Below are 288,358 nucleotides of genomic sequence, written 5' to 3'. Positions count from 1 at the left end.
AAGAATTAAATTGTTTCTTTCCTTAAAGCTATTTTATTCCAACAAGTCCTTTCTAAATTACCATTTAAACAGAGAACTGTGTACTGTCACAGGAGCTTGAGGCAGGAGCTGAGACCCAAGCGAGCAGCAGTTCTGAACCCACAGGAATTTAGTCTAGAAACAAACCAGTGTGGGTGTGCCTGTCCTATTGGTGCCTGGCTGTGTAACTGGAAGTTGTTCAAATTAACTTCCACAGGGAACACAATGCTTATTAAGATATGTATGCTTTTCTTTCTTTTATTTTTTGATTGTGGCAAACACACACACAGTATAAACTTACTATCTTCAACTATCAGTAGTGTTAAGTATATTCACTTTGAGTGTGTTACAGGCCCCCCGAACTTTTTCATCTTGCAAGATGGTTAAACTTTATACCCATTAAACAAACCCCAATATCCCCCTTTCCTCAGCCCCTAACAGCACCTGTACTTTTTAAGAATTTGACTACTGCAGATTACTCATTTAAGTAGAATCATACAGTATGTTTTGATTGGCTTATTATATTTATGTAACATAAGTGAAGCTCACAATGTATTATTAAACTCAATGTATTTAATACCATTGAACTGTACACTTAAAAATGGTTAAGATGGAGGCAGATAAAGCCACCACCTGCGAAACTAGCATCCCATATGGGTTTTGGTTCAAGTCCCTGCTGCTCTACTTCCATTCCAGCTCCCTGCTAATACACCTGGGAAAACAGCAGATGGCTCCAGTATTTGGGCTGGTGCACCCACATGGGTGACCCAGATGAAGCTCTTGGCTCCTGGCTTCGCTTGGCTTAGCCTCAGCTTCTGTGGCCATTTGGGGAGTGAACCAGCAGATGGAACATCTCTCTGTAATTTCTTCCTTCCTTCCTTCCTTCCTTCCTTCCTTCCTTCCTTCCTTTCTTTCTCCCAAGATTTTAATTTATTTTCCTTTAAAATCAGAGTTGCACAGAGAGAGAAGGAGAGGCAGAGAGAGAGGTCTTCCATCTGATGGTTCACTCCCCAGTTGGCCACAACGGCCGGAAGTGTGCCGATCGAGGCCAGGAGCTTCTTCCGGGCCTCCCACATGGGTATAGGGGCCGAAGGACTTGGGGCATCTTCTACTGCTTTCCCAGGCCATAGCAGAGAGCTGGATCAGAAGAGGAGGAGCTGGGACTCGAACCACCGTCCATATGGGATGCTGGCGCTTCAGGCCAAGGCGTTAACCCACTGCACCACAGCGCTAGCTAGCCCCTGTAATTCTTTCACATAAATAATCTTTTAAAAAATAAATAAAATGGTTAATATAGCAAATTGCATATGTAATTGACTACAGCTAAGAAAAAATGAAAATAATTCTCTAACTGTGGAAATTAGACCAATTAGAACAAAATAATCTTTTGTGAGTAGTTTTATTTATCAAGGTTTATTTATCTGAAAGGCAGAGTGTCAGAAAGAGAAGAGGGAGGAGAGAAAAAGACAGAGGGGGAGAGAGAGAGAAAGGGAGAGAGGGAGGGAGGGAGAGAAAGAGGGAGAGAGGGAGGGAGGGCGAGAATTTTTCATTTGCTGGTGTACTCCCCAAATGGCTTCAATATCCAGGGCAGGGACAGGCCAAAACCAGGAACTCCAACTGGGTTCCTGTGTGGGTGGCAGAGACCCAAGTACTTGGGTTATGTTCTGTTGCCTTCTGAGGCACATTAACTTGCTGTGCCACAATGACGGTCCTTGGGGAAGGTGTGTTTTTATTACTGACATCATCTAGGATTGCTGGCACATGGTAATAATAAAAAGCACATCAAATTTAATCTGCCTTAGAATTGTTTATATTCTCTGCCAACAGTTCTCTCCGTGGTTTGCTCCTCCCACGACAGACTGCTTCGTGGTCTGCGCACACCAGCGCTGCAAAATGTGCCCAGGAGGACAGCATGACGGCTTTACCTTGGGCAGCCCAGGCAATACGGGCTGCCAGGCACCCTCCAAAGGCCCCATCTTCCAACACATGAATTTGGCAGGGACGACGATGACAACTTTCTAGCCATAGAAACAATCACAGGACATATGCCTCTGAGTTTTTATATCCTCAGTGCACCCTGCTGTGAAACTAGCCCCAGAAACCAGAGCCACCTTGCCAGAGGGAGCTCTCTTGGGTATAAACTTCTATTGCTTAATTAAACTCACCAGAAGTGAAGACAGCTGAGTGTAGACAACTGTCATTTGGGCAAACCAAATATTCTGTTTTTTGCTTGCTAAAAACACATTATTTTCTTGTAGCTCCTTTAACTATTTGAGGGGGAAAACCCTGACTGATTGTCTTGCTGATCCCAAGGGCGTGGAATAACTCTGGAGGGAGCTCACTGTCACGGTCCCTGGTAGTGTTTTTGTGTCCCTTTCTTTCAGAGTGGTGAGTGCAGACAGCAGCGTGAAGGAGGGACCCCAGAGTACCGCCTTTGAACAGAAACTGAGGCCAAGTGTTAGTGGGTCAGAGCCTCTTAACAACAGGTTTACCTAAAGCAGACACCTTTCGTTCCCACAAAGAGAACAGAGAGATCTATCTCAACCTAACTGTGCTAGGGTGGGAAGTCTTGGACTGGCACTGCTAATCTTGCCAAGGTTCCCTGTCATCTTGCTATGCCATGTTAGGCAAATTACTTGGCCTCTATGAAGCTCTATCAATTTATCTGTAAAATGAACCCAGGCTTGGGGGCTACTCTAAGAATTAAGCGAGCAGGCAAAGTATTTGGCACTTAGAATATCCACTCCTAGTCCAGTCCTCATCTTTTCATCAGAATCAGTATTTCTAAGCATTTCTTTCAGCTCCACTAAAAGCTAGGTCTATAGAATCTCTCAGCAACCATCTTCCCCCTTTACTGCTTGCCCCATTTGTAAATAACAACACTCCACACAAGTTCCCTTGGCTGTGGAAGGCTCTGAAATAGAGAGACCATGTCAAAGAACATGGAAATGCATTAAGCACATATCATACACACACTCTTTATAATGCAGAACTAAGTGGCACCTTGGGTTAGGGCCCAGGGCTGATGAATACTCACACCAAGAAAGGAGACATTTTAGCGAGAGAGGCCCAAGGCAGGTCGACTTCTGCTAGAACAGGTACAGGGAGATCCGACTTTGCATAAGTCTGTGCTCTTTCATCCCCTATAAGTAAGCCTCCAGTGGCCTTGTATAGGCAAGCCCACAGCTTGGCCTCCAGCGAATGGCTATGCTAGGAACGAGGAGTCTTGAACTGATTCTGCAATCCTCCCAAGCAAGAACTCCATCAAGACTATATTGGGAGGCCAGTGTTGTGTAGCAGGTAAAGCTGCCACCTGTAGTGTTGGCATCCCATATGGGCACTGGCTCAAGTCCCAGCTGCTCCACTTCTGACCCAGCTCTCTGCTATGGCCTGGGAAAGCAGTGGAAGATGGCCTGGGTCCTTGGGCCCCTGCATCCATGTGGGAGATGTGGAAGAAGCTCCTGGCTCCTGGCTTCAGATCAGCACAGATCTGACCATTATTATGGCCATTTGGGGAGTGGACCAGCAGGAGGAAGCTCACTCTCTCTCTGCCTCTCTGCAACTCTGCCTTTCAAATAAATAAATTTAAAAAAAAAAAAAAACTATATTGGGTCTGAATTTGAGTCTATAGTACATATAGTAAGGACTGGAACAAGTAGCTGATGTAACACATAACAGGCTTAAATAAAATGCAAATCTCTTTATGCTCAAGGATAATCAATCAGCTAACCACAGTTGTGATTACTGGTATTACAAATGTTGTCACATTTCTCCTTTGATGAACTTAGATAAGATAGTGAATGCCTCATGAGAAGGGGTTAATGTGAAGGTAGAAGACTCCCTGCAGGACACAGAAACGTGATTCTTAAGACCATGCCTTATTTTTTCCAGAGTTCTGCTGAAAATCAACCTTGTTTATCCCAGGTTACAAATGGATAAATACCAGACATGTAAGCTTGTTGAGCCAAGCCATACACACTGGTTTTCAAGATTATTGACACCAACTCAATCAATGCTAACTGTGGTTCATTCCCAGATGACTGAGACTGGCAATTTTAAGCAGAAAAGAAACTGATTGGAAGGCTAGAATGAAGCATCAACAGAAGGCTGGAAAACCAAGCTCAGACGAGAATTAAATCACGGGAGCAAATCCACAGCCCTGCCCAGGAAGTCTGATTGGGAAGCTGCCATTGGCAGCCATCATTGCTCAGTGATCATCACACCATCAGCCCTGACCTGTCGTAGACAGGACCTGTGACAGATAACTGCAACTTCATTTTAATCCTCTCCAGATCCAAAGTCAAGGCATCACGCTTGACCAGCTCTGGATGCAGAAAGGTGATTCCTCAGCTTGCTACTTAGTTCTGTGAACAGAGATGTGGACTATTCTCCAGCCCACTTGGTACATAAAGCAACATAGGGAGAGTGCGCTAACATCTGAGAAGCCAAAACAACTAACACCCCACATGTTTTCTGATGAAAGTAAACAGCCATTAAAAACCTTTGTCTCATTTTAAGACGTTCTACAGGCAGTTATAATCAGAACAGCCTGGTACTGGTACAAAAACAGATGGATAGGGGCCGGCACTGTGGCGTGGGGTGTAAAGCTGCTGCCAGCAATGCCAAAATCCCATTTGGACGCTGGTTCAAGTCCTGGCTGCTCCACTTCTGATCCAGCTCTCTGCTGTGGCCTGAAAAGGCAGTGGAGGACGGCCCAAACCCTTGGTCCCCTGATCCCACATTGAAGACACGGAGAGCATCCTGGCTCCTGGCTTCAGATTGGTGCAACTCCAGCCATTGCAGTTATTTGGAGTGTGGGCCAGTGGATGGAGGACTTCTCTTTCTCTCTCTTTCTGCCTCTGCCTCTAACTTTATATATATTTTAAAAAAGATGGATAGAGCGATGGAACAGAATGGAAATGCCAGAAATCAATCCAAGCATGTACAATCAACTTATATTTGATCAAGGAGCAAAAACCAATCCCTGGAAAAGGACAGTCTCTTCAACAAGTGGTGCTGGGAAAACTGGATTTCCACATGCAGAAGTATGAAGTAGGACCCCTACCTTACATATTACACAAAAATCCATTAAAAATGGATTAAAGACCTAAATCTATGACCTGATGCCATAAAATTATTAGAGAACATTGGGGAAACCCTGCAAGACATTACCATAGGCAAAGAGTTTTTGGAAAAGACCCCAGAGGCACAGGCAATCAAAGCCAAAATTCACAAAGAGGACTACATCAAGCTGAGAAGCTTCTGTACTACAAAAGAAACACTCAGGAAAGTGAAGAGGCAATCAACAGAATGGGAGAAATTATTTACAAACAATGCAACTGATAAAGGATTAATAATCAGAATATATAAACAGATCAAGAAACTCCACAACAAAACAAACAACCCAGTTAAGAAATGTGCAAAGGACTTAACATTTTTCAAAAGAGGAAATCCAAATGGCCAACAGACACATGAAAAAATGTTCAGGATCACCAGCCATCAGGGGAATGCAAATCAAAACGACAATGTTTCACCTCACCCTAGGTAGAATGGCTTTCGTACAAAAATCAACAAACAAATGCTGGCGAGGATTTGGGGAAAAAGGTACCCTAATCTGTTGGTGGGAACGTAAGCTGGTAAAATCACTATGGAAGACAGTTTGGAGATACTTCAGAAATCTGAATATAGACCTACCATATGACCCAGCCATCCTACTCCTGGGAATTTACCCAAGAGAAATGAAACCAGCAAATAAAAGAGTTATCTGCACTCCCATGTTTATTGCAGTTCAATTCACAACAGTCAAGACATGGAATCAACTGAAATGCCTGTCAACTAGAAACCGAATAAAGAAACTATGGGATATATATACCATGTAATACTACACAGTGATAAAAAAAAAAAAAATCCAGTCATTTGCAACAAAATGGATGAATCTGGAAAACATCATACTTAGTGAAATAAGCCAGTCCCAAAGGTACAAATACCATATGCTCTCCCTGATCTGTGAGAACAGAGCACCTAAAAGGAAATCTGTAGAAGTGAAATTGACACTTTGAGAAGCAATGACTTGAACAGTCCTTGACTGGACTGTTAAGGAACAGTTCTTTTTCTCTCTTCTTCACAATATTTGTTGAACTCCTTACTTAACATAGAGTTAATCATATGAGAATAAAGTAAATAGAAAATAGATTTTAGTAAAAACTAAGAATGGGAATAAGAGAGGGAGGATGAAGTTTGTAACTGTAAAGCTGTATTGTTCTGCAAACATTCCTATGGACTTACATTTAAGGGTACAGTTTAAAAATTTGCCATGAGACCCCAAATCCCATTACACTGGGTGGTAAAAATGACATCTTAAGTGTTAAGATGATCATATTAGGCCGGCGCCGTGGCTCAACAGGCTAATCCTCCGCCTTGCGGCGCCGGCACACCGGGTTCTAGTCCCGGTCGGGGCACCGATCCTGTCCCGGTTGCCCCTCTTCCAGGCCAGCTCTCTGCTGTGGCCAGGGAGTGCAGTGGAGGATGGCCCAAGTCCTTGGGCCCTGCACCCCATGGGAGACCAGGATAAGCACCTGGCTCCTGCCATCGGAACAGCGCGGTGCGCCGGCCGCAGCGCGCTACCGCGGCGGCCATTGGAGGGTGAACCAACGGCAAAAAGGAAGACCTTTCTCTCTGTCTCTCTCTCTCACTGTCCACTCTGCCTGTCCAAAAAAAAAAAAAAAAAAAAAAAATCATATTAAATGTTAAAGTGATCATATAGATAGGATTAAATGTTAAAGGGATCATATAAATAAGATCAAGTGTCGTAATAATAGTAGGTAGAATTAAAAAGGAGAGAATTTCCAATATGGGAAGCAGCTCACACAGCAGACTCATAGAATGACAATCACTTTAAACAGCACTCTGACCTCAGAATCAGCCCTTAAGTCATTCTGGTCTGGCTGAAAAGCCCATGAGAGCATTTCAGGCATGGAAAGCCAAGACACTGTGGTAAAAAACATGTGAGTGAGACACCAGTGGAAAGAAGTGGCCATCAAAGAAGGATGTACTTTTCTCTGAAGGGAGGAGAGAACTTCCACTTTCCTTATAGCCTTGTCTAAATATTGACGGAGATTGTGGATTCAAAAGGCTTCCATAGCCTACGAAGCTCATGTCAAGAGCCTCGGGTGATCAACGACGTCATACGAGTGTTGTTAAATCAACAACAGGTGTCACTGTATACTTACTTCCCACGCAGGACCTCTGTCCTCAATGAGTTGTATTAATTGTAAAACCTGTTCCTAAACAGGTGTTTTGTGTGTGTGTGTGTGTGCGCGCAAACTGTTGAAATCTTTATTTAGTATAGAATTGGTCTTCTGTGAATAAAGTTTAACTGAAAATGAATCTTAATGGAGAATGGGACAGGGCATGGGAGAGAGAGGAGGATATTGGGTGGGAGTGGGGGCGGGAGGGTGGATATGGTGGGAAGAATTACTATATTCCTAAAGTTATACTTAGGAAATTTGTATTAAATAAAAGGTTTCTTTGGGGAAAAAATAAAGTACATCATTGTAAAAATCAAAAGAAAAAATAAGAAAGGAAGAAAGAGGCAGGGTGGAAGAATAGGTGGGAGGGAAAGTGGGGTGGGAATAACTGCTATGCTCCTACATCTGCCTATATGAAACACATGTAATTTGTTCACCTTATATAAATAAATTTTAAAATCCATTTTAAAAAAGCCTTTGTCTCTTTAAACTAACCTGGGTGGATTTTGTTGGTTTTCTGGCCCTACTTGTATAGCACTGCCACCCTAACCTATGACATCTTTAGTGTATAAGTTTCTCTCAACTTCACAAGATTAGTGAGCACCTTTCAAAATGAAGGAAACATTACCAGGCATATCCATTGCTAAAGCCTTGACAACTCTCAATGTTTGTCTCCTCGAAGGAACTGGGCAGAATCGACTAATGTTTAGGAAAATCACTTACATTTAAAAATATTACAGTTCTGTTGTCTTAGCTCTGAGAAATTTCTATTTTACACATGTAATTCAGGACATTTTTGGGCAGGATGGAAGCTTAAAAGCCTTCCTCCATTGTTTCATTATCCCAAACTTATATTCATCACTCACCTTCCCACTGGCACATCATTGGACCTCTCAGGCTTAATTTCTTTGGGTATTAACCAAATCTTTCATTGCCTCTCTTAATCAGATCACATTCTTTTTTGCTATTTTTTAGCCATTAAAAACTTGCCTTTCATGTTTTAAATCAGGTATGAAATTAAGCAAATAATTGTGCCATCTGAGTGCTCATTATACCAAACACCATTCTAATAACTTTACCCCATTTAACACTCAAAATCTTAAGTGTCTAGGAAGGGTAATCACCCTAGTGATTAAAACATTGCTTGCGACACCTGCATCAGAGCACCTGGGTTCCAGTACTAGCTCTGCTCTCAATTCTAGTTTCCTGCTAATGCACACAGTGGGAGGCGGCAAGGGATGGCTTAAGTGATTGGGTTCCTACTGCCCAAGTGGGAGACCTGGAGTGCGTTCCTGCCTTCCAGCTTCAGCCTGGCCCAGTCTCAGCCCTAGCTCAGCTGCTGTGGCCATTTGTGGATAGAATCATCAGATGGGAGATTTCTCTATCTAAAATAAATAAAATTTAAAAACTTTTTAAAATCTTGTTTTGCAGATGGAGATACTGAGGCCAAAAAGATTGTAATCAATGTAAGAGCTTGAATTAAATTGTAAAAATACAAGACCTGCTGCCAATAAATAAAATATCTTTATTATGATTAATAGTTAAAATCTGCAAGTTTCCTAGTTTTAACAGGATAAAAAAGCTACAAAAGGCAAGCCTGCTTTCTTAACCATTTGAAAAATTAAAATACCTGCTAATTATTTAGCATCTTTAAAAATAACACAAAATATATTCAATATGTAATACAAACCTCAATAATCCAATTCTCTTAATAGGCAATTATTTACAAACTCTGAACTAAGAGAAAAAGATTTAGCTAAACAGAGAAGAAAATAATGTTCTCAAATTTTATGCTAAGTAATCAATGCTCTGGAGTAGAAAATATCCATTTAATACAATGTGCTACTTTTTATCCAGTTTTAGTGACATTTTGTTGATGTGAATTTAGCCCCAACTAAATTGTTGTCTCTAGAAGATACAATTTTTTAAAAAGCTACTATTAAGAATTTTTAAAGAGTTTAATAATTCAGATTGACATCCCAATCTATTTATTTTAAAGGTACAGAATTTAATGATACCTTCTTTTTCGAGTTAAACTCATCCTCATTAACAAATGTAAAGCAATTTCCTTTCTCAATTGCATGATTTTATTCATTAATCTATAGAACAATGTCATATTCTAATAAGCAAAGCAAGCAACGTTACTTTTTTTAAATAACATCTTTAATTAAAGTTTTTGCAAAGGTAAAATATTAAACTTAAAATAGGTCTTAGTACATCAAAATACTAAGTTCTCTAATTGTATTCCAAGATGGTCTTTAAAACATAATATCCCATATATCACAGAAGAGCAACCTTGATCTGCAATTGTACAGAATGAATTTTACAAACATAATAAATATATTTACGCCCTTAGACATAACAGTATGTACAACAGCAGTTGACAACAGTAGCCCAGAACAGCAAAAAAGATTAGCCCCTCCCCCAAAATTGCAGCCCTGATACATACTGGACTGATTTAAGGAAACTTGACGGAAAGAGTAATTATTAACTCAATGCAGTTCTTCCCTTAAAAGGAAGAAAAACAAAAACTCCTTTGTTCCTCAAAACAAAATAGTAAGTTTGGTGTGTTCTTCTTTAAACCTTAGAAAATGACAAAAATAGACTAAGGCAGGCTTAAAAAGTAAATAATAATTTCCATAGCATAATAGAGGATTAAAATGCAAAATTATTTAACACAAACCCATGAGAAAACATATAAAACAACTTTTTCAACCAATGAATTCAAAATCTGCTATAGCTGATTCAGACAGGTAAGCAGGAGATAGGCATGAAACAAACTGAAAATGTACAAACACAGATCAATAAAATATTACATTGCACAAAAGCTCAAAAAATTCAAGATGAAATAACCTGAAAATAAATGAATTTTTCTCAAGTGGAAGAAAATGTTATGTTATAAAGGGAAATCATGTCTGTTTCTTGTATCTTACCCTCTGATAATAATGATATTATTGCTATGAGATAATAAAAAGATTACCCTTAGAGGGAGACAACTTTTCATTCCTCCATCAAAGCCAGAAAACAAGGAAAACCAAATTGCCCATTTTCCCTATAGCAAAAGAAAGCTTTTATACAAAAGATACTATATTTTTATGTTCTAGTTTTCAAAACCCAGCATCTATTATGCTGTGAAAAACACATTTCAATCACTATATGCACTGCTCAAATCTTGATGTAATCAAAGAATAACATCAGAGTGGCTTTGATTTTAAAAAAGGCAACAGTGTAAAAATGTGACATTCTGATGGCATTTAATTAAAATAAAGAAATGTGAGCATTTAAAAAAATAAACGCTCAATATAGAGATCTCCCTCAAACAGACATTTACTCTAGGTACTAATTGCACGTTACAGAGTTGTTTCAGCCACAAGTGGCACTCCATGGAGATTAAATGTGCTCTCAGGCATGCAAGTGGTTTGATTATCCAAATAACTACTAAGCAAGAGTTCCTTGTATAACTGAAAGGCACACATTCCCACACTTTATATGGTAATTTAGTGTGAATTTTCCTTAGCACTATTGACTAATGTTAATTTTCTTTTTGTTTTTAAGTAAAAGGTGCCATCATCATCTGTGCAAATCAAAATAAATCCTCTTCTGAAACCACTGCTTTAATACCAAGACTCAACTATTTCCCCCTTTCCATGAATAAGCTACTTTCATTTTAAAATTCTGAAAGTGGGAATCCCTTGCCTTTTCAAAGGAATGACATTTTGATGTAACCTAATGAAATGATTTGTTAAATACAATGTTAAAAGCATGATTAAGAATTCAAGTACAATAAAAGATAAGCAAATGACATTCTTATAGTAAAAGCCACTATAATAAAACTAAAACATGCTATCTGATTAAAAAGTTAACACAATACATAATATATAAGAGCACGATTTGGTATGAAGTGTTGTTTGAACCAGCTTTCAGTATTTTCACAGGTAAAAGAAAAGCATTTGCCAAATATGCCATAATTAATATGCAGTACACAGGTGCAAATACAAATGGTTGTTTCCTGCTTCAAAAGAACTCTAATGAGTCACTCTGAAAGCAGTAGTTGTTCATGTTTGAAAATAAAGTTATAAAAGCAGGTCAGTATACAATGCCACTGTTAATATGAATGTTTGTCTACACTGAGGGCCGAAGACATGAGCTGAATATGATACAATAATCCAAGTTTCAGTAGCATAAGAACTACTAGACAGCCAACGCATTTCACTTAAGCAACACTGCAGCACTGCTAAATTTTCATAGGTAGTTCAGGTCATTAACTTCTTCAATGTGTAAATAGAAACCTACTAGCACTATACTGAAGGGTAAGTGAACAACAGGACTTCTGTGATTTTACTCTCTCCTTCCTCCTCTTCTCTGTCTTAATAAACCTGTGTCTGCTTTCAAAATAGAGGGTAAACAAACCTTCCCTCAAAGAACTAAATTACTATAACCAAAATAAAAACTATTACCAGTTATGGCATCTAAATAAAACCTAATTGTTAGCATGCTAGACACCACCGTTTATACTAAAGTTCAGAGAACTTAACGTGACCAAGTGGGTAAGTAGGGTGTGAAGTAAGTGTAAAAAAAAAAATTGGGCTTTTTGAAAAGGTTAAAGACTTATGATTAAAAAAAAAAAGGAAGAAAAAAAACCACTATATAATAGCTCACAGTTTTCTTCTTTGCAATGTACTTTAAAGTGTTTAAGTGTTACTTCTGGAAACACACAAAGGCAAATAAAAGGAAGACAAAACTGGAAGACTAAAAAAAAAATCAACAGGCAAGCAACTTAAACACATGTGAATTTTGTCAAAATAATCCATGAAGTCAAATCAGTTTTAAGAACACAAAAGTGAAGACAAGTGTTCTGCTGCTCTCCCAAGCAGCTAATTCACGCTCAACACAGCAGTGCCATATTGTTCTTTTGAGCCCCTTACAAAATACAGAACTATGCATTCTTAATACACTTATTACACTTCTATTATTTTTAATGTATGAGTCAAATTTCTATGCTTTCTTCCAGATCTGCAAACTGGAGCCCATGTCTGTATTATCAATGGCCTGGAAGGGTCACCAAATGAAGAGGTAAATATGTACTTTAGTGGCCCACCCCCTTTCCTATCCCCCAAATTTCCCTCTCAAATTACAAAGCTGTTTCTAAAAAATTTGTTCAATTAGAATAGTAAGTCCTTTATTTCTTACTAGTAAACATAAGAGACCTTTACAATTACTAAATTTCTTAATAAAAATCCAGGTCCTCATCACCTGCTCTATGCTTCAACGCACAGAATGTTATCTGAATGGGAAAAGACTAAACACATGTGTAAGCACATACTGCAGCCAACAGGAAAGTCGGCAAACACTCATGTGCAATACAACTCAACCAGATGGTCCTCTGTCAAAAAAAAATGTATTCCTGAGGAGACAATTTGGGGTTTCTTTTTAAGGTGGTAACTAAAAGAAATAAGCTTTTGGCAAGGAAATTAAAGTTGTCATTTTAATTCCATTCAACACAGTCAAGACCCATGTCATCAAACTGCATTTAATAAGTCTGAAAACCTAATTAAAATATTCATACCTGGGTCAAATTCTTTCTTTAAACTGTGATCACTGATAACCTCCTTTAAATATAAGTAGCTGTTTCATTAAGCCAGGAAGGAAGAGGTATATATTATTGAGGGAGAACAGCAAGTAAAAATATTTAAGACCTATTATGAGTTAAATTGTTTTCTTATACAAGTGAATTAAAATTCAACACCGTAATTCTTACCCTTTTGTAAAAACCTCACACGCAATTTTTACCAAATATAACCACATACAATAAGCAGTTTCAATTCAATCTATCAAAAGGGAAGTTTCTTCAGTTCATTCCAACAAGTTATCTTCTGATTGAATCCAAGTTGGAGGAAGGAATATAGAGAAAGCTTTACATGCTAATTACCAGTGGCAGGTACCTGTATTTAAAATCAACAGTTATGGTTTTCCTACACAAAACCCACCCCACCCCTCCACCCCCCAACAACCCCAGGTGCTACAGTTCCATGGCTTGCCAGTTAGAGTAGTGTCTATGTTGTCAAGGTCTATCTTTGTTCCAGTAGCTTTGCTTCTACTGCACTTTTCTGACATGCAGAAGTGAAATTTTGGTTGGTCTATGTCCCAAGTTTCAAACCGTCTGTTTTAAATTTTTTTTTAAGTTTCTTTTGTTTTATTTATAAAAGAAAAGAGGCGACTCTTCACCATTCTGCATCTCCAATGGCTTTGGAAAATATATAATCTCTTCCATTAAGATTCATAATGCCATCCTTAAGATGAAACTTCCATTTGTTTTTACTCCTATGTATCTAAATAAACAAAAACAAAATTTAAAGAGTAGAAGAAATACAATCAGAAAACAAAGGACAATAAAAATCCATTTACAAAATCCTGCAACACTGTCTTATACAAGACCATATTTGGAAATTGGTTTCTTAATAAAGTTTAACTTGACAAAATAAAATTCACTCAGTAGGTGCATTTTAAAACAAGTAATGAATTTATCTGTAATTTTTATTTTTATAGCTTCTCAAACTTATGTTCATTAAAGTAGCTAATATTTCTCTGTTAAATACATCCTACCAGGCTTGCATATACACTTTAAAAAAAAAAAAAAGATTTACTTGAAAGTCAGAGTTACACAGAGAGAGAAAGAGGCAGAGAGAGAGAGGGTCTTCCATCCACTGGTTTACTCCCTAATTGGCCACAATGGCTGGAGCTTCGCCAGGAGCTTCTTCTGGGTCTCCCACGTGGGTGCAGGGGCCTAAGTACAGTGACAGTGTCTTCCACAAAAACTTTCCCTAATCTCAGCAGCTGAAACTTTTTCTAACTAACAAAATCACAAAGGCAACTTATAGAATTAACTGTAAGTAATACTACATACAGAATTTCTAATACTACACAATTTAAAAGTAAAAACAACAACAAATTCGTGACCTGATTCCTTCTATCAAAATAAAATTCTTTCCAGTGTTCTCAAAATCTAACACAGAACTTTACGCATTGTAGTACTTAAATACATCTGAAGGAATACTAATCATCCAGTGACTTACAGCCTATTTCAATAAACTATATCCACAGTTAAGCCAAAATACTGAAATCATTTAGTTCAAATTGCACATCTTCTGCAATAAAGGCCCCACAGTTCTCCCTATTCTATGATATTAAGGTACCTTTCAAAATCAACTAGTTCAGGCATTCACTTTCCAAAAGGAAAGAAATTATAGCTTAGAAAGGTTCAGTGACTTGACTGAGGGTTTACTGCTATCAGGTGACAAAGATGATCTTCAAGTTCTGGTCCAATACTCTTCTTATTGTATCAGTCTGTTTCATATGATAATGCAGAAATGTTCACCACCTACAGGTATTTTCTGCGATCCAGTTCTTAAAATTCTACAGTCTACCCTTGCAGTGCAATCCAAACTTTCACTATGGCATATTCTTGGCAAATGGCTATTTATTGCTGGCTTGGATATAATTAGAGAAGAGGGGAGGGGGAAGCAAAGAAATTCCAAATTAAGTTGCTCTATTCTGGGAATGCTCTCTTTTTTGTCTTTCATATTTTACTACTCAATGAAATGTTTCTTCCAATTTCCATTAATTGATACTAGTTCTGCCTTTTGAGATTTTAAAACAATGCTTCATGTATTTAAAAATCACTCTCATGTTCCTCCTCTACATTCAAACTTTTCTTACTTATTAAAAAAAAAAACAAAACAGTACAACAAAGTTAAAACAGTGGGCTAAAACTCTTGCATCAGTGGTCAAATACCTCTGCTCTAAATATACCATGTAGATGTTAAAATCTACATTAAAAGATAGATGACTTCAATGCCTGAGACCAAACTTTATTGTGTACAGAAAGGAAATAATCTCTCTCAAACTTGCTCATGTACAGTCTTTCCCAAACACACTGACAGCATCATCATCCTTCTTTCTAGTCCCTCATCAACAAATCAAGAATCATAGTCATATCAAATCATATTCTTGATCCTTTTTTTCCAAAAGATTTAATTATTTATTTGAAAAGCAGAGTTACAGAGAGAGGAGGAGACAGAAAGAGAGATCTTCTACCCACTGGTTCACTCAAATGGCCCCAACGGCCAGGGCTGGGTCAGGCCAAAGCCAGGAGCTTCTTACGGGTCTCCTATGTGGGTGGCAAGGTCCCAGGGACTTGGTCCATCTTCCACTGCTTTTCCAGGCACATTAACAGGGAGCTGGATCAGAAGTAGAGCAGCTGGGACTTAACACAGCGCTGAGATGGGATGCTGGCACTGCAGGCAACAGCTTAACTTGCTGCACCACACTGCTGGCCTCTTGATTCTTCTTTTTAAAAAAATATTAAATATTGGGGCCAGCACTGTGGCGTAGTGGATTAAGCTGCCACCTGCAGTGCCAGCATCCCATATGGGCACCAGTTCGAGACCCAGCTGCTCCACTTCCTATCCAGCTCTCTGCTATGGCCTGGGAAAGCAGTAGAAGATGGCCCAAGTACCTGGGCCCTTGCACCGGCGTGGGAGACCCAGAGGAAGCTCCTAGCTCCTGGCTTTGGACTGGCACAGCTCAGGCCGTTGCGGCCAATTGGGGAGTGAACCAGAGGATAGAAGACCTCTCTATCTCTCTGTCTCTCCTCCTCTGTGTAACACTTTCAAATAAATAAATAAATAAATCTTTTAAAAATATTAAATGTCACATATTTATCATTACATTTACTTTCATTTTATTCGAAAGGCGCGCGTGTGTGTGTGGGGGGGTCGATTCCATATACTGGTTCACTTCTCAAATGCTCACAATAAGAGATGGACCAGGCCAAAGCCAGGAGCCTGAAACTCAATCCAGTCTCCCCTGTGTGGCTGGGATCTAGGTACCTGAGACATTACCTGCTGGCACTAAGGGTGGGCATTAGCAGGAAGCTAGAATTAGAAGTGGACCCAGAAATGGAACACAAACCCTGAAATCTGGGATGTAGGTGTTTTAACTGCTGTACCAAATATCTACTCTCTCTTTTTCTTTCCTATTATACATCCAAGAAAGTCAGGAAAATTTACTGACTCCTCCCTTCCATGTAAGTCCAAGATCCAAACACTTCTCACCAATTTGAACACTGTCACCATAGTATGAGTCACAATATCACTTACCTGGATTATTACAACATCTTGGTCTAAACAGACTCCTTGTTTTAACCCTTGCTTCCTCCCTACAACTATTCTCAACAAAGAAGGCAAAGTAATCTTTTTAAAATTTAAATTGGATGATACTTTTTGTTTTTTGAACCTTTTAACAGACTTCTGATTCAAGTGGATTAAGAGTCCATCCTCACAAAGACTCACACCACCTGACTTAACTAACTACTGTACTGACTTCCTACTCCAGTCCAGCCAAGTTTTGTCCTTGCAGTTTCTCACACACAGCTGGCAGCCTATACCAGCAGATAACAGAGGAGCTAATTGTCTTTAGCTTTTTGCTCAAATACCACCTTCTTGAAAGAACTACTATGATTATTCTGTTTAAAACTGAAACCTGTCCCCACCCCTTCCCTATGTAGTATTTTTCAAACTACCAGTTTCTAATATACCATATTAATGAATTAATCAATTATGTTTTAGCATCTGTCTCATTTCTTTTTTTTTTTTTAAAGATTTATTTTTATTTATTTGAAAGACAGTTACAGAGAGAGGCAGAGACAGAGAAAGAGGTCTTCCATCAGCTGGTTCACTCCCCAGATGGCCACAACAGCCGGAGCTGTGCCGATGCGAAAGCAAGAGCCAGGAGCTTCTTCTGGGTCTCCCACATGGGTGCAGGGGCTCAAGGACCTGGGCCATCCTCCACTGCTATCCCAGGCCATAGCAGAGAGCTAGATTGGAAGTAGAGCAGCCGGGACTAGAACCAGCACCCATATGGGATGCTGATGCTTTAGGCCAGGGCGTTAACCTGCTGTGCCACAGTGCCGGCCCCAGCATGCCTCACTTCATGAGAGTAAACTTCAATGACAGGGATTATGTTGTTTTGCTTTGTTCACTAGTGTATTTCAGGCTCATAGAATAATGTCCTGGGACATCATAGACACTCCTGAGTTCTTGTTGAATGAAAAAGACCGCTGTCTCTCCTTTTCTTTGATTCCCTATATAGAAATATCCCAAACCTATGCATGCAAATTCATTTGCAACCTGAAATTAATGACTGCAACCTGAAAGATACTGAAATTATATAGACAAAAATAAAAAAAGTGATGAGTAGTCAAGGAACAGAAATTCCATAGACAAGAAATTGATTACAGCAGGGCAACCAGCAAAAAAAGAAATGTAGAAAAGTTCCATGGGTTAAATAATAGTCCAAATACTCAGCCCTGAAATCACATTGAGTAGTAGATGATAAATACTTTAATTTTAAGAAATGCAGAAAATACAACTTGAAAAGCCATTCATTTACTTCATGAATTAATGTCCTATATGCCAGGAGAAAGGCCTCTTAAACTACTCAATCAAAATGTGTTATAGTGAAATAGAGGGCCAATGCTGTGGCATAGTGGGCTTGGCATCCACCTGTGGAACCAGCATCCCATATGGATGTTGGTTCATGTCCCATCTGCTCCTCTCTTCCAATCCAGGTCTCTATTATGGCCTGTGAAAACAGCAGAAGATGGTCCAAGTGCTTGAGGCTCTGCACCTGTGTGGAAGACCTGGCAGAAGCTCTTGGTTACTGGCTTCAGATTGGCCCAGCTCTGGCCATGGCAGCCATTTGGGGAGTCAACCAGCAGTTGGAAGACCTCTGTATCTCCTTATCTACACTAAGTAATGTGAGAATTTTGCTACAATATTAGCATTTGACTAAGATTCTGATTTGACTGGCAATACAAACTTTATTTCTTCTAAAACTGACACATTATTGAAACTCTAAAGTTTAGGTTTCAAAAACTAAACTCCTAAAATTCAAGTTGGCTCAAGCTATATCCAACCCCAGAGCACTACCATTCTTTACTGTTGGCTAAAACAGCAAGCTCCAAACCCCTCCAATCCTTAAAACCTTAGAACACAGTCATTTTGTTCCTTAAGATTTATTTGAAAGGTAGAGTTACAGAGACAGGAAGAGACAAACATAAACACATACACATAGAGAGAGAGAGAATCTTCCATCTACTGGATCATTCCCCAAATGGCCACAGTTAGTGGGGAGCCAGATTAGCAGGGGAGCTGCCGGAACTCAAACCAGTGCCCACATGAGATGCTGATGTCACATGTGGCAGCTTTACCCACTATGTTACAACACTGGCCCCAGTCATTTGATTCTTAAAAAGATAACTCTGCAAACTTTAAAACTATTCATCATTTAACATGCCATTTAAAGCTATTTTTAGTGTACTGGTTAAAACTTTAATGTCTCTGGTAATAAACCAATTTTAACATTTAAACAATTTAACATTTAAAAAATATGTACAGTTTGTGCCAAAGGAGAAATTAATCATTCTCTTAGAAGAATGAAGGCATATTCTTCAGTCAGGCTAGGTAGAGGTCCTGGCTTGACTGATAAATCTGACATCTTATTATAATGAAATTGTGTTCAGGGTAATTTGGTCGAAAATGATTCCCTTGAGATTTCTTGACAATAAAGATTTATTACTACCTGCTGTTTTAACCTCATACTTCTGCTCTAGGAAATTACATGTTTTAAATGAATATATCAAAACCAAAATTGTATTACAATTTAAATGTCAAGGCAACAAAAATTTCAACAACCACAACAAAAATAAAAGTACTTCGAAGTGTTCTGTTTAAGAAGTAAGAATATGGTAGGTTTTTGGCTCGGCAGTTAGGATTCCACCTTACTGGAGTGCCAGACTTTGACTCCTGGTTCAAATTTTGACTCCAGCTAATGTACATCCTGAAAGGTAGCAGGTGGTGGGTCAAGGAATTGGTCCCTACTGCCCACATGGGAGGCTTGGACTCAGTTCTTAGCTCTTGGCTTCAGTGTGGCCCAATCCTGGCTGTTGCAGGAATTTGGGGAGTAAACCAGCAGATGGAAGATCTCTTTATGCCTTTTTTTTTTTTTTTGAAAGTCAGAATTACACAGAGAGAGGAGAGGCAGGGAGGAGAGAGAGGTCTTCCATCTGCTGGTTCACTCCCCAGATGGCCTCAATGGCCAGAGCTGCACTGATCCAAAGCTAGGAGCCAGGAGCTTCTTCTGGGTCTCCCACATGGGTGCAAGGACCCAAGCACTTGGGCCATCTTCCACTGCTCTCCCAGGCCACAGCAGAGAGCTGGATTGGAAGAGGAGTAGCTGGCGCTGTAGGAAGGGGATTAATCTACTGGCCATGGCGGTGGCCCCGTCTCTGCCTTTCAAATACATAAATAAAAAAGCATTAAGAATATAATGAGTCAACAGGTAATTCTCACAGAATTTGGTTTAGAAATTCCTTATGTTACCCAAGTATAGCAAAGCTAAATAATTTCTAACTTTCAGAAAAAATTAATCATTAGGGCTAGAGCTGTGGTACAGTAGGTTAAGCTTCCCTCTGTGGCACTGGCATCCATATGGGCATGGGTTTGACGTTAGGTAGCTCCCTGCTAATTTACCTGGAAAAGCAAGGGAAGATGATTCAAGTACCTGGGCCCCCGCCACCCTCATGAGAGACCAGAAAAAGCTCCTGGCTTCAAACTGGCCCAGCTCTGACCATTGCAGCCATTTGGAGAGTGAATCATTGGACGGAAGATTTCTAACTCTGCCTTTCAAATAGCCTTAGTCCTCTTCTTAGTTTAAAAACAAAAAAGTACAGGCCTGCATTGTGGTGCAGCTTGCATCCCATTCAAGCATTGATTTAAGTTCTGGCTGCTCCATTTCTCATACTGCTCCCTTCTAATGCACTTGGGAAAGTAGTGGAAAATGTTCAAATGCTTGGGCCCCTGCCACTCATATGGGAGAACAGGATGGAGTTCCAGGCATCTAGCTTTTGCCTGGCCCAGCCCTGGATGGTGAGGTCATTTGGGGAGTGAATTAGCAGATGGAATTATCTCCAGCTCTCTCTGTAACCGTCTATCAAATAAATAAATAAATCTTTAACAATGAACTAACAAAAAAAAGGATGATCCCCCCAAAGTGGCTTGTTTATTTCACTTACAGGTCAAGAGTCTAAATAGGGGCCAGCATTCTGATACAGTGGGTTAATTCATAGTGTTCAGTGCTGGCCTCCTATAAAGGTGCTGGTTTGATCCTGGCTGTTCCACTTCTGATCCAATTCCCTGCTAATGCACCTGGAAAAGCAGCTGAAGATGGCCCAAGTGATTGGGCCCCTGCCACCCACATGGGAGATCTGGATAGAGTTCCAGGCTCCTGGCTCCTGCTTTCGTAGCTATTTGGTAAGTGAACCAAGGGACAGAAGATCTTTCTATTTTTCTATCAAATTCTTTCAAATAAATAAATCTTTTTTTTAAATAAAAAAAGTATAAATAGAAAAACTTATTCTTAAACATACAAAAATCAATCTCGTTCTAGTAAAACAATCTAAGAGACTATAACAATGCTTTTTTTTAAAAAATTTTATTTACTTATTTGAGAGGCAGAATTCAGATAGAAAGAGGGAGAGACAGAGAGAAAGGTCTTCCATCCACAGGTTCATTCCCCAAATGGCTGCAATGGCCAGAGCTGGGTCAATCTGGGGCTAAGAGCCAGGAGCTTCTTCATGGTGTTCCACGTGGGTGCAGGGTCCAAGGACTTGGGCCATCTTCTACTGCATTCCCAGCCCACAGCAGAGAGCTGGATTGAACAGGAGCAACCAAGACATGAACTGGTACCCATACGCGATGCCGGCACTGCAAGCGGAGGTTTAGCCTACTACGCCACAGCACTGGCCCCCTATAACAATGTTCTTACATTTTTTATAATGAATATAACAGGTATTAATCACTTACCTTGATGTTTCAATAAGGCAAAAAGGTTGGTTTAGGGAAAAAACTACAACAGAAATAACATCAGTCATCTGATAATAAAATCCTTACCTTATCATATTGGCATACAACAACATTTTCTGTGTCAAAGAGTTCCTGTCCTTCCTCATCACTCACATCATCTTCACTATTGAGTGGTTCCTACAAATAAAAGAAAGTCTGTATGTTTATATCCAGTGTATTATAAAAAAGCCCTTAAATAGTCAATGAAAGCAATATAGTCACCTTGATATTTTCTGAAAACCAAATAGCAAATGCATCTAAATTTATATGTATATTTTCTTCTGGGTATCTTAAAAAGTTATTGTGGAGAACTATTTTCTTACGCTAATCATAAAAAAAATGACAAAGTTGACCATCTTTTTTGAACTTGGAAGTTAGACAGGTTAACTATTGCTGCTTACTTTCTTGCTGACACTTCAGTAATACTGACGAACTTTTCAACAACAGCTGAAGATACTATGTTCATGGTATGCGTATGTGCACACACACACACAGTTTAATGAGATAACGGTACCATGTACCAGAAACAGTATGAAAGAGAAAACTGGTGAAACTGGAGGAGAAAAGATGGGCAATAACAATGTTCTAGTAGTCTGGCCTGTGTCTACAAATAAACGACTAGGACTCTGAATACAAATCAACAGTCATACCATTGTGATGCTTATGGGAGAGGGAAGCATGAAGAATAATTAAGATTCAAGTATTAAAGAAAAAAAAGATGGGACTGGAAATCTTGGAACCAAAGAGAAGGGCCAAAATAAATTCTGAGTATAAGATGACCAACTAAGGATTGGCGCTGTGTCGCAGCTGGTTAACACCCTGGCTTGAAGCGCCGGCATCCCATATAGGCACCAGTTCGAGACCCGGCCGCTCCACTTCTGATCCAGCTCTCTGCTGTGGCCTGGGAAAGTAGTAGAGGATGGCTGAAGTCTTTGGGCCCCAGCACCCATGTGGGAGACCCAGAAGAAGCTCCTGGCTCCTGGCTTTGGATCAACACAGCTCTGGCCACTGTGGCCAATTGGGGAGTGAACCATCAGATGGAAGACCTCTCTCTCTCTGCCTCTCCTTTCTCTGTGTTACTCTGTCAAATAAATAAATAAATCTTAAAAAAAAAAAAAAAAAAAGATGACCAACTACATCAAACTTGACCTCAGTTGTGATGATAAAAGATGATAAAAGATGTAGCTCACATTCCTGATAAAGAAAAGATAGGACAGAATTAAAGTAGAAAGGAAAATAAAATATTAAGTCTGGGCCAACACATATTTACACACATGCATGTACATGTAGCCTATAACCTAAAACAGACCATAACCAACATAAAATGTAAAAATAAATTATTAAGTTTAAATTGGTAACTTTAACAAATTTAAAGTACAAAATTCAGTCATATTAAAGACATTCATAATGCATATAACTATCACCACTAACTAGTTCCAGAATGTTTCATACTTACTCATTAAGTAGTCACCCCCAATCCCCCTTCCTATCCTCCGGCAACCACTAATCTGCACTGTCTACACAATTGCCTATTCTGGCTTTTTTGCATAAATGGATCATATAATATGCAGTATTTTATATCTAAATTCCTTCACTTGGCATGTTTTCAAGGTTCATACATTGTTGAAGCACATAGCACTATACATACTCATTCTTACTCATGGTTAAATATTATTTCACAGCATATATATATTATTTATCTAATACTCAATTGATGAACATTTGGATTATATTTTTTAGATTATCATGAATAGTGCGCTATGAACATTCATTTACTAGTTTTGTGTGTGGATACCTAATTTTCATTATCTTGCACACTGTTCAGTCATATGGCTAATTCTATGCTTAACTTTTTCAGGAACCACTGCAGAAACTACAAGATTTGACATTCTCATCATCAATGCACAAGTGTTCCAATGACTGCACATTCCTGCAAGCATTTATTTTCTTTTTTGGTTAAACCCATCTAGTGTGTGTGAAGTATCTCACTGTGGTTCTGGTTTGCATTTTTCTAATGCTGCTGAGCATTTTTTCATGTGCTTGTTGGCTATTTGTGTCATTTGGGGAAATGTCTATTAAAGTCCTATGGTCACCTTTTCATTAGATTTTTGTTTTTGAACTGTAAGAGTTTTTTACATATTCTGGATACTGGATCCTTATCAGATAAATGATCTGTGATTCTGTAGGCCGTCTTTTTACCTTCTTGATACTGTCCTTTCACACACACGTTTTAAATCTATAATGTCCACTTTTTTCACTGGCTGCTTGTACTTTTGGCATCATACTTAAGGAACTATTGTCAAATCCAAGGTTTGAAGATTTACTTTATGTTTTCATCTGAGAGTTTCAAAATTTTAGCTCACAGATTTGGGTCTCTGACTTGTTTTGACTTAATCTTTGCACATGAGGTGAATTAGGGGGTCCTACTTCACAATTTTTCATATGGATAATCAGCTAAGCACCCTTTGGTAGAAAGTCAATTCTTGCCCTATTAAACAGTGTTTGCTGGTGCAATGATAAGTAATACCAGTACTGCTCTACTAGTATCATGAAAACTGACCCCATAGTTAAATAAATATATGTATATATTTTATATATATATACGCACACACACATATATAAACACATTACTAGAGATAAAGTGAGACATTATTATCATAAGTGATTCAGTTCACTGAGAAAAAAACAATTTTAAGCCTATATGCACCCATTTTTAGGTTTCAAATATGCACAGAACATATACAAAATATCAAGCAAAACTCAATCAATTCCAAAGGATTCACATATTACATAGGTCCAATAAAAAAACAGGTCTACAAAAAAACAGAATGGAAATTAACAGGGAAACACAGTGGAAAGAATAAACAAAGCTAAACGTTTATTCTCTGAAATGAATTCTAATGAAATCAACATCTCTGGAAAGACTGAACAAAAAAAAAGAGAGTAAGAAGGCACAATAGGGCCAGTGCCGTGGCACAGCAGGTAAAGCCACCACCTGCAATGCCAGTATCCCATATGGGTGCCGGTTCCAGTCCTGGATGCTCCACTTCTGATCCAGCTCTCTGCTATAGCCTGGGAAAGCAGTGGAAGATGGCCCAAGTCCTTGGGCCCCTGCACCCGTGTGGCAGACCCAGAAGAAGTTCAGACTCCTGGCTCTGGATGGGCACAGTTCCGGCTGTTGTGGCCATCTGGGTAGTAAACCAGCAGATGGAAGACCTCTCTCTCTCTCTCTCTCTCTGCCTCTCTGGCTTTCAAATAAATAAATAAATCTTAAAATAAATTAAAAAAAAAAATCAAGTTTCATCCTGAAAAAAAAATTTAAAAAAAGAAAAAAAAAGAAGGCACCACAATACTAGAAGCGAGAGCAAACGGAATAAATTACAACAAATGATTCTGGCACCAAAACGATGACATGATTATTTTATGTTAGTTAGAAAATTAAGATAAATACATGACTATTTGAAAAAGTTTATGAAAAACTGAATTGACAGTTTATGGTGGTACAAAAAAATTTTGAAAACCATTCATATGTAGGGTCTTCAAAAAGATCATGGAATTATCAAGGAAAAAAAACCTGCATGGATTTCAAACTTTTTTATCTTTTAATTTTTCATTAACTTTTTTTTTGACAGGCAGAGTGGACAGTGAGAGACAGAAAGGTCTTCCTTTTGCCGTTGGTTCACCCTCCAATGGCCACCGCGCTGCGGCTAGCGCACCGCACTGATCCGATGGCAGGAGCCAGGGGCTTATCCTGGTCTCCCATGCCGGTGCAGGGCCCAAGCACTTGGGCCATCCTCCACTGCACTCCCTAGCCATAGCAGAGAGCTGGCCTGGAAGAGGGGCAACCGGGACAGAATCTGGCGCCCCGACCGGGACTAGAACCTGGGGTGCCGGCGCCGCAAGGCGGAGGATTAGCCTATTGAGCCACGGCGCAGGCCTCATTAACTTTTTGAGGTACTTATATATACAGAATTCTAGAAAACTGTAACTTACCAAACTGTCTCAAAAAGAGAAACAATACAAGAATACAGATTACTAACCCAGATGTTTTTTAATAGCATGTTTTAATATTCATAGAATTCAGTACAATCTTTAAGAAAAAAATCAAAATGGAGGAAAAATTCCAAAAAGTTTATTACAAGTCTTCAATAAACCTGAAAACTTGGTAAGAAGAATATTAGAAAAGAAACGTATCACTTATGAATATACATGCAAAAGTTCTAAACAAAGTAAATCTACCAATTTTCAAAAAGCAAACTACAAAAGGATCAAGTCATACCATCCCAGCAATACACGATTGGTCTACAAACAGAAAATCAATTAATGAAACTCACCATAACAACAGATTAAAAGTAAGAATCTGATTATCTAATAGTTGCAAAAAAGGCGTTTAATGAAATTCAACATTCATTTTTAGTTTAAAAAGCAAAAGCAAAAGCTTTTAGTTAATTATGAGTGAGAGAGTATTTCCTTACCCTGATAAAGGATAGTCATAGAAAAACCTACAGCAAACATGTTTAACAGTGAACCACTGGAAAGATTAATTTTAAGTTGAAGAACAAGATAAAAGTTCTGCTGATGTCCATTTTTAATCAATATTGTTTTGAAGAGCTTAGCCAAGAAGACAAGAAAAATTGCCATTTTCCATATATAATATTACTTTTTTTTTAACAGAGAAAACAAAAAAAAACCTCTACAGATACAATACTAAAAGTAATATGGCATTAGGAAGGTGGCTGGACCAAATATGAGTATTAAAAGTTTTATACATTTCCATATTGCTAACGAAAAATACAGTAAAACTCTATCACTTAGAATAGCATCAAAACTCTAGGGAATAAAAACAGAGACTAAGTTTACCTACATGAAAAAAATAGTAAATTAAAATAGGCCAAAATTCATCAATAATTAAGGAAACACCGCCAAAAAACGAGACACTGGTATATAGGTATATACTATAACTACACTGATACACTATATTCCAAAATAGGTATGTAGGCATAACAGAATAGCAGAAATTAAGAAGCCTGACAGTATCATGTATTAGTGAGTATATACTGAGACCAGCACAATTATACACTAAATGGTAGAAATTTAACAGTATAACAATCTAGCACTTTACTATAAAGTTAAAGATATATATGCTTTAGGATCCAACAATTCAATGCTTAGGTATCACACTTAGAGACACCACTATTTATGGATCCTCAGAGTATACACATTAGTGTATTTTGTAACTTCTTAACAGGAAACAAAGAGAAATGACTCCATTGCTAACTAGATTAGAAAAATGGGTAAATAAATGTAGTTAACAGTTAAATTAATTATAGATATATATAACATCTTGTATGAACCTCAAGAACATAATTTTAAAAACAACAATTTGTAGAATACATACAAAATTATTCCATTTGTTACAAATGGACAGCCAAAACTAGACAAAATGCTATTCAGGGATTTAAGTCCCTGGTAAAACAGAAAGGCAAGATTGTGATAAACATAAAATTCATAAGCATGAACGAATAGTCTGATGGCAGAATAAAGATGAGAGCAATGGGAGAGGTACAAAGACTTTAAGTAATAGGATTTATTTTTTAACTATATGGTTATGTGTAAGTTTTCAGAAGAAACTGGAACGGAATATGGACCACAAAAAAATTTTAAATGATTTTGTCACATTTAGTTTTTCTTGAGTTTCCTCTCTCCAAATGTTGTCATAACTCTTTAATTACTGAAGCAAAAGATTAATTACATATTCTACCAGTGTCATATGTTTAAGCCACATTGATAATGAGCCAAATGCTTAGAATTAATTTCACAAACTAAATTATTTTATTAATATGATTTAATGTGGTATATTTTTATGTTTTATTACTAACTACATGAAATAACTGTATTTTATGAATACAGCCCACACAATCTTATTTTTCTTAAATTTTATGTTGCACAGTCCCTAAGAGCCTCTGAAAAAATTAAGATACAATTCACTAGTTTGGCACAAGCAAAACAAGAAATAATCATGCAGATTCTCATTTCAAGATTTTTACTAGAAACTTACTTCTTCCACCTGTCCATCCTCAGCTCCATCTTTCTCTTTGTCTTCCTCTTCATCGTCATCATAATCTTCTTCTTCATCTTCATCTTCTTCAGATGAAGTATCCCCAGTTCCATCAACTTGTAACACCAATGGAGCTTGTTGCTGAGCAGGCTGGGCCTGCGGCTGCTGTTGGCCAGTGGCAGTTATCTGTGCTTGTGCTGGTGTAGGTGCTGCCACTGTTGTAGGTATAACTTGAGTCTTATTTCCTGTAAATAAGATCTGCTGAGGCTGGATGATGACACCTGTCTGTGGTGAAATCCCTCCAGGAAGAGGGGCCAATACCTGTGGCAAAAGAAAACCACATGTTAGGAACTACTTACAGGATCAAGTATCATATAAAGAAATAGGCTCACATGTTGAAGAATCACCAGAAACAGCCATACCTCATACTTAGTTAAAGCTGATGAAGTACAAAAGCAATGGTAAACTAGTACAGATTCACTAAATTTTTATTTTATCATTCAAGCTGCTGCAAGAAAAACATCTTCTAAAGCAAAACTGTTTGATTACTGAGTACTTATTGGCCAAGACTTATACAGTTATTAGTTTATTTGTTTGAGACGAATAGAGAGAGAGGTAGTAACTTACAAACCTTGCCATCACTACAAGGCAAAATCTGAACCTGAACTTTCTGGTTCGAAGCCCATCTCTGTACTATTATACTATACCAGCTCCACACGAAGAACAGAGGACTGAGAATCTGGAGACTCAATCTACTTTTGTCTAAGAGCAGCTTCAGATATAGCTATAGCAAAGGCAAAAGTCAATTAACCACTCCTGGCTTTTGTCACTTCACTGTGAGACTAAGTTCAATGATTCTTGACACTGGCTATAAATAAGAACCACCTGATGGCTTTAAAAATACTGGTTCTGAGGCCAGTGCTGTGGCACAGGTTAATCCTCCATCTGTGGCACCAATATCCCATATGAGCGCTGGTTCTAGTCCCAGCTGCTCCTCGTCCAATCCAGCTCTCCGCTATGGCCTGGGAAAACAGTAGAAAACGGCCCAAGTGCTTGGGCCCCTGCACCCATGTGGGAAACCCAGAAGAAGCTCCTGGCTTTGGATCGGCACAGCTCCAGCTGTTGTGGCCATCTGTGTAGTGAACCACTGGATGGAAGACCTCTCTCTCTCTTTCTGCCTCTCCGTAACTCTGCCTTTCAAATAAATTAATTTTAAAATAAGAATAATAATAATTGGTTGGACTAAATGACACCTTGGTTACTAGAAGTAAGGGAGGAATCCACACGAACCTTTCCAGAAAACACAGAAGCATCATGAAACTAGTGTCATGTCCCACCTTGCTCACTCACAAATTCCTAGCTGCTTGTCAAGACCCTGACACTAAATGCCTGTTAAAGACTGAATCCGCCTTGTGGCGCCGGCACACCGGGTTCTAGTCCCGGTCGGGGCACCGATCCTGTCCCGGTTGCCCCTCTTCCAGGCCAGCTCTCTGCTGTGGCCCGGGAGTGCAGTGGAGGATGGCCCAGGTGCTTGGGCCCTGCGCCCCATGGGAGACCAGGAGAAGCACCTGGCTCCTGCCATCGGAACAGCGCAGTGCGCTGGCTGCAGCGCGCCTACCGCGGCGGCCATTGGAGGGTGAACCAAAGGCAAAAAGGAAGACCTTTCTGTCTCTCTCTCACTGTCCACTCTGCCTGTCAAAAAAAAAAAAAAAAAAAAGACTGAATCACTGCTCCAGAGCCTGAATGCTGAGTGTTGCCACTGATGGAGAAGCACATTCAGGGGATGAAGGAGGATGTGCAAAGGTAACAATTACCCAGTTTTAAACAAGTTGAATATAACTTGAGCAATGAGCTGTACAGGAAGAACTTAGAACAAAAAGGTCCACAGCACTGGAAAAGCGTAAGAATTTGTACATGGAAAGCCACGGCAAGAGGCGGGGGAACCACCCAGGAAATCCACACAGAAGAAAAAAAACATGGTGATCATAAAGTAAAATTCTTTTACCTGTTGTATAACTGGAGCTTGTACTCCACCAGGCTGCATTTGTGGTATAACCTGTTGCTGTAGAACCACTGACTGCTGAGGCTGAAAGATGTACTGGGCACCATTGGCTGCTCTGACCACCTGAAGAAGCTGGCCTAAAGCAAAAAACATATATTCAAGTTGCCACCTTAGCAGTGACCATCTCAAAGTAAGTGAATTTGCACTGCATGTCAAACTCCTCAAGGTCTTAGAAATTAACAAGTAGGAAGTCTAATAGTTTTATTAAAGGCGATATCATTCATGTACATAAGTATACTTCTTACCCCCAGTTTTCCTCCAAGTTCAAATACATTAGTTAAAATGCTTCATTTTTCAAATAGATCGTCCTCATTCACAGCTGTCCTTAATTAAGATTTTATCAACAGATTACAAGACTTGATTTAAAGCTTAAATTATATTTGCTAAGATTTTAAAAAAAAATTTTTTTTGACAGGTAGAGTTAGACAGTGAGAGAGAGAAACAGAGAGAAAGGTCTTCCTTCCATTGGTTCACCCCTCAAATGGCAGCTACGGCCGGCGCTGCGCTGATCCGGAGCCAGGAGCCAGGAGCTTCTTCCTGGTCTCCCATGCGGTGCAGGGGCCCAAGCACTTTGGCCTTCCTCCAGTGCCTTCCTGGGCCACAGCAGAGAGCTGGACTGGAAGAGGAACGACTGGGACTAGAACCCGGCGCCCATATGGGATGCCGGCGCTGCATGCGGAGGATTAACCAAGTGAGCCACGGCGCCAGCCCCCTATATTTGTTAAGATGTTAAAAGTCTGGGAAAAGAATTAAGATCAGATACATCAGAGACTTTTTTTTTTGACAGGCAGAGTGGATAGTGAGAAAGAGAGACAGAGAGAAAGGTCTTCCTTTTTGCCGTTGGTTCACCCTCCAATGGCTGCTGCGGCCAGCACATCGTGCTGATCCGAAGCCAGGAGCCAGGTGCTTCTCCTGGTCTCTCATGAGGGTGCAGGGCCCAAGGACTTGGGCCATCCTCCACTGCCTTCCTGGGCCATAGCAGAGAGCTGGGCTGGAAGAGGGGCAACCGGGACAGAATCTGGCGCCCCAACCGGGACTAGAACCCAGTGTGCCGGCGCCGCAAGGCAGAGGATTAGCCTGTTAAGCCACGGTGCCGGCCAGAGACTATTTGTTTTTAAAGCTTTAGAAAAAAGGAAAGCAGGGCTGGCATCTGGCACAACAGTTAAGCTGCCACCTGTGTCACTAGCATCCTATAATAGTGCTCCAGTCTCAGCTGTTCTGCTTCTGATCCAGCTCCCTGCTAATGCACTTGGGAAAGCAATGAAAGAGGGTCCAAGTGCTTGAGCCCCTGCCACACATGTGGGAGGAGACCCAGATGGAGTTCCAGGCTCCTGATTGGCCTGGCCCAGTCCCAGCCAATTGGCCACTGGGGGAGTGAACTAGGGATGAAAGATATCTCTCTCTCTTTTTAACTCTGCCTTTCAAATAAACAAATCTTTCACAAAAAAAAGTGTAGCAGTTCATTTGGTGTCTGGAACCAAAGCTCCACGGTACTTCAAAACTGCTTAAAAGCAATAAAAGTTTGATGAATCAATTACCAACACCACATAACACTAACTGCATAATTAGCTTAGACACTCATTCCTATTGTTACTTTAGATGACCCAGAATCTTGAATTAAAAGTAAACAATTTATATCTTATTTATAATAAGACAAGGCCCTAATTTGTTCTTCGCAAATAACTAAAATAACAAAAAATTGTATAATCAGCATTATAGACAGAAGAATTAATATTCAAGTAAATAAGTGTTTAAACTAGTATGCCAAAAATAATGAACTAGATATTGGAATTTTATTAATGCAGAGATGTTATGTACAATAACATGCAATAAATTTGCTCTTAAGGTAATACAGGTCTTAATTTGATATCAAATTAAGTTCAAATGAGTCCAGTTCAACTCACTCAGAAGGCTAAATGTGTTTAGTGAAAAACTAAACAAGCATTTCTATATAATTGTACTTCATTCAATAATAGGGTTCTTAATTGCACATCAAAAATTCAAGTGGAAAGCCGGCGCCGCGGCTCACTAGGCTAATCCTCTGCCTTGCGGCGCCGGCACACCGGGTTCTAGTCCCGGTCGGGGTACCGGATTCTGTCCCGGTTGCTCCTCTTCCAGGCCAGCTCTCTGCTGTGGCCAGGGAGTGCAGTGGAGGATGGCCCAAGTGCTTGGGCCCTGCACCCGCATGGGAGACCAGGAGAAGCACCTGGCTCCTGCCATCGGATCAGCGTGGTGTGCCAGCCACAGCGCGCCAGCCGCGGCGGCCATTGGAGAGTGAACCAACGGCAAAAAGGAAGACCTTTCTCTCTGTCTCTCTCTCTCACCGTCCACTCTGCCTGTCAAAAAAATAAAAAAAAAAAAAAAAATTCAAGTGGAAATTTCATCTTTACTGTGTCTTCAACAATAATTGTGTGTTCTAAAGCCCTCAAAGTTATTCTAATAACCCAAACAAAAAGGTAAAAGAAATAGCAGTATTTTCTGTCTTTCAATCAAGGAAGACAAAACAAGAGTTTGATATAAAATTTTCTAAACTGCAACACTGACATCCATATGGGCACTAGCTCATGTCCTGGCTGCTCCACTTCTGATCCAGCTCCCTCCTGGTGGCCTGGGAAAAGCTGTGGAAGATGGCCCAAGTGGGAAACTGTGAAGAAACTCCTGGTTTCAGTCTGGTCCAGTGTTGGCCACTGTGGCCATATGGAGAGTGAGCCAGCAGATTAAAGATCTCTTAACTGCAACTTTCAAAATAAATAAATAAATATTTTAAAAAATTGTTTCACTATTCCTTACTACCTGAATTTGTTAATATCTGTTGAACAGGAGTCACACCTGCAGGGAGTGCCAAAGTTGCAGCTGTAGCAGCAGCACTCTGGAAAAAAGAAACAAAGAAAAACAATGAAACCATATATGTATAAAAAAGTATCTCAGCTTAGCTCTTAGCATATTTTAATTTTAATAGTATATGAAATTATTTAAGTATATACTAAAATGAAAAGTTCTAACACAAAATCTCATTTTATAAAATGATGAGACAATCAAGTCTAAGTGACATACTTAATTAGTTCAAGAAATTATATAGAACAACACTGTTTTTTTCACCCCATAGAGAATAGCTTCAAGGACACCTCAAGTATTTTATCTTGTCAACTTTTTAAGCCTTCATATACTCAATCTAACCTATACACATTTAGAAACACCCAGATTAACAACAATGCTGTATGATATATGAAAACCATTCCACATTGCTTCCTTTCCCATCCTTTGTTTCCTTATTCCCAATTCCTTGTTTTCAATGAATATACTTGTGGCAAAAGTACCTAGTATCTTCATCTATAATTGCTAAATTTAAAAATTTTAAATCTTAACTTTCTGTTGTTGTTGGTTTTTTTAATTTTTTTTTATTTGACAGGTAGAGGTATAGACAGTGAGAGAGAGAGAGACAGAGAGAAGGGTCTTCCTTCCATTGGTTCACTCCCCAAATGGCCGCCACGGCCGGCACTGAGCCCATCCGAAAGCCAGGAGCCAGGAGCTTCTTCCTGGTCTCCCATGCGGGTGCAGGGGCCCAAGCACTTGGGCCACAGCAGAGAGCTGGACTGGAAGAGGAGCAACTGGGACTAGGACCCGGCACCCATATGGGATGCTGGCGCCACAAGGCAGAGGATTAACCAAGTGAGCCACGGCGCCGGCCCCCTTTTTTTTTTTTTTTTTTTCGAAGTTGGAAAGAGAGAAAAAAATATGGACAGACAGACGGTTCTTCCATCAGCGGGTTCACTCCCCAAATGTCCACAAGACCCAAGGCTTAGACAGGTTGAAGCAAAGAGCCTGTAACTCATTCGGGATCTCCCACAGGGGAGACAGGGACTCAACCACTTGAATCATCATCTACTACTTCCCAAGGTATATATCAGCAGAAAGCTGGAAATGGAAGTACAGCCCTGGACTAGAACCCAGGTGCTCTGATGTGGGATGCAAGTGTTCCAAGCAACATTAAACTGCTATGCCAAATGCCTGCCCATAAATTCTTAACTTTTGATTTTCACTTTAAGTATAGTTGACAATTGTTCTAAGATGACATATTATCAAAAAGAGGAGGAAAATATTGGCACTATATTTTAGGTGAAACATCCATTAGTAACAGATTAACTTAAAAATATTTGAAAAACTTAAGTCAAATTTTAATAACATTTTAAGATAAAGTTAGTGTTTGGCATTTAAATTAGAAGAGATATATATGGGTGCCAGTGCTGTGGCATAGCAGTTGAAGCCACCACCTGCAGTGCCAGCATCCCATATGGGTGCTGGTTCAAGTCCCAGCTGCTCTACTTCCAATCCAACTCTCTGCTGTGGCCTGGGAAGGTAGTGGAAGATGGCCCAAGTCCTTGGGCCCCTACACCCGTGTGGGAGACCCGGAAGAAGCTCCTGGCTCTTGCCTTCAGATTGGCGCAGCTCTGGCTGTTACAGCCATCTGGGGAGTGAACCAGGAGACGGAAGAACTCTCTCTCTCTCTCTGCCTCTCTGTAACTCTGCCTTTCAAATAAATAACTCAATCTTTGAAAAAAAAAAAAAAGAAAAGAAAAAACATATATGAGGGGCTTGCATTGTGGCACAGCAAATTAAGCTGCTGCCTGCAACACCAGCATCCCATATGAACACCTGTTTGAGTCTAGCTACTCCATTTCTAATCCAGCTCCCTGCTAATGTGCGTGGGAAGGCAGCAAAAGATGGTCTAAGTGTTTGGGTTTATGCATCCACGTGAGAGACTGGATGGAGTTCCAAGCTGCTGGCCACTGCAGCCATTGGTATGAACTAGTAGATGAGCAAATGAAGAACTCTCTCTTTCTCCCTGTAACTCTGCCTTTCAAATAAATAATTTTTTAAGGAAAAAAAATGTACAGTAGGTTATATAGGTTATAGTCTGAATTTCTTTAAATCTAAATTCTTAATTTACTACTTCTGGAATCTTCTTTTCTCCCCTTGCCCTCTCTCTAAAGAATGATACCATTCTGCTGTTTAGATTCTGTGTTAAAAGTCTTTTCATATAGGTCACTATAACTATATTTAGGAATTTTCTTCCTCTTCCCTTTTCATTTTCTTTAAGAAATCAAGCCTTCAAACATTCAATTTGCTTATATATTTTTACAAATACCCCTAATTTGGATAAGCTTAGAGGAACAAATAAAACTGTGTTATGGAAGTGGTAATGGCCAGAAAATTCAATCAAACTTGGAAAATCATACTAAACTGGGTTAACTACCATCTAAGGCTCTAAGTACAGCTTACTGTTGCCACCTGACAGTCCTAAGTAGCTGCTACATCTTGAGCCTGAAATTCCCACTGTCTCCAGAATCCTGTTACAGTCTAGTAGATTCATTCATCTTTAAGTTACATACCCAACTATTCAATATAAAATAAATTTTGTCTATATAGCAAAATAAAAAGGTAATCCAAATTTAATGAACGTATTAACACTTATCATTGACAAGTATTATTTACAAACATAAAAGGCCTATCGTTCACGTTTTGCAAGATAATAGTTCTCCCTCTACTGGCAAATTGACATAGTAGTTTCTACTAGCATAAACATGATACAATAGCCAGCTGCACACTTTCTACATACTCAAATAGCTGAATAATTATTTGTGGAATGATATACCATAAGGAAACCATCTTTCACTTAATGACTACTAAAAACTTCTTCTTCTATTTCATTAAACAGCCCAAATATGAATACACTACATCATTTCAAAAAAAGAACCAGGAAAATTAGTTTGATGATATAAATTCCTTGAAATTTCTTTCTGCCTAATTATATTACCATATCACATTTTCATAAAATCACATATTTTTTCAAAATGTTGATTTCTATAGCACACAGCACCATTAGAAAAATCAAAACTATTTTTACTGAGTATCTTCTAATTGGGAAGAATAATCCAAACCAACAGAAAAATAAACACCTTCATTTTTAGGAGTAACTCGTGATTATAAAGTAAATTTAAAGTATGCCATCACAAAAATTAACAGAAAAATAAGAAAGAGAGAGGGAGAGAATGAGGGAGGGTAGGATGTATCATTATGTTTCTAAAACTGTATATATGAAATACATGAAATCTGTTTCCTTTATTTAAATAAATTTTAAAAAGGCCGAAAAAAGTATACACTGATTTTGTTTCACTAAAAATATGTGGAGACTGAAAACATCAAAATGTTAACACACATAAATGCTAATTCGTTTTATCGACAAGCTTCTAAACACACAGCAAGGGGGTCTACCCAGAACCACTGATTTTATAGCAGTCTAATACAGGTGATTTTGCCAACAATTGTTTTAAAATGATGCCAGCTATTGCCTGGGAAAGTCTTAACAATACCAACTGTGATAGGAACTTCACAGTGAGACTTTTAAAGGGTGGAAATTAAAAAGAAATTTGAGGGACAGTGAGTTAGGCCACAGTTTGGGATCCCTGTCTCTGACTTGAGAATACAAATTCAAGTCCCAGGACCCTTACTTCCAATTCAGTTTCCTATTACTGCATCCTGGGAGGTAGTGGGCGATGCTTCAAGTGTTTGGGCCCCTGCCACCCATGTGGAAGACCCTGATGGAGTTCTAGGTTCCTGGCCTCAGCTTAGCCCAGCCTTGGCTGTTGCAGGCATTTGAGAAGTGAACTAGTGGCTGGAAGATCTCTTTCTCTCTTGCTGTACTTTTCAAGTAGATGAAAAAATATTTTTAAAAAAGATTTATTTACTTACTTGGAACCTGTGGAACAAGACTTCTAAAAGGCTAACATGGGGGCCAGAGTTGTAGTTCAGTGGGTTAAAACAGTGCCTGCAACACTGGCAACCTATATGGGCCCCAGTTCAAGTCCCAGTTACTCCACTTCTGAACCAAGCTCCCTGCTAATATGCCTGGAAAAATGGCTGAGTGCTTAGGCCCTTGCCACCCACATGGGAGACGTGTATGGAGTTCCCGGCTCCTGACTTCAGCCTGACCCAGTCCTGATCATTGTGGCCATCTGGAGAGTAAATCAGAAGGTGAAGATATTCTCTGTGTGTGTGTGTGTGTCTCTGTTACTCTTTCAAATAAATAAATGAATAGTTAATGCTTTTTTAAAAGGGCAAATACGTCTGGAAGTCTTTGATACAAGGCCATTTTTGCTTGCTAAAATGAGTCTCCAGAACCAAAGATAGAACACAGATCTTTTTAAAATTGAAGGTGTTTATGCCTGAGATGAAACTGAATTCTATTTGGGCAAGAGATGTGCTTGTGTAAAGAAAAGAACACCACAGTGACTCATGGTGATAGACCTAACAAAACCACAGTAATCTTGGAAAATGTAACTCGTGCTCAGGAAAACAGCAATATGCTTTGTGCCAACTTCTGAGGCATCCTTGCTGCTAAGCCCACTGGACACAAAATTCGTGTTATGCTATACCCTTCAAGGATCTGCTACTGAAAATTAATAAAAGTGAATTTGTATTCTTGTTAAAAAAAATGCTGATTCAACTATTATGTAGAAAGTTACAGTTCTGGCAAGGTATGAATTTGTGAGGCTAGTAACATATAGGAGGTAATTTTATGTCTAGGAAGTGAGCCCGGATGCTATCTTGGCTTACAAATCACAAAAGAGTTTTATGGTTCATTACTTAATTACAAAGTATGAGTAAGTTTTTGGAGTACTATATTAAGAGTTTGCATATATATATATATATATATATTTTTTTTTTTGACAGGCAGAGTGGACAGAGAGAGAGACAGAGAGAAAGGTCTTCCTTTGCCGTTGGCTCACCCTCCAATGGCCGCCGCGGTTGGCGCGCTGCTGCCGGTGCACTGCGCTGATCCGATGGCAGGAGCCAGGGGCTTCTCCTGGTCTCCCATGGGGTGCAGGACCCAAGCACTTGGGCCATCCTCCACTGCACTCCCTGGCCACAGCAGAGAGCTGGCCTGGAAGAGGAGCAACCGGGACAGAATCCGGTGCCCCGACCGGGACTAGAACCAGGTGTGCCGGCGCCGCAAGGCGGAGGATTAGCCTAGTGAGCCGCGGTGCCGGCCAAGAGTTTGTATATTTTAAACAGAATAAAGAAACATGATTTGTGAGAATGTATCAAACAACTACTCAAATCAAATCTTTTGATATTTTACCATAAAAACAAAAACAAACAAAACCCTTAAAGGTAAGTAATTTCCAAAGATCTGAGAGAGGTCTTTCAATTTTACATTTATTCCCCACTACATTTTGAACAGATACTACACTTGATCTTAGCCAAAAGGCCGAGAAGCAATCCCCCACTACATTTTGAAAAATATTGGATATTCTGAGTATAATTTGAAAACATAAGCACTTCTGAAATTCAATGAGTATCCCTCCATAATGTTAAAATTCTAATGTAACTCAACTGGCTAATACACATTTTAGGGCAGCACTTTACACATTGTAATAAAACTTACTACCAGACACTATGATTAAATCAAGGCAGACATATTTAGCTGTTTGATTTTAAAACGTTATCTTGAACAATCCCAACAGTTGATTTTCATTTTTAAAAGTATGATCCCTTGAAATAAGCCAGACACAGAAAGACAAACATCACATTCTTCTTTACACGTGTGAGCTAAAATTAAACAAAATAAAAAATAACAAAAGAGAAATGCCTGTGTGTATCAGTACTCCTGCAAATATATTTCTGTCAAACTTTGCTTTATATGTTTGCCCAACCAATGGTTAAGAATGTATACTACTGGGGCTGGGATACTATAGCATAGTGAGTAAAGCTGCCACCTGCACATGGGTGCTGGTTCAAGTCCCAGCTGCTTCACTTCGGATCCAGCTTTCTGCTATGGCCTGGGAAAGCAGTATAAGATGGCCCAAGTACTTGGGTCCCTATACCCATATGGGAGACCCAGAAAAAGCTCCTGGCTCCTGCCTCCTGGCTTTGGATTGGCCCAGCTCCGGCCATTGCAGCCATCTGGGGACTGAACCAGCAGATGGATGACCTCTCTCTCTCTCCTCCTCTCCTCTTTCTGTGTAACTCTTTCAAATAAATAAATCTTTTAAAAAAATGTATACTATTAGAGTTTTAATGATCTGTAATTATTTTAAAATTTACTGTATATGGGTGAAATGGTCATTTGATTATTGTTTATAGCCCATGCATATATCACTGCTGACTTAAGGTCTTTTTTACTTGTTACTTTTTAATCTTGACTGTAATGTTAATTACAAATATTATCTCAAATAATGAAAAACAAGGAAGGAGAGAAGGGGGGGAGGAACTATCATTATAGTCGTAAAACTCTTATCTATAGGTATAGGTACCGGTGCCATAGCATAGTAGGTTAATCCTCTGCCTGTGGTGCCGGCATCCCATATGGGCACCAGTTCTAGTGTAGGATGCTACTCTTACAATCCAGCTCTCTGCTACGGGAAAACAGCAGAAGATGGCCCAAGTGCTTGGGCCCCTGCACCCATGTGAGAAACCCGGAGGAAGCACCTGGCTCCTGGCTTCAGATCGGCAGAGCTCCGGCCATTGCGGCCAACAAAATCTTTAAAAACAAACAAACAAACAAAAAAACCCCTCTAGCTATAACCTACATTCTATCTGCTCTGCTTGTATTAATATTACATTAACATGAGAAAAAAAGTATCAGGAAAAAAATAAAATAAATGTTAACAATTCACAGTCCTTCTGATTTCTTCAATTAATAGATCTTCTCAAAGAGAATTACACTTGACATAACAGGTTTGGTTTGTCCTGTTTTTCAAAATAGGGATGAAAGAGCTCCCATAAAACACCTTTTGGTACTTTTTAAACAGAAAATTACATAATTTTATGAAGCGTAATGCTGAAATACCAAGTTAAACTTTAGATCTGCTGCTAAATACAATATATAAGAAACTAAAGTACCTGTCTTGTTCAAGTCTTCAATAAACTTCAAGCTGTTAATATACAACATACCCAGACAAGATCCCTATCTGAGTTAGAAGATGCAAAGCCAATCAAAGTGCTACACTATGAGTCTTACCATGTTTGATGCATTCATGTGCTGTATCAGCTTAGAATCAGGAACAATAACTTGAGGTGCCGTGGCTACAAAATAATTAAATCAAATAAACACATGGAAACAAGGAACCCTAAGGCTATTTCATAATCACAAGAATGTTATTTAATGCTGAAAACTTTTTCTGCATTTAAATGCCCTCAACCCCTTGATACTTCAAAATGTTATACATGTCACAGCATTTTAAGCTCTAGTATAACTGTATCATAACAGAAAACATCAATATTTAAGTATTTAAGTGATAAATTTGAAGGTTGTAAAGGAATTCAGTAAGATGAGGAAATGAAATACTTATCACAACAGTTACTAATTCATTAGGAACAAAATTCAGTTACAACTACTTTTTTTAATCTACAATCCTTTTCTCCCAATTTGACAGTTGCTAGGATGTTACTAGTTGTTCAAAAAGTAGAAATTGAAAATAATGGTGATGTTACTTAAGTGTAAAAGGCATTAAATGTTTGATTCCGCAAATTTCAGAGAACAGACAGACAATCCCATTATCCACATAATCTCTGAGTGAAGAAAATCAAATTTTAATTTATGATGACCTAAAACCCTAATGCCAGGCTTGAAAGCATTAGGAGGAACAGTCATCAGAGAAGATTAAGAGTTAAAAATATTTGATAACAAAGGATAGATTTAAAGCACATATGAAGTCTTACTTTATATAAACAGCAAAACAACCCAAAAAGTCCTTTCCACTGTGTACCACTATCATTTTTTTACTTTCTTTTAAAAGAATTATGTATGTATGTATGTATATATTTGAAAGACAGAGAGAGAAAAAACAGAGAGAGACTGTGAATTCACTGTTCACTCCTCAAATGCCTACAATAGCCAGGGTTGAACAAGACTGAAATCAGGAACCTAGAACTCCATCAGATTTCTCAAGTGGGTGGCGGGGACTTAAGTACTTGGGCCATCATCTCCTGCCTTTTCAGGTGCATTAGCTGGAAGCTGGATCAGAAGCAGAGCAGTCAGTCAGAACCTCAACCAGTACTCTGATGTGGTATGCAGGCATTAAAAGCAGCAGTTTAACCTGGCTGCTCCACCATGCTTGCCCTTCACTATCAATTTCAAGTCATATGCATATATATGTGGGTTAACTACATGGTTACCTTAAAATAAGCTTTTCATTTACCTTCTGCTCCAATAACAATCAAGATTCACTGAATTAGAATGCTTAGTAAGTTTTTAATTGAACATAGTTGTTATGACAGAAAATATTTGCTACACATAATGTTAGCCTTTTTAAGGCCCAGATTTGCCTCAGCTATGAAGCAATGGAGCTAAGAATTATTTCATAGAATTCCTAAAAGGAATCAAAATGAAGCCTCATCTTTCTTAGGAGATAGCAGGTGATGACTCAAGTACTTAGGCACCCACCACCCATAAGAGAGAACTGGATTGAGTTCCAAGCTCCTGGTTTCAGGCTGTCCAAGCCCAGACTGTTGCAGGCATTTGGACAACAAACCAGCAGATAGAAGATCTCTCTCTCCCTTTCTCTCTCTCTCAGCCTTTCAGTTAAAAATAAATGAAAAACAAATAGTTTTGCATTGTGCATTGTTCATACCTTTAAACAGTAATAATATACATCAAGATATATAGATTAACTATTCACATAAAAGAAATTTAATTCTGTTAATTTAGACATAGAAATTACCATGGTACTGAATTTTCAGAATGCCAACGTATGGTTCAAAACTCAGGACTTAAGACATAAAAACAACACCAATATCCCTTTGAAGGAAAATGTTTCATTAAGAAATAACTATTTTACTATATAAAACAATGAAATCTTAGTTAAAAAAATTATAAATCTGACTTAAATTTTAGGAAAACCACCACTATATGTTCTTCCTAAAAAACATTAGTACAAGTATCTGAATACTATTTTTAGGGTTTCAATCAGGTAATTATTTGTCTATCACTATTCTACAAATAGGACTCCCATTTTATACAAATTTATATACATAAAAACATACACAGAAAAGGGAAAAACAAAATCAGTACTTTTTTTTTTAGGTTTATGAAATACCTTTTAAAAACAAGATCCAAGTGACCTAGAGTATTTCTCGTCTTTTAAAATGACTAACTTAATTTCCAAGTAGTTAGGAAAACAGATCTCGTCTCACCTTGCTGTGATGCAGGAATAAGGACCTGCTGGGTCTGGGCTTGCTGAGGTACCGTCTGCTGAGGCTGCGCTTGCTGATGGTGGTGGTGGTGGTGATGCTGTTGCTGCTGGGGTTGATGTTGCTGTTGAACTTGCAATAAAAGTTGTTGCTCTTCTGAATGAAATCCATCTACTGCTCTAGACTGCATTAGTTTATTCTCCCACAACTAATGCAAACAACATTAAAAGTTTAAAAATGAAAAAATAACTCAGTACATGGTCAAACATATTTTTACTAGCTATTTATGGAATTCTTCCATTTAAAAACTTACATAGCACAAAAATATAACCTCAAATCTCACCTAAGTGCAAAGGATAATGAAAAACAATTTTTTAAAGTATCAAACCTCCTCTTTGCCACTTTAGCAACCTAAAGAAATTTTTGGTTTTTTTATCTTCAACCATCTTTCCATAGCAACTCTTTAATCACTAGCTTTTATATAGCAAAGAGTTTCAGAAAAAGATTATCCTTTGTAGTATCAGAACCACTATGAAACTATCTTTACGGAATTCTTCTCTTCAAGAATTTTATTTATTTGAAAGGCACAGTGACAGAGACAGAGATCTTCCATCTACTGATTCACTACCCAATTGGCAGTAATGGCCAGGATGGGACCAGGCCTAAGCCAGAATCCTGGAACTCCATCCAGGTCTCCCACATAGGTGGCATGAGTCATCTTCACTGCTTTCCCAGGTGCGTTAGCAGGGAGCTGGATTGGAGGCAGAGCAGCTGGGATTCCAATCAGCGCTCTGATTTGGGATTCTGGTATTGCAGGCAGGAGCTTAAACCAATGCACCACAATCCTTCACAGTCCTCAGAAACTCTGTTGTTTGCCCTTTTTTTAAAAAAAAGATTTACTTATTTATTTGAAAGGCAGAGTTACAGAAAAAGAGGGAGACACAGAGAGAAGGCTTTTCCATCCACTGGTTCACTCCCTAAATGACTGCAACAGCCAGGGCAGGCTGAAGCCAGGAACCAGGAGCTTCATCCAAGTCTCCCATGTGGGAGGCAGGGGCCCAAGCAAGTGGGCCATTCTCTGCTGCTTTCCCAGGCATTTTAGCATGTAGCTGGATCTGAGGTGGAACATCCATGACATGAGCAAGAACTCATACAGGACCCCAGCATTGCAGGCAGCAACACACCACAACACTGGCCCAAGAACTCTTTTCTAAATACAAATTTTTATACCTCTTAACTAACATACATAGAACATAAATTCCTCTTTTGCTTAGAGTGAGGAGAAACACAGAAGCAATTCTTGACTTAAAAAAGCCCAACTTGTCTTCTGTCCAAATCTAAGTAAAGAAAAAACAAACAGCATACTTGAATGTCTTAGAGAGGTTTTTTGCCCAACCCTCAACACTAATGAAATTTCTTTTTCCTTTATGCCAAGGGACAGATCTTTTCTGTGGAGCCATTTCTACAGATTGAGCTTACCTAATCTGAAAATCAACACATGCCAAAATCTGGAACTTTGTGAGCACAAACATTATACTACAAATGGAAAATTCCATACTTTGTTTATTGCACGAAATTATTTAAAATATTGGATAAAAATACTTTCAGGCTACATGTATGAGGTATATGTAAAATATAAATGATTGTGGCCAAATCATTTATCTTTCTTGGGCATTTTTCTCAAGAAAAAGTGGATAAATGGAATTACATTACATCTAAATTCAATTTCAGTTAATAAATCTAAGTCTCTTCAAATCTCAGATTAAACGCTGTTAGCATCTTGCTGTGGTTACAAAGCATGACTTTTTGAGAGCCCAAACTATGCCTTGTTCACCTTAGCAAAGTAGGCATGTAGCACATGGTCAAAATAACCACTTATGAGTCAAAAACGTATGAACATACAGTAAGGCTTTTACTTTGCCATCACTCAAACCTACGTCTGTTCTCCTCTTCCAAAACAATACCTAGTTTCCTGTGAGCTAAAAAAAATAAAATTAAAAAACAGTATTATTAATTAATGCCTTGTTAAGAAACAGTTTTTAATGTTTGACTTTTATCACCTCCAGTTGGTCTATACACTGCAACGTGGCTTCCATGAGCATGACAAATATTAATGACTGCCTATGATATATGGCTTAGTGTCAGGTACTATAACTCACCTACCCTCCCACTCCAACAACCTAGGAGCCAGAATCCAATGTAAAATCCCATTTATCACTATCAATTCCCCTCAGAAAGCAGTTTGTCTATTCTTACTTTTATGGCCTGATCTTTTCTTCCCACCAGTACTACTGCATATGGTCTGCGCTCACTGAAATTCCAGTATCAAGACATGCATTCTACAAATAATTCCTAAGTATCTCCTATAAGCCACAATGTTACAGGCAGGGACCAGAAAGTGAACAAACTTGACAAAAATTCTTTTTCTCATATAGCCAATATTACAGTGAAAACTTGATTCCCCCAATATATCCTCTATAAATCAATGGTCCTCAAAATGCAGTTCACATCCTAGGCTCTAGCCCCTGCTGCCATTGCTGGAAGCCAAGTGACCACACGGCCCAACCACCAGTGTCAGCTCCACCTCCATCCTGATGGGATTCACTGCTCCTACTTCCCTGCTCACCCCCCGGCAAAGTTTTAACTAACAAAGATCTGTTCCTGAATACATGGCTCTCTTTCTCTCTGTCTCCTGATCTCTCTCCTTCTGTCTTTCCTCTCTGTCTCTCTCTTACATTCTCCTTTTCTCTCTCTTCTTTCTTGGCCCCTTCCCTCTCGTCTGTTGGGCTTCCCCCATAAACCCTTCCAATTATAAAAAAGCACAATGCAGTTTTAGGAACCAAAACATTAACATCACCTGGGAGCTTGATAAAATGCTAATTCTCAGGTCCTACTCCAGACCTAATGAATTAATAACTCAACGGCAGAGCCAGCAATCTAGTTTAACAAACTGTTCAGGTGATTCTGATGCATTCTAAAGTGAGTATTTAGCTACTTCATAATCTTTTTTAGGAACTCAATGCAGGTCTTCTATGTGGATGGCAGAAAGCCGACTTCATGTGCTATCACTATTACCTTCCAGGGTCTGCATTAGCAGGAAGCTGGAGTCAAAAGCAGAACTAGGAACTGTACCCAAGTACTCCAATATGGGAGGCGGGCATCTTAATGGCTAGGCGAAATCAATACCATTCAAACAAAAGAATTTATCATGAGAAGTCAAATTTTTTTCTAAATGAAATCAAACTGAAAAGAAAATGTCAGACTATTATACAGGCTAAAAAACTTTTGCATACACATGTGTGTTAAATACTATTACTTCTTAAGGATAGTCCTAGTCAAGTTTGAGAAACTTCTACATTGTTACCAAGTTGAAGTTACTGAAATTTACAAATATGACATCCTCTGCTTATAAACTGAACCCACAGAAAATGTAATCTGTAGATGCCTACCTTGAAATACTGTAGTCTCCACCTTATCTGTGGGGATATATTCCCAAGATTCTCAGTGGACGCCTGAACCTATATTAGTGCCAACTTCTATATGTACTAGGTTGTTTTCTATACATACACACTTATGATAAAAGTTTATTTATAATTTAGACACAATTAATAAAACAATTTTAATTTACTGTAATAAAATTTATATTAATCTGATTATCTCTCAAAATTATCTTACTGCACTGTACTCACACTTCTTGTGATGGTAAAAGGAGCCTATATGAGATGAAATTAGGTGAATAACATGGACATTATTAATACAGCAGCTACTATGTAAGGGTTACTCAAAAAAGCACTGTAATACCATTACAGTTGATCTAATAATTAAGACAGCTAATAGGGTTGGTGTTGTGGCTTAACGCATTAAGATACCAACTACGGGCCGGCGCCGTGGCTCAACAGGCTAATCCTCCGCCTTGCGGCGCCGGCACACCGGGTTCTAGTCCCGGTCGGGGCACCGATCCTGTCCCGGTTGCCCCTCTTCCAGGCCAGCTCTCTGCTGTGGCCAGGGAGTGCAGTGGAGGATAGCCCAAGTGTTTGGGCTCTGCACCCCATGGGAGACCAGGATAAGCACCTGGCTCCTGCCATCGGAACAGCGCGGTGCGCCGGCCGCAGCGCGCTACCGCGGCGGCCATTGGAGGGTGAACCAACGGCAAAAGGAAGACCTTTCTCTCTGTCTCTCTCTCTCACTGTCCACTCTGCCTGTCAAAAAAAAAAAAAAAAAAAAAAAGATACCAACTACGATGCTGGCGCTGGCTTTCCACATAGCCACTGGTTCAAGACCTGGCTGTTCCACTTCTGATCTAGTGCCCTGTTAATGTACCAAGGAAAGCAGTGAAAGATGGCCCACCCAAGTTCTTGGGTCCCTGCCATCCATGTGGGAGTTCCAGAAGAAGCTCTTGGCTTCTTTCTGGCTTCAGCCTGGCCCAGCCCCAGCCCGTAGCCATTTGGGGAGTGAACCAACAGATGGAAGATCTCTCTCTCTCTCTCTCACTCTGCCTTTCAAATAAACAAAATAAATCTTTAAAAAAAAAAAAAAGTTAAGTGATTAATGGGCGGGTGGTGTATACAGCTTCAATATGTGGGACAAAAGGATTAATTCACTTCCTGGGCAGCTTTCAAGAGATTTTATGATGATACTTAGATAGGTGAACAGCACTAATGAATTATTTCTGAACAATGATTGACCACTAGTTACTAAAACCAAAGAAAGTGAGTACACAGATTAAGGCAGACTACTGTACTTATTTACCAAAAGAATATTACTAATTCCTATTCTATTACTTCTATGAAGTCAGACACTGAAGCAGAAGCACAATAATCCATATTTTAACTAGTACCACAGATAATTCTTCTCAAGTAAATTACAGACCAACTCCTTAGAATGGTATATGTTACCATATGTTGTGCTTCTATAACTTGTACTCTATTTTCTATCAGTACTAAATTACTTACAGTTTCCTGAATACAGCATCCATAACATTAACAGATTATTCATTATTATTATTAGCTTTCTCTCATAATGCCCCCAAAAAAGGCAAATGTCAAAATTACATGGTATTTATAACCAGAGTACATTTAGAAAAATGGCTCTCAGGGCCAGCACTGTGGCACAGGAGATTAATCCTCTGCTTTCGGCACCAGCATCCCAATGAGCTGCTCCTCTTCTGATCCAGATCTCTGTTGATGGCCTGGGAAAGCAGTAGAAGATGGCCCAAGTCTTTGGGCCCCTGCACCCGCGTGTGGGACCCGGAAGAAGCACCTGGCTCCTGACTTTGGATCGGCCCAGCTCCAGCTGTCGCTGCCATTTGGGGAGTGAACCAGTGGATGGAAGACCTTTTTCTCTATCTCTGCCTCTCACTATCTGTAACTCTACCTGTCAAATAAATAAAGTAAAATCTTAAAAAAAAAAAAAAAAAAAAAAGAAAGAAAAATGGCTCTCTCTGGGGCCGGTGTTGTGGTATAGCACGTAAATCCCACCTGCAATGTTGGCATCCCATACTGGCATCAGTTCAAGTCCCAGCTACTCTACTTCAGATCCAGCTCCCTGCAGATATGCCTAGGAAAGCAGTGGAAGATGGCCCAAGTGCCTGGACCCCATCATTCATGTGGAAGACCAAGATGGAGGTCTAGTCTCTTGGTTTTGGCCTAGTCCAACCCCAGCCTTTTTTGGCCATTTGGGAAATGAACCAGCAGATAGGAAAATGAATCTCTGTCTCTAATTCTACCTTTCAAATAAATAAATCTTTGAAAAAGAAATTGTTAGTTTTATTAACAATAATGTCTAAACCTGTATATTCCAATGCACATGTGATGATTTAACTAATTAAAATAAAATCGGTACCTCAGTTCCACTAGACATGTTTCAAATTTTAATAACCTCATGTGTTTAGTGGCTACCATCCTGGTGAGCACAGATATAAAAAAAGACATTTCAAATTACAGAAAGTTCTACTGATCAGTGCTGGCTGTCTTTTAACTTTCAACTGCAGCCAAGAATAGAAGATAATGTCCTTTTTAAAAACAATCAAAGTATTAAAGTCTTTGTTCAGCTGGATTCTAGGGTCATATTTGTTATCAACCAGTTGAGCTAAATATGCCAATCCCAGTCAGGCACAGTGGAGGGAGCTGGGGACTCAATGTCACTAAAAACTAACCATTAAACTAAAAGTCACTGAATGATCTATAAAACGTCTATGTATACTAAAAACAAAAAAGTCAAGAACAACAAAAATGCCGATGAAGATAATATGATCTCAAGGATACTTCATTTTCTTTGTCTTGATTCTACTGGAACCAGTTTGGGAGGGGTGAGAATCAATCCTTCAGATTTTTGTTATGAAAAGCCTTGGACTGATTAGTAGTTTGACTCAGGGTAAAGTAATGTTTTTGGAATGATTTTCTACATTTAGAAACATTGATATATATAGTGTGGTCACAAAACAACAACCATTACATGCGTGTAACATAAATGGCAAAACATTCAATGCAACAAGTTTATTCTCTTATATCCATGAGATACTTCATGCTGTCTGAGCAGTTTATATCGTTCTTCCAACTCATGTCTTAAGTTGGCATTCCTATTTTTAGGATTTGTACATTTATATATTTACTTGGGACAGGAAGAGAGGGCAAGAGAGCTCTCTCTCAACTGTTGGTTTATTCCCCAGATGCCCAAAATGACCAGGCCTTGGCTGGATCACAGCTAGAAGCAGGAACTCAACCCAAATCTCCCACATAGGTGGCAACAACCCAGCTACTTGAGCCACCTGATACCTCCCAAACACACATTAACAGGAATGTTGGGATCAGGAACGGTGTTGGGACTTGAACTCAGTAACTAAAATATGGGATGTGGGCATCTCAAGCTGAAGCCTTAACCACTAGGCCAAAATGCTCACCTTATTTTACTTGTATTTTGAGGTATCTATTTATCACTATTAGTAACCCTTATAATTCTCTGCAAGTAAATAAATACTTCCTACTCTTTCTTATATCTATCTATTTTTCCCTCCTCATATGGGCAGATTCTTACTAAAAACTTTAGTGAAGTTGCCCAGAGATGCCTAAACAAAGTAAGACATTATTTATCACCACAATAAAGGTAAGATTTGGTTTATTTCAAATAATGAATTGGCAGGCCAGTACAGTGGGTTGAACCACAGCTTGAGACACCCACAGACCATATGAATGTGCTGGTTTGAATGAGACTGCTCCAATTCTGATTTAGCTTCCTGATAATGTGCCTGGAAAACCCAGATCGAGTTGCTGGCTCCTGGCTTCTGCCTGGCCTAGCACTTTCTGTTGTGGCCATTTGGTAAGTGAACCAGCAATTGAAGATCTCTCTTTCTGTATCACTCCAATTTTCAAATAAATCTTTAAAAAACAAAACAAAAACCATAAAATGAGTTGGGATAGCTGTTAGGCCTAGTGGTTAGGACATCATGTTCCACACTAAAGTACCTGGTTAAATACACTGGCCCCCAAATCCAGCTTCCTGACCCTGGGAGTCAGTGGTAAGGGCTCAAGGACTAGGACTCCTGCCATCCCTGCGGGAGACCTGGATTGAATACCTGGCTCCCTCTTTTGGCCTGGCCTACCCCCAGCTATTGCAAGCATTTAGGGAGTGAAGCAGTGAATGGGAGCTCTGTTTTTCAGTCTCAAATAAATAAATGAGTTGCTCAGTTGCAACTTCCATACCTCTGTTACATGGATAATTAAGAACACAACAGGAGCCAGCACCATGGCACAGAAGGTTGGTTAAGCTTCTGCCTGCAGTATTGGCATCCCATATGAGCGCTGGTTCCAGGCCCAGCTGCTCCACTTCCAACCCAGCTCCCTGCTAACCTACGAAAGCAGCAGATGGCCCAAGTGCTTAGGACACTACATCTGCATAGGAGATGTGGGAAAAAACTCCTGGCTCCTGGTCTCAGCCTGGCCTACCCCCAGCTGTTAAGGCCATTTGGGGAGTGAATCAGCAGATGGAAGATCACTCTCTCTCCTTCTCTATGTGTCTTTGCCTTTCAAATAAATCTTTTGGGGGGAAAAAAAAAACCTACACAATATATGTTCCTCAGCACTGATTAACTGTGACTATTTGTTTGAATACCTCTGTAAAAGAACTCAATATCCAATTTCTAAACCCGTAGTTCTAAAATTTTTTGACCTCAGGACCATTTATTAGTTTAAAAATTAGTGAAGGCCAATTTTTGAGTATGTGAGATTTTTTAATGTTTACTAATTCATGTTAACATAAATAACATTTTTTCTGAAAACAATTGTTATTTTCCAATTAATACTGTGAGAAATGACTTCAAGGAAAATAGCTGGATTATTGTATCTGCCTCTGTTTTAATTGTAGTCCATGAAGAAAATCTGGTTTTTCACCATTAAAAAGTTGGAAAGAGTATTTTAAGTGATGACCTTTTTTTTTTTAAGATTTCTTCTTATTTATTTGAAAGGCAGAGTTATATAGAGAAAGGGAGAGACACAGAGATCTTCCCTCCTCAGCTTTACTTCCCAAATGGCTTCAATGACCAGTACTGAGCCATGCCAAAGCCAGGAGCCAGGAACTTCATCCAGGTCTTCCACATGAGTAGCAGGGGCCCAACTACTTGGGTCATCTTCTGCTGTTTTCCAAAGTACATCAGCAGGGAGCCGAACAGGAAATGAAGCAGCTGGGACTGGAACTGGTGCTCATATGGGATGCCGGTGTCACAGGTTGGGGCTTAACTCACTGCACCACAATGCCAGCCCTACCACTAATGATTTCTCAAAATTCTGAAACCATATATCAATAAACTTTTCATACAGTTAGATAAAAATCCATTAATTTATCTTGCACTTTGAATGCATTTTCCCACACAATGCTCAGATCATTTGGAAAACAGCACAGTTCAGTGACTTATGTGGGTCTTTAGAATGTTAACGAATTTTTTATAGAATATCAAACCACTCTAACTTATTATGAATCCTGGGTATACACCTTTGTAATATTCAACTCATTGGAACAAGAAGCGTGCATAAAGCACTTCTATACATATCATCAGTTATCTCAAGGAAAAGTACTTATGCATTTGAGTTGTAAGCTGAGCTGATCATTTTCTTACAGAACACAACTTTTACTTGAAAATATGGCAAATCAATTTCTCAGACTTGGACATAAAACCAACTTTGTTAAACCTGTGAAAGAGCCTCTGGGGAGAAGCCAGGAGTCCACAGACTATACTTTGAGAAACAGTATTCTAATCAATAGGGCAAAAATATTCCCTGATTTCTTGGGTCATAATAAAATCAGGAAAACACAAGTGCTAATAAAAAATTAAGTATTTCTGCTTAAATCCAAGGGACAGAAAACCAGCTCCCAATATAAAATATATTATGAACCCATTTGACCACATAAAGGATCTGACTCTAAAAACCTAGAACCATTTTTTTCAACATTTACTCAGTATCTACAACTTAAATGTTAGACTACAGGAACATTAAGATCATTAAAAACAAGCAAGCAAGCAAGCAAGCAAACAAACTAAAAAACACCTGTTACAGGCAAGTCAAGTAATTCAGAACATAAAATACAGGATGTTAACTATTCAATACTAATAGCTGATATTACTGCCAGGTATTGTGCTAAGTATTTTACATGGGTATTATATTAATCCCCAAAACAACCCTATAAAATAAATGTTACCAATTCTTACATACAAGAAAACGAAATAAAAATAGCTTGTTAGGGTGAGTATTTCATGCTTTGGTTAAGATACCACTTGGGCCGGCGCCATGGCTTAACAGGCTAATCCTCCGCCTTGCGGCACCGGCACCCCGGGTTCTAGTCCCGGTTGGGGCGCCGGATTCTGTCCCGGTTGCCCCTCTTCCAGGCCAGCTCTCTGCTATGGGAAGGCAAGTGGAGGATGGCCCAAGTGCTTGGGTCCTGCACCCCATGGGAGACCAGGAGAAGTACCTGGCTCCTGCCTTCGGATCAGCGCAATGCGCACGCCGCAGTGGCCATTGGAGGGTGAATCAACGGCAAAGGAAGACCTTCCTCTCTGTCTCTCTCTCTTACTATCCACTCTGCCTGTCAAAAAAAAAAAAAAAAAAAAACCACTTGGAACACCTGCATCCCATATGGGAGTGCCTGGCTGAAGTACCTGTCCAGCTTCCTACTATTGTATACACTAGAAGACAAATGATAGCTCAAGTTCCAAAGTCCCTGCCACTCACATGGAAGACCAAAATTGAGTTCCAGGCTCCTGACTCAAGTCTGGTGTAGCTATGGCTGTTATGACCATTTGGGGAGTGAACCAGCAGATCAAAGAAATCTTTCCCTGTTCCTATCTCTCTGGCATTCAAATACAAAGAAAATAAGCATAAGCTAAAAAAAAAAAAAAGGAATAAAAGTACCTTGCCTAAGATCAGTGGAAGAATGGATGCAGACCCAGGGTTTTAAATCCGCACCCTTTACTTTTATCTTAATGCTTCCTCCAACAAAGTCAACAGTTGGGTGGCACAGTGTTGTGGTGGTGTCATTGTAGCACAGCAGGTAAAGCCACTGCCTAGGACACTGTTATCCCAAATGCACACTAGTTCAAGACCTGGGACACCATCATCCCACATGGACACTGGTTCTAGTCCTGGCTGCTCCACTTCTAATCCAGCTCCCTTCTAATAATGAGAAAGCAGCAAATGGTCCAAGTACTTGGGCCCCTGCACCCTTGTGGGAGACCTGGAAGAAGCTCCTGGCTCCTGGCCTCAGCCTGGCCCAGCCCTCGCCATTGAAGTCCTTTGGGGAGTGAACCAGCAATGGAAGGTCCCTCCTCTCTCCTTCCCCACAACACCATAACTCTGCCTTTCAAATAAATTAATCTTGGGGGGAAAAAAGTAAACCGTTTCTTTATCCTATGGAAAAATTAGATTCATTTTTGGCTAAACAGAATGTTTTGGAAGGGGAAAAGTGTAAATATTAAGAGAGGCAAACTTACAGTTTTCAGTTCCATCAGGACTTGTTCATCTACTCCATCATCCAGAAAGATGTCTCTCACATCATTAATAACATCTTCAATAACAGATCTATATAATTTAGGCTTTAAAGGAAAAACAAAAGAAGACTGAAAGACTGCTGTGTTTTAGACAAATTCAAAACAAATTATGAATAAGTAGTCATTTTGCCAAGAACTTATTTCAGAGTATGAGACTTGAAAGACATGGTCATCCTAATAAACATTTGCTCTAAACTCGATGACTGCATATTTCAATATATTAAGTTTAAGACTATATTTCAATTCATAAACAGAAGGTTCCTATATAGGTCTAAACAATTTCTAGTTATAATTTCCCATGTTGCAGTCAAAATTCCTAACTTTATGCTTAATAATAGCTTTATGATTGCTTTAAGAGAGGTTCCTATTATTCCATACTTGGGTTGTAGCCCTGTTACATCTCACAACCTTGCCACTAAGTTTTAGACTTTAGAGGACCTATGTATTGACTTGCCTAGTAATAAGCTGCAACTTAACATAAAGTTTAAAAATCACTTAAACTTCTGTTTTTGTGACCTAGTCTGTACCTCCAAGCCATACTATTGAACTACTCAGATACCTACAATCATAGGTCTCAAGATCTCAGAGGAACAAGGCACAGGGATCTCTTTCCTATTTTCTTTCTCCCTGCTACTGCTCAGGTCATGCTATGGAACAGAATCATGAACATCTTGGATGTTCTTCCTAGTAATTATTATTGTTACTGGTATTATTTGGGGTAGTGGCAGGCAGAGTGAAGGAGCTAGATTCTCAAAGGTTGCTAAAAGAATAAAACAAATAGAATGAGAAAGCACTTTCAAACATATCAAAGTTAATTTTTAAAAAACAAAAGGTGGGAGAACAATTACCTTAGTGCATATATTTTTTTATCTGTTAGACAAAAGGAAGTTTCCAAGTCAGATAATAAGAGCTACCCCACTATAAATCCTATCCATCATCACATATGTTAAGGTAAACAGCTTTTTAAAAATGCTTTATAATTACTCCTGTTTTACATCCTGCTTAAGGTAAAAGCTATTGGCTAATAAAAACAAGGGCTTGCTGGCAAAAGCAAATCTCAAAAAGAAATGTTTCATTAACTTCTCTACCAGTAACACTGTTATCATAGAGGAACCTCTAAGAAAATGTGTCCTTGGCCTAGCCAGAAATAATGAGTTTGTCAGTAAAACTTTCCTAAATGATTAGAAACTATCCATTCCTTTTCATGACAACCAGAAAAACAACCCTTGTTGCCTTTACTGTTCAACTCACTAACTTGCTTTTTGATTTTGCCAAATCCACTTATGTGAACTTGATATTATCTGTTAAAAGAGCATCTCTACAATGCTTCCTCCCTTCAACATTCGGAGTCTATATATAAGCAAATTATAGCCAACTATGGGTATCATCTTGCTTACAACAATTTAACTACTGAGTTACAGAAATATATCTATAAAATGTACTTTACCAATGACTCCACAAGGCATTATAAAGAGGCAACATAATTTTAAGTAGGTGGTTTAAATCTCAATCTGATGATACACATTATTTTTTCAGCAAACCAGATGTTTCTAAAGTCAGTTACCCTAAAACTCTTGGAGACCCAAATGTCTACAGGAAAAAATCTGTTTTCTTCTGGTACTCCTCCCTGTTGAACAAATCAATCATGCCTTGGAGATGTTCTTTTTGTGCCTTAAATGAACCAACACTTGGCCACCTAATGTATTCATAATCACTATAGTGGAGGCATGAAGGGAATATGTATTCCTTATGAGGTCTATGCATAAATAGGAAAATTGCTTACAATTTGAAAAGCCCTCAAAATACTGATGTCATTAAAGGTTCTTGGGAATTTGAAATAAGTGATTTTCAAATTTTTAACAAATTATCCTTTACTTGAGTGAAAGTTTTTTACTAAATGAAAAGTAATTTATATTTGTCCTGATTTTTAAAAAGACAATTCCAGGCTCAAAATGTGGCAAATTAGAAGGTCATTAGTGGCCCTGTCAAGTGATCAACTAGAAGGTTTATTTCAAAAATATTAGTACTGCTGCAATCCTGGCATATAAATTAGAATCATTTTTATATTGGATACCAAATTAATATCCAGGGCAATAAACCAACACCTACTTAGAACTTTAATATTTTAAAAGTCAGTTTGCAGTAGGTCTCCTCATTCTTGTAACTCACAATTGTCCTACACAGTAATGTATGTGGATAAACTGAGGCTTTAGGAACTTAGCTGTTTCTTTGAGAAGCGTCATATCCTCATTAGAGTAAAACATGAAACACTGCTAACATTTCCTGAATACCTTAAGAACAAAATGCTACCATAACCAAGATCTAGTCTAACAACAAAATCATTTAAAAATTCCCAAAAATAACGCACACACCTTTCAATACACAAAAATCGACTAGACCATCCGTGTTTTCAAATATCAAAAATGTTAACATAAAAAAAGGACTCCAATTAGAGCGCATTTCCCCCAAACAAAGGAAGCAAATCCTAGCTACCGCATCCAAACAAAAAACTGGGGCTCTGAAAAGCAGCCCTCGTCCGGTGGGAAATTACAGCCTCAGAAAAGGGCCTAGAAATAAATTGAGCTCCGCACGCGCCCGCCTCTCGCCTCGGGAGCACGCACCTCCCAGCCCCGCTCAGCAGCTCTCACTATTTAAAGCCGGATCTGGTGTTTAAATGGAGAGGCGGTGACGTAGGCCTGAAAAGCACCTTCCCATCCTGGCAGAGTCTATATTAGAGAGCGGCAATGGCTCTATATAAACAGGGCAGCCAAAGGGAGGAGGACCACAAGGCTCAGGGACTGAAAAGCAGGGTAAGCGGCCGCAGCCATGATGGATCGACCCGAGTCGCCAACGGTACGGTGTCGGGCGGCCGCGGGTTTGTCCGCGGCATTCGGGACCGGGCAAAAACGTGTTTTATTGTCACAGTAAAAAGAAGAGTTGGGTGGGCTAGTGATCACACTGCGTTGGTGACTGAAAAGGTTATTTATGTGACTGCTTTTTGCAAACCTACGTGATCGCAAGGAACCAAAAAGGGACTCACGGGAAGAAGTAGGCAAATTTTAAGGCGCAAGCGGGGGCACTTTGACCACTGGAGGCTTTTTGGGGTTTGTTCTGGTGCTTTTGCTAGTTGAAGATACGACGGGGGTTTTGCTTCCCCTTCGCCATTTTACCCATTCGGAAGGAACTGAGATAAGTGCTTTTCAACCTTCGTCTGTTTTTTTTTTTTTTTCCTTAAACATAAAATGGCCCCATTGAAGGTCCCCAAAGCACAACCGCCAGGAAAAAAACAAAACAAAACAAAAAAAACTAAGTAACCCTCCAAGTAACCCTAAGCCTTCCACTGCGTTCAAGTGGATCCCGGCGGGTCCCGGGAGCTGGCCCAATTCCCCAGCCGCGGATCCGATTCCGAGGCCGCTCGGGGAGCCTGGTCGAGCCGGCGCCGACGGGCCCCCTGCGCGGGAAGCGGCGGCTCCCCGCCCGCCCGCCCGCCCGCAGGCCGGGGCCCAACGGCCTCCGCGGCCCGGACCTCCCCAGGCCCCGCCGGCGCCCCCGCCCGCCCCGCCGCCGCCGCCAGCCCTCGGCGCCCCCCCGCCCCGCCGCCCCGGCCCGGGCCGCCCGAGGCGGGAAGCGGCGGCGGCGGCGGCGACCGCGCGGGCGGCTCCGGAGCCGAGGCCGGAGCCGCCGCCGTCCCCGCCCCCGCCCGCTCCGGCCGTTGCTGCCGCCTGAACGAAGCCCCCTCCGGCCACCGAACCACGTCCTTACCACGGTGTTTGTATTTGCCGAGTTCGCCATTTCCACACACAACACAAACAACACGGGGGTAACCCCGGGAAAACACGGTAAAAACAAAACCAAAAAGAAAAAAAAAAAAGAAAGAAAAACCACCCGGAGGGCGACCCAAGTCACCACAGATTGGGGCAAAAAATGGAAACAAAATCGATTCTGAGGGAGAGGGGGAAGCGGTGAGAGAAGGAAGGGGACACTCTCTCCTCCCAAGCTAAAAACCTCGAGAAATGCCTTAAAAAAAAAAAGACACGCCAAGACCCTTCGGGGGTCCGGGGGGCGTTGCCCACTCCCCACCCCGTGCCAAGGAGGGAAACCACCGGTCACCGCTCCCCGCGCCGCCGCTGCCGCCACCGGCTGCAGCTCCAGCCGTCCGGTCCGCTCGCTTCTCCCCTTTATATAGCGAGCCAACAAGCTGCGCGAGCCGCCGCCGCCGCCGCCGAGAGACAGGGCGGAGGGGGAGGGAGGGGCGGAAAGGGCGGGGGCAGAGGTGGGCGGGGCGGAGCGCGAGACACCGCGAGAAGCCGCGTGCGCAGGCGCGCCGGGGCGGAGGCCGCCTCGAGCCGCGTCGCTACGCGCGATGGAGGGCGCTGGGCGGGCGGAGCCCGGGGACTGGAGTAGTGGAGTCGGACCGCCGGCTCCCCAAGTCTCGCGTGATCACGTGGTTGGCAACCAGGCGGAAGTCTCCTGCGGCCCTGTGCGACCGAGAGGCTTGCAAGGCATTGCTGGGAAAGGTGCGCGAGTTCTAGTGACACCCGAGGGCACGGCTAGCTGGGAACGCCTCCTGTCAGACGTCTGCGCGCCGAACGGCGCTGCGGGAGCTAGGGTATGGGAAAGGGGCGGTGGCCGTTGGCGCGGCCGAGGAGGAGCGCGGGTCACGTGGCGCGGCTTCCGGGCCCCTGGCGCGCCTGGCTCAGGACGGGGTGTGAAGTGCGGAGTCATCTTGGTTCCTGAGCTGGCCCGGGGCTGCGCGCGTCTGGGTGGGCCTCTTCTCGCAGCGCTGAGTCTGTTTCGAAAGCGGGTGGGAGTCCATTTGGGTCCTCGGTCTGCACGGTCCAGAGTTAGCAACCCGCGAAGCCGGCGCAGCTGTCTGCCCCCACGCTGAGTCTAGGTATCAAGGATTTGGGGGCGAAGTGTCCCCAGCCGAAAGGCCCCCGCTAGCCCGCGTGGTTTTAATGACTTCGCAGCGTGATGGAAATGACAAAGCGCGAAACTCCAGCCGCCGGATTATGGAAGGAGCGATGACTTTCCCTGGCGTTTTAAAAATGTTGCCAACATGCCGTGACTGCACGTGGCTAGCCTGGAGTGACTAATCACACGTGAAGTTCGTGCCTTTGACCCACCAGTTAACACGGCCTCTCCCTGCGAGAGAGCTGGGAGCATATGTCCGTGTCGTGGAGGGCAGTGCGATAGGCGTCTGACCTGCTCCACCCAAGCAAAGCCAGCTTTGATGTCAACATCTCACGCGGAACAGAGTGCGCTTTCCAGAAGGCAGAACCCTCAGTACCTCATTGTCTCTAGCCCGGGAATTTTGAGAGATCTGGCCGAGTGAGGGAGTTTATCCTCAAAAGGCAAAGCAAAACAGAATGTCAGAAGAGTTGTGTGGGTGAAACCAGGTTTGAAGACTTATCAAAGGCATGCTACCAGAGGGGGAAAGATGCACCTTGCCAGGCTCAGGGAAAGGATTAGAAAAACAAGAAACCGTTAATAGAAAATGGGAGATGGTAAATAGGAATGTGATTGGGTGAGGGCATACAGTGTATTTAGCTCTATGGTTTAACTCCTAACTCCAATCTGCCCTTCACAGTTTGTTGATTAGTAGTTTGCTGCACAGCTCCTGGTCGGAAGTGCTTAAAGAAAAAATTCACAGGACATCTGTGTTCCTAGTATCTTATGTGAAACTGATTCCATCAACATTTTTGTATAGTTAAGATTCAGGTGGCAATTAGCCTGAAAATGTACCTTAATAACATCACTCCTAGTAGTTCTCCCTGCAAAGTGTTTTAAGAGGACTTTTTGTTTCCTCCTTGGAGGTACTCCCAATTTCATTGAGATCCCTCACCCTCCGCCTAGTTTTCTATCCTATCGCCTGATACTCTTGACTAAGTGGTCAAGTATTTTGTTATCAATTTAGGTTGAGACCACTGCAGATGGACATGGAGGTAGACCTATGAAATCTGTGCTCTGCAGAACGATTCTGCTCTAAGGCAATGAGATGTATGTGCCAATGGGTCTGATTTGTGAAATACTGGAATCCCCCCACTGGATTAAAAATTTCCTTCACACTCCCTGGAGGGTCTGAGTTGACCTCTCTTTACGCCTTCTAAATGGCAGCGATACCTAAGCACTTTACTAATACTTACCCAAGTCTCTTCCCTTCTCTGATTCATGTGCTTGACATCTGAGAAACCCTCACGGATTCCATTCTAACTAACTGGTTTTCCAACCAATCTTTCATTTAGCTTTTTTTTTTTTTTTTTTGACAGGCAGAGAGGACAGTGAGAGAGAGACAGAGAAAGGTCTTCTGTTTCCATTGGTTCACCGCGCAATGGCTGCTGCAGCTGGCGAGCTGCAGCCAGCACACCTCGCTGATCTGAAGCCAGGAGCCAGGTGCTTCTCCTGGTCTCCCCCATGCGGGTGCAGGGCCCAAGAACGTGGGCTATCTTCCACTGCACTCCCAGGCCACAGCAGAGAGCTGGACTGGAAGAGGAGCCACTGGGACAGAATCCGGCGCCCCGACCAGGACTAGAACCCAGTGTGTCAGCACCGCAAGTGGAGGATTAGCCTATTGAGCCGCGGTGCCCGCCTCATTTAGCTTTAATATATCTTCAGTCACTAAGTATGCTAGCTAGTTTAGCTCTGGAACGATACTTTCTGATCTTGCACTAAAAGTGCTGGCCTGAGTTTTTGGAAGCTCTAGCCATTTAAGCTACAAAATGGAAAATTTTTAAGCAGAAAACTCTTTAGTGTTGTATTTAAATTGTTTTAATCGAACTTTTTATTCTAAGCCTTGAATAACATAATTTTAATAACTGTGCAAGATATTTACAGATCCAGTTAGTATGTGGATTCACACTGTCATAGCAATGTATAGACAAAGGAGATACAGAATAGTGCTCTGTTCCTTGAATTTTTTGAACTTCAAAATGCTTAATATTGAGTGATAAAATGTTACTTCTTTTAAGAGATATAAATATTTGCCTAAATACTGGGCAACTGCAAAAATGGAGGAAAAACAATTCATTAAATTTTTATACACATGTGCCAGTATGGTGGTGCAGAAAGTTAAGCCTCTGCCTACAATTCAGGCATCCCATATAGGCCCTAAATCAAGTCCCGGCTGCTCCTTTTCTTATCCAGCTCCCTGCTAATGACCTGGAAAAAGCAGCAGAAGATGGCCCAAGCGCTTAGGCCCCTGCCCCAATGTGGGAGCCGCAGATGAAGCTCCTGGCTCCTGGCTTTGGCCTGACTCATCCCTGACTTTTGCTATCACTTGGGGAGTGAACCAGTGTATGGAGGGCCTCATTCTCTCTCTCTCTCCCTCTACTCCCACTGCCCCTTCTCTCTCTGTAACTCTGACTTTTAAGAAAACACTAAAGCTATATATAAAAATCTGAAAATAAAATTCACTGCTTTAGCATCTGTGATGGACTTAGGTGCTCATGTTCATCTATGATAAAATGTTTTTTAAAAAGAAGATGGGTATACTATTATTAAAAAAGGAAATATAAAAGTTGTGTATATATTTACCTTTAAAAAAAGAAAAATAAACCATAATTTTTCTAAAAAATTACCTACAAGGACAGGGTAAGAAGAGTATAGAGAGAACAAGAAAATAAATGAGTTAGTTAAATATGCTTTATTTTTTATATTTGTTTCTGGAAAGAAATATTTTTACTTAGGTGTAAAAAATAACCTTTTATATTGGCTTTTGAACTATTTTTTATTCAGTAGTTCAGAAGTCTAGGTCACATTATTCTGTACTTTTGGGGAGGGTAATGAAATGAAAATGAATAATTTAGATGTAATTTGTGAGAACCAAAGCCTCTGTCTTTTTTCATTTATATTACATATACTCAACAAAGTCTTTGTGGCATTAATGTTAAAGGGAAAAAATAATTCTTGAAAAGAGACTTCCCAAATTAAAATGAAGCAACTTAATCTAACCAGATATCCTAAAACACAAGGAAAGTGATTTCAAAAGATACTAATTTGAGGCACTTGGGTATGTAGTTAAGGTGCCACTTGTGAAGGCCTCATCCTGTATGGGAGTGGCTGGGGTCAAGGCCCAGTTCTGCTTCTGATCCAGCTTCCTGTTTATGCACACTTTGGGAGGCAGCAGACAGTGTCTCAGGTACCTGGGTCCCTGTCACCCATGAGACCAAGATCAAGTTCCTGGTTCCTGCCTTTGGCCTACACTAGCCATGGTTGTTTTGGGCATCTGGGGAATGAACCAACAGAAGCAGGATCTCTGTCCTCTACTTTTTAAAATAAATGAAAATATATATAAAGTGGGGTAGGCATTGTGGTGCAGCCAGTTAATCTGCCACCTGGGATGTACCCATCCCCTATTGGAGTGCCTGTTCACATCGAGATTACTGTACGCCTCCCATCCTGTTCCCTGCCAGTGTACCTGGAAAGGCAGCAAATAATGACTTAAGTGCTTGGGCCCACGTGTTGCCCATGTTGGAGGCCAAGATGGAGTTCCTGGCTCCTAGCTTCAGCCTAGCCTAGCCCCAGCTGTTGTGGGCATTTGGAGTGTGAACCAGCAGATGAAGATATCTCTGTCACTCTGCCTTTCAAATAAAATCTTTTTTTAAATAAAAATTACTTTTAAATTAAAAACAGTAATTTGACTATATATCTGTAATGGGATATGCTCTAAGGACAAAAAAATGTCAAAAATATTTAAAAGATTTTATTTGAAAGACACATTGGCAAGAAGCTGGAATCAGGAGCTGCAGCCAGGACTTAAAACTCAGACACTATACAATATGGGATATGGGTATCTCAACCAATGTCTTTACTGTCCTTATTCTAGAATTTCTTGTGTGAATTGTGGGGTAAAGAATATAAGTAATTATATTACATTCTAATTATATGATCACGGTCATTCTTCAGAACCAGGTTCTCAGTGTGTTGCATAATACCTATCCATACTGGTGAGGGTGATTTTCTGTCTTGGTTCACTAATTCTTGTTAACATAAAAAAAAAAAAAGAAATACAGATATAAGATATGGGAGGATAAATAAAAAATTCTATAGTCTTGTGTTTAAATTAGAAGTATCATGATGAATTTTGTCTTACCTTTTGACTCTGAAGGTGTCTAGAAATAATAACAAACCCAGTAGCAATGAGTATACTTATTACCTAAATGACAGTATTTCAAGATCAGTACTGTTTGGAGAAAGGTCTGAATCTCATTCTAGATCAAGAGCAGGAAATGTCTTTTTCTTAAAACAACAATAAAAATCCCCCAAACTTGTTTTTTTTTTTTTTTAAAGATTTATTTATTTATTTGAAAGAGTTACACAGAGAGAGGAGAGGCAGAGAGTGAGAGTGAGGTCTTCCATCCGCTGGTTCACTCTCCAACTTGCCAAAACGGCTGGAGCTGCGCTGAGCCAGGAGCTTCTTCCAGGTCTCCCATGCAGGTGCAGTGGCCCAAGGGCTTGGGCCATCTTCTACTGCATTCCCAGGCCATAGCAGAGAGCTGGACTGAAGTGGAGCAGCCGAATCTCGAACCGGTGCCCATGTGGGATGCCAGCACTTCAGGCCAGGGCGTTAACCCACTGTACCACAGCACCAGGCCCAGTCAAACTTAGGTTTTTTGTTGTTGTTGTTTTAATTTATTTGACAGGTAGAGTTATAGACTGAGAGAGAGAGACAGAGAGAAAGGTCTTCCTTCCGTTGGTTCACTCTCCAAATGGCCGCTACGGTCAGCGCTGTGCCGATCTGAAGCCAAGAGCCAGGTGCTTCTTCCTGGTCTCCCATGCGGGTGCAAGGGCCCAAGCACTTAGGCCATCCTCCACTGTCTTCCCAGGCCACAGCAGAGAGCTGGACTGGAAGAGGAGCAACCAGGACTAGAAACCGGTGCCCATATGGGATGCCAGCCACAGCGCCGGCCCCCAAACTTAGTTTTTTATCATTGAAGTGTACACACATATCTTAAGCCTAAAAGCAGTGACTAAGGGATTCAAGACTCCTTTTAGATATTACTGACTGTAGGACTGGGGTAAGACAAATAATACTTTAAACCAAGTGATACCATTCAAGCTAATACAAAAATGAATCTAGAGGAGGCTGACACTGTGATGTAGTGAGTAAAGCCACTGCCTGCAACACCAGCATCCCCTATGAGTGCTGGTTCAAGTCCTGGCTGCTCCATTTCCAATCCAGCTCCCTGCTAATGTACCTGAGAAAGCAGAAGATGGCCCATGTGCTTGGGCCCCTGCACCCACGTGGGAGACCAGAAACTCCTGGCTTCAGATCGGCCCAGCTCCAGCTGTTGTGGCCACTGGCGAGTGAACCAGTGGATGGAAGATCTGTCTATCTTTCCCTCTCTCCATAGCTCTGCCTTTCAAATAAATAAATCTCTTTTTTTTAAAAAAAAAAAGAGCATTTTTTCATATAAGTAACGGAAAGGTATATTCATTTCCTAGGGCTCTTGTAACAAACTAGGTAGCTTAAAGCAATAGGAATTTCTTGTCTCACAGTTCTGAAGGCTAGATGTCTGTGAAACCAAGGTGTTGCTTGTGATTTGTATGATGGTTAACTCTATGTGTTAACTTGGCTGGTTAAGGGATTCCCAGAGAGCTGGTAAAATATTATTTCAGAGTATGACTATGAGAGTATTTCTGGAAAGGATTAGCATTTGAATCAGTAGACACAGTAAAGGTGATCACTCTCACCAGTGTGAACAGGTATCACCCAACACATTACTGTGGACCTTCTGTCACAATAGGGTCTTCTGGAGGACAAGTGATCAGTGGAGTTTTAGGTTAGGCCCATCCAAACCCATCTATGTCTGCAAACCCATCCTATGTTTATTTCCTGAGTTCCTTAATGCATTATGGAAGTATACATATTTAACAGTTGGCAGAGGTGGTTTCTCACACCTGTGGATTGAGGGCTGTAATGGTAGAAAAGCCAAGTGGAGTCCATTACCACTGCCTCTATCTTGGAAAATAGAAAGTCAAAAGCAATTCTGTATCCCTGGATGTATTTTACAGATTAGTGTCATGGTCAAGAACTTAAAAAATGCAGTGTTGATGAGTCCTATTTGGCCTGTGCAGTGATAGATGGATTTTGAAGAATGACAGTAGATTATTTAAGTTTAACCTAAAGGTGACTCCAATTATTACTGCTATACCAGATTTCATTTCACTGAGGAAATTGACATATCCTCTGATAACTAGTATGCAGCTACTAATCTGGCAAACCTTTTCTCCATCCCTATCCATAAGACCCACTAGAAGCAGTTTGATTTCAACTGGCAAAGCAGCAATACACTTTACTCTCAATTCGTAGGAATGTCAACTCTCTGGCTTTATGTCATAATTTAGGTCACAGAGACCTGACCCCTTTTATAAGACATCATACTGGCATTTACATTGATACTATTATGGTTTTTTAAAAAAGATTTTATTTATTTATTTATTTGAGAGCTAGAGTTACAGGCAGTGAGAGAGACAGAAAGATCTTCCTTCTGCTGGTTCACTCCCCAAGTGGCTGCAACAGCCAGAGCTACACTGATCCAAAGCCAGGAGCCAGGATCTTCTTCCAGGTCTCCCACATGGGTGCAGGGGCCCAAGCACTTGGGCCATCTTCCACTGCTTTCCCAGGCCATAGCAGAGAACTGGATTGGAAGAGAAGCAGCTGGGACTAGAACTGGCGCCTGTACGGGATGCCGATGCCACAGGTGGGGGATTAACCTTTGCCACAGGGCCCGCCCCATCATTATGTTTTGAATCTAGCGAGTGACAAGTAGCACTAACTTGTAGAACATTTGCTTGTCAGAGGGTGAAAAATAAATATGCCTAAAATTCAGGGGATTTCTACATCAATGACATTTCTAGGGGTCCACCATGAGCTGAGGCAGGAGCATGGAACTCCATCCGGGTCTGGACTGTTCATAAGGGATGCCAGCATCATAAGTGGCACCCTAACTTGCTCCACAACATTAGCCCTGCCTATTTTGATTTTGAAGGCAACATACTCCTCATCTGAGTGTGTTATTCCAGTATATTTACCAAGTGACAGAAAAGCTGCTTACTTTGGATGGGTTCCAGAACCAGAGAAGGCTCTGCAGTAGACCCGGGCTGCTGTGCAAGCTGCTCTGCCACATGGACTGAATCATAAAGCCTAAATGACAGATAGGGTGACTTCTGGATCCTTTGGCAAGCTCCCATTGGCAAATCAAAATGCAGGCCTTTACAGTTTGGGAACAAGGCCTTTTCATCATTCACAGATAACTACTCTCCTTTTAACAGACAGCTGTTGACCTGCTACTGGGTCTCAGTAGAAACTGAGCTCTTGACCAGATAATACCAACTTGCTATGCCACCTGAATTGGGTATTATCTGAAAGCCCAAGCCATAAAGTTGGCCATACACACCAGCACTCCATCATTAACTGGAAGTATTACTCATGTACGAGCAGTCCCTGAAGGCACATGTAAGTTCCGTGAAGAAGCAGCCCAAATGCCCATGGTTCCTACTCCTGTTACATCATATTCCCTTTTCTTGCCTGCATCTATGACTTTATGGGGAGTTCTCTGCAATCATCTAATGAAGGAAGAGAAAACTAGGATCTGATTTAACATGCGGCTCAGGACAATTTGTGGGCACTACCTGAAACTGTGTGGCTGCAGCACTTCAGCTCCTCTCTAGGACATGCCTGGAAGACAGTAGTGAAGGAAGACCCAGTAGATAGAACTCTGGGCAATCTACCCAGTTGTTCACTTTGCTTGGGAGGAAAGATGGCCCAATAGACCAATTCATGGGTTATCAGCAATGGTTTGGCTGCATAGTCAAGGACTTGGAAGGAATGATTGAAAAATTGATGACCCCCCCCCCAAAAAAAAATAAATAAATTGGAGAGGAGTTATGTAGAAAGATCTTTCTGAATGGACAAAAAAACCTTGAAAATATGTGTATCCTGCGTGAGTGCCCATGAAAGGGTGACTCAACAGAAGAAGATTTTAATTAGAGAGGATAACCCAGTATGTGGTTTCCAGTCGGCCTCTGTGGACTTGTGAACAAAGTGACCATGTGACAGAGCCAGGAATTATGCACAATGAGCTCAGCAGTGTGGACTTCTACAAATCAAACGTGACCTGGCTATGGCCACCACTGAGTGCCTAATCTGCCAGCAACAGAGGCCAACACTGAGCGCTCAGTATGTCATCATTCCCTAGGGTGATCAGCTGCCTACCTGGTGGTGAGTTGATTACATTGGGCCACTGCTGTCAGGGAAGGGGCAGTGTTTTTTCCTTACGGCAATAGACACTCTTTATATGGGTTTGCCATCTCAGAATGTTATGCTTCTAACACAACTACCAACTTTGAACTTACAGAAAGTTTTTTCCACAATCGTGATTTTCTACACAGTACTGCATCTGATCCAGGAACTCATTTTACATCAAAATGATGTGGTAATGTCCCATGCTCATGGAATTCACTTGTCTTTCCGTGTCATCATTATCCTGAAGCAGATGACTTAATAAAATGGTGGAATGGCCCTTTGAAAACTCAGTCATAGTGCTAGCTAGGTTGCAGTAGCTAGCAGGCTGGAACAAGATTCTCCAGAAGCCTGTAAATTAATATCCAGTATTTGGGGCTCTTTTCCTTATAGCTGGGATTCACAGTTCCAGAAATCAAGGGTTGGAAATGGGAGTGACACATTTACTATTACCCATAGTGACCCATTAACAAAATTTTTGCTTCCTATTCCTATGACTTTATGCTTTGCTGGCCTAGAGGTCTCATTTAAGAAGGAGTAATGCTTTCACCAGAAGACAAAACAAAAATTTTATTTAAGTAGAAATTATGATTACCATCCAGCCACTTTGGGTTCCTTGTATCTCTAAATCAGTGGACCAAGGAGGGAGTTATGGTGTTGGCTGGTGTAACTGATTTGAACTATCATGGGGAAATTGGATTACCATTCCACAATGGAGATAGGGAAGAGTATGTCTGGAATACAGGAGTGGAACATCTCTTAGTATAACTATTGCCTGTGATTAAGGTGGATGGGAAACTATAATAACCCAATCTAGGCCAGAATACAAATGACCTAGACTCTTTTTTAAAAAAAAAAAAAGATTTATTTATTTTACTTGAAAGTCACAGTTATACACACACACAGAGAGAGAGAGAGAGAGAGAGAGAGAGAGCACCATCTTCCATCTGATGGTTCACTCCCCAAATGGCCGCAACAGCCGGAGCTGCGCCAATCCGAAGCCAGGAGCCACAAGCTTCTTCCAGGTCTCCAAGCTGGTGCAAGGGGCCCAAGCACTTGGCCATCTTCTGCTGCTTTCCCAGGTACAACAGAGAGCTGGATTGGAAGTGGAGCAGCCAGGACTTGAACCAGCACCCATTTGGGATGCCGGCACTGCAGATGGCAGCTTTAGCCGCTACACCACATCGCTGGCCCAGACCCAGACTCCTAAGAAATGAAGACGTGAGTCATCCCACCAGGTAAAGAACCACAGCCAACTAAAGATTTTGCTGCAGGCAAAGGGAATTCAGAATGGGGTAATAAGTACCTTTATTTTTTCTCTCTCATTCTCTTATTATGTAACAGAAGATGTATTGATTTTATATCAGCAATCAAGTATTGTTAGTTTTACATCATAGTATTGCAGTTATAGGACATTAGAAAAGTAAACATCATTCAAGGACCTTACCTCCTATTCATGGAAAAGGTTGGAGTTTTTGGTTGCAGAAGATAGTTGTATCATGTTAGGTAAAATCATAATTTTGTTATTTTCCTTATTTTAAGTATTAAGTATAGTTTAAAGAACCATATATTAATGTCAAATTGACAAGGAGTAGACTTGTAATTGATCATCATGGATTACTAGGTAGCTTGGGTGAGCCCTACATCCAGTTAAATGTCCGTTTAAGATACACACAAGAGAATAAACAGTAGAAGAAAAGGAAATATGACTATAGTGACAGAAATTGGGGTGATGCAGCCACAAGATGTGCCAGTAACCAACAGAAGTGGGAAAAATCAAAAAGTGGGTTTTCTTCTATAACTCTAGAACAAGGAATAAGACTCTGCAAACATCTATTTTGACCTCCAGTTTGAGGATACATAGTTCTGTTGTTTCATGTCATTTTGTGGTGACTTATTTTCTCCTCAGGAAACTAACACAGATGAGAGGAAGTTTCTCCATAAAGAAGTAGTACAACTAATCAGTGAATAAAAAAATGATAGTATATCAACATTTTACAAATGAATTAAGAGATGACATCTCTCAGCATCACAGAAAGAGAAAAAAGACATTTTTTGTATATTTACATAGCCTGATGAAAAATAGGCTACCACCTATGAGGTAGTCTTGGCCCACCCACTACTCCCCAAAAAATAAAGTCTGATTGTGATTAAGCTTCTACATTCAACCAAGATTTTACAAAAACTAAAGAGAATGAGGAAATACATTGTTACACATCAGGAATGCAATCATCAAAACCCAAACCCTGGAAAACTACAGAACAAATTATCAAATTTTCAACAAATAAGTGCAGAGTAAGAGAGAAGAACCAATAGATTAAAAACCATTTCAGGTGCCAGCATTGAGAGTTACATCACTACCCGCGACACTGGCATCCCACATAGGTGCCAGTTGGAGACCCTGCTGCTCCACTTCCTATCCAGCTCCCTGCTAATGTGCCTGGAAAAGCTGCAGAAGATGGCCCAAGTACTTGGGTCCCTGTACCCCATGGGAGATCTGGAAGAAGCTCCTGGTTCCTGGCTTTGGCCTGGCTCAGCTCTATCTGCTGCAGGCATCTGGGGAGTGAACCAGCAGATGGAAAATATATATCTTTCTCGCTCACTCTCTCTCTCCCTCACTGCCTTTCAAATAAATAAATAAATCTGGGGGGAGGGAGCATTTAAAAGACATCAATCAGGGCCATCACTGTGGTGCAGCGGGTTAACACCCTGGCCTGAAGTGCTGGCATCCCATATGGGCGCTGGTTTGAGACCTGGCTGCTCCACTTCTGATCCAGCTCTCTGCTATGGCCTGGGAAAGCAGTAGAAGACAGCCCAAGTCCTTGGGCCCCTGCACCTGTGTGGGAGACCTGGAAGAGGCTCCTGGCTCCCAGCTTTGGATCGCCGCAGCTCCAGCCATTGCAGCCAATTGGGGAGTGAACCATTGGATGGAAGACCTCTCTCTCTGCCTCTCCTCTGAGTAACTCTGACTTTCAAATAAATAAATAAATCTTAAAAAAAGACATCACTCAATCATAATGTGTGGAACTTACTGGGATCCTGATTTAAATAAACTGGAAGATAAAAATTACATGACAGTCAGAAATACAAACACTTGTTGGAGAGCTGATGAAATTAAGGGGTGGTTGATAAGTTTTTGGTAGCTAATGATAAAGTTCAGAGACCTTATCAAAAATGCATACTGAAAAGTTTAAGAATGAAATGATATGGGCTGGTGCCACGGCTAAATAGGCTAATCCTCCGCCTTGTGGCGCCGGCACACCAGGTTCTAGTCCCGGTCAGGGCACCGGATTCTGTCCCAGTTGCCCCTCTTCCAGTCCAGCTCTCTTCTGTGGCCTGGGAGTGCAGTGGAGGATGGCCCAAGTCCTTGGGCCCTGCACCCGCTGGCTGCAGCGGCCATTGGAGGGTGAACCAACGGTAAAAGAACACCTTTCTCTCTGTCTCTCTCTCTCTCACTGTCCACTCTGCCTGTAAAAAAAAAAAAAAAAAAAAAGATACGATATCTGGGACTTTAATACAGAAGCAGGGGCAAGGATAGGATATAAATGAAACAGGTTTGGTAAAGTGTTGATAATTACTGAAGGTGAGTGAAGGGTACACTGGGGTTCATTATACTATCCTATCTATATGTGTGAAATTTTCCACTTAAAGTTGTAAAAATAAACTCCATGAAGCATTATTTTCTTAATATTTATTTATTTAAAAGAGAGAGAGAAAGAGAGAGGTCTCCATGTACTGGTTCATTCCCCAAATGGCCACATAGCAGGGGAACTCCATCCAGGTCTCTCACATGGGTGGCAGGGACCCAAGCATTTGGGCCATCTGTTGGTGCTTTCCCAGGCACATTAGCAGGGAGCTGAATCAGAAGTGGAGCAGCTGGGACTTGAACCCACAATCATATGGGATGCCAACATTGCAGGTGGCGGCTTAACCCACTACACCACAAATCTGGCCCCAAACAAAGCATTATTTTATTTTATTTTTTAATGAGGATACCCAGGGCTTTATTTTGTAATGCAGAGGCCACACCGTGGCCCCAACCCCAATTCCCACCCTGTACTTCTTAAATGTTTATCACTCTAAGAGACCCAGCAATCCCCTTCATGATCTTTTGAAGATCATTGAACTGGAAAATTACACCCTTATTTCTCTTAAACAGATCAATAGCATTACTTACAGAATTCATTTTACATAGATAGCAAAAGTTATACTGAAATTTTCACTAAACTAACTTTATATTTTCCTTGCTTCAGTTTCATTGCTAAACATCGTCACAATGCCTTCTGGTTCTCGTTTTCTTGGTGCTCACGATGTCCTTATCTTTCTCTGGATCTTCTGCCTGTCTCTTGACCCCTCATGTTACTCTCTGACAAAGCATTATTTTATAATCAGTAATGTTCCTTTACCACTCAGTTTATCTTCCACTCAAAAGGCTTCACTGGTATTGCCAAGAAGGCCTGGAAATGTAATGTTAAAAACTATTTAATTATATTAATTTCCTGTTTATCTGATTCTTAAATATCACTGTGTATGCACTATCTTGAATTATAAGTTTAACAACTGTGATTTGTGACAGTTAAAAATAGTGAAAATTAGGATCATGCATTTGGTTTAATGGTTAAAGCAGTTCCTGGGATGCCCACGTCCCTTACTGGAGCTCTGCTCCTGACTCCAGCTCCCTACTAATGTGCACCTTAGAAGGCAGTAGGTGATGATTTGTGTAGTTGGATTCCTGCTACCCATGTGGGAGACCTAGATTGGGCAGCTGAAGTGAGATAAAGAAAACCTCATCAGGTTTGGAGAGGTTAAAGATTTAAGAGGCCCTGTCATTGGTTTGATCACACATCAAGAATGGCAACAGGAGTTGGGATGAACAGAAACATAGTGAACCAGAGGCAGGAGTGGTGGTACAGCAGGTTAGTACACCCACATTAAATGTTGGAGTACCAGTTTGAGTCCTGGCTACTCAACTTCTGATCTGCTACCCTACTACTGCATCTGTGAAGCAGCAGCTGATGGTTCAAGTTCTTTAGTCACTACCACACATCTGGGAGACTGGATGGAGTTATTGGCTCCCAGCTTCAGCAAGATTCAGCCCCAGCTATTGCAGTCATTTGGGGAGTGAAACAGCAGATTTAATATTTCTTTGTCTCTCCCTGTCTGTCACTGTGTGTGTGTGTGTGTGTGTTTGTTTGTTTGTTTGTTTTTTGACAGGCAGAGTTAGTGACAGAGACAGAGAGAAAGGTCTTCCTTCCATTGGCTCACCCCCAAAATGGCCGGCACGGCTGGCACTGAGCCGATCTGAAGCCAGGAGCCAGGAGCTTCTTCCTGGTCTCCCATGCAGGTGCAGGGCCCAAGTATTTGGGCCATCCTCCACTGCTCTCCCGGGCCACAGCAGAGAGCTGGATTGGAAGAGGAGCAACCAGGACAGAATCTGGCACCCCAACCGGGACTAGAACCTGGGGTTCTGGCACCACAGGCAGAAGATTAGCCTAATGAGCCGGCGCCAGCCTGTCACTGCCTTTCAAATAAATAAATAAATCTTTAAAAAGAGAAAGAGCTGGATGCTAAAATCTTCCATGAATGACATATATTTGGAGGTCAATGGGATAGCAGTATTTGGAGTTTGCAGTATTTGATAGGGTGGCTTAACAGGACCTAAATTTTTTTTAAAAAGATTTATTTATTTATTTGAAAGGCAGAGTTACAGAGAGGCAGAGGCAGAGAGAGACAAGTCTTCCATCTGCTGGTTTACTTCCCAAATGGCCACAGTGGCCGGAGCTGTGCTGATCTGAAGCCAGGAGCCAAGAGCTTCCTCCAGGTCTCCCACACAGGTGCAAGGGGCCCAAGCACTTGGGCCTGGCTTTCCCAGGCCAATAGAGAGCTGGATCGGAAGTGGAGCAGCCGAGTTAAAAACCAGCGCCCATGTGGGACGCAGCACTGCACGCAGTGGCCTTACCCGCTATGCCACAGTGCTGGCCCCAGGAACTAAACTTTTGAAGAGGATAACAACTTATGAAGCTGCAATGGGAAGTAAGGAGAATACCAATCTTGTCTCTCATTATACATGGTATAAGACGGGGGGAAAAACAGTTTTGACAGGGTAAGCTGGATTTCAACCAGGGCATTAAGAGAAGGGAAATTGCAGAGTCATGGATAAAGATGTTGAGTCTCAGAGGGTTCATGGAGTGAACAACTAGGGAGTGGGCCATATTGGTGAGTGAGTTGGGTAGCCGAGTGAAAAATGTCTGAACTCCTGCTGCATGAGACAAATGGAGAGCAAAGGGATGTTGGCATAGTGGTATTGAGGGTTAATTAGAGGAACGTCAGGAATTGATTTATGGGCAGACTCGATGTCCCAGCACGCTTCCCATTGGCTGTAGTCTGGCATATAAAGGGATATATGAAGACACCTTCTGAGAGGTCCATCTCTTAAGCAAGTTGCAGTGATAAGGCAGCCTTAGGAAGCTCCAAGAATTCTGTAAACTCATTAAGACTCTGAAAATGTGTTTATTAATGAAATGGGGATAATAATGATAACTAATAATTATGAAGATTAAATATGTGATAGATTGACATAATGGCCCTAATTATTTACCACTCCCTATATACATACATTGCCAAAGACTGAGTAGGTGAAATCTGTTTTTCCTGTTTCTTCACTCTGGGTCTGATTGTGTGACTTTATTTGGTCAATGGAATGTGTAAAAGTGATGGTTGCCATTTCAATTCTGGGTCTCAAGAGGCTGTATGTGTTTCCACTCTGCTTGTGTTACTGCTTTCCCATGAGAATGACATTTTTCAGGGAAGCTCACTGGTTCTAAGAGCTGAATAAGAGACACATAAAACCAATTATTCTAGCAAGGATGCTCCAAGAAAGCTCAACCTAGAGCAAAGATCCCAACCAACACTTAGTCACCCAGCCTAGATCAGCCAGTCCCTTGTAGACTCACAGATATGTGAGCTACATTAAAAAAATAATAATTTTTTAAGCTACTGAGATTAGAGATGCTTTGTTACATAGAAATAGCTAACTGATATGAGGCATCAAATGTGACACATGGCATATACTTAATTAATTAGTGTTAGTGTTCCAGTTACTATGGCTATGTAACAAATTATCCCAAAAATTATTTGCCTGAAACACCCAGTTATTATGTTCAAAGATAATGTAGACCAGTAATTTGGACAGGACATAGAGGGGATGGCCTGTCTCTGTTCTGTGACATCTGGTTCCCAGATATCAGAATGAGAATCATCTGAAGATATATGTACTTTGTTAACAGGTTCAATTCTGGATGTCAGCTAAGAATTCAGAGGGGTTGTCAACTGGCACAGTAACAGAATGTCTCTCCATGTGGTCTAGGTTCTCTCATACATGGAGGCTGGTTTCCAAAGGTGAATGTTCTGGGAGAGCCAGGCAGAAGCTGTATCCTTCAATGACCTAGCCTTGGAAATCCCAGAGCAACACATCACTCCCACTATCTCAGTGACTATGACTTTCTTGATTGGAATAGCAGTGCATCCGCTTAGATTCAAGAGGTGGGAAAGACACTCCAGCACATGATGGGAGGTTCTGAAAGAGTGTGTGGATTGAAAATACTGGTATTCATTTTAGAAATACAGTCTGCCATATTTTTTTATTATCTGTACTATTCTCATCTGATAGATGTACTGACTTTTTCCTAAATCTATCATTTACAGTCAGTTCTGCCTGCTTACTTATACCATGGTGTTCCCACTGCTTGGAATGTTTTGTTCCTGTTTTCTGCCCTGCTTTGCCTTTTGAGGTGTTACCCTTTTCTTCAAGAGCTAGGTCAAAACACATGTCTTCTCTATTTTCCCTGATTGTAATAGGTCATTTGATTTCCTTCCTGAATTTTAGCATTTTTCATATAGATTTTATATAATAAATTATCTTCATACCTGTAATTCTTTTCTTAAAAATGATTTATTTGAAAAGCAGATCTTCTGTCTACTGGTTCACTCCCTAAATGACTGCAACAGCCAGATCTGAGCTGGGCCAAAGCTAGGAGTGAGGAACTCCATGCATGTCTCCCTTATGGGACCAAAATACTTGAGTCATCCACTGCTGCTTTCCCAGGGAGCTGGATCAGAAGTGCAGCAGTCATGACTTAAGCCAGGCACTCTGATATGGGATGCCAGTGTCTCAAGCTGCAGCTTAACCTGCACCACAATGTCACTCTCCTCATTTCATAGAAAAAGATTGTCTATTTGTAATTCCTTTTGAGAGAAAAAAAATGACAATATTTTGAGGTTTCGATGTGTGCAGTAGTTAAGACTGTCTTGATAATCTTAAGAATTCTTGGGGCAAGCGTTTGGCACAGTGGTTAGGGTATTAGGAATAGCTTGGGACTCCTATATACCATATCCTATATCCCCATATCCCATACCCCATATTGGAGTGCCTGGGTTTGAGTCCTGAATCAGCTTTTGATTCCAGCTTCCTGCCAATACGTATCCTGGGACGAAGCATGAAATGGCACAAGTACTTGGGTCTCTGCCACCATGTGGAAGGCCTGCATTGGGTTCTAGGCTCCTGGTTTTGGCCTGATGCAGCCCTGGCTCTTGCAGGCATTTGAGAAATGAATCAGCAGATGTCTGTCTGTCTCTGTTTCTCAAAGTTTTTTTAAGGTATATTTTTATTTATTTGAAAGACAGTGTTATGGGTGGGGAGGAGGGAGGAGATGAGAAAGAGAGAGAGAGAGATCTTTCCATCCTCTGGTTCACTCCCCAAATGGCTGCAATGGACATAGTTGGGCTGATGTGAAGCCAGGAGCCAGGAACTTCGTTGGATCTCCCACATGAGTGCAAGGGCCCAAGCACTTGGACTATCCTTCTGCCTTCCCAAGTGCATCAGCCAGGAGCTGGATCGGAAGTGGAGCAGCCGGGACTCAAATTGGCACCCATATTAGATGCTGGCACCACAGGTGGTGGCTTTACCCACTATTCCACAGTGCCAGCCCCTCAAATAAATTTTTAAAATATAACATTAGGGGCTGGTGCTGTGGCATAGCAGGTAAAGCTGGTGCCTGCAGTGCCAGCATCCCGTATGGGTGCCAGTTTGAGTCCCTGCTGCTCTGCTTCCAATCTAGCTCCCTGCTAACGTGCCTGGGAAAGGAGCAGAAGATGGCCCAAGTCCTTGGGCCTCTGCAGCCACATGGGAGACCCATAAAAAGCCCCCAGCTTTGGATCTGCCCAGCTCTGGCCATTGCAACCATTTGGGGAGTGAACCAGAAGATGGAGAATCTCTCTCACTCTCTCTCCCTCTTTCTCTCACTCTGCCTCTGTCTCTCTGTAATTCTGCCTTTCAAATAAATAAGTAAATCTTTTTAAAAAAACATATAAAATAAAGATAAAATATAAAAATTTTTTAAAAGAACTCCTTAAATGTTTTTGTTGATGATCATAATAACAGAACAAGAATATTCTTTGGATTCACAGCAAATGTAGTTTTGTAAGCATGTGTGAAACAGTCCCACTGGAATATATTGATGTGGCACAGCCTCCCAAAGTCATTTCTATGTGTGTGTATTTACAATATACAGTTCACCTTTTCTCAAGTTTTGAGATTAACGATGAGATCATTTTTCTGTAGGTCCTTCAACCATACCCTCACCAGTGACTTTGGTTTTCCCCTTGGGTCCTTTACTGATTCCCAAGAGCACATCTCCTTTCTTCCCTTTTATTGATACTGGGATTAAAATGAATTATTCATGTTGGGGATCCTGGGGTCAGGGAGCCAGAGTTCCAGGTTCTTTCCTAAAGGCAGAAAAGAATTTAAGGATGGGACAGAGACAAAGGCCATTGGGAAGAAAGGACTTATTGGCAGAGCAAAAGTGCACACCCCATGAGCGAGCTCAGAACATGAGCTTTCTGCAGTGTCCAGGGGCCAAGGTACATCATTCTTTTATCAGTTTTTTTCAGCTTGGAGAGGTGCTCTTTACTGATGGGAGGTTCTTTTACCATGTTCAACTTGGGACTTTGTTCACACTAGCGCAACTGGGGTAACATCCTCTAACATACTTCCATGTTTCATTAACATCTCAAGACTCCTTTCAGGGTGTGCTTTTTTTATTATCATAATGAGGCAAAGATTGATCAGCAATCAAGATGGCAGCCCCAGCTGGTGAAAACTTATTTTTGCTCATCTGCCCAGTGTATGGATGTAGGTGGTGTCTGTGATAAGGGCTTGTTTCTTGTCAAGAGACAGTGTGACATTGTTAATGTATGGGCTGCTCATCTAGGCCAATTATTACCCATCCTGTGTTAGTAAGTCAGCTATCTATCTAGCCTGCCTCATTAGAAGCAGGCATTTGATGCAGCAGTTAAGCTGCTGGTTGGGATACCCACATCTGAAATTAGAGTAGTAGCTGGTTCCAGTCCCAGCTTTACTCTATCCCAATTCCAACTTCCTGCCCACCTGGGAAGGCAGCAGGTAATGGCTGAAGTACTTGTGTCCTTGCCAACCACATGAAGACTCAGATTGAGTTATAGGCTGCTGACTTCAGCGTTGCCCAGCCTTGGCTATTTGGGCATTTGGGGGAGTGAACCAGTAGATGAGAGATATCTCTCTTTCTGCCTTGCAAAGAAATATGATAAAATGAAATATTAAAACATTCAATTACTATATTTCCTTAGATATGGATTTTTGTTTTTCTAAATTCTAGGCTGGAGAGAGGCAAGTTGCTGAGATGAATGTGATCCAGCACATGGAGAACCTTTTGACTTTAAGACAACAAGAAGAACCAGTGGATTTGCCAAATGAGTATTGCTTGAGCACCAGTTAAGAGGGGGAAGAGTGATGAAGCGAGAAAGCATCAAAAGCTGCTGGAAGCAATCAGTTCTCTTGATGGGAAGAAGAGGCAGAAATTGGCTGAGAGATCTGAGGTTGGTCTGAAGGTATCAGAGTTCAATGTCATTTGTGAAGGATCAAGAGAAAAGTTGATCTTTTCAGATCTGCTTGAGCTCGTCAAAACTTCATCCTCATTGCCACTGTGAAAAAGCAACTGAATAGATTCAAAATAAAGACAACTCTGGAACTGCCCCTTAACAAAGAAGAGATTAAACAGATCCACAGAGAGCAGTCAATAAAACCTCACAAGCTCTCTCCAAATGGGATCCTATCATTCTGAAGAACTGACAGCTGGTTTTTCTCTGGAGAAGGGGCAGTCAGCCTTTGCTCCCATTGAACATGTGCTCAGTGGCTGGAAGGCAGGACCCCCCTGGAGCAGGAGGTGATAGACCCTTTACTGACACCAGTGGAAAAGGCCTCTCTCAGAGCTATGAGCCTAGGAGAGACTCAGATGTGCCAAAGCAGAGTTTCAGAGGGCCAGGGCTCTGCAGTCCCACCATGAGGCCAGGGCTCGAAGAGAGAAGAAAAGCAAAAGCAAAAAGTATCACAAAGTTGTGAGCAAAGAGAAGGCCAAAAAAGCCCTAAAAGAGTTTGAGCACTTGCAGAAGGTTAATCTGACTGGTGCATTGGGATAACTGGGGGAAAAAAAAAAACAAACTGAAAAAACCAGAATTATGGAGCGAATGAGCCTTAAGCACCAAAATAGCAGGAAATGGGCCAAGTCAAGGTCAGTTATGGCCAAATATGACCAAGCTATGCAGGAACAATTGGCCAAGAACAAGGAACTGATGCAGAAATTCCAGGTAGCCTCAATGAGTGACAAAGAGTAGGGAGATGCAAAAGAAGAGGAAGAACTCGTCCCTGATGCAGTGAAGGAAGCACAAATGAATGCGGACAGATCAAATCCCTGGATGTTCAGAGGTTGCACCTGAAACACAAGAGCGGCTGAACTCCAGAAGGACCCTCAACAACTGCCTGAGCCTTTGGCCCTGAGATTTCTGAGAAGGAAGATCGTGAAAGGCCAGCGGCAAAGGAAGAAACTTTGTTGAAAGAATCTGAGGGAAAGGGATCCCTTAGGAAAAGATCTGAGCTTCCCCAGGATGCTGAGCAGGGGGGACAGCCAAGAAACAAAGGATTCTAGCACCCAAGAGATACTGTTTGAGCTGAGGACACCGTCTCAGCAATTCAACACGGGGAACCATCCATCCAGGAAGCCAGACTTGAGTGCAGCGGGGACTGTTCTCCAGGTCCGGAGGAGTCTGTCCCTGCTCCAGAAGAAGGACAACCCCTGTTGCTGCAGACTCAAGAGAGTACAGACTCTGCAAGAGCTGGACCAACTAGGCAACGGAGGAGCTTCCCGGACCTGTGTTAGAAGTGCAGGGGTCAGAGAGGAACCCAAATAATCAGCCAGGTGCCCCCCAAGGGAAGAAAACAGGAGCAAATGATTGATCTACAGAACCTCCTGACCACAACATCACCTCCTGCGGAGTCCCTGGCAGTTCCTACCGCAGTGGGGGAGTTGGAAGATGAAGAGGGGAGAGAGCAAAAGCAGATAATAAAGGAAGCATTCACTGGGGATGACGTCATCAGAGACTTCTTGAGAGAGAAGAGGGAAACTGTGAAAACGAGTGAGACAAAGGACTTGGACCTGATGCTGCCTGGCTGGGGCGAATCGGGTGGTGTGGGGCTGGAGCCCAGTGCCAAGAAAAGATGCCAGTTTCTCATTAAAGCTCCTGAGTATCCTCCAAGAAAAGACAAGAGTTTGCCCAATGTGGTTATCAGTGAGAAGCACGACATTCACACAGCAGCTCCTCAGGTGCGGGTGCTTCCACGTCTTTCACCCACCACCAGCTATTTGAAAGGATCATCCAGACCCCTGTAGGGTACACATGGAACACCCAGAGGGCCTTACAAAAACTGACTACTCTCAGGGTCATCACCAAGCTAGGCCATATCATTGAGCCCATAAAAGCAGAGGGTGTGGGCCACTGCTCTTCCTTAAGTTTGGACCACTCTGTCATACAGAACAATCAAAAACAACCAACCACCCATCACAAAAAACAGCTGAGGAGGGGCCGGCACTGTGGCGCAGCAGGTTAATGCCCTGGCCTGAAGTGCCAGCATCCCATATGGGCACTGGTTCTAGTCCCAGCTGCTCCACTTCCATTCCAGCTCTCTGCTATGGCCTGAGAAAGCAGTAGAAGATGGCCCACATCCTTGGGCCCCTGTACCCACGTGGGAGACCCTTAGGAGGCTCCTGGCTCCTGGCTTTGGATCGGCACAGCTCCAGCCGTTGCGGCCAATTGGGGATTGAACCATCGAATGGAAGACCTCTCTCTCTCTCTCTCTGCCTCTCCTCTCTCTGTGTAACTCTGCCTTTCAGATAAATAATCTTTAAAAAAAAAAAATCTGAGGAAAATCTCTGCAGACCAAGTAAGTGGCCAGAATAGTGGCATCTTGGTGCCCGCGACCTGGAGCCCTGACTGCATCTCCTTTGGTCACTCAGGGCTGCAGGATCAGCTCTAAAACTGACTTAGCATACTGGCTACAGTTAAGTCAACATTTGAGAAATGGAAGCGTTAGGCTTCTGATATTTTCATGCCAGTCCTTACAGTATAGATCTCTCCAAGCTCATTCTTTGGATACAATAACAGAACTGAGACTGTCACACACTTAGTTTTCACACAGCTTCTGAGAAGTTGGAGGGGAAAGCCAGCTCCAGATCTACTACAGTATTTGCTGTGTTTTGGTGTGGGGCTTTGTGGGCCCAGGAAGTGGGCCCATTGGTAATTCAAGTGAAGGGTCGGATGTGCTGCGGTTGGTCTCGATGGTACATTTGCTGTCAAAATTGTTTTCTGAGCTGGGTGTTTCTGGAGGGCTAAGATCCTTTCTCATTTACCCCTGTGTCCTTTGAACCTTTTATATCATTGAGTGGGGGCATAAAATATTTTCTGGGATGACTGCTACATTGATTAGCAATTATTCCTGAAAGGGACAGAGTACACTGAAGATGTTAGTTACTAATGCCACCTGTATACTCTGGTTTCTCTTCAGATCGTACAAATCTTCCACCTTTTACTAATGCCACCTGCAATGGATTTGACCCACACACGACCGTCCTAAAGGTGGCAGAGTAGCATACATAAGAGCTTGGAGCTGAGTCAGACATGTTCTACCACAGTTAACTGGCACCAGGATGACTCTTTACTTGTGCTTTAGGGGTTTTTTGTTTACTTTTTTTTTGTTTTAGTTTTTAGGATTATACCTATAAAATGAGAACAGCAACGTGGACCTGATAGTGGAACGGTGACTTCAGAGACCTAAGCCAGCCAGGGTGCTGTCCTGTGCTGTCCAGAGGCAGGCCCTGAAGCTGGCTCCCAGGTAATATGACCTTTCAACAAACTAACAGTGACCAAAGAAGCATCTACTGTACCTTAAGAGGGAGTGAGCTTTCAGTAGTAGGGCCATTGTAGGAAGAGTGATTAACGATCCCATTGTTTTCCTCTCCCTGCATGCAGATAACATCCAGTGGGAATGAGTGTAGGTTGTAAAGTACCTCCTTAATGGTCAAACCTGTTAACTATTACCAGATGTGCTTTGATTTTCAGTGAGGTATTCTTCAGTTTCAATGTGATGGATAAATGCACATAAATCTGATTGTTTAAACAAGACACAATGCATGTATCCACCTTGTAAGATATAAAACCCATAACCAAACTCAGGCTTGCAGGGCAGCCAGTTCAAACAACTGACTTGTTTCTTCTGGGTTTAAATCCTCACTTTGAAAAAGCTGAATAATTTTTTATTTTTCAACCAGCCTCTAATTATTTTAGTGGATAGTAACAATCTGTACTTCATAGGGTTGTCATGAACATTAAATGAAGTAACACATATAAGGCAAATAGCAGATCACTAACAACTGCTGTGGTTACTGTTGGATTTGATAGAGGGAAGCACATTTGGCTAGCAAAGGAATTAATAGGTTAAGTGTTAAACCTGTGACATCTAATAAGAGGTTTTATAAAGGGAAACATGCTTTTTTTTAAAAAAAATTAATAGAAATACAATGTAAGAAGAGAAAGTTGGTAGAAGGAAGGTCAAGAAATTACTATGAGGATGATGAAGCTGTTTATTATGGTTCTCAGAGCCACACTCTGGAAGTACTGTCTCTACATCTCTTGCACATTAAAACACTTCTAATCAGGAACAAGAGCTTGAAAATTTTACTGCCAAGATCTAAAGGGTTTTGTATATACCTATTACTGCTGTATCAAGTTCTCTCTTCTCTAAAGTGGGATTCAAGAGGCAGCACAGTGCTGGGAATGTGAATTAACTTTATCATTTTTTTAAGAAAAATTTATTTATTTGAAAAAGAGAGAGAGAGAGAAGCCAGGAACCAGGAGCTTCTTCCAGGTCTCCCACATGGGTGCAGTTTTGAGGGTTTTCTATCCACTACTCCTCAGATGGCCACAATGCTCAGGGCTAGGCCAGGCAGGAGCCAGGAGCTTCATCAGGGTCTCCCACATGGATGGCAGGGGTCCAAGTGCTTGGGCCATCTTCTGCTGCCTTTCCTAGGCCATTAGCAGGGAGCTGGATTGGAAGTGGAGCAGGTGGGACTTGAACCAGTATCCATATGGGATGCTGGCGTTGTAGGCAGCGGCTCTACTCACTATGCTACAACACTGGTCCCAGCTTTTTCATTATTGAAGCACTTTGTGGTTGATAAAGTCTCAGAGCACAAAGAACTTCAATCTGTAGCACAGTCATGTTGAGAACATTGCCTTCCAAGTTCCATCCCCCCATGGGTATGTTGCATTCACAGAGAACATTCCCCAACAGAAGTGGTGTCTACTTCCCTGCACATAGGAATTTCTATGAAAATGGATCAAAGACCTTTAGTAGAAGCAGGGTTATTTCATTTCAAGGTGACTGTTTGCCTTTGTGGAGTGTCCTGCAGATTTGCTCTTGTTTTTCTTTGGTTATGCACCTTTTTCACTTCTGTGATGTTTTTCTTAACCAATCACATAGATTTTCTTTTAGTTTTTTCCAAACTATGCAGTAGTATGATGTTTTATAATTTATAAAATTTATAAATTTAAATTTATAATTTAAAAATCTCAAGAAAGAATAAATTGACATATAGCTTTTCATTTGGTAGTAAAAGAAACAGCAACTTTTTTTTTTTTCAATATTGGCTACTTCTGACAGGCTACTTACAGGGTAAACATTACTAGGTTCAGCATTTCTAAGTCATTGATTCTCCTGTGCCTCACCATTCATTCTAATCATTAAATACTTCTGTTCTCCCTTTTGCACTACCTCCCTCCTTTTTTTTTTCCATTACAATTATCATTCTCTCATTAGAACTTATGGTACTGTGGCCAGTATTGTTTTGCAGTGGGCTAAGCCATCACTTGGGACTTCCACATCACATATTAGAGTGCCATTTCAAGCCCCAGCTACTCTACTTCCCATCCAATATTCTTACTAACGTGCCTGGGAAGGCAGCAGCATATGGCCCCAGTATTTGGGTCTCTGCCACACATGTGGGACATTCAGATTGAGTTCCTGGCTCTTGGCTTCAGCCTGGTCCAGCAAAGGCTGTTGTGGCCATTTAGGGAGCAATCCGGCAGATGGAAGATCCCCCTTTCTTTCCATCCACTACCATCACTCTGCCTTGCAAATAATCTTTTAAAAAAAGTAATTTAGGGTTGGTGTGGTGGCTCAGCAGGTTAAAGTATGGCCTGCAGCACTGGCATCCTATATGGGCACCAGTTTGAGTCCTGGCTGCTCCACTTTCAATCCAGCTCCCTGTTAATATGCCTGGGAAAGCAGTAGAAGATGGCCCAAGTGCTTGGGGCCCTGCACCCACATGGGAGACCCACAAGAAGCTCCTGGCTCCTGGCTTTGGCCTGGCCCAGTTATGACTGTTGTGGCCATTTTGGGGTGAACCAGTGGATGTAAGATATCTCTGTCTCTCCTAACTCTTTCAAATAAAAAATATTTTTTAAAAGTTGTGATATATAAATAACAATATATATATTTGGTCTTGGTCCTACTTCCTGACCTATAACTCATAAATCTCTTGAGTGACTTGAGTGTCTTTTGTATGATAATGACTGGTGGCTGGGGAACCCTAGTTAGCTTCAGGATGGGGGCTGGTCACTGGAAATATGCAAGATTAGAAGGTTGGGACTTTCAGCCCTACACCCAAACCTCAGGGGAGGGGGGAGAGGCTGAAGATTGAGTTGGTCATGATTAATCAATCATACCTACATAGAGAAGCCTCCATAAAGACTCTACAGGATTGGGTCCAGCGTTGTGGTGTATATGGTTAAGCTGCCAACTGTGGTGCCAGCAATCCATATGAGTGCATGTTCCATTCCTGCTGCTCCACTTCCAATCCAGCTCCCTGCTGATGTGCCTGGGAAAGCAAAGGAAGATGCCCCAAGTATTTGGCCTCCTGCACCCATGTGGGAGACCTGGAAGAGGCTCCTCGCTCCTGGCTTCAGACAAGTCCAGCTCCAGCCATTGTGGCCATTTGGGGAGTGAACCAACAGACAGACGACCTATCTCTCTGCCTCTTCCTCTCCCTCTCCCTCTGTAATTCTGCCTTTCAAATAAATAAATAAATAAACAAGTAAATAAATCATTTTTTTAAAAAAAAAAACAAAAGAACTGAGTTTCTGCGAGCTTCTGTGTGGCTCAACACACTGGAGTTCATTCAGGGTGGTGCAGAGGGCATGGAAGTGCATCCATATTCCTCAGCCTCACCCTATTAATCTCTTGATCTATATCCTTTATAATATCTTTTATAAAAGGCAGGTAAACATGAAGTCTTTCCCTTAGTTACTTGACCTGCTCTAGCAAATTGAACTCTAGGAAGGGTAGTAGAAACCTGTTTGTAGCCAGTGGTCAGAAGCACAGCCAACAACCTGTGTTCACAACTGACATCTGAACTGGGGAGCTTTGTTGGGGGGCTGTGGACCTGGGTGGCAGGGTATTAAGTACTTGAACCATCACCTGCTGCCTCCCAGGGTGTGCATCAGCAGGAAGTTGGACTAGGAGCAGACAGGCAGACACTCTGATTTGGGATGTAGGCCTCCCAAGTGACATCTTAACTGCTGCACCAAACACCTGCCCATGAGTGGGTTATTATAATAGTCTAACCCTCAAACTTTCTCATGTGCATATTTGCCCTTCTACTCTTCCATCATGGGATGGCACACACAGCATGAAGGCATTTACCAGATGCCAAAACCAGACTTTTTAACTTTTTTTTTTTTTTTTGACAGGCAGTTAGACAGTGAGAGAGAGAGAGAGAGACAGAGAGAAAGGTCTTCCTCCCATTGGCTCACTCCCCAAATGGCCGCTATGGCCGGAGCACTGTGCCAATCCAAAGGCAGGAGCCAGATGCTTCCTCCTGATCTCCCATGCGAGTGCAGGGCCCAAGCATTTGGGCCATCCTCCACTGCCTTCCCGGGCCACAGCAGAGAGCTGGACTGGAAGAGGAGCAACTGGGACAGAATCCAGCGCCCCGACTGGGTCTAGAACCCGGGGTGCTGGCCGGCGCCGCAGGTGGAGGATTAGCCTAGTGAGCCACAGTGCCAGCCTGAACTTCTTAACCTCCAGAATTTGAAGGGGGTATTTTTTTTTTTTTTTGACAGGCAGAGTGGACAGTGAGAGAGACAGAGAGAAGGGTCTTCCTTCCGTTGGTTTACCCTCCAATGGCCGCTGCGGCTGGCACGCTGCGGCTGGCGCACTGCGCTGATCCAAAGCCAGGAGCCAGGTGCTTCTGGTCTCCCATGCGGGTGCAGGGCCCAAGCACTTGGGCCATCCTCCACTGCACTCCCGGGCCACAGCAGAGAGCTGGACTGGAAGAGGGGCAACCGGGACAGAATCCGGGGTGCCAGTGCCGCAGGCAGAGGATTAGCCTAGTGAGCCGCGGCGCCGGCCTGAAGGGGTAATTTTTTTAAAAAGATTTATTTATTTATTTACTTGAGAAGTAGAGTTATTGACAGAGGGAGAGACAAAGAGAAAGGTCTTCCATCTGCTGGTTCACTCCCCAAATGGCTGCAAAGGCCAGAGCTGAGCCTATCTGAAGCCAGAAGCCAGGAGCTTCTTCCAAATCTCCCTCGAAGGTGCAGGGGCCCAGGTACTTGGGCCATCCTCCATTACTTTCCTAGGTTATAGCAGAGAGCTAGATTGGAAGAGGAGCAGCCGGGACTAGAACCAGCGCCCATATAGGATGCTGGTGCTGCAGGCAGAAGCTTAGCCTATTAAGCCACAGCACCACCCTGGGGACAATTTTTTTTAATGTTTATTTTGTTTTTTATTTGAAAGGCAGAGTGATAGGAAAAGAGAGAATATTCCAAATGCTGGTTCACTCCCCAAAGGCTTGGAACAGCTGTGGCTTAGCCAGGCTGCAACCAGGAGCTAGAAACTCCATATGGGTGGCAGACCCAAGCACTCAAGCTATCATCTGCTCTGATATGGGATGTAGACATCCTAAGTGGCAACTTAACTCACTGCACCACACCCCTGCTTTGGAATAAATTTCTTTTTAAATTGAAGTACGCAGTCTGTGGTATTCTGCTATAGCAACAGAAAATCAACTAAGACAGGAACTAAGCCCTCAACTTGTGGGATCTGATGCTGTCTCCAGGTAGACAGTGTCACAACTGAACTGAAACAGAGGCCATCCAGGTGACTGCAGAATCCACAGAACTGCTTGATGTGTGTGGAAAATCTGCACACATCTGAGCCCTGTGTCTCTGACCCTCAAAAAAAAAAAAAAAAATTCAAACAGGGATGGGTATTGACCTTAGTGGTTAAGATGCCCATGCCCCACATCGAGGTACCTGGATTCCATTCTCGGCTCTAGCTCCTGACTCCAGTTTCCAGTGCAGATGCTAGGAGGTAGTGGTGATGCTCAAGCAGTTGGGTCCCTGCCAACCATTTGGGAGACCTGGATTGAACTCCTGATCCTTGCTTCAGCCTGGCAACAAGTCTTACTTGTTGCTGGCATTTGAGGAGTGAACCAGTGTCTGGGAGCTTTCTCTCTCCCTCTTTTCTGTGAATGTGTCAAAACAAAACAAGACAAAACAAAATGTGTAAACATTTATTTATTTACTTTGAAAGAGTTAGAGTGAGAGAAAGAGAATCTTCTGTCCACTGGTTCACTCCCTAGATGGCTACAATGGCCGGCACCGGGCCAGGCTGATCCCAGTATCCCACATAGGTGGCAGGAACCCAAACACTTGGGTCATCTGCTGCTGCTTTTCCTAGCCCATTAGTAGGGAGCTGGACCAGAAGTGGAGCAGCTGGGACACAAACTGGCACCTATATCGGATGCCAGTGTCACAAGTGTTGGCTTTACCAGCTACACCACAACACTGCCCCCTCCCTTTTAAATTCTGACATATCTATGCTGAGAAGTGCTGTGTGGGTGGAGTGGCATTTGATGCAGCAGTTAAAACATACATTGTTTGGAAAGCCCACATCCCATATGAGAGTGCCTAGATTCAAGTTCCACCTCTGCTTCTGATCCAGTTTTTTATTAATGCACACCACAGGTGGTGGCCAAGTGTTTGGGGCTCTGCCAGGCATGTGGAAGACCTGAATTGAGCTCTCATCTTTGGCTCAGTCCTAGCTATTGAAGGCGTTTGGTTAGTGAACCAGTGGATGAAGGATCTCTGTCTCTGTGCCATATAAATAAATGAAAACAGTTTTTAAAAACGAATGTTGAGAATAGAGTGGTGAAAAGGGAAAACACTTTGATATTTGGGTTTTTGCCTTTTTCTGGCATTCACTATCAGAAGATTGGCACTGAGTGAGTGACAGGAGGAAAAAGCATTTTTGTTTCTTCTCCCTTGTCTCCTCAAATAAGTGCATTAAGTGAGCAAAAGGGGATGAATTTTATACCGCCTGATGAATAAGGAATATTAAACATGCTTGTAGCATTCATGACAGTAATAACCTCTGAACTGCAAGAATGAAAGAAAGCAATAGTAGAGAAGACTTTCCTAGACTACAGAGAGGTGGGAGGGAGGAGTGACTTGAAAGGATTATAAGAAAGCTTTATAGGAACATAGAATTTTTTTTTTTTTTTTACAGGCAGAGTTAGAGAGAGAGAGAGAGAGAGAAAGGTCTTCCTTCCGTTGGTTCATCCCCCAAATGGCCACTATGGCTGGCGCACTGTGCCGATCCGAAGTCAGGAGCCAGGTGCTTCCTCCTGGTCTCCCATGAGGGTGCAGAGCTCCAGCATTTGGGCCATCCTCTATTGCTTTCCCAGGCCATAGCAGAGAGCTGGACTGGAAGAGGAGCAACTGGGACAGAACTGGCGCCCCAACCGGGACTAGAACCCGGGGTGCTGGTGCTGCAGGCGGAGGATTAGCCTAGTGAGCTGCGGCGCCGGCCAGGAATATAGAATTTGAGTCATTTTTAATAGCATGCAGATTTATGTTTGCCTATTCATATTATTTTGGTGCATTTTTGCCATACACAAAGAAAGCCAATGCATTTATTTATTTATTTTAAAGAACGAATGATTGATTTGAAAGAGAATCTTCCATCTGCTGATTCACTCCCCAAATGGCCGCCACAGCCGGTGCTGGCTCCAAAGCCGGGAGCCAGGAACTCCATCTGTGTCTCCCGCATGGCTGACAGGATTCACATACTTGAGCCATCATCTTCTGCTTTCCAGATGCATCAGCAGGAAGCTGGATCAGAAGCGAGGAGCCAGGACTTGCCTGGCACTGGGATACAGGATGTGAGCATTGCAAGTGGTGGCTTATCCTACTGTACTATACCTCTGCCCCTAACTATTGCTTTTGAATGAGGAAGACAAACCTTATAAAATACTTGGGGATGACATTGTGGCACAGTGGGTTAAGCCACTGCCTATGACATTAGTATCCCTTATGGGCTCTGGTTCCAGTGGATGGAAGATGTATCTCTCTCTGTAATTTATTTATTTCAAATAAGTAAATAAACAAATCTTAAATAAATATAAAATACCAAAAGGTGACACATGCTAAAAGCAGCAGATGGTAAATGAAATAGTTTGGACAAAAAGAAGTTGATGTGGGCAGAAATAATTGGGGACTATTTCTGATCTCTAAGACATGGCCCTTTCTCTGCCACTGCCACCAGATTAACTAGTACTTTACGCCAGGTTAGTGAAGAACAAACAAAAATGAAAAGGAGGAGAAGAGAGAAGATGCTGGGGGTTTGCAGTCCATAGGTAGAAGACAGATGCATCCTGTTCCTTTCTGTTGAACTAGATTGTGTGTGTGCATGTTTGGGGTGGGGGGTAAGTACAGGTATTTTGACCATAGCTTTCTTTTTTTTTTTTTTTAAGGATTTATTTTATTTATTTGAAAGGCAAAGTTACACAGAGGCAAAGAGTCTTCCATCCACTAGTTCACTCTCCAAATGGCCGCAGTGCCAGAGCTGTGCCAATCCGAAGTCAGGAGCCAGGAGTATCCTCCAGGTCTCCCATGTGGGTGCAGAGGCCCAAGGACTTGGGTCATCTTCTAGTGCTTTCGAAGGCCATAGCAGAGAGCTGGATGGGAAGTGGAGCAGCCAGGACTCAAACTGGCGTCCATACGGGATGCTGGCACTGCAGGAGGAGGCTTTACCCACTATGCCACAGTGCCAGCCCCTGGGCCACAGCTTTCTAAAAAATTTTATGTGTAACTTATGAGGCCTCTAAAAAAGTCTGAGCCTGCATTAGATCTTCTTTGGGGATCTAAGATAGACTTCTGTTTTGTTTGGAAAGAGATTCCAATGCATCCAAGACAGGATGAGCTGGAATGGAACTAAAAATTGCTTTGCATAATAGAGGTGAAATATACTGAAGATTCACATTAGTTCCATTCAAGTTATTTGGCCTGCTTTCCCACCAACGGGTCTGTGAGGCAGATCAAGGATGCTGCCGGTCTAAAACCATCTATTCATTCATGTTGGTAAAAGTCAGAATAACTGTGTGACTAATTTTAATGACTTCCTCACACTAACCAGGAACTAGAACTTACTGTTCAGGTGGCTGGGATCTTGATTGGTGATGACTGTGTCAGTGTCCTCAAGGAAGAAACAGGAAATGAATTGAGAGTCAGAGAGCAACTGCCATTAAGTGCTTACCCCTTTGTTTAGTTTATGAGCAATTTATGTGATTTTTACCAGTGCTGGCTTTGGAACTCCACTAACGTAGGATTTTGGAGGGCAGTCATTGTGGCACAGTTGACTAAACTGCTACTTGGGACACCTGCATCCCCTATCAGAGTGCCTAGGATGTAGTCCCACCTCTGCTTCTGCCTTCTCAACCAGCCTCCTGCTAATGCACCTGGGAGGCAGCATATGAGGGCTCAACTACTTGGGTCTCTGCCACCCTTGTGAGGGTCACAGAGAGGGTTCCTAGCTTCTGGTTTTAACCTGATCCAGCCCGGGCTGTTGCAGGCATTTCAGGAATGAACCAGAGGATGGAAGATCTGTCTCTCAAATAAATGAAAATGAATAAACACTAAAAAAGATGGATTTTAAGAGTAGTTTTCAGGGGCTGGCGCTGTAATATTGTGAGTAAAGCCACTGCCTACAGTGCCAGCATCCCATATGGGAGCCGGTTCGAGTCCTGGCTGCTCCACTTCTGATCCAGCTCTCTGCTATGGCCTGGGAAAGCAGTGGAAGATGGCCCAGGTCCTTGGCCAACAGCTATGGCAGCTGCGGCCAATTGGGGAGTGAGCCAGCAGATGGATGACTCTCTCTCTCTACCTCTCCTTCTCTCTGTGTGTAACTCTTTCAAGTAAATAAATAAAAATTTTTTAAAGTTTTCAGTTTTCCCTTGGTAATTAGAGAGACAACAGTTTGTAGACTTGATGATAAGAGAAAGATAGTTGTTAAAGGATTCACACTACGGGGGTGGGCAGTGAATTTGCGGATACCTGATACTTTTCAGTTCTCTCCTGTTTTTGTGCTATAGAATCTCATCATTGTTAACCTTCAGTAACCAAGTTCTACCCACCAGCCTTGAGTTAATAGTGCCATGCAGAATAGAGGGTGCTACCTCAGTTAAATGAGACAATTCACCTAAAAGACTTAGTACCAGTGATCGTACCAGCACGATATAAATGTTAGCTAATATTATGCTTTAGGAATACAAACAGCAGCCCAAGCATGAAGGAATAGAGAGGTGATAGTTGGAAGTTTTCAAGGAGGAGAAGGAAGAGTTTGGAACAGAGTGGGCAAATGATACTGAGGATGTTTCAATTCTCATCTTCACTTCCTCTCATCCTCATTTCCCTCTACCCAAATCTTAACATTGGGGAGCATGTCTCTATTTTTTTTTAAAAAAGATTTATTTATTTGAAAGGCAGGGAGAAAGAGGGAGAGAGAGAGGGAGAACAGGGAGAGAAAGATCTTCCAGCTGCTGCTTCACTCCCCAAATGGCTGCAACAGCTGGGGCTGGGCCAGGCTGAAGCCAGGAGCCATTAACTCCATCTAGGTTTCCCACCTGGTTGGCAGGGGCCCATCTTCCACTGTCTTCTCAGGTGCATTAGCAGGGATCTGGATCAGAAGTGCAGCAGCTGAGACTTGAACTGGCACTCCAGTATGGCATACTGGTCTCCCAGGCTGTAGCTTAACCAGCTACTCCAGAACACTGGCCTCGTGCCTGTCTTTAAATGTTACCTGAGTAATTATTCTATGATAGTAAAAAAAAAAAAAATCATGGAAGGCTAAAACTTTTTGACAATGTAGATCCTAGACACTTACTTAGATCTCCAGCTTGTTCAAAGGAACTCTGGAAAGAGAAGGATGGAAGAATAATGGCAGGAGTAGAATAGTCTCTTCTCAAAGTAAGAGAAGGCTATACTCTTATTTGGCTGTTAACACAAACTCTGTACTAACTAGGTTATAAAATTGTATATTATATTCAAGACAGAGACCGCTTAACAGCAGGATGCTACTGAACTGGTCTGAATTTTCTCACACAGATGCATGTATAAGAGGGCTTAAAAAGCTCATGGAAAAGTGAATTAAAAGATAAATTCATGGGGTGGGTGTTTGGCCTAGTGGTTAAGACCCTGCAGAATAACTGGGTTGAGTTCTGTCTCCAATGCAGATTCCAGCTACTTGATAGTGCATACTCTTGGAAGCAACAGGTAACAGCAAGTACTTGGGTTTTGGCTACCCACCTGGGAGACCCAGACTGGCCCAGGTTTGGCTGTTGCAGGCATTTGGTGAGTGAACCAGTGAATAGAAGTACTCCCTTTTTCTTTGTTTGTCTAAGGCTCTGAAATTAAAAAAAAAAAAAAAAAAACTAAAATATAAGCTCATTTTGGTGCAAAAAATTGTTGAAACTCATGCATTGTTGTTTCATAATATATTTTTTCAATGACTTTTTAAAAGACCCCCTCATATATTGCGATAAAACCAGCTACTCTGGACCTGGTGGGTATTTTGCCTAGTAGTGAAGATGCCATTTGGGATGCCTGAGTCCCATATCTGTGTATCTGGTTCAAGTCCAGGCCCTGCTCCTACTTTCAGCTTCCTGCTCACGTGCACGCTGGGAGGCAGCAGGTGATGGTTCACCTAATTGTGTCCCAGGTACCCACTTGGGAGAACTAGACTGAATTTCCAACTCTCAGCTTCAGCCTGGCCCAGCCCCAGCCATTGCAGGTGTGGGCAGTGAACCAGAGGATAGGAGCTCACTCTCGTCTCTGCTTCTCAAGCGAACAAACGAACAAACAAACAAAAAGTCCCTGGTAGATTTGAAATCAAGAAAACACAAATATCTGTTTTTTCCTTGTTTACTCCAAAAAAGCCTTTCAATTGTTCTTCTTGCCTTTAATCTTTCCCATAGTCCAAAAATACCCAGTCCATTGTTGATGGATTAGTCTTTATGGAATAATGCTTTACTGGCAAGATTCCAAAATAGTTTCATGGTATTACTAGATTGAGTCCAACCTCAGGTTGGATGCAAGCTCTAAAGCAATGTCACCCTAAAGACTATATTTTCATTTGTTTCATAGAATTAAGCACAAAGTAGGAATGAAATTTATTGAACTGATTCAACACATAATAAACTAGGATAATTAACTGGTCACTTGTTAACTTGTCAGTTTATGATCACTAACCATGTTAATTAGTTGATGAGCCTTATTAATGAACATTACTCTTCATTATGCCTGACCTCATTAAAACTTGCAAGAGACATTGTTTACATTTTTTATTAATAGTTCATTTTCATAGCTCCAAAAAAGGTTTTACAGATTACAATTGGCAGAACAATGAAAATAAAACCTCACCTCTACAGAGACAGCCAGTGTGTAGACTATTACATAGGCACATATTTTTCTAAAAAAAAAAAAAAAGTAAACTGGTTTTTATATACAATTAACCACAATAGTGCAAGAAGTTACAATGAATGAAGATGGAGGAAGAAGACTATGACTTGGATCAGCTGAATCTGTCATTAGATCTTGACACATTGAAATTCATTAAGGACATTACAAAAATGGAGTGCTCCTCTGTCACTCCCTGGTGAAAATACTGACTCTGATTCCTCTCTTGAATACGATAGTTTTTCCCAGGTTCCTTTGGCATGTGGACACAAAGGGGAAATGACTGCTGGCTTATGTCAGAGAATGCATGTACTTTCTGTCTCTTACCCCTATTTAAAAACCTTTAAACCCACCATGCTGCTGTTGGGATGTGACCGTACATCTGTGCTCCCAGAACTGTTCCTGTAGGATAAGCATAAGAGGTGAGCAATGGTGCCTAGAGCTTCCATCACAGTGAGGGTAGAAGATGTTGACAACCAGAACTGAGGGTATGAGCTGGGGTAGAACACAGGAGTGAATGGGAAGATGTTGCTGGAATTCCTTACTCTGACCAGTTGGGAGGGATCCATTATGCCTAACACCACAACCTGAAATGAAACTAAAATCCCATTCAAACATATCACAAAAGACATGGTGATTTGTAGCTTGTACTTGTTTTTATAAAAATTTAAACTACATTTTTATGTTACTAACATGGAGGGGGCGTACCCTGTCCCTTTCTCTCATCTGGCATTGCCATAATTTACAAATAGTACATAGTCCCAGAATGTTCACTGAGTGTTTCTTCTTTCTCAATTTCTACAGTCTTGTTTTAAATCAAAGGACATACCTAGAAATCTAACAGCTTATATCCTAACATCCTCACTACACTGGAGGATCAGACTTACTTGTGCTGTAAGTAGCACCAACATCTTCACATCAGTCTGGGAGGCCTAGTTGTTCCTCTTCACACTCACACTGCTGTTCTGTCACTGAACTTGCAAAGCAGTAATTGAACTGCTCTACCCTACCCTCTCGGAGCCTCCATTCTCATTGGTGTTTTGAAAACAACTGCAGTATACAGGATTGCAGGTTCCTCTGTTTCTGTCACCTGGGCAGATGGTAAAGGATAGAGCCGTGCAAAGGGAAAAATAAAGCAGTTGATTTTCCCAACCTTCAAAATGTAAATTTCTTGGTTCTTCAAAGTGGCACCAATGTTATTTTGTTAAATAACCCACAAAACTAGAGCTGGGAAGGATCTGAGCAGTTAATCCAGCCCTTGTTGTTGCTGTTGTTGTTGGGTCTTAGGAAACTGAAGCTCAACTGGGAAAAAGCAAGTCATTTGATATGGCTGTTGTTTGATTGTGTCCATGCCTGTTTCCTTTAAAAATCCACAGAAATGCCAATTTCCCATTATGACACAACATACCTGTGTTTGGCCTTTGCTCCTTCTTAGGGAAAGACGACGCTACAAACACAGCACCTTGACTGGATAAATACTTGTTGAACTGAATTAACTGTTTCTCCATGCTATGCAATCTTATTTTTTCCTAGAGCTTATTATTTCCAAATTTAAGAGATGGCATGTAGTGTGAGTATTTTGAGGCTTGGTGGCCAATGTCTTATTTGTCATCTCTCTGCACTTTACTTTTTCATACTGAAATTCTGTTTTTTATGCTGTTCTTTTATAGCTCTTTATGCGCCCAGTTATTTCTTGCCTCTCTCCAGTTACTACTGAGCACACTATGAATACTTTCTGTCTTTAAAGGCTTGGGTTGCAGGTTAACATACTTTTTTTTTTTTTTTCCAATTCTCAAGACAAAGGACTAGGCTTTCTCAGGCAGATTTGCGTTTGCTAAGGAATACTAGAAGAAATGGAAAAATTCCACTCTTGCTTTAGCTAACACATGGGAAAATATTACAATCATATGCCTGTTAACATTGATGGTTACCTTATCTATCTCCTTCACTTTTAATTCCTTAAATGGATAGATATGAGTCAGAATATCCCAAGCCAGACTCATTTATAGAAAGCATAATTAAGAATGATGATTTGTAGGGAACTGGCACTTAGACATTGGTAATGTTTAGAAAATAATCTTTAAAAACAGATGCCTTGAGTAATTTTATATAAAGAGTTGTCACAATTTACATGAGACTTGGTAGCAAAGTGTTAGAAGTGATTGGTTCACTAGATTTTTGTATGTGTGGATTTAATTTTTTTAGTTTCATTTGAATTTGTTAAATTGCATGCCTTAAATTGTGGGTATGCTGTATATTAACCCATAATCATGATTCTTAGAAGTTAAAGTTGCCACTCCTAGCTGGAAGAATCTAAAAGTAGACTGAACGGCAGTGCTTCCTACTCACACCGACTTAATATTCCCAAGGCTTTGAAGAAAAAAACTTCAGAGGGGTGAGCTTTTAGCCAGTGGTTAAGATGCTCACGTCCCACACTGGTGTTTAGGTTCAATACCTGGATCCACTCCTGTTTCTACCGTCTTGCTAACGTGCACCCTGGGAGGAAGTGGGTGATGGCTCAAATAGTTGGGTGACTACCATCCATTTGGGAGACTGGACTGAGCTTTGGTGTGGCTCAGCCCCATCCATAGCATCTATCTGTGGAGTCAACCACAAACAGGAGCTCTATCTATCTGTCTCTTTGCCTCTCAAATAAACAGTTTTTAAAAATTGTTTTTTCAGTTCTCTCTGCCTTCTCATCACTAAACTTATTATGAAATATAAATCAGCTCAGAAACCAAGACTTCATCTGGATGAGTTCTGGCCTCACTATCTCAGACCTCCAACTCTCTATGGTGACAAAATAAATACACAGCAACATTGGTCAGTGGCTAATGTCAGGGGATAAAAAGACCTAACACACCAAGCCTGGCTATGCACTTTATCAAATGTTTTCTTCTCCCTCTGGCTATTGAAATGGACAAGGCTCGGGATCACAGATGTTTTACTTACAGGAACAAAAGTGAATCAATAATCTTCACTGTGGATGGCATCTATGCCATTCTGTGCTTTGGGGCACAAATATGCGTTTCAATGTAAGGTGCACTGTAGCTCAAAATCAGCAGCACATTGAGTGCTTATGTGCTGAAAGTTGACTGGAGACAAGAATAAGAGGAAAGCAAAACTGTTTAGGTTCTGTAGGAACTAAAGGCATGCTTATGTGCCTTGATATGAGCATTTGATGATAAGCACAGTTTAAGTAGTCTTAGAGTCTCAGGGTCAGTATTCTTCCAGCAAACATTTCCTGGACATCTAATAATTTACCCTTACTTCAGGAATATCTGTGCTATCAGCAAGGATTTAAAGTGGTTGAATCCTATCATATTCTAAGCTTTGTGCTAAGTATTGGAGACACAAAGAATAAGATAACATGCTTTGCCTTCTTCATGCAACACATTACTCAGGAATATGGTTTCTAGGGAAATAAACTCCTGTTCCCAACTACTGGATTCCAATTGAAATTAGTCTCATTTCAAACAAGAAGCATTTTAAATGAAAAAGAAAAAGTTTTCAAAGATTATGAACCTTGTTAGTTACACAGGAAGGTAGAAAATGGGGAGGGAAACCAAATAGAAAAAAAAAAAGAGAGAAAGAACCTCTTCAATGTTTAATATGAGAATACAAACTTTCAATAAAGAATAACTATTTCTGCATATAAGAGCAGGCAAAGGGGATTTAATGGTCCCCCACAAAGTACTGTGCATTCTGTTGTTTCACTTACTGTGATGAGTACATTTCTTATCCTTTGTTATGGTAAAGTCAAAAAAGGAAGTCCTGGACTCAAATGAAAGCAAGACATCATTAGTGATGTCTAATTTATGTTCTGATAGGAATACTATGCATTGGTAAAATAAATTCACCTTTAATATATTCATATTATGGATAAAAGAAAAGGATTATTGGCAACTACAAAGAGAAGAAATAAAAGTCCAGGGTGACAAATGTAGAATGGATACATTAAATGATTTTATCAAATAATCTTATCATGAAGGTAATTTGTCCAGCTGTATTTTGTATGTAGGTTAATAGTAAAGTAATAGCTCTAAAATGTATAGTACAGATTGAGTAACTCTTATTTTAAATTCTGGAGACCAAAAGTGTTTCCGATCGCAAACAGTTTTGCCTTTTGCACTACTGGTATATACATAATGAAATATCTTAGGGATGAGACCCAAGTCTAAACACAAAATTCATTTATGTTTGATATACATCTTTTATATATGACCTGGAGGTAATTTTATATAATATTTTAAATCATTTTGTGCATGCAACAGAATTTTTCATTTGGGTTTTAATGGCAAATCCTCAAAAGTCTCAGATTTTGCAACATTTTGGATTTCAGATTTTCCAGTTAGGGATGTTCAACCTGGATTATATTCCCCAAGCCCCTAAATGCTACCCAGAGTCAATGTCCTAAAAACAACAGAGGTAACTTAGATGAACTCAAGGGTAGTAGGTTTTAAAAATAATTTGCTTGCTGAATGTAGACGGCATAGAAGTAATTTTCCCAACTTGGTTTAAAAAAAAAAAAAAGACTTAAGAGTCCAGGTGAAAGCACAAAGACAGTAAGAATTAACCAAGGAAAGAAGGGTCCAACAAGCAACACACAGTGCTGCCGCTCAGTGAGGCAGGGCCTTGAGGTAAGCCAGGGGAGTGAGGAAGGTGGTGGAATGATCTTCACTCACCTTTCCAAGGCTCCAGCCTGTTCCGGGAGAAACCTCAAGTGCCTTTAGGTCAGTAGGAGAAGGGGTATGCTTAGAATCCCCTGACAAAGACCTCTAGAGGGGACACCATTATATTTCAAAGAGCGTGAAAACATCAAGGGAAAGACAACTGGAGTTAGAGAGCCCTATTACATCAGTACTGAGACTAAACTTGTTTTCAGAAGGGATTTTGGTAGTCATTTATCCCAAATAGGAGTCCCTTTCATAGCACCTGCGACAGGCCGTTATTTTAAACATTTGGCATTTGCAACAACAGGAAATTCTACTACTTCAGTCCATTCCTCTTTAGAGTAACTTTTATTAGAAAGTTCTTTCTTATATTGCAGCAATCATTTGTCATCTGTAAAGTTCCTCTTTGTTCCTGCTGTTGCCCTTTGAAGTTACAGAGAATAAGTCTAATTCCTCTTCCTTTTTATAGCTCAACAGAAATTCTGAGGCAGCTATGAACACATTTCCTCCTCTATGCATTCCCTTCGCAGCTATACCTTCTGTTCTGCAAGGACCCTACTCCCCTGTGCCTTATATAATTAGACCTGTCACAACCCTGGTCACCCGCCTGCAGATACAATTTATTAATATCTCTCTTTAAAGATGTGGCACCAGTAATGGAACCCAATCCTGTATCCAGATGTGGGCTAATCAACAGCGCATGTAGGGCTCCCTGGACAAATATTAACACAGGTTGAATATATCAGCTTTGTCAATAGCCTCAATATATTCCTGATAGAAAAACTGAACACCCATTTCCCTAAGAAAACATTTCTAAATGAACTGCTGTGAAACCACTAATACTCTTACACACACACACACACACAGAGGCACACAAATATGCACACTCCACTCTGTACTTAGAGGGTTTTCCATTAATACCTACTCAATCTCATCCTTTAGTTTCAGTTCTATGTCCAGATATTTCAAAACATTGTGATTTCTAGCCTAGTGTCAGTACATAGTTAGAATTCAATGTATTTCACTGAATAAATCAATCTTGAATCTGTTGGCCAGAAACTGGAGATACTTCTGTATCTTCTACAATTGTGATAAAGGATGTTTTCTGTCCTCTTACTCCATTCATCATGAGAGAAAATATCAAAGTACAAATAGGAAGCTGAGCAGGAACAGATGCAGGAAAAGACTGATTCCTGGAATCAGGATTTAATGTTCCCAACATTAGGAAAATATGGCTTTTCCCAATCTCTACCCTACAGTCTTTTGCCTTTTTGATCTATTATAATACTGAGAATATCAAAATCTGAATCTGGGGGGAAAGCTCATTATTTTTAAGCAGCTTTTTAAAAAATTATATTTTCAGCTTAACTTTCCGGTTAATTTTGAATTAAAGAGACGTGAAACTGTCTTCTGGCTATGAGGTATAAAAAGACCTAAATGCCCCTGAGGTATAATAAATATATAGCCATGTGTTTCAAGAATCAGAAGTGGCCTGTATTTGGAATTCACAGAGATTGAAGCTGTCTCCTTAAGTGAATATAATCTTACATTTAATGTCCCTTTTCTCCAGAATGAAGAAAAATAAGCTCAATTTTACTTTCAATAGCCACCCTTTTTGTAAAATTTGGGTTAATCACAGACTAAAAAAGTATCCTATGGTGCCTTTTTCCCATTGTTTATTGTGACTTGGGATAGCAAATCCCATGACAGAAATGTTAGAAAGATGAAAAGAAGTGTTTCAATCTAAACAATAGAGGACCAGGAAGGAATAGTGTAAGACCCCTGTTGCACGGTGTTCACATGGGAAAAATGGCGATGCCTACCAAAGGTCCAGCAGACCCAGGAGGGAAATGTGTTTTGCACCTTTTCTGGAGGGAGTGACAGAGGTGGATTCGTAATGCACTTCTCAGGACTGCCTTCTCCAGGAGCTCACGAGTGACAGAGAACATGAGAAGGAGATCGTGCCCACACCGATGTGGCAGGTCCTGACTCTAACAGTCTCAACAAACCACATACCAGTGCTGCAAGACAAGCTGAGAGGAGATAAGGAGACTTAATTACACAATAAGCTCCCAAAGCCAGGTGGACCACGTGCTCCAGGTGTGACAGTGTCAGTGAGCCTCTTCTAAGCAACTACCCCAGGGTCTCCTGATAAAACGCACGTTAACTGCAGACAGCAAGGGCTCATACCCTGCACCTAGAATGGTGTGGCCACAGCAGGTACTGACTTAAATTTCAGCTATTCAGGAACACACCCTATCGTGACACTTGGGTCAGGGTTCCTTGCTGTAGGGCTTTCTCATTGAACCCCACACTCCTTGGGATTTTCCGATTCATCTCCTTCAAAGTCCGGCTTCAAACTCTTTTTCTGTTCAATTTCCACCTGCCAAGAAGAGAAGTTGGAGATGAATACTAGGAAGAAGAGAAATGCATGCAAACAAATAAACTGAATGGGAATATCACAGTAGGTTCTTTGAGATTCTTTCTAATTCTGCTAAAGTTTAGGGCGTTAGACACACTGGAGCTACTGGCCCTGAAGAGATTATGACTTTCTCTTTGCACACACTCTTCATTCCACTCAGAATTTTCTCTCCTCCTTGGCCCACCTGGAAAAAATCTTATGCTTTGCCTTGCATGGACGCTCAAAGGTCACCTCTTCTGTGAAGTTATTCTTGACTCACTGAGTAGACTTAGAGGCTTTCCACTGTGATTATCCCCATGGTACCCTGTACATCTGTCCAGCTCACTGCATCAAGACTCCAGAGGCCTCGGGCAGGATCTTGTCCACTATTCCATCCAATAATGTAGGAATATAGTAGGTAATTGACAAAGGCTTACCAAATGAATGAATTCTTTTGTATCAGACTAGTCTCACTCCTCAGATACTTTACCTCTTTACAAAGCCTCCAAATTGTTACATATTGTTTACAATTCTATGATACTTTCTGTAAAATACTATAGCCATAAAGAGATTTATTATATTAATCTTCCCTTTTTTTTATTTTTATTTTTTTTTATTTTTTTTTAAACTTTTATTTAATGAATATAAATTTCCAAAGTATAGCTTATGGGTTACAATGGCTTCCCCCCTCCCATAGCTTCCCTCCCGCCCGCAACCCTCCCCTTTCCCGCTCCCTTTCCCCTTCCATTCATGTAAAGATTCATTTTCAATTCTCTTTGTATACAGAAGATCAGTTTAGTATATATTAGGTAAAGATTTCAACATTTTGCCCATATAGCAACATCAAGTGAAAAAACTACCATTGGATTACTAATTATAGCATTAAATAGCAATGTACAGCACATTAAAGACAGAGATCCTACATAATTTTTTTTTCAAATTAATTAATTTTCTATGCCATTTCCATTTTAACACCAGGTTTTTTTTTTTCATTTCCAATTCTCTTTATATACAGAAGATCACTTCAGTATATAATTAGCAAAGACCTCATCAGTCTGTGCCCACACAGAAACGCAAAGTATAAAAATACTGTTTCAGTACCAGTCATAGCATCACTTGGCTTTAGATGACACATTAGGGACAGATCCCACATGGGGTGTAAGTACACAGTGACTCCTGTTGCTGACTTAACAATTTGACACTCCTGTTCATGGCGTCAGTAATCTCCCTAGGCTCTAGTCATGAGTTGCCAGGGCTATGGAAGCCTTTAGAGTTCGCTGACTTTGATCTTATTCCGATAGGGTCATAGTCAAAGTGGAGGTTCTCTCCTCCCTTCGGAGAAGGGTACCTCCTTCTTTGATGGCCCCGTTCTTTCCACTGGGATCTCACTCACAGAGATCATTCATTTAGGTCTTTTTTTTTTTTTCCATGATATCTTGGCTTTCCATGCCTGCTATACTCTCATGGGCTCTTCAGCCAGATCTGAATGCCTTGAGGGCTGATTCTGAGGCCAGAGTGTTGTTTAGGACATCTGCCATCCTATGAGTCTGCTGTGTATCCCACTTCCCATGTTGGATCTTTCTCTCCCTTTTTGATTCTATCAGTTAGTATTAGCAGATACTTGTCTTGTTTGTGTGATCTCTTTGACTCTTAGACCTATCAGAGCTATCAATTGTGAGCTGAAATTGATCACTTGGACTAGTGCGATGGCATTGGTACATGCCATCTTGATGGAATTGTGTTGGAATCCCCTGGCACATTTCTAACTCCACCATTTGCGTCCAGTCCGATTGAGCATGTTCCAAATTGTACATCTCCTCCCTCTCTTTTTCCACTCTTAGATTTAACAGGGATCACTTTTCAGTTAAAATTATTATCTTCCCTTGAAAATTAAAATCTTCCCTTGAAAATAACAATCTTCAACTGAAGCCATTGATAAGTGAGGCAGGGAATACTTTGAATTCTGGAATTTAATAATTGCTCTTTGCAGGCCGGCGCTGTGGCTCACTAGGCTAATCCTCCGCCTGCAGTGCCGGCAACCTGGGTTCTAGTGCCGGTTGGGGTGCCGGGTTCTGTCCTGGTTGCTCCACTTCCAGTCCAGCTCTCTGCAGTGGCCTGGGAGGGCAGTGGAGGATGGCCCAGGTACTTGGGTCCCTGCACCCACATGGGAGACTGGGAGGAGGCGCCTGGCTCCTGGCTGCGGATCGGCGCAGCGTGGGCTGTAGTGGCCACTGGGGGAGTGAACCAACGGAAGGAAGACCTTTCTCTCTGCCTCTCTCTCACTGTCTATAACTCTACCTGTCAAATAAAAAAAAATTGCTCTTTGCAGCACCGCTTTGTATATTGCTGATGTCTAACTTAGGAGGGTGTGTACAGGACAGAATATAATCACGTTTGGGGAAGTGCTATTTTATTTCTGGCCACAAGATGGAGTGTTTGTTCTTTTTGGTAGTTGAATGTTTCACCCACACAGCTAAGGAAATGTTTAGAGGAACAATTAATTTAAGGACATTGTTATGAGTATAAAATTATTAAACCACTTTGAAAATTTCTTATTCAATAGCTTTTTGTACTACTTAGCATTAAGTCTTCTTGAATTGAATTTTTAACTCTTCAAGAGAGTATCACTATGAATATCAGAAAACCAGCTTTGATTACTCCTTCCACAACCCTGATCCTCTCACTATTGGAGATCTTTTGGCTTTTAGTTTTGTCCTTTTGTAGCCTAGGGCCCAGGTCATATGTGTTCTCTGTTCATATCCACTTCATCAACTCCTAAAGCTGGAATATATGCTTTGAGTTGGCACCTGCCTGACATTTCCTCCACTTCCAAGTTCACGACACTGCAACATAAACTATATTACAAGTGAATAACCCTTTATTCCACTGCTCTTTTTGTTGTTCAAGGTAACAGAGACATTATATTCTCCTCTTTATTCAGCCTCTTCATCCTTTCTCAACCTTTCTCTTTCTCAGGAAGGAGATTATTCATTGAAATCAGAGCAGACTTATCCACAGTTGCGTGAATTTTCCTTGAAGGCAGTAAGGGAATGCCTTGCACCATGGCAAAGCATTGCTAGAAACAGTAAGAGGAGGAGGGTAATGGAGTGAACAAATGGACTTGGAAGCATCAGGCAGATGCCTCCTGAGGCTACCTTGTAGCTGTAGTGTGCGGAATAATTGACCCACTTCCTGACGTCAGTCTTGTCTTCTACAGAGATGGATCTTACAGCCGTTTTGGAGGCAGAAGTTGTGGGCATGCTGAATTCGACATTCACATGATTTGCAAATCTGGAAGGCACTTCCCGGTCAGAGCCAAGTTCAAGGTGGCAGAAGAAGCAGTGTGGGTGACCAGAAGCTATAAGAGAAAAGACAAAGCAACCAGAGATCAGGATTTTTGGGGAAAAAGTACAACTGGAGGCAGAGGAAGCCCCCTCTACAACAAAGGAAGCCCATAGGCTGAGCACCTGGCAGTCTTGCAGAGAGTCTGATGCTGAGTAAAAGATTGGCCTTAGCTGAAATCACATTCGGGCCCTTTGGTACAACACCATCTATTACAGTCATCCTGGTATCCTAGCAATGAAACCCACAGCCTGAGAACCAGGGGCCTTTCTGCCTGCCCAGGTCACAGTAAGATGCGGATGCAGCATAAATACTGGGAAATAGGGGCTGTAGATTGGCAGAACAGAACAAAAGGGAGCAGCACTTAGCACCTAATAAAACATCAGTGACAGCCACCTGGAGCACAATCATTGCTTTCCTTTGAAAGATGAATTGAATTCCCTTAATAGCATTTCATATTTTCAAAAACGCTTTTGGCATGTCTTTGAGGGTGAATGATATATGTAAGTCACAAAGAGCTTATGAATAGCTCACATGTATTAAGGAAGCATATGGTACCTGGAAAGAAAACCCAACCAACAGAACATGTAGGTTTGACTTCTGGCTCACCTGCTAAGTGGTAGAGATCCTAAACCCATGTCCTTTGTTCTTCCCTGGTCTCAATTCCCCTTCTGCAGAGTAGGGAGATTGGGGGAGAGGGAGGAAATGGGTGGGCTAGACAAGGCCTGACCCACTAGTTCTTTGCTGCTGTTGAATTCTGTAAACCTATGGGTAACTCTACCATACTTGGATGGCAAACTTAGGGTTTGATTTTAGTTTGAGGATTGTTAAGTTTTTTGGGGAAAAGAATCAGAGCTTAGTTCTGTGACTATAACTACTGCAGTAGGCCGGCGCCGTAACTCAACAGGCTAATCCTCCACTTAGCGGTGCTGGCACACCGGGTTCTAGTCCCGGTTGGGGCGCCGGATCCCGTCCCGGTTGCCCCTCTTCCAGGCCAATTCTCTGCTGTGGCCCGGGAGTGCAGTGGAGGATGGCCCAAGTCCTTGGGCCCTGCACCCCATGGGAGACCAGGAGAAGTACCTGGCTCCTGCCTTCGGATCAGCGCGGTGCACCGGTCGCAGCGCGCTGGCAGCAGCAGCCATTGGAGGGTGAACCAACGGTAAAGGAAGACCTTTCTCTCTGTCTCTCTCTCTCTCACTGTCCACTCTGCCTGTCAAAATAAATAAATAAATAAATAAATAAATAAATAAATAAATAAATAACTGCTGCAGCACCATTGTCACGCTTCAGAACAATCAGGAGGTCTGCCGAGCATCTTATGCTGAATTCTCTCTAGGATTATTCCTAACAATCCCTTGAGGTCATAGCATTATTATTATTATTATTATTCATTATTCTTATGGAAAATGAGGAAATCAAGACTTGGAGAGGTAAAGTGAGTTGCCCGAGGTCACAGCTTGTAAGTGGCAGAGAAGAGAACTGAACCCAGGGGTCTGAGTCCAGATTGCTCTTAACTACATTGGGTCATAACCTCGTGGTCCTGAAACCTCAAGACCAGATTTGCAAGGTGACAGGGGTGAGGAGGGAGTGAGCTGTGGGAACCCTTCTATACAAGCCATCTGTGGATCAGAAACATGAAATGGCTTTGATTTCATTTTATAACTGATACAGCCCCTTCCTTACCCCCAGCTTCCCTAAATAAACAATTCCAATGTTTACTGGTCTGGGCAGGACTTTTCAATCTCACAGACTGAGGACATACACACTCGCTCTCCAAGGAAAACACTGTAGAATCAAATATTTGCTTTGCTCCATCTCAAAAATATAACATATTTCAGTGGTTATTTCTATAGAGTCACAACTTTAGGAAAAATAATTGAAAATTTTGCATTGGCTCTTAGGAAAGGAATTTAAATACGATACATATGATAGTAAAAATTACGTTATTTGAAGATGAATCCATTCAGTATTTTTAAGATTGTGCAGCACAGATGTAATTAGATAGTTATCATTTATGGGGCATTTATTACAGTCTAGATAATGGACTAGGCACTTGGAAACATTATCCAATTTCATTCAGAATGAGCTAGATATTAATAACCCAATTTTATAGCTGATAAAAATGAGGTCCTTCGAGAGGGTTAAGTAAATTGCCTGAGGTCACACTGCCATTAAGAGGTGGAGCTGGGGATAAAATTCAAAAATGACTCCGAACTATGTCCTCAATTCATCTCAATACACTGCTATGCAATCAGATCACTGTAAAGCAAACAGAAAAGTTTCTTAATCCAATAGCAACTTGAGCAAACATCTTATCAAATTACCTTTATATTTACATTGTTGGGATACTAAGAAATCATTTCTTCCCATAAAACCAATTCCTTCTTCTCACTCCATCAAAGCATATCCACAGCAGACTCTGAAAGGAATGCATCTTAGATTCCTGACATGAACTATTACATGTGCAGGGCTGGGAGACGATTAGGGAAGTGCAGCTTTGAAAGGTGTTACAGCTCAATTCACGGTAAAGAACTAAATAAACCCACTGTGTCATCTTCCTGGACAAAGTTGAGAAAATTTAACATTAAAATTCAGATTTTTATTTTCCATAAAGGATTGTTTTCTCCTCACCTGGTCTAATGAGAACTGGAATTCCAACAAAGAAATCTACCCATGTAGGACAGAATGTTTAGTTTCTTGATACATGATGAGTGGAAGCAGCAGGACTTGTTCTGTTGCCTTCTAAGATTAAGAAAAACTCTTGAGATTAGGGTGGGAGGGGTTCCAAGCAGCTCAGTTAGGGAAGATCCAAATGAACAGGGCAGGGCAGGGCTGGGTCTGGCTGGCCAGACTCACACTGGAATTCAAAGATGGTTATTTGGTCCCTTGGTGACTGGGGTTAGGGCAAACTTGCAATGCCTCCCAACAGCTGGGCCTTCTGACCTCATCTGGGCCCCAGCTTTGTCACTGTAATGTGGAGGTAAGAGAATTATGAAAATTATCTCTAAAAGGCAATTTCCCAAGCACAACACCTAGACAGAAGAGCTCATTTTACTACTGACAGATCATTAGCTCTCTGCTTAGGTGAATGAGCACTGGATGGGAGGGCAGGATCTTGGCACAGTGAACACCAGCAATGGATACGAACTTGCAGTCTAACTGCCATTTGGATCCTACACATCTCAAGCCTCCAGAAAGGGGAGTTACCAGCTTCTTGCACATGGTATGGAAACATGCCATTGGCCAGAATAAGTACAGGAAGCTCCTTTTAGGGGTTTTATTACCAAAAATGTTATAGAACTATGACCTCAAAAGCAGTAATGGGGGTGGGATGTTCAAGGCAAAACATCCCAAATACCCTTAGGCTGTCCTGTACTCCAAAAATCTTACTAAGACAAGGTTCCAGTACTCTGGAAATACACATGTAACAAACACAAAAGCTGTACCTACTTGGCCTTGAGCTTCCTGAACCCACTCCCCTGGGAAGCACTACAGCAAGTGCTCACTAAAGCCTTATTTTTTCTGTTGGTCCTATCTCCAGTCCTCTTTTCTTCCAGCAGCAATCTTTGTCTTTTCTTCCCCTGCATGTCATCTTGGTGGTCATGTCAGTCAAAATGTACTGCCTCTGCTCAGCCTGAGCTGTGTGGCACAAGGGCAGTGGGGTGGGGATGACTTATCCTAATGGCTGCACCCCCAGGAGACATCAATCCATGTGTTACTAGAACTACCCTGAAGACTGTTTCTTCAACCTTCTCTGCAGTTCTCTGAGCTACCCAAATCTAACCAACAATTTCTTTTCTTTTTCTTTGATCCTTATAATCAAAGACCCCCTCATTTAGTAAATAAATAAGAGAAATCACTTTGAACGAATGAGCTATATTTGTATACAATGGGAAAACTGCAAATCTCTGGTCTGCCAGCAGAGATTATTCCAAGTTTGTGTTTGTCTGGTTTCATCCACTAAGAGGCAGCTGGGCCATTGAGAGGAGAGCCCTGGATGCGGCTGTATGGCTTCAGATGAGTCACGTCACCTCCTAGGGCTTCTCTTATCTTGAGGATGAAGGGACTTAAGTAAGTTATTCCCAAGGTCCCTTCCAACTCGAAAACCCAGGAGTCCCACAGTTCTCTCTCCCCAAGGGCTTTGGGACCAAAAGAGAATTCCGGGTTCTTCCCTTTCCTCTGTCAATTCAGAATGGCCCACGGCGGAGGTGGAAATCATAGCGCTATCACCAGGGGAACACAGGGCTGATTTCAAGGGAAATGAATAAGCAAGCACAGAGAGGAAGACTTTGTTTTAAAAAGTCCGTCAGTGTAGAGACAGAGGGTGGCAAATGCAGCCTCCCGCACAGAGGTCCAACTGTCTCTTCAGTCTGCACTGCTACACCCAGTGTCTGACACAGAGGGCCTGGTGTGCGCCCTCTCCCCAGACTGCCTGGCCAGCCCCTCCTGCGTCTTGCCATCGTATTACATTCAGGATATGATACCACGGCCACTCACACTCAGGGGAGGGACACCCTGAACACTCTGTCAGGATTTAAGGGCAAGAAGGGAAAAAAGCATGATCGCGTAAGACAACAAAATCAGCCAATCTGCTTTTTGTTAACAGATGGGCAAAATTCATTACAAACAAACAAACAAAGGCTCGTAGGCCTGTTGTGTGCCACTCAAGTCACCAGATTTACTCGAAGAAATTGGGCCATTACAGGTGGTTCGACTGCTCCCGAGTTTTGTTATCACTAAATATCACTGGACGCATCAGGGAAGTCACTGCCCTTCTGGGTTCACCGAAGCACAGGCACATCCCTCCTAACTGTGAGCAGGCCAGCGAAGCTGGCAACTTCAACCGAACATTCCTTCCTTTCCTTTTTTGTCTGACGGATTTTCGGCCCTTTTTTGTCTTCACATCCTGGCTGGATCTTCAGTCTGATCGGAGATCATCTCTCCTCCTTCCCATTCCCCAAGTGCAAGAGCCAAATTCCAAGCCTGAGATATTATGCCCGACAGGCCTCTCACACAGTGGCTCGAGTCAGAATCTAACCTCTCACATGCGTTGTACTTCTAACTGGACACAAACTGGGCCTTTGCCTGCATCCAGGGCACAGTTAGAAAGATGCCGCCTCAGAACCCAGAAGACAGCTCTTAATACCAAGATCCAGAAGTGACTGCTCTTAATACTACAGTTTTTGCTTTATTTACATTTTGTTTCTTTTGTTTTTGTTTTTTTACTTGAAGGTTAAAGAGAGCAAGAGAGAATATGTTCCATCTATTGGTTCACTTCCCAATGTCCAACCAACAGCCAGGGCTGGGTCAGGCCAAAGCCAGGAGCCAGGGATTCCCTCTTGATCTCACTCAGAGATGGCAAGGATCCATATACTTGAGCCATTGTTTGCTGCCTCCCAGGCTCTGCATCAGCAGGAAACCGGAATTAAGAGCAGAGCCAGGACTCCAATCCATGCACTGCAATATGGGATGCAGGCTTCCCAAGTGGAATCCTAACTGCTACACCAAATGCCCACCCCACGGCTAATATTTTAATGAGTCTCAAAAGAATAAAAATTCAAAAGAGTCCCTGGAAAGCTACTTAGCAGCCAAGTGGAAAGAATAACACACAGTTTTATGGAAGAAGTGATAATGATTATAAGGTAGGGAGTTGAAGGGAGTGAACTGAGCTCCTACACTTATTAACGTTGTGCTAATATTTCTACTTCCTTGCACCTTCCCCCACTACCATTTCCATCATGCAAAATAAACACACAGGAATATGATGTAGAATTTTGATTCCAACCCTTTGCAACCACAGAGGAGAAACCCGCTCTCACCTGAGTTTTTGTCAGGCAGTCGGTTGATCCTCCACACGATGGAGTTGAAGGCATGTTCATACTTGGCAGTTCCCAAGGTTACCCTCATGACAGGCTCAGAGCCAGAGATACTAGCAGAGCCAAAACTCGCTCCCCGGTTCACTTTGGCTTTCAAAGACTTTTCCCCCAGGACACTCTCCCTGCGCAAGTTTTTCACCCACTCACTGGGCACAGGGTAACGGATCATCACATTCTCACAGGGAACCTGAGTGAGAGGGTCCCGGTTGGAGGAGAAGCCGGTGGACATCCTCAGCCAGCTCTGTACCTCCACCTCCGCCCCATTGATGCTCGCTGCCGTCCTGAGCGTGAAAGGCAAGGTCTTCTCGGCAAACACCGTCCTGAAGCGCATGAGCTCAAACCGGCACGCGTCCAAAGGGTTGAACAGGATGGTCCGTGAGCTGTTGAAAACATCCTCATCTGCACACCCATGGAAACGGCACTCGTGGAGCTTGATCCACTTGGTGGTCGTGGTGGGCATGATGTCCTGCCGTGAAACTATTTCGTTCCCTTTGACGAGGACGTCGTTGAGGCCCAAGCGGCACTCTGCAAGCCCGGAGAGGAAACTCAGAATGTGGATCCGTGTCAAGATGTGGTGCTGGAGGATCTGGTTGTCCCCTTTGCTCACAACGCCAGAGAATTCATCTCTGACATCCACTGTTATCTCCTCTTCAAGGTAATTCAAACCAACTGTGCTCAGCTCCATGGACAACACGGGCAGCTCCATGAGACGGTCCTGCACTGCACGGATGAAGCTCAGGAAGTCATCGTAATTGGTGGTGCCCAGCTTAATCACTTGTTCCCTTTCTGCCATGTGGGCCACAGCGGGTTTGGGCTGGTATTTCTTCTTCTCCTTGTAGGTGACGCGGTCTATCCGCAGGCTGTGGATCCTGCCGTTCTCATCGTAACTCTGAAGCCGGGGTTCTGAAATCTCATGGTAGATCTCCAGCTTGAACTCACGGAATGGTTTCTCTAGGCCCTGCTCATAATAGAGCTGCAGGTACCCAGTGTCTGTCAGTTTGATGTATATGGGTCCCCAGTGCCTGGAAGACATGATGTTCTTCTTCTCAGGGATTCTGAGCATCATGGGCCACCCGTCCCTCGGCTGGGAGAGTGCTGACCCAGGCAGGTGAGAGTCTAGCTCCATCCAGGCTACTGGGTCATCATCAGGTAGTGTCGCGCTGCCCAAGTGATCGGGGTCATCAATCTGGAGTTGTTTGAGTTTTTCAACAGCAACAGAGTGTGACTGGCTTTTGCTTGAGTCATCAAAACTGATGGCATCTTGGTAGATGACGACGAGGGAATCTCGCTGGCTTTTGCCTGTGGTACTGGAAATGGAACTGTTTTGGGAGCGTCTCTCCTGCTCCTCAAAGAAAGCGCTGAAAGGGTTGATGGGGGAGGGCTGCACATTCTGGAGAGTCTCATTCAGGAAAGGGTTGGTTGCCCTCCACGGTGGAGCCTCGGTTTTGGATGGCGGACGGTTTAAGGAGGAAATGTCCAGCGTCTGAACTTTGGAGAAGTTCATCAAAGTGCTCTTGGGACGGTCCCTCTTTTTAAATGACCCAGTTGAGTTACACGGGACCTCTGGGATCACAGATGCAACAGGTGGTGTATTCGGCTTCAGAGGAGAGGCGACTGGTGGCAAAGAGCAAAGGACTTCATTGTCATCAAAAGTGACCCAGCTGGGGAAACGAGCAGAAGTCACTGGAGGGGCAGGGTGCCCATTCACGGCTGGACTAGCCGCCTGCCAGCCAGCGGTCTCCATCTCTACCTCTTCATCTTCCTGGAGCGAGGAAGAATTGTCTACGAAGAAAAGAAGAGCATATGAGGAATGCCATTCAGGGCCTCTACAGGTATGGGACACTGAAGTATGGGAACACTGTAAATTCCAAAGCAGCTCATCACCTTCTTCAACTGCTTCATGTGGGCACAGATGTCGTAATTCTGTAATGAGTACACCACAGGGGCCATCACACTCAGTAATATCACAATGGCTCGGTCAATACAGAAGCTCTCAGTGGCAGGAATAAGATCCTTTGCAATTTAAGTCAAAAGGCTTCCTCTTCATTTTATAGAAGCTTCTGGAATAGATGTTTTCTGTACTGGGTTTTAAGGTATATATTCTTAATTTTTTAAACGTCTAAAACTGTCCCCTATATAAAATAATATAAGCTGGGGCCGGCACTGTGACGTAGCAAGTAAGGCTACTGCCCGCAGTGCCAGCATCCTATATGAGTGCCAGTTTGAGTCAGGGCTGCTCCACTTCTGATCCAGCTCTCTGCTATGGCCTGGAAAGGCAGCAGAATATGGCCCAACTTCTTGGGCCCCTGTACCCATGTGGGAGACCCCGAAGTAGCCCCTGGCTCCTGCCTTTGGATCAGCCCAGCTCCACCCACTGTTGCCATTTGGGGAGTGAACCAGCAGATGGAAGACTTCTCTCTCTCTGCCTCTCTGTAATTCTGCCTTTTGAACAAATAAATAAATAAATAAAATAAGCTGTTATTTAAAAAACTAATTATCTTCTATAATAATGTGACTGCAAAAAATAAACTTGGGATTTTATCTTAAATATTATCAATAAATATTAAGGATGAAATATTAACACTCTTAACATGTAACAAATTCATACAAGGGAATAAGAGAAACATAAAAGCTCTAGTAGAAAAACGGATAGAAAACAACTTATGAAAAAGAAACTAAAAATGTCTAATAAGCATGTGAAAAATCTCCAATCTCATGCATAATACAGAAAATACAAATTAAACAAAAAATTCAAGGAAGATTTTCAAAGTTTTTTGTATTCAATACGAATAGGGGCACCTTGAGAACAATGCTAAATTGAGATTGTAAATTTCTACAAAAGCTCTGAAGAGTAGACTGGCAATTTAGATTAAGATTCTTATAAATGTTCATAACAACAGTTTAAGAACTGTACCCTAGGGAAATAAATTCAAATTGTGGAACAGTTTTGAAGAATAGAGATATTGCATTTCAGTATAATTTATTGTACAGTATAATTTATTGTTGGAGGGGGAAGCAAAATGTTTTAAGCACCCAACAGTTGGGTGAAAGTTAAGAAATGGAATTATACCTAGCCATTACAATGTTGATAAGCGGGTACATGTATGGCACACTGAGTTAAGCCCACAATGCCAGGATCCCATACGAATGCTGTTTCAAGTCCCAGCTATTCCACTTCTGATCCAGCTCCCTGCTTATGCGCCTGGGAATGCAGCAGATGATGACCCAAGTGCTTGGGCCTCTGCCACACACACATGAAAGACCCAGCTGGAATTCCTGGCTCCTGGTTTTGGCCTGGCCCAGGCCTGGCTGTTGCAGCCATTTGGGGAATGAACCAACAGATGGAAGATCTCTTTCACTTCTCTCTCTGTCACACTGCCTTTCAAATAAATAAAATAAGACTGGAAGAAAAAAAAGTTTCCAAGTGTGTAATAACATGAGAAAATGCACGATATAATTTTGTCCTTTGTTCCCTCTGAAATGGTTTTCCACCTTGGGACTTATTTATTTTATGATTAAAAGGTCATTACACATAAGACTCCACCTTAGTAGAGCCTTCAGAGAAGGAGATGAGGGACTCGAGTATTGAAAGGGAGACGAAGGACTCGAGTATTGAAGAGGAAATAAGCCAAACCTTTGCAGTAGTGTAAGGACTCTTGTGGGTCAGCTGGGGTTGCAGCAAAGGAGGGGAAATGAGGCCTTTGGCAAGAAGAATGGATCCTGGAGGAACAGCATAGACTACAAATGTCTGTCACAGAGCAGATACTCTGCAAGGGTTTGTTGACTGAATGAGTGAGAAAAGAAACTTCACTTTGGAGCAGCTCTCCTACTTTCTGGGTCTCTAGAGGATGTGCGTAGGCATTTCTGCCATGCACTGTTTCCACTGCCAGTCATTTGGAATCAAGGGGAAATAAATTCTCAGATGGTTGTGTTTTCTGACTGCCTCACTAAACCTTCATGCATATCACATCCAACCATACCTAATCAGCATTGCCACATCATTGCACATGCAATTACATGTGGGTGGGATGGCTGGTTTGTCACTCATCTTCCAAGTAATCCATCCAAACAGAGAGCAATTCCTTCAACTAAAAATGTCACTTTTGAAAGACAGGATAACCATATGAGTACACATACACGTGTATCCATACCCACCCAAGGAATATAATGAATAAAAAAATTTTCTACAGGTACAGCACCAAAAAGGGATTTCAAAGCATTTAAAACAAAAGATGTACATTTCTTTCAAAGTAATCATGAATCCATTTTTTATAGATATACAAGTAATTTATTTTCTGGAAAATGAACAGAAAGGCTAAGAAAACAATCTGGGACTGCAATATTTACACTTAACTTAGTATTATTCTGTCATGAAGGCTAAAGGGAACATTGTGCCCTGAGTGAAATACAATCAATTCCTTGGAACGTTAACTGAGCCTTCCTGGACAACTGGAGAAGGGGTATGTTTCAAAATGTATGCATTTCTAATGAGGTAGCTCTATGGAACTGTTGTAATAACAGTGTTCCCACCCAAACAATTCCTTCTTGGCCCTCTTGGAGCCCATCACTATTCCCCAAGGTTACTTTTTAATTTATTTATTTCCATTTCATTCAAAAGGCAGAGAGAGAGAGAGAGAGAGAGAGTCAGACAGAGCTCCTCCATCTGATGGTTCACTCCCTAAATATTCACAACAGCCCAGGTTAAACAAGCAGCCTGGATCTCCATCTGGGTCTCCCATATAGGGCCAGGGAACCAACTACTTGAGTGATCTCACCTGTTACCTCCCAAGATGTGGAAACAGAAGTGAAGTCAGGACTCACATCTAAGCACCCCAATGTAGGTTGCAGGCAACCCCAGTGGCATCTTACTGGTGAGGCCAAATATCTACCTCATTTCCTAGTTTAAAACAACTAAAGCACTGTTCCTTTCTAGGATGGTCTCTGCCAGAGCTGTTCACACTTGCTTCTATTGGAAACCTTTTTTTTTTTTTTTTTTAAATCATTATTATTTGACAAGCAGAGCTCTTATCTGCTGGTTCACTCTCCCAACACCTACAAAGGCCAGGAATGGGACAGTCCCAAGCTGAGTACCAGGAACTAGGAAATCAATCCATGTGGGTGGCAGGAACCCAATTACTTTAGCCATCACCTGAGGGTTCCCAGAGGAGGAGTCAGTAGGAAGCCGGTATCAGGAGAGAGAACCAAGAATTGAACCCATGTACTTCAGCACGGGAAGCAGTTGTCCTAACTGCTTCTTAACCATTAAGCCAAATGCTCACCCCTGCTGGAGATTTTGTCCCCCAGACAGAATCTCTAATCTTCTCCCGAGTCAAGAAAGCAGAGAAGGCTGTCTTTGCTGAAGATTATCTTCTGAAGATTAAATTCCTTTTCAAATCATGCTGTTTAACATCACACCAAAGTCCCAGACAGTTTGGAAGCATCACTGTTGTGACACAATTTATTTTAACATTTATTTTTATTTATTTGAACTGCAGAGAGAGAAAGACAGAGAAATCTTCCATGTGCTGGTTCACTCCCCAGATAGCCAAAACAGCTGGGGCCAGGAGGAAGCCAGGAGCAAGGAACTCTATCTGGGACTCCCATGTGGGTGCAGGTCCATTTGCAGGGAGCTGGATCAGAAGAGGAGCAGCAGGGACTCAAAATAGTAATCCCATATGGGATGCCAGCATTGCAGGCAGTGGCTTAACCCACTGTATCACAATGGCAGCCTCAAAGGGTAACACAATTTAAATGAAGCATCTTTAAATTTGGAGGAGAATTTTTTATTTAAATTATTTTCCAGAAATTCTATTTTCTCTTTGGCAGTCATTAAGAAACATCAAAAGACTGTTATAAATTTCTTTCTTTGGGCTGTTTTCATGTCCTGTAATTGCCAACTATTTTAAATAGCCATCCTTTCAGATGGCAGTGGAACATAGATCAAATTTCTGAAATTGAGAATTTGTTTTTCTGTAAAATCATTTATGAAGAAAAAAGCCTTGGGGCTGGAGTTGTGGCACAGCAGGTTAACCTACCACCTGCAATGCCAGCAACTCAGGTGAGCACAGTTCGAGTCCCAGCTGCTCTGCTTCCAATCCAGCTCCTGCTAATGTGCCTGGGAAAACAACGTAAGATGGCCCAAGGCCCTGGGCCTCTGCCACCTATGTGGGAGACCTGGAAGGAGTCTGAGGCTACTGGCTTTGGTTTGGTCCAACCCTGGCCTTTATGGCCATTTGTGGAGTGAATCAGAGGATAAAAGATTCTCTCTCTCTTTTTCAAATAAATAAATAAATCTTTAAAAACAAACAACAAGGGGCCCGCTGCCGTGGCTCACTTGGTTAATCCTCTGCCTGCGGCGCCGGCATCCCATATGGGCTCCGGGTTCCAGTCCTGGTTGCTCCTCTTCCAGTCCAGCTCTCTGCTGTGGCCCGGGAAGGCAGTGGAGGATGGCCCAAGTGCTTGGGCCCCTGCACCCGCATGGGAGACCAGGAGAAAGCATCTGGCTCCTGGCTTCGGATTGGTGCAGTGCCGGCTGTAGTGGCCACTTGGGGGGTGAACCAACAGAAGGAAGACCTTTCTCTGTCTGTCTCTCTCACTGTCTGTAACTCTACCTGTCAAATAAATAAAAAAAAATCTAAAACAACAAAAGTTTTTCCTTATTAACACTGACATCCCTAAATAGGGGTGGAAAATCTTCTTTTCACGTCAAGGGCTGGCCATTTGTATACTTAAAATATTCACACAAAATTATCAACTTAAAAACTAGCCTGCTACAGATTCAATGAATTTAGAGTACTGCTCACAGCTATCTTGGCAAGGACAGAGCAAAGGATTTTGCCAGCCTTATGTGGCCCCTGGGCCAGGAAGTTCCCCACCCCTGCCTTTTCACATTATTTGTCAGCTTTTAATTTTGCTCCATTTCTCCTACGACTGAATGGAATTTTCAAGTGTTATTACAAAGGTTTCATTGTGTATCTTTCTGAGCCCCTTTTCAGTGCAGGATGTTCTCTGGACTTTCATATATGAAAAGCAATTTATCTGTATATGTAATTTCTAGGGGAAATATTTGCATTGTATGTGACAAAAAGTTAGCATCTTTAATAAAAGTGGATCTACTCCCGCAAATAAATATTAAAATGCAAAGAAAAAAGTCACGAATAAAGAAATATAAATGTTGGGGCTGGCGCTATGACATAGTAGGTTAAGCCTCCCTCTGCAATGCTGGCATCCCACATGGGCGCCTGTTCCAGCTGCTCCTCCTTTTTTTACTTTTTGAAGATTTATTTGTTTGAAAGTCTGAGTTACACAGAGAGACAGAGAGAGAGGTCTCCATCTGCTGGTTCACTGTCCAGATGACCTCAATGGTTGGAATTATGCCCATCTGAAGCCAGGAGCCAGGAGCTTCTTCTTGGTCTCCTACATGGGGGCAGGAAGTGGAGCAGCCAGTTCTCGAACCAGCACCCATATGGGATGCTGGCACTGCAGGTAGTGGCTTTACTCATTAAATCACAGCGCTAGCCCTTGCTCCTCTTCTAATCCAGTTCTCTGCTTATGTCCTGGGAAAGCAGTGGAAGTCCTTGGGCCCCTGTACCCTTGTGGGAGACTCGGATGAAGCTCCTGGCTGGTCCAGCCCAGCTGTTGTGGCCATGTGGGGAGTGAACTAGGAGATGGAAGATCTCTTTCTTTCTCTCTCTATAACTCTGCCTTTCAAATAAACAAATACCTTAAAAATTTTTTTCTGGAGGGCAATTTGAAAATTTGTGCAAGTTCCCCCCAAAAGTACAGATATACTATAATATATGTAAGATATATATATAAGATATATATATGTGTAATATATATATGTGTGTAATATATATATATATATATATATATATATATAGTTCTACTTATAGGATTTTACTCTAAGGAAATAACAAGACAAGCTTTCAGTGATAATATATAGTGGATGCTTATCACAACAATGCATCACAGAAAACTTGTAACCAACCTGAATGTCCAACATCTGGGAGACTGGTTATATAAACTGTTAAAGAATCAAAATGGAATACCATGGTAGTGATTAAGATAATAGTCCTGATGCATGTTTATTTACATGGTAATTGATAAACTGCTGTGTGAACAATGACAAGACCCTATAGTAAGAAATTAGACTGCCTGGTTTTCAATTTGGTACCTGCAACTTAATTAGCTATGTGACCTTGGGCAAGTTTTAAATTTCCCTGTTTCAGTTTTCTCATTAATGAAATTCAGAAAATATCAAATCCCACCTGACAGGCAAATAACGAATCTTCAGTAGACAGCGGATGTGCTACTAGTACTATCAGAATGATACATTTCATTTTATAAAGCATATGTATGTTAGAAAGCCTAGGAATATAACATTTCATAAAGTTTTGATGTGAAAACAAATGTTTCACATGAGGTGTTATGGTTTGAATGATCTTTTCTGAAATTCATGTTGAAATTTAGTTACTACTGTGATGAGATTAAGAGGTGGGGACTTCAGGAAGAGATTAGGTGGATTAACACTGTTATCACAGGAGTGGTTTAGTTATCTTCAGAGTGGGTTTGTTACAAAAGTGAATCCAATGCTCCTTTGTTCTTTCTTCCCCACCCTTCCCTTCCTCCTCTTCTCTCTCACCATGTGATGCTCTTTGTTATGTCATGACAAAGCAAGAAGGTCTTCATCAGATATAGCCTGTATCCCAGAATTTCCAACCTCTGTAACCATTAAAATAAACTCCTATTGTTTATAATTTACCTAGTCTGTGGTATTCTGTTATAGCAGGAGAAAATGGACTAAAACATGGGATAAGAGAATTAGAATTGCTTTTAATTTATAAAATTTATTTAATTAGAATTGCTTTTAATTTATAAAAAACAGTGAATTGCTTATAAGATAAGATAAAGAAACAATCAGGGGCCAGTGCTGTGGTGTAGCGGGTAAAGCCGCCACTGCAGTGCCGGCATCCCAAAAGGGTGCCGGTTCTAATCCCGGCCGCTCCTCTTCCAATCCAGCTCTCCGCTATGGCCTGGGAAAGCAGTAGAAGATGACCCAAGTCCTTGGGCCCCTGCCCCCATGTGGAAGACCCGGAAGAAGCTCCTAGCTCCTGGCTTTGGATGGGCGCAGTTCCGGCCATTGCGGCCATCTGAGGAGTGAACCAGCAGATGGAAGACCTTTCTTTGCCTCTCCTTCTCTCTCTCTGTGCAACTCTGACTTTCAAATAAATAAATAAATCTTCAAAAAAAGAAATAATCAAAGTTCAAAACAGTTTTCATTTTTTTTGCTTTGAAAGGCAGAGTTACAGAGAGAGAAGGAGAGATACAGAGTGAGAGAAATCTTCCATTTGCTGGTTCACTCTCCAAATGGCCGTAACGCCAAGCGCTGGGCCAGACCAAAGCTGGGATCCAGAAGCTTCATCTAGCTCTCCCATATGGGTGCCAGGGCCCAATCACTTGGGCCATCTCCCACTGCTTCTCCAGGTGCATTAGCAGGGAGCTGGATTGGAAGTGGAACAGCTTTGATGTGTACTGGCACGCTTACAGTATGCCGGCAGGGCAAGTGGTGGCTTAACCCACTGCATCACAGCGATGGCTCCAAAATTAGTTCCCTATCACCACTAATTAATCCTGAGAAAACTGCAGACCTTTCCCAAGCTGTTATGACTGGTGTGGCTGGTATTGAATGTGAGGGTGGGGAGGTGGGAAACACTGGCAAATTTCTCCAGTCAGAAATCGGCAAATATACTCCCACAGAACAGTGGTCATTCTACTTACTACTTGTTTAATTTTTTATTTAGTGGAGGATTAAGTTTATGATCATAAAGTAAGATGAAAATATGTCATTGCAAAAATTTAAAAAAAATAAGAAAGGAAGGAGGAGGGAGGGTGGGAGAGGAGGGAGTAAGGAAGGGACGGTGGAAGGATCATTATGTTCTCAAAACTGTATCTAGGAAATACATGAAATCTGTTCCTTTCATATAAAAAATAAACAAAAGGAAAAAAGAAACAGGCAAAAAATGGGGTGGACATGGTAGTACAGCAAGCTAGGCTGTGGGCTGGGGCACCCACATCCCTCGATTAAGTCCCACCACCGTTTCAGATCCAAGTTCCCGCTAAAGTGTCTGGAAGGCAGCAGATGATGGCCTACGTATCTGGATTTCTGCCACCCCTGGAGGAGACCCAGAGGGAGCTCCTAGCTCCTGGCTTTGACCTGGCCCAGTCACATGTATTGTGGGCATTTGGGGAGTGAAACAGCAGATGAAAGATTGTGTGTGTGTGTGTCTGTGTGCGTGTGTCTGTCTCTCCCCATCTCGGTCACTCTATCTTTAAATAAATAAATAAATAAATATTTTTAAAAAAGAAATAGATAAAAACTAATTATCCAGAATATGTTAACTATATTTGTCTTTCCATTTTATTGACATTAAAATAAAACCAAATATCCAGAATTATTTTAATCACAACCTCTTCCACCTGCTACCTTCAAGTGCTTTTATTCTGAGTTGGGTTGCTGCCAAAAAAAGCCACTCATTTTGAAAAGTACGTTCTCATTTTTCACCACAAAAAAATTTCCTGTACCTAAGAGGTTCCTAGTATCTTTACTGATGGAAACCAAAGAGAAATGGTGGATTCTGCTATTAAACCACAACCTATTTTAGGCTCCTAAGAGATAAAATTGTATTAAAGTGGTCACAATGGTAATCAAAGCTACAAAAATGAAAGAAAAAGTTAGCACTTTAAGGGTAAGGTTAACAGTGTCTGCGTTTTAAATGTAGCAGATATTCTGCCACCTTTTTCCCATTCGTTAATCCGTTACTGTAATGCCAAATGCAGAAAACTCACTGAGAGGTGTTCACTGGAATTTATTAGAAGTGTCAAGAACAAATATTTTTAGATTACTGCCAAGTTTCTCATCACAAAGTAGCATTCACTGTTATATAAGAACAGATAGTTAAAATGATATAATCAGCCCCAGATACATAATAGGCACTTAAGTATTTAGGAGTAATCTGTAAAGTGAAAAAGAGAACAAAGAATTTTAGGGCTTGACAAGATTTTAGAAATAGTAAGATCTGACCCTTTCATTTTTGGAGAAGCTGAGATTCGGCGATTTTAATTAAACTTCCCAAAATGAAATTAGAAGTCAAATCCTGCTTTTCATTTTCATTAATCCTAATATTTTCTTAATGCTTTTTTCATTAAGCTAAAATCTGGTTAATTTTTCCCATTGCCTTCGAGATTAGCAGGAGCTATCCTGACACACAACTTAACAGCATTGCTCAATGGGAAAAGGAAGCTAATTAAAAAAGATTCAACACCCATTTATACAGAGATGTCTTTAGGCCAAAGGTCAAGTGATGTCACCATCTAATGTGTAGAAGGGAGAGAAGGGCATGAGTCATCTGAACCTTATCAAGGGAGCATCTCACTTGCATAAAAGATGTTGGGGCCTGTTTAGCCATCACAATATATTGTGATTAAAGAGTCAGAGGATGATTCTATTCATTTGTCCTCAGCATTGTCCAGGACATAGGACGCTTTGGTGCTGGCAAAGTCACCTGGTCAGAGATATCCCCAACGTCAAGAAGCCAGTCTGAAGTACTACTTACCACCACCTAACAGAAATCTGTCAAGAACCTTCAACACGACACCCTAGTTTTGATTTACTGAGGGAACCTATAAAGCAGTACAGAGCACCTTCCTCAAAGGATTGGTCCCTCTTGCCCTGCCAGTTGTCCCCTGCTTATCAAGACAGTTTGACCCAACACATTTCACCTCTTTCGTTGTTGCTGTTTTGCTGTTCAGAGATACAAGCACCAGACATTATGTTTGCTAAGTGGTCCAGAAGAAAAAAAAAATTTTTTAATGCTAGGTCTTTTAGAAGATTTATTTATTTACTTTAAAGGCAGAGTGACAGAGAGAAAGGAAGAGACAGACAAACATAGCAACACATCCTCCATCTGCTGGTTTACTCCCCAAATGGTTTCAACAGTCAGGTCTGGGCCAAGCCAAAGCCAGGATCCAGAAACTCTATCCTGGCTTTGGGTTGCAAGGGTCCAAGCACTTGGACCATCTTCTACTGTCTTCCTAGGCACATGAGCAGGGAGTCAGATCACAGCAGATGTGGGATGCCAGCATTGCAAGCAGTAGCTTAAGTCAATGACCATAATCTTGGTCCCCAGGGATACCTTGTTTCCTGTGTGTCGCTGAAGTTTATCCTCACCCAGCAATGAAGACTCAATTATTTTCTTTCTTCTCTAAACCTTTTCTTCTATTTTACTATTTTTTACTTCCCTAGGCCTTCCCAATACTCAACCTTTAGATTCCTACTTTTGGTCCTTTCCTCACACAATAAAATGCTTTGGTGCTGATTCCCTGGCTTAATGTGCCTTTCCAGTATCCATTTCTCATGTTGTCTTAGATGAGGCTCCATCCTCCAAATCACAGTTATTTGGGAAAGCCCTTCTGCCTTAGACCAGATTCAAACTCTGATCATTTTGAACCATAGTGATGGGAGTCTCTGTTTCATCAAAACTGACTGTAAATTTGGTCTGGGGGGAAGTGAGAGGCACTGGTGGTAATGGCAAAGAAATGGAGCTGGCTCTCACACTGGATCACATATGCTTGTGTACCAGTGTAAGGGGCATAAGGAGGAGTACAGCAGTCTGACTGAGTCTGTATCAGGTTGGACTATCTTCCCTCCATGACCTTTGCTAGGCAGTAGTATAGTTTCCAGAAGAAATCCAAATCTTTTTTTTTTTTTTTTTGACAGACAGGGTGGATAGTGAGAGAGAGAGACAGAGAGAAAGGTCTTCCTTTTTGCTGTTGGTTCACCCTCCAATGGCCGCTGCGGCCGGCGCATCGTGCTGATCCAAAGCCAGGAGCCAGGTGCTTCTCCTGGTCTCCCATGCGGGTGCAGGGCCCAAGCACTTGGGCCATCCTCCACTGCCTTCCCGGGCCACAGCAGAGAGCTGGCCTGGAAGAGGGGCAACCGGGATAGAATCCGGTGCCCCAACCGGGATTAGAATCCAGTGTGCCGGCGCTGCAAGGCGGAGGATTAGCCTGTTAAGCCACAGCGCCAGCAGAGAAATCCAAATCTGTTGGGAGTAGGAGTGCAATCAACTGGCCAGCATCATCCATAGGAAGGTTACGAGCAATTTCTGCAAGTTGAAGAACCTTTACAGATGACTCCTTTTCCCCTGTATTAGACAAAGCTCATTGCTCTTTATGTGGACTTTCCAGCAATGATGGTGACAGCAGAATAACTAACCAGCTCATGCATGCAGGAGATCACTTATTTTCAATTCAATCTAGAGGTGGGAATTTGATGTCATTTCAGTATTTGCCCAGCTTTCTTTTAAAGACCAAGATCAAAGGGGGAATTTTTACAAACAGATGAAATTTGTAAAACTTTAAGCATTTCAAGTTAAGATAATTGCTTAGTAAAAGAAGGAATACAACTAATTTCCAGCATGACTATAGATCTATTATAGCAGACAGAGCTCTAGTTGCATTCCTGAATCTCTAAAATATTTTAGGAGCCCTCATAAGGTAACCAGCAGACAAAAAAAAAATGAAAATCTATTTTGAAGACTATTCATCTACTCAAAATTTCCTGCTAAAGTACCTAGACCTTTCAGTATATAGACACAAGTGTCTTCTGGGTGAAGACAAGGCCCATAAGTGAAAGGCCAGCTTAGAAATGACTTACACGAACACTGGATTGAGTTCCTGGCTTCATGTTGGTCTCCATTGTCTATTTTGAGCCACTTGCAGGCAACCAAGGATAAACCTTATTCCTGGAGTCAGACTGACCTGATCTTGGCACAGGAAAATTGTGAGCTCTTCCAATATTACTTCACACTCTCTAAACTTCAGTATTTCTCAATTCTTAAGGGGGTTAATATCAGCAACTTCTTCATGGGTTGTTATGGGGGTTAGTGAGATCATTAACAGACACAGAATTTAACAGTGCCTGGCCCATAGCTCATATGTCAGTACAATAAGAAAAAAAAAAAAACAAACAGATATGTATTATCATTTAAGTTTCTTAAGGAAGCAAAAAAGAAGCATGTGGGGGAGTATAGAGGGAGAATGTCTTTGAAGTTATATGATTATCAGTGTGATGGAAGAGAAAGGGAAAGAGGGAGAGAGAATGGAAAAAGAGACAGGTATGTTTCAGGTTAGGATTCCATGAGTCTACATACTTCCCGCAGAGAGAAGTCCTGAAAGGCTTGTGAATTACAAGGGATTTGAGATTCTGTGCTTCAGGTAACAGACACACACATTCACAAAGGCACTGTGGACAGAATAAAGAAGTATGAGCACTGACTGCGTAACAGAGCGTGAAGTCATGAATACACTTTGGACAAGGCAGAACACTCAACTTGCTATTATCCCTCTAGTGCAAAGAACTACCTTTTAAGTTGGACAAGTAAAAGATGTTCTAGTAATCCAGACAAGTAGTCCCCAAAGTGGAGGAGCAGCCTGAGGTAAGCAGGGTGATCCACTGGGGCATGGGCTGAAAATGTCTTAGAACTTCTACTTTTGTTCACTTTTCAACCCACCTGTTTAATATTTTTACTTTTTCAGACTGGATGCCATGGTTTAAGTCCAAGTTGCTGCTCCAGATAGATAGCACACTGGGGTGCCTGGTTCAAGCTCTGGCTACTCCATTTCTAATTCAGCTTCCTGTTAAAGTGCCTGGGACAGAGAAGATGATGATTCAAATACCTGGGCTCCTGCTATGCACATGGGAGGCCCAGATGGAGCTGCTGACTCTTGGGTTTGACTTGGCCCAACCTTGGCTGTTGCAGGAATTTGGGGTGAAATAGCAGATGTAAGATCTCTATCTCTCTTTCTCCCTCTCCCTCTCTGTTTTACTTTGCCTTTCTTTCTTCCTTTTTTTTTTTTTTTTTTTTTTTTTGACAGGTAGAGTGGACAGTGAGAGAGAGAGACAGAGAGAAAGGTCTTCCTTTACTGTTGGTTCACCCCACAATGGCCACTGCAGCCGGCGAACCATGCTCATCCGAAGCCAGGAGTAAGATGCTTCTCCTGGTCTCCCATGCAGGTGCAGGGCCCAAGCACTTGGGCCATCCTCCACTGCAGTCCCTGGCCAGAGCAGAGAGCTGGCCTGGAAGAGGGGCAACCGAGACAGAATCCGGTGCCCTGACCGGGACTAGAACCCGGTGTGCCGGCGCCACAAGGCGGAGGATTAGCCTATTGAGCCACGGCGCTGACCACTTTGCCTTTCAAATAAACAATCTTTTAAAATAAATATTTGTTTTTTGTATATCTGTTATAAAACATTGACTAAAATACCTAAATATTTATAATTTATAAATAATTTAAAATTGTAAATTTTAATGTATGTAAATTTTGTGTATCTACAAATGAAAATATTAGAGGCTCAAGTCTAAACCTTTGGGAAACATGCTCAGATATTTAGAAAAAACTGGTAACTCACTAGACATGTTTCAAACACTTGGCCTAGGTTCTCCTGCAACACACAGATATCACTTCCTCTCTATCCTTTATAAGAGCAGGCTATTATAACCAGAAAAATGGCCTTCGCTGTCAGTTCAAAGGGAAAGGTATTTTTTCAAAAAGAAAGATCTACTATTCCTTAAGCTCTTCTGTTATTTGGCCAGTAATTCAGTCCAATGCTCCAGCTCCTCGATAAAAATGCTAATAGCCTATCTCCAACTTGGAATCCTGCTAAACATTGACTTTTTCACACTCTTGCTTTGCTTTCTATAAAGTTTTAAAATCAGTCTTCCAATGCTATAGAATCATAAAACTGACCTGAATAAATACTTGCTATATTTGCTGACAGGCCAAGGATTATATGACCTTACACCAGAACATCAGTCTTTCCATGTCCCTTTCCTGGCTGTCCCCTTAGTACCCAATGAAGACACAGCAAAGACAAGAACAGGGAATGCCTGGGAGATCTTTGTAAATCACGGTCATCACCAGCATTACAGTGTCTTTTGAAGCAAATGTTCTAAATTGTGTATTTTTTAAGCCACAGGCTGAGACAGAAACTTTTGCTCTTACTAAAGTCTTAGAGAAAAAGTCAACCCACGTGGTTCAGAGAACAAAGTCAATATAGTGAACAACAGAAAGGGATGGAATACTGTACTGCTTGCTTTCCATACCTCCTTCTACTTTGGGTTATAACTTCATAATTCTCCTTTGGGGAATTTTTCCCCTCTCATTCAAGCTTCACGAATGGTCAATGAAGGTGCTTCATCCACAGCACATATGGTTCAAAGTCAGATTCTCTTCGAAAATCTTGAATGATCTGGCTCAAGGGCAAGAAAATGTTGCAGGCACTCTAATAACCTGGCACATCTGTTCTCACCTTGAACTTTAAAACTGCCAAGGTTCCTGACACTCTCTGAGAAATAGCAATAATGGCCACAGATTCTTCCCTTCTCTATCCATGCTCTTCGTCAGTCCCATATGTGATTTGCATTAATTGAGACCAAATTCATATCTTGCATGCAGAAATTTGAAATGTGTTCACACATCAGGCTCACCCCTTTCTGCTGTACTTAAAACCCTGAGACTCATGAGTGGCGTTCTAGGGAATGAATGACCACGTGGACGAGAATCAAGACATAGTAGCTAATCAGGCAAGTGACTGCAGACCCAAGAGGGAGCACAAGGTGATCAGTTGAGCAAAGCACAAACTGGGGAACATGTAAGCCCTGCCCAGATTGCTAATCTGCAGAATCAAGAGCTAAAGAAATTTCACCTTTTTTTGGAGTCATTAAATTTTGGGGTAGGTTGAAACACAGAAGTTGATATATCATCTTCCCAAATGTCAAGTATTCAGTATTTTTTTTTTATTCTATAAGTATATCTTTAGAATAAATTCCGTTGGCCTAAAAGTTAGTCAAATTGGCCTCTGTTGCTTGCAACCCAAGCTCCTTAGCAGCCAGGCAAGAGCTATATGAAAAGATCTTCATAGGAAGCATGGGCAGATATAAGTTCCCAGAACCTCCCAAACTTGTCTGACTACTGAACAAAAAGATTTCAACTAAAAAAAATTTCTAAGCTGATTTATGTGAAATGTAGAAAGAGAGAACTCCCATCCACTGGTTCATGCGCCAGTGATGGGCCAGGCAAGAACCAGGAGCTGTGAACCCAACTCAGGTCTCCTACATGGCAGCAAGGATCCAAGTATTTGAGCCATCATCTGCTGCATCACTGGGTGTGCATTAGCAGGAAGCTGAAATCAGGTGGAGCCAGGACTTGAACTCAGGCACTGTGACATGGAAATACAGGTGCCTCAAGTGGCATTTTAATTGCTAGATCCAATACTTCCCAAATATTTCAATTTTGTTATGCCTCTCTATTCTCTTCCCACAAGAAGATAGAACTGCATTCTTTTTTTTTTTTTAAGAATTAATTAATTTCTTTGAAAGGTAGAGTTACAGACAGTGAGAGGGAAAGACAGAAAGGTCCTCTATCCGCTGGTTCACTCCAGCACAACGGCTAGAGCTGAGCTGATCCGTAGCCAGGAGCCAGAAGCTTCGACATGGGTGCAGGGGTCCAAGCACTTGGGCCATCTTCTATGGCTTTCCCAGGCCGTAGCAGAGAGCTGGGTCAGAAGTGGAGCAGCCAGAACTTGAACTGGCACCTGTTATGTCACTATATTCTTATTAAGTAATATAAGACACATAATTCAAATCCCATGAACTTGGTTGAAAAAAGTTTTAAGATTCTTTATCGGAAGAATGGCCACCTTTAGCCTGGGTAAACTTAGGCATAAACATGTAGGAAGCAGACAGGCCTGACTGCACTGTCAAGTGGTCAACAGCAGGGGTTGTGGCTCCATGCTGGTTCAAATCCTACCTACTTCACCTACTTGCCCTGTGACCTTGGGTAAGTCAGTTAAATGCACCAGGCCTCATTTTCCACAAATGTAAAAGGGAAGTAAAAACAGTAATTACCTCTGAAGTTGTTGGGTTAATGTACACCAAGTGTACATAGAAAACATATAAGTACTTGGCACTGTTGTTATTGTAATTATTCATTAGAGCCCATATGCCCTTGGGGAAGATCATGGAAACGGATGATTGGCACTGTGGGACCTTTTAGAAAGCCACAGAACAGAAGGTTTTATTTCTTGTCCTGGTTCTTGTAAAAACACACTCTGGAACTGGGCAAGCTTCTTTGTGCCATTTGCTCACTGTAATTTGGAATAATCACAATTTCTGTTCCAGTCCACAAATTCGTTTAAGAAGCAAATGTGCAATAACACATGTGAACACGCTTCCAAACCCTGAAAAGTGCCCAATCACTATATGGTTAGGCCTATAATTACTACTGAGGTGTTGAGGCAGTTTTTGGTTTCAAAAGAGCCCTAAAATACTCATGAATTTAAGTGGCTTGGTCCCTCATGGGCAGTTACTGCATTCTGGAGGTATAATATAAAAATTCAGAAAGTACTCTTGGAATAAAGATTTATTTAGAGAGCCATTCAACCAAAACTTGTTTACATCCACTATGGATCTATGATGAAAGGTTTGTTACATAGGAGATCAAAGAGGTCATGTCCTTTTCAAAAATCTCCAAATGTTTCTGAGAAGGAAATATGATCAAGTAATTAGAGGAACAGGGAGAGTAGAAGGGCAAGAACATTTCATATCTCTTGTTTTTATTTTATTTTTTTTATTTAGTAAATATAAATTTCCAAAGTACAGTTTATGGATTACAATGGCTTCCCTCCCCATAATTTCCCTCCCACTCGCACCCCTCCCATCTCCCGCTCCCTCTCCCATTCCATTCACATCAAGATTCATTTTCAATTATCTTTAGATACAGAAGATCGATTCAGTATATATTAAGTAAAGATTTCAACAGTTTGCACCCACACAGAAACACAAAGTGTAAAATACTGTTTCAGTACTAGTTATAGCATCACTGCACATTGGACAACACATTAAGGACAGATCCCACATGAGACGTAAGTACACAGTGACTCCTGTTATTGACTTAACAATTTGACACTCTTGTTTATGGCGTCAGTAATCTCCCCAGGCTCTAGTCATGAGTTGCCAAGGCTATGGATGCCTTTTGGGTTCGCCGACTTCGATCTTATTCTGACAGGGTCATAGTCAAAGTGGAAGTTCTCTCCTCCCTTCAGAGAAAGGTACCTCCTTCTTTGATGGCCCTGTTCTTTCCACTGGGATATCACTTGCAGAGATCTTTCACTTGTGTCTTCTTTTTTTTTTTTTTTTTTCTCCAGAGTGTCTTGGCTTTCCATGCCTAAAATACTCTCATAGGCTCTTCAGCCAGATCCAAATGCCATAAGGGCTGATTCTGAGGCCAGAGTGCTATTTAGGACATCTGCCATTCTATGAGTCTGCTGTGTATCCCACTTTCCATGATGGATCATTCTCTCCCTTTTTGATTCTATCAGTTAGTATCAGCAGACACTAGTCTTGTTTGTGTGATCCCTTTGACTCTTAGACCTATCAATATGATCAACTGTGAACTGAAGTTGATCACTTGGACTAGTGAGATGGCATTGGTACAAGCCACCTTGATGGGATTGTATTGGAATCCCCTGACACGTTTCTAACTCCACCATTTGGGGCAAGTCTGATTGAGCATGTCCCAAATTGTACATCTCCTCCCTCTCTTATTCCCACTCTTATATTTAACAGGGATCACTTTTCAGTTAAAATTTAAACACCTAAGATTAATTGTGTGTTAATTACAGAGTTCAACCAATAGTACTAGAACAAAACTTTCTGAACTGACAGACTCCACTTAATTGACTGGTTCCCCATCTGCTTTTTTTTTATGATTTCATTATTATATTTTTTGAAAGGCAGAGTTAGAGAGGGTGTGACCGAGAGATCTATCTTCTATCTGCTGGTTCACCCCCTAATTGGCCACATTGCCCAGAGGTGAGCCAGGCTGAAGTCAGGAGCTTCTTCTGGGTCTACCATGTTTATGGCGGGGGTACAATCATTTAGGTCATCATCCGCTGCTTTCCCAAGACCATTAGCAGGGAGCTGAGTCAGAAGTAGAGTAGCTGGGAGTCCAACTGGTATGCATATGGGATGCCAGCATCACAGATGGTGACTTAATCCACAGTGCCACAATATTATCCTCATCAGCTATGGTTTGAATGCATGTATTCTCCCAAAATTCCTCTATTAGAACCTAAGACCTAATGTGATAATATTCAGAAGTAGGGCCCTGGAAGTTATTAAGTCCTCTAGAATGGAATTAGAGGGGCTGGCGTGTAGTATAGAAGGTTAAGATGTGGTGATGCCAGTATTCCTTATTAGGCACTGGTTCGTATCTCTATTGCTCCACTTTCAATCCAGTCCCTTGATAATGACCTTAATAAAGCAACAGAAGATGGCCCAAGTGTTTGGGCCTCTGCCACGCATGCAGGAAACCTGGAAGAAGCTACTGGCATTGGCCTTGCCCAGTCCTGGCTGTTGCGGCCATATTGGGGAGTGAACCAGCAGATGGAAGATTTCTTTGTAACTCTGACTTTCAAACAAATCTTTAAAAGAAAAAAAAAATGGGATTAGAACCCTTATGAAAGGGCTCTAGGGAATTAGCTAGGCCCTTTTACGCCTCTGTTCTTTCAGCATTCAACGTGCCATAGTGGAAGCAGAGACAAGGCCCACACCGGATACCGAACCTCCTGTTGCCTTGGGTTTGTACACTGCAGCCACCAACACCGTGAGACACCAGTTTCTGCTGTCTATAGATGACTCGGTCAGTCTCAGGTATTTTGCTGTAGCAACATGAACAGACTAAGACACCATCTGTCCCTAGGGCCACAGAGATGGGGATGACTTGGAATTTAGGTACATTGAATATAACATATGCACACATGCATCTATTTTCAAGACACACTGGTTTTATAGATGTTCCAGTCACTAAGTTATAAAACAGGCATTTTTTCATACGAATATCAGAAAGACGAAGCTTCTAGACAAATATAAGGAAGAAGTTGTAAGAATATTTGGAAGATGCAAAATACACATAAATAGAAGCACTTAAATCCTATGGCCCCCTCAGATGATCAATGTCACCATAGTAACTGTTTTCCTTCAAGTTCTCTTACATTGCAAGGACACGTTCATAAACACACATGCATTTCTACAAATAGGGATTGTTCTGTATATGCAGTGTTAGAACCTACAACATTCAAAACATTCAGTGGGGAGGATGGTAAATGCAAGCAGTTATTGGCCGTGCCTGACTGAGCGGTTAGGATCATTACGTATGCTACGAGAGTCTGGAGGGCAGAGCACTGAAATCTGTTAACTCTAGCACATACACGTCTGGCTGCCTCAGTGGAGGCACACAGGATATGTGGAAAGTTATATTAAAGTGTGCAACTGCATAAAGAATACTCAACAGCGATGATTTGTTTCATGAAGGAAATTTGATGTCTGTTGACATTTTTTTTTTTTTTTTTTTGACAGGCAGAGTGGACAGAGAGAGAGAGACAGAGAGAAAGGTCTTCCTTTTCCCATGGTTCACCCCGCAATGGCCGCTGCGGCCGGCGAACTGCGCTCACCCGAAGCCAGGAGCCAGATGCTTCCTCCTGGTCTACGATGCGGGTGCAGGGCCCAAGGACATGGGCCATCCTCCACTGCCTTCCCGGGCCACAGCAGAGAGCTGGACTGGAAGAGGGGCAACCGGGACAGAATCCAGCGCCCCGACTGGGACTAGAACCCAGGGTGCCGGTGCTGCAGGCAGAGGATTAGCCTATTGAGCTGTGGTGCCGGCTTGTCTGTTGACATTTAAAGTCAGAGTCTTCAGTAGACAGAGATGAAGTAATATGGGCTCAGGGCTTCTAATCTCTTTCATTCTTTTTTTAAAATTCATTATTTTTTTTATTTGAAAGGCAGAGGCAGAGAGGGGGAGGTGTCTTCCATCCACTGGTTCACTCTTCAAATGGCACAATGGCTGGGGCTGAGCTGATCTGAGGCCAGGAACCAGCAGCTTCTTCTAGGTCTCCCATGTGGGGTCCCAAGCACTTGGGCCATCTTCTGCTGCTTTCCCAGGCCACAGAGAGCTGGACCAGAAGTGGAGCAGCCAGAACTAGAACTGGCGCCCATATGGGATGCCAGCGCTTCAGGTCAGGGCTTTAACTCATTATGCCACAGTGCTAGCCCCCAGGGCTTCTAATTCCAAATTAGCTTCTTGCCCAGCTGTGACACCTGAAATGTTGACAAACAAGCTGCCTTCCACTATTTAAAAAGGTAACCTTGATGACCTACATTGAGGACATTTCCTAGGGATGAGCTGGACTCTTCTTTGTAGCTAGACACAGCAGATGGCATGGATAGTGTGTGGTACTGGTGGCTGCCTGCTCTCTGCACATAAAAGAGAAGTCAAGCCGAGGACCTAGAGGTAGAACCATATGCCCATAGCTAAGCAAAAACTGCAATTACATTATGTGGCATGAGATTTGCTTCCTCAAAGTCTTTTCAAGAGCATACATTGCATAGCACAGGAACTTCTACACTTCCTTCAACAGTAGGCACTAGTCAGCATGAATTTTATAAAAGTTGTTAGCAAATAAAAAATAAATAGTCCCTAAAATATTTACAGAGCAAAAATGAAATTATCTTCTTGAGATTTCTTATTAAGGGGCAAGTGTTTGGTGTAGTAGTTAAGTTCCACCTGGGACACAGTCATCCCATATTAGAATGCATGGGCTCCAGTTCGAGCTGCTTCTGATTCACTTTCTTGCTAACATACCCCCTGGGAGGAAGCAGGTGATGGCTGAAGTACTTGTGTCCCTGCTACCCACATGGGACACCTGGATACAGGTCCAGGCTCCTGGCTTCGGCCTGGCCTGTCACCAGCTGTTACGGGCATTTGAAGAGAGTGAACCAGCAGATGGAAGATGTCTCTGCCACCCTCTCTCTCTCTTTCTTCCTTTCCCTCTCTCTCTTTCCCCCTTTCAAATAAATGAAAATAAACAAATAAAATTTTTAAAAACTTCTGATTAAGATCAGAGCATATAAGAAGAGACACACACATACTGTCTTTCCCATCGGGACAAAACTGAGCCAGAGAATGAGATCTCTATAGCATGAATGTATTCTGGGTACCTTCTAAAATAGAGTGCAGATTTTAGGGCAGGAAAAGAAGGTGGAAGGAGAGAAGAGCACTAATCCACCACTGCTACCTCCCAGAGAACAGCAATGGCATGGCTGAGCCTTGTCAACCATGTACTGTATGCCAGGCGCTCTGTCTACAGCTGAACCAAAATGATCTCATTTGATCCTGGAGATACTTAAATGAAGTGGATCCTACCATTATCCGTGTTTTAGTGGTGAGCTCACTAAGGCATACAAGTTAAGTGATTTGGCCAAGTGGAGGAGCCAGCATTTAAACCCAGAAGGTCAGAGTTCACAACCTTCAGTTTTGACTAGTCTGGCATGGCAGATCACCATAATTAGAACTGCATAATGTTGATTAAGTTTCTCAAATTCTGAGTCTCAGTTTCCTCACTTTTAAAGAGAACATTAATTTTTTCAGTGCCAGCACTGTGATGCAATGGATTAAGCTACTGCCTGGGATGCTGGCATCCCATATGAGTGCTGGTTTGAGTCCTTACCGCTCCAGTTCTGATCCAGCACCCTGCTAATATGTCTGGGAAAGCAGCAGAAGATAGCCCAAGTGCCACGCAGTGGGAGATGAGCAGAGTTCTAGGCTTCTGTCTTTGGCCTGGCCCAGCCCTAGCCATTGCAACCATTTATGGAGTGAACCAGCGAATGGGAGACTTCTTTCTTTCTGTCTCCCCCTCTCTCTGTATATAAATAAGTAAATATACAGTTAAATAAATCTTTATTTGTGTTCTTTAACCACAAAATGGTTGTGAAAACCAACAGAGACAAATGAGTGTATGTAAATACCATCACAAAATGTTACACTATACAATTTCAATTACTTTCATTATTACTCATGAAAGGATATAAAGAGGACACTTATGTATTCCAAGTTTTGGATTTTTTTGTTTAGTCTAAAAATTTCTAACTGTAATAATTAATATAGGGCAAGGAAAATAACTGATACTCATGTCCCATGCACATTAAGTATTAAAAAAGAGAAAAAACATTCTCTGTATCAGGAAACTATAATTAGGAAGTGGGGGAAAAAGGCATACTTTTGACACCCCCTTGGGGGCTCTGCAACTCCACTGACAGCCTAGTGCTGGCAGGTGAGTGACACTTCCCTTCCGGAAAGGGGAAATGAACTATCAAGGACTTGTGGCTTTCCAGATTATGACTTCCTGTTCCACAAAAACAAACTGCAGCAGCTGGAAATAATAACCTATGTCTATCCCTAGTCTACACTGCATGCACAGTCCAGTCTGAGGGAGCTCCCTCCAGCTCCAAGTCTCTAAAGCTTCACTGCTTCAGAACGACTAAGCAAGCAGATTGAGTTACCTCTGAGCAGAGCCACCCTGGGCTCAGACTATGTGCTGGGAGTCATGAAGCATTCTAGCAGGGCCTGAAGACCCCATCCCCACCCCTGTCACATTACACACAGGATGATCTATTTGGGTTTATTTTCCCAGTTTGGCCACTAAGTTCCTAGAGAAGAGAAGCCACAGGAAAGCCTGATGAACGTAACTGCTGGGAGTTTCACCCAAGAAACTTAAGTAAGGACAGAGAGGGGAAAAAAAGTACCTTCTAAAACTAGACCGAAAGATCAACAAAGAGGCTACTTTTCTACCATTAGATGATTTATGAATGTATTGTTCTCAGAAATTTAATTCAACTTCAAATTTAAATTCAAATTCAATTGAGACAACATGGATATTTAGAAAGATTTAATAAGAATGCCTCTGAAGTTTGTTAATCCGTGATCTAATCATATAAAATGTTTGAACTTTTTAAAAAAAATTTATTTGTTTGAAAGTCAGAGAGAGAGAAAGAGGGAGAGAGAGAATGAATCTTCAATCTGCTGGTTCAATCCCTAGATGGCCACAAAGGCCAGGGCTAGGACAGAGCAAAGCCAGGAGCCAGGAGCCAGGAGCTTCTTCTGGGTCTCCTATGTGGGTGGCAGAGGCTCAAGCACTTGGGCCATCTTCCACGGCTTTTCCAAGGCCATTAGCAGGGAGCTGAATCAGAAGTAAAACAACCAGAACTCAAACCAGTGTCCACATGGGATTACAGTATCACAAATGGCAGCTTAACCCATTGCTCTTTAAGACCAGCCCCTAAATATTTTTTTTTTAATTACAAAAGAAAAAAAGAATGGGGATGTAAAAATTTTTTAAAGTTTATCTTATGAGACTATCTCAACAAATTCAGGAAAAGTATCTGGTAAAATTTAAAACCCATTAATGCTAAAAAAAAAAAAGTGGAAAAAATAAAAAAGAACACTCAGCTAACTGCATGAAAATACTGAATGGGTAACAATCTCACCACTTCTATTCAATGCTGCACTGGAGTCCTTAGGCATTATAAGACAAGAAAAAGGAATAAAAAGATATTCACAGGCAACATAACTGTGTACTCAGCAAATCCAAATCTATCAGCAAAATAATTTAAAAATAATTATAAACAAGAGCAGCAAGGTTGCAAGATTGCAAGACACAGGCATTATTTAAAAATTTAAAAATTGAGGGGCTCAGGGCAGCGCTATGGCGCAGCAGGTTAATACCTTGGCCTGGGGCGCTGGTTCAGGACCTGGCTGCTCCACTCCTGATCCGGCTCTCTGTTGTGGCCTGGGAGGGCAGTGGAGGATGGCTCAGGTCCTTGGACCCCTGCACCCATGTGGGAGACTCAGAAGCTCCTGGCTCCTGGCTTCGGACTGGCGCAGCTCCAGCCGTTGCGGCCATTTGGGGAGTGGGACATTGGATGGAGGGCCTCTCTCTCTCTTTGCCTCTCCTCTGTGTGGCTCTGACTTTCGAATAAATAGGTAAAACTTTAAAAAAAAAATTTGAGGGGCTCTGGTCAGCACTATGGCATTGTGGGTAATGCTGCCACCTGCAGTGCTAGCATGCCATATGGGAGCCGGTTCAAAACTCGGATCCTCCACTTCCAATCCAGCTCTCTGCAATGGCCTGAGAAAACAGTAGAAGATGGTCCAGTGCTTGGGCCCCTGCACCTGTGTGGGAGACCCGGAAGAAGCTCCTGGCTCCTGGCTTCGGATTGGCCCAGCTCCAGCCATTGCAATCATTTGGGGAGTGAACCAGTAGATGGAAGATCTCTCTTTCTCTGCCTCAGCCTCTCTGTAACTCTGCCTTCCAAATAAATAAATAAATAATTTTTTTTTAAATTGAGGGGCAGTTGTTGTGGTGCAGTGGGTTAAGCTCCCATTTAGGATGCCTGTATCCTATGTCAAAGTGCTGGTTTGGCCGGCGCCGTGGCTTAACAGGCTAATCCTCTGCCTTGAGGCTCCAGCACACCGGGTTCTAGTCCCAGTCGGGGCGCCGGATTCTGTCCCGGTTGCCCCTCTTCCAGGCCAGCTCTCTGCTATGGCCCGGGAAGGCAGTGGAGGATGGCCCAAGTACTTGGGCCCTGCACCCGCATGGGAGACCAGGAGAAGCACCTGGCTCCTGGCTTCGGATCAGCATGATGCGCCGGCCGCAGTGGCCATTTGAGGGTGAACCAACGGCAAAGGAAGACCTTTCTCTCTGTCTCTCTCTCATTGTCCACTCTGCCTGTCAAAAAAAAAAAAAAAAAAAAAAAAAAAAGTGCTGGTTTGGATCCTAGTTGCTTCCTATCCAGCTTCCTGTTGATGCACCTTTGAATCCAGCGGAGGACAGCTCAAGTGCTTGGGCCTCTGCCACACAAGTGAGAAACACAGATGGAGTTCCTGGTTCCTGGCATCAGCCTGCCCCAGCCCAGCCGGGCATTTGAGGAAACTATATGTAAATGAAAGATCTCTCTTTTTCTTTCTTGCACACACACACTCTCTCTCTGCCTTTCAAGTAGATTAAACATTGCTTAAGAAGCTATTGTATGTTGAAATACTAGTAATAACCAAAAATGAATTTTAAAAATATATTATTTATAACAATATAAAAGTATGAAATACATTGAGGTAAATTTAATAAAAGATGTGTAAGACTTCCACATTGCAAACACAAAATATTGCTGAGAAACATTTTTTTTTTTTGACAGGCAGAGTGGACAGTGAGAGAGAGAGAAAGGTCTTCCTTTGCCGTTGGTTCACCCTCCAATGGCCGCCGTGGCCAGTACACCACGCTGATCCAAAGGCAGGAGCCAGGTTCTCCCATGGGGTGCAGGGCCCAAGCACTTGGGCTATCCTCCACTGCACTCTGGGCCATAACAGAGAGCTGGCCTGGAAGAGGGGCAACCAGGACAGAATCCAACGCCCCGACCGGGACTAGAACCCGGTGTGCCGGCGCCGCAAAGCGGAGGATTAGCCTGTTGAGCCACGGCGCCGGCCTGCTGAGAAACATTTAACAAGGCCTTAATAAATGAGGAGATCTCATGTTCATGGATTTGAAAACTCAAAATAAGGATGTAAAGTTCTCTGAACTTGAACTATAGAATCAATACAAGTCCAATCAAAACATCCAAGTTTTTTTTTTTTACCAGTTTGTCAATTTCTATCACAACCTATCAAATTACCAAGACAATATTGAAGAAAAATACTGGAGGATTAATGTTAAAAAATTTCAAGAATTACTACAAGGTTTCAGTAACTAAGACAGTCTAACAGGAAATTAGTTAACGATCAGAATGGAGAATCTAGAAGTAGATCCACACATATAGGCTTTTAAATTTTTTTTATTTTTATTTTTTAATTTTTTGACAGGCAGAGTGGACAGTGAGAGAGAGAGAGACAGAGAGAAAGGTCTTCCTTTGCCGTTGGTTCACCCTCCAATGGCCGCCGTGGGTGGCGTGCTGCGGCCAGCGCACCGCGCTGATCTGATGGCAGGAGCCAGGTGCTTCTCCTGGTCTCCCATGGGGTGCAGGGCCCAAGCACTTGGGCCATCCTCCTCTGCACTCCCTGGCCACAGCAGAGAGCTGGCCTGGAAGAGGGGCAACTGGGACAGAATCTGGCGCCCTGACTGGGACTAGAACCTGGTGTGCCGGCGCCGCAAGGCGGAGGATTAGCTTCTTGAGCTGCGGCGCCGGCCACATATAGGCTTTTGACAAAGGTGCCATGGAACTCAGCGGGAAAGAAAAATTGTTTTCAATGAAATGTACTGAAGCAACTGGATATTCTTATTTAAAAAGTAGCCTCAGCTTTTCCACATATACAAAAATTAATTTCAGAGGGATCTTAAGTCTATATAATGGTCAGAAGTATAAAGTTTCCAGAAGAAAACATGGAAAAAAATCCTCACAACCTCAGAGAAGTCAGTAAATTCCTTATTTTTAAAGATTTATCCATCTATCAATCTATTTATTTAAAAATCAGAGTAACAAAAAAAAAAAAAAAGAAAGAAAGAAAGAAAGAAAGAATTACAGAGGGAGAGATTGATATTCAACCAATGGTTCTCTTCCCAAATGGCCACAACAGTCAGGGTTGGGCCAGGTGGAAGCCAGACACTTTATCCATGTTCTCCCATGTGGGTGGGAGAGGGCCCAAACACTTGGGCCATCTTCCACTGACCAGGAGGGTGAACAGTAGGGATACAGTCTAGTGCTCATATGGGATGCCAGTGTTGCAGGTTGTGCCTTTACCAGCTATGCCACAATGTCAGTAAATTCTAAGGATACAATATACACAAACCATAAAAGAAAAAAGCAAAAATAAATTGTAGTTCACCAATTTATCAAGACACTATTTAAAAAGTCAAAAGATGAGCCACTAATAGGAGGCTTGTATTCAGAATACAAATAAAATGATTAAAGTTCTGTTGGGGATGGATGAAGCCAAATTGGCAAAGGAGCTGGCAGTACTGTTGGGTGATACAACAGCCGACAATGCCTGAAGGCACCGAGGCAGAGTGCAAAGTGCTCAAGATTAGGAACTAAACACACCTGGTTGAGAGGCCAGCTCAGTACTCGTATTTGTGAGATGTGAGTAATAACCCAGTAACTTGAAGGGCTGTTGTGAGAACTAGAAAAAAAAATATCTGTGAAGATTTCATAAGGTAGAAGAAACTCGATTTTTCGCAGCTTTTGGTTTTTGAATAAATAATTGGTGTTAATCATACTGCCAACACATCTCCTATGTAAATTTGTGTCAATCTCCAGAAAGTCTTGCCTCTGTATACAATAACATTAAGTTTATACGATAAAAAAAGCTTGAGATTAGATCATAAATCCATGATGATTGCTGGTTGTCACTCCTCCCCATCCTCACTTAAACATGAATTGAGCCCCAATACATACCAGGATCCTGTGGATGAGATAGACTTTACTATCTCAATCTGAGTGGTTAACGGGAAGGTTAGAGGCCAGGATACAAAAAACATTAAACTAGTGGCAGCAGTGACCACTCTAGAGAGTGCCTTCTTGTCAATAACCATTCAGAAGCATGTACTTGGGATGCCTTGTTTGGCCAAGGGGTTAAACTGCCAGTTAGGATGCCTGCATCAACACCGGAGTACCTGGGTTCAATTCCTGCGTAAAACAGTTCCTGAGGGCTGTGGGAGGCAGTGGTGATGGCACAATTGGGCTTTTACTAGCCATGTGGGAGATCTGGACTGAGTTTCAGCTCCCAGCTGGCCCAGTCTAGTCATGGCCACTGTAGGTATCTGGGGAGCGAACCAGCACTTGGGAACTCTGCCTCTGTCTCTCTCTGCCTCTTAAATAAGTTGAAGGAGAGACAAAACAGTAGTGTCATGCACTTTGATCAGCTGCCTCATCTGTGCCCAGCTCATAGCAGTGCTCATTTTAATCGGCATCAGATACCCCTGTCTGCTACACATTTTTCAAACAGATGATAGCAGTAAGCATTAAATTGAGAGAGATAGTCCAGTAAGGTAGGACCGAAGTGGTACACCTCTCTCAATATACCCAAGCTCTTGCTGTACTGACTAGACGGCTCATTTGCACCCAAGATTTTAATATAGATAATGAAACAGGCTCAGTATTCCTTCTGACATACAGAAGTTACTGCTGCTGGATGTTAAGGAATTTATAAAACAAGAGCTCAGAAGCTGTCTGTGAGACTGCCTGGCTTTTCTCTGACATTTCCAGTCAAATCAGAATTAGTAAAACAAAAAGTGACCATTTTGTCAGAGACCATGATGCCACCCTCTTCTAACCCCATGTGCACAGGTGACTGGTGAACTGACCCAGAAAGGCATTTACATCATTCAGTCATCACAGTGAACACTGCAAACTGCTCTGGAAGGAGAATGACACACGCAGAGAATGTGGGCTGTGGATGACACAGGGAACATCAGGGCCCTCACCTATAAAATACGGTAATGAGGCCCTGCAGGATGTTGAGAGAGTTACAGAAATGTGAACAAGTGCATGGCACAGTGCCCAGCACTGAACAGATGCCTAATAAATGTTTGCTTCTGTGATGATAGTAACTAATTAAAGCATTGCTTTCTAGAGTGCTTTATTTGTAGAGGAGGTGGGGAAAGAGAAGATACCTGTTATGAATATACACTTTTTGTTGGACAGAGAGATCAACATGCTAAATGGCTTTTAATTCACGTATATGGAGTAGAATTCAGTGAAGGGGGGCTGGCAACAGGTACAAGGGAGAATAAGCACTGGGTTAGTGGAGGATAAGAAGAGAGAAACAGGAGACGGAAGAATGAAATATCCGTCAGAAGAAACCTATATGAAAAAGAAGAAACATGTATGACTTGTTACAAGACTGCAGGTTATTTGAGGGCGAAGCCTTCAACATTTCATTTTATTTTATTCCTTGTCATCATTACATGCTCTATCACAACGCCTGGCACCCATTAAATATTTGCTAAGTGCACTACTGGATCAGGCACTACACTCATTTGCAGATGTGGCTGTGACTAAACACAGGAAAGGAAACCAACAGGGGTGACGAGGGGCAGTGTCAAGCCAAGGCTCTGACATACAGAAGTGCTCTTTGCCTCCTTGCTCGAGTCACTGCACTACCACACTGACACTGCAGCAGGTCTGTCTACAACACCAATAATGACATGAGGTCATTCTTCCAACAAAGCAGTAAATTCCAGATACAGGCTCCAAATCTTAACACAGAAACCTATCCCAGTGAATCAGATGTGTGAAATAATTTACAGTCCCAACCTGGACTACATGTTCTATATCCATTACCTTCATGAAATCCTCATGATAACTCCATGGAAGGTATTATTTATATTTGATAGGCGAAGAAAATGAAATTCATAGAACTTAAGTAATTTGCCAATGGTTAGTTCCTGGCTCCTGGCTATTGCGGCTGTTTGGAGAGTGAACAGTGGAATGGAAGAGCTCTCTTTTTCTCTGTTACTTTGGCTTTCAAATAAATAGATCTCAAATGTTTCCTGTTATACCAGAGATGGCTCAATCTTGACACTGCACTAGAAAAACCAATGGAATTTTCATCTCACTGGCTCTTAGGCAAAGGAAGGAGAAACACACCTAAGGCTAGGCATGCTCCACTAATGCAGACGAACATGTACAGTAGGGATGGCAGGTGTTGTGGCACAGTGGGTTAAGCCACTGCAACACTGGCACCCCATATGAGAATACTAGGCTACTCTGCTTCAAATCCAGCTCTCAGATGATGCTCCTAGGAAGGCAGTGAAAGATGGTCCAAGTACTTGAATCCCTACCACCTATGTGGGAGACCCCAGTGGAGTTCTGGGTTTCAGGCTTCAGACTAGCCCAGCCCTAGCTGTTGTGACCATTTGGAGAGTGAACCAGCAGATGGAAGATCTCTTTCTCTCTCTTTCTTTCTCTCTCTCTCTCTCTCTAACTCTGCCTTTCAAATAATCTTTAAATACATATTACAAGTGTTGTGGGCTTAACAGGTTAAGCTGCTGCCTGCAACGCCAGCATTCCACATGGGTGCTGACTGGAGCCCTGCCACTCCACTTCCAATCTAGCTCCCTGCTAATAGGCTATCTTCTGCATCCTTCGTAAGCTCAAGTGCTTGGGCCTTTGGAAGAAGCTCCTGGCTCTTGGCTTCAGCCTGACCCAGCCCAGGCTATTGCAGCAGTTTGGGGAGTGACCCAGTAGATGGGACATCTCTCTATCTCTTCCTCTCTGTAACTCTGCCTTTCAAATAAATAAAATAAATCTTTTTTAAAAAGTACAGTAGGACATTAACCCTCAACAAACTAGCAAGCTAAGACAGCTCTGCAGATGTGCCTGACCATGATAATTACTATCTTCTTTTTAGCTTGTGGTGATTATAGCAAGCACTGATTATCTAAATTGAAGAGCCAACAATAATTTGGGTGAAACATTATTTACATAAGGAGCCTTTGTAAAATCAAACTCATCCTAAACAGCAAGCATGGGAGGTGCACACTTGTAGCAACAGTGGTTGCTGTAACCAAAGGGGGTTCAGGGAATCATCTCAGAGACCACTCTCAGGGACCCTCCACATTTCACAAAACAGGGGCACTGGCCAACATTAATAAGAGAGGTTAAGAATAACAAATGGAAATTATACTTTCAAATGAGCTGAGGTTGCTGAGCTGTGTGTATACTGAACTGATGCAATTATAACACTGCATTTCTGGACTGTGTCTTTTCCAAGTGTTCTCAAAACAGACAACACTGTCTTCAGCATGACCTACATGGTGGCAAAGCTTCATTCCTTGAAGGTGGCTGGGTATAATTTTTCTAGACACTTAAAACTCACTTGGCTCATGGGCCAATTCCTATAAATTTGTCTTTTAAATTATTAAAGGACAATACAATGTAGCATGTAAGCGCATGGGATTGAGAGGCAAAGCAATCTGGAGACCAACCGACATTTGCTAGTATGTGACTATGAAAAAGACACAGCTTCGTTCAGCCTGGATGTCACTGAGCATGAGAAGGAACTAACAGCCTATTTGATGGGTGTGTCCGATAAAGTAGATAATGTATGGGTAGCTATTACACTCTTTATTACAGTAAGGTAGAAGAAAGGCTTTTGCCTATTGAATGTAAACCGGTTCTAAAAGGACTTCCCAAAGAGAAATATGCAAGTTTTAAAGACTGTCATGACTTTAACGGTCTCTAGATTTATGAAATCCAGCTCAGATCCAAAAATGATTTTTAAAGGGATTCTGAGCAGAAAAAAAACACAATCCTGGAGCCCCACGTGCTAAAGGGGGAGCATTCACTCACAGTGTACCTCTTGGCGGCTAACCAGGCCTAGCCTTTCACGCCACAGTCTGTCCTGAGCAACTTAATAGCTGTGAGGGGCGGGAAGTGAAGAAAGGGTGGCTTTAGGCGGAAGGAAAAATGAAAGAACTGAAGAAGGAAACAAAAATTCTCAAGGGACAACCAGATTCACCCAGTGGACCTGTCACAGCCCTAGACAAACACACTGAGAGGCCGTGGGAGGATGAGGGGAGAGGAAGGATGTTTTACTGCCCGCATCCTCAAAGTTCACAGGGCTGACTTCTGGGTAGTGCTAGCCAACAGAACAGCCTGGCTTCTGATAGGAATACTTTACATGGTTTAGAAACTGGGTTAACAACCTTTCCCTTGTCTGCTTCTGAGGGGATGGAACTAGGTGTCCAATCACCCAAAGCATCTGGTTATACTGACCCCTGCGCCTTGGTGTCCCATCAGTAACACGAGAGAAATCATGCATACCTCACACAGCTGTACAAAGTAAATGAAATCTTATGAAAAGCATTTGCTACACTACCTGACATGCAGCAAGTGCTTGACAGGTAAAAGGTGTTATTATCACTGGCTTTAAACAAAGGAAATGCCAAATATTGGATAAAAACTATTAAGAAAACAATCTATAGGTTGAGAGAAAGCTTTGGTCTGGATAATTCTAGAACGTGCTGAATTTTGGTTTGTTCAACTACTGTTATATTTTGGATATGCAATGTCTCCAAATATTTTCTTGACATCTTCTCATTCTACATATACCTTAAAATTTTACATACTTAAGATAAAGCAAACAATTATCCTTGAGAAATTCTATTTATAAAATACCCAGGTCTTGTGCTCTGCAGATGCGATCCTTTCCTTGGAGTCGCAAAGCGAGAGGACGAGGTTCCACTATGAAACATTCATCCCAGCTGATCCTTTGGACCTCGTGTGTAACTCGCAAATCTCATTCTGTGTGATCATGACTGTGTGATCTGTGGGGGGAGATATCCTACAGAGGGAAAAACAGGAACTGTTCACTCTGTCATCACTGCCTCTGTCAAATAGACAGATGAGTATTTCCCAAGGAGAGTCAGGGATAATGTGCCAAACACAGGAAGAGACTGGGCCAAAGGTGATGTTATCTTATTTGAGAATCCTCCACACAGATGAACACCCCTGCATTTCAAAACAATGGCTCTCCAAATGTTTTATGTCTATAGTGACTTTGAAAGAACATTAGGCCAAGAGACCATATATGAAGGACCATCAATTAGGGTTGGAATACCTGCCTTATATCATTTGGAGAATTTATTTCATACTCTTAGGCCTCAATTTCCACATTTTAAAGTGAGGGGGCTAGATTACATGATCCTGAACTTGTCCTTTTTTTTTTTTTAAAGACTGACTTTATTTATTATTTGGAAGAAAGAGTTACAGAGAGAGAGGTAGAGACAGAAAGAGGTCTTCCATCCGCTGGTTCACTCCCCAAATGGCTGCAACCGCCAGAGCTGAGATGATCTGAAGCTAGGAGTCAGGAGCTTCTTCAGAGTCTCCCAGGTGTGTGCAGGAGCCCAAAGACTTGGGCTATCCTCTGCTGCTTTCTCAGGTGCACCATCAGGAGCTGGATAGGAAGTAGAGTAGCTGGGACTTGAACCAGCGCCCATATGAGATACCAGTGCTGCAGGCTAGGGCTTTAACCCACTGTGCCAGAGTGCTGGCCCCCAACTTGTCCTGGCTTTAAAACATTACAAGGGCTGGTGTTGTGGCACAGCAGGTTAAGCAGCCTCTTGAGACACAGGCACCCTATATGTGCCACTTTTGATCCCGCTCTCTGCTAATATGCCTGGAAAGCAGCAGAATATGGCCCATGTGCTTGGGAACGTGCCACCCACATAGGAGACTCAGACAGAGTTCGAGGCTCTTGGCTTTAGCCTGGTCCAGCCCTGGCCATTTGGGGAGTGAACCAGCCAACAGAAGCTCTCAGATAATGTCTTTCAAATAATTAAAATAAATCTTAAAACTAACACCCATATCCATTCTACTTTTTATTGTGAAAGACAACAATGTCAGCTACTCTACTATGGCCAGAGTGAATTAAGAATATACAATGTGCCGGCGCCGTGGCTTAACAGGCTAATCCTCCGCCTTGCGGCGCCGGCACACCGGATTCTAGTCCTGGTTGGGGCGCCGGATTCTATCCCGGTTGCCCCTCTTCCAGGCCAGCTCTCTGCTATGGCCTGGGAAGGCAGTGGAGGATGGCCCAAGTGCTTGGGCCCTGCACCTGTGTGGGAGACCAGGAGAAGCACCTGGCTCCTGGCTTTGGATCAGCACGATGCGCCAGCCGCAGCGGCCATTGGAGGGTGAACCAACGGCAAAGGAAGACCTTTCTCTCTGTCTCTCTCTCTCACTATCCACTCTGCCTGTCAAAAAAAAAAAAAAAAAAAAAAAAAGGAAGAAAAAAAAGAGTATTACAGTGCTTCAGATAAGACAAAAAAAAATGAAAGAAACAATAAAATACAAATTCATGTTCAGGACAGAAATAGGCGTATAGTACCACACTGCACTCATTACCAGGACAGCTGCCTGCTTCTCGTGTGATGTGCCTGCTTGTTGAAAACCTTTTCAATTGGACCATCCCTGGTGATGACAGACAGGATCTATGCACATCATCATGCGTCATTTTGATTCCAACCTATGAACACTCAAGACTCACTGGAGCTGCAGACACCTGGGTCAGTGTGAGTGGCCCTTCTCCCCATTCTGTGGGGTCAACAAATTAGTGTTGGGCATCATCAGGAATAGGTGGTGAAGTTTAGAGAATGTGGGACTGAAAAGTTTAACTGACCACACATAGCTGAGTGTCTAGGTATTATTCATGAGCTAACTGGCTGATACTTATTATTGATATATGCCAGGCCCTAAAGCCATATGCTCTATGGACATTATCTCATATAATACTTCATTGTTGTTCCTGTTTTGCAGGCCAGGAAACCAGGATACAAATGCTCAGGGTCCTGGCCATGCTACTCAGCTGCATGACACTGACAGCTCTTTCACAGCAGAGATGAACAGGAAACCTTCTGTTTCCTCTCACCCGTGCCCTCCTTCCAGGTCCAGTGATTCACATCCCTTCCTCCCAAGCCTGCAAATCTGAGCAGACTGAATGGCTAACAGTCTGATGCTTGATCTGCTCTTTGACCTCTTAAGAAAGTATTTTCCTCTACATCCCAAATGGTTCCATGACTACCTCTCTGTCTTCCAAAGGAAGTCAACTGGTACCATTAATATCTCTGGAGTGATGTGATTAGCTTGTAATTAGCTAGTGTTAGCAGTTAACCCACGTGATAGGATAAGCTAGGGTTTGAGCTGAACAGCAAGGAGGGCAACCTGAACCTTGAATTTACATGGCCAATTTCTAGAAGATAAAGTTGAATTTAAAATTCTTTTTTGTATTGCACCTCACCATCATCAGGTAAAGAGGTGCTATGGTATACTGGGAAAGGCAATGGAATAGCAGAGAGGAGCTTAGGTCTCTGTCACTCCCATTTCTGTTCTCCTCTCCTCATCTTGCCCCTCAACCCAATGGGACTCTTGGTAGTGAAAAGTCCCAAATGTCAACGAGGTGTTTCTCATTAGAAAGGGGTAAAGGAGGAGCAGTAGATGGTGCGGTGGTCAAGATGCCACTGGGACAACTGCATCGCATTATAGAGACCTGCGTCTGAGTCCTGGCTCTGCTTCCTGTTTCAGTTTCCAGCAAATGTGAACCACAGAAGGCAGTGGATGGTGGCGCAAGTACTTGGATGCCTGCCACTCATGAAGGAAACTGAGTTCTAGGCTCCTGAGTTCAGCCTGGCCCAGCTTTGGCTAACGTGGGAATTTGGGATGTAAACCAGCACACAGAAGATCTCTTTCTCTCCCTCTCCCTGCCTTTCAAATAAAAAAAAAAGATTAAAAAAAAAAAAAAAGGTAAAGGAGAAAGGAAAAGGCTGAGTATCTTTGAGAAGTATTTGTAAAAATAGTAACAACTTTAAAATTCATAATATATGCCAGGCACTGTGCAAAGGAAAGATTTCTCAGATGATCATATTTGCTTCTCACAAGAAATGTTATGGCAGACATTACTATTAAAGATATGTAAAGATGAAGAACACAAAGCCCAATGAGGATAAACAACATGCGCGTATAGCTAGGAAGTCGCAGCTCTGAGACTGAAGAGAGAGGCTGCCATGGAAAAGAAAGGGATGTGCTTTGTGAAGAACTTTATTAAAACCTTATTTTTTCCTGACAACTCCAGAAAGAGGCAGACTCCTAGGAGACCAAGACAGGGCTTGTTGCGGACCTCTAGAAGTTGCCAGAGGTCCTCAGACAGGCAAGCACCATGTTTCCCCCCACAACATTACCCTAGTTTTGTGGATTTAAGGATTGGCCATATTGCCCAGTGAGTGAAGAGCCTTATGTTTGGCTATTTGTCAACCCAACACAATTATTTCCTGGTCTCTGGCCAAGGCAGCCTACCGTACAGTCTCAGCCTAAGTAAGGAGAATGGATGGTGTATGTGTGTGTGTACATGCACGTAGCATTTGTATGGGCATAAAGCCCATAGACACACCTTGCATTCTTGGCTAAAATTCCTTCCTCCTCACAAAGAAGAGAGATTAAGTGATTGCTTTAGTCTTTCTTCTCTTCCTGAAATGGTTTAGGGAAAGATACAGTCTGACTCGGAATTAAACTCCCAACTGGACCACACCTAAAAACAGGATACTGATACCCATTGCGCCTGCAGTGTTCCTAAGAAAGGGGACCAGTGACAACGATGCATCTAAAATTATCTTTGTCCATTAAAGCTGTGCTGTTGGTAAGAGGCCTAGCAGAAACTCTCCACCTCACCCACTTGTGTTCTCTTATCTATTATATTGGTCTTGAGATAAACAGAGGCTGCTTTGGATTTTTGAAACTAGAGATTTCACATTTTCTTACAGGTATTTAACTTACTTAGTAATGTTCCCCTAAGCCACTTCCTCTGCAAATTGCAAAGGCAGTGAGGCCAGATACTCTAATTCAATTACCTTCCCTGGGCCCCTTGCACCTGCTGACAAACAGCCATCATATCTTTCCAGCCTAAGGCATTCTCCCTTCACCCTTCTAGCATCTAGACTCAGGCTTACCATTTAAAATCAAATTGCTCCTCACTGCTTAAATGAAAGGGCATAATGGTTAGCTTGGGCTCATGATGCATTTGCCTGTAACATCCAAAGCTTTAATGGCTTACAGGAACCTGCCAATCCTTTTGAAAATTAGTACTTTTCTGATATTTTTAAGTGAAATAATTTTTTCTTTTTAAAAATATTTTATTTATTTATTTTGAGAGTTAGAGCTACAGATAGAGGGAGAGACAGAGAGATCTTCCACCCACTGGTTCACTTCTCAAATGCCTGCAATAGCTGGAGCTGGGCCGATCTGAAGCTAGAAGCCAGAAGCTTCTTCTGGGTCTCCCATTCAAGTGCAGGGGCCCGAGCACGTGGGCCATCTTCTATTGCTTTCCAGATTATAAACAGAAAGCTGGTTCTGAAGAGAGGCAGCCAGGACATGAATCAGAGCCTGTATGGGATGCCAGTGCCATAGGTGGCCTACAACGCTATAGCACCAGTCCCAAATGAAACGGTTTCTGGTGTCTACTCCATTCAACTTCTTGTGAGTGTGAAATTTGTTTTGTTTTTCAGAAACATGCACTTTTTTCTTCAATTTATTTTAAAGACAAAGAGGCAGAAAAAGAAAGATCTCCCATCTGCTGGTTCATTCCCCTAAATACCTGCAATGGCCAAGGCAAGGCCAGGCTGAAGTCAGGAGGGGAGAACTCAATGCAGGTCTCCATGTGGGTGACAGGGACCCAATTACTTGAGCCATCACCTTCTTTCTCCAGGAAGTACACATTAGCAGGAAGCTAACTGAGAGGAAGGAACTGAGAGCAGAGCCAGCCCCTCTGGTATGGGATCAGGTACTTCAACTTGCGTCTTAACCACTACACCAAATGTCCTCCCATGAAATAATTTTCTGATAGCAAACTCTCTGTGCCATCACTCAATGCAGTAAGTAAGAACCCTGTTTTGCTTACAAAGTTTGGCAATCAAAGGGAAGGACAGCTTCAGGTTAATTAATTAAAAAGGCACAGCCCCATGTTCCTATTGCTCTCCTCATTCTTTCTCTCCTGGATGACCACTTCCATTATATGTGCTCTCTTCTAAAATCCTCTTCCAAGGCCTGGCCACATTTCATAGGACATAAGACTTATCTTTTATCATGCAATAACATACTTATCAATCCAATCAAGGAGAAGGAAAACTATCTAATGCTCAGATCAACAATAAGATTCCAGGGTTTTGTTTCATTTTCTTGCAGCATATTTTGGGTCTGAGATGTCAATGGTTAAAGGAAGAAAAGGGGGGCTGGTGTTGTGGAGCAGTAGGTTAAGCCACTGCCTACCATGCCAGCATCCCTTAAGAGCACTGGTTCCAGCCATGGGTGCTGCACTTCCCATCCAGCTCCCTGCTAATGTGCCTGGAAAAGCAGTGGATGATGGCCTGAATGCTTGGAACCTTGCTACCCTCATAGGAAGACCCAGATGGAGTTTCAGGCTCCTGGCTTCAGCCTGGCCCAGTCCTGGCCTTTGTGGCCATTTGGGGAATGAACCAGTGGATGGAAAATCTCTCTGTTTCTCCTTTTCTCTGTGTAACTCTGTCTTTCAATAAATAAGTAAATAAATCTTTAAAAAAAAAAAAAAAGAAAAACAGAGGAAGTCCATCTTTTTCTTTTCTTTTCTTTTTTTTTTTTTTTTTTTTGACAGGCAGAGTGGATAGTGAGAGGGAGACAGAGAGAAAGGTCTTCCTTTTTGCCGTTGGTTCACTCTCCAATGGCTGCTACAGCTGGTGCATCTCGCTGATCCGAAGCCAGGAGCCAGGTGCTTCTCCTGGTCTCCCATGGGGTGCAGGGCCCAAGCACTTGGGCCATCCTCCACTGCCTTCCCAGGCCATAGCAGAGAGCTGGCCTGGAAGAGGGTCAACCGGGATAGAATCCGGCACCCCAACCAGGACTAGAACCCGGTGTGCCGGCGCCGCAAGGTGGAGGATTAGCCAGTTAAGCCACGGCGCCGGCCCATTTTTTTATTTTCAAGATTTTGTTTTATTTATCTGAAAGTCAGAGTTACAGAGAGAGAAGAGACAGATATCTTTCATCCACTGGTTCACTCCCCAGATGGCCACAATGGCCAACGCTCAACCAGGTCAAAGCCAGAAGCTTCATCTGCATCTCCCATGTGGGTGAGAGGGGCCCAAGCACTTGGGCCATTTTCTGCTGCTTTTCCCAGGCCATTAGCAGGGAGCTGAATTGCAAGTGGATCATCCAGGACTCGAACCAGCGCCCATATGAGATGCTGGCCTTGCAGGCAGCAGCTTTATACACTATACCACAATGCTGGCCCCAAAAGTCCATAGTAAGATCTTTACAAATTCCGAGTATGATTACAGAAAGAACATACTTACCAGGAAACATGAGTTTATTATGCTTCCTGACCTAGCCTGGGAGTCATGGAAGGCTTCCCTGAGGAGGTAATGTTGACAATGAGACATGAAGTGTGAACAGGAGTCAGGGGAGAGGAAGCAGCAGAACTTTCCAGTGCCTTAAAAATTTTAAGATATCAATGAAGCCAAGTCTGTTCTACTGGAGTGCTGTGTTTTTACATATGGGGACAGAAGTGGAAGAAATCTCGGAAATCTCACTTAAGCCTTTCATTTTACCTAGAATGGAAGTAAAATCTCCATGTGAGCTGTCCAAGGCCACCCCGGCTAGGATTAGATTCCCAGGCTCCTGGCTCTCAGCCAGTGACTTCTGACTATATGGTCACAAGAATGGCAGATTCAGTGGCTACAAGGGACTCTGGGCAGTGAGGATGGGACACTGAAATTCCCAAAAAATGAAGAGCTTATCCCATATTTACAGGGTATGCAGGGCTGGGGCTGTGGTATAGCAGATAAAGCCACCGCCTGCAGTGCCAGCATCCCATATGGGCGCAGGTTCGATCCAGTTCTATTTCTGGTCCAGCTCTCTGCTATGGCCTGGGAAAGCAGCAGAAGATGGCCCTGGTCCTTAGGCCCCTGCATCTGCGTGGGAGACTTGGAAGAGGCTCCTGGCTCCAGAAAAGCCCAGCTCCGGCTGTTGCAGCCATTTGGGGAGTGAACCAGCAAATGGAAGAGCTCTCTCTCTGCCTCTGCCTCTCTGTAACTCTGCCTTTCAAATAAATAAATAAATAAATAAATCTTTTAAAGAGTATGAGAGGGTTGGAGATTGAAGGGTTTTACAGTGGAACATTTCACAAATGAACTCAGCTCTGTTGGTGAAGAAAGGGTCAACATGTTCAGGTAGTTTGGATTCGAATGCATGGAAAACCAGGAAAAGAGAGTGAGGCAGGCTAGTGATAATGGGTGTGAGGCAGTGTGATCAATCAATCCAGAGAGATCCTCAGTGTCTATTGATTTTACCCATTAGCCCAGCATGAACTGCAATTAGCCCAAGCTTTGATTATCAGCACACCTGAGCTCTCCTTGCCCCTCACAGAGATAACAAGAAACAGCAGCCCTACATAATAGGCTGGACATTTTTTTAAGTGCCTATGAAATCTCCAGGGCACTTACGATTGCTTAACCAATGTTCCTGTTCCTCCATTTTCTTTCTTCCCTTTATAACACTGCATCACCAAGTAAAAAGTAACCCCTTCATTATCTTTTCTTCTCAGTAAGCAAGACTGGCATGGAGTTGGTTAGAAGGACTGGTAAATTCAGAGGAAAAATCCACACCCTGGCCCAGTCTGGCCTCTTCCAATATGTAGAAGTAAACATGGGCATTAATACAAGAGCTTTTGCTATCACTATAGTCATTAAGCAGTACCAGTAAGAGAAAGTTTTTAAATGTTGCCTGGGGAGGGCATCTCTCAAAAGAGAGGCCTCATTAAGAAGGGAGAACCAGATTCTACTGCCTTCAGGTTAAATCTCAATTTCTTCCCCACCTTATACCTCTTCAAGGGACGAAAGGTTAGAAAGGTCTCTCCCAACAAACAAGATCTTTCTCCTCTCTCTCTTTGCCTTTCCATGATTCTTAGCCCCTGCTCTGTGCTGGGCCTCTTTGTCTCTGCAAAGAAGATGCTTCACTGAAACATTATTGAAAAAAAAAAAAAAAAAAAAAAAAACACACGCAGTTGTTCCCCAGATAATGAGGTCGCCTGCAAGCCGGCATTTCCAATGTAGGCAGGCGACAAAGCTGGCAGAATTCTCAACCTGTTGCTATAGTAGCAGAAAGAATGTGATTCCAGCAGCTCTGCTCAGATCCAAATCCAAATCCCTCCTGCTCCCACAGAGAACATTAACCCTTCACTGCCCTCTATCAGGAGCAGAAACACCTGGAAGAACCCCAGAGTTTTCCTGGGAGCTGGATGACATTTGCTTATTCATTCTTTCATTCATTCAACATTTGTTTATTTAGATTCTAATATACTGGCTCCTGAGCTTTCAGTGGTAAAGAAAGCAGACATGGCCCCTGGCAGTGAGCAAGAGGAGGGGTAGAATATTAAATTATTGGTCAAGTAACAATATATTAGCCTCAGAGTGTATGAGAGACATATATTAGGTTTTCAGTAAAAACATCACTGGAAAGGAAACAGCCTATGTACAACAAGCAGCTTATCCACTAATTGAGGCAGACCCTCTGTATTCTGGGTCGCTGGAATTATTGTTTGCATGTGCTAACCTGACAAAACTATCACTGGAAATGCCTGCTCCTATCATATCACACCTCCTACAAAGGATTAGTTTAAATCCATTTCTTACATAAAACAGAAATAGTACAATCTATCAGAGAACCACTGCAAGTGGTGGCTAACCATGAGGTAATGAACCTGCATTTACAGTTACCAAGTGACAGTAATGGCAAGTGAGGGCTCAGAAAACACATGAGGGGCAGGCATGCAGCATCACAATTATGACCCTGCTTGAGTCTTGAGCATTCTGTATCAGTGTGCCTGGCTTCAAGTCTCAGTTTGTCTCTGATTTCAGTTTCCTGTGAATGAAGACTCTGGGAGACAATAGGTGATGGTTCAAGTACTCGGGTCCCTCCTTCACATACAACACCCAGACTGCCTTCCCTGTTCTTGGCTCTGGCCTGGCACTGGCCTGATCCAGCCCTGACTTTTGCAGGCGTTTAGAGTGGACAGACAGATCTCTTTCACTCTGCTTTCAAATAAATAAATCTAAAAAAAATTTTTTTAAATATGTAAAAGAGCTGCTGTGACACTGATATCAGATATGAGCACCAGTTCAAGTCCTAGCTACTCCACTTCTGATCCAGCTCCCTGCTAATGTGCCTGGGAAAGCAGCAGAAGACGGGCCAAGTGCTTGTGCCTCTGCATCCACTTGGGAGTCCCAGAAGAAGCTCCTGGCTTCGTCCTGGTTCAGTCCTGGCCTTTGCAGCCATCTGGGGAATGAATCAGCAGATGGAAGATCTCTATTTATCTTTCCATCTCTCTGTCTCTAACTCTGACTTCCAAATAAATAAATCAAATCTTAAAACAAGAAAAGAAAAATCTATGAACCTGTAGTCCAGCTACTTTGCCTGAGACTCTGGTGTGGAAATCTCATATTGGTGGACACCCATTTTGTAGATTTTCTTGTTTCCCAGGCAGCATGAATGCTAGGATGGTAGCATTTCTCACGAGGATAAACTCAGTAGGCAATCATATCCTGATAAACATTTTGTGAAATATGACAGCATCAGTAAGATTGCCAAGAAAAAGCTGGAAATAAAGATGACAGTTTCTAATCTCACCAGCCAAAGGATGTGTCACAGGGAAGTTACATAATCCTTTATACCTCAGTGTCCTCAGAGGTAAATTTGATAGCCCATGTGGATCCAAAGGCGCAGACTGAGCAACAGCAATCCTATCAATGAGTGATCTGGAATAAAGCTCTCCATTCTTATTCTCAGTCATTAATACCGTAAAACATGGATTCTATCCCGGAGAACATTTGAGAACTTTTACAATCATGTTAGAATACTGGTTCCTTTTCTCAATAGGAGAGGCTCAGGCCTTTAACAAAATCAGTTAGGAAAAGATGGGCCATCAGACAGGATAGGCACCCAGAACTCTTTCAACCACTGTGATGCTGAGCTAGGGTTTGGGAAAAGGTCCTCAGGTTTAGATAAGATGTAAATGCCTTCTTTTTCAACCTGAGATGAAAGGAATCATAACACAAGGATGTTGTTGTGTGATCTAAATAACACCACCACTCAAATCATACTCTCCTGGAACTGGACAGTGGGAACAACCAAATCCTTTGCATTTTGGGGGATGGGGTACAAACAGAACTAAAGGTATTCTATGGGGATTCTACTGCTCTCCCTGCAACCACCTCCAGGTTGAGACACCTCTAGGATTCCTTCTTCAAAATTAAAACAGATAAATCAGGGCGCAATGAGTCCTAGGCTTACTTCCACATGACAAGGAACTGACTGGCTCCACGTGACAGGCATTTCTCTTCTTCTTGGCTAGTCCGAGATCCAGCTGACTTCACAGGGGCCTTCGAAAGCAGGAAAAAGAGCAATTCTCTCACAGGGCCCTCGTCCATCATGAAAGATTACCTTCACGGCCCTATTTCCTGACCCCTTTCTGAATCCATGCCTTTTGCAGCAGGACTGCAGTTGTTCAGGCTAAAAAAGGTGGAAGATATTCCCCTGCCCTTTACGTGGTGCTTGGCGACGTGACTTGCTTTGACCAACAGGATGTTAACAGGTTAATGAAATCATCAAGAGCTCGAAATGAGTTTGTACACTGGGGTTTGTGCCTTTGTGTCTGCTGTCATCAGGATAAGAACATGCTCAAGCCAGCAGGATGTGCCAGGGGGAGCAGGAGAGACATGCCAGGTAGAGTTACTTCCATCTGAACCCAGCATACAATCAGCTGGTCCTCCCTCAACATGAAGACACAGGGGCTATGAAATGCACTGCTATAGACCACTAAGATTTTGTGGTGGTTTGTAGAGCAGCATTATTGCAACAACTGATACACACACTACAGGAAAATCTCACATATAGTTTAAGGGTTAAAATTTGTTTTTTTTTTTTTAATAGATACTAATAGATTTCCAAATTCCCCCCCCCCCCCCATTAGAATACAAGGTCCTTCTGGTAAATGTTTTCTTAAGTTGTTATCTAATGGTTGAAACGGTTTGCTAAGTATTCATGTAATATTGCTATTGTCAGCAAGCGATCTAGGACTTGCTCCCTCATTTCTCTATTCTAAGCACAACTTGTTCTTTCATTTCTCTATTCTCTTCAAGGTAGGAAACGAATTCTATTATAAAGGAATCTGTAGGATGCATAATTTAATCTTTAGACCTTATAAAAGAGATGGCTAACATTTTTCTGTAATAGCATAGCCAAAATAAGAACTTAAATAATAATCTCATAGCTAGATTCACTTCGCCATCAGCGAAGTATACAGTAAGTAGAAAAAACCTCCCTTTCAGACCAAAGGGAAAGAAAGTTTTAAAGTGAGAATATGATTTTCCTCATGGGCATTGTCTACCTTAGAAAAACTACTACAGAACATGCCTGTGACTATAGACTTGTAGTTCAGGCCACCGAAGATTAGAGATGGGACTTGGGCACTCCCTTGACTTGCATCCTCTGGTCTGCTTTAACACAAACCAGGAGGAAAAGAAAGCTAGGCATCAGAAGCAATGGGTGGCAGGCCTATTAATGGCTGATCTGTACAGTGATCTGCCCTCAAGGAGACCCAACAGGCCAGTCCACTGCAGTGGCTTTCAATGTGGTAAGCCTGGGCTTTAGCAGAAGTCAGCTTGTGAAGAGCCCTGGCAGCTCTGCCAAGAGTTGGATCACTGGAAATGGACCTGCCCTGGAGTCGAAGGATGCCCAGGTCAGAGCCACAGATCTTATTGGCTCTAAGCTGAAAAGCCCTTCACTCAGCCCAACTTCCAAAGTGACCACTGCAGCTGAGGGGATGGTCAAGTAGGGTCAGCAACATTGCAGGCAGAACTGTACATTTCTTGTTAGAGATGCCACCTGCCTTTACCTGGCCAGCTCTCCTCCCAGGCCAGCCAAGTAATGAAAGTCAACAGAGTGCCTTCGCCTAGGAGGTTCACACCTCCCTTAGGATATACCCCATGTGAAGAGATAGATAGGTCTGGGCCTCTGAATTTACAAGGCCTAAAGCCCACCAGATTATCATCAAGCCCCTTCTATCAGGTTCTATTTGCCTCTCAATCAGAAAAATTACTTGTAGCTTAGACAGCACCTTTCTTAGCTCCTCTAATAATGACTCTGTCCTTTGTTCTAGGCCCTGTCTAGTGCACTTGGGCCTCATTCCTTTGTAATCATAACCTCTACTCTACCACCAATGGCTCTACTCCCAACCTGTGTGTACTGATGGTCCTCTTCCCCACTTAATGCTGTATAATTGTTCAAACCTGGTAAATGCCACTCTTAGGATCACTGGTTACTATCCTCACTCTGTCTTTTATGACCTTGTCTAAATATGATCAGAGTCGGCAAACTTGGAAGGCTTCCATAGCCTTGGCAACTCATGACGACAGCCTAGGGTGGTTACTGGCGCCATAAACTAGAGTGTCAATTTGTTGGGTCAACAACAGGAGCCACTGTGCACTTGCTCCTCATGTGGGATCTCTGTCCTTAATGTGCTGTACATTGTGATTTAATGCTATAACTAGTACTCAAACAGTATATTTCACTTTGTGTTTCTATGTGGGTGCAAACTGTTGAAATCTTTATACTAAATTGATCTTCTGTATATAAAGAGAATTGAAAATGAATCTTGATGCAAATGGAAGGGGGAGGGAGTGGGAGAGGGGAGGGTTTCGGGTGGGAGGGAAGTTATGGGAGGGGGAAACCATTGTAATCCATAAGCTGTACACTGGAAATTTATATTCATTAAATAAAAGTTAAAAAAAATAGAATACAAGGTCCTGCAAGCGACACATGATTCTAGTCATTAGTGTGCACCTGCATCAGGGTCATGTGTACAAGGTCCTGCAAGCGACACATGATTCTAGTCATTAGTGTGCACCTGCATCAGGGTCATGTGCTTTCAACCAAAGGTGATAATAAAGTTTACTTGTGCAGCTGGAAGTATACCAAGTCAGTAATGAACTCTGAACCTCCTGAATGTTACTTGCTTAAGTACAAATGAATGGGATCATTCCTTTTTCAGTAAAGGGACTGATAAAATTATTAATAAGTTGCTGGTTTTTAATCTTGAACAATCACAAGAGTTGCTGAAATCATGGATTCCTAGTCTCCATCTATAGACATCTGAATATTCTGATATAAGACCTAGGAATCCATATTGTGAAAAATGTTTCAGATCACAAGAATTGAGATCTGCACCTCGCAGATCTCTTCTGCTGAGTTGAACTAAGTGTTTATGAGGACAGGCCCAAATGTGAGTACAGGGAAATGAGGCCCAGGGAACCACAGTGTCAGCACTGTTACTGTTAGTACACAAACCACTCCAAGACTCGTGAGCTTAGCTTGGGTTTTGATGGGCTTGTCTGATCTCTGCCTGGTCCATTCAAGTGTCTGAGGTCAGCTGGTTGGTCTAGGATTGTCCTACTCACATGTCTGGTGTATAGGATCACTGTCAGCAATAGTGACAGAGTTTCTGGGCCACAAAAAGCAAGCCCAGGAATGTCAGTGTGACAAACTGGGCCAGATTCCAAGAAAGCAACCAGATGTGTGAGGCCTCTTAAGACCTAGGCTGGAAACTACACATCGTGACTTCTGCTCAATCTATTTGCCAAAATAAATAATAAGGCCAAACTCAGATTCGGGGTTGGGGACAGTTTCCATATTTTGCTAAGAGGATTAGTATAGTCATATCACTAGGGAATAGACCCAAAGAGGGGAATAATTAGGACCATTTTTGCAATCAATTTATTATATTGCATAATGGGAGAAAAACACCATCTGCAGCCAACTGTGATTTCTAAATGAGAGCCAAAGTTTTTACTCTCATCTGACACAGTCCTCAGGTCAAGGGCTCACCTGATTTCCTTCATTTCTACTTCTGAACACATCCATTACTTAACCCAAACTAAAGCTAAGCCATCTATTTATTCTCAGCATGATTTTCCTTTTTTTCTCTTTTCCTTTTTTTTTATTTAGTAAATATAAATTTCCAAAGTACAGTTTATGGATTACAATGGCTCCTTCCCCCCATAATTTCCCTCCCACTCACATCCCTCCCATCTCCCACTCCCTCTCCCATTCCATTCACATCAAGATTCATTTTCAATTATCTTTATATACAGAAGATCGATTTAGTATATATTAAGGAAAGAGTTCATCAGTTTGCACCCACACAGAAACACCAAGTGTAAAAATACTGTTTCAGTACTAGTTATAGCATTACTTCACATTGGACAACACATTAAGGACAGATCCCACATGAGACGTAAGTACACAGTGACTCCTGTTGTTGACTTAACGATTTGACACTCTTGTTTATGGCGTCAGTAATCTCCCCAGGCTCTAGTCATGAGTTGCCAAGGCTATGGAAGCCTTTTGGGTTCGCCGACTTCGATCTTATTCAGACAGGGTCATAGTCAAAGTGGAAGTTCTCTCCTCCCTTCAGAGAAAGGTACCTCCTTCTTTGATGGCCCCATTCTTTCCACTGGGATCTCACTCACAGAGATCTTTCATTTAGTTCTTTTTTTTTTTTTTTTTCCCAGAGTGTCTTGGCTTTCCATGCCTAAAATACTTTCATGAACTCTTCAGTCAGATCCAAATGCCTTAAGGGCTGAATCTGAGACCAGAGTGCTATTTAGGACATCTGCCATTCTATGAGTCTGCTGTGTATCCTGCTTCCCATGATGGATTCTCAGCATGATTTTCTATTATTTTCTATTTGGGGTTTAAGAAGATGTGGCTGACACGTCATCCTTATGAGGATTTGTTTAGAGCAAATCTCTCTGGGATGTTGCTTCTTGACTTGGGATGTGTCTACAGATGAAATGTGAAAATGGTCATCAGGGCTACAGCCTCCAAAGAAACCCAGAGCATTAACATGAGGAGCACGAAAGTATTAAGAAGAAATATTGCAGGAAAAAGAGAACAGAGAAGACCAGCCAATAGCCCCACAGAGTAGTAAGCTCATACTCACTGAAGACTCTGGTGGGTGCAAATTGCACAGCTAAGCACCTTTCACTCCACCTCCCTACCCTCCTGACCTCACCACTTGTCAAGCTGTGACCACTTGGGAAACACACTCACACTACAAAGCCTTAATCCAAAAGAGCTCTCCCAGATAAAGGCTGCAAGATATATACAGCCTGGCTGGGATGCAGCAGCAGTAGGTGCAATGTCCCTGTAAGTGAAAACTTGCCATGACTCTTTGATTAGCTCCACTCCAATCATTTTAACATTTATTTGTGACAGCAGGGGATGGGAGAGAAAAGAAGTCCAGAAACCAGGATGGCAAAAGAACACCAAAGTTAGACAGTGTCTGCAGGCCCTTTGGAGGGAATTTGGCAGGCGGGAATGTGCATGATGTTTAAAGGTGAGGCTGTTGGAAGAGTGCAGTTTGATTCCTATGCATATGTTCAGCTTTTATTATGCTTGTAGGATCACAGCTTTAAAGGACTAAGCATCAAGAGTGAATGAAACACCCGTGAAATAAAAAGAAATGCTAAATTCACCATAAAGTTGTCTCTCAAAAAACCTAAACTCAAACAGATGGTGCATGCAATTTGGTTTATGAAGAAACCCTAGGAAATACTGAAAAACATACTGAAAAAGGCAATCAATGGGAGGAAATGTTGCCCACCCTCTTATCAACTAGGTTTTCTCTGAGCACGGGATCTGGGAGGGAAGCAGGCTTGGTAGGTCTGATGAGGTTCTTATCTTTTTTTTTTTAAATTTTTTTTTATTATTATTTTTGAGTGGACAGTGAGAGAGAGAGAGAGACAGAGAGAACGGTCTTCCTTTTGCCATTGGTTCACCCTCCAAAGGCCGCCGTGGCCGGCGTGCTGCAGCCGGCGCATCGCGCTGATCCGAAGCCAGGAGCCAGGTGCTTCTCCTGGTCTCCCATGAGGGTGCAGGGCCCAAGCACTTGGGCCATCCTCCACTGCCTTCCCAGGCCATAGCAGAGAGCTGGCCTGGAAGAGGGGCAACCGGGATGGAATCCGGGGCCCCGACCGGGACTAGAACCCGGTGTGCCGGTGCCGCAAGGCAGAGGATTAGCCATCCTCCACTGCACTCCCGGACCATAGCAAAGAGCTGGCCTGGAAGAGGGGCAACCGGGACAGAATCCGGCGCCCCGACCGGGACTAGAACCCGGTGTGCCGGCGCCACAAGGCAGAGGATTAGCCTATTGAACCATGGCGCCAGCCTGATGTTCTTATCTTATAGTGTGTAGTACCCAGTGGGTAAATGCTTATCAGAGTCAGAATGGCAATTAGGAATGTAAACAGGGGTTAAGATGCTGTTTGGGATGCCAGTGTACCCTGTGAGAGTGCCTGGTTTGAGTCCTAGCTATTCTGCTTTTCATCCAGCTTTCCACTAATGTGCACCCTGGGAGGCAGCAAATAATGGCTCAAGAGCTTGGGTCTCTGCCATTTGTATAGGTAACCCAGATGGAGTCTTGGGCCCCTGGTTTGGGCCTGGCCTAGCCCCAACTGTTGTGGGAAACTGGAGAGTAAATCAGCAACAGATCTCAATATCTTTCTCTTGCTCTCTCTCTCTCTGTGTGTGTCATTCTGCCTTTTCAATAAATAAATATTTTAAAAAATGGCTATCAGTCACCCCATGGGTGACTTGTAGTGACATCCATTTGTTTTCTGATCCTAACTGAAAAGTCACAAATTTACACATGTAATTTCCAGGCAGAATCAACATAGTAGTCCCTACCTCTGCTTCTTGCTCACTCTGTTATTAAAATAAGTGCCAGTCTTGGATGATCCTCTAATGTACTGGCTGACTGGGCTGCAGTCAATCCATGCTTCTGATTAATTAGAGAAGGGGGAAACCAAAGCTATAAGAAAGCAAACTACTGGTATTATCACCACAAGAGCACTGACAATGACAATGACAATGACATATAACACTTTCCTGAAACTTAGGGGGGGGGTTGGAGGGTACATGTACTCTAAGAAGAGGGGATTTCCTGCGCCTACTCCAGTACTCAGACATAGTCCACTTCACGCCCTTCTTATGTGGCAGAAAGCTTATGTGTGCCATCTCCAAACACTGTTTTTTTTAGGACTGTTGTTCACCATTGCTTTAAAAAAAAAACCCTAGGTATGTTAAATATAGGATGTTCCTTACAGTGAATCATTAAGTTGCCTGCACAGAGGGGCCAAGAACAACCCTGAGCTGCATTTGTAGAAACATCTGAGCACAGTTGTCATGTGTCATGGAAGCACCTCCAGTTTGGGCCATTTCTATCCCAGTTTCCTATGCCATTTCACCTATAAAACATTATAGGAGTGGCATTTTGCATAGCAGTTAAGTTGCCACTTGAGATACCCACATCCTTTATTGCAGTACCTGGGTTCGAATCCCAGCTCGGCTCTCAATCCTAGCTTCCTGCTAACGAGCAAAACTGGGAGGCACTTGATGACAGCTCAAGTACCTGGGTCCCTGCAACCCGTCTAAGAGACCTGAAAATTTCTGGTTTTCTGCTTCAGCCTGGCCCAGCCAGGACTGCCGCAAGGGCATCTGGAGAGTGAACTAGCAGATTGAAGATCTTCATCTCTCTGCCTTTCAAATAATAATTTAAAAATAAAACCTCTTAACTCAGCATCTTCACACTAATGTAATTCCTCACGGCCTGTGAAAGAATGGGGCTGTCTCAAGTAACACATGATAGTAGTGTATTATCAAATTAACTTTACGCTTAGCCTCATCTTCCCTATGACGTTTTCCTTGAAATCTTCCCAGGTATTAAAGCTTGGGTGAGGCCAGGAACCAGAGGCAACGGTTTTATCCTTTCACATGCCAGCGCAACCAAGGATTTGTGTTTAGAATAAATATTTGAAGCAGAGGACCCAGTTAACAATGCAGCACTTGATTGCTCTGAATGACTCTCTCACCCACAGCAATCAGGGACAAGGGACGAGTCCTTGGCACCAGCCCATGCAAAAAACCTGCTCCCCAGCCGCCTCTGTTTGCCTTCTGACCCTCCCCTCACAAAATTCTCAACCTACTACAAAGAACTCCGTTTTCTCCCTTACATACCACACGAATCCCACACTGAATATCAGACTTTTTCTTCCCAGAACAACACAAATTTAATTCAACAACTTCACATTTGCATATATTTATATTAGATCAACCTATCTTTTAAGGGATTTCCCCAAACTCTACTCTGGCACCTTAACAGTCAACTCTGCAACCTTTAAATAAGGTTTTCTTGATCTATTTTAAAACTGTGACCACAATTAGGCTACATTTCAATTAGCAGAGATGCCTGTGTATTAAAACACACACAATCCTTAGTACTTTTTCTTCCTCAAAAACCTATTCAGTAAGCAATGTAATTTTTTCCCTACAGGGCCAAAAGGATAAGTTGTACTAACCAGCAGTAATTAGTGTGTTAAGTTTTGTTCCAAGGCCAGGCTATCAGGTTACAAGTTCTAATAAACTCTGCTGGGAAAAGACGTTTTCTTTGTCTTGGGACCACCGAGAACTGTACAGCCAACCAAACAAAACACCTTTAATTCTCTCCCCCTCTAAACACAATCGAGAAGAAAAGCCAACACTAACGCAAATAAAGTCAAGGAAGTGTTCCTGCTACTTGCAGCCTTACCCTCGGGACCCTCACCAGGGCTCTGGCTCCTCCTGAGATGGAGTGGGGGTGGCGAGGGGTCCAGGACGTGGGTGCGGGTGGAGGTATGCTCCTTGCATGCTTGAACAGGACTCTCCACCGTCTGCCTGCCTGTCTGCCACTCAGTCCTCTCGTCTGGGTGGGAAGGGCCAAGACGGAAAAAAAAAAATGTGCAGGTTACTCACTGGCCTTCCTAGGGCAGACACACCCAGGAGGAGGGAGAGGCAAGGCACAGACAGTCTTCCCAGGCTGGGCCCAAGATCGCGAGCTTCTGATTCCCTTGTTATTACTTCCTGAACTTTCAGCTCGGTCTGCATGGGCACTTAAGGGAGGCAAATAACACATGGGTAATTGGATTCCAAGAGCTTACAGCAAAGGTTACTGAAAAGGCAATGCTTTAGCACACATCCCTTTACATTCAATTCTGAGATGTGTTTCTGACAAAGGAAAGGAGAGGGAAGAGTCATCCAGGACCGACGGCCTGGAAGAGCAGGTAGCAAGCAAGCTGGGATGTGGTTTAAACAGTGAATTTCTGGAGGCCAACGTTTAGGTTCAATTTTAGAAAACACAATTCTCAACAGTCTCCCGGGGACTGTGACCTCTGCCTTGTACAAGAGGTGCATTCTTGGAACAAGGATCTGTAAATCAAGATAGCAGAAATGTAGTCATTGTCAATGCAAGAATTTGTTACCTGATAGTCTGGCCTCTGATTACTCCTGCAATGAAGCCTGCTCACCAATGGAGGGTGCTTGAGGAATCTGTCTGTTTGGGTACACATGGGTGTTCGTAAACAAACACTCTACAGAATGCAGGAGAAGAGGAAGCCAAGGTTGAGGAGAGGGCAACACAGCACAGACTACAGAACTGGTCCTTAACCTCAGTTAATCCTGAAAACGCCTGGATGGGAGCAGGATCATTCTCTCTCTCACACATGAGCACACTTAAGACTCAGAGGCAGGGTAACCTGGCTCCCAGCCAGAAGACCCAAGATTGGAACCCGAGTTTGCCTGAATCCAAGCCCCTGAACTGTCCCAATGGCAGCCAGCCATGTCTCCCACTTTTCCTGAACACATACTCCCTTTCCTTCTACTTGCTTTAACCTAACACCAGATCTTCTTATCTTAAATTTTGATGGCTTTTCCAAAATTGATATATCACATAATAGAATTCTGTGGGATATTAATAAGCACAATAAAAGCAGAGGGATAAAGTGTATGGGTTACTGTAGCTTCTCATAGCCTTTAATATGCTAATATCTACTGTGGCTTTCCAAGCTTAGAGTGCCATGTTTCCTTACCCAAAGATTCCTGCCCCGGCTTGGAGGGTGGGGATCTTTTAAAGTCAGGAAGACATGGTTATTCTAGTTTTATCTCTTTCCTGAATTTATAAAAATTATAAGCAATATATGAGGTCATAAAATAAAAAGTAAAAATCTCTCTACTACCTCTAACAATCAGTCCCATCCCCCTGAGACAAGCATTGCTGAGCGATTTCTTCTTATGTATCTGGTTCAGGAATTTTTATGCATATAAAGCATGTAGGAACACACTTTAAAAAACACAGCTGGAATTAAAGCATACCCAGGACGTGTTATTTGACATATTTTCTTAACTTAATGATATATCTGAGATTTTCAATTTCAGCATGTAGACTTGCTATTGCAAGTTAGACTCAAGAAAAGTAAAAGGTGGGTCTAAGATATGGTATTACCACTTTATAAAAGAGTCCCCCATGTGGATCTGTGTCAGAAGGCCTGGGTTCCCATTGCAGTTCTAGCTGTGTAACAGTTGTACTTAACACTCATGTACAAAGTGAGGAGTACCCTAGCCACAACCTCAGAGGTTGCTGTGAAGATCAGTGATAATGATTGGCAATATTCTTGGACAACACCAATGACCTTGGCCAATACTTTCAAAACACTTAGTTTGTGCCAGGGACTATATTAATACCGGTACACTAACAAAGTAAACATGGCATCAGAAACCCTGATTTTTGCCACAATGTGGTCCTAAAAACAGCACCATTCAGGGGATCCCATTTCCCTTAGGAACAGTGTTATAACTGGAGATTCTGTTCCAAGACCTCACCATGGCTTTTAACAAATTTCAAACATAAACAATAAGATCTTGTAAAAACAGAAACACAAAAACAAATTCTTTTTTAAAAAAAATATTTATTTATTTATTTATTTCAGGCAGAGTCACAGAGAAAGACGGAGAGACAAACAGTAATCTTCCATCTGCTGGTTCACTCCCCAAATGGCCACAATTACCAGACCTGGGCAAGGCCAAAGCCAGGAATGAGGAGCTTCTTCTGGGTCTCCCACATTGGTGAGAGAGGTCCAAACACTTGGGCCATCTTCCACTGCTTTCGCCGGCACATTAGCAGGGAGCTGGATAGGAAGTGGAGCAGCCAGGACTCGAACTGGCACCTATATGGGATTCCAGCTCTGCAGGCCATGGCTTAACCCACTGTGCAACAGTGCTGGCCCCACAACAACAAATTATATAATTTAAAATGGTAAAATGACCAAGGTGGCATGTATCAATGCCATCTCACTAGTCCAAGTGATCAACTTCAGTTCACATTCGATGGCTCTGATAGGTCTAAGAGTCAAAGGGATCACACAAACAAGACAAGTGTCTGCTAATACTAACTGATAGAATCAAAAAGGGAGAGAAGGATCCAGCATGGGAAGCAGGATACACAGCAGACTCATAGAATGGCAGACGTCCTAAACAACACTCTGGCCTCAGAATCAGCCCTTAAGGCATTTGGAACTGGCTAAAGAGCCCATGAGAGTATTGTAGGCATGGAAAGTCAAGATACCATGGAAAAGAAATAAAAAGAAGAAGACCTAAATGAAAGATCTCTGTGAGTGAGATCCCAGTGGAAAGAACGGGGCCATCAAAGAAGGAGGTACCTTTCTCTGAAGGGAGGAGAGAACTTCCACTTTGACTATGACCCTATCGGAATAAGATCAAAGTCAGCGAACTCTAAAGGCTTCCATAGCCCTGGCAACTCATGACTAGAGCCTAGGGAGATTACTGATGCCATGAACAGGAGTGCCAAATTGTTAAGTCAGCAACAGGAGTCACTGTGTACTTACATCCCATGTGGGATCTGTCCTTAATGTATTGTCTAATGTGCAGTGATGCTATAACTAGTACTGAAACAGTATTTTTACACATTGTGTTTCTGTGTGGGTACAAACTGATGAGATCTTTACTAATTATATACTGGATCAATCTTCTGTATATAAAGATAATTGGAAATGAAAAAGAAAAAAAAAACCTGGTGTTAAATTGGAAATGGCATAGAAAACCAAATAATTTAAAAAAAAAATATTATGTAGGATCTCTGTCTTTAATGTGCTGTACACTGTTATTTAATGCTATAACTAGTACTCCAACAGTATTTTTTTCACTTTGTGTTGCTATATGGGGGCAAAGTGTTGAAATCTTTACCTAATATATACTAAACTGATCTTCTGTATATAAAGAGAATTGAAAATGAAAAAAAAAATGGTAAAATGATATTCCATAATTCAGAGACTGGCTCATACAACCCTCCTTTTTACCCATGAATACAATCCAGAATATCCTGGGGTTCTTCTCTAAGGGTTTGTACATTGTAACACTATCTGACAATAAGCAAACAATTTTAAAACATGCAAACATTTTACTCATACTACAGAAAGGACTACAACATATTCTACAGTGTACATACAGAACATTGTATCATAAATCTGACATAATATTAGTGTACAAGTTAGAACAAGCATTACACATGTAATTAGAAATAGCTTTCCTTGTCTGCCTTAGAATTTAAAAGACCATTTGAGGAATGACCTGGTTGACTCATATCTCAGAAGAACTACCCTGGGGATAATGTGAATCAATGTCTTCTCGTTTTCCCAATATATTCTGTAAAGACCAGAGGCCTTCAGAATCAGCCCATTGGGTTTTATCTCCCCTAAAAGAGCTGCAGAAACATCGCCAAAGTTGAAGACAACAGTCAGGACCACAGCTTGGTTTGGAGAGTGGGGCATTGACCCAATCCTCTCGCCAAATCTCATTCTGTCTGTCTATCTGCTTCCCATCCACCTTTGCAAGTCAAGAAAGACCTGTAGATGAAGTAGGTCACTGAATAGCAGACTGAGGGAAGGGAGGAAGAAGAATCACTCACATTCCTTTATCATGATTATAGTTGAGGGGATACTACACATTTTACTGTAGGGGCTTTAAAAAAAAAAAAAAAAAAAAAACTAACCCCTTCCCTCCTCCAGCTGATTCCCCCAATAATGAACTATATCTTGCAGATATATGAAAGAATATGAGAGGAACTTCCTCATTATTTGGGTATAAAACCCCTATCCTTCTTTCCAATTTAGTGTAATGTTCATTACCCATAACAAATGCCTCTTATTTTTCATTATATTCAACAATGACTATCTACCAAGAAAGAAGTCTATACGTGGAACGGGCAGAACAGTCCTACTCCGAACTGCATATACATTTTAAAAATATAAACGTTTTTCTCTTTGTCTCTCCCCTCTCTAACTCTGCCTTTTAAATAAAATACAATGTTTAAAAAGAAAAGTTTTCCGTGGTAGCTCTAGAGGAGGTAGTAGGAAAGAAATAACAAGTTCACAATGGCTTTAAAAGCAGGGTTTGAACCCAAGTAGTACTTCTTTTCCACACCCTAAGACTGTGATTGAAGATTAATGGGAAGAAGTATGCAAAACATCCTGCAGAGCACTGCACGAGTGTCAGGTTGTGACCATCACTGCTCTTGGCTTTCTAAGTGTGGCAGCAGTGAAGCTTGGTAATGGCTGTAAAAGGTAAACCAAGCTGCTTCTGTTACAACTGGATCCCTCTGCAGCACATGGTCTACTCAGCTGCTGTTCCCACAGTAGGTGCCACTGAATACCAACTATTAGGTGAGCACAGTTCAGGCTGAAAACCGGACCTGCTGATTTTCATGTGGACACACCTTTTCCTTCATTCCTCTCGCTTCAGCAGATCTTTGGAACAACTTCTTTTTAGCATGCTTACAAAGCTGTTTTTAAAGTTTGTGCTATGGAAAATTTCAAATATATATAAAAGCAGATAAACAGGTGTAGCAGAACTCACTAACACCAGCTTACACTATGATTAATTCCTTCAAATCTGTGTGACCTACATCCCTACCACTCTGGATTATTTTGAAGTAAATTCCCAGTATTACATTTTTTCATCTAGATATTTCTGCATATATCTCTAAAAGATAAGGACTGTTTTAAAGCACAATTATTACATATAAAAATTATCCATATGGGTCAGCGCTATGGTGTAGTAGGCTAAGCCTCCACTTGCAGTGCCAGCATCCCATATGGGTACCAGTTTATGTCCTGGCTGCTCCTATTCCAACCCAGCTCTCTGCTTATAGCCTGGGAAACCTGTGGAAGATGGCCAAAGTGCTTGGGCCTCTGCACTCTACTGGGAGACCTGGAAGAAGCTCCTGGCTTCTGGCTTCAGATTGGCCCAGATCCAGCCACTGCAGCCATTTGTGGAGTGAACCAGCAGATGAAGGACCTTTTCCATGTCTCTCCCTCTGTCTGTAACTCTACCTCTCAAATAAATAAATAAAATCTTTTTAAAAATATTTAAAAATTGATCTATAATTACTTAATATTTTCCAATATCCAGAAAGCATTAAATTCCTCCAAATGTCTCAAAGATTTTTTTAACCTTTATTCAAGTAAAACTTGTAATTGGGTAATAGGTATTGTCATTTGTAATCTAAATGTTCTTCTTCCATCTCTATTTTTGCCTTGCAATTTATCTGCAGAAGAGCCTATTCTTTGTCATTTTGATTGTCCAAATCTACATTTAATGAGTTCCAGTTGGGGCACCTGTTCTGTCCCAGTTGCTCCTCTTCCAGTGCAGCTCTCTGGTGTGGCCCGGGAGGGTAGTGGAAGATGGCCCAAGTACTTGGGCCCTGCACCTGCATGGGAGACCAGGAGGAAGCACCTGGCTCCTGGCTTTGGATTGGCGCAGCGCGTCCATTTGGAGAGTGAGCCAACAGAAGGAAGACCTTTCTCTCTGTCTCTCTCTCTCTCACTAACTCTGTCAAAAAAAATGTATTTATTTATTCTCATTTTATGTGAAAGACAAAGATAGGGAGTGGGAGAGAGAGAGAAAAAAAAAGAAAGAGGACGACAGATCTTCCACCTGATGGTTAACTACCCAAATTCTCACAATAGCTGGGCTGGGCCAGGATGAAGCTAGGAGCCTTGAATTCAATCCAGGTCTCACACATGGGTTCTTGAGTCATCGTGTGCTGCCTCCCAAGCACACATCAGCAGGAAGCTGGAACTAGAAGCACAGCCAGAACTTGAACCAGGTACTCTGAAATGGGATGCAGGCATCCCCAGTGGCATCTTAATTGCTGTGCCAGAAGCCTGTCCTAATGACAATAAGATTTAACAAGTTCCTCCACCCCCTGTATTTCCTATCAATCCATGGTAAGACCACCTATGCAAAGAGCATATTTCAGTAATGGAAAAAAATAGCAGATATTCAACAAATTTTAGTTACTTCAAGTTTCATCGTACTTTTCCCCTATGCCTAACAAGGTGCCTGGAAAACAGCATATGCTGGGTAAATAAAGGAATGACTGGCTTTACTAATGTCCCAAATTGACATCGGCTTTGCCAGTTCAATATGGTTAGCATAAAGAAGTAAGCAAAACAAAGTCTCGGCTCATGAACTTACACATAATTGGATGTAGAAATGGAAAAGACCATGATTTGTTCCCAAGTTCAATTTCAGCTGACTGGGTTGAAAGTAAGTGCTGTTAGTATACCACAAGACTGGGGCATGAGAGAGAAGCAGGATCAATTCAACTGTGTCACTGAAGATTTGAGAAAACATCAACTGTCTCCAAAGGAAAGATGTATCAGGGTTGCTATTATTACCTTTTACTTGACCTAAGGTCCAACCAAGGTAGTGGACTGAACTGTGTACTACCAAACAGTTTGAAGTTCTAACCCCTAGAATCTAAAAATGTGATCTTATTTGCAAATACGGTCTTTACAGATGTAATAATGTTAAGATTAGGCCTTCGTGGCTTAGAGTGGGGCTTAAAGTCAACCATTAAGAGACATGATGACAATAAGGAAGATGGCAGCAGAGTTTGGAGTTTTGTTGCCATGAGCCAAGGAATGCTAAGGATTGCCAGAAATACCAGAAACCCTAACGTCACACTAATTCTAAATTTCTAGCCTCAGGACTATGACAAAACAAACTTCTGTTGTCCAAAGTCACCCAGTTTGTGGTAATTTGTGACAGCAGCCCTGGGAAACTAAAACCTCCAAGAAATTCAGACCAGAAGCATGGATCTCTCCACCTAACTGTGGCTTAAACTATTCAGTGAGAGAGAGGGAAGGAGTGGGGGAAATCCTAGAGAAGAGAACCTGAATCAGCTTTCATTTGTCTTACATCCATTGGGCTCTCAGCCAACTCTTTAAAGCTGCACAAGTACCAACAAGTAAGCCTGTCTTACCTGAAAAGCAGGTGGGCAGAAGTCACAGAACTTGTCAGCACTGAGACCTTGGGGATGGGAGTACTCTTTGTAGAGTGCGGCAGCCTGCCTCTTCCACATGCGGGGAAGGGGGAATATTAATACTGCCCTCGCATAATGAGAGAAGCACCCCATGCTGGGCACCCACCACTCTATCCTCACTGCATCTCAGGAGGGCTCTAGGGGCTGATGAAAGAAACCAACTACACATCATAAAACAAGAGGCCAATAAGCATACGCCTGGTTACTTGACCATGCCAAGCCTCAGCATACCTTACCCCCAGGACTGTGGTAAGAATTCAACATGAATATAAAGATAATTGGAAATGAAAAAAAAAAAAAAAAACCTGGTGTTAAATTGGAAATGGCATAGAAAATTAATTTTTTTAAAAAAAATATTATGTAGGATCTCTGTCTTTAATGTGCTGTACACTCTTATTTAATGCTATAACTAGTACTCCAACAGTATTTTTTTTCACTTTGTGTTGCTATATGGGGGCAAACTGTTGAAATCATTACCTAATATATACTAAACTGATCTTCTGTATATAAAGAGAATTGAAAATGAATCATGATGTGATTGGAAGGGGAGAGGGAGCGGGAAAGGGGAGGGTTGCGGGTGGGAGTGAAGTTTTGGGAGGGGGGAAGCCATTGTAACCCATAAGCTGTACTTTGGAAATTTATATTCATTAAATAAAAGTTTAATTAAAAAAAAAGAATTCAACATGGGAATGCAGCAGAGGTCTGGCATGACAGAGGTACAGATTTGGCACCCTTACAATGCCACTGTCTGAGTATTTGTAACAGTAAGAGTAGTGGTGGCCACTGACATTCACTGGCCTCTCTATAGGTGCTAAGCACTAAGTTGGACACAGAAGAAACTTAAGAACCGGTCCTTGATAAATGAATTGTGTTAGGGCTATGAAATTGGAGGTTATCTCTCCTCCTCCCCTACCCCTCCCACTAAAATGTCTATTAAAGACATTAAAGTTATAATAATTTCAATAATAAAATAGTTTACAATTAAAACTCTGATCTAATTTTTAGAAAAGTTGACACATGCATTGGTTAAAAATACATTTTTACAACACTGCTCACTTGTGCAGCATTGCAAAGCACAAAGTATGGAAGTGGGGACAGTGCCCCTCTTCCACTTTATCCTCACCCACAATGAACTCCAACACAGGGTCAACATTTAAGTGATGGCTAATTATTTCAGGTGGGCTGATTTTATTTTCCCAGTTTAGCTGCTCCAGGGCAAGAATTACCTACTTTCACATCATCTGTTAGCACCTACTCAAAAGCCCACCATGTCCCAGGATGAGCTGGCTTTGCAAACAGGACTGTGCAATAAACTCTTCTCCATCTTTCTGGGCAATGAGCCACAACAAGCACCTGGTGATGATGTTAAGGCAAGGAGGAAAGCAGAATAGCCTATGACTAAGAGTTCTGCTCACCTTCGGGGTCTACTTAATCATTTCCTATTGGTTCACCCTGAAATGGCACCACCAAGATTGCAGGGCAGACATGCAAGTGGAACTAAGATCCAGCTATGATTCCAAAGCAGCTGGGAAAAAAGGGTGTGCATTTGCATGTTTGTATGTGCACATCACCTCAAGGCTAAAGCAACTAAAGCCTTTCTTAGGATGAGATTTTTAAAGAAAACCATCCTTTCCCAATGACTTGTAGAATTTACTGTTCCTTCCTGAGAGCCACAGATGCTTTGGGTACTTGCTGGAAGCAACTGGTTGACTTCAGCTTATATGTTCTTGGAAATGTGCCAGACACTGCACCAAGTTCTTTACATTTGCTCTTTTATTTATTCCACTCAGAGGTTCTACCAGATTGAACCGTCCTGTCTTCTCAGCTGGGAAACTGCCAGGAAAGATCAGAGTCAGGACTGGACCTCCTGGGCAACTCCAGCACAGACTTTCTGCCCTCAGTTCAACACAATTGGGACGGAGAGGAGAAAGACACAAAGCCAAATCAAACAACTTGTTAGTCCCTGGCCTTTTTCTCCCATACACTCAGCCATTGCCCACAATAGAAGCAACGAACTTTGACTGGAGAACCCTGGGAGGCAGCAGGTGATGGCTCAAGTAATTGGGTCCCTGCCACCCATGTGGGAGACCCTGACTGAGTTCCAAGTTCCTGGCTTCAACCCAGTTGTTGTGGGCACCTGGACAGTGAACTGGCAGATGGGAGCTGTATCTGTTGATCTCTCTGCTTCTCAAATTAAATAAAGAATGGCTATCTGGTTAAAAAAAAAAAAAAAAAAAAAAGCTGCATTCTCTCTCCTCTCCACACAGAGCTGCTAATTGAGGTTAACACCATAGAAACCCAACAAAAGACTCAGAGGCCCACACATCCTAGCCTCATTGCAGCCACTGTGAGGAGGGCAAGAAGGAACCCCCACCCTCCCCCATTCCTCCAGCTTAATGAAGACCTGGCCTGTCATCTTTCCAGGGAACAAAGTCCATGACTCTCTGAAAGAGAATGACTTTTATCCTCAAACAAAATAGCAGATTCTCTGTTAAATGCCAGAAGTCTGCAATAAAATGGGACATTAAACCATATTTATGGGGTTATAACCCCCTTAGAGTAGGCAACTGGATTTCTCTTGGCTCCTCAACCTGCCAAAATCCAAATTCTGGGGGGAAGTTCCTGGGCACCACCATGGGGGAGGGGTGAGAAGTCTCTGGAGGTCACAGGCATTGTGGAGCCCAGACTGTCACCTTGTTTACAGAATTCAAGGGTATATGCATCCCGCAATGTCACTTAGCAAATAAGGATATCCAGCTTGCTTTGCAGGTTTGGGATAATTCTGGAAAAAAAAAATCCCAATAACACTCTGAAATGTCTAACATTTTATCACCTAAATGACATTTTAGAAATATAAGTACTTGGCTGGTGCCATGGCTCACTTGGCTAATCCTCTGCCTGCGCGCCGGCACCCCGGGTTCTAGTCCCAGTTGGGGCACCAGATTCTGTCCCAGTTGCTCCTCTTCCAGTCCAGCTCTCTGCTATGGCCCAGGAAGGCAGTGCAGCATGGCCCAAGTGCTTGGGCCCTGCACCCACATGGGAGACCAGGAGGAAGCACCTGGCTCCTGGCTTCGGATGGGGGGTGTGTGTGTGTGAACCAACGGAAAGAAGACCTTTCTCTCTGTCTCTCTTTCTCACTGTCTAACTCTGCCTGTCCAAAAAAAAAAAAAAAAAAGGAAATGTAAGTACTTGGAAATGTAAGTACTTGACATACTTCATAAGCAAGCACTATCTTTTAATACAGCAAATAAAAACCCAACAATTTTCTTAGTAGACTTTATTTACACTCTTTTTTAAAGTTTATTTATTTTTATTTATTTGAAACACATGCATGGAGAAAAAGGGAGAGGGAGGGAAGAAGGAGGGGAGGGAGGGAGGGAGGGAGGGAGGGAGAGAGGGAGAGGGAGAGGGAGAGGGAGAGAGAGAGAGAGAGAGAGAGAGAGAGAGAGAGAGAGAAACAAGAGATCTTCCATCTGCTGGTTCACAAATACCCACAACTGTTAGGGCCAGGCCAGGTCAAAGCCTGGAGCCTGAAACTCCATCCAGGTCTCCCAGAGAGGTGGCAGGGACCCAAATTCCTGAATCACCATCTGCTCCTCCCAGGTTGTCCATTAACAGGAAGCTAGATCGGAAGTGGAGGCAGGACTTGAACTCTGATATGGGATTTAGATGTCCAAAGAGGCAGCTTAACCTGCTGTGTGCAATACTCACTGCCCCAATTTAGACTCTTTAGAACCTATCTTGGGAATAGAAATCCTGGACAAGTCATCATTACTCAGATACTAAAAAATATTTTACCACTGAGTTCTCAAAATGGGCCCGAGTACATGAAACCTACTTCAGTGCCTTAAACCTTTTGTCAACTTGAAAGGAAGATTATTTTCTGGGACTGAGATTATTTAACTCTGTTCAAATACAGAAGAAGCATATGGAAAAATATTATATTTGTTCTTTATGGATCCAAGACACAGTGATAATAACTAAATCAAACAGCTAATAAGCAGGGATGCCAGGATTCAAATAGGCAGCTACTTGTCAATGGGCTTGTGGGTAAATGTTAAAGTGCCACACCCAGCTCATTTTTTAAAAGATTTATTTATTTTATTTGAAAGTTTGAGTTACAGAGAGAGGGAGAGGGAGGGGGAGAGAGAAAGAGAGAGACAGGCAGAGAGAGAGAGGTCTTCCATCTGCTGGCTTACTCCCCAGATGTCCGCAACGGCCGGAGCTAAGCTGATCCAAAGTTAGGATCCAGGAGCTTCTTCCGGGTCTCCCACCTGGATGCAGCAGCCCAAGGGCTTGGGTCATCTTCTACTGCTTTCCCAGGCCACAGAAGAGAGCTGGACTGGAAGTGGAGCAGCCAGGACTTGAACCGGTGCCCATATGGGATGCCGGCACTGCAGGCAGCGGCTTTACATGCTACACCACAGCGCCAGCCCTAACACCCAGTTCATTTTAACACTGCATGAATATGGACTAGGTTGCCTCTCTAGATAGCAAGTGACTATTGTAGCAAGAACTGGCACTTCTCTTGGGACATCTGTAAGCACTTCCATCATGTCCCCAGGGACGCTAAGTTCATATTCCATTGTATTGAGCAACTTGGTATCAACAGGATTTTCTAGCTCTGAATAGATTTTATGACTACATTTTTTTTTTTTTTTTTTTTTTTGGTCAGGAACTTAGTATTACATTCTAAAAGCAAAAATGGGGAAAAAAGCATTTACGCTGGTGGTTAACATGTTATCCTATATCCTATACTACAGCACATGGATTTGATACACAGTTCCAGCTTCCTGTTAATGCAGACTCTGGGGGACAGCAGATATGGCTCAAGTAATTGGATTACTGCCACCCATGTGGGAGACCTGGATTGAGTTCCTGGCTCCTTGCTTAGTCCTGCCTGGACCCAGCCCTTGTAGTTATTTGAGAAATGAACCAGCAGCCGGGCAGTCTGTCTCCCAGCAACAACAACAGGAAAAAAAAGTAAAAGTCTCACTTTGTCATCACAGGTGATATTCTGATTTCTGTCTAGAGCAAAGATTTAGATATGTACACCTGTTCTGAAACAGCATGCCAAGGCCCAGCATTGTGGTGTAGTGTATAAAGCTGCTGCCATATGAGTGCCAATTTGGGTCACGGCTGCTCCACTTCCAATCCTGCTCCCTGCTGATGCATCTGGGAAGGCCACAGAAGATGGCCCAAGTCCTTGGGTCCCTGTCAGACATGTGGGAGACCTGGATGAAGCTCCTGGCTTCAGGCTTTGGCCTGGCCCAGACCTGGCCCAGACCTGGCCATGGCAGCCACTTGGGGAGTAAATTAGTGGATGGAAGACCTCTCTCTCTCTCTCACTCTCTCACTCTCTGTAACTATTTCAAATAAATAAAAAACAATTAAAAAAAAACCAGCGTTCCTTTTTTTTTTTTTTTTTTTAAGAAGCAGGTGGTTGAATGTTTTCCCCAAAGCTTCTGTTTAAAGCCAAGAAGCTCATCAGTGACGCAGATGCTTCAGAGCACCTGCAGCTCATGCTGCACTTAGCAAACCCCAATTAGAATGGACGTCAAGGTTCAAGCCAGGCAATAAGGCCGGAGCTGATTCTGACACCAAATGACCAGGTAAGATTCCATTAACACCTTCTCAAGGTCATGGTGACAGCTCTGAAGGACTTGTAATTGGCCAAATCTAATACCATTTCTTCTCTGCTGGAAGTACTGAGTCAAAGAAGAGTCTAGAAAAGAGAGGCAGAACACACCAGATTTATGAAAAATTGCTGTCTTCACTTTTGTCCCCATTTTCATTTACTTAAATATTAGGACACAATTCAACTCCTACCACACACAATGGAGTTTTCAAAATACAAGATGTGGATAATATACTACGTTTTATCACCCAGCCTTAAATCATTAAGAGATGGGCATTTTGAACAAGCTTCTAGAACCTCATGAACAATGACAGCATCATCATTTATTATTCTGGGAACCAACAACTGGAACTCCAGGCCTGCACCACTCTATACACCTTCCTTTCTCTCTCTTCCTTCCAGTTCCTCCTGTCTCCAAAATGTCCTTTCCAGTATCTGGAAGGAAAGATAAACTTGTCCTTTTGTAAGAGGCTAAAATACTTTGGCTGCTGTTATTTCTACAAGTAAAGCTGGGCAAGGAACCACTGGCAACCCTAAAGTAAAAACAGGGCCGAAGAAAGATGGGGAACAGCAAGACAGATGGGGAAGAAATACTGGTGCAAAGACTTCCTGCCTATTTATAATTTTATTTTACTTTTTTTAATTCGAAAGGCAGAGTTACAGAGAGGGATGAGGCAGGGACAGAGAGAGAAAGAGGGGGAGAGAGAGAGCTTCCATCTGCTGGTTCACTCCCCAAATGGCCACAATAGCCAGAGCTGGGTCAGGCTGAAACCAGGAGACAGTAACTCCATCCGGGTCTCCCACCTGGGTGCAGAGGCCCAAGCACTTCGGCTATTTTCTGCTGCTTTCCCAAGCACATTAGCAGGAAGCTGGATCAGAGGTGGAGCAGCCTGGACTCAAAGTGGTGCTCATGTGGGATAATGGCATCACAGGCAGCTGCTTAACCAACTGTTCCAAGAGTTGGCACTAAAAATGAGAAATGAGTATACACTCTCCGTATAAAGATTGACCAGGGACACTGACACTTCCCAAGAACCAACTCTGCATGGCAATGGGAAGGAAAAAAAGGAAAAGATAGAACTTAAAAAGTGGAGGGGAAGTGGTCTCAGTACAAATCTTAATCATCACCCTCTAACAGATAAGCATATCCCTCCCCATCCCAAACACTTCCCACAGTCTCCCTCTAACAGGATGCGCAGAGATGGTTTGGAGAGATTACGTAGCAGAAGAGGAACCTGTATTTGGTTTCGTGAATATAGTTGATCTGTCAGTCATCCTACCACATGGAAAATCCTGCTCCTACCAGGGAGACACAGGAGAGGTGCAAAGGGAGAGAGAAAGATCTAAGCTGCTGGAAAACCAAGATTTCAGACCATGGCTGTGTGTTCCACAAGTTTCATAAATAATATTCTTGCATGTGTGATGAAGTCAGTCCCGCCATGACCTACACCAGGACTTGAAACTTGAGGATTTGCAGCAAAAACATGGACACCACACATGACGTAGGCAGCTGAGAGGCTCAGCACCAGCTTTTGAGAGTGGGGTGAGACCAGACTGCAGCAGCCCGAGCCACTGGCGATAAAGCTGCCAGGAAAGCCCGGAGAGTGTCTGGCTTGGAGCCCTGTTGGGGACAGTATACCTGCCAACCCTGAGGGAAAAAAGGGACACGTTTCTCACTCCCCGACCACCCAACAACAACATCTTGTAACTAGCAGAGAGAGTAGGCCCATTTTGGACATATATAACAGCCCCGCCAACTTGTGTCCATGGTCCCAGCTGAGAGGAGATGCCTGAGTCTGGCTGGGAGAACTGACAGGGAGCTGGGCACCCATGACTGTGGGAGCCTTGTGTGCTGGGACTGTGAAAACACTGGCTGTGTAGGAGGGCACAAGGTGTGGCTGGGTCACTGGGCAGCTGCTGTGGGTAGCTCCCCGCACTCGGGGCTCATTGAATGCCTGGGAAGAGTCAGTGCTGCGGGATCCATGCTCACGCTGAGGACTGCACGGATCCTTTGTGTGGTTCTGGATGAACACTGTACCCAGTGGAGCTAGCGCCCAGGCATTGGTTTTGGAGGAGAGGAGGTAAGGAAGATATTACACCAACAGAGCTGATCAAAGCCTCCCCTCTGTCTTTTATGACCTTGTCTAAATATGATCAGAGTCAGAGTCGGCAAACTTGGAAGGCTTCCATAGCCTTGGCAACTCATGACGACAGCCTAGGATGGTTACTGGCACCATAAACTAGAATGTCAATTTGTTGGGTCAACAACAGGAGCCACTGTGCACTTGCTCCTCATGTGGGATCTCTGTCCTTAATGTGCTGTACATTGTGATTTAATGCTATAACTAGTACTCAAACAGTATGTTTCACTTTGTGTTTCTATGTGGGTGCAAACTGTTGAAATCTTTATACTAAATTGATCTTCTGTATATAAAGAGAATTGAAAATGAATCTTGATGTGAATGGAAGGGGAGAGGGAGTGGGAGAGGGGAGGGTTTCGGGTGGGAGGGAAGTTATGGGAGGGGAAGCCATTGTAATCCATAAGCTGTACACTGGAATTTATATTCATTAAATAAAAGTTAAAAAAAAAAGAGAGAGAGAAATTTACCATGCCCAACTTGGGTGTCACCTTTGTCACTGAACAGAGAGCTCCACGGCCACACCTAACACACGCCTCTGAAAGAGCAGACATTCTGCAAAGCCACAAAGGCATTGTCCAAAGATAAAAGCCATCAGAGGGGGAAAAAATATGCCTAAAAATAAATGAAGAAATTGAAATTCAAAAAACAAAAATATGAAAGACAACATGATGCCCCCAAAGGAAAACAACAACATTTCAATCCTAGAATATGAGGATGAAGAGACTGAAAAAATTCCAGAAACAGAATTCAAACAATTGATTGTAGGATTATTTAGAAGTAATTAGAAGCAAATCCATGAATTAAAGAAATCCACATGACATGAATGAAATTTTTTCCATGAGATTATTTTTTAAAGAGAAATCAAAATGAAATATTAGAAATGGATAATTTAATAGATCAAATAAAAAAATGTGTTGGAAAGCCTTAACAACAGACTCAGGAAGAGGGAAGAATATCTGAGTTAGAGGACGAATCTCTGGAAATTTTTCAGTCAGACCAAGAAAAAAAAAGAAATTAGAAAAAAATTGATGGGATACTAACAAATGACCCAACATATGGGTCTTACAAGTTCCTGAAGGTGCAGAAAAAGAGAATGTATTAGAGGGCTCTTTATTTATTTATTTATTTATTTATTTATTGACAGGCAGAGTGGACAGTGAGAGAGAGAGACAGAGAGAAAGATCTTCCTTTTCTGTTGGCTCACCCCCCAATGGCCGCTGCGGCTGGCGCACCGCACTGATCCAAAGCCAGGAGCCAGGTGCTTCTCCTGGTCTCCCATGCAGGTGCAGGGCACAAGGACTTGGGCCATCTTCCACTGCACTCTTGGACCACAATAGAGAGCTAGACAGGAAGAGGAGAGACCGGGACAGAATCCGACGCCCCAACCGGGACTAGAACCCGTGTGCTGGCACCACAGGCGGAGGATTAGCCTATTGAGCCACGGCGCTGGCCTAGAGGGCTTTTTAGTGAAATAATTACAGAAAACTTCCCCAATTTGGAGAAAGAAAGGGACACTCAGGTAGAAGAAACACATAGAATTCCTAATAGACATGAACAGAAAACATCTTTACCATGACATACTATAGTCAAACTTACCACAGTAAAACATAAAGAAAAGATTCTAAATGTGCATGAGAGATGCACCAATTACTTTGAGACAATCTCCAATCAGACTCACAGCTGACTTCTCATCAGAAACTCTACAGGCTAGAAGAGAATGATGAGATATATTCTAAGTCTTGAGAGAAAAAAACTGTCAACCCAGAATACTGTACCCTGCAAAGCTCTCATTTATGAATGAAGAGGAAATAAAGACCCTCCATAACAAACAGAAATTGAAAGAATTTGTCACTACTTGTCCAGCATTACAAAAGATGCTTAAGGATGTGTTACACACAAAAACATGGTTATCAGTCTGACAGAATGTGAAGGCAGAAAATCTCCCAGTAGAAGTAAAAAGGAAATGCAAAGTAAACAATAGGAATATTTATGGAAAAATGGAAGGGCCAAGTTGTTATTTATCAATAGTCATCTTGAATGTAAATGGCCTCAACTCTCCAGTTAAAAGATACAGACTGGCTGAATGGACTAAAAAACATGACCCATCTATTTGCTGCCTACAAGAAATACATCTTACTCACAAAGATGCATGCAGACTGAAAGTGAAAGGATGGAAAAAGATATTTCATGCCAACAGAAACCAAAAAAGAGCTGGTATAGCCATCCTAATGTCAGACAAAATGGACTTTAACACAAAAACTGTTAAAAGGAGACAAAGAAGGGCACTATGTAATGATTAAGGGACCACTTCAACAGGAAGATGTAACTATTATAAACAATTATGCACCTAATTACAGGGCACTTGCCTATTTACAAGAAATGTTAAGGGATCTAAAGGGATATATAGTCACAAATACAATAGTAAGCAATGGAAAGATCAACCAGACAGAAAATCAGCAAGGATACAGTAGAGTTAATTGAAACTATAGATCAAATAGACCTAACAGGTATCTACAGTACTTTTCATCCCACAGTTGCAGAATATGCATTTTTCTTACCAGTGCATGGAACCTTCTCTAAGATTGACCACATGCTAGGCCATAAAGCAAATATCAAATTCAAAAAATCAAAATCATATCATGCATCTTCTCAGACCACAATGCAGTGAAGTTGGAAATCAGCAACTCAGGAATTTCTAGAACATATGCAAACACAAGGAGACTGAACAACATGCTCCTGAATGAACAATGGGTCATAGAAGAAATCAAAAGAGAAATCAAAACATTTCTGGAAACAAATGAAGATGACAATAAAACATCAAAACTTAAGGGATACAGTAAAAGCAGTGTTAAGAGGAAAGTTTATAGCAATTCGTGTCTACATCAAGAAATTGTAAAGGCACCAAATAAATGAGCAATGAATGTATCTCAAGGATCTAGAAAAACAAAATCAAACCAAACCCGGAACTGGTAGGAGAAAAGAAATAATTAAAATTGAGACGAAATAAAAAAAAATTGAAACCAATAAAACAATACAAAAGGTCAGCAAAATGATGACTGATTTTTTTGAAAAAATAAACAAAATTGATAAAGCATTGTCCCAACTAACCAAAAGAAAAAAAAAAAAAGAGGGAGACGACCCAAATCAATAAAATTATAGCTGAAAAGAAAATGTAATGAAAATAAAAAAATTATCAGGAATTACTACAATGAGCTGTATGCCAACAAATCAGGAAACCTAGAAGAAATGGATAGATTTCTAGACACATACAACCTACCTAAATTGAGCCATGAAGACATCGAAAACCTAAATAGACCAATAACCAAGATGGAGATAGAATCAGTAATAAAGTCCTTCCCAACAAAGAAAAACCCAGGACTGGATGGCTTCACTGCTGAATTCTACCAGACACTTAAAGAAGACCTAACTCTAATTCTTCTCAAGTTATTCATAATAATTCAAAAGGAGGGAATCCTCCTAAAATCCTTCTAGGAAGCCAGTATCATCTTAATTCCTATATCTGAAAAAGGTACAACAGAAAAAGAGAACCTTAGACCAATTTCCCTGATGAATATAGATGCAAAAATCCTCAACAAAAATATTAGCCAATCAAATCTAACAACACATCAGAAAGATCATTCACCTAGACCAAGTGGGATTTATCCCTGGTATGGAAGGATGGTTCAACATTTGCAAATCAATCAATGTGATACAGCACATTAACAAACCAAAGAACAAAAACCATATATCTACAGATGCATATAAAGCATTTGATAAAATACAACATCCTCTCATGATAAAACCTTAAGCAAACTGGGTTAATAAGGAACATTCCTCAACACAATCAAGGCAATTTATGACAAACCCATGGCCAGCATCCTATTGAATGTGGAAAAGCTGGAAGCATTCCCACTAACATCAGGAACTAAACAAGTATGCCCACTCTCACCACTGCTATTCAACATAGTACTAGAAGTTTTAGCCAGAGCTGTTAGGCAAGAAAAAGAAACCAAACGGATACAAATTGGAAAGGAGGAAGTCAAATTATCCCTATTTGCAGATGACATGATTCTATATATGGGGGATCCAAAAGACTCCACTAAGAGACTACTGGAACTCATAAAAGAGTTTGGTAAAGTGGCAGGATACAAAATTAACACACAAAAATCAAAAGTCTTTGTATACACAGACAATGCAAAGGCTGAAAAAAACTTGTAAGACCACACCAATTCATAGTAGCTACAAAAAAAAACAAAACAAAACAAAACAAAAAAAAAACCTTGAAAAAATATTAAAGAAAGAAACAGAAGACACACAAATACTGAAAAATCTTCCATGTTTATGGATTCGAAGAACCAATATTATCACAATGTCCATACCACAAGTAATTTACAGAATGGAAAGATATAGAAAAATGATGCTGGAATTCATATGGAAACACAGGAGACCCAGACTAGCTAAAGCAATTTAAACAATAAAAACAAAGCTGGAAACATCACAACATCAGATTTCAAGACATACTGCAGGATAGCTATTACCAAAACAGATGTACAAAAACAGATGGACAGGCCAATGGAACAGAATAGAAACTCCAAAAATCAATCCATGCACCTACAACCAACTTATCTTTGACCAAGCAGATAAAATCAATCCCTGGAGCAAGGACAGTCTCTTCAACAAATGGTGCTGGGAAAACTGGATCTCCACATGCAGAAGTATGAAGCAAGACCCTTCTCTTACACCTTACACAGAAATCCACTTGAAGTGGATCAAAGACCTAAATCTATGATGTGTTACCATCAAATTATTAGAGAACATTGGGAAAACCCTGGAAGACATTGGCATAGGCAAAGAATTCTTGGAAAAAACCCCAGAGGCATAGGCAATCAAAGCCTGTGGGATTACATCAAGCTGAGAAGTTTCTGTACTGCAAAAGATACACTCGGGAAAGTGAAAAGGCAACTGACAGATGGGAGAAATTATTTGCAAACTATATAACTAATAAAGGATTAATAACCAGAATCTATAAAGAGCTCAAGAAACTCAACAACAACAAAACAAACAATCTAGCTAAGAAATGGGCAAAGGACTTTTAGCATTTTTCAAAAAAGGAAATCCAAATGGCCAACAGACACATGAAAAAATGCGCAGGATCACTAGCCATCAGGGAAATGCAAATCAAAACCACAAAGAGGTTCTACCCGACCCCCCATTAAAGTGGCTTTAATGCAGAAATCAACAAACAACAAATGCTGGTGAGGATATGGGGGGAAAGGTACTCCAATCCACTGTTGATGTGAATGTAAACTGGTACAGCCACTATGGAAGACAGTATGGAGATACCTCAGAACTCTGAAAATTGATCTACCATATAACCCAGCCACCCCACTCCTGAGAATTTACCATTGGAAATGAAATCAGCATATAAAAGAGTTACCTATACCCCATGTTTATTGCAGTTCAATTCACAATAGTTAAGATATGGAATCAACCCAGATGCCCGTCAACTGAAGACTAGATAAAGGAATTATGAGATATGTACACCATGGAACATTAGACAAATGGGGGCCGGTGCTGTGGCTCACTAGGTTAATTCTCCGCCTGAGGCACCGGCATCCCATATGTGTGCCGGTTCTAGTCCTGGTTGCTCCTCTTCCAGTCCAGCTCTGCTGTGGCCCGGGAAGGCAGTGGAGGATGGCCCAAGTGTTTGGGCCTCTGCACCCACATGGGAGACCAGGAAGAAGCACCTGGCTTCTGGCTTCAGATTGGTGCAGCGCCGGCAGTAGCAGCCATTTGGGGAGTGAACCAATGGAGGGAAGACCTTTCTCTCTAACTCTCTCTCACTGTCCATAACTCTACCTGTCAAATAAAAAAAAAAAAAGACAAATGAAATCCTGTCATTTGCAACAAAATGGATGCAACTGGAAAACATTATACTTAGTGAAATAAGCCATTTCCTAAAATATCATATATTCTCCATGATCTGTGGAAACAGAGTACCTAAAAGGTAATCTATAGAAGTGAAAATGACACTTTGAGATGCAATAGCTTTAAACAGCCCTTATCAGACCTTTTGAGAAGCAGTTTTTTAAATTTTTTCATACTATTTGTTGAACTCTGTACTTAGTACAGGGTTAATCTATTGTGTATAAAGTTCATTGAAAATAGACCTTAGTAAAAAATAAGAATGAGAATAGGAAGAGGAGGAGGAAGAAGGGTTGGGAGTGCAGGTGGGAGTGAAGGTAGTATGGAAAGAATCACTATGTCCCTAAATTTGTATTTATGAAATGCATGAAGTTTGTATACCTTAAATAAAAAGTTTCTGAGGGAAAAAAAGGAACCTAATCGAGGAAAAGTCTTTTAAAACTATCAACACAAGAGGAAGCAAGGCCAAAAAAGCTATTCTGTTATCAGAAAGAATTCATATAGCATATTTTAAGAAGGGAGAAATTAGAGGACGGAAGAGAGATACAGATACATGATATGCAAGGAGAGATGTTAGAAGGAGCATGATTCTCTGCTATACATTTTTATTTTCATTTTCTAAAAATGTTCACTTTTATTGATTTTCATCTACTTGAAATGTGGACAGAGAGGGCAATTGGTCATTCATGCATCCACTGGTTCACTCCTCAAATGTCTGCAACAGCCAATGTGGGCCAGGCAGCAGCCAAGAGCCAGGAACTCCATCTGGGTCGCCCAATAGGTGGCAGTGATCCGCACACAGGCTGTTATATGCTTGTCTCCTAGGATGCATTAGCAGAAAGCAGAGTAGCCAAGACCCAGTATGGAATGTGGGTGCCCCAAGCAGTGGCTTAACTTGTTATATCACAATGCATGCCTCTTTTATTTTATTTGAAAGGTAGAAAGACAGACACAGACACAGAGAGATCTTACATCTGTTGGTTCATTCCCCAAATTAGTAAAAGAGCCAGGGCTAGGCCAGACTGAAGCCAAGATCTTCGAACTCCATTTGACTTTCCCGTGTAGGTGGCAGGGACCCAAGTACTTGAGCCATCATCAGATGCATCTAGGGTATGCATTAGCAGGAAGCTAGATTACAAGCAGAGTAAGCAGGACTTCAGACTCAAGCCTGGCTCTCTGAGATGTGGGCAACCCACATGGCAACCTGTCTGCCATGCCAAATGCACAACATAGGAACAGGATTCTTGAAGAGTTAACATTAATTTTTCTTTTTTCTTTTTTTTTGGGGGGGGGGACGGGTATCAGTGGAGCCCAGCAGCATGGAGGTGATGAAGTGTCTGGTAGGGGTCACTTAGGACTGAGAACTGACCAAAGAGGCATGGCAGTGGGTAAGAAATCAGAATTCTAAGGCTGTTGGTACAAGTGTTGAAGGAAAAACTCTTGGGCTCCAGCCTGAGTCACAAGACAAGAGAAGCCAGGAGATTTAACAAGAGCAATATTCTGGGTGAAAATGACATCCAAAGTTTGGCAATGTTTAACAGCTGACAGGGTAATTTCCACTAATACCTGATGTCTATATAATATTCATGGTTTGTAAGTTAACTTGACATTACACACCTCATTTCTCAATAAACCCCATGATTCAGTTAGATAAGGTGAGTATCATTATCTCCACATTCCAGATGAAAAAAACTAAGGTTCAGAGGAGTTAAGAGACCCAAGTTCTTCTTGCTAAGCGGGAGAATGAGGCCTCCAAATGAACATTGTTGACTCCTGGCCCAAGGTTCATTCCATTATACCACAACTCCAGAATACTGGAAATATTATTAAGGGGAAGATGGGTTTGGGCAAGACTTAACTCAAAGGCCAATGTCAGTAATGTGAAGCCCATGACCTGAGTTGAAGGTGGTAGAAGTGGACAAACTGGAGGTGTATAAAATAAGAAATGATGACAGCTCAACACTGGAATGTAAGTAACCATGAAGAAAGGAGATTATGCCTGTCCTGACAAGGATGAGAAAATTAGGTTCACAGGGAGAAAGACAAATAATTACAAGAAGTGCAATATATAGGTAGGGAATACAGGGCTATTTCTTCATTGTCTACAAGGGTTTGAGAGATTTAAGACAGCCAAATGAAAATGAAAAATGAAAGTCAAAGGAGAGTGGATATTTGGCCTAGCAGTTAAGGTGCCACTTGCAACACCTACCTGCATTCCATTCCAGAGTACTTAGATTTGGGTCTAAGTACTTAGATTTGAATCTCAATTATGCTTCCAATTATAGCTTTATGTTTATGTCCACCCTGGCAGACAGCAGGTGATGGCTCAAGTATGTGGTTCCCTGCCACCCATGTGGGAGACCCAGATTGAAATCCTGGTCCTTGGCTTCAGTCTAACCCAGTCCCAGCCACTGAAAGCACTGGGGGAGTGAACCAGCAGATGGGAGTTAATCTGTTTCTCAAATTAATAATTAATTTAATTAAACATTGCCCTCTTCCAGTCCAGCTCTCTGCTGTGGCCTGGGAAGGCAGTGGAGGATGGCCCAAGTGCTTGGACCCTGTACCTGCAAGGGAGACCAGGAGGAAGCACCCGGCTCCTGGCTTCAGATTGGCGCAGCGTGCCGGCCGTAGTGGCCATTTAGGGGGTGAACCAACGGAAGGAAGACCTTTCTCCCTGTCTCTCTGTCTCTCTGTCTCTCTTACTGTCTAACTCCTCCTGTCAAAAAAAAAAAAATGTTTAAAAAGCAAGCCAAAGGAGCTGGGCAGAGAGGCTCTAACCTCAGATCAATGACCACAGCAGCAGTCTGAGGGAGAACAGAGGTGGAGAAGGGCTAGAACATTCCCAAGGTTCCAGTCCTAGTTCTAACATTCTAACTGCAATATTACTTGAAGGATGTGAAAACTGATGAGAGCTTCAGGGGAGACAATGTATGGAAAAGTACCTGATGCTGCCTGCCGACAGTGCCTTGTGCTCAAGTGCCTTGGATTGGAACTGAAGTTGTGTCATAGAAACCCTGGGAAATCTCCTCCTCACTTTGACCTTTGTCTTTCAGCCAAATATTTACTATATGCTATCATAGGCAATGTATTTGAGGTGATCTAACAATGAATCAGACATTGATACTGTTGTTACCTCTGGACATACCTGATACAGATTACAGTGTAATCTGGTGTGAATACTCACTTGCTCAGCAAATAGGTACTGAGCATCCACTCCGTGTCAGGCATCCATGAGAGGTACACTCCCAGGGTGTACACTAGCAGGAACTGGAATTGCAGCCAGGCACAAACCCAGGCACTCTGATGTGAAATGTGGGCCTCCCAAGTGGCATCTTAACTGCTGCCAAGTGACCCTTGTTGGGTTCCTGGAAAGCCTCCGGAGTGGGGCTGATTGGCCAGGGAACTCCCATTACGTGATTAGAAGGTTCAAACTCTCAGACACACCCCTGAAGTTTAAGGAGGAGAAAAGGGCTAAAAGTTGGGCTGATCACTAATGGCCTATGATTTAATTAACCATGCCTATATAATGAAGCCTTCATAAAAATCCAACAGGATAGGGTTTGGATGAACTTCCAGATAGTTTAACATGTGGAGTTTCCTGGAAGGTGGTGTGCATGAAAGCTGTGTCCTTTCCATATATTTTTGTCCTATGTACCTCTTCTGTCTGGCTGTTATCCTTTGTTTAAAAAAAAAAAAAACCAACAACTATTAACCTGCTATGAACTATGCTATGCTATGGACTATGAACTACTCTAGCAAATTAATCACAATCAAGAAGGGGTTCATGGGAACCCTCAACTTACACTTGGTATATGTCACAGCCTACTCTTACTTAGCAACTGGCACCTGAAGAGTGTGTGTGTGTGTGCGGGGGGGGGGGGGGGGGAGGGCAGCATGTGGCACTGAGACCTCAGCCTGGGGTATCTGATATAATCTCCAGGTAGACATAATCAGAATTGAGCTAAATTATAGAACACTCAGTTATTATCCACTGGAGAACTGGTTGTTATTGGGGTCCCCACACATTTTGGTGAAAAGAGATGAAGCATTCTATATGGAAACTACCAATAAGAAAAATACTTTGTAGGGGGACTGATGGGGGGACATGATAAGGAATCAAGGAATACTTCCTGGAGGTGTTGGCATTTGAGTCCAGGCAAAACAACACCATAAACCAAGGGTAGAAGGGAAAAAAAGCATAGGGTGCATGGGGAACAAAGAAGCCTCTTTGGGTGGGAAGTACATTTGATAGTGGGAACTAGTTGAAAGTCAGGCAGGAAAGGTGAAGCAAGCAAGGGCAAAAAGAAAAGAAACCTTAATTTTTTAAATATATACCATTTCCCAGGCACCGTGTTAGACACTCTGCACTATTTTACTTAATAAAGTTACCTGCCCCCCCAAACACCCAAAGTTTATAGACAGCAAACTAAAGTTAGAAAAGATTAAACCCAATAGTAGGTCATGGATGTTAGGATAAGGAGGCCAGAGTTTAGGCAGAAGTCATCAAAGGTGTTAAACACAGGAAGGCCATGGGCAGAACTGTGTTGCCCTGGGATTAACCTGGTACACAGTATGGACAGTGGCTCCAGGAGCAGGGGAGCAACAAAAGACAATGTAGATATCAAACTTGCCACTCAGAATGAAACTTCTTGCTTCTTTCATATTCCCAGGCCCCAGGGTATGTGATTAATAGGCTATGCAATCTGAAGTTCAAACACAGCACCTGCTCAAGCTAGTCCAACTTCTCTAGTGCCTAGGGCTAACTGTAAGAGACTCAGGGCTGTTCTTTCTAACCTGCCCAAAGAAATCTGGGCATTTTTAGCCTTTTCAGATTGTAGAGAAAAGTATGAAGAAGGAATACCTTACCCAGCACTCCAACATTAAAAAGCTGTATTTGGGGGCCAGCACTACGGTGCAGGTTAAGCCACCTCTTGGGAGGCTGGCATCATATGGGTGGCAGTTCAAGTTCCAGCTGCTCCACTTCTGACCCAGCTTCCTGCAAATGTGCTTAGGAAGGCAGAGGAAATTGGCCCAATTGCTTGGGTTCATGCCACCCAGGAGGGATACCCAGATGGAGTTCCCAACTCCTGGCTTCAGCCTGGCCTGGCCTTAGCCATTGCAGACATTTGGGAAGTAAACTAGCAGATTAAAGATCTTTTTATCTCTCTGTCTTTCCTTTTCTCTGTAACTACAATTTAAATAAATAAACAAATCTTTAAAAAGATGTACTTGGGGGCCAGCACTGTGGCATAGCTGCAGTGTCAGCATCCCATATATGCGCCAGTTCGAGTCTTGGATGCTCTACTTTCAATCCAGCTCTCTGCTTATGGCCTTGGAAAGCAGTAGGAGATGGCCCAAGTCTTGGGTCCCTGCACCTGCGTGGGAGACCTGGAAGAAGCTCCTGGATCCTGGCTTTGGACTGGACCAGCTCTGGATGTTACAGCCATTTGGGGAGTGAACCAGCAGATGGAAGAACTCTCTCTCTGTCTCTGGCTCTCTGTGACTCTGCCTTTAAAATATAAATAAATAAAGATTTTTTTTAAAAAAAGTTGTACTTGTTTTTGTTTTAATAAAATAAAAAACAATGCATTATAACAATATGTTGGGATACTATTCATTGATTGAAAGGAATGGATTATTAATTTATATAACATACAATTATGTTGAGTGAAAGAAGCCAGACAGATTAATGGACCCACTCTGCGAGTTTACTTATACAAAACTGAATACAAGCTAATTTATACTGACAGAAAACAGATTAGTGGGCGCTTGGTTTGGGCGATTACAAGAGAAGAGCAGGCACTACTGGCGGAGTGGATACCAGTACATTCATTATCTTGATTATGGAGATGACTTCATAGGTGCATGCATTTTGTCAAAACTCATCAAACTGTACAGCTTAAAGCTGCGGAAAGCATAATGGCACTACAGATCCTAAACAAGGCTCCTCTTGGGTTTGTTAAACCAGTCATCCTCCTGGAAAGACTTTATACAAATTATTTAAACCCTGTTTAATATGTACCAATATGTAATACATATATTTTAAGCTACATTCGTCATTAATAGATTATATACTACATGTTAATATATTGATTGCGATACTAATGTTCCTGATACCAATACTAATAGTGGTAGCAGGGAACTAATCATCAAAATTAAAAAGCCTCAGTTTCCTTCTCTGTACATCTCTCACAGATTGTAATAAGCAATGAATAAAATCAGGTATTTGAAAGCTTTATTTTTTTACATACAAGATGATAATCATAACTGCTATCACAAGTGTCTACATCTCATTTCCACAAGCCAAGCTCATGATCCACTTTAAGTAAGGACCAAGTGACTTTTCTTTAAGTCAGAAAGATCTTACTGTTAGCTCCATTAACTCCCTCCTATTTGATATGACCTGAAGACTCTTTCCATTGGGACAAATCTTTTTGACAAAAGATAGGAGATGGATGGGTGATACATTCCATGTAAATTCACAGTGGAGGGCTGCATTTTTAAAAATAAAAATACTACCAACAATTCCTTCATGCTTTAGTTACATTTTTCATTTTATAAGCTTTTTTTCCCGAAAGTCAGATCTTGGTCCTATTTTTGCAAGGCCACAAGTGAAGCAAAACAAGACCAATAAATGTATTGATAATCTAATCCAGCACTATGGGAAAAGGACCCTCAGTATCTTTGAAGGCTACCAATGGAGAAGCAGCAGTGAGAGCAGCTGGGCCTGCATGAGGGACACATGGATTCATCCAGAGAACTCCAATTAATGCCTGGGATTTTTTACAGACTCTTATGGTCAGTGCTACTGCGTGGACTACAACAAAAAGTTCTAACAATGCCATATTCCAAGTGGGTGAAGTCAGTCAAATACCTTTCAGTGAAGGTCACTTCATTTTGGAACCAGTCACTTTAAATCTTGCAGTAACAGATCATCCCAGGATCTTGGTGACGTAAGACTTATTTCTCCCATGACACCCATCAAGGGTCAGCTGCAGCTGATGTTGCTCCCCATCTTCCCTCCAGGGTCCTGGCAGAAGTAGCAGACCCTCGCTAGAAATTCACATTGATCCATGGCATCGTTAGAACACCATACTGACCCATGGCATTGGCAGGCACTGGCCTGAGAGTTTGGTTGCAGGCTCATAGAACACAGAAGGATTTAAAAGTTTAAGCCAAGTGTAAAATCTGTTGAAAAAGTACATCCTAACCTCTTTGACCAAGAATGCTCGCAACACCTGGAAGGCCAAGACACAATGGCACAGTGCATAGTGAGGGCTCCACTGGCCTGAAGCAAACTTTTTTTTTTTTTTTAGAAAGCTTTTATTTAATAAATATAAATGTCATAGGTACAGCTTTTGGAATACAGAGGTTCTTCCCCCCATACTCGCCCTCCCACCCCAACTCCTGTCCCACGTCCTAGTCCCTCTCCCATCCCACTCTTCATTAAGATTCATTTTTAATTATCTTTATATACAGAATATCAACTCTATACTAGGCAAAGATTTTAACAGTTTGTACCCACACAGATGCACTAAATATAAAGTACTATTTGAAGACAAGTTCTACCGTTAATTCTCATAGTACAACTCACTAAAGACAGAGGTCCTACATGTGGAGCAAGCGCACAGTAACTCCTGTCAAATCCACCCTTCCCCCCAGGGTATGCCATCCTGCACTGTGAAGGCCCTGTATGCTCACAGCTGTCCTCTCTTCTAACAACCACATGTTCAGGTTCTACTTCCAGTCCCTGTAAGCCTAAGGGTGCACACACCAAGAGATGCACCCACAAGTGGGTGCACAGACCCTGGAAAGGGCCTGGAAGCTGGCCTGGGGTTGTCCAGGCAGAAGATTCTGGAGTCCTGGGTATATGAACCCTGGTCTGGAAGGCGGTAGGGTGTGGGGACACAAGAAGCCAGAGAAACAACAGATCAGAGTCCAAGCCAGGGTCTGAGGGCAGCATATGGGGCAGTAATGTGTATCTTTGACAGGAAAATAAAAAGGAGTGGTAAAGGAAACATATGGAAATCTATGCTAGAAGGGTCATTTCCCACCTGCATTTCATGGTTCCCAAAACAAGTCACACAGCAAAGCCTGATATCAATGGAGCAGCAGTGTCATCCTTTTGTAAGGGGACCCACATCTTAGGGAGGGACCAGGAATGTCCTCACCAGGGACAAAATCTTTCCTTAGACAGCAGGACTAAGGGTGAAGGAGGGAGACCCAAGTCCAAGTATTGAAAACAGAAGTTAACAGCTCACAACTGGTTGATTTCGAAATGGGGTGAAGTGATCTAGTGCCTTGCACCTAGCACACACTCAGTGAAGGGTGGGAGAACTGCACAGAAATATGTCAAGTGGAAAATGTCCCCACAACCCCAGAATGCTATGTGGGAAAAGGACAATAACTAACTTGGCAAGAGGGGAAAGCAGTGAGTCTCCTGGGAAACATTCTGGCTCAAACTAATAATGTGCTGCTTGAGGCAACCAATTTGTGCAAACAAACCAATTCTGAGGAGGAGGAGGGAGAGGCCACTCATGGAAGTAAACCTGGCAGTTGCTCCCTCCCTCAGCTGAGTCCTCCTCCCTCCCACCTCTTCTCAGAAAAGCTTTCCTTCCTGATTCCAATTGTGTAGAAAGACACCATAGACACAAGTGGCTTTGCAAAGCGGCCGCAGCGGCCATTGGAGGGTGAACCAACGGTACAGGAAGACCTTTCTCTCTGTCTCTCTCACTGTCCACTCTGCCTGTCCAAAACAAAACAAAACAAATAAAAAAAAAAAAAAGGCCAGCGCCACGGCTCAATAGGCTAATCCTCTGCCTGCGGTGCTGGCACCCTGGGGTTCTAGTCCCGGTCGGGGTGCCGGATTCTGTCCCAGTTGCTCCTCTTCTAGGCCAGCTCTCTGCTGTGGCCCGGGAGTGCAGTGGAGGATGGCCCAAGTCCTTGGGCCCTGCACCCCACGGGAGACCAGGAGAAGCACCTGGCTCCTGGCTTCGGATCAGCGAGATGCGCTGGCCACAGCGGCCATTGGAGGGTGAGCCAACGGCAAAGGAAGACCTTTCTCTCTGTCTCTCTCTCACTGTCCACTCTGCCTGGCCAAAAAAAAAAAAAAAAAAAAAGCATGTTGTGGAGAATCCAGCTTCAGTCAAAGACTAGGAGAAACCGCCTTTACAAAAAACCAAACTTTTCCTCATTAGATTTAGCTGTTTTTCTATGATTAAAAAGATTTTTTTTTCACACTCACTAAGTCTTGGGTTTTTAAAATATGAGGAATTCTGGCCGGCGCCGTGGCTTAACAGGCTAATCCTCCACCTTGCGGCACCAGCACACCGGGTTCTAGTCCCGGTCGGGGCGCTGGATTCTGTCCCAGTTGCTCCTCTTCTAGGCCAGCTCTCTGCTTTGGCCCGGGAAGGCAGTGGAGGATGGCCCAAGTGCTTGGGCCCTACACCTGCATGGGAGACCAGGAGAGGCACCTGGCTCCTGGCTTCGGATCAGCGAGATGCGCCGGCCGCAGCGGCCACTGGAGGGTGAACCAACGGCAAAAGGAAGACCTTTCTTTCTGTCTTTCTCTCTCTCACTATCCACTCTGCCTGTCAAAAAAAAAAACTAAAATATGAGGAATTCTGAAAAGTCCCCTATATTACTATTATCAGAAAAGTTACTCCCTACCATGTTTCAGGAGCTTTATGTTCCTGGCTCATTTAGCCCTCAGAACAAACCTGAATACTCGTTGTTGTTGTTGTTATTATTATTATTTCCATTTGACAGCTGAGGAAGCTGACGGCCACTCAAATTAGATGACTTGCCTTCTAACTACAGAGCAGGGAAAGTCATATAGCTGGAGTTGAACCCTCATCTGCTAACCAGCTTTCCATTAGGGTATGTCTATCTCCTACAAGGAATAAGCAACCAGCATCATGCCAACGGAAAAGTTAAAACACAAGCATATAGCTCTTTTACACAGAAAATACCAGAATATTTGAAAAGACTGGCCCTCCCCGAGGCAAATGCGCCAGTTCCCACACATCAAGCAAATAGGTCAACCCTGAAACAAACACTTATCTCATAAATGTTTTATAATAGTTCCACTAACACTTTCATTTCATTTCTAAATGGAAATATTTTTTTCCTGATTTTTTAACTTATTAGTATTATAAATAATTCAGGTCCTATAAAAATCAGTGCAGTAAGAAATAAGTCCTATATTCTCATCATAACCATTATTAGCAGTTGTTAGGGATATATCCTATCAAATTTGTTTCCACATATTTATAAGTATAGTATCATCACATACACATACACACATACATGCAATGTAGTAAAACTAAACACAGGACATTATATAACAAAATTGCTAACACATTTTATTCTGTAATCTGGCTTTTCAATTACCAATATAACTGTATACTTTCCATGACTACACAGCATCTCATTGTTTGAATACAATTTATTTGATATTTTGTTGGGTATTTAAGCTTTGTTTTCTTTAGCTAATATAAATAGTCTCACATTACACACAAAGGTGCATGTATAATTATTGCCTTGGGATAAGATAAACTAATAAAGAGTGCTACTTTTTTTTAAAGATTTATTCATTTATTTGAAAGTCAGGGTTAGAGAGAGAGAGAGAGAGAGAGAGAGAGAGGTCTTCCATACGTTAGTTCACTCCCCATTAGCTGCAACGGCTGGAGCTGTGCCAATCCAAAGCCAGGAGCCAGGAAAGTCTTCCGGGTCTCCCATGCAGGTGCAGGGGCCTAAGGACTTGGGCCATCTTCTACTGCTTTCCCAGGCCACAGCAGAGAGCTGGACTGGAAGAGGAGCAGCCGGACTCAAACCAGCGCCCATATGGGATGCTGGCACTGCAGGGGGTGGCTTTACCTGCTACGCCACAGCACTGGCCCCAAGGGTATACATTTAAACTGATACTGAGAAACAAAATGCCCTCTGGAAAGGTCTTTCCAAACACTGCATGTCAAATTCCATCTCTCCACTCCTAATGCTGGATATTTTCAATCACTTAAACTTTACCAAGCCAATAGACATTTAATGTTACCACCTGATTTTTGGGATACGTAATATTTTCATATCACTTCTTTGAAACTTTTTTCTTTTGTGAACTGATATAGTTCTCTTATGTAAGCCACAAAGAGTCCTACAGGATAAACTAGCCCATAGGTGTGCCACCAAGTCATTCAGCAGAAAGCAGGTATAAAGGCTGGTATAAAGATTTATTAAGCACAAACAATTCTTTTCTCCTTATTACACTGTGGGAAGTAGGCTATAAACAGAGTGTCAGATACAAATTTCAGTTTCTATAGCAAGTGGCACTGCTTATAATGGCTCTAGCATTACTACATTGGATGAAATATACAAGGTCAATCTGGCTACCCTGGGCAGAGAAGGGAAGGAACTTTCAAGTCATACTTACATAGTGTAATGGGTTGAATTCTGTCCTTCTACCCTGTCTGCCCCATCACCACCAAATTCATGTGTTAAAGTCCTAACCCCCAGTAATTCAGAATGTGAAGATAAGGTCTTTAAAAAGGAAATTAAGGCCGGTGCCATGGCTTAACAGGCTAATCCTCCGCCTTGTGGCGCCAGCACACCGGGTTCTAGTCCTGGTCGGGGCGCCGGATTCTATCCCGGTTGCTCCTCTTCCAGGCCAGCTCTCTGCTATGGCCCGGGAAGGCAGTGGAGGATGGCCCAAGTACTTGGGCCCTGCACCCGCATGGGAGACCAGGAGAAGCACCTGGCTCCTGGCTTTGGATCAGCGAGATGCGCCGGCCGCAGCGGCCATTGGAGAGTGAACCAATGGCAAAAAGGAAGACCTTTCTCTCTGTCTCTCTCTCTCACTATCCACTCTGCCTGTAAAAAAAAAAAAAAAAAAAAAAAAAGGAAATTAAGTTAAATGAAGGCACCACAGTGGGCTCTAACACAGTTTGTCCTTATAAGAAGGTGACTTTGGGACACAGACACACACAGAAGATCTCATGGAGACACAGGTGGGGAGATTGGACATCTGCAAGCCAAGGAGAGAGGCTTCAGAAGATACCCATTTTTATAGCACCTCGATCTGAGACATACAGGTGTAGAATTGTGAGAAAGCACACTCCTGGTGTTTCCCACTTTCACAATAGCAAAGACCAACAAGCGCGCTTGGTGCTGCTACTGGAAAAAGCAGACATCTTGTTGATGTTTATAAGCCCTGTTTATAACACTATGTACATTCCCAGACCCACTACGAGGTGGTGACAGAAATCTGTCCCTGAGTCTCTGAGCAGATGTGCTCAATGGAAGTGATCTACGGAAGACAGCTGCTCAGCCTCCAGGACTTTCTATGCTCCATTTTCTCACTTGACCCCAGGGTAACTCATGCCCTCCTTCAAAGCAAGTTTGAAAAATTAACTCATTTTTTTTTTCCAGGGAGGAAACCTATATTAACATAACAGTAACAAGGAGCTGTTCTAAAACCTGAGTAACTTGAGAATGGAAGAAAGAGATGCCCCTGAGATGGAGTCAGGAGGGTGAGAATGGATCTCTAACGTAAACAACTTCAGCACATCTTCAGGAAGAAGATGGACTATAGTCACTTCAAAGAAGACCCCACAGAGAATTCCAAAGATCCAGATCCTGCCCCAGAGGACTTTGGGACCAGAGAAAGAGATTTATGACCTAAAACACATTAACTTGAGAGTCCAGGTACTTTCTATGACCACATCTCATTACTGTGTCAAGCTTGCTATTAAAAAAATAGAATTACCTTTGATCCAAGGTCTTCCATCTGTAATGACTCTACTGCCTGTAACTTTTTGCATGAGTGAACTGAAGCCTTTAAGAAATCAGCCCATTGTTTAATTCAGGAAAAAAAAAACACACACACACAAAAGAAATGAAATGAAAAGTAACCAGCTGTGCCTGACCAATCTCCGAGGCTTTTAAATGACTCTCAGAATGAGTGGGGGACAATGACCTACAAGACCAAACTCTGTTCCTAATATGCTCTAGTCCTTGGCTTTCTCACTGGTAACATGAAAATTCTACAACACACTCATAATCTCTTAAATTTGTTTCAACCTTTGTTTTTTAAGATTTATTTTATTTGAAAGGCAGAGTTACAGAGAAAGGAAGAGACAGAAGGAGAAATCTTCCACCCACTGAGTCACTCCCAAATGGCTCCAATGGCCGGGGCTAAGCCAAGACCCAGAAGCTTCATCTGGGTCTCCCAAGTGAGTGCAGGGACACAAGTACTCAGGCCATCTTCTGCTGCTTTCCTAGGTGCAAGAGCAGGAAGCTGAATCAGAAGTGGAGCAGCCAAGACGCGGACCTGATCCATATAGGGTGCCAGCGTTGCAGGTGGTGGCCTAACCTGCTATGCCATAATACTGGCCCCACTTCTTTTACCTTTAAAGGTCTGTGATGTTTACAGAAACTGAATCCTCAATGTAACTCTAAAAACCAAATAAGAAGCCATTATTTCCAGAAGCTCTGGGGCCCCTGGAGCAACATTAAATAATAAAAGAAAAATTACACTTTGTGCCATCACCACAACTACAGTGTGTTACTGGAACATCTGGTTTCTGTTGGTGACCAAGGGGGAAGAACTGCTAATCCTATGTGGTTTGTTGTCTATATCCATAATTGAGAGAAATATTTATTTCACTACCTCCCTAGAGGTTAGAGTCAACCAAGATGTCAATCATCCAAGTTCATGGGCCCTCTGGACTCTAAATGGTTTCTAATATCTAAGTTTTGATCACCTCTTTAGAACTGAAACAAAAAAACAAAAAGCCCATAGCACCTTAAGTGCCTTCCTGTAGGATTGGGAGCAGAGGCCCAGGCTTTCCAGAGAGCACAGGCTTTCTAGAGGGCCAAGCCACAGGAAGGGCAGAGCTATGCAATACTGACAAGTGTAGGTATCAATCTTAATTTTGTCACTCAATTAACACGTGACTCCGGACACTGGTGTCTGTGATGGTTCACTTCATGGTGTCAACTTCACTGGATGATGGAACACCTAGAAACCTAGAAAAGCATTATTTTGGGAAGATCTTTGAGGGTGTTTCCAGAAGACAATGTGAGTGGACCGGGAGGGAAGAGGTCCTGGCCTCAATGTGAGCAGCACCAGCACTGGCTGGGGGTCTGAAGAGGCTGAAAACTGAAAGTAGATCTCTCTCTGTCTCTCTCTCTCTCTCTCTCTCTCTCTCATCTTTATCTCTATCTCTCTCATCTCTATCTCTATCTCTATCTCTATCTCTATCTCTCTCCCCACCCTCCACCTCCTCTCTCCTCGAGATGGGTATACTCAACTCCTACCTTAGTTGCTAACCTGTGGACTCCAAGACTTAACAGCAGCAGTCCCAGTAGCTGGTCCTCAGGTTTCCCATCTCAAATTGGGAGTTACAATCTCTGTTTCCCTGGTTTTGAGACCCTCGGAGTTGGCCTGAGCCACGCTGCCAGCATCCCACAGACTTCTTCACTTCCATAATCACATGAGCTAATTCTCCCAGAAAATCCCCCTTTATATAACTATACACATATTCTATCACTGCTATATCTCTAGAGAACACTGATGGACACAAAGCCCTTGTCTGAGGAAGGAAGATCCTAAACACTAAGAAGAATGTCACAAAAAATAATCCTTGCAGGGCATTACAGTTGTCACCTCCCCTTTAGGATCACTACATTAGCAATTTTGAAAGAGTCTTGCAAAGTCTCTGGTTGGGGACCCTAGATTTTTAATTAAGCTATTTCAAAACACCTACTATAGACCACTTGTTTGGAATACAGCATCTCATACCATGCCACTTCTTACCAGAACTGGCTCACTACAGATGGTTCAGTAGCCACAAGAATCTACCTCATTATCATGCAAAAGCTTTTTTGCAACATACTCTGCACTCTGAGGTGAATAAACATGGATAGGAAATATGGTTGTTTTCGTCAAAGAATGTATCACTATAGGACTGTGCGATTCTGAGAAACCCAAACTTAGAGAGCATCTCCCTACTGCACTCATATATATCCATATACATTAGTTTTTCAAAAAATGCCTCTAGATTATAATGAAATGCAAGTAAATGAATGGACACTACTGGACTATAGCCTAAAGTATGATAACATAGAGGAAAAAAATCCTTTCCATACTAGGCACATCTGCTTGTTCTCTTGTAGTTCTTTCCAGTCATGAAATTATACTTCCATTAACAAACATACTCAGGCCTAGGTAGCTGGGAAGATGAGCCGTCCCTCTTAATCAGCATAGTTCATTTTACCCATGAGGATCCATGTGTAATTTCAATGTGCCAGGCAGTGACCTGGGGACCTAAGATATATATAGTTCCTTCCCTCAGTCTAATGGTGAACTCCTACACAAATAAATGCCATTCAGTGGAGTAAATGCATAAGTGAGGTTTGTATATTGCTCTTGGAAAATGTTGAGAAAGCAGCACCAAGCATGCAGAAGACTCCTTTATGTCTCCTTCCCAAAACTCACTGGCTTACAAACACTAGTTTTTCACACAAGGCAGGGGGAGCCTAGCAGAGACTTGAGTTGAATTCCAGCTCCACCCTTTTTAAGTCATTTGATTCTGAACAAATGATTTAACCTCTTTAGCTGTTATTTCTACATCTATAAAATGGGACAGTACCAGGTACATTTTTAAGATTGTAAAGATTAAGTGAGATAATGCATATATAAAATATAGAGCAAATTCCAGGCATATAGAAATATTCTATGAATAGAAATAATTTTTAAAATATATATAAAATCCTTTTCAATGGCAAAATGTCTATTTGTAGATAACCAGTTCCTCATGAGAAGATATCACCTGACTTTCTCTTCTTTGTATCCTCAGTGACCAATAAATGAGAGGAATTCAATAGGGGCCAGCGCTATGGTGCAGCGAAAGCCCTGGCCTAAAGTGCCAGCATCCCATACGGGCACCGGTTCTAGTCCCTGCTGCTCCTCTTCCAATCCAGCTCTCTGCTGTGGCCTGGGAAAGCAGAAGATGGCTCAAGTCCTTGGGCCCCTGCACCTGTGTGGGGCTCGGAGAAGGCTCCTGGCTCCTGGCTTTGGATCGGTGCAGCTCCAGCTGCTGCGGTCATCTGGGGAGTGAACCAGCAGATGGAAGATCTCTCTCTCTGCCTCTACCTCTCTCTGTAACTCTTTCAAATAAATAAAAATAAATCTTTTTTTTTTTTAAAAAGGAACTCAATAAACATCTGTGTTTCTGAGAAATTTTTGAATCTATCCAGTGAGACTTTCTTTTTTTCTTATTAAAGATTAACTTATTTACTTATTTGAAAGGTAGAGTTACAGAGAGGGAGAGGCAGAGGTAGAGGCAAATAAACTTTAGTCTTCCATCTGCTGGTTCATTCCCCAAATGGCTGCAGCCACCAGGGCTGAGCCAGACTGAAGCCAGGAAACAAGAGCTTCATCTGGGTCTCCCATATGGGTGCAGGGGCCCAAAAACTTGGGCCATCTTCTGCTGCTTTCCCAGGGGCATTAGCAGGGAGCTGGATCCAAAGTGGAGCAGTCGGGACTCATACTGGTGCCTAAATGGGATGTCGGCACTGCAGGCGGTGGCTTAACCTGCTACACCACAGCACCAGCCCCCAGAGAAACTTCCAAAAAAAGCAGTCTTTAAAGTTTTTTGTTTGCTTGTGTAGTGCAGATTAAAATCTGAAATGTACAGCCTATGGAGATAAAAATATAAGAACAGAAATGAGGCCAAATTTGTAACCGTTAATGAAAGGAAAAAGGAAGTGGCCGGCGCCGTGGCTCAACAGGCTAATCCTCCGCCTTGCGGCGCCGGCACACCGGGTTCTAGTCCCGGTCGGGGCACCGATCCTGTCCCGGTTGCCCCTCTTCCAGGCCAGCTCTCTGCTGTGGCCAGGGAGTGCAGTGGAGGATGGCCCAAGTGCTTGGGCCCTGCACCCCATGGGAGACCAGGAGAAGCACCTGGCTCCTGCCATCGGAACAGCGCGGTGCGCCGGCCGCAGCGCGCTACCGCGGCGGCCATTAGAGGGTGAACCAACGGCAAAAGGAAGACCTTTCTCTCTGTCTCTCTCTCCCTCACTGTCCACTCTGCCTGTCAAAAAAAAAAAAAAAAAAGAAAGAAAGGAAAAAGGAAGCAATTTGTTAAAAAAAAAAAAAATGTTCTGGGGACAGCATCGGGATCCCACCACCCATGTGGGAGACCTGAATGGAGTTCCTAGCTCCCAACTTTGTTCTACCCCAGTCCTCGCTGCTGTGGGCATTTGGAGAATGAACAAGCAAACTGGAATTCTCTGTCTCTCAAATAAAAAAATTAGTAAGTTAATTTGTTTTTGTTCTCCAAGCAAAATACATTCATGGCAAAAAAAAAAAATATCATAGAATACAGATGTACTTTAAGAACAACAAAAGTCCCCTCTAATTCCATCAGGCATATGCTGATTACTAGTTACCTGTGACTCTGATCAAGCTGCAGCAGGATCAGAACAAAGCAGGCAACAGAGAAACACCCTAAATCCTGTAGACAGACGCAAGCCCCAGTGATGTTCTTATCCTACCTCTAACAAGAAACAAGAGAGCTTTTCTGAACATATAAAAAGTTGTCACAAAACTGGAGGCCTCTGGTGCTTGACTCTCCACCCCAGAGAAACACTTGTTTCGGGGGGGGGGGGGGGGGGGGCGGGGAGCATGAGTACAAAATCTATGGAGAAATCCTACTGCTCTGACAGAATTCCACTGTGACTAGTTAAATGCAAATATATCAAGAACATCTGGTCTAAATTTGTTTTAAAGCTAACAAGGGTCTAAATACAAAGAAAGTCTGGAGAAATGTAATCCTGGGTCTGCTGAATCTAGAATTAAAAAATATTTTTTAAAGGTCAAGAAGTTTAACAGATCATGAGACAAAGGGGGGCTAACCTCACAAAGCTAACTCATCCAGGCAAGCTCACCAAAACATTTCTTTCTGGTTTCTCTGGTTTTCCAACACTTTAGCAGTGGCAGTATTTCTGAGTCACATTTGCCAACTTACATGTGCTTGGGGTTTCCTTGTACACTGCAATCTGACTAGGAAGGCAGTATAGGTTAATGCAAAGTTACGTCTATAGGAATGTGTAAAATTTATGTATGCATTCTTTTATGTAATATATATCCCATACACATATAAACATAGATTATATACATACATGTATAATTCCAGGACTTTTTGAAGTCATTAATATAATAAGCTAATACATGTTACAACTCTCCAACAGACAGGGACCAAACACATTGATCCCTAGCCTCCTGTTTTTTCTTGGGTTGCAGCATGGGACACAGGCTGGGAAACACAGGATTCCTAAACCCAAATGGGATACAAGTGTCTCGGGGGCAGATGAGCCTTGTCACCTGCCATCTCTCACCATCCAGTTATTAAACACCTGCCACACGCATCCTCCAGCTTCACATTCCTCAGCTGGCATACATGAGTGTCTGAGTATTCTTTTCTTTATGACTTACGTATCTATTTATTTATTGGAAAAGTAGAGGTTACAGAAAGAGATCTTCCATTTGCTGGTTCACTCCTCAAATGGCTGCAATGGTCAGAGCTGGCCCGGTCTGAAGCCAGAGCTTCTTGTGGGTCTCCTATGAAGGTATAGGGAGCCAAGGACTTGGGTCATCTGCTGCTGCTTTCCCAAGTGCATTACCAGGGAGCTAGGTCAGAAGTGCAGCAGCCAGGAATTGAACTGGTGGCCATACGGGATGCCAGCGTCACAGGCAGCAGCTTTATCCGCTTCACCACAGCTCCTTCCTTGGGCCTGAGTATTCTAATCCCATATTCAAATCCGTACTTCTCCTGTGTGCCCATCACTGAGCAGCAGCTTGTGCTCCTAGACACATTTATGTGTTTTCTCTGCAAAGATGGAGGCTTGTTTTTAATTCCCTTGACCCTCTGACTGCTAAAGACAACACAGCAAAGGGGTCCCTGTGACTATGGGGGTGAGAGGGATGCAAGCGCTGTTTGGGATCAGCCCGCTCCCAGTTCTTCTGTTGCTCTGGAGAGCTGAACACCGCAGCAAACATCACTGCAGCGCTCCAGCTCTGCCCCACCCAGAGATTTGAGCAAGGTGAGGAGATGGGCTTGCCTGCCTCTTCCTAATTATCCCCTTGGCGAGAAAATGAGAAGGAAGTGCAGGCTGATCACAGAGTCTTTCCCTCCACGATTATGCCAGGACTTGCACTACCCATGGGGCCGTCAAACCCAGCTGAAGAAACTCCGCACACAGCAAGCACCAGGAGGGGTATGTGGCTCAGCCAAGGGAAACAGTCTGAAGCTGGAGCACCATAATACCTCTCTGTACCAAGAGGTGAAGCACAGAGCACCCGTCCCAGCCACCACCCCCACACACTGTCCTGACAGGGCACTGCTGATGGGGGCTGCAACTCTTCCTGTGCTGTTACTCCTCACTGCCCTTCATAAAGCTAAGGGGCATGGTACTACAGGTGGGGATTAGGGTGTGGGAGACATGAAATCAATGATATGAGTCTCTCCAAGACAGTTCCTCACAAGGACCCCCAAATCCTCAGCATAGAAACAAATCACCCCAAACCCAACATAGTGCCTCTCCGTATTTACCAACTGCTTGTGCTGAGAAGTGCAAAGCACTCCTCCCATCTCATCCCAGTGGCACACAGTTTACAACCCGCTTTGGAGTAACAAAGGAGTAGGCCATAATTATCCTTATTTCCCATGTCAAAGGGCAACAAGGCACAGGTAGTTAAAATTAGAAATTAAAAAAAAAAATCCCTACACACTCTGCACAACACAAAACACCTTTTCACATTCACCCCACACCCTGCCTGGACAGACTGCCACATTCAAAGGTGAGGAAGGCAAGCTCTAGACATGCCTTCTCTGAGACAGGGACAGGTGAGAATCTGCTCCAGAGCCAGGGTGGTTCAAGTCAGCCTGATGGAGTCATCCAGCCTAAGCAGGGCTCTCTCAGAGACCAGCACTGCCACAAGCCTGGTGGCAGACAGGGACAGGTGGCTACCTGGCTGGGGCTTCCCATGGCTCAACTGAAAGCACATTTACATTCTCCTCTGCTGTGATAGATGGATAAATGCCACAGTTTCTAATATGCTCATTCTCCTAAACCTCCCTTTTCCTTCTCCTCCTCCTCTCCTAGGACCCAGGGTGAGTTAAAGGTTTTTCAAAATCAGAACTCCACCCTGCTTGCTGCTGGTCCAGTTGCTATGTAGTGGAGAGGAGGCTCCCTCCTGCAAGTTCTGGGAGGTTCTTGGGCTCGACTGGGGCAGGATCTCCAGGACTCCTAGTCACCAGCTTCAAGACCTTGCTGGCTGAGCAGAGTCACCACCAACACCATGTTTGGCTGTCTTGTGGTAGTGAGGCTGGTACAAACAGTTGCACAGCAAGTAGCAGAGGATAAATTTGTTTTTGACCTGCCTAATTATGAAAATATGCACCATGTTGTAGTTTTTATGCTTGGAACAATCCCATTTCCTGAGGGAATGGGAGGATCTGTCTACTTTTCCTATCCTGATTCAAGTGGAATACCAGTATGGTAATTCCTAGGATTTCTCACAAATGGGAAACCAAGCGCCATCTTCAAAATTTCAGGTCTTAAATCTGGAGAAGGAAGCCAACACCCCATGGGAGCCATGAATATTGTCCAGACTCCATCTGTTGCTCAGATTGGAATTTCAGTGGAATTGCTGGACAGTCTGGCTCGGCAGCCTCCAGCAAGCAATGCTGCTGTATCCTTGGCTGACCCATCCACACAGTTCAAACAAAAAATGTTGGACAACTTCTACAATTTTGCTTCATCATTTGCTGTCTCGCAGGTCCGGATGACACCAAGTCCATCTGAAATGTTCATTCCAGCAAATGCGGATCTGAAATGGTATGAGAACTTTCAAAGGCAACTAACACAGAAACTTCTCTTTTGGAAAACATAATCTGAATGAAATACTATATGATGGATCCTGAAATTTGTCATGTTTTGAAGATGACTCCATTTGAAAGCATGAAGACATAGAATCATGAAGACTAGGTGTAAAAACTGTTTAGTGACTGTGAAGCTTAATTAAAATCTTTGTAAGAAATTAAAAACATTTAAGCATAAGAATACCTTCATCCAAAAAAAAGAACTCCACTCTGACTGCACAGGTCAAAGTGTTCAGAAAGAACTTTTTCGGGGTTCCCACAGCTCAGACTGCCTCCTGACACTGTCCCCATGGCCAGAGAACTGCTCCCCAAGGATTCACCTCACTGCCTCCCACTTCCCAGGGTGCTAGAGGTTCACTGCTCATCACTGAGTTCAGGCCTGAGGGAGTGGATGGGGATTAAGGACGTGAAGGGACACTGCTCCACTACTAGCAGACATCATCTCCTAGCTCCTGTGCCAACCTGGGCCCTGGTGTAATTTCTAAAGAAAAAGGTGGGGTGGGTGTTCACCCTGGTGGTTGGAATGTCTACAACCCATCTCAGCTATGCTACCAATTTGTACTTGTTGCTAATGCAAACCCTGGGAGACAGCAGGTGTTAGCTCAAATGGTTGGGTTCTGCCACTCACATGTGAAACCTGGATTGTTTCTGGCTCTCAGTTTCAGCCTGGCCCAGCCTTAGCTGTTACAAGCATTTGAGGGAACAAACTAGCAAATGGGACCTCCCTTTCTGTATCACTCTTTTTTTCAGGGGCTGCCCCTGGTGGTGCAGCAGGTTAAGCAGCTGCTTGCCAAGCCAGCATCCCTTAGAGGAGTTCTGGTTTGAGCCTCAGCTGTTCGGCTTCCAATCAATTTCCCTGTTAATGTACCTGGGAAAGCAGCAGCAGATGGCCCAAGTCCTTGGGCTCCTGCTACCCAGATGGAAGCCCCAAATGGAGTTCCCGGCTCTTGGCTCTGGCCTGGTCCAGCCCTAGCTGTTGTGCCATCTGGGGAGTGAATCAGCAGTTCTATGCCTTTGAAACAAATAAATCTTAAACAATTAAACAAATAAACAAACAGAATTCTTTAAGAACGAACGGGGAGATTTCTTTTCATGGTAGAGTGCCCAGAAACTTGTTTCCATAAAAGAGCACTGGGACAGACAGAAGCTACCTGCAAGCATGCACAGCTGTTAAAGACACATGAACTGGGACTGGTGCTGCAACAAAGTAGGTTAATCCTCTGCCTGCAGGCACTGGCACCCCACATGGGTGCCAGTTCTAGTCCCGGCTGCTCCTCTTCCAATCCAGCTCTCTGCTATGGCCTGCGAAAGCTTTAGAAGATGGCCCAAGCACTTAAGCTCCTGCACCTGCATGGGAGACACAGAAGAAGCCACTGGCTCCTGGCTTCAGATCCGCCCACCTCCAGCCGTTGTGGCCATTTGGGGAGTGAACCAGTGGGTGGAAGACCTTTCTCTGTCTCTCCCTCTCACTGTCTGTAACTTTACCTCTTAAAAATCAATAAATAAAATCTTAAAAAAAAAAAGGACACATGAACTTTATCCTCAGGCTCTGCCTGCTACACATCTTATTTTAAATGCCCTCATCCTACTGATAACTAAAAATAAACTGCAGAGCAACATCTGGTTTTACGTTTGTATTTATCCTCTATCTGTAACTGTACAGAAGGTCCAAAAGTCACAGCAAATTGATAATCATAGGGACTCAGGTACTGCTAGGTTTGGGAAATTGCTAGAAAAATCTTTGGAATGTTGATTAAAATCCAGGTCATCCATTTTTCAGTGTTTCCTTTTAAACAAGTCTTTCCAGCTTCTTCAGATGAAGCGTCAACTAGACAATGGGTAGAACGACACCTGCCCCATGAGAGTGTTGTAAAAGGTCAAAGACAGTACATGATATATACTGGCACACACACAGCACACATTCAGTACGTGCTGGCCGTGATTATCACTACTGTAAAACAGGGTGGTTACTAAAGGCAATCCCTCACCTCCCTGCAGCCATGGAAACTGCTGAAGGAAAGAAGAACATCACATGCCATTATCTAGTACTGGGTTTGCCTTTGAGTCCCTACAGAAACCCTGGCCTGGTTGGGGCCACTTAAGTTCCTGGTGGAGACCAAGGTGTGTTGGCTCTCCTCTGCTCTATCCTACCCTATGCCCCAAATTCATTCTCTACTGGCTCTGTGCCCTGGTGGCTGAACTCTATATAGAGAGTGCCTCTTTAGGGCCTTGTGCCCTGTGGCTTCTGGCTTGCATCTGCCAAGTGGGAAACACCAGCACAAGACCTGGGTATTTACGCCCTGCTATCTCCATACTTCATTTAATCTCTACTGTGCCCTGTCCTTTTATATCTGTAGCATCTTCTGGGCAACCACTATCCTGTGACTCCAACTCTTGCTGCCTCTACAAAGCAGCCCCTTAATTAAATTCTCTGCAGGTCAACACTTTTCAAGGCCCCATCTGCCTCCTGCTGGGACCCTGACCAGAATGACCTGGGAGGAGGTTTACTTGATGCAAACTGCCACTCTGTTAGCATGACTTTAGGAAAGGGAGATGCTAAAAATAATTTGACTTTTCAGACAGGTAAAGAATGCCTAGTGCAAGCTAGGACTTATTTTTGTCATTTGAATCTCCAAGAACTAAAACAACTTTCAACTATAAGAAAATAGAGAGGCCATCAGAAAAATAGCCTGGGACTAGAGATCTCACCTTTCCCTTCAATGATGGGCCCAATCGGTACCATCCTGACACAGGAATCCTATTGCAGGAAGGGAATAAGTTTCATCCTTGATGATCACTTACTCTACTAGGAGCTGACAATTGGGTCAGGTAGGTATTATTGTTATTCCCAGAAGATGAAACTGAGTCCTAAGGATAGTAAGGATCTTGCCAAAGATTGCATAGCTGGTAAATGGCAGTACCAGGATCTGAATCTAAGCAGGCTAATTCTGCAGACCAGAATATATATATTGTACGCCTCTGCCCCAGAATGGCTTAGAAAGGAGACAGGGCAAAGAGAGGCAAAGTGGGGAGACAAGCTCAGTCTCCTTCTTGATGGCTTTAGCTGCTGCATGCGACTTTCCATCCACAAGATGCTCCCCATGGTAGAAATGCAGTTGTGGGGATGTACACAAGGGTACTTCAAAATGTTTGTGGGAAAATGGAATGAGGGGCTAGCGCTGTGGCGTAGTGGGAAGAGCTGCCGCCTGCAGTGCCGGCATCCCATATGGGCACCGGTTTGAGACTGGGCTGCTCCTCTTCCAATCCAGCTCTCTGCTATAGCCTGGAAAAGCAGTGGAAGATGGCCCAAGTGCTTGGGTCCCTGCACCCGCGTGGGAGACTCGGAAGAAGCTCCTGGCTTCTGGCTTCAGATGGGCATAGCTCCAGCTGTTGCAGCCAATTGGAGAGTGAACCAGAGGATGGAAGACCTCTCTCTCTCTCTGCCTCTCCTTCCCTCTCTATGTAACTCTTTCAAGTAAATAAATAAATCTTGAAAAAAGAAAAATGGAATGAAAGATAACTTTATGTTGGCACGATTTTTTCCCGTGAAAACAGAATGCCATAAAGATCTGTGGCTTGTGAAGAGAGAGATGGCTCTGAATGAGGATTCTCTGCAATATTATCAACTATCAACCAATCCTGCCCAAACCCTTTAGAATATAGGAGGGATCCACCCCTCTTTACACTTGGAGGACCCCACAGCACACAGCATGAGGGCAAATGTTATCCCGACTAGAAAAACAATCTGGGGACAAAACTCCCCGACAACAGTTTGGAAAAGGTAAAACAAATGCAGTGGACACACTGGATACTTTCCTCCACAGAGATCCCAGCAGCACCTCCATCACACTCAGTGGAAACCATCACTTAGGTCAAATAACCACAACACAAAAACATGGATCTTATCCACGACTATCCCAAACCACACCCAAAACACAGCACCTGTTGACGGACTCGTATTTCACCTGCAAAGAAAGCCAGCATTCCTATGATTATCATAAAGTTTAATCAATGAGATCGTGGGACATTATAGACCAGCAAAAAGATCACTGAAGGCACAGCAGAACCGCCATTTAAGTACAAAATGATGTGTGCGTCTGGACACATTCTCATTCCATTCCATATAACATTTATTTTTTCTCTGTTTAAATATTCCTCCCCCTTGCTGAAGAGAGAAGACGCGTGGGTGGTAGGATGAGAGAATCAGCCTTGTGCGTATTACACAGAACTCAGCAACCCAAGGAGAAAATAAGTTGACAGGGAACAGTACATGCCCCAAACCTTCAGAAAATAACACTTTAAAATGCACTGTTAAATGGCCTCTTAGTATGACTCATGTGCCAGCTAAGCAGCCAATGTGTTTGCATGTTTTTCCCACTGCAATTTCAAGCCATGCTGGACTCTAGCTTTTTGACTAGATGACTGTACCTGAACTCATTCTGCAAGCAATGCAGGCTGCAAGGAATCAAGACATTACAGAGCACCTGGGAACACCAGAAGGGATGTGCAGAGCCCTCTGGCATGGAGCTCCATCTTACCAGTCGAGTCAGCTCCAGAAGCCTTGCCGCTCGTCTGCTCCTCAGCACTGATGAGCTGTAGGTCTGTATATGAAGGACCAAAGCTAGGACTGCTAGTGTCTTCTGAATGAGTGGTCCAGCTGCTCTCGGAGGTCAGAGGACATCTGCCCAGGGAGCCGAATGAAGGGCACGTCCAGCAAGGCATAGTCAGGGCTGGGGAAAAACCAAAATCGAAGAGCATACAATATAAATAGTTGTATTTCATTTATCTTCAGTTCCTTGATGTTATCCAGATTCTAAGAAATCTCTCTTTTTTTAAGATTCACTTATTTTATTTGAAAGGCAATGCTGGAGAGAGAGAGAGAGAGAGAGAGAGAGAGAGAGAGAGAGAGAGAGAATCTTCCATCCACTGGTTCACTCCCCCAAATGGCTGCAACAGTTGGAGCCAGGTCAGGTTGAAGCCAGGAGCCAGGAGCTTCACCTGGGTTTCCCACATGAGTGCAGGGGCACAGGAACTTTCCCAGGCTCACCAGCAGGGAGCTGGATCAGAAGTGGAGCAGCTGGGACTCATTCTAGTGCCCATAAGGGATACTGGCATTGCAAGCGGCGTCTTAACCCACTACACCACAACACCGGCCCCTCTATGAAATCTGAACAGCCAGACAAGGAATATTCAGGAAGTTACAGGAAATACATATTAAGAAAAAGCTCTGCTTGGATTTCAAAAATTTTTTGCACCAAAACAAATTAATCTTTTAAATCCATTTTATCATGAACTTTTTGAAGTTCTGTCACAGAAATACAGAAAGAATCACTCATGACAAAGACAGGGCAACTGGCTGAGATCCTACGAAGAGTAAATATCAAAACTATTATTACAGCTAAGATCTCAGGACCCTCCAATCAAAGAAAAGGACTAAGAATTACTTTGGAGATCTAATATTATTTCTAAATTTAGATCTCAGCTTCATTCAAACCCAAACTATACCCTTACCCTTGAATATTCTCCAGTTTTAGTGGCACACTAATAATTCAAGAAAAACTGCTAATTCACATTGCAAAACTGGAGCCAGTCTGGGTTAAGAGATGAGTGGATCTGGGACTACATAAGTACATGCATATGACATGCCTCTGTTTGCTCTGCTTTTGACTGTAGTTAGAGATTCCAGACTGTTAAATATATAAATGGAGACTCATTAGGGCTGATGACATATATGCGATACTGTGATATGATATTTATATATATTTTGGGTTTTTGTCTATAATTCTTGGCTTCCAGCTCCAGCAATCTTGCTATTTCCTAAGTGACTAAAGCAATAAGAGTATCTTTTATTAAAGTATTTAGCCTTTAGTCCTTGGTTCCCAAAGTAGCTCTGAACAGCTTTAGAGCTGCAAAGGTGAAAGATAGTCTCTTATTTACAACATACCCTTTCAAACACATCTGAGCTAGTGTTAATGAGGCAATTTTTGGTAAGTCCTCAGGCCTAGAAACCTACAAGATGAGGGGTTCGTTGCCAAGGGAACTAGCCATGCGCTTGGCTCTGCAACTGTCCGTTCGACTCCCCAGCCCCAGCCTCCAAGTTGAGGAGAAGAGTTGCAGGTTAACTAGATCACCAGTGGCCAATGATATAATCAATCTTACCTATGTAATGACACTCCCCTAAAAGTCCTAAAAGTTCAAAAAGACTGGGAGGAGAGCGCTTTAGGATAGATGGCTTAAGCAACAGGGCTCCTGCCACCCATGGAAATCTGGACTGAGTTCCCAGCTCCTGGCTTAGGCCCAGCCCTAGCCACTGTGGGCATTTGAGGAGTGAACCAAATGATAGAAGCACATTCTCATGCTCACAATCTACTCCTCTCCTCTCTCTTTCCCTCTTAAACCAACAAAAAGTCTTAAATTATGAGAATTTTAAAAAACACAAATAAAAGATTCCTTGAGAATACCAATAGAATTGTAAAAAAAAAAAAAAACTATTGAGAGAGGTGGGTATTTAATACAGCAACTAGGACGCTGTTTTGGGATGTCTGCATCTCATATTAGAATGCCTGGGTTTGGGGCTGGTGCACAGGCAAATAAACATATTTGGGAGGTGCCAGCTTACTTACAAAATGGTAAGAGTGCAGGATCAAAAAGTCTAGTGGGGCTGGAGCTGTGGTGTAGCAGCTAAAACCGCTGCCTGCAGTGCTGGCATCCCATATGGGCGCCAGTTTGAGTCCCGGCTGCTCCTCTTCCAATCCAGCTCTCTGCTATGGCCTGGGATAGCAGTAGAAGATGCCCAAGTCCTTGGGCCCCTGCACCCATGTGGGAGACCTGGAAGAAGCTCCTGGATCCTTACTTCGGATCAGTGCAGCTCTGGCCAATTGGGGAGTGAACCAGCAGATGGAAGACCTCTCTCTGTGTCTCTCTCTCTCTCTCCTTTCTCTGTGTAACTCTTTCAAATAAATAAATAAAATCTTATAAAAAATGTTAAGAAGGCAATGAAAGGAAATAATGAATGTCCTTACACCAATACATTTGAAAACATAGATAAAATTGTAGAAATCTTAGAAAAATGTAACTTTTAAATCTCTGACTTGTTCAATAATTATGAAATAAAGTGAATCAGTACTTACAATATTCCTATAAGGGAAACATAAAACCAGTTGGTTTTAAAACTTTCTATTCTTTGTAACTTTTTTTTTAATAGCTTCCTTATTTGAAAGGCAGAGCAACAGGGAGAGGGAGAGGGGGAAGTAAAGGAAGAAGGAAAGGGAGGAATCTTCCATCCCCAAATGGCTACAACAGACAGGTCTGAGCCAGGCTGAAACCAGGAACCAGAACTCCATCCTGGCCTCCCATACAAGAGTCAGAGGCCCAAGTATTTGGACCATCTTCTGCTGCCTTCCCAGGCATATTAGCAGGAAGCTAGATCAAAAGTGGAGCAGCTGAGATTGGAACTGGTGTTCTGATAAGATATGCTGTTGTCAAGCAGTAGCTTAACCTGCAGCACCACAATACTGGGCCCTGAATTTATTTATTTGAAAGGCACAGATATCTCTCATGCTCTGGTTCACTCCCAGGTGCCTTCAACTACTGGGGCGAGGTCAGGTCAAAGCCAGGACCTGGAAACTCAATCTTTGTCTCCCCACAAGGCTGGCAGGGAACCAACTACTTGAGATTGCCTGTTATCTCCCACGGTCTACACTGGCACGAAGCTGAAATCAGGAGCTGGAGCCAGGGCTCAAACTCAGGCCTTTCAATATGATATACGGGACATGGGTACCCCAACTGGCATCTTAACCACTGTATTAAGCGCCTGCCCAGGCCAGGTGGTTTTACTGGGACGTTTTATACTTTAGTGGAAAAAATATATATTTCAATCTTCTACTAACTATTCCAGAGTACAGAAAAAGAAGGTCCATTCACCAAGTCACTTTATGAGGTTAGCATTTCCTGATACCTCAACCTGACAAAATATATTCAATTTATACTGTCTATAAGAATTATAGACTAATCTCAACCATGGAGAGACACAGGAGAATCCTGAGCAAATTATTATCAGAGAATCTAACGATTCATGAGCAGGAGAAATGAATTATGACTAGTTGAATTTACCTGGAGCAGGAGTTTGGCACAGTTAAGATGACACATTCCATACTGGAGTGCCTTGGTTTGAATACCAGCTCCACTCCCAATGCTAGCTTCCTGCAAATGTACACCCTGGGAAGTTGCAAGTAATGCCTCAATTGATTGGGCTCCTGCCACCCACATGAGAGATCCAGCCCAAAAAAAGATCATTGTGGGTATTTGGGGAGTGAACCAGTGGATGGGGAACTTCTGTTTCTCTTTCTTGCCTTTTTCAAAAAAAAATCTTTAAAAAGGGTCAGCTGTGGTGCAATGATTAAGCTGCTGCTTGGGAGCAGAAACAGGAGACCACCGAAACCTAATAGAGACAACCCCAAACCCTACAGCAGACAATGTGTGATGTCGAAAATGTTTCCTTTGAAGATTCAAACCAAGATAGGATGTTCATGATCCCCATTTCTATGCAACATCACATTTATGGCCAAAGTCTATACAATGAGAAAGTGAAAAATAAGAAGCAGGCATTTAGCCTAGTGGTTAAGATGCTCGTGTCTCTCACATCCGAGTGCCTAGGTTCAATTCCTGGCTCTAGTTCCTGATTTCAGCTCCTGCTAATGCAGACACTGGGAGGCAGTGGTGATGGCTCAAGATTGATTCTTGCCACCCACATAAAGACCTGGATTGAGCTCTCAACTCCCAGCTTCAGCCCTGGCTCAGTCCTGGTCATTGCTTGCATTTGGGGAGTGTTCCAGCAGAGGGGATATTTATCCGTCTCTTTCTCTGTGTGTCTCTGCCTATTTGCAGATGACATTTCGTGTATTACAAATAACCAAAATATACTACTGACACTTTATCAAATAACTTCAGCAAAATGATTGTGACTTAAAAATCAACATATAAAAGAGAATTGTATTTTTGAAAACCAGCAAATAATACTTCGAATAGGAACAAACAAGTTGACGTTATCTGATTGAGTTGAAGATGAAAATATTACAGAGCTCAGCAATTTCTCTCCTGCTTGTTTCTTTTTAAATAGCTGTGTGTGTGTGTGTGTGTGTTGGGGGGCAGGGGCAATCCCTTCTGCTGCTTTCACTTTCCAAATGCCTGAAATGGCTGCAGCTGTGCCCCTGGCCAAAGTAAGAGCTGGGAACTGAATCCAGGTCTCCCTTATGAGTGGCATGAACCCAATTACTTGTGTCATTGCTGCTGCTTCCCAAGGAAGATGGAGTCAGGGGCCAGAGCTGGGAATCCAGGTGTCTTCACTACTAGCCTAAACGCCCACCCGACCCCTCATATTTTTATACAAGAGAACCATTTGCACATGTTCACCAGGACCTAAATTAATAATGCTTTTATTTTATTTATTTTTTTGACAGGCAGAGTGGATAGTGAGAGAGACAGAGAGAAAGGTCTTCCTTTTTGCCGTTGGTTCACCCTCCAATGGCCGCTGTGGCCAGCGCATCTCGCTGATCCGAAGCCAGGAGCCAGGTGCTTCTCCTGGTCTCCCATGTGGGTGCAGGGCCCAAGGACTTGAGCCATCCTCCACTGCACTCCTGGGCCACAGCAGAGAGCTGGCCTGGAAGAGGGGCAACCGGGACAGAATCCGGTGCCCCGACCGGGACTAGAACCTGGTGTGCCGGAGCCACAAGGCGGAGGATTAGCCTGTTAAGCCACGGCGCCGGCCAATAATGCTTTTAGAAAAATGAAAATAATGATCATAGAAGCATGTTCTTAACTGCTGATGAGGAAAAACGACCCAATGTCCCTCAGTAACCAAATGAATAAAAACTAATACTCTGGTTTCCCTTCAGATCGTATAAATCCTTCACCTTTCACCAAATGAATAAAAACTAAATGAAAATAAGTAAAAAAAAATGAACTAAACAATAAAACCTAAATGAACCCTAGCTACAGGTACTAACATGGACAAATCTCACAAATAAGGTTGTGTTAAAGGAGCAAGTCACAAAATAAATGAGGTAGTATTTCATTCATATGAGGTTCAAAACCTGGCTAAATTAAATTACACCATTCTTGATGCATGTGTGGGGTAGGAAAGCTGTCAGGAAAAGTAATGCAGTTATTATCACAAAACTCAGGAAGGTGGTGATAGAGGACTGAGGGAAGGGAGGGAATGAAGGAGGAAGACGGGATCAGTAGGGAAACATGGAGAGCTGTTAGCTGACAACAATATGCATTCATAAAACTAGCTGACCACTGTTCTTTATAATTTAATATGCGTTTTAAGATGTTCCTTTGCATTTATTTCGTAGCTAATAAAACTTATTAAAACCACACATCAGAAAAGACTCCGATGGCTCAGAAAGGAAGCTATTATAATTATTTGTATTTTCACACTGGCTCTTTACATTCACAACGTGTCACTTGAAGGAGAAACCAAGGAAAATGCAGTGGAGAGAGGCAAAGTCCCAGAAGTCCCAGCAGCTCACAAACTATTCTCATTCGGTCTAATATACTTTATTTATTTATCAGCTTAGAGATCTCACATGAGTTATCTGATTTAGGTTCTTGGTTGAATGTCCTCAGGCCACAAGCTTAGCTGAATAGAAAGGACAGTGCTGAGCCTGGAGCAGGTTCTTCTCCTTTGATGCCAGGCCAGATAAAAGCAAGATGACGCCAGCACTGTGCCGCAGAGCCACAAACATCCAGCAGGGAACAGAGTGAAAGGAGATCGAACTCTGCCTCCCCTCCTTTCCTGAGGAAACGAGCAAGGCTCCTGCACCCACACCGCCTGCTTCACGGCATGAGCCAGCTGTACAGCCTGGGCAAGTTATTTAACCAGCTGCTCCTCCACTTTCTCAACTACAAAATGGGGCTACAAAGAACACAACCCTCAGAAGGGGACCAGGTTAGCACTGACAAAGCAGTACTAACGTGCTTAACACAAAGGAAGTATTCAGTATGGGTTAACTGGACGTGATTTTTATTTAAAGACACATTCTTATGTCCAAATGCACTTGCAGTCTCCATCACATCTCTATGTGTCCAAAGCCAAGTTCCTGTCATTCCCTCCAAACCAGCGCCTCTGTCCTTTCAGCTTTGCAAGGCTCATCCCCTCCCTTCCCTTCAGTCTTCCCTCACGTTTACCTCCCAGAAAGTCACTCCCTCGCCTTATGTAAAGTTTTGCACCCTCCTCAACACATTCCCCTCTTTTGCCTCATTTTCCTCTCCTTCCTACTTGCCACGTGACATCACAAACTTACTCTGGATCCGCTTCACTGTGGTTCTGGCATGGCAGCCCCAGCAGAGTGTGTGTCCCACATGAAGAGTATCTGGCTGTATCTATGGTGCCCCGAACAGTGACTAGTATATGGTGGGACTCACAGCAACACTGACTAAATGAATAATAAATCTATAAGTTGTCAGCTAATATAAGGATACTATGAAAAGTTTATGGAAAATGAAATTGAAAGATAAATTCATTTTGGTAGGTACAAAAGAAATTCTGAAAGCCAAGCATAGTTTTTCCATAATGTATTTTCCATATACTCTTTGAAGATCAGTGATACTATTAAAATAGTTAATACAGATTTTTTTTTCTTTTTCTCCTCTGGGATCTTGGGTAGATTAAGATGTTAAATATGAAAAGTCTTTAAAAAGTTTACAGAAAAACATTTAATATGAATAAAACTATGCATGGATTTCAAAACTCTTTTTTCCACCAAAATAAAATTCTTCTCAAGAAAAGATTTATTTATTTGAAAGGCAGAGTGACACAGACAGAGGGAACAATAGACAAAGGATGGAGGGTGGGAGGGAGGAAGATCTTCTGTCCACTGGTTCACTCTCTTAATAGCCACAACAGCCAGGGATGGGCCATGCGAAAGCCAGAAACCAGGAATTCCTCCTGGTGTCTCACATGGGTGGCAGGGGTCCAAGCACCTGGGCCATCCCCTGCTGCCTTCCCAGGTATATCAGTAGGGAGATGGATCAAAGCAGAGCAGTCAGTACAGGATGCCAGCAAGTGGCAGCTTAACCTTCTAAGCTCCAACACTGGCCCCTCAACTTACCTCTTAATTCTATTTTCCCAAAAACTTTTTAAAAGTATCCTTCTGTAAATATTTTGATGCCATATCCTTTATTTATAATTTAATGTCAACCACTGAGACTATATGATTGTTTCAAGGCTGTAAATGTGCCGTCTATGAATACAAAATAGATCTAATTCCATTCTTTGTTTGTGGCTCCCCTGCTGTTTCACAGTTGGCAACGCAAAGCAGCTGTCCCCAGCACTGGTTCAGAAAAGCTCTTGTTGGCTCCCAGAAGGTTCCGTTAGTGACAGATTGCCCAACTGTTAGGTAACCTCAACTTGGGGAAAGCAGGGATGGTGTCCAGGTTTCTCATTATTGTATTCCCAGCACCGAAATGTTTTCTGCATGAATGCTCTAGTTAATTGATGCGTGCTTGGGCAGTTTACTTTGTGTTTCACAATGCCTCACTGAGGAGCTAGCACATTCTCTGGAAGGAAAGTTCTGATAAAACATTTTAAGGACGCTTTGAGATAAACTGGGAGAATTCATCTTTGAGAACTACCTTTAAGCACAAAAAATATATAGTGGACAATCTTAAGTGTGCTTTTTACAAGTTTCCAGAAAGAAACTGTTTGTATATACATATATATGTGTGTAAGGGTATATGTTATGTGTGAATGTTATACTTGTGCATGTATAGGTTTACATGTTATGTACATGTGTATGTACCTATGCATATGGCATGTATACGCATATGGATGTAAGTATATACCAGTGTGTATCGTACTGAGTATGTAATAATGAGAAATTCTAAGCTTCTGACAATTGTTGGCTGACAAGAAGAAGGTAGGAGCCTGCGCTGTGGTGTATTGGATAAAACTGCCATCTCTGACACCAGCATCCCATGTTCTGGCTCCTCCACTTTTGATCCAGTTCCCCGCTAATGGCCTGGGGAAAGCAGGAAAGATGGCCCAAATGTATGGGCCCCCGCACCCATGCGGGAGACCTGGAAGAAGTTCCTGGCTCCTGGCTTCTGCCAAGCCCAGCCCTAGCCATTGCATCCATCTGGGGAGTGAACTAGTGGATGAAAGACCTCTGTCTGTCTCTCTCACCTCTCTCTTTAGCTATGACTTTCAAAATAAATAAGTCCTTTTTTCTTTGAAAAAAGAAAAAGGTAAGAAGCTGGCCTAATTTTCTTGTCTATTTTGCTTTCTTTTGCTTATTTTTAATAATATGCCAGCATATTATTAATCTTCTGTTTAATTTACTTTTATTTGAAAGGAAGAGATGAGAAAAAGACTAAGAGAGAATCTTCTGTCTGCTGTTTCACTCCTCAAATGCCTGTAGAGAACAAATGAGAGAAGCAAAGTCCTTTCTCGCTAGTAATCTAATACATCATCACATAATTTCAGGTAGAGACATGGACTGTGAAGAAAGTGAAACCTAAGAGAAGCCTGAGGGAAGGCACGGAATGTTCTGGGCCTTTTTGAAGAGGCATCCTGGAGCAGAGTTCTTAGCACAGAGGAGGAAGAGCCTCAGGGGAGAGGGGACAGCAATGTCAGCAACAAATCTGTCTGAAGTAGCAGAAGAGGTGAGGCTTAGAGCAGAGCAGAGGCACACAGCCCTGAGGAAGGAGGACTATGTTGACATTCATTCCTGGGAGCAGGTGTTTGGTGACCACATCCCATATCAGAGAGCCTGGGTTCAAGTCCTGCCATTGCTTCTGATTACAGCTTCACAGTACTGTGTACCCTGGGAGGCAGCAGGTGATGGCCCAAGTATCGAGTCTCTGCTACTCATAAGGGAGACCCAGATAGAGTTTCCAGGCTCATGGTTTTGGCCTGGCCCAGCCCCAGCTGTAGTGGGCATTTAGGAAGTGAATGAGAAGATGGAAGATCTCCTTCTCTCTTTCAAATAAATTTAAAACTGAATAAAAAATTTTTAAAGAATGAACTTCATTCCTGGGTACATCAACATCTGAGATGGACTCAAGAAAGGTCATTGGGTACAATTAGTTGCAGAGAAGAACAATTCAAGGTATTAAAAGAAAATAAGAGCTTCTCTGTTGAGAAGGGAAATGCATATGCATGCAGCAGGCTTTGTCTACACATGGACCAAACTATTGGGATCTTATTCTACCCCCACCCACCCCCAGGAGCCAGAATGAGCAACAGAATAGAAATGAACCCTGGGCTGGTCTCCTGGATGAACTCTCTCAGCTGTCACCCCTGCCTCCCTTTCACATGGTGAACGTCATCTCTGATCCTCACCAAACAAGTCACTCTTTCTCTGGTCCAGATAATTAGCTTCCCCAGACACAATGGGAAGGCCTTACCCCAAGCTTTTAGGGAAGACATTTGAAGCACAAGAGAATACTAGTGTTTTGCTTGGGCTTTGGGACACATGTTCCGGAAATTAAAGATTTTTTTTATGTTTGTAATTATGCATATCCTGCAGTATCTGCATAATGGGTCCAATTCAGCTCTGGCCTTGCCAAACAATCCCTGTGTCCACTAAGGAAGGTCAGTGCATATAACATGAGGAGTGAATATGAAGCCTCATGCTGATAATGGTCTTTTATTTTTTTAAATTTGGGGAATGAACTTTGCTCTTTCAGCCTGTTTGTTTGTAGGCATTTGCAAATCTATTCTTAGTGCAAACACACACACACCACACACACACACACACTTGTAAAATGCACATACTGGATAATCAATCTTTGCTCCCAAACAACCCTTATAAAGATTTTTGAGGGAGAGGTAAACTGACTGCTACATTCTTCCTGATGCACGGTGGGATTTTAAAGTCACAGCAGGCCTTACACTAGTGTACTTCAAGAAATTCATGGAAAATGGAATTCAGATAAATTTATTTTGGTGCAAAAATTTTTTTGTAATTCATGCATAGTATTTTCATAATACGTATTTTTCATGAGCTTTCTGAAGACTTCTCATGTGAGTTAGTCAAACTTTTGCAGCTAGGCAAAGTTAGGAGAAGTACTGCTAAAGCATGCAATGTGAATAAAACACCAGCTGGGTTTAGGTTCTTTTTCAAAATTTTGTTTTCAAAATTCTTATTAATTTTATTTGAAAGAGTGTAAGACAAAAAGAGAGACAAGAGACAGAAAGAGATCTCCATCTACTGGTTCACTTCTCAAATGACTGCAAAAGCCAGGGCAAGGCCAAGCTGAACCTGGAGAAAGGATCTCACATCTGAGTCTCTCACGTGGGTGGCAGGAACCCAAGTACTTATCACCTATCCCCCCCAGGATCTTCATTAACAGGAAGCTGAAATTTGAAGCAGAGCTGGGAATCCCAAACCAAGGCATTCTGATAAATGAGATGCAGGCATCCCCACATAGCATCTTAATCACTGCACAAAATGCCTACCTTTAAAAAATATTTCTTTAGTGAATAATACGAAGTACCAATTTTGATTTGAATAGACTCACTAGAAGATTGCCTTTTTCACATATTAGCTCTGCTCATGGCTTAGCAAGATATCTAAGCACCTAGTTCAAGGTTCAGCAAACAAATATCCAGTTAAATTACCTGATATTTTCCACTGTATAACTTTAGATGTTTACATCTTCAAATTAGAGATATGAACAGTGTTCTCATGGCTAATTTCATTATTAGCTTTAAGTATTTGACATTTAAGGTCCCAACAAAAGTATTTCTTTTTAAAAAATTCTTGAAATTATTTTTGTTTTACTTGAAAGGTAGAGAGACAGAGACAGAGAAGTAGACAGAGAGAACTTTCATCTGCTGGTTTACTCTCTCAATGACCACAACAGCCAGAGGTAGGCCAGGTCAAAGCCAGGAGCCAAGAACTTTATCCAGGTCTCCTACATCAGTAGCAGGGACCCAAATATTTGAGACATAACCTGCTGCGCCCAGGATCACATTAACAGGAAGCTAGATCAGAAGCAAAGTAGCGTGGACTTGAACCAGGCACTTCAATATAATGCCCTGTGTGGGTGCAGACTGTTGAAATCTTTACTTAGTATATACTAACTTGATCTTCTGTATATAAAGAATTGAAAATTACTCTTGATAAAGAATGGGTTGGGAGAAGGAGTGGGAGATGGGATGGTTGCGGATGGGAGGGAGGTTACAGGGGGAAAGCCACTATAATCCAAAAGTTGTACTTTGGAAATTTATATTTATTAAATAAAAGTTAAAAAAATAATAAAGCCATCATGCCAAACACTTACCACTCAACACTAATCTTTCTGAAGGGAAGAGATACCAAGATGGCCTGACTCAAAGTGGCTTTATTAAATCAAAGAGATAAAAGTCTACATTTAGCATCTACCAAATTTCAAATGGAGGAAATACGTTCCACAAAAGGTTCAAAGGGAATTATCTTTATTCCCAGTATCCCCAGATCCAAATATTTGACACCAGCTCTCTGTTCCATGTATGTGGCTCTAAAAAGTCTTCTGTCCCTCTTATTTTATCACATTTTTCTTTTTTTTTTTTTTTTAATATTAGTAAGTGCTTTCCTTCCTTCCTTCCTTCCTTCACTTCCAATCCCATCCTAGTTGGAGTCCAAAGGAAAAGTATCATCTTGATGGATGTAAGCATTTCTGGAGTGGCTTTCCTGACCAGCTATTGCTCCTGGTTATCCAGTCACCCTTGGGATGCTTAGCATATAGTAAAACAAGTAACCAGGTCACCAGTGTGGGGACTAACAACTCCTTGGTTTCGCTAGGCTTCGCACTGCAGCTTCTGGCCATTTAAATGCCATAAAAATAAGAGATTTGCCACTAATTACAGTCTCTTTGTCCCCAACTCCACTGTGCCTAAGGCCTCCTTGCATTTTAATTAGGGCAAATAGTGCATCCCCATTCCAGGCTGAAATCCAAGGCTCCCGTGGCTTTATTCTTAGGTGGCACAGCTTAAAAGATAGGCTGTTTTCTTTTTTGCGCTTTATTCTCCAGAAAAACTTCAAAGAGTGGAGGAAAGAGAACTGGAGAATGGGAAATGAGCAACCTAGATATCATGTCTCCCTCAGAGTGCCGCTTGTGTGTGTATTCCTAACTTCTCTTTGCAAGCTAGGACTTTCAGGTTTGGAATGGCTGGCTAAGTGAGGCTTCACTCTGCGTTCCGGAAATCAAAACCAGGAGCAGCAATCATGAGGTTCATGTCTGCTCTGCCTCACTCCCTCCCTGATTTTCCTTAGCACAAGATCATGACCTTCTCACCAAAGGGTATCCAGAGAGGTTGCACAGGACATTGTCCCTTTTCCTGACTCAGAAAGACATTTGTTCAGGGTATTTAATAGAAGCAAATAGGACATAAGGAATAAAATGGGAAGAAACTGAAAACTGCAACTATGGATCACACGAAAGAGTCCGTTGGCTCTAGTGATAATGTTATGATAGGAAAGGTGGGTTAAGCCAAAAATTAAGTTTCCAGGGCTCCATTCTTTAGGATGAACTTAGCAACCTGCAAGCATGGAGACGTACTTAGGTATACCACACTTCTTGGGAGATTCCAAATGTTTGCACATTTAAATACAACACATCAAACATCTCTCTTGCCCCAGTTCCACTTCATTCATGTGTTATCCATATTAAAAGTGTTTGCTTGATATACATGGGTAGAGAAATAGCAAAGATAGCAAAAATCTGGTGGGCCAGCGCTGTGATGTAGCGCGTGAAGCCGCAGCCTATGGTGCCAGCATCCTATGTGGGCACCGGTTTGGGTCCCAGATGCTCCACTTCCAATTCAGCTCTCTGCTTTGGCCTGAGAAAGCAGTGGAAGATGGCCAAAGTCCTTGGGCCCCTGCACCTGTGTGTGAGACCCAGAAGAGGCTCCTGGCTCCTGACTTTGGATCAGCACAGGTCCAGCCATTGCGGCCAACTGATGAGTGACCCAGTGGATGGAAGACCTCTCTCTCTCTGCCTCTCCTTCTCTCTGTGTGTAACTCTTTCAAATAGACAGATTAAAAAAAAAAAAATAGATCTAGGATCTGATTGATGGAAATTAATAAACTAAGAAAAGTACTATTTAGAATGGATGTTTTAGTTTGCACAGGTTTTAGCTCCCCAAACTCACATAAACTTTTAAACCCCAAGGTTCTTATGTTAACAGTTGGTGGATTAAGGGTAGGGAGTGGATCTAAAGATGGCATATAGAAGTGGGTCTAGCAGGAGATCTTTAGGTCATTGAGAGCTTGCCCTGGAAAGACAGTGCTCCAGAGAATGTTGGATACATAAACCAAGCATGGTGCCTTTGTCTCTCTCTGTTTCCTGTCTCACCATGAGATCATCCATCCACCACTCTCCTGCCTTATCAGATGCCTAAATCAACGAGTCACTGATCTTAGGTTATTAACCTCCAAAACTGAATGCCAAGATAAACCGTCTTCCCTAGGTTTCTCCTCTCACGAACTTTAGCTAAAGCAACAGAAAGCTGACCCCAAAAAAAAAAAAAAAAAAAACGAGTAGATAAATGAGAAATTGATGGACAAGTCATTTGTATGTTATTATATTCGATTAAAAACCAGATAGTTGCTCTTTTTATATAAATTGGCCACCTACACAAGAGGGTTTTCCATGTGAGTACCACTGATCTACGACAAAACAGTAAGAGCTCTGGCAAGTCTCAGAGGTAAATGATCACTAAGAACAAAATACCTTAAATTCTGACTTTAATTCTTCACAGGAAGTAAGAATAGATGCACCTGGCTCTAAAACAAACCTCACAGGCAAGCAATTCTCCTGACATCCGCTTCTTCATTTGCTTCCTTAAAATCAGCTCCGAATTCTCAGCTACCATAAGATGGAATACATGAAAAAAAGACACGCTGTAGCTGGAAGGCGATCAGCTGGAGGCAGAGAGGGAAATCACAGGAGCAAGCTGGCTCTGGTTTCCTACTCAAGGGCCCAGATGCAGCTCAATGGATTTGTGGTAAATTCTGAGCACTAAGTTATGTCTTTGAATATCTACATCAAGCAGAACCACAAAAAGAAGAGCTTAGTAAATATTGGGTGACTCAATGAATAAATTATAAAGTACTTATAAGGTCAGGAGATGAAGCACAGGGCTAGCATATATCTGCTTAACAAATAGTCTCCAGTGTATCACTGCTGGCCCCCTAACCCAAACTGACTCATTCTCAGCCACAGGCAAATGGTTCCATTTTAAGATTTTAGAGATTAGTGTATTGGTTTCTTGTGGATGCTGTAACAAATCACCACAAACTTGGTTGTAGAAAACAATGGTGATTTATTCTCTCCCTGTTCTGGGGGCCAGATGTAAGCAATCAGAATCACTGCTAAAATCAAGATGTCAGAAGGACCACCCTCTCGCCAGAGGCACTAGGGGACAATCTGGTCCTTGTCTCTTCCAGCCTCTGGTGGCTGCCTGTGTTTTTCAGTTGTGGCTTCATCACTAGAGCATTCAAAGTTGGCATCTTCAAATCTCTTTCTGTTCCATCTGGACACTGCCATGTCCTCTGTGTGGGCAAAATCTCCCTCCGTTCCCCTTTGACAAAGACACTTGTGACTACACTCAAGGCCTGCATAGATAATCAAGAATTATCCCTCATCTCACAATCCCGAACTTCATCACACATACAAAGATTATTTTTCCAAATAAGGTAATACAGGCTTCAGGGACTAGGAACCGATGCCTCTGGGAGCCATTATTCAGTTTACTACACCATAAAAACTGAGTATTACTGAACAATTAGAGCAGGCAGCAATATTACAAGAAATCCTACATACTCTATCATAGTGAGGCATTTTGCTGCAAAGATTTGTGTTTGTTTTTTTTTTTTTTAAAGATTTATTTATTTACTTGAAAGTCAGAGTTACACAGAGAGAGGAGAGGCAGAGAGAGAAAGAGAGGTCTTCCATCCGATGGTTCACTCCCCAATTAGCCACAACGGCCAGAACTGCGCCGATCGGAAGCCAGGAGCCAGGAGCTTCTTCCAGGTCTCCCATGCGGGTGCAGGGGCCCAAGGACTTGGACCATCTTCTACTGCTATCCCAGGCCATAGCAGAGAGCTGGATAGGAAGTGGAGCAGTCAGGACTCAAACCGGTGCCCATATGGGATGCCGGTGCTTCAGGCCAGGATGTTAACCCACTGCGCCACAGTGCTGGCCCCAAAGATTTGTGTTATATCTGTGTAATGCCTGCAGTTGCATGTGTGATACTAGGTCAGCATTGTAAGGCCGCCACAAAACACACCAAATACCAGAGTAAGGGATATAGTTTATTGGGGGAGACCCAACAGACCAGAGGGAAAGAGCGAAGAAGGAAAAGAGGGAGAAGAGAACGTAAGAGAGAGATCAAGAGGCAGACAGAGAGACAGGAGATCAGGAGACAAAGAGAAAGAGAGAGAGAGACTTGTGGCTTCCAGCAGTGGCGGTGGGGGCTACAGCCTAGGATGGTGTTAGGATATAGATCGTGCCATAGATAACACTGCGCCATTTTACTAACAAGCATATGTATCCAAACATTTTGAATTTAAATTAAAATCTCAGCTGTCCAACAGCCTCCAGGAATGGAACAACTATTGTGAGGAGTCAAATGGGCTAACAGGCAGTTAGGGTGGTTGTTAGTAAAATGGCATGGTCTTATCTGTGGCGCCATCTTAGGCTCTGGCCAGGCTGCCATTTTGTACCATGTTTCATTCTAAACCCAGCCAGGTTTACTAGCCCAATCACAAGCATCAGCCCCATCCCCACCCTAAGGGATTTGCTGCTCCCACTTTCCTACCTCTGCAAAGCTGTTTTCCCAGTACAGGCGGCTGTTTCTCCTGCACAGGAAGGCACCCTGTTGGGTCCCCAACCAGGCAACAAACCTTTTCCCTTACTCCAACGTTTGGTGTGTTTTGCAAATGCCAATGCAATGACAAAGGCAAAGAACACCTTAGGTTATGACAATAATTTTGACCCCACAAACCAGTGAAAAAGTCTCAGAAAACCCCATTGGTCAATAAATCACTTCAAAAACTGTTGTATTCAAGAATAAAGTTTTAGCAACATGTCAAGGTCATGATTAATAACAAGCTAAGGTGCTCCATAAGATGGGAGCAACATGATGATGGGCAATCCCAAACTGTTTTTGTAAAATAAGTGGTGAAGAGTTGAAGCAAATCAAACCATCTACTTTATAATCAGCTTTGAGCAATAAGGAAGTCTTTGGGGCTAAAGGTAAGGTATGAATGAAATCAGTGACCTAGAGGTCAGGGCAACTGAGTAGACAAAGACCATCCCACTAACCCCTCCCCTAATAGAGAGCAGAAGACACTTGGAGTGGCAGCAGCACTAGGAAGAATAAAGCAAACAGAACCAGCACAGTCCTTGGCTAGTTCAAGGTCCTGGGGCTTCCTGTCCAGCATAGAAACTCTCTCCTGTCATCTCCTAGCATGCAACCTTGGGCAAATTCCTAAATCACCTTTTGTTTCAGTCTCTCTCACAATGTGTAATATGGATATATTATTGATAGCTTCTTCTATGACTGTATTAAGGAGTATATGAAATGTTATAGCCAAAGCACTGACAATGGTGCCTAAGAAAGCGAGTATTCAGGGCCCAGCACTGTCGCATGGCAGTTAAAGCCACCACTTACAGTGCCAGCAACCCATATGGGCGCCAGTTCAAGGCCCAGCTGCTCTACTTCCAATCTAGCTCTCTGCTATGGCCTGGGAAAGCGATAGAGGATAGCCCAAATCCTTGGGCCCCTGCATCCGCATGGGAGACCCAGAGAAAGCTCCCAGCTTGTAGCTTTGGATCAGCGCAGCTCCGGCTGTTGCGGCCAGTTGGGAAGTGAACCAGCAGATAGAGGATCAATCTCTCCCTCTCCCTCTCCTTCTCTCTGTAACTCTGACTTTAAAATAAATAAATCTTTAAAAAAAAGAAAAGAAAATGAGTATTCAGTAAATGTATCTTATTTTAAAAAAGTACCTTAAACTGGCTAATTTATAAACACAAGTTTACTACTCACAGTTCTGGAAGATGGGATCAAGACCAAGGCACCACCAGACCTGCTGTCTGCTGATGGCCTGTTCTTTATGGACAGCTCCTTCTAGCTGTGTCCTCACATGGTACAGAATAGGCAAGCAAGCTCCCACCAGTCTCTCTTACAAAGGCACTAATTCCATTCACCAGGGCTCTAGTCACCTCCTATCTCCTAATATCAACACATTGAGGATTCAATTTCAACATGAATTTTGGAGGAGCACAAACATTCACACCACAGCACCAGTGTTCAGTAATATTTTCCCATCATGTATAAATGGTTAGCCAAGTGCCCTGTCAGCCAGTGGGTGCTCAGCAAGAGTTACTGCTTCCCTTTCCAGCCAGACTGGGAAGCCTGTATGCACCTGTCAGTTTATCCATGGTGCTTTGAATGTCATGGCTGTCTCACCAGTAATCCACAGACAGGGACTGGTGTTGTGGCACAGCAGGTAAAATGCTGCTGCCTGCATTGCCAGCTTCCCACATGGGTACTGGTTCAAGTCCCAGCTACTCCACTTCCCATTCAGTTCCCTGCTAACAGCCTAGGAAAAGCAGCAGCAAATGGCCCAAGTGCTTGGGTCCCTGCCACCCTTGTAGGAGACTCAGAGGAAGCTTCTGGCTCCTGGCTCCTGGCTTCAGCCTGGCCCAGCACTGGCCATTGCAGCCAGTGGGGAATGAACTAGAGGGTGGAAAATATCTCTTTCTCTTTCTATGAAACTCTGACTTTCAAAAAAATATATAAACAAATCTTTAAAAAAATAATCATTACAGAGAACTTGATGCTTAAATATGCAAAAGTATACATAAATGTGTAAACTATTGTATAGGAAAGAAAATGTTTGTTATATGGTAGAATCATGTTTTATATCTTCTAAGAACTTTTTCTGTCTTTTTGGTGTCAAAAATGTGTTTGAAAAGAAGGACTCATTTTTAAAAAGTAGAACTTGCAAAATATTCAACCCAACAACAGAAAACACCAGTTCTGCTTTTTGTTAGTCTCTATGGTAGACAGAATAACCCTGCCCCAAAATGGCCAGACTCTAATCCCCAGGCTTGTGAATATGTCCCTTTTCATGGCAAAGAAGACTCTGTGCATGCAATTATGTTACAGACCTTAAGATAGGTACATTACCCAGGGGGGCCCAATGGAATCACAAACATCCTTACAAATAGAAAAGCAAGGTGGAAGAAGTCAAAGATGTCACTTCAAAAAAAAGGCACAGAGATGATACATTCCTGACTTAGGAGGTGGAGCAATGGGCCATGTGCTAAGGAATGTGGGAGGCCTAGAAGCTGGAAAGCATCAGGGAACACACTCTCCCCTACAGCCTCCAGAAAGGAATGCTGTACTGCATTTGATTTTAACCCAATGACATCCACGTTGGAAGTGTGAAATACAGAACTGTAAGATGATAAATTCATGCATTTAAGCCACTAAGTTTGTGCTGATTTGTTACAGCAGCAAGCAGAAAATAAATAGGTGTGAGGTCCCAAAGGTTATCCAATTACCTTTTTGCTGTGACTTAAGTACACAACAAAGTAAGTGGCTGGGTCATCAGTGTGGGGAATAACAATTTGTATGATTTCCCTAAACCCCCCAGTATTGCTTCTGGCCATTAAAATGCCATAAAACAAGAGACTTCTCATTAACAGCTATCTCCATTCTTGAAGACTTGGATCCACGAGCTCTGGAACATGAAGACATCTATGTTTAACAAGTTTCTCTATTTGATGACTCTAATATTTAGAGATGGTCAGTGGCCCCCACTTTGAGAGACACTTATGTCTACATATAAGGAGCTTACAGTTTAGGTCCTGGGTAAACAGAATTCCAATCCCTACTAGATAAATATATGTGCATTCTTCCAAAGACAAGTCAACAGCCAGGGATGAGAGTAAAAAGTTACAAATGACCCTGGACCTATAAATGCATTTATATGCTAATGTGCACAAGAGCCAATTGTAAAATTAAAGAGCGAGACCTCTGCCTGCTCTGTCCTATGTGGCTGGTAGCTCAGAGTTCGGGACAGAACCCTGGCAGCCCTGTACACCCCGTACAGAGAAGCAGTTCTGTCGAGCTTGTTCCCAAGTTGAACCCTTAGCTTCCCACTACCTCACCTGTTTCTCTATGAGGTGGTGACGTGTTGGCCCAGGCTGTGTCATCTTCAAATTGAACCCAGTTGCTGATGGCTGAAGCCAGGTCAGATGGGGGCCGCTCGGGAGTGCCAGGAGAGGAGGCCACTTCGGAAATGAGGCCCATTTTTTCAGAGGAGTCATCTTGCTCGGAGTGGGAAAGGTCCTGGGAGCCTGCATCCACTGCGTGGTTCTCCCCGGAGGAGCTCTCGGACGGGTCTGAGGAAGATGACAATCTCGGGAGGTGCTCATCAGTGCCCCCTGAAAGAGACACCAGACACCACCATGAAGTAAAGAGAGTCACTCTTCAGAACTGCCCCATGGAGGTGAAAAACAAAGGACAGGTTAGGATGATTCCAGGACCCACCATCGCAGTGGGTGGGGGAGAAGAGAAGAAAACAGCCACACCCACCTACCAATATGCTAAAGGATTATTTCTGAATGTGTGAAAACTAGAAACTTGGGGCACGCACTGTGGCATATCAGGCTAAGATGCCACCTGCGGCACTGGCATCCCATATGGGTGCAGCTCAAATCCTGGCTGCTCCACTTCCGATACAGCTCCCTGCTGATGGCCTGGGAAAGCAGAAGATGGCACAAGTGCTTGGGCCCCTGTGGGAGACTTGGAAGAAGCTCCTAGCTCCTGGTTTCAGATTGGCCCAGCTCCAGCTGTTGTGGCCATTTGGGGAGTGAACTACTGGATGGAAGACCTCTCTCTCTCTCTCTGTCTTTAACTCTCTCTCTCAAATAAATCTTTAAAGAAAAGAAAACGAAACTAGAAACTGGGGCCGGCGTTGTGTTGTGGTGAGGTGCTACCTGCTGTGACGCTGGCATCCCATATGAGTGCCCATTCAAGTCCCTGTAGACTAACGATTTCCAGGTGTGATAAATGAAAGCAGGATGATTTTAAGTCGGCACTAGCAGACACAGAACAGAATCAACTACAAATAGCTCCTGGATCCCATCTTGATCTTCATCCCCGAAGTCAATATATTTATCATCCCTGTGACCAGGAATGACAGCACTGAGATCTCTGTCATGTGCCAGGCACTGCTCTAAGCACATTAAGTGCATGATTCACTTAATGGTCACAAGAAACCATGAGGTAGGGACTGCGATGACCTGTATTGTACCAGGTATTAAAGTTATGCACAGGGGGTCATTGCTGTGGTGCAGCAGGTAAAGCTGCTACCTGCAGGGCCGGCATCCCATATGGGTGCAGGTTCAACCCAGCTCCACTTCCGGTCCAGCTCTCTGCTATGGCCTGAGAAAGCAGTAGAAGATGGCCCAAGTCCTTGGGCCCCTGCATCCGTGTGGGAGGCTTGGAAGAAGTTCCTGGCTCCTGGCTTCGGATAGGCTCAGCTCTAGCTGTTGCGGCCATTTGGGGAGTGAACCAGCAGATGGAAGACACCACTCTTTCTCTCTGCCTCTGCCTCTCTGTAACTCTGCCTTTCAAATAAATAAATAAATCTTAAAAAAAAAAAAAAAAAAAAAAAAAAACCTGCAGAGATGTCAAATAAATATCTACCCAAGGATGCAGCACACCACACATCTGTGATGAGGCCAGGATTTGAGCTTAAGTGATAGGGCTCTAGAGTCTATCATTTTTAATAACCACACTTTAAAAACTGAGAAAATCCAAATTGCTGGAGGAAGTAACAAGCAAAAAAGCTGATAGTGAGGTACTTCTTGTAACTATGAAGATTATGCTTCTTGGAAGAGCCAAAGAACTTTTGTTGTTTCCCGGCCTTTTCTTAGGGCCCCAAGTTTCCTAAGATGCTTCCTCTAAGCTTCTAACTAGAAGAACCCGTGCATCTGAACTGGCTCTTTTTTTGGATATTAAGATTCCACTGAAGATTGCTCAAGTATAAGACATAACAGACAGATATGGTTCAGTGTCAATCTCATCACATTAGGAAATGGAAAGACTCCTTACCCTTGGAAGGGACATTGAAGAGTGGCTCTTCATTGAAGGAGACCCAGTCTGACTGGTGGGTAGCTATCACATGGTCCAAGGTCGTCATGCTAGGACACTGACCATCATCACACTGCAGACCTCAGGTACACCCCAGGGTGATGGGGTGGAGTGGGGATAGAGCAGCACGATGGACTTGGGCTCAGGGTCTGTGACAAGGATCTTGCCAGGGTCAGAAGTTAGAATGGAGACAGATCAACCTTCTTGCCTTTGGTTAACCTACCAAGCAAAAATCTGTTTAAAAAAAAAAAAAGAAATTTAAAAGGACAATCATTATATTATATGCGAAACACATAAACTTAGGGCTTTTAGCACTGCCCACAAAGAGGTCTGAGGTGGTTTCCAACTTGCCTTAGTTCTCTCTGCTTCTGCCATGCCCCCATTTTTTATCTTCCTTTGGCATGAAATATTTACATCTAGCATCAAGATCTCTGAACAAACCTTCGCATCAGACTTACAAATATCACACAAATTTTTGCAATTATATTTCCTCATTTCCCCAATTATTATATTTCAAAATGGCATTATCAATAATACAGCACTATCCTTATAAAACAAATATTAAAACTTTTCCACAAAGTGCTTTCACTTCCTTCTACTGGCTGGTGAAATAAAAGCATGTTCTTTCCTATTAATTCAGTGCAGTTTCTTGCCTGAGGCAGGTAACTCTCTGCAAGCCTGATTTAAGTTTTTGGCAGAAATCCAATTATCTCCAGATGGAACTACCAAGTATGGTATACAAATTAAGAAAAAGAGAAATGGAGTCATCTCCTTCATTTCGAGTAAGTGGATAGGGAAGATTTGCTTTAGTGAAAAATCTACATTAAAGAAAACACATTTCAGCCTAAGCCGATTTTAGTTAGTATATAAAGGTCTAACCTTTACTCACATTGCAATTATGCCATATGTATATAGAAGGAATCGCGTCTTGGCCCTTTGGCTAAGATCAAGTGTATATCGAGGGATACTTAATTGTCTTATAATTGTTTATGCTCTTAAGGTATTTTTACAACTTGAATCTAGCTCTTAATTTTATAATGAATTAATAAAATCTGAATTAATGCAAAATTAATGTGCTTCCACAAAAGAACTACTCTCTGCTTTGAGCAATATCAGTTCCTATTAATTGAATATTTACAATGTTCAGATAGTTTCTAGGACAACTTAACTCATAGCACTCCAACTGGTACACAATAAAAAAGAAAATGTTGAAGAAATTTCACCATAGGTTATTATCTGCTGTAAATAATCTATACTAGGGAAAATTAGATTAGGAACATTTAATAGGATTTGGTTTTTTTGGTAATTATCTTTGTTGCATGATACTTCCTAAAAGCAACTGTATATAGAAATTATAACTTTTAGGAACACATTTTGATACAATTCTTCATTTTAGTTGAGTAGGAAAAATAGTGCTATAATTTTTTTTATAGATAAAGAAATCTAGGATGAAAAAAAGTTAGCTGACTCTTCCGACACTTTCAGTGTTACCAAGCCCTTCTTGGTAGCCAAGGTTCCTAAAACGCTGCCTGCAGGCTTCTGAGGGAAAGAACTGAAGCATCTCAGCATGGTGACCGATTGACTTATTTTCTCTAGAAGAGCCCACATGAAAAATGACCAAGTAGAAGCCATAAACAAGCAGATGCACCAAGCAAGGAAGTAATAGACCGACCTCTGGAACTCAGGTTTTCTGAAACTAAAACACTCCAACCTTTGGGTCAAAGCCACAGAAAAAAGCACACAGGTATATTCAAATATAGACAATCAATCAACTCAAGTACTGCACAAACATCAGTTATAATGAAACTACAATGAAATAGGCCAGGAAACTCCCCAGGTGGAAAACTGCCAGAATACCCAAGCTGTAGAGGATGCAAAGCCCAGAAATGCCTTCTCCAAGTCCCTCTTGAGATCCTTACCTACCACAGGACCAGCAGTGTGTAAACAGCCAGGTCTCCTAAACCAGATCTTACCAGAAAGCAATATGGGGTCATAGACCCAAACAGCCGACTCCCACAGGCTCCTGTCTATGGAGCTTTTTCAAGCCCTGGCAAACAGTGTCACTCGGTGTGGTAATGGCTGCAGGCCAAGATAAGGCAGCAAAATTGAAGAGTCAGAGTTCTCTTCTCACAACAGCAGCAGCAACATGTACACCGGGCCTCCCTGCTCCGCCCTCTCTAACAGAAAGCCACAACACAAGTCTGTGTGCTGACACACGCAGCGTCACAACTCAATGGCAGAAAACATTCTGCTGACCTCGTGATGACGAACCCAGCAAAATTCATGGGTAAGTGGGTGGGAGAGGGAATAGGGCAGGAAGAGAATGAAAAGGTAAAGGTGATGGGAAAATACCTAGAAATAGTCCAGCTTCCAAATCTTACAGCTGAGAACACTGGAGCCCAGGAAGTTCAATGTAACAACAGAGACTGAGAGTCCCAGAGCTAGGCTGTCTGAATTTGAGCCCTCTACAGTCTTGGATGCATAACTTGTCCCCTCTATCTCAGTTCACCCATGGACAGCAAGAACAACAAAACTTATAATTCTAAGGATTAGAGAACATAAACCAAGTACTTAGCATTGGGCATAACAAATCCTTTGTAATAAAGACAAGAAGAACAGCAGGTAACCTCATAGAGGGCTTCTTCTGTGCCAACACCATTCCAAACTCTTTATAAAAGCCTTCACCATCACAGCTTCTGTGGCCAAATGACTGGCCCAAGGTTGCACAGCTTGTTGGTGAAGTCCTGTGACTAGAATGTAAATTTCATGAAACCACCCATTTCTGTCATTTACACCTTCTGGTTTTAGTGATTTGCCTTTTCAGTCATTGTTAGGGCAATTGAGATGCTAGGTGGAGTCAAGTGCTCAAAAGACTGATTCTGAAACCTTCTCCTTATAGAAACAGATATATTCTGGCTGAGGAATCAGTACCCATTATTAAGAAACTGAATGAGGCCAGCGCTGTGGCTCTATAGGCTAATCCTCTGCCTGCGGCGCCAGCACTCCAGGTTCTAGTCCCAGTTGGGGCACCGGATTCTGTCCCAGTTGCTCCTCTTCCAGTCCAGCTCTCTGCTGTGGCCCTGGAGGGCAGTGGAGGATGCCCCAAGCACTTGGGCCCTGCACCCACATGGGAGACCAGGAGAAGCAAGCACCTGCCTCCTGGCTTCGGATCAGCGTGGTGCACCGGCCGCAGCGGCCATTGGGGGGTGAACCAACGGAAAAAGGAAGACCTTTCTCTCTGTGTCTCTCTCTCACTGTCCACTCTGCCTGTCAAAAAAAAAAAAAAAAAAAAAGAAAGAAACTGAATGAGAGAGGGGCCGGCGCTGTAACGCAGTGCGTTAAAGTCCCAGCCTGCAGGGCCAGCATACCATATGGGTGCCAGTGAGAGTCCTGGATGCTCCTCTTCCGATCCAGCTCTCTGCTATGGCCTGGGAAGGCAGTGGAAGATAGTCCAAGTTCTTGGGCCCCTGCATCCACGTGGGAGACCTGGAAGAAGCTCCTGGCTTCAGATCAGCTCAGCTCTGAGTGTTGCAGTCATTTGGGGAGTGAGCCAACAGAATAGAAGACCTCTCTCTCTCTCTGGCTCTACCTCTCCCTATAACTCTGTCTTTCAAATAATTAAAATAAATCTTAAAAAAAAAAAAAAGAGAAGGACCCCAATGATTTATCTACCCTTCCTCAGCTTGTCCATCCGGGATCACATATAGGATGTTTACAAATGATAAGTGGTCTCAAGAAAGACTGGCAGAACAAGGTTATCACAAGGAACCCCTTATTGTAACCCTGTGAAATAGATTTAAATGTGTGCCATGGGATAGCACATACGACAAGCCACAAGACACCAGACCTCAGAAGCGCTGCGCTAGCAGCTGAAAACCCACAGAGGAACCCAATAAACATCAGGCTTAGTTCATACTGGAATGAGTTTCTTGGTAAAAACCCCACCCCATTTTTAGAACGTGAATCATAAAGTGAGGTTTAGAATCACCACAAATGAGTGGTGACTCAGTATCAGCAGCAGAACTGACCAACAGACACTGCACATTTCATTGAAGTTTTCAGATTGCCATTTCAGAACTATTTCTCAGCATCCCTTATGCACTAAAATCTGGCAATGAAGAATGCAATTGGCTGAGAAGATGAGAGCCCTAGAAGTGTAGCTGATACATGTGTGTGAGCCCTCTGGGTCTGGCAATGTACCAGGTACCCTTTGAGATAGCAACCCTTAAGCAGCTTCCAGTCTAGCTGGGGAGATGAGGATACACAGAATAGCAAACACAAGCCCGAGGAATGCCTGCCTTCTGCAGGATACCCTGGGAGGGCTGTGAGACTTTAGCCACGGGGAGATTTTCAAGGGCTGGAACCATCAGGGAGGGACTGGGCAGATTTCTTGGATTTGAAGGGTGTCCTTGATTCTGGACCACCAGAAGGGAAGCGTGAGTATGTCCTTGGACAGAGACACTCAGCAGGAGTAAAGATCACTAAGACTTCAGAGAGGCTTGGTTCTGAGTCAGCCTTATGAGAGCAGAGGTGTCAACTGGGGAATTATAGAGAAAGGACTTATGAACCTTAAAAACTAAGAAGAGTTCTATGGAAAATGAAAAGTTGCTGGAGGTCTAGGAGTGACTCAAGAAGTGTGCTTCAGAAAGATTAATCCTCTTCACACTGTGCTAAGCAGATGCTTGGTAGAGGAACTTATCAGGCCCAGCAGTACTGCTTTTTCGTTCTACGTCAATGGTCAGCACCACTAGGAACATGTACTGAGGACTCTGTGGGACCCATTCCACGGCCTGAAGGTTCAAGGAATAACAGGGCAAAGTCAGCTTCGATTTGACTGCAGGGAGCTATGGCATCAATATGAAACAACCACCTCTGCTCTCTCACCCACTGTGATTGGTCCTCAAGATCCTGACCGCAGATAGAAAGTATGTTACCAGACTACTGAGGCTTGAGCAGCAGGTGGTCTTGAACTGCACTTTAAACTGGAAAGGAAGGCTTGGGCAAAAGCATGGAGGGGCAAAGGTGTTTAGGAAGGGGGAGCAAGAGTGGCAGGCATGTGGAGCCAACACGGTGTTATGCTTTGTTTAAATAATCTGAAGGCAGGAGTGGTAACAAATACACTGGAAAAGGAGGGATTGGAAAACTGACAGCTGTAAATTTCAGAATGAGTTTGAACTCCTGAAACTACTCTCTGTTGGCCGGTGCCGCAGCTCAATAGGCTAATCCTCTGCCTGCGGCGCCGGCACACCAGGTTCTAGTCCTGGTCGGGGCGCTGGATTCTGTCCCAGTTGCTCCTCTTCCAGGCCAGCTTTCTGCTGTGGCCTGGGAGTGCAGTGGAGGATGGCCAAAGTCCTTGGGCCCTGCACCTGCATGGGAGACCAGGAGAAGCACCTGGCTCCTGGCTTTGGATCAGTGCGGTGCGCCGGCCGCAGTGGCCATTGGAGGGTGAACCAACGGTAAAGGAAGACCTTTCTCTCTGTCTCTCTCTCTCTCTCTCTCACTGTTCACTCTGCCTGTCAAAAAAAAAAAAAAAAGAAAGAAAGAAAAAGAAAAGAAAAAAAAAACTACTCTCTCTTTATCTACTACCAATACCATGGTTCAGCTCCTCATCACTTCTCATCCAGTTACTAGTCTCTTACTCGTCCTCGTAGCTTCAGTATCACCGCCTCCAAGAATTATCTAACGAATTGTGCCCGAGCGGTATTCCTAGAACCAGAAAATGGACGTGCCATGGTTCTGCTTAAAAACTCCTCAGTGAAGCTAGAATTTTGGAGTAGTGGATTAAGTCGCCCCTTGTGAAGCCAATATCCCATATCAGCAGTCCTGGTTGGAATATGAGCTACCACGTTTCTGATCCAGCTTCCTGCTAATGAATCTAGGAGGCAGCAGATGATAGCTCAAGCACTTGGGTTCCTGCCACCAATGTAGGAGACCAGGACGGAATTCCTGGCTTCATTTTGAGGAGTGACCAAGTGGATGGCAGTTTGTTGTCTCTCTATCGCTGACTCTCTTTCTCTTCTCTCTGTCATTCTGCCTTTGAAATAAAAAATGTCTTTAAAAAAAAAAAAAAACAACTCTTCAGTGGGTCATCTCAGGATGAAGTAAAATCTGAGAAATGAACTATGGGCCAGCACCGCGGCTCACTAGGCTAATCCTCTGCCTGCGGCACCAGTACTCCAGGTTCTAGTCCTGGTTGGGGTGCCGGTTCTGTCCCGGTAGCTCCTCTTCCTGTCCAGCTCTCTGCTGTGGCCCAGGAAGGCAGTGGAGGATGGCCCAAGTCCTTGGGCCCTGCACCCACATGGGAGACCAGGAAGAAGCACCTGGCTCCTGGCTTTGGATCGGCGCATCACCGGTCGTAGTGGCCATTTGGGGGGTAAACCAACGGAAGGAAGACCTTTGTCTCTGTCTCTCTCTCACTGTCTAACTCTGCCTGTCAAAAAAAAAAAAAAAAAAAAAAAAAAAGGAATGAACTATGGCTCCCAGAAAACAGAGTCGAAATAAGCTTGTTTCTGCTAATAATTAGCATTGAGCACAGTACTTGGTACATGCTAGGAGTTTAACAAATACTGCACTACTACAGGAAATCTGTGATTCTGGCCCTCATCCACCTCCAATTTCTTGCCATTAGCTCCCCATGTGTACCCTATATTCCTGATAAATGGAATTATTTTTCACTGGAAGATTGATTTTGCATATACTTTATTCTATTCAACCACTTGTTCATATATTTAGTAACTTAATCCTCCACCTGCAGCCCCAGCATCCCACATGGGCACCAGTTCTAGTCCTGGCTGCTCCTCTTCCAATTCAACTCTCTGCTATGGCCTGGGAAAGGAGCAGAAGATGGTCCTGGTGCTTGGGCTCCTGTACCTGTGTGGGAGACCTGGAAGGAGCTCCTGGCTCCTGGCTTCAGATAGGCGCAGCTAGAGCCAGCCTTTGCGGCCATTTGGGAAGTAAACCAGCAGATAGAAGACCTTTCTCTCTGTCTCTCCCTCTGTTTGTAAGTCTAGCTCTTAAATAAATAAATAAAATTTCTAAAGATAAAAAAGACAAATTATTTTGCCATGAAATCTTTAAAGGGGTGGGCATGATTGCTATTTTTTAGTCATTCTTCCAAAAATCCTTCTTTAAGGGGAAAAAAAATCTCTCTCTCCTGGATTGATTCAAGCTTTCTCAAGAGATGTTAGAATCTTAAAAGAGTGCTAAAAGGCTAAAGGGCATAGTGGCATACAGGCAATGGAAATCTGATGCAAGAGTACAGGCAGTAGTCACACCCTAACTCACTGGTGATGGCACCAAACGCAGCATCCTAACCAGACCTAGGGTGCGACCTTGACTCTGTTCACTGCTGGTTAAGAGTTGTGGTTTCTAGCCGGCGCCGTGGCTCAGTAGGCTAATCCTCCGCCTTGCGCCGCCGGCACACCGGGTTCTAGTCCTGGTCGGGGCACCGATCCTGTCCCGGTTGCCCCCCTTACAGGCCAGCTCACTGCTGTGGCCTGGGAGTGCAGTGGAGGATGGCCCAGGTTCTTGGGCCCTGCACCCCATGGGAGACCAGGAGAAGCACCTGGCTCCTGCCATCGGATCAGCGCGGTGCGCCGGCCGCAGCGTGCTACCGCGGCGGCCATTGGAGGGTGAACCAACGGCAAAGGAAGACCTTTCTCTCTGTCTCCCTCTACTGTCCACTCTGCCTGTCAAAAATTAAAAAAAAAAAAAAAAAGAGTTGTGGTTCCTATCTATTTTCTAAGTCAAGTTTGACAATCAGGATGGGCATTTGGCATAGTGGTTAAGACACCTACATTCAATACTGGAGTGCCTGGGTTTGAGTCCTGGCTCTACTCCTAATCCCAGCTTTTTTTTTTTTTTTTTGGATAGGCAGAGCGGACAGTGAGAGAGACAAAGAGAAAGGTCTTCCTTTTTCCGTTGGTTCACCCCCAAATGGCTACTAAGGCTGGTGCGCTGCGGCCAGTGCACCGCGCTGATCCGAAGCCGGGAGCCAAGTGCTTCTCCTGATCTCCCATGCGGGTACAGGGCCCAAGCACTTGGGCCATCCTCCACTGCACTCCCGGGCCACAGCAGAGAGCTGGACAGGAAGAGGAGGGACCGGGACAGAATCCAGTGCCCCGACTGGGACTAGAACCTAGTGTGCCGGTAGGCGGAGGATTAGCCTATTGAGCCGCAGCGCCGGCCTATGCCAGCTTCCTTATAATGTGCGCGCTAGGAGGTGGCAGTTGATAGCACAAGTAGCCAAGTGCCTGGCACCCACATGGGAAAAGAGTTGAATGGTGTTCCTGGCTTTCACTTCGTCCTTGTCCTGACTCAGCTGTTGCAATCACTTAAGAAGTGAACCAATAAACTAGAACTCTGGGTCCACGTGTGTGTGTGTCTCTCTCCCTTTCTACCTTTCAAATTTTTAAAAATAATGAATTTGACAGTCACCTGCAACCCAATGACCTCTCCAATACCTCTGAATAAACACATTTCCCACTTATATTAGTCAAGTCCATTTCATTTGCTTAAATCATAAACTCCAAAATATAGTGCCCCTCCTTAACTTCCACTACTACTAACTGTTCCATATAGTCTATAGGATGGTAATGTTTTAACCTGTATTCATTTACTAAATTATAATAGAAATTTGCTCATACCAATCAGCCTGTGAGCTCCTGTGGGATCTTTTTCATGTGAAGGTCTACAACTCTTACAAGAGGATCTGGCAATTAATGCATATTATTAAATAAACAGGTAAATGAATGAACTAGTTTAAACACATAGACTCTTTTTAAAGATTTAGTTATTTATTTGAAAGACAGAGTTACAGAAACAAAGGGAGAAGCAGACAGAGACAGAGAGAGATCTTTCATCTGCTGGTTCGCACCCTAAATGCCCACAATGGCTGGGGCTGGGCCAGACTGAAGCCAGAAGGCAGGAGCTTCATCTGGGAGTCCCATGTGGGTGCAAGGGCCCAAGAATTTGGGCCATCCTCTGCTGCTTTCACAGAAGTACCACAGTGCCAGCCCCACACATAGATTCTTTAGGCTTTAAAATGGTAATGCTCAGGGCTAAGCCTCCGCCTATGGCGCCGGCATCTCATAGAGACACCTTGTTCCAGTCCTGACTACTCCTCTTCTGATCCAGCTCTCTGCTATGGCCTGGGAAATCAGTAGAAGATGGCCCAAGTGCTTGGACCCCTGCACCCACATGGGAGACCCAGAAAAAGCTCCTGGCTCCTGGTTTTGGATCGGCCTAGGTCCAGTCATTGCGGCCATTTGGGGAGTAACCAGCAGACAAAAGCTCTTTCTCTATGTCTCTCCCTCTCTCTGTAACTCTACCTCTCAAATAAGTAAACAAAATCTTAAAAGAAAAATTGGTAATGCTCAGGCTGGCATTGAAGCATAATGGGTTAAAGCACACCTGCAATCTAACATCTCAAACAGGCACCAGGTCAAGTCCCGGCTGCTACCCTTCCAACCCAGTTCCCTGCTAATGCATCTGGGAAGGCAGCAGAAGATGGCCCAGGTGCTTGGGCCTCTGCACCCACATGGGAGACCAGGAAGAATCTCCTGGCTACTGGCTTCAGCGTGGCTAAGCCCTGGCCATTGTGGCCATTTAAGGTACAAACCAATGGATGGAAGATATCTGTCTGTCTGTCTGTCTCTCTCTCTCTCTCTTCTTTTTCTCTCTGTAATTCTGCCTTTCAGGTAAATCTCAAAAAAAAAAAAAAACCACATAAAAATGGTAATGTTTTAGGAAGTTTCATTTAAGCACTACATAGTTTAGGACAGAATCAATATATAAGGCAATATGTTCACTCCCTCTTCTCTTTGATGTAAAATTGTGATATTCAATCCCAATACCGCAGTTCCTACAACCAAGGACTACTGAAATGTAGCTAGCCCAAATTGAGTTGTTCTTTAAGGATAAAATATACATCCAGGGACCAGCACTGTGGTGTGGCAGGTTAAGCCTCCGCCTGTGACACCAGCATCCCACATGGGTGCTGATTAGAGTCCCCACTGCTCCTCTTCCAATTTATCTCCCTGCTGATGACCTGGGAAAGCAGTGGAAGATGGTCCAAGTGCTTGAGCCCCTGCATCCATGTGGGTGACCTGGAAGAAGCTCCTGGATCCTGGCTCTGGATTGGCCCAGTTCTGGCTGTTGTGGTCATTTGGGGAGTGAACCAGAGGATGGAAGACCTCTCTCTCTATCTCTCCCTCTATCTCTGCCTCAAAAATAAATAAATAAATCTTTAAAAAATATTAACAGTACCTGTTTGTTTTAGCTTTTTAAAAATGGTATTACTAAAAAATTTAAATTAAGGCCGGTGCCGTGGCTCAACAGGCTAATCCTCCGCCTTGCGGCGCCGGCACACGGGGTTCTAGTCCCAGTCAGGGTGCCGGATTCTGTCCCGGTTGCCCCTCTTCCAGGCCAGCTCTCTGCTGTGGCCCGGGAGTGCAGTGGAGGATGGCCCAAGTGCTTGGGCCCTGCACCCACATGGGAGACCAGGATAAGCACCTGGCTCCTGCCATCAGATCAGCGCGGTGCGCCGGTCGCAGTGCGCTGGCAGCGGCAGCCATTGGAGGGTGAACCAACGGCAAAGGAAGACCTTTCTCTCTGTCTCTCTCTCTCTCTCTCACTGTCCACTCTGCCTGTCAAAAAAAAAATTTTTTTTTTAATTAAAGCATACTTGTTTGTGGTTCACTCTATATTTCTATTAGACAGCATCACTCTAAAGTAGTTTTTTCTTTTTTTTTCATTCTTGTTTATGAAGGCTATTACTCTGGGCATACTTTTTTTCTTCAAGGGGCAAGCATTTGGGGCAGTGGTTAAGATGTCACTTTGGAGGCCCACATCCTATACTGGAGTGCCTTGAGCCCCAACTCCATTTCTGATTCTAGCTTCCTCCCAATGTGCATACTGGGAAGCAGCAGGTGATGGCTAAAGGAATTGGATTCCTGCCACCTTCTTGGGAAACATGATGGAGTTCCAGGCTCCAGACTTCACCCAGGGTCAGCCACAGTTGTTGCAAGCAGGTAGGAGATCTCACGATTTCAATTCTCTCTCTCTTCCCCGCCCAATAAAACAAAAATAAATAATTTTAAAAGGACTTTCTTTTAAAGATTTCTTTCATTAATTGAAAGAGTTACAGGAAGAGAAGGAGAGACCAAGATAAAGATCCTGCATCTGCTGCTTCACTCCCCAGATGGCTTCAATGGCCAGTTAGGTCAGGCCAAAGTCAGGAGCCAGGAGCCTCCTCCTGGTCTACCACATGGGTACAGGGGCCCAAGCAATTGGGCTGTCCTCTGCTGCTTTCCCAGGCACATTAGCCAGGAGCTGGATGGGATGTGGAGCAGCTAGGGCTTGATCTGGCGTTCATATTAGATGTCAGCATCTCAGGCAGTTGCCTTACCCACTGTGCCACAACACTGGCCCCAAAATGATCTAGTTTTTAAAAAGAACTTATCCTTCAGCAGTATTTTGTCTTTTAGTCTGAACATTCCTAATGAGGACCTGATCCTAATTCTCCACACATAAATGTATCATTTTTTCCAACTACGTTCAAAATTTTCTGTTTATCTTTGGTTTTTAGCAATTAACTATGGTGTTATCTAGAGGTGGTCTTCTTAGAACTCATCCTATTTAAAGTTTATGGAATTTACTGAAAATGTATGACAATGTTTTCACTAAATTTGGCAAAATTCAGTCACTGTTTCTTTAAATATTTTTCTGTGTCTTCTATTGATCTGCCTTCAAGTTTACTGATTCTTCTATCATCTCCCTTCTATAAGCTTATCCTGTGCATTTCATCTTACTCAAGATGTTCACTCTAGAATTTTCACTTGATTCATTTTGTTTCTTTTTCTCTGCTGAGATGTCATATATTGACTCATTGTAAGAATATTTTCTTTTAGCTCTTTGAATAATTTACAACAGCTGTTTTAAAGGTTTTGTGTGCTATATCTAACATCTCAGCCACTTGATATTAGTTTCTATTGACTGTTTTTTCCTTGATTATGAGTAATATTTTTTCTATTTCTTTGTATACCTATAATGGCTATTGATAATACAGAAAAGACATTCTGAACCCAATTTTCACCTGAAGAGCAACGATTTTCATTCTAGCAAGAAGTTTGACACTGGCTGCCTATCCTGAGCTTGGTTTTTTACTTTGCTAGACTGATTTCTTTCCTAAGCCCCTCTAATTGCTGCATGATTCAACTTCTAAACTATCTCTCATGCAGATCTCAACAGGACTGGGTTCTAAACTTTAATAGCGTTACTCCATAAAGGGGATTGTCTGACCACATCCACAGCCCAAGTCTGGCCTCTGCCTCTTTTTGGAAACAGTTATATACTCATACTGGCACACAGCCACACACATTAGCTTATACACTGCCAATGGTTGCTTTTGATCTACAACAGCATAGTTGAATAATTGTAACAAATACTGTAGGAATCACAGGGACAAAAATAATTGCTGGTCAATAATAATAATGATGATGATGGTAATAATGATAATTACTACTGGCCCATTATAGAACTAAAATCTACAAATCTTGCTAGAGAGCACTGTCCTTACCTTCAAGGAAAAGACTTCCTATCTTAGCTAAATGCTTGAGATGCTAATAAGGTATTAACAGTCTTCCCACAGTGCCTGGGCTGGATCACCAACGTATCTCAGTTTTGCCTAACTTCTAGTATCTCTGTGCTAATCTCAATCCTGGAATGGCTGCCTTTCATAAGCTTTATATGGTTTCAGTTTGTAGCTCCCCTTCTCCACACAACTCTCTCTCCTCTGTTACCCTGCTACGCTTTGAATATGGCTTGTTTCTCAAAGGTTTACTATGCTAGAGGCTTGGTCTCCAGTGTGATGGCCTCGTGGTGGTAGAAACCTAAAGAAGCGGGGACCCAGTGGAAGGTAATTACATCACTGGAGCCTCATGCTTGTGAATGGATGAATGCTCTCTCTCAACAGGATCATTATAAAGCGAGGCCACCCTGTGCCTTGGCCCGGTGGTGCAGACAGTGGTTCCCTCTCTGTTTCTCCAGTGTATTTGTGACGCAGCCAAGGGGCCCTTACCAGGATGAAAGTGCCCTGCTGTTTGGAACCTCTGGTCACCAGAATCCTGAGCCAAATTAGCCCCTTTTCTTTAAACATTACCAAGCAGCAAGTACTTGGTTAGAGCAACAAGCAGACCAAGACATGCCCTGTCCTGCAGATTCCAGCTGCTTCAATTGCTTCAAATTCTGATCTTTGTCTCCCCAGCTCAACAGGACTGCTGGGCTTGGCTTAGACTCCAGCTGGCTACTGGAAGCCAGCCCAAGTGATAGTCTGATGGGCTCACCTCAGGAGATTTTCTCCCCTCAGGATGGGAAATCTTGTGCTGTCTATTGAACAATGCCTGAAAACTGTTGCCTCATATGTGTTGCTCTTTTGCGGTTGTTTACTAGAGAAAGGTCAGTTTGTTACCGGTTGGTTATAGCCAGAATTGGAAGTTTTCCTCTGGAACATTTCTTTCTGACTAGTGTTCACTTTTAAAAAGAGAAAAAGACCAGTCCAGTTAATCTTTAAAGAAAGATCACTGTATACTAATGTCCTAGAAATTTTTTAGAAGCCTTAATAGGGCTGTTATAAATTACGTAAGACTCGAAGAAGGGTTTCATACAACCTTATAGATTAATTCCATTCCTACAGAGTTGGGACAATGTTCTATTTTATTAGGTTATTTACATTATACAATACAAAAAATATTGCCTGGCTAGTGATTTAAAAGAAGTTGATTAGTCCTTGGGCATCAAATGATCCCTTTTTTTCCACATGCATTCAAATAGACAGCACTATTGAAAATCTCTGTATCTACTTGTTGGACTTTTAGGTCACTGGCAAAAATTATGCAGCCATCTGTTTGGAGTTTACAAAGAAACAATCTTAAACTAGATCCTAGTGTCAACCCCCAAACCCCAAGTAAGGTCGCGTTTTTTTCCTGATCAAGGACAAACATCCAAAGGTCAAAAGGAAAATTAGGAATATGGGAAGAATGGAAAAAAGTATAGGAAGAATGGAAAAAAGTAAGACTATACAGAATATGTGATTTCTTTAGTTTTCTTCTAAGGCAAAATATTCAACTAACTTACTGAGCATTAACTATGCATTCAGAATTATACATAGTACAATGATGTACAAGCATGATTTTATACTCTGAAACCTCTGTCACAGTGGGCTACAGAAAACCACAACAGTTTAATCAGGAAGTTGAAGTAATCATTTTGCTTGCTTCATAAGTTCTTAGAATAAACAAAAGCCTTGAAGGACCCATTACCCCCATGAGAAAGATCTAAATCAGTTTAAAGTCTTGGAATACCATTTCTCTTCCCTTTCCTTCTTCCACATTCCTTTCCTTTATAAAAGAACATAGGTCTTATTAAGAACTGAACAGAGTTCACTGAAGAATGTGCACACTCACTCCCACATACACATTATTTTCAATAATAGATGTCTTGATGCTCCTAGAGAAAAAGGAGCGACAATGGTTGTTTGCTCTTCTTATCTCAATCTTTTCTTTCCTTCTTTCATTTAAATATTCCACTCTTTAAAGACAGAAGGAGGCTGGGGCCAGCCACTGTGGCATAGCAGGTAAAGCCCCTGCTTGCAGTGCTAGCATCCCATTTGGGCGCCAGTTCGAGTCCCCACTGCTCCACTTCTGATTCAGCTCTCTGCTATGGCCTGGGAAAGCAGAAGATGGCCCAAGTCCTTGGGTCCCTGCACCCACATGGGAGATCAAGAAGAAGCTCCTGGCTCCTGGCTTCTGGCTTTGGATCGGCACAGCTCCGGCAGTTGCAGCCAGCTGGGGAGTGAACCAGCAGATGGAAGACCTCTCTCCCTCCCTTTCCCTCTCTTTCAACCTCTCCCTCTGTCTCTCTCTCTCTCCGCCTCTTTCTCTGAGTAACTCTGACTTCCAAATACATAAACATAACTTTTTTTTTTTTTGACAGGTAGAGTTATAGACGAGAGAGAGAGACAGAGAGAAAGGTCTTCTTTCCATTGGTTCAACCCCCAAATGGCGCTGCGCCGATCCGAAGCCAGTTGCTTCCTCCTGGTCTCCCATGCGGCTGCAGGGGCCCAAGTACCTGAGCCATCCTCCACTGCCTTCCCGGGCCACAGCAGAGAGCTGGATTGGAAGAGGAGCAACTGGGACTAGAACCCGGTGCTCATATGGGATGCCGGCACCGCATGTGGAGGATTAACCAAGTGAGCACGGCACCGGCCCCAATAATACATATTTAAAAAAAAAAAAAAAAAAAGGAAGGAGGTTGACTAGGTTGACTACTGTTGAATCAATATCTCTACCTGAAAGCAAAGGTATATGAGAAAAAACTCCAGTAAGGACATGCTACATTCCAACAATAGACAGTATCTATCCATGATTCTGCATGACCTAACCTCTACTCTTTTTCTTGTTCAATCACATGTACACACCACACTCCTTTCTCCCTAGGTGTCCTTTCCCTTTCTAAAGTGCCATTACGCATGTATGGGCATGTGTGTATATTTGTGTGTGTCTGTGTCTGCATACACATACACATAATGTGACTATATTTACAGTTTTATGTACATGTATATCCCAGGATTATAATTTTAAAATATTCTATTGTGTGATTTTTTTTTTCAAATAAACAACCCTGATGGCTTTGATATCCAACAATTCTACAGCCCCACATTCAGACTCAAGGATCAAACTCAGGCTTGGCTAGAGAAACAAGCTAGGGGGACAGCGCTGTGGCACAGTGGGTTAATGCCCTGGCCTGAAGCACCAGCATCCCATATGGGTGCTGATTCAAGTCCCACCTGCTCCACTTAGCTCTCTGCTGTGGCCTGGGAAAGCAACAGAAGATGGCCCAAGTCCTTGATCCCCTGTACCTGCATAGGAGACCCAAAAGAAGCTCCTGGCTCCTGGCTTCGGATTGGCACAGCTCCAGCCGTTGCGGCCAACTGTAGAGTGAACCAGCAGATGGAAGACCTCTCTCTCTCTTTCTCTGCCTCTCCTCTCTGTGTAACTCTTTCAAATAAATAAACAAATCTTTAAAAAAAAAAAATAAACAGGCTAGGCATTGCTTCTGACCTTTGGTACATTCCTGAGGCAGTGACCTTGAATGACATCCCTGGCCCCTAAACAGTGTGTCACATCAGTGAATGGCCTCATAGGAGGTCAGGCTTTAGTTTACAGAACACTTTCCAATCCCTTGAAATTTTAGAAGAGACAGGATTACTCCATTGTGGAAATGCACCTTGGTTTACCACAATATCCTATCTTTGGAATGAGGATACTAGTATTTTGCGTGGATAATTTCTTTTCATCTTTGTTTTAGAGCCATGAGTCTATCATTTCAGATGCTTCAACATGAGACTATCAGTTTCCTAGGAGTCTCCAAGAGTACTCTGGATCCCAATGAAGGCCTTATTTCCTAAGTATAATCCCAAGGCTTTTCAAGAAGCTTAAAAAAGTATTACTACAATATTTTATTGAAGTTGAGGTGCTTTAGATGGTAAAATGCATCTAACTTTAGAGGTAAAAAGTTTTTAAAAGTAGATCTATACATACATGTATCTCCTGAATCAATGAAATACAGACTTATATTTACACCAAATAGTGCCAAGAGTTACAATTAGTATATAGGTCCAGAATGCAAAGAACTTCATCAATTAGTTCATGAAAACAGTGACCATGAAATAAGTAAAGAAAATATTTCCTTCACTTGGTAAAGGAATTGGCTCACAGAGACCATACTTAGTTCAAGAATGCACAGCTAACCTTGACAGAGTTGGAAAGGATCATGAATCTCTTGCAAGACCCTACTTTCTGCACTCTTCCACTATACCACATCTGTCTTCCAACAAACAGGAGTAGCAGGTAGTGTTAGCCAACATCAATTTCCTCTCACTCTAGAAGATGGATCCCTATTGGTGAGGTTCTTGTTCCTGCTTTCCTAGCCTCCATCACACCTGCAGATGACCACTTCACCCATTTTCTGGCTAATTAGACATAAACAGACATGGCTAAGAATAAACAAGCTACTATAAAAAGTTTGTGGAAAATTAAGACAGTTTTAGTTTAGGACAGAAAATTTCTGAAACCCATGCATACAAGGGATCTTCAAAAAGGCCATGGAAAATGTGTATTATAAAAAAAACAATGAATGTATTTCAAAATGTTTTTTGTTTCCCAAAGAAATCTTTCAGTTAAATACAAATTTCATGTATTTCATAAGTACAACTTTAGGAATATAGTGATTCTTCCCACCATACCCACACTCCCACTTCATCTCCTCCCTCTCCCATTCCCAATCCCATTCTCCACTAAGACCCATTTTCTTTTAAAGATTTATTTATTTATTTGAAAGTCCGAGTTACACGGCAGGGGTGTGGAGTGGGGGTGGCCTTCCATCCAATGGTTCACTCCCCAAATGGCCACAATGGCCAGAGCTATGCCGATCTGAAGCCAGGAGCCAGGATCCTCCTCCAGGTCTCCCATGTGGGTGCAGGGGCCCAAGGACTTGGGCCATCTTCACTGCTTTCCCAGGCCACAGCAGAGAGCTAGATCGGAAGTGGGGCAGCCAGGTCTCAAACCAGCACCCACATGGGATGCCGGCACTTCAGGCCAGGACGTTAACCCACTACACCATAGCGCCGGCCCTGACCCATTTTCAATTAACTTGATACACATAAGACCAACTGTGTACTAAGTAAAGAGTTCAACAATTTGCACAAAAAGAAAAAAAAAAAAAACTGTTCCTCAACAGTCAAGATAAGGGCTGTCAAAATGTATTCAACAAAACTTACTCCTTTATCTCCATTGTCCATAAATTTTTAAGGTAGCCTTATAATTCTGCTCCGAAGATTTTTCTTTTGTCTTTATTTCGTTTTGTTTTAATTACCCAATGAAGGACACAGATGTAGCTCACGCAGCCCTGATCCTTCTCATTTTCCCTTTTTCCTCTTGGAATACTGTCATAACAGCTGCAGCTGCAATAACCAAATGAAAGACAGGCCAAGTGGCACAGTCATTGGCCCTGATGTCCCTGAGCCAGTGAACCAGCATCAACATCCATCCATTTTTCTATTTTATATGTATGTTTGTTGTAAATATAAATATACATATATGTATTTGTGAGTATAAGCTGCTGTAATTGGGTTTCCTGACACACATGGTTAAATGCAACTCTAACTAAAACAAATTAAACTGTGGTAAGCAGAAATCTAGCATGACTCCATGATCTCCACGTCCTGGTACCATTCCTGTGATTACATTATATTACATGGCAAAACAGATTTTACAGATGTTAAATTATTATTCAGCTGACCTTAAGATTACCCAGTTGAACCTAATAAATGCATCTTTAAACAGGGACTATAATTCTACAGCCAAACTAGAATTGAATTCTGATAAAGGAAGAAGCTTGGAGGACACTCCGAGTTCCAGGAAAAATGATGCTGGCCAACCCAAAATTTCTACCTGTCATACCTTGAACAGAAAACCCACCTACACTTCTGACCTAGAGAACTGTAAGTTAACAATTAGATATTGCTTCAACAATAATTTTGTGGTAAATTGTAAGGTAGCAACAGGAAACGTACACATAACTCAAGGAAATCTCAGATTTTCAATTAGACAGTAAAAGAAAACAGAATATAAGAGCAAAAAACTGAGAGGAAAATTTATTCTAGAGGGCAAATTCTTCAGGATCTGTACACAGTCATTTTAAATAATTTCTCAATTTGGATAAGGGACTCAACAATCACAAGGGAAATTTGTATTATACTTGAAAAATCAAGTATAATACAAAACAGCAGAAAACACAAAAATTATACAAGTATGAGAGTACTTCAAAAAGTCTGGACAGGAGGCGAGGGGAGGGCAGTGTTGTGGAGCAGTGGGTTAAGCCACCACCTGTGATGCTGGCATCCCATAGGAGTTCAAGTCCTGGCTATTCTACTGCTGATCCAGTTCCCTGCTAATGTACCTGAGAAATCATTAGAAGATGGCCTGAGTAGTTTGGGCCCCTTCCACCCACATGGGAGACCCGGATGGAGTCCCAAGCTTCTAATTTTGGCCTGCCCTGCTATGGCTGTTGCAGTCAACTGGGGAGTGAACAAGCAGATGCAAGGTGTCTCTGTCTCTCCTTCTGTCTGTAACTCTTTTAAATAAATAAATAAATCTTAAAAAGTTTGTGGAAAAATGAAATTAAAAGACAAGTTTATTTTGGTGCAAAACTTTTTTGAAAACTAAATATAGTTTTTTGAATAATGCTCATTTTTCATGAAATTTTGACTCCTCACATGTACAAATTCCAACTTATTGTCTGCTTCTTTTTAAGGAAGAATTATGGAATAAGGATATTCTCTCTCCAAACAGTTGAATTTCTTTTTGTCCCTTGCTTCTCTAGGCCTCTTGGAAAAGTTAGCTTACCTATTCAGAGATATGGGGAAAGTCTAGGAGGGTGATCATTTCTAGTACAAAAAGCAGAGATACAGTTTTGAGTACTTCTTCTTTGAACATCAGGAGGCCCATAAACAGTCACCAGGCTTTCTGGATCAAGAATGACCATACCATTCCAGTGACTCTTCCTAGCAGTCAGGGACATCAACATTTTGGAATGTGTTGGAAGTGACACAGGGAGAGCATGAACAAAACAGAAAGAAAGGACAGGGCCGGCGCTGTGGCTTAGCAGATAAAGCTGCTACCTGCAGTGCCGGCATCCCACTTGGGAGCCGGTTCGAGTCCCGGCTGCTCCACTTCCAATCCAGCTCTCTGCTGTGGCCTGGTAAAAAGCAATGGAAGATGGCCCAAGTTCTTGTTTCCTTGAACCCACGTGGGAGACCCAGAAGAAGCTCCAGGCCCCTGGCTTCAGATCAGCCCAGCTCCAGCCATTGCAGCCATTTGGGGAGTAAACCAGCGGACAGAAGACTTTCTCTATGTCTGTCTGTCTATCTGTCTGTCTCTCTCTCTACCTCTCTGTAACCCTCTGCCTTTCAAATAAATAAATAAATCTTTAAAAAAAAAAAACAGAAAAGAAAAATAGAACCAGCTGAAGAATCTTTACTCACTCTTTTCTTTAATAGGATATTTATTAATTCAATCCAAGAAAATGGAAATAAACATTGAGCTTCCAAAGTAAATGAGATAGATACAGACACTGCTTTCAACGGGGCTTATTATACCCAAAAGGGGAAAATTGGCATGCAATTTTATACAAAGATAAAATACCTTCAAATAAATCAAGAATTAAGACAAGGGACAACAAAGGATCTTATAACACAAAGGAGTTGGGAGAGGTGTTCTCTGAAGAGGTCACAGGTAACTAATACTTCAAAGATGAGAAGAAGCCAACCATGAGGGATGAAAACTGATCAAGGTAGAGGGATTCAAACACAGGAAGAGTCTGAGATGGGAAAAACAAACAAACAAAACAAGAAAAAACTTGAACCAGGAACAGAGTAGGCAAGCAAAAGGGCATGAGATAAAACTGGGGTAAGCAGTTTTCAGAAATAGGGGTTTTGTGAGCCAGATGAAGACATTAGATTTCGCTCGAAGCACCGTGGGAAGTCATTGAAGGATTTCAAAGGAGAGCAACAAAATGTGATCTGTCTTTTTCAGAAGCTGAGTTGAGAAGAGATTAGAAGAAGGAAGACTGGAATTACAACAAACTTAGGAGGTTGTCAGGATAGTTGAGATAAAAGATGACTGTGGCCTGAAAAAAACTCAATGGATGAAAGGATTAAAAAATTAAGACATACTATGTAATAATCATTCAGCCTTCAAAAGGAAGAAAATTCTAATTCATGCTACAACATGAAAGAACCTTAAGACAACATACTCAGTGAAATAAACCAGTAACAACAGAGCAAATATATGATTCCATTTATATCAGATACCTAGAACTCATCAAATTAATAGTGACACAAAATAGAATAGTAGTTGCTTGGGGTTGGGGTAGGGAACATGGGGAGTTAGTGTTTAACATGTACAGAATTTCAGTTTTGCAAGACTGAAAAACCGTTCTGGAGATGGATGTGGTAATGGCTGCACACAAACGTGAAAGCATTTAAGGTCACTGAACTATACTCTTAAAATAGTTTGGATGGGGGCCGGTGCTGTGACGTAGCAGGTAAGGACATCGCCTGAGTGCTGGCAGCATCCCATATGGGCACCGATTCGAGTCCTGGCTGCTCCACTTCTGATCCAGCTCTCTGCTATGGCCTAGGAAAGCAGTAGAGATGGCCCAAGTCCTTGGGCCCCTGCACTCATGTGGGAGACCCAGCAGAAGCTCCTGGGTCCTGGCTTCGGCTCTGCTCAGTTCCGGCCCTTGAGGCCATCTGGGGAGTGAACCAGCAGGTGGAAGACCTCCCTCCCTCCCTCTCTCTATCTCTCTCTCTCTCTCTCTGCCTCAGCCTTTCCGTAATGCCATCTTTGAAATAAAATAAATAAATCTTTTTATCTTAAAAGTTAAAAAAAAATTAAAATACCACACAGCTGAAACTATGCAAAGAAATCTTCATAGCCAAATATTCATAATTACTGTGTGACATGTGAAACTTAACAGAACATAAAGAAGAAACTGTTACTCTTGTAATTTAAAAATACTAAAACATTAAGAACAAAGCAGTCTATTTCTTTAAAAAGAAAAGAGTGAGATGATGATGGCTGGAATCCAGATAGGGCAACAGAGATGGAGAGAAAGGTGCTCAGACACATTTTGGAGGCAGGGCATACAGAACTCCTTGACAGTTGTGATGTGGGAGGGAGACGAAGGAAAAACATCAGAATTCCAACTGAGGACTTGGGACAAATAGAGGGAAACAGTGCCACTGATTACAGACAGGACGAGTTGGTCAGGATTTGGAAGAGAAATATGCATTTTTTTAAATATAAAATATTTGAGATGCTTATTATACACCCAAGGGAGATGTCAACTTGACACTTGGACATGAGAGTTTGGAGCACAGGGCTGAAAATACAGACTGGGAAGTCATCATCATCATCATTCAGAATGGGTAAGGTTATCTAAGGAGCAACTGCTGCCAAGAAAGAGTAGTGGCCAAGGCTCTCAGGTGTCAGGGGTAGTATGGACACAGCCCTATGGAGCTCCATCCAAAGCCAAGGACCCTGTGACTTTCAGGGCTGGCATGGATGCAGCCCTATGGAGCTCCATTCAAAACCTAGGACCCTGTGACTTCACATGGACAGACAAGATGAGGGAGCCAATTAGGGAGTGCAGCTGTGTCCTGCTCTTCAATACAAGGGTGCACAGGAGGCGGAGGTACTGGACCACACAGGCCACTCTCTGGCTGCTTAGAAACAGAATGGTTTGAAACAGATTTTTCTCTAGAACATTTCTTGAATCCCAGAGTTGAAGAAAATGAAAATGCTGCCAATGAATTCAGTAAATACAGAAGCAAATATTCTCAGTGATACCTCCGCCATTAGGAGAAAAGCAGGTGCAAGCATGTTCTAACAAGACCAGAAATGTCCTAAAGCCGCAGACAATTTAAAAATTACAAACAACTGGTCCATGTCTTGGCTGCTCCACTTCCAATCCGGCTCCCTGCGAATGCAGCTGGGAAAGCAACAGAGGATGGCCCAAGCGCTTGGGCTCCTGCCACCCATGTGGGAGAGCCGGAGAAGCTCCTGATTCCTGGTTTTGGCCTGGCCCAGCCCTGGCTATTGCAGTCATATGGAGAGTAAACCAGCAGATGGAGGATTGTGTGCTCTCTCTCTCTAACTCTACTTTTCAAATAAAAATAAACAAATCTTTTTATTACAAATAATTCTTAAGTGAAATAATGTGAGTGACACAGGACATTATTTAGAAAGTAAGATCTGGCCGGCGCCACAGCTCATTAGGCTAATCCTCCGCCTGCGGCGACAGCACTCTGGATTCTAGTCCCGGTCGGGGCGCTGGTTCTGTCCCAGTTGCTCCTCTTCCAGTCCAGCTCTCTGCTGTGGCCCGAGAAGGCATGCAGGATGGCCCAAGTGCTTGGGCCCTGCACCTGCATGGAGACCAGGAGGAAGCACCTGGCTCCTGGCTTTGGATCGGCACAGCGTGCCGGCCGTAGTGGCCATTTTGGGGGTGAACCAATGGAAGGAAGACCTTTCTCTCTGTCTCGCTCTCTCTCACTGTCTAACTCTGCCTGTCAAACAAAATAAATAAATAATATAAAAATTTAAAAAAAAAGAAAGTAAGATCTAAGGCGGTGTTGTGGCACGGCAGCTTAAGCCACTACTTGTAATGCCTGCATCCCATACAGACTGCCAGTTAGAGTCCTAGCTACTTCACTTCCAACCCAGCTCCCTGATAATGTGCTTGGCAAGCAGCAAATGATGGTTCAAGTACCTGATTCCTTGCCACCCATGTGGGAGACCTGGATGAAGTTCCTGGCTCCTGGCTTCAGCCTGGCCCAACCCTGGCTATGGTAGCCATTTGGGAAGTGAACTAGTGAATGGGAGATCATTGTCAGTGACTTCCTCTATGCCACTCTGCCTTTCTATAAAATTGCATGCCAATTTTCCCCTTTTGGGTATAATAAGCCCATTGAAAGCAGTGTCTATATCTATCTCATTTACATTGGAAGCCCAATGTTTATTTCCAATTTATTGGATTGAATTGAGTATACATTAAAGACGTTAATTTGGTTAAATCAGAGTATTTAGAAAAGAGATCATATTTTTCTAATCTTGTAACTTCTTTCATTTTCAGCACTGTGGGAATCAGGAAAGGCATGGAACATGGGTCTCTCTCCAGCACTTCAAAGAGACTGTGAACTTGTATGACAGTTACAGGTTACTATGGAACATGACCAAAGGTCACACCAGTGGGACGTGGGAAGCCCAAGGATACTTCCTGGAAGAGGCTCTATCTCAGCTGAGTCTCAGAGGATGCATTGCATACTGATCCTGAGCACAATGTCTCCAGGAAAGTAAGCAGGCAGGCCAAGTCCCCCAGTATTAACTACATTCATGGGAATGTCTCTTCAGCTCCTGTGCCCAGGTGTAATCCAACCGTATCTGCCTCACAGATTTGCACAGGATGAACGGAGATACTGCAGGGAAGACTTTCAGCCCTATGAATATTAATTGCTCAGTGTTATCCATTACCATTATTATCACTAGTAATAAAAAATGAGTAGGAGTTAGCCTGACAAAGAAAAGGGGCAAGGGCTTGCTGATCGCATTCCTCACTCAGGAAGTGAAAGTGGAAGGAAGGGGAATGCAGAAATTTGAGGTGAAAAGGAAGTGGTGTGAGCTCCAGCCCCCCACAGGAAATGGCCTAGCCAGCTAGCCATTAGTTGACCTGAAAATGAGGTGTGAGAAAAGTCCTGGAGGCAGGGCCACCACATTGGACAATTTCCGGATCCCACTCACCTGGTCATCCCTGGCAGCAGTGCCTCTGGAGTGTGCATATACAGCCTACATAGCTGAAGGTGGCAACCTGCCAGGACAGATGTTCAGTGGACACTGCTGCTATAGGCACCAGCAAGGAGTACCACTGCGGATGCATCCAAACCACATGGGCTACTGCAGTCAGAAAGAGCCAAGAACGCGACCAGACCTGTCACCAGACTCTTCGGGCCAAGTGGAAACCATATCCAAAGAAGTCTAGCTCTGACAGGAGAGTCTGGGGTTATTTATCAGGACAGCTGCAGGAACAGGGAACTTTCATTTAAGAAGCTCCTGCCAACACTCGCTATACCAAGAATAACAAAGCTCTGAGGAAAACGGAGCTTCAGGCCACAAATCTCGAGCTTCGCGGATGGTTCCACAATGAAGCTGGCTCAGTGCAGATTTAGAAAAACACAGAGCTTGATTCTCCCAGGGAGGGGACAGAGAGAGAAAACTACTTCCTTATCCTTTTTTTGTCAAAATGAAACTCCCTCCCTGGGTTGAAATGCCACTCCTCTCCATGCCTTCCTTACCAATCAAGCCTCCAGCTCCCCAGACGCCCTCACCAAAACTTCAACCCTAGCATCCTACCTCTTCCAGGACACTGTGTGCACACCTGCAGGAAGCATCTTTCATATAAAATGCCATGCGAACCATGGCCCCTTATCTGAATGCTGCCCCTGCAGCCACACAACCCAGCAACCCTACAACAGCATACACCCACCCATGTCATCAGCATCATTTTTAGAAAAAATAGGGAAACACTGACTGTTTAGGAGAAAACCTGGACTGGGCAAGAAGATTAGAGAAAAAACACCTATAGCCACACAAGCCCTTGGGCTTATTTTTCATTCATAAAAAAAAAAAAAAAAAAACTAAAAACAGGAATAGGACACAGCAATTAAGTGTGGGAGATTAGGAGCACAGCATTTGCCACTTGCAGCTGAATTAAGAGCAGACCAGATACCATACATCCTCAAGGAAATCTGGAGTGGCCACTAAAGAATGCAATTAACTGGGAGTGGGAATGGGAACAAGTTTAATCTGAGATATGTTGAGATTCAAGGTTTACAACATAAAAGAGTTGTTGTAGAAAACAGATCTGAAACCTAGAGAAAAAAATGGAAATAAAAAGTTAGATTCTAGAGTCATCAAAGAAAAAATGATATCTGGGGAACAGCAGAGTAGCATGGTGGGTGAAGCTGCTGCCCACGATGACAGCATCTCACATGGGTGCTGGTTTCAGTCCCAGCTGCTTCACTTTCAATCCAACTACCTGATAACACACCAGGGAAAAGCAGCAGCGGACAGCTCAAGTACTTGGGCCTCTGCCACCCACATAGGAGACCCAGATGAAGCCCCTTGCTCCTGGCTTCAGTCTGGCCCAGCTCTAGCAATTGGGGCCATCTGGGTAGTGAACCAATGAATGGAAGATCTTGCTCTTTTATCTCTTCCTCTTCCAAGTAAGTAAATAAATTTTTTTAAGATTTTTTTATTTCAAAGGCAGAGTTACAGAGATGCAGAGAGAGAGAAAGAATCTATCTGCTGATTCACTCCCCAAATGACTACAATGGCTGGAGCTGGGCCAGGCAGAAGCCAGGAGCCAGGAGCTTCCTTTGGGTCTCTCACATGGGTTCAGGAACCCAAGCACTTGGACCATCTTCCACTGCTTTCCCAGGCACACTAGAAGGGAACTGGATAGGAAGTGGAACAGCCAGGACTCAAACCAGCACCCATGTGGAATGCCAGCACTGCAGGCAGCGCCTTTACCCGCTATGCCACAGTGCCAGCCCCAAAATAAATTTTTTAAAAAATCATATATGGGGGCCAGCATGTGGCATAGAGGATAAAGCCACTGCCTGCAGTGCTGGCATCCCATATGGGTGCCAGTTTGAGTCCCAGAAGCTCCACTTCCAACCCAGCTCTCTGCTATGGCCTGGGAAAGCAGGCCCACATAGGAGACACAGAAGAAGCTCCTGGTTTCAGATTGGCACAGCTCTGGCCATTGCAGCCATCTGGGGAATGAACCAGCGATGGAAGACCTCTTTCTCTCTGCCTCTCCTTCTCTCTCTGTGTAACTCTGACTTATGGTTTTCAAAAAGATTTTTATTTATTTATTTTACAGGTAGAGTTACAGTGAGAGAGAGAAAGGTCTTCCTTCCATTGGTTCACCCCCACTAATGGCCACAATGGCCAGAGCTATGCTGATCTGAAGCCAGGAGCCAGGTGCCTCCTCTTGGTCTCCCATGCGGGTGCAGGGGCCCAAGCACTTGGGCCATCCTCTACTGCCTTCCTGGGCCACAGCAGAAAACGACTGGAAGAGGAGCAACCAGGACTAGAACCCAGCTCCCATATGGGATGCTGGCACCGCAGGCAGAGGATTAACCTAGTGCACCATGGCGCCGGCCCCAATAAATAAATCTTCAAAAAAAAATCATATATGAGGGCTGGCGCTGTGGTACAGCAGGTTAAGCCACCATCTGCAGTGTCAGCATCCCATATGGACACTAGTTCCAGTCTTAGCTGTTCCACTTCTGATCCAGTTCCCTGTTAATGGTCCCAGTGGAAAATGGTCCTGAGTGCTTGGGCCCCTGAACCCATGTGGGAGACCCAGAAGAAGCTTCTGATTCCTGGCTTCTGTCTGGCCCAGCCCCAGCTGTTGCAATCATTTGGGAAGTGAATCAGCAGAAAGAATATATCTGTGTGTGTCTGTGTGAGTGTGTGCTTCTCTCTGTAATTATGATTTTAAAATAAATAAATAAATTTTTTAAAAAATGATATATGAAGCTAAGGGAATGAACAGGTTATCAACAGAGGAAGTGAAAAAAGAGTACAAAAGATGGGTGACCCCTGGAACATGACTATATGTGGGAGAAGGGCTTGGGAGTGAAAGAGGGCAGCCTAAAGAGACACAACCAGGTGGGTAGAGAACTAAGAAAAAAATCAGAGGCCTCTACAGTCATAAAAGCTAGAAAGTTTTCAAGAAGGTAGGTTTTGGGGGCCAGTGCTGTGGCGCAGTAGGTTAAGCCTCTACCTGTAGTGCCAGTATCCTTTATGGGCTCGATTCAAGTCCAGATTGCTCCACTTCTGACGGCCTGGGAGCTTGGGCCCCTGCACTCACATAAGAGACTCAGAAGAAGCTCCCAGCTCCTGGCTTCCGGTCAGCCCAGCTCTGGCTGTTGCAGCCATTTAAGGAGCCAGTGAATGGAAGGAAGACCTCTCTATCTCTTTCTGTCTGTAACTCTGCCTCTCAGATAAATAAATAAATCTTTAAAAAAAAAGGTTTTAGGGCAGGTATTTGGCACAGTGGTTAAAATGCTGCTGGAGATGCCCGTATCCCATATCAAGAGTGCCTGGTTCTAGTCTTAGCTTCTCCATTTCCACTCCAGCTTCCTCCTAACATGTACTTTGGAAGGCAACAGGTGATGGTTCAATTACTTGGGTCTCTGTTATCCACATGGGAAACCCAGATGGAGTTCCTGGCTCCTGGCTGTTATGGCCATTTGGGGACTGAACCAATGGATGGAAGATCGTCTTCTCTTTCTGTCTCTTTGCCTTCAAATAACATGAAAATAAATAAGTTTTTAAGTAAGTAGGTCTCTCTAATAGCAAATGCTGTGGAGAGACAAAAAAAAAAAAAAAGGGCTTGAATAGTCCCTGGTGTCTCTTAAGAAAGTTCACTGGAGTGCCAGCTCCTCCTCGCAGTACCGCAGTGCTCAGTGCCAGCTACACGGAAGGGAAGCAGTGGAACAGAGCACTTGAACTAGAAGTCTGGTGGGAAGGAATTAATAATAAACCATGATTACAGTTTAGAGTTCAATGGCCCTTAATAGAGCTTTGTAAAAGAGGAGGGAAAAAATAGCCAGCATCTGTATAACCAGGTTGATGCCAACGCCGCGCTTCCCCGGAAGGAGCACCTGTTTACTGATTCGGCACAAACAGAAACTGGCCTCAGGTAAGGGGCAAGAGATTCTTTTTGGGATAACCTCTGCCACAAATTCTCTGAATGACAACAGCAAAACTGCAAAATTCTTTCACTTCTGTTTCCACAAATGTATTGACTGGGAATTGATAGAAACTGATTTTCAAAGGCTTCAAAAATATCTGGAAGATGGGAAATATACTAACTATATGTGGTTCTCACATATTTCCAACAAAATAAAATAATTAGCAGGCAAACACTTCTTCCATAGAAGCTTCTCCTCATGCTTCCTTACCTGTCCCAGCAAGAGTTAAACTGGGGCTGTGGTTTTCATTCCCCAGATTTTCTACATCAAGAAAACACCTCTTGAGACTGGTATTGTGGTGCAGTGAGTTAAGTCACCACCTGCAACGCCTGCTTCCCATACCAGGGTTGGAGTCCCAGCTTCTCTGCTTCCGATCCAGCTCCCTGCTAACCTATCTGAGAAAGCATCGGAAAGGAAGATGGCCCAAGCACTTGGGCCCCTGTAACCCATGTGGGATATTCAGATGGAGTTTCTGGCTCCTGGCTTTGGCCTGGCCCAGCCCTAGCTGTTCCCGCCATTAGGGGCCATTAGGAGCAGATGGAAGATCTCTTTCTCCCCTCCACCCCGCCTCCCGTCTCCCTCTGCCTCTGCCTCTGCCTTTTCAGGGCACTAACAACAAAAGCTAACATAATTGAGAGCTAAGGGCTTTATATGCATCGTGTTATCTAATTTCCATAACAACTTTGTAACATACTCTTACTGTCTCTAGTTTAGGAAACTAAAGCAGGGATCAGCTAACATTCTCAAGGTCACACATGTATTAAGTGGCAGAGCTAGGACTTAAACCCAGAATATATCACAGATTCTCATAAAGGTCCATTTTCATGGCTGTATAACATACCATCAGATCACTGACTTTTAGTGTTATATATATTTGATTTTTTAAGATTAGAAATAGAGGTAGGTCTTTGGTAAAGGGGTTAGGATGCCTCTTGGGACATTGTACCCCAAACTGGAGCACCTAGGGGTTGGAGTCCCATCTTTTTTTTTTCCCCAAAGATTTGTTTGTTTATTTATTTGAAAGAGTTAGAGAGAGAGAAGGAGAAACACAGGGAAAAGAGAGATCTTCCATCTGCTAGCTCACTCCCCAAATGGCCTCAACAGCCAGGGCTGAGTGGGACCAAAGTCAGGAGCCAGCTTATCCATGTGGGTATAGGAGCCCAAGTACTTGGGCCATCTTCTGTTGCTTTCCCAGGTACATATGCAGGGAGCTGGACCAGAAGTGCAGCAGGGGCCAGTGCTGTGGCGTAGCAGGTAAAGCTACTGCCCACAGTGCCAGCATCCCATATGGATGCTGGTTCAAATCCCAGCTGCTCCACTTCCAGTTCAGCTCTCTGCTATGGCCGGAGAAAGCAGTAGAAGATGGCCCAAGTCCTTGGGCCCCTGAACCTGTGTGGGAGACCCAGAAGAAGCTCCAGGTCCCTGGCTTCAGATCAGCGCAGCTCTGGCTGTTGCGGCCAATTGGGGAGTGAACCAGTGGATGGAAGATCTCTCTCTCTCTCTCTCTCTCTCTCTCTCTCTCTTTCTCTCTCTGCCTCTCCTTCTCTCTGGGTAACTCTTTCAAATAAATAAATAAATCTTAAAGAAGAAGTGCAGCAGCCGGGACTTGAACCAGTGCCCACATGGGATGCTGGCATTGCAGGAGGTTGCTTAACTTGCTATGCCACAATGCTGGACCCTGGAGTCCCAGCTTTGCTCCTGATTCCAACTTCCTACTAATAAGCAACCTGAGAGGCAGCAGGTAAAGGCTCAAGTACTTGGTTCCCTGCTATTCATGTGAGAGATCTAAATAGAGTTTTGGTCTAGCCTTCGCTGCTGTGACCATCTGGAGCATGAATCAATGGATGAGCTCTCTCTCTCTCTCTCTCTCTCTCTCTGCTTTTCAATAAAATAAAATATAACAATATGTGGTGACTTAAAAATAAAATTAGAAAGATTTTTTTAAAACAGGAAATCATGAAGCAGAAGGCCTGCTTACACTGGGAACAAAACACAGGTTCCAAATGAGACATCTTTTCTGTTAACAGAACTATTTCCCGATTCTCAAAATGAGGATGCTCAATGCCACTGGTGCTGCACGGACAAGGGATGCATGACTGCAGCCTTGGACTCCCAGCCAAGTCGTGCTGGATCCAGATCACCTGACCTGTACTACTCCTCCCACTTCCTCTACATTCACCAGCCCATGTTTCTCTAGGGAACTGGCAGCAGCTTTCAATGTGTCCTGGGCTGGATTCCTTAGAAAACAGAGCCTGAGGCCAAGCGTCTGTGCCAGTGCTTAGAGCAATCCCAGGGAAGCCAGAATACAGGAAGAATAGTGAGGCAAGGAAGGCAAGTGCAAGATGAGATGGGACTCAGCTGGCCATGGCCTCACAAGAATCACCTCTTGTTGCCTGGTCATCTCAGAGAGGTCGTTCAGAACCAAAGCACCTAAAAGCTGCTCAACAAAAGAGCTGCTAGGACAGGAATGTATCTGCTAGCTCCTGCCTGTTTCTTGTGCCTTGTTGGTCAGAGATTACTCTATCATGAACCAACTTCCCAGCATTTGGGAGGAGTGCATCTCCTGGCTCCTTCACCGAGGTGAGGAAGCTAGACTTCAAAGCCCTCAGTGGGGCATGCCATCTGAGTCCAGAAGTGATAGGAGGACCCCTTGTAGTCAGCCTGTGAGGGCAGAATAGCTCAGTCCAGCAGAGCTGACTGAGACATGGCAGGCCAGAGACATGTGGAGGCAAGAGAGTCTGAGATGTGTTTAAGAGGCAGCCAATACAGGAAGCTTACATCTAGAAAGGGATCTGTGCTGGAGTGCAGAAATAGGAGGGAGAAGCCAACAGCTCTTGCTGGATGCTGGGTTACTTGGGTCTATGCAGGTTATCAGGTTTCTTTTTTTTTTTTTTTTTTTTTTTTTTTTTGACAGGCAGAGTGGACAGTGAGAGAGAGAGAGACAGAGAGAAAGGTCTTCCTTTGCTGTTGGTTCACCCTCCAATGGCCGCCGCGGTTGGCGCGCTGCGGCCGGCGCACCACGCTGATCCGATGGCAGGAGCCAGGTGCTTCTCCTGGTCTCCCATGGGGTGCAGGGCCCAAGCACTTGGGCCATCCTCCACTGCATTCCCTGGCCACAGCAGAGAGCTGGCCTGGAAGAGGAGCAACCGGGACAGGATCGGTGCCCCGACCGGGACTAGAACCCGGTGTGCCGGCGCCGCAAGGCGGAGGATTAGCCTAGTGAGCCGCGGCACCGGCTAGGTTATCAGGTTTCTATCACCAAACATCACTCCATAATTCAACAAGCATTTATTGGACATCTCCTGTTGCTAGGCATATCCTTGTGAAGACCTTGGGATAGGGGAAGGATTAAGATCTAGCCCCTGAGTGCTGGCACTGTGGCACAGCTGGTTAAGCTGCCACATGCAGTGCCGGCATCCCATATGGGCACTGGTTCAAGTCCCAGATGTTCCACTTCCAATCCAGCTCTCTGCTTTGGCCTGGGAAAGCAGTAGAAGATGGCCCAATTCCTTGGACCCCTGCACCTGCATGGGAGACCCAGAAGAAGCTCCTGACTCCTGGCTTCAGATCGGTGCAGCTCCAGCCATTGCAGCCAACTGGGGAGTGAACCAGCGGATGGAAGACCTCTCTGTCTCTCTCTACCTCTCCTTTCTCTGTGTAACTCTGACTTTCAAATAAATAATCTTAAACAAAAAAAAGATCTAGCCTCTGTCTTAGAGAAAGAGAAGCAGTCACAATGAAGTGTGATCAGGGCTACTCCAGGAGGAGACAACAGTGCCATGAGCACACAAGAATGCTATCTAGCCCAATTTGGGGACAGCAAAGAGTACCTGAGGAAGGTGACACCTGGTCAGGGGTTTGGAAGATGGACAGACACCAGTTGGGGGCAGGTACCTCCAAGCTGACAGCATGGGCTCTCTAAGAACAAAGCTCAACAGTTTTGTCGTGTCAGAGGGTATCATTTTACTCACACCATGTTTAAATGGCCATGTGGACACACAAAGCTACTGTTCACCACCAAAACATGTGCAACAGACATCCCTGGTTCTTATATCATCTCCAGACCGCCCTGCTACCAAACCCCACACCTGAACATCACCTGTCACTCACTCCAACCCCGGTAGTATGTATCAGAGATGGGGTAGTATAACAAGATACAAAATGTTTCGTTTTCATCCATAGTTCCTGACTCATTATTCCCGTATTACTGAGAATAAAGCTGGGATACTTTAGGACTCAGAAGACAAAGATCATCTATCTCTTTATCTCTCTCTTCCTAGCTGTCTCCTCCTTATTCTATGTGTTCTTTTTGTCCCCAAGGCAAGCCACAGAAAGTAGAGTTTCTCTTCCTTGAGACAGGTCATGGAAACTAAATATACACCATAATCTTCCCTAACCTTTCCGTCTCAGAGTTGACCATAAAGTCTCTGAACCACCTTGTCTGACAGTGGATCATAAGATCCCACATTTAGAAGGAGCCCTGCCCCACTCCATCTATTAGCATTAGATCATGCCCTTTTGTCTAATAACATACTTTGATCATGTTTATGCAATAAAGTCTCCATTAAAACCCAACAGGAGCTGGCGCCATGGCTCAATAGGCTAATCCTCCACCTTGCGGCGCTGGCACACCGGGATCTAGTCCCGGTTGCTCCTCTTCCAGGCCAGCACTCTGCTGTGGCCAGGGAGTGCAGTGGAGGATGGCCCAAATCCTTGGGCCCTGCACCCCATGGGAGACCAGGAGAAGCACCTGGCTCCTGCCTTCGGATCAGCGCAGTGCGCCAGCCACAGCGCGCTGGCCACAGCGGCCATTGGAGGGTGAACCAACAGCAAAGGAAGACCTTTCTCTCTGTCTCTCACTCTCACTGTCCACTCTGCCTGTCCAAAAAAAAACCAACAGGACAGAATTCTGGAAACTTCTGGATAGCCGACTACACAGAGGCTTACAATAGGAAGGTGAACAAGGGCTCACCCATGTGCCAGGGGTGGTGTTCTCCAACTCCACGGGGACAGAAGCTCCTGCACTCAGGACCCTTCCAGACCTTGCTCTATTGTATCTCCTCACCTGGCTGGTTGTTTGCATCCTTTGAAGTAGAATTTGGAATAAACCAGTCAATGCAAGTAACACATACAATGTCTCCCTGAGTCTCGTGAGCAAGTAAATCCTACCTTAGGTCTGGGGTCATGGCAACCCCAATTTGAAGTTCCAGAGGCCCAGACTTTCAACTGGGTCTAAAGTGGGGTCAGTCTTGGAAAGAAGTCATTAGAAGTCAGGGGTGGGGCCAGCGCTGTGGAGCAGCGGGTTAACATCCTGGCCTGAAGCGCTGACATCCCATTTTGGGCAGCAGTTCAAGTCCCGGCTGCTCCACTTCCTATCCAGCTCTCTGCTATGGCCTGGAAAAGCAGAAGATGGCCTAAGTCCTTGGGCCCCTGCACCCACATGGGAGACCCGGAAGAAGCTCCTTGGCTCTTGGCTCCTGGCTTCGGATCGGTGCAGCTCCGGCCATTCCGGCCATCTGGGGAGTGAACCAGTGGATGGAAGACCTCTCTCTCTGCCTCTACCTCTCTGTAACTCTTAAATAAATAAAATAAATCTTAAAAAAAAAAAAAGAAGAAGCCAGGGATTTAGATTTAGGTAACCCAAAGGGAGTAATATTTCTATGGGTGGTTTCTAAAATTTTTGCTTTTGGTGGACATTTACTCTAGTAATTAAGGCGCCCGCATCCCACTTCAGAATATTTAGGTTCAATCCCTGGCTCTGACTCCTGACTCCAACTTCCTGCTAACGTAGACTCTGGGAGGCAGCATTGATGGCACTGCTAGCACTCGAGTGGGAGACCTGGATTGACCTCCCAGCTTTAGACACTAGTTGTTATGGACATCTGGGACACGAACGACAGGAGCTCTCTTTCTCTCTGTCTCTGTTTTACTGCCCCTCAAATTAAAAAAAAAATCGCCCCCCCCCAAAAAAAAAATGGGAAATCAGGAGGCATTCAGACAGAACTGCAGGAACTATGAATTTCTGGATTTCTAGCTTCGCAGCACTCTAAGAGGTGAGACCTTTTTTTATTTTCCTGCAGCATGGGTTTCTGTGAGTGCACCTACAACATCCCACACACTTGTATTGATACCTCCACTGCTTACACATTACCCTCAGGACGAGTTCTCTCATTAGGGCCATGGTCAAGATGCACAACTCAAACTTGAAGGCCTCTGATTAGACTTGGTTCTTCAGGTGTGTGTGTGTGTGTGTGTGTTAAAGAAATGATGGCTCTCTGAGTCTGAGTTATAATTTAAGCCAGAGACATCTGACTTTTGGAAAAAAAAAAACACATACGTGGAAGACTGTAACTGCAGGAGCTTCACAAGTACACTTCCCAAAGTTCATCCAGGAGTACCTGGGAGTGTGGGGATCCCTGCCAAAAGCTCCCAACCCAAGAACAATTTACCTAGCCTGAGTTACTTTTGGGGCTGCTTTCAGGTCTTTGAAAACAAAACAAAATCACTGCAAAGGAACACAGCAGAAGGAAACCAGACACTGTGGCTTCCACCAACCCTGACATGACAATTCCTTATTTCCGTTCTCAATAAGGCAGGGCATATCTCCTTCCCTTTTCTGAGGATTCTTCCCCCCAACAAAACACACACACGGACATAAAACCAAAACATCCCAGGCAAACACTGAACCTCAGCTGCAGTGGTGAGCCTCCTGGGCGGCCGCTGCACGGGGGCCCTAGACTAACAGTGACTTCATCCTGTGCATCAGGGCTCTCAAAAGCAGACACATCCCTAATCACTGCTGCCAAATGAAGATGGGGCATGTGGTTGTCTCTGACTGCCAGGGACAGCCACGGGGAACCAGGACATACTGGGTGGGCCTGGCAAAGTGTGAAAGTAAATAACTTATCTGTTTTGAGTGAGGCCTGGCTCTGCTCTGGTAGAGCGCTGTCTGAGATTTTGATGCGTGAAATGCACTATTCACATCCTTCACTTTTTTACAAATTACAAATTTGGAGAGCAGAACTGCAGGAAGTGTTGCAACTTGTGGGACAAAAGAATTCTCATGTTATCAACTGTGAACAACTGAGCATCTTTAAATGGTGACAGTTCACCCATCTCCATATTCCTAGTTTCTTTCTGGGAAACGTGTTTTTGTAATTTCTGTGTTTCTATTGTAAAAAGAATATAATCTTAATACAGAAAATTTGAAAGATATAGAAAAGCATATCCCCTGGTGTACTTCTAAAACAATTTGGTTTACAAAAATTCCATCTGTCTGTACTTCAATTTCCCAGGGACACTGCTATTGTTCAAGGGGAATGCATTTCTTGTAGGGGGAGGAGAGGTTGTCACTACAGACAAATGGGACAGGATCCTTTGACCTTGTGACTCCCTGGACTCTCACCTCAGTGGCTAAGAATTATTTATTCTATTGTTTTTCCCAAGTTGATGGAAATTTCCCACCATTTATGCCTATTCTTTTTATTTCCTCAACCTGAAAGACCAGAAAGAAAATTTTAGCCACTGGAAGCTCTTTCCTATTAGTTTTCCTGCTTTGGAGTTGCTGGTGTTTTCTTCTTTTTGTCCTCACATCACCCACATCCATCTGGAGAAGGCTTCTCAAAAACTCTAGTAGGGAGTTAGAAACAAACCATGCCACTACATATGTTTCGTCCTGCTACCACTAATGGTAGTATTTCTTTGGGTAGACGTCTCACTGACAGTAACTCTTGCAAAACAGAAAAGCCACAAATTCAAAGCATATAAACCATAAATGCAAACACAGCAGATATGCTAATTAGAGAATGGAGAGACAAGACCTCAGAATGTGATCTTTGCTGTATCTCTGGGTTCATATTCAGCTTGGACAGTGAGACTTTTTATAAAAGTGCTTTAGAAGCATTTTCCAACCAACCATACAACTTGAACTTAAAAACAACAAGGAGAATTAGTTTATTCAAAAAGTGTGAGCAGGGGAGAGTTTTTGGCCTAGCAGTTGAGACACTGGTTAGGACGGTCATGCCCCACATTAGAGTATTTCAATTTGAATCTTGGTTCTGCTCCCAATTTTAGCTTCCTTCTAGTGGAGGCCATGAGAGGCAGCAGTGACAGCTCAACTAATCAAGCTCCTGCCACTCACACAGTAGACTTTGCCTGAGATCCTGGCTTCCAGCTTTGGGATGGCCATTGCAGGCATTTAGGAAGTGAATCAGTGGATGGGTTCTCTTTCTTTCTCTGTCTCTCAAAATACAAATTTTTAAAAAAAATTTAAGTGGAAGAGTACGGGACCATCATTTTGGTGCAGTGGGTTAAGTCATTGCTTGTGACATTACTGTCACATATCAGAGTGCAGTTCACATTCTGGCTGCTCTACTTCCAATCCAGCTTCTTGATAATGTGGCTTGGAAGACAGCAGAAGATGGCCCAAGTACTTGGTCCTTGCCACTCATGTAGGAGACCATGATGTAGTTCCTGACCCCCGGCTTTGGCCTGGCCCAGTCCAGGCTATTAAGACCATTTAGGGAGTGAACCAGCAGATGGAAGGTGTGTGTGTGACTCTGTGTGTGTGTGTGTTTATGTCTCCCCCTCTGTTGCTCTTTCAAATACATATTTGTAAATAAATAAAATAGTGCCTTCTTGACTCAAGGTGGTACACAGCAAGTATGAGGTTGGTGTGCGCAATATTGAAACACTGTCATTGACAGAGATATCCTTTTTTTCTGTTTCAGTTTTCAGATCTCTGCTCATGCATCTGTGATTCATGAGCAATGGCCGCACACACAGGACACGATTGATCTCTAGATGTAATGCGTTACTTACAGAAGAAACATAAGTAACTGAGATGTGTGCAGAATTTAATGTAGTATCTCTCTCACATCCTCCTTTATTTTTTAATAAAAAGAAGCAAAATAGTAACAGTATGAGCTAAATTAAAATGTGGGTTTCAGTTCAGGGAAAATTCAAAGGGATTTAAAAATGTGTGAGCTGTCACTGCTCCTCATTTCTAACATGGTGGCGCAAACAGCGAGAATTTCATGGTGATAAAGGCAAGATAAGCTTCACAGCATGAATGCAGCGCTTCCTGAGCCCTCAGACCTATAGGAATTTTTACTGCAGTTCTCATCTCACTGGTATGGAAACCGAGTCTCAGAGATTAAGTAGTTTGTCCAAGGACACAAAGCTCTTAAGAGGTCAAACAATATCTGATCCTCATCTATTAATTTGAAAGTCCATGTATTACAGAGCTCAAATGAAAAGAAATGATCCAGTGACAACATTAACACCTAATAGGTCTTCACTTGATTTTCACTGGCAAATTGAAGAAAAGAAAAAACTAGAAATCTGGGGCTCAGGGCCTGGCACTGTGGCATAGCAGGTAAAAGCCGCTGCCTACACTGCCAGCATCTCATATGGCACCAGTTTGAGTCTCGGCTGCTCCACTTCTGATCCAGCTCTCTGCTATGGCCTGGGAAAGCAGTGAAAGATGGCCCAAGTCCTTGGGTCCCTGCACCCACGTGGGAGACCCGGAACAAGCTCCTGGATTCTGGCTTTGGATCAGCCCAGCTCCAGCCATTGCGACCATTTGAGGAGTGAACCAGCGGATGGAAGATTCTTCCTCTCTCTGCCTCTCCTCTTTCTGTGTAACTCTCACTTTCAAATAAATAAGTAAATATTTTTTAAAAAGACGGAAAGAAAGCTGGGGCCCAGCTAGACTTTTCCACTGAAGCTGGAATGCTTCCTGTCAGCCCTTAGACCCTTCTCTGCCTGCTTTCATTCCTTCATGGCTTTTTTTTTTTTTTTTTTTTTTTTGACAGAGTGGATAGTGAGAGAGAGAGAGACAGAAAGGTCTTCCTTTTTGCCGTTGGTTCACCCTCCAATGGCCGCTGCAGCCGGCGCACCTCGCTGATCCGAAGCCAGGAGCCAGGTGCTTCTCCTGGTCTCCCATGGGGTGCAGGGCCCAAGCACTTGGGCCATCCTCCACTGCCTTCCCGGGCCATAGCAGAGAGCTGGCCTGGAAGAGGGGAAACCGGGATAGAATCCGGCGCCCCAACCAGGACTAGAACCCAGTGTGCCGGCGCCGCAAGGCGGAGGATTAGCCTGTTAAGCCACGGCGCCGGCCTCATTCCTTCATGGCTTTCAATCCCATCTATGAGCTAGGGACCCCATACAGATGCTTCCATCCCTCACTTCTCATTCGACTCAGTCTGATACCCCGGAGCATCTTCACTTCAGGGGCTACAAGCCTCTCAAACTCAACATATCCAAAGTCAACCAACTATTCTCCCAACTCTCAAATGCCAGCAGCAGAAGTTCCCCCATCCACCCAAGATGATGTCTGTTCCATCTTCCCAGCGTTCTGGCAAAAACCCTCAGGTCGGGCTATGGGCTGCCACTGTGGTACAGTATGTTAATCCACCACCTTTGATGCTGGTGTCTCATTTCAAAGCACCAGTTCTAAGTTCACGCTCCCAGCTGCTTCCAATTCTGGATCCTGATTATGTACCAGGGAAAGCAGCAGAAGATGGCCCAAGGACTTGAGCCCCTGCCACCTTGGATGTAGAGTTAATGGCTACTAGCTTTGGCCTGGCCCAAACCCAGCTGTTGCAGCCATTTGGACAGTGAACCAGCAGACCAAAGACTTTCTCTCTCTCTCTCTCTCTGCCACTCTGCCATTCAATAAATTAATTTTCTTTAAAAACCTTCAGGTCATCCATCTTCATCTTTTTTTTTTCATCTTACACTGTTTTTCTCACATTTATTTTACAAAAAGGTAATTTACATATTTCCCATTGATTTAAAAATGTATTTATTTGCCGGCGCCGCGGCTCAGTAGGCTAATCCTCCGCCTTGCGGCGCCGGCACACTGGGTTCTAGTCCCGGTCGGGGCACCGATCCTGTCCCGGTTGCCCCTCTTCCAGGCCAGCTCACTGCTGTGGCCAGGGAGTGCAGTGGAGGATGGCCCAAGTGCTTGGGCCCTGCACCCCATGGGAGACCAGGAGAAGCACCTGGCTCCTGCCATTGGAACAGCGCGGTGCGCCGGCCGCAGCGCACCTACCGTGGCGGCCATTGGAGGGTGAACCAACGGCAAAAGGAAGACCTTTCTCTCTGTATCTCTCTACTGTGCACTCTGCGTGTCAAAAAAAAAAAAAAAAGTATTTATTTGGCCAGCGCCGTGGCTCAACAGGCTAATCCTCCACCTAGCGGCGCCGGCATACAGGGTTCTAGTACCAGTTGGGGCACCAGATTCTGTCCCGGTTGCCACTCTTCCAGGCCAGCTCTCTGCTGTGGCCAGGGAGTGCAGTGGAGGATGACCCAAGTGGTTGGGCCCTGCACCCCATGGGAGACCAGGATAAACAACTGGCTCCTGGCTTCGGAACAGTGCGGTGCGCCGGCTGCAGCGCGCCTACCGCGGCGGCCATTGGAGGGTGAACCAACGGCAAAGGAAGACCTTTCTCTCTGTCTCTCTCTCTCTCACTGTCCACTCTGCCTGTCAAAAAGTAAAAAAAAAAAAAAAAAAAAAAAGTATTTATTTATTTTCATTTTATTTGAATGGCAGAGATGAAAGAGACAGAGGGATCTCCCACCCACTTGTTCATTCCTCTAATGCCTACAACAGCCAGGGTTTGGCCAGGCTGAAGTCTGGGGACCAGAACTCAATCCAGGCCTCCCACTTGGGTGGCAGGGATCCACGTGCTTGAGCTGTCCCTTGCTGTCTCCCAGTGCAAATAGCAGGAAGCTGGAATTGGAAGTAGGGCAGGAATTCAAACACAGGCAGGGGGTGCGCAGGTGTCCCAATCAATGTCTTAATCCCTACACCAAACAGAGTCTTCTCATGTGATTTTTTTTTTTTAAAACTGGCTAGTTCCCCTAGCACAGTTAGAGAGAAATCATTTGCATAACTCACCGTGAGAACTTTTACTGAAACAGTCATATAAGCCTCATCTATTACAGCGTCATTTAACCCACACAGGATGTTCACCTGCCAGTTTATTTTTATGTGGCATAAACACGTAACATTCCCTATCTCCCAGACGTGAGTCTCAAAATGCTTAACAACTCATTTAGTTAAATAACTCATGGAATGCTCATAATAGTTCAATGAAGTAGATTCTGTTCTCATCCCCTTCAAGAGATAAGGAAACTATGGCACAGGGAAGTTAATTGTCTTAGCTCAGACCTCACAATTCAAACCCAAGTCTGGACTCTTGACCACATCGCCATGTTCCATCCTGAAATGAACTTTGTTCCCTTGCAAGGTTTTCCCTCCCATAAATAGAGACACATACACATAAATGACCCTGCACTCTTATCAGGTTTTCTTATGGCCAGGACCTCTGCAAAGTGCCTGGTCTGACTGGGTGTACAGTCTCCAGCCTCTTTACAGGAAAAACACAAGCAAATAGCAGGGCATTGAAGCACCTAGACCCACGAGCACTGTGCTGTGAACAGCCACGTCACCCAGACCAGAGGCTGACAGATGACAGCAAACAACTCTGTCTGCCTGGAACTGCACCCCAAAGGACTGCCCAAAGTGATCCCAAAGGGATCAAGAAATTAAAACCACTCGTCAGTGGAGCTTGTGAATTCCACGGCCCTGCATGTGATGGATGCTGGGGAAATCAGAAAACACACGCCAATCGGACTGAGGGGCGAGTGACTGAGAGACTTGCCATGCAAAGAGATCCCATTCTCCAAATCACCACCTTTTCAGAGATTACTTAACAACAAAAAAGTTGAGGAAGAAATACAGAAAAGAGAAACAGTGTGCTTCAAATGCCCTGCTGTTAGTGTGAACTGACAGAGCCAAAAATAATGGCAGTTTCCATTCCAGCCTGAGGTCCGAGCATGTGGCCAGAATGGTCAACCAGCCCCTGTAAATGCTTCAGAGTATTCTTGTTTTTGTTTCCAGACACTGTAGTGACCGGCATAGCTTCTACAGCTAAGAAATGGAGAGGCGGGTTCGAAGTGCAGGTCTACTCCAACCTTTGACAAATTTCTTAACCCCAGCCTCTGTCTGTCTCACCTGTAAAACGGGCTATCACTGTTGATGACCTTAGGCATGGGTGTACACATGATTAATAATGTGGTATCCACAGCTCAGCACAAGACCTGGCATACAGTAAAACTGAATGAATGATAGCTCTGCATAGTGATTTTGATCATTTCAATAATGATGAACGAGTTCCCTACCCTTCAAGTGTCTGAAGTCTGAAGTAGAGGGGAATGTAGGGACAAGGAATGATGCAGAAAAAATTGTCTTATGTTTGGCAAGAACGAGAAAATACACACACTGTTTTTGAGAGTTCTGGGTGCGCACAACAGACAACACTGAAGCAATGAGAAAGTTCTCTGGCTATGGATTAACCCAGCCTTACCCACTTAACCATGACATTAAAATCCTCGTCTTTGTAAAAGCTTAACTGGGGTGGACATTTGGCCTAGTGATTAAGATACTGCTGGAGATGTCCACATTCCATAATGGAGTGCCTAGATTTGAGTGCCAGGTCTACTCCCAATTCTAGCTTCCTATGAATATGCAGCCTGGAAGACACGGATGATGCCTGCTGTTGCTCTGCCACCCACGTGGGAGAGCTGGATTGAGTTTCAAGCATGGCACTAGCTGCTGCAAGCATTTGGGAAGTCAACCAGCATGATGCGCGTGCTCTCTCTCTCTGTTTCTGCCTTGCAAATAAATTTTAAAAAATTAAAAGCATAAATCAGGAAAAATGGACAAACATATCCAGTTTCTTAAGCAAACAGTGAAGTAAAATCTGTTTTCATTTAAAGCATTTCATTGTTTTAAAAAAAGGGAAAAAGCAATTAGCAAATTTCAAAAGGCAGCCTGGTGGAGTGCTTGTATCAGGCTGGTAAGGGTCTGATGTCCCACTTGAAAGTTCAAGCAGATTGAAAGTCACTGATATTGCTGCTGGTTGGCATTTGGCATGAAAAATACTAAATGTCATTCCATTCGGATGGCATGTTTGCACAGACCTACAGCACTAACGTGGTGCCTTCTTTCAATGAGAGCCAAGGATAAGTCTGAAACAGAAGACTGTTATTTTCCTTCTATTTAAAACTAATAAGGACCTGTTGAGGTTTCACACGAGGACCTCCATGGGGCCTAACACCAGCTGCAGAATCCTAACTAGATGTCAGAGCCCTCAGTTCTTAGTGACACCATCCTTCTGCAGATCTGCAAAGCAACTTAAGCCAAGTATCCACCCCCCCTAAAATGTCAGAGGGTGGAGTGGGGTCAGGTAAGGTAGAAGTGTCAGGGGATTCCTGCATGACTTTAAAAAAGTCACTTGATCTTTCCAGGCCATTTTGGAAGTACAGAGAGACCAAACGCCTGCCAGTTCAACAGGGTTTATAGTAGGATTAGATTTTATTTATAAAAACATTTGACATCCTTAGCTCCAAAGTGCTTTCCTAATAATAAGACGAGCACGTTAAGGTGGATCAGGGTCCAGGGTTACTCACGTGCTAGCTTGTCACTGCCTGGCTTCATTCGTTAGGCGGTTATACAAGTTGTCAAAGGCACCAGCATTCAGATTAGGTGGTCAGATGGCAGTCAAGAAAGAGAAGGTTGCAGAAATCATCTAGCTAGGAGCTCCCTTCTCTCCTATCTATTCCTTCCCTTTAAATACAGAGTTCTAGTCAGTGTACCTGAAACAGACTGATAGGTCAACTCAGAGGCACAGTTCACTTAGGTCCATTCCCTAAATATTAGTGCTTCAAGAGCTGGCACTGTGATATAGTAGGTTAAGTCTCCACCTGTGGCACCAGCATCCCATATAGGTGCCAAGTTCAAGTCCTGGCTGCTCCTCTTCCAATCCAGCTTCCTGCTAATGGCCAGGGAAAGCAGTGGAAGATGGTCCAAGTGCTTGGGCCATTGCACCCATGTGGGATACCCAGAGGAGGCTCCTGGCTCCTAGCTTCGGGTTGGCCCAGCTCTAGCCGTTGCCAGTACTCCCACCAAGCTATCCACATTCAGACCAGTGGAACTGCTCTGCCATGAACCTTCCAAATCCACCACAACCTCTGAAGGATGCCTGGTCTGAATCCACAGTTCTCAGTACCCCTCTGCCTATTCTTTACCTCTTATTCTCATTGTTGTTTAATTTGTATTGATTTTGCATTAATACATTTTATGCCTTTTCTCAGAATGGAGGCCCTGGGCAGAAGACTGAACATAGCACTTCTCTGTGTTCCTCCTAACTTCTTATGCAGTTTTGCACCCAGAAGATGGTCAGTGACATTCACATGAAGTCACCTCCTATAGGTTTCACTGAGCCATTAGAAATCTGCAAAAATGCTTCATTATGACTAAACATCACAAGGGACACTGACCTCCCCTTGCTGGTTAGGGTGGGGCCACTCTAGGCTGACACAAGGGTATACAATACGTGAAATAGTCAACAGACCTTGAGTTTTCAATCCTGCCCTTCTATTAAACATCTATAAAGTTCAACACAATTGTTTCCACCTTAGTTATTGAATTTCAGAAAGACAGAAATTACACTAGAAATCTAACTTCTAGAGATAAAAATATGTATGACAGACTTTACTCAATATAAACATACAGAGAAGATGCTACTTATCTAGTGATTTGTTACTTATACTTCTTAAATATCAAATTGTTAGATGAATGCTATCTAAGTAGGGTACTACCATTTTCTTTATTTTTTTTAAGGTTTATTTTATTGGGGCTGGTGCTTAGCAGGTTAAGCTTCGGTCTGCAGCGCCAACATCCCAAATGGGCGCCTGTTCGTGCCCTGGCTGCTCCACTTCCAATCCAGCTCCCTGCTAATGTGCCTGGGAAAGCAGCAGAGGATAACTCAAGTGCTTAGGCCCCCTGCACCCAGAAGACCCAGAAGAAGCTCCTGGCTCCTGGTTTCAGATAGACCCAGCTCTGGTCATTGTGGCTATTTGGGAGGTGAACCAGAGGATGGAACATGTCTCTCTCCTGCCTCTTCCTCTCTCTGTCTGTAACTCTTCCTCTTAAATAAATCTTTTTAAAAAGATTTATTTTATTTATTTCAAAGGCAGAGTTATGGGTGGGAGGAGATAGAGATCTTCTTTCTGCTGGTCCACTCCCCAGATGGCCGCAACAACAGGATCCAAAGACTTGGGTCATCTTCCACTGCTTTCCCAGGTGCATTAGCAGGCAGCTGGATTGGAAGTGGTACAGCCAGAACTTAAACTGGTGCCCACGTGGGATGCAAGCAGGTGTTTAACCCATTATGCCACAACACTGGCCTTGATACTAACATTTCCTAATGAACACCTTCAGCATTTTATTTTAGTTTAGCCTTCAAAGACTTATTGATTGATTTGATTGATTTGAAAGGCAGAGTGATGGCTCACAACAGCCACTGTTAGGCCAGGCTGAAGCCAGGAGCCCAGAACTCCATCCAGGTCTTTCATGTGAGTGGCAGGGTACCAAGCACTTGAAACATCATCAGTTGCCTCCCAGGTGCATTAGCAGGAAGCTGGATTAGGAGGAGGAGGTGGGGCTGAATTCCAAGCATTTTGAAATAGGATGTAAGTGTCCCAAGTAGTAGTTTAACCTATTGTGCCACAATGCCTGCCCCTCTTCAGCATTTTAAATCCCTTCTGGCTAAATGTTCCTGGTCTCACTGGTTCTTCTAAACTCTAGGGGCTTGTTTGCTGCATCTATCAAAATTTTAGGCCAAATTTCCTGGAAATCTGAGGTGAAGGAAATTGTCATAGTTCACTATAGAGCTGAGAAACAGAAGGCAGTATTCAGGCCAACATGCGAGAGGAAGTGAAACAGCTTGCTTTTCACAATTACCAGGAAAAGGAACCAGAGGTGGCCTTGGGTCTTCTGGACAGAGGTTATGGTTCTAGGCTTTCTCATCCATCCCTGAAGGTATCCAGAATCCTGAATAATTCTTCATGGCACGATTTGTCTGTGAAATCTCAATTAGGACAAGGGTCTTTTCAAGTCTTACTCTCTTCATTTTATAGCTTGAGCCAATTAAGATGTTTCTTATTTCACAAAGACTTAGATAGAATTTTCTATTCATACCTCAAATGGATCGTTTTAATTCATCCTACCTTGAAGCAAATAGTCTAAGCTGTTATCCAGTACTCAAAATGATGACCCTAGGAAGATGTCATTCATTCACATGCTCTCTGTTGAATGGGCACAACACTGATGGTCTGGACCCCAGGTAGTTGATTTCTGCATGTCCACGACTGGGAAAAATATAATGAAAAGAAGCCCTCACTGTGTCTTACTTCCTCTGTCATGTTGTATACTCCAACATACTTTCCTCATAACGATCACTTTGGAAAGCTCTGTCCTTACAAGAGTAATGACTCACAGTTAGAGGAATTGTTGCGACTTGCTCCACCTATTAGTATTCGCCAAACCATGGACAATCTTGAGTTCTCAGGCAGTTATTTATCTTGGGGGGAATCAATCACAATTTGCATGACCACATGGTACAGATGTTTATTGGTGAGGGTGACCTCAAGTGAAGCAAGCAATTTCTTGGTCTGAGTATTTTAAAAATTCAGCCAAACATCCACCCAGTAGGAAGCTCTGCTTCAGAAGAAATTACAACTGGAATGGTGAGCAATGTGATGGGTCAGGTTTGGAACATGTTGACAGGCTTGAGTGAGTGGTCTGGAGCCAAACCAAAGGGTGTGTGCTCAATGTCAGGAAGGGAAGTCTGGGCACAATTACAAAGGGAATGCATAAAGCAACGCTTGTACATTTCTTGCTCCTCTTAATCTGAGCTTTTTTTCATTTCTTCACTATGAGAGTTGCATCTGCAGTTTAGTATCAATCTAGAGACTCAGTCATTCTAACAGACCCTACAGCTGATGGCCAGAGCCAGCCTTAAGCAAAACTGCTACATGGAGAAGGCTGGGTGGGACCTCTCAGCCTTTTTCCTCCTTCCTTGAGGCCTTTCCCTGGTGGTCTGACCGTTCATCAGTCATATCTCAATTTCTCTCTTTAGTCTGGAGGATGCTAAAGTCTTCAGACCAGCAGTATCAACATTCCCTCAACACTGGACAAAAATGCTCATTCTCAGGCTCTACCCCAAACAGATTCAGAAACTTGCGCAAGGCAGGAATCTGCCAGTGTCTCAAAGTCTCCACCTGATCTCATATATGAATTAGCGAACTGCTGCTTTAGATGCCATGACAAAAGAACAACTTTAAGAAGAGGCAGCTTGTGCAGAAGACAAGCCACTCACATGCCAAAGAATAATTCTCCCAAAATTTCAAGTCACGTGACAGTGACAGCGAGAATAGAGGCTGCTGTTCCCATTCTAGCTCTCATCATCTCTTGTCTTCGGTCTCACCTGTTTCAAGCTTCTCTCTACATTGCCTCTAGAGATGTGCTCTGAAGGTCTGATGTTGTCAAACCTGATACAACCCTTCAGTGGCTGCTCCTTGTCCGTAGGATACAGTTCCAAGCCCTAGCACATGACCCAGGGCACTTCACCATCTGCCTCTGGGCTATTCCCCTGACTAGTTTCCTCAGCACCTTCTCTCCTCCTCAGACACACCTTGTTCTCTGCAGGAAGCATATACTTCCCATATGTCCCACACTTGGTCACAGGACTTATCTTGGAAAGTAGGGTGACAGCTCCTACTTATGAGCAGACATTAAGTGCCATAGTTTTCTTCTCTTTCACCTTTTGCCATAACAAGATTAGCACTGTCCCAGAGGGACAGAGGCTGTTTTTAAAGCCTCAGTGTGGGGTAGGTGTTAACCACAACTTGGAATGCCCATATCAGAGTGCTGGTTCCAGTCCTGGCTACCCTGCCTACAATCAGGCTTCCTGCTGATCTGCCTCGGAGGGCAGTGGATGGTGGCCCATTTGCTTGGGTCATTGCCACCTACACAGGAAGCCCAGATGTTGTTCTGGGACCCTGGCTTCAGCCTGACCCAGTCCCAGCTGTTGTAGACTTTTGGGAGTGAAGTACTGAATGGAAGAGCTGAGCTCTATCCCTGTTTCCCCTTCTGTCTCTGTCATTCTACCTCTCAAATAAAAATTTCAAAAAGTCTCCATGGGCCCCAGAACCAAGGTGAAGAGCAGAAGCACGCCTGACCTACATGGCACATGCAGCGTAAGTGGGAAACCAACCTGTGTTATTGTAAACCACTGAGGTTTGGGAGTTGTTTGTTATTTAACTTAAATAGGCTATGATAGCACCTGTGGTTATTGCCGTCTAGAATGTCTTCTCCCCCCCCACCCTTCCTTGCAATCCCATCTCACCCTTCTCTGCACAACAGACGTCCTCATCCTTCTACACTCAGCTCAAGTGTCAGTCCTCAATCAAGTCTTCACCTTTTCTAAGTAGAACTGATCACTCTCACCATTAGGGTCTCCTCTAGATGTGACAGAATTGTAACCAGTCCCAGCAAATGTGCTAGAATTTTCCATAATCCTTAGAATAACCTTTCTAAAAACACCTGCAATAATAATGTGAGTCTGCATTTTAGAGTGGGAGACTTTGACTTAGAAAAGTGAAGGAAGTTGTCCAAGTTTCCTGGTCTCGGTCAGAGCCAGAGCTCTTACCAGGTGTCTCTGAACTCTGCAGTCTTTGCCCTGCTCTTCAACTCCCCAAATAAGCTTTCAGATCCTCCACTCACTTGGAGAAAGTAAAAGTCTCTTCATTAACAACTGAAAGGGCTGTCTCATTAATTAGAAGCTTGAAAGATTTGCATCTGAGAGTGGCCTTCTTACCCCAGAGAAGGTAATCACTTGCTTGGTGGATGTATAGATTCTAAGGCTCAGGCTAAGGTGCTGGCCACCCTAGAGAGCTGGGGCATTTTGTCTGCACCCCTCCCAAGGTGCCAGGCTATGAGGGCTATTGGGAGACATTCCCACTGATATCCCTTAGGGGACCTTGCGAAGGTCCTTGTGAGTTTGTTACAGGGTGGGAGGCAAGGAGCAGAGGGTTCAAAACTTCAAGCAGGTCTGTTACATGTTGATATTTCAGGTCTTAAAAAGAAAAAAATGAAAGTGGCCAAATGTTTATTTGCATCTTGAGATTAAACAAGGAAAGGAAAATGACACAGTGGCAAAACACTGAACCAGACCACCCAGGTCAGACATGGGAACCCACACCTAAAAGTAGCAACTGCAATTTGAGGCTTCTAGGCATTTTGTCCTATGGTTTAGTCTTTCTCTCTCTCCCTCCCTCTCTCTCTCTCTCTCTCTCTCACACACACACACACTTTTTCTTTAAGGGAGGAGTGGAAAGTATAAAAACCTTCAAATATTTTCTCCAAATTAGCCATATTAGTGAAACAGGAATATTTTTTTAAAGTACTGCATTCTTTTTACACGACACGCACACTAATTTTTACAAAGCTTTCCTCCGTTTCTAGCTGGAATGCACTTATCTCTCTCACTATTTGAATGGAGCAGCTTTTCTTTTCCTACCCCCAACACTCACCTCAGGGTACATAACCTCTAAAAGATACCATCAGTAACATTAATAACTGCATTTTTCCCTTCAAGTGTAGAAGGCTGTTCAGAGCTCCAGGTGGTTGCCGGGCCAGTTTGGACGCGTCTGATTCAGTCTTTAAAAGACCATTCATTCCATATAATAAATAATAAGAGCCAGCATTTATTGAGTACTTAGCACTGTGATTGTTGTGAGCGCTGGCCCACACAATCCTCAAAACAATGCTATCAGGCAAGTGCAATTATTATCGCCACTTTCCAGATTAAGAGAGTGAGGCACACAGCAGGAAGCATGGGGATGGAGGGCGGCCAGCAGCTGCTCAAGACCAGGTTAATGATTCACTCACAGCCTTCAGGCAGCTCCTCTCAGTAGTAACTGTACCTGGCAGAGCATGTCCCCATGCACCTGTGTCCACACACACACACATTGACACAACCTCACAAACACAGACATATCACAGTTACACACACACACAGCCATACACACACTCAGTTACCTCACACTTACACGTCACACACACGCCACAGCCATACAAAACACAATCATCAGAGTTACCTCAGTTACCCACATGCCACACAGCCATACACACAATCTCAGCCACACACAAACCACAGTCACACACACACACACACACCAGCCATACAGTCACACATGTGCAGTTACCTCAGTTACCCACATGCCACACAGCAGACACACAATCACAGCCACACACACACACAGCCATACAGTCACACATGTGCAGTTACCTCAACAGTTAAACACACACATGCCACACAGCCATACACACAATCACAGCCACACACACACACACACCTCACACAGTCACACACACACAACAGCCGTACAGGCACACATGTGCACACACAGTTACCTCAACACAGTTACACACACAGATGCCACACAGCCATACACAAACACAAACCCAACCGCCAGTCACACACACACACACGGGCACACATGTGCACACAGTTACACACAGAGATGCCACACAGCCATACACAATCACACACACGAACACAGCCACACACACAGCAACACACACGCAGTCATCCACAAACCCACGGTCACACACAGGCTCATCTTCAACTCCACCACCCCGGGAGGGGCGGGCGTCCGGCAAATCGCTTGGCAACGCGCATAGAAACTCCGTCCAACGCCCCGCGTCCGGGCCGCCTCTGGGCGCTGTCCAGCGGGCAGCGCGCCTGGGAGGCCAGGAGGGGGTCCAGTCCCGGACACCCCGAAGGTGGGGCGCGACGCCAAGCCGGAGTTTCGGGCGCGAGGGGTGGGGGGAAGAGGCACCGTCCCCGGAGACACCTGTTGTCGCCTCCTCACTTGGCCCAGCGGAGCCGTCAGGGCGATCCAGATCCCTGAGGACGGCACCCGGTGGCAAACAGTGCCGGGTACCGGTGCGGGGGTCGCAGGTGTCTTTCTCACCCCCACCTGCCCGCCTCACCGGACTCACCTCATCCACTCCCAATCCCGGACGCCCGCAGCCGGCGGGAAGGTGACGCCAGCCGGTGGCTCCAGCAGCGGCACTGGGGGCGCCAGGGGACGCCAAGCAGCCCCGCGGCGCTAGGACCTCGCGGCCGGCCAGCCCCCAGCCAGCTCCACCTGCGGGGCCCCTCAAGGGGACCCGCCCGCCCTCGGGGCTCAGTTACCTGCAACGCCGCCCGCAGGGTCCCACGACGCGTCGGCCGGGAAGTCGCCGCGGAAGAGCCGGCTCGTCCGGCCCGGGGGACCCCGCCGCCGGGCTGCTCTCGCTGCGCTCCCTCCGGCCGCAGCGCCGCCGTCGGCTCCCGACTCCCGGGCTCGCTCCGCGCCCACCGGCTCCCGGCGCCGCTCCCGCCGCTCCTGATTGGCCGCGGCGCGCACCCGAGCCGCGCCCTGATTGGAGAGGGGGCGCCAGGGCGGTGGGAGGGGGCGGGGCTCCGCCGGGATCCGCTCCCCCAGCCTGGGACGCTGCGGCCTCGCGGTGCACCGCGGCGCTCGGAGCCGGAGCCGAAGCCGAAGCCGGGGTCCGGTCCACCCTGCGCGGAGAAGACTGCGGGTCGTCCCAGCGCTGAGCGGAGCGGGAAGCGTGGCTTCGCGTGAAACGGGTGTGGCGGGGAATGGGGGCTGCCCAAGAGTCCCACAGCCCCGCGGGCTTGTTGTCGGGGACCCCCGGGCGCGGGGGGCATCGCGGCCCTGACCTCACCCCTGCTGAAGGCTTTGACTCCGTATTCGTGTCTGAGACCCTTCGCTGTGCGGCGGGCGTGGGGTTCAGGGCAGCAGCTTGTAAATATTGGGGGCCAAGCAGTGCTTGTGTACTCGCTCAGCCTGTACCACACTCGGTCGCTGTGGGGTCCTGCCTGCGCTCGCGGAGGGGAAGCGACGTGTCCGAGGTCCTAGTCATGTCAATGAATTGTTAAGAACTCTGCGCTGTGTGTTGTGGGGGAGAGAGAGACAGAAAGTGATCTTCATTTGCCAGAACTTCGTACCTGGCCAAGGAAATGAGGCTGAAATAATAATGATCCTAACATTTCCATGGCACATACTACTTGCCAGGCACTGTTCCAGGAGACATCTCCCTCCTCCCCTGCCCCTCAGAAATATAGGACAAGGCTGTCAAAACCGACAGTAGTTCTGAGTTTGGGAGGGATTCTCATCAGAAAAACGTACCAGGAGAACCTCCACACAGTGGTGGAGAGGCACCACTTGTTAGAACAAAGAGGAAGTATGGGGAATTATAGTTCCCATCTGCCATCACTTCTCTCATTGTTCTTTAAAAAAATATATTTGAAATGTAGAGAGACAAAGACAGAAACATGCAGAGATCTTTCAACCACTTAGTTCACTTCCCAGTTGCCAGCAACAGTCAGAACTGGGCCCAGTAGGAACCAGGAGTACAGAACTCAATCCTGTTCTCCCACATGGGTGGCAGGGGTCCAACCAGAACCATCATGGCATTAGCAGGAAGCTGGAGTCAGGAGCTGGGGCCTGGTATCCTACGCAGGTGCTCTGATGTGAGATGCCAACGCCTGTAACTACCAGCCCAAACACCCATTCCTCAAACTTATCCTTAATTCCATGTTCATGAGCTTTTTCAGGTACCCTCATAATATCTTAAAATATGTAGCAATTTTTCTAAAAGTGTTTTCCCCGGCTGGCGCCGGGGCTCACTAGGCTAATCCTCCGCCTTGCGGCGCCGGCACACCGGGTTCTAGTCCCGTTCGGGGCGCCGGTTCTGTCCCGGTTGCCCCTCTTCCAGGCCAGCTCCCTGCTGTGGCCAGGGAGTGCAGTGGAGGATGACCCAAGTGTTTGGGCCCTGCACCCCATAGGAGACCAGGATAGGCACCTGGCTCCTGCCATCGGATCAGCGCGGTGCGCCGGCCGCAGCGCGCCAGCCGCGGCGGCCATTGTAGGGTGAACCAACGGCAAAAGGAAGACCTTTCTTTCTGTCTCTCTCACTGTCCACTCTGCCTGTCAAAATAAATAAATAAATAAATAAAAGTGTTTTCCCCTAACTTAATTCCCCTATGTTGACAAAGCCTTTGAGTGAGAAATGTGGCTTGGTACACAAGTAGTTAAAGACATAAGCAAAATCCCCCTGACCCAAACATCTGAATAGCCCTGCTTCCTACGTTAAGATGAGCTTAAAGACTTTTGCTTTGAGGAGCCCCTGACTAGGAGGAAATTAGCTCAGTGTTCTTCAGTTTATGTCAGTGGACAAACAGTTGTTTCATGTTCCACAGAAAGCGTGGACAGGGTATGTGTTGAGCCTCACCTGGTTGGAACACCAGGGCACAGTAGGATGTAGACCAGGTGAGGGAAGTTGCTTCACTGGCATCTCCTTCCAAGCATCAGTAGCACATGGAGCCATTAGCCGTTAATGCTGGTTGTTCACTGTCCATCGCTGTGGCTTTTGCCAGAGCAGAAGTTCCATTTACTTTGGTCATCCCATCACTCAAAGAAGAAAAGCTGCTTCAGTAAGAGAACTAGGCTGACCAGAGCAGATTTGTCAAACTGCTCAACGCTGTTCGCATCACTCTACCCTCAGTTCAAGGAGGACTTGAACTCAGTAAAGGGAGGATGATGAGGGTAGGAAGTATCCGGACCCCAGCACAGCCATCCTGGAATCTGCAAGTCAGGAACTGCTTGGGTACTGGCCAGTCCTCTGTGTCATGCTTTAATTGGTTCTGCCTCCTGCATCATATTTATTTTCTGTCAAGCACTAGTTAATGCTCAAGTCTCAGCTGAAATATCCCTTCCTCACTGAGGCCTTCACTACCAAAAAAAGGTAGGGAACCTCTTGCTTGGGTTACATTCCCACCACAGCAGCATCAAACGGCCATGTTCTGGGGATCTCTTTCCTTAGCCATCTTTCCAACCAGACTGGGCCTTACTTGACAATGCTTGGCTTAGAAGTGGAACATAGTCAACACTCCAAAGACATGAATTGACTGACTAAAATGCTTGAAAGGTCAAAAGGATGGCATTAAGGGCTGGCCACACACCTATCCTAAACCCTTAAGTCCCAGGCTGAATGCATATTTGGTGTAAGTCAAAATGATCATCCATCCAGTGCAGCAGTGTGTATAGGTGCATCTAGACACTTTCAGGTAAAGAAAAAATGAACTCTTTCTTCATCGTGCCCAAGAGGAAACGATGCAGCTGATTTAGAAAAGAGTTTGACAGTTCCTCCAACAGTTAAAGTTACCATATGACCCAGTAGTTCCACTCCTAGGTATATACCTAAAAGAATGGAAAACATATGCCACACAACCTTACTTGAATGTTACACATCATTATTCATCATAGCTTAACTAAAGAAACAACCTAACTGCCCATCAGCTGATGATAGGTAAAATGTACTGTAACCATATAACAGAATACTGCTCAGCCATAAAAATGAATGAAATACTAATACCTGCCACAAAATGAATGAATCCTATAAACATTAAGTGAAAAAGGCCAGAAATGAAAGACCATATACTATATGATTCTATTTATGTGAAATACCCAGCCTAGGCAAATCCACAGAGACAGAAAGCAGATTAATGGTTGCCAAGGGGTTGGGAGAAAGAGCAATGTGGAGGGACTGCTTAATGGAAATGAGGTTCTCATTTGGAGTGACGAAAATTTTCTGTAATTAGATGGTGGTTATAGTTTAACAACTTTGTGAATATAGAAAAAAACTCTGAATAAAACAAATGTACAGGGGCCAACACTGTGATGTAGTGGGTGGAGCCACCGCTTGTAGTGCCAGCATCCCATATGTGCATGGGTTCGAATCCCGGCTGCTCCAGGACTCAGCTCCTGCTGTTGCGGCCATATGGGGAGTGAGCCAGAGGATGGAGGACCTCTCGCTTGCTCTCTGCCTCTGCCTCTATGTAACTCTGCCTTTCAAATAAATAAATAAATCTAAAAAAAAAATGTACAAAGCACATAGTCTGAGTATTGAAATTGTCAGTGAGGAGATGCTAGTTAAATGCTAAGGTGCAGCAGCTGGAAGTATAAAAATATGGAGGAACTTTTCTATACCTGTGGAAGGCTGTTAAATGTGACTTGTCAGACAGGTGTTTGTACAGCAGTTATATATGCCCACATACCAAACGGGGCGCCTGGGTTCAAGCCCTTGCTCTGCTCCTGGCTCCAGTTTCCTGCTAATATGCACCCTGGGGGGGAGCACCTGTTGACTCAAGTCCTTGGGTCCCTGTCACCCATATGGGAGACCTGGATTGAGTTCCAGGTCTGTAGCTTTGGCTTGGCCCAGTCCTAGCTGTTGTGGGCATTTGGGGAATGAATCCACAGATGGGCGATCTCTGTCTCTCAGTTTCTCTGACTTTAAAATAAAAAAGAAATATGACTAGTCTCCCCCTTCATGCACTCATCATTTGTAACCCAGAGGGAATTTCTTCTTAAATCTATGTTATCCAATTGAACACTCTGCAAGGATGGAAATGTTCTTTTTTTCCAAAAAGATTTATTTATTTATTTGAAAGTCGAAGTTACACACAGAGAGAAGGAGAGGCAGAGAGAGAGAGAGAGAGAGTGAGAGGTCTTCCATCCAATGGTTCACTCCCCAGTTGGCCGCAATGCCCGGAGCCATGCCAATCTGAAGCCAGGAGCCAAAAGCTTCTTCCTGCTCTCCCATGCGAATGCAGGGGCCCAAGGACTTGGGTCATCTTCTGCTGCTGTCCCAGGCCATAGCAGAGAGCTGGATCAGAAGTGGAGCAGCCGGGACTCGAACCAGCACCCCTATGGGATACTTGCACTTCAGGAAGTGGCTTTACCTGCTATGCCACAGCGCCGGCCCCGGAAACATTCTTTATCAGAGCTATTCAGTGTGGAAGCTCTAGGCACATGTGGCTATTGAACACTTGAAATGTGATTAGTGCAACTTGCAGAACTGAGTTTCAATTACATTGAAATTTAAACAGCCACATAGAGATACTAGCTATCAATATGGCAGTCAACTTTGTCTGGTTTAGAGTACTAGAGTAACTGGGGGTTTGGAATGGGAGAGTCAGTGTTTTTGTGTCCCACAACCCAGTCCAAACCTACACCCACTAGAAATCCTTCAGTAAGGCCTCACTGCTCCCATCCTTCTCTGTTTAATGAACTCTTCATTCACCTTAGTCCATAATAAGGAGTTCAGTTTTGTCTTGATGGTAAGGTGCTTCTGTTCCACAAACATTTATGAGCAGGCACCTTGTAGAATACGTCACAGATAGGGAGGACTGTAGGCTAAGGCATCCAAATTCCATAAGGAGGGTCTTGAAGAGAGTGAGAGGAAGGAGATGCAAGAGAAATCCCTTACAAGCCCCGGGCTCTGTCCTGACTTCCCTCCAACAGCGCATACTCTCTGATGCATCCATTCTGCCCTCCCTCTGCCAGTGGGAAATCTCGCCCTGAAGATACTGACGTGGTGCTGAGGAATCTTTATTTGGATTTCTTGTTTCCATCTCAAACCTTGTGACGTACTCAACTCACTCAGTACATCTTGTTCATCTTTCCCTTCTGTGAACTTCTGTTGAACTAGAAATCAATAACGAATAATAGAAAAATTTTAGTAGCTTCTGCCTATTTTGTGTCAAAAGAGTCCTAGGAGCTGAGAATGAGAATGGAAGAGAGTCACCAGACAACTTCAGACAACTTAGAACTGGGTGAGGGGGCACACACAGACCTGAATCAATACACATCAAGTTTTTAGGGCAGTGCCTGGTGTGTGGTGTTAGGAAGGATTCTAAATAACATTGGAGTCAGCGAACTCAAAAGGCTTCCATAGCCTTGGCAACTCATGACAAGAGCCTAGGGTGATTACTGACGCCATAAACAAGAGTGTCAATTTGTTAAGTCAACAACAGGACTCACTGTGCACTTACTCCTCATGTAGGATCTCTGTCCTTAATGTGTTGTACAATGTGAATTAATGCTATAACTAGTACTCAAACAGTACTTTACACTTTGTGTTTCTGTGTGGGTGCAAACGGTTGAAATCTTTACTTAATATATACTAAATTTATCTTCTGTATATAAAGAGAATTGAAAATGAATCTTGATGTGAATGGAATGGGAGAGGGAGCGGGAGAGGGGAGGGTTGCAGGTGGGAGGGAAGTTATGGGGGGAAAAAGCCACTGTAATCCATAAGCTGTACTTGGAAATTTATATTTGTTAAATAAAAGTTAAAAAAAAAAAAGGATTGCTGCTATCAATATTATGATGTGCACTGATTTAAAATTCAAAAGTCAAAATCCCAATTGACGTTTGTTTCAAGGGGCCTGACTTTTAGTGACCAAAACAGAGCACAGAGATTTACCTTCTGTCTTTGTACCTTTGTCTGCGCTGTTCTCATTGCCTGGAATCCCTCTGTTTTGTTCTTTGAAACCACCAAGAATTCTCTCCATTTCCCCCTTGGGCTGGATTCGTTGTCACACTCCTGTCCCTCTGACAAGATCCATCTCCCCTTTTAAGCCTCTGTGTACCTCCTGACATTCTCAATGAATGTTTCTTGAATAGAAAGGTGTGAGAGAAAGAGGAAGGGAGATAATTTTAAACTCTTACAGTTTGCAATGCAAAAATGTAGTCTATAGTAGATTTTTTAAAAGATTGATTTTATTTATTTGAAAGACAGAGTTACAGAGAGAAGTTAGAGCCACAGAGAGGTTTTCCATCTGCTGGTTCACTCCTCAAATGGCCACAACGACCAGAGCTGAGCTGATCCAAAGCCAGGAGCCAGGAGCTTCATCTGGGTTTCCCAAATGGGTGCAGGGGCCCAAGGACTTAGGCCATCTTCTACTGCTTTCCCAGACCATAGCAGAGAGCTGGATCAGAAGTGGAGCAGCCGGAACTCAAATCAGTGCCCATATGGGATGTGGGCGCTGCAGGAGGTGGCTTTAACCCACTGTACCACAGCGCTGGCCCCTCACAGTAGATTAACATGTTCCTTCTCACAGGATAAAAGAATTGGCAGAGTAATTCAGAGACATGGTGCCTCTCTCAACACTAGGAGGAAAAAGCACAAAAACTCACACACAATCCTGTATTTACCTAGAAAGGGCTCCAACTCCCAATGCCATGTCCTCCAGGTTGGGAAGGGGCACAATGAACACTAGACCCCAGACAACCTCTGTGTGGATCCCAAGTCTGTGTTTCCATGGCTGTTTGACCCTAAATGTAAACATCTCTGAGTCTGTTTCTCACTATAAAATGAGGGTAGTATCAGTCTAAAACAGTAATTTTGATGGCGAAATAATAGTTCAATGCCTGGCATTTAGAACACACTTAATTAATGTTTGCTAAATGAACAAAGAGAGCTCTTTTTTAAAAGTACCATTTCTGAGCAAAGCTGTGCTTTCCTCGAAAGCATAGCATCACCTAACGTTGTCCACGACTCATCACTCCCAGTGCATTATTCCCCAGATCGTCCCCGGGCTGCTCCCACACAGCTCCTCAGACTCCGAGTCCAGAGTTGAATTGTAACCAAGAAGAACAGGAGGCAGGGATTTGGCAAACCCCCTCCCCAAACCCTGCTCCTCTCCAGCTGGCAGAAAAACACTGCACATTCGCAGCTTTCACAGCGATTACAAGAACCTACACCCTTTTATTGTTTTTCTTTTCCTAACGATGGAGCAATCACATGATTTCAACAGAAAAAAAAAACAACTCTGGAATTGGAGACAGTCTGGTTTGAGCCATGAACTTTCTGGTCCCTGTGCCTGAGCCCCAGGAGAGAAAAGACATCTGATGCTGGCAGGATGCAGGCTGAGCTGGACAAGAGACACAGCCAGCACATGCCCATACCAGGCCATCCAGCTGAGCAGGTTGGGTTTCAGGATTGCAAACAGTAAGGATCCGATCAAAACCAGAGCTCATAGTTACTGAGTGCCAAGCGTCAGGCGCTTTACCAGCGCAGACACTCTTAGTCATCACAATAATTCAAGGCAACGTTTTAGTATCTTCATTATATCATCATGGAGAATGCATCTCAGAAAGTCAGGGCCTTAGCCAGCTTTTCATCCCTTCTGCCAGTGCCCAGAGCCCTTGTGTTCGTGCCTCAGCCCCCAGCCTCCGGGCAGCAGCTCCTGCAAACCCTGCAGGGCACATGAATCTCCTACAAA

General features: G+C 43.0%; 2 protein-coding genes, 1 non-coding gene and 4 pseudogenes across 7 annotated transcripts; 3 read left to right on the top strand and 4 right to left on the bottom strand.

The window, feature by feature from the left end:
• Positions 1 to 8,833: 8,833 nt before the first annotated feature.
• On the bottom strand, positions 8,834 to 56,746 carry GTF2A1 (general transcription factor IIA subunit 1). Of its 2 annotated transcripts, none has more exons than XM_062181228.1 (9): positions 56,333 to 56,746; positions 52,514 to 52,615; positions 41,542 to 41,746; positions 39,368 to 39,432; positions 32,176 to 32,215; positions 29,290 to 29,423; positions 27,285 to 27,605; positions 21,275 to 21,364; positions 8,834 to 13,594 (listed from the first exon to the last, which is right to left on the bottom strand). In XM_062181228.1, exons 1-9 carry the CDS (start codon positions 56,360 to 56,362, stop codon positions 13,487 to 13,489), a joined length of 1,095 nt encoding a protein of 364 aa, XP_062037212.1. In that variant the 5' UTR covers positions 56,363 to 56,746; the 3' UTR covers positions 8,834 to 13,486. The 2 variants fall into 2 exon arrangements, with proteins under 2 accessions (XP_062037212.1, XP_062037211.1); XM_062181227.1 differs by having other exon boundaries at positions 8,835 to 13,594; positions 32,140 to 32,215.
• LOC133751670 (large ribosomal subunit protein eL33-like) lies at positions 36,133 to 36,800 on the top strand (annotated as a pseudogene).
• On the bottom strand, positions 37,542 to 37,627 carry LOC133751735 (U2 spliceosomal RNA; annotated as a pseudogene).
• LOC133751770 (small nucleolar RNA SNORA79) lies at positions 39,859 to 40,002 on the bottom strand. The gene has a single exon (XR_009864864.1). It is a non-coding gene; the product is annotated as a small nucleolar RNA SNORA79 (small nucleolar RNA).
• On the top strand, positions 55,363 to 80,467 carry LOC133751273 (U3 small nucleolar RNA-associated protein 14 homolog A-like; annotated as a pseudogene).
• Positions 80,468 to 90,907: 10,440 nt separating this feature from the next.
• On the bottom strand, positions 90,908 to 280,500 carry STON2 (stonin 2). Of its 4 annotated transcripts, XR_009864798.1 has the most exons (9): positions 275,382 to 275,402; positions 229,820 to 230,092; positions 227,869 to 228,144; positions 208,236 to 208,427; positions 161,426 to 161,578; positions 108,266 to 110,104; positions 102,260 to 102,462; positions 91,995 to 99,086; positions 90,908 to 90,979 (listed from the first exon to the last, which is right to left on the bottom strand). XR_009864798.1 is itself a non-coding variant. In XM_062181225.1 (8 exons), exons 2-8 carry the CDS (start codon positions 229,905 to 229,907, stop codon positions 99,003 to 99,005), a joined length of 2,835 nt encoding a protein of 944 aa, XP_062037209.1. In that variant the 5' UTR covers positions 229,908 to 230,092; positions 280,418 to 280,500; the 3' UTR covers positions 91,843 to 99,002. The 4 variants fall into 4 exon arrangements, 3 of the variants coding, with proteins under 3 accessions (XP_062037209.1, XP_062037208.1, XP_062037210.1); XM_062181225.1 differs by lacking the exons at positions 90,908 to 90,979; positions 275,382 to 275,402 and adding an exon at positions 280,418 to 280,500 and having other exon boundaries at positions 91,843 to 99,086; XM_062181224.1 differs by lacking the exon at positions 90,908 to 90,979 and having other exon boundaries at positions 91,843 to 99,086.
• Positions 203,115 to 203,708, top strand: LOC133751621 (protein Hikeshi-like; annotated as a pseudogene).
• Positions 280,501 to 288,358: the final 7,858 nt, after the last annotated feature.

Source organism: Lepus europaeus, chromosome 22 (genome assembly GCF_033115175.1).
Source record: "Lepus europaeus isolate LE1 chromosome 22, mLepTim1.pri, whole genome shotgun sequence".
NCBI lineage: Eukaryota > Metazoa > Chordata > Mammalia > Lagomorpha > Leporidae > Lepus > Lepus europaeus.
Note: the sequence above shows the minus strand (reverse complement) of the source record. Positions and strands in the feature narration are given on the sequence as shown.

Bases quoted from the DNA above. Each gene is read 5' to 3' on its own strand.
- GTF2A1 (XM_062181227.1), bottom strand. From the start codon at position 56,362: ATGGCGAACTCGGCAAATACAAACACCGTG. The intron at 29,424-32,139 runs GTAGTAAGGAAT...TTTTTGCTTTAG, and splicing joins ACAGATATTAACAAATTCAG to GCCAGCTTCTTCAGGTGGTC. The intron at 21,365-27,284 runs GTAAGTTTCTAG...TTTTATTTGTAG, and splicing joins AGGATGGACAGGTGGAAGAA to GAACCACTCAATAGTGAAGA.
- STON2 (XM_062181225.1), bottom strand. From the start codon at position 229,907: ATGACGACCTTGGACCATGTGATAGCTACCCACCAGTCAGACTGGGTC. The intron at 161,579-208,235 runs GTAAGATGGAGC...CTTCCCACCCAG, and splicing joins TTCTGGAGCTGACTCGACTG to ACGAGAGGACTGAGTGGCAG. The intron at 99,087-102,259 runs GTAGCCTCAGGA...TCTTCTTGGCAG, and splicing joins CCGCACACTACAGCTACAAG to GTGGAAATTGAACAGAAAAA.